At 48.8% G+C, this 236639-nt stretch overlaps 14 protein-coding genes and 1 pseudogene across 26 annotated transcripts; 7 read left to right on the forward strand and 8 right to left on the reverse strand.

Moving 5' to 3' along the window:
* The first annotated feature begins 14771 nt into the window (after window positions 1-14771).
* Znf335 (zinc finger protein 335) lies at window positions 14772-34634 on the forward strand. 4 transcript variants are annotated; one of them, XM_057782069.1, is made up of 28 exons: window positions 14772-14845; window positions 15503-15753; window positions 16854-17091; window positions 18006-18083; window positions 18267-18572; window positions 18656-18793; window positions 20337-20483; window positions 22526-22769; window positions 22861-23038; window positions 23835-23947; window positions 24774-24792; window positions 24912-25028; window positions 25109-25185; window positions 25261-25421; window positions 25746-25975; window positions 27169-27262; window positions 27365-27459; window positions 29718-29983; window positions 30957-31068; window positions 31150-31524; window positions 32303-32445; window positions 32536-32678; window positions 32806-32909; window positions 33323-33400; window positions 33555-33638; window positions 33724-33789; window positions 33870-33951; window positions 34046-34443. In XM_057782069.1, the coding sequence occupies exons 2-28, from the start codon at window positions 15553-15555 to the stop codon at window positions 34171-34173; spliced, it is 4017 nt and encodes a 1338-aa protein (XP_057638052.1). In that variant the 5' UTR covers window positions 14772-14845; window positions 15503-15552; the 3' UTR covers window positions 34174-34443. The 4 variants fall into 4 exon arrangements, 3 of the variants coding, with proteins under 3 accessions (XP_057638052.1, XP_057638054.1, XP_057638055.1); XR_009057768.1 differs by lacking the exon at window positions 14772-14845 and adding an exon at window positions 34504-34634 and having other exon boundaries at window positions 15156-15753; window positions 34046-34273; XM_057782071.1 differs by lacking the exon at window positions 14772-14845 and having other exon boundaries at window positions 15156-15753; window positions 34049-34443.
* Pcif1 (phosphorylated CTD interacting factor 1) lies at window positions 34397-42283 on the reverse strand. The gene is given in 16 exon segments (XM_057782073.1): window positions 34397-35407; window positions 35509-35684; window positions 35777-35870; window positions 36548-36732; window positions 36813-36899; window positions 37009-37181; window positions 37863-38025; window positions 39095-39194; window positions 39416-39499; window positions 39584-39731; window positions 40146-40300; window positions 40416-40546; window positions 40714-40851; window positions 41898-42022; window positions 42107-42260; window positions 42263-42283. Coding segments are annotated over 16 exon segments (2166 nt in total). The 3' UTR covers window positions 34397-35175.
* A 29463-nt stretch (window positions 42284-71746) lies between these two features.
* Pltp (phospholipid transfer protein) lies at window positions 71747-89626 on the forward strand. Its single transcript, XM_057781740.1, has 16 exons — window positions 71747-71902; window positions 72494-72604; window positions 72688-72787; window positions 74836-74964; window positions 75544-75699; window positions 76839-76902; window positions 76985-77048; window positions 78137-78228; window positions 81713-81889; window positions 81978-82037; window positions 84427-84591; window positions 84695-84762; window positions 88884-88926; window positions 89017-89080; window positions 89164-89240; window positions 89489-89626. The coding sequence occupies exons 2-16, from the start codon at window positions 72505-72507 to the stop codon at window positions 89609-89611; spliced, it is 1482 nt and encodes a 493-aa protein (XP_057637723.1). The 5' UTR covers window positions 71747-71902; window positions 72494-72504; the 3' UTR covers window positions 89612-89626.
* A 399-nt stretch (window positions 89627-90025) lies between these two features.
* Window positions 90026-96077, reverse strand: Ctsa (cathepsin A). Of its 2 annotated transcripts, none has more exons than XM_057781741.1 (15): window positions 95943-96077; window positions 95590-95768; window positions 95386-95497; window positions 94725-94775; window positions 94549-94635; window positions 94142-94297; window positions 93744-93835; window positions 93158-93242; window positions 92594-92685; window positions 92438-92513; window positions 92214-92356; window positions 91540-91615; window positions 90620-90709; window positions 90380-90484; window positions 90026-90163 (listed from the first exon to the last, which is right to left on the reverse strand). In XM_057781741.1, exons 1-15 carry the CDS (start codon window positions 95994-95996, stop codon window positions 90080-90082), a joined length of 1482 nt encoding a protein of 493 aa, XP_057637724.1. In that variant the 5' UTR covers window positions 95997-96077; the 3' UTR covers window positions 90026-90079. The 2 variants fall into 2 exon arrangements, with proteins under 2 accessions (XP_057637724.1, XP_057637725.1); XM_057781742.1 differs by having other exon boundaries at window positions 95881-95965.
* On the forward strand, window positions 95696-99800 carry Neurl2 (neuralized E3 ubiquitin protein ligase 2). Of its 2 annotated transcripts, XR_009057757.1 has the most exons (3): window positions 95696-97100; window positions 98096-98304; window positions 99208-99800. XR_009057757.1 is itself a non-coding variant. In XM_057781743.1 (2 exons), exons 1-2 carry the CDS (start codon window positions 96359-96361, stop codon window positions 98209-98211), a joined length of 858 nt encoding a protein of 285 aa, XP_057637726.1. In that variant the 5' UTR covers window positions 95696-96358; the 3' UTR covers window positions 98212-98337. The 2 variants fall into 2 exon arrangements, 1 of the variants encoding a protein (XP_057637726.1); XM_057781743.1 differs by lacking the exon at window positions 99208-99800 and having other exon boundaries at window positions 98096-98337.
* Window positions 99801-101241: 1441 nt separating this feature from the next.
* Spata25 (spermatogenesis associated 25) lies at window positions 101242-102511 on the forward strand. The gene is made up of 2 exons (XM_057781978.1): window positions 101242-101296; window positions 101672-102511. Exons 1-2 carry the CDS (start codon window positions 101242-101244, stop codon window positions 102259-102261), a joined length of 645 nt encoding a protein of 214 aa, XP_057637961.1. The 3' UTR covers window positions 102262-102511.
* Window positions 102512-102872: 361 nt separating this feature from the next.
* Window positions 102873-123480, reverse strand: Zswim1 (zinc finger SWIM-type containing 1). Of its 5 annotated transcripts, XM_057780559.1 has the most exons (3): window positions 106655-106895; window positions 105941-106024; window positions 102873-105405 (listed from the first exon to the last, which is right to left on the reverse strand). In XM_057780559.1, exon 3 carries the CDS (start codon window positions 105261-105263, stop codon window positions 103893-103895), a length of 1371 nt encoding a protein of 456 aa, XP_057636542.1. In that variant the 5' UTR covers window positions 105264-105405; window positions 105941-106024; window positions 106655-106895; the 3' UTR covers window positions 102873-103892. The 5 variants fall into 5 exon arrangements, with proteins under 5 accessions (XP_057636542.1, XP_057636544.1, XP_057636541.1 ...); XM_057780561.1 differs by lacking the exons at window positions 105941-106024; window positions 106655-106895 and adding an exon at window positions 123356-123480; XM_057780558.1 differs by lacking the exon at window positions 105941-106024.
* Zswim3 (zinc finger SWIM-type containing 3) lies at window positions 107759-123671 on the reverse strand. Its single transcript, XM_057780557.1, has 2 exons — window positions 123356-123671; window positions 107759-110120 (listed from the first exon to the last, which is right to left on the reverse strand). The coding sequence occupies exons 1-2, from the start codon at window positions 123508-123510 to the stop codon at window positions 108191-108193; spliced, it is 2085 nt and encodes a 694-aa protein (XP_057636540.1). The 5' UTR covers window positions 123511-123671; the 3' UTR covers window positions 107759-108190.
* A 231-nt stretch (window positions 123672-123902) lies between these two features.
* Window positions 123903-135327, forward strand: Acot8 (acyl-CoA thioesterase 8). Of its 2 annotated transcripts, XM_057780521.1 has the most exons (6): window positions 123903-124112; window positions 125615-125751; window positions 128552-128777; window positions 132664-132824; window positions 133348-133542; window positions 135093-135327. In XM_057780521.1, the coding sequence occupies exons 1-6, from the start codon at window positions 123985-123987 to the stop codon at window positions 135209-135211; spliced, it is 966 nt and encodes a 321-aa protein (XP_057636504.1). In that variant the 5' UTR covers window positions 123903-123984; the 3' UTR covers window positions 135212-135327. The 2 variants fall into 2 exon arrangements, with proteins under 2 accessions (XP_057636504.1, XP_057636505.1); XM_057780522.1 differs by lacking the exon at window positions 125615-125751 and having other exon boundaries at window positions 123954-124112.
* Snx21 (sorting nexin family member 21) lies at window positions 133501-143259 on the reverse strand. Of its 2 annotated transcripts, none has more exons than XM_057780519.1 (3): window positions 142831-143259; window positions 142290-142447; window positions 133501-136413 (listed from the first exon to the last, which is right to left on the reverse strand). In XM_057780519.1, the coding sequence occupies exons 1-3, from the start codon at window positions 143087-143089 to the stop codon at window positions 135739-135741; spliced, it is 1092 nt and encodes a 363-aa protein (XP_057636502.1). In that variant the 5' UTR covers window positions 143090-143259; the 3' UTR covers window positions 133501-135738. The 2 variants fall into 2 exon arrangements, with proteins under 2 accessions (XP_057636502.1, XP_057636503.1); XM_057780520.1 differs by having other exon boundaries at window positions 136243-136413; window positions 142297-142447; window positions 142831-143149.
* Window positions 143260-149774: 6515 nt separating this feature from the next.
* Tnnc2 (troponin C2, fast skeletal type) lies at window positions 149775-152757 on the forward strand. Its single transcript, XM_057781391.1, has 6 exons — window positions 149775-149865; window positions 151597-151648; window positions 151746-151889; window positions 151972-152086; window positions 152250-152386; window positions 152585-152757. The coding sequence occupies exons 1-6, from the start codon at window positions 149863-149865 to the stop codon at window positions 152614-152616; spliced, it is 483 nt and encodes a 160-aa protein (XP_057637374.1). The 5' UTR covers window positions 149775-149862; the 3' UTR covers window positions 152617-152757.
* On the reverse strand, window positions 150304-150365 carry LOC130882155 (U6 spliceosomal RNA; annotated as a pseudogene).
* A 4533-nt stretch (window positions 152758-157290) lies between the features above and the next one.
* Window positions 157291-160051, reverse strand: Ube2c (ubiquitin conjugating enzyme E2 C). Its single transcript, XM_057781564.1, has 6 exons — window positions 159876-160051; window positions 159559-159586; window positions 158976-159062; window positions 158127-158331; window positions 157965-158024; window positions 157291-157634 (listed from the first exon to the last, which is right to left on the reverse strand). The coding sequence occupies exons 1-6, from the start codon at window positions 159974-159976 to the stop codon at window positions 157576-157578; spliced, it is 540 nt and encodes a 179-aa protein (XP_057637547.1). The 5' UTR covers window positions 159977-160051; the 3' UTR covers window positions 157291-157575.
* A 1166-nt stretch (window positions 160052-161217) lies between these two features.
* On the reverse strand, window positions 161218-187364 carry Dnttip1 (deoxynucleotidyltransferase terminal interacting protein 1). The gene is made up of 13 exons (XM_057781112.1): window positions 187164-187364; window positions 186603-186673; window positions 185787-185883; window positions 180828-180926; window positions 175534-175602; window positions 175255-175308; window positions 174875-174933; window positions 173518-173563; window positions 170401-170459; window positions 170245-170305; window positions 164497-164568; window positions 161668-161723; window positions 161218-161569 (listed from the first exon to the last, which is right to left on the reverse strand). The coding sequence occupies exons 1-13, from the start codon at window positions 187266-187268 to the stop codon at window positions 161431-161433; spliced, it is 987 nt and encodes a 328-aa protein (XP_057637095.1). The 5' UTR covers window positions 187269-187364; the 3' UTR covers window positions 161218-161430.
* A 1803-nt stretch (window positions 187365-189167) lies between these two features.
* Window positions 189168-235361, forward strand: Wfdc3 (WAP four-disulfide core domain 3). Of its 2 annotated transcripts, XR_009057732.1 has the most exons (5): window positions 189168-189310; window positions 201186-201317; window positions 203855-204040; window positions 232891-233004; window positions 235266-235361. XR_009057732.1 is itself a non-coding variant. In XM_057781113.1 (4 exons), the coding sequence occupies exons 1-4, from the start codon at window positions 189232-189234 to the stop codon at window positions 204451-204453; spliced, it is 414 nt and encodes a 137-aa protein (XP_057637096.1). In that variant the 5' UTR covers window positions 189168-189231; the 3' UTR covers window positions 204454-204786. The 2 variants fall into 2 exon arrangements, 1 of the variants encoding a protein (XP_057637096.1); XM_057781113.1 differs by lacking the exons at window positions 232891-233004; window positions 235266-235361 and adding an exon at window positions 204437-204786.
* The last annotated feature ends 1278 nt before the right edge of the window (window positions 235362-236639 follow it).

Consider the following 236639-nt stretch of genomic DNA (forward strand, 5'->3'; position numbering starts at 1 on the left):
ATGGGAGACCCAGGAGTTGGAGGTATGGGTGCAGACCGCAAATCCAGATGTGCCTCTCCACTTCTGCACAGCTTTGGGTGAGTTTGCCCCACCCCAGAACTCTTCATTCATCATCTTTAAAACAGGCAGCGCTCTGTACCTTAGAGGCTACTTCAAGGATGAAAAGCAGAACAGGGTGTTCAGCATCTGACACACAGTGGGCTGGAGAAGGCTTTTTCTTTCGGGGCCACCAACCAGCTTCCAAATCATGACACAGAGACTTATTATTAGATATGAATGATCGGCCTTATCTTAGCTCTTATTTTAATGTTTTCTCTTTATCTACATTTTGCCTTGGGGCTTTTTACCTGTCTGTCTGTCTGTCTGTCTGTCTCACTTTCCTGATTCCTCCATTGTCTGGCTAGCTGACTGGCCTTCCAGCCCCAGGTGTGTTCCTCTCTTTTTCCCTGTTCTTTTCTTCCCCTTCTCTAGATTTCCTCCTCCTATTGATTCTCTCTGCTCACTAGTCCCGCCTAGCCCTCTCCTGCCTAGCTATTTGCTATTCAGCTTTTTATTAGACCAGATGCCTTAAATAGGCAAGTTTGAAACAAATGTAATACATATTTCCTTCGTGAAAAAAATGCAGCAGAAACAAATGTAGCAGACCTTTCCAGAGCTAAAGCAATATTCCACAACACAAACAAATGTAACACGTGTTTACATAGTTAAAACAATATTTCACAACAGAGGGCACTCCAAACCCCACTATGCATAACACCGCAGGTCCAGAGGTCCCCACCTTCGCTTCCAAGGTGTGACGCTGCCTGATTGGGCTGATGTTGTAGGACACACATCCCATCCTCTGTAGTGTCTGGGGCAGAGGGGATGGTTCCAAAGCCCTGAGCATCTAGGTAAAATAGTGTCATCATGTCACTAACTTAGCGTTTGTTTGAGGACTCAGTGAAGATGGGTAGGGTACATTATGCCAGTATCTGCAATAAAAGCTACTGCAAAGACAGATGCAGTCCAGGCTTCCCCGTTCAGCTATGTAATGACACTCAGTGTATTCACCGAGTAGACGCTGGCCCCCATATGTTGTATCATTTAATCTTTGCAGATGCCGTGTGACACATGGCATCCCAAGGTTAGAGGTGAGGGGCAGAGGAGACAACCAAAGACCTCCCACCCCACGCCTGCAGTGTAGAGCCTGACTCAACCACAGTCTAGTCCAGAGCGTGTGGCTTAGGTTTTAGCTGCCACATGCCTGCCCTCCACTCCACAGGGCTGTGTGTGCTGTTCCCATGCAGAGATGAGGATGCACAGGCTCCCATGGAGCGAGGGCTGTCCCAGGGCAGGCTGTGTGTAAACGTAGCTGCCGGGCTCCTTGAGCCCTTGGTTTGATGTGACTTCATTGGAGTTCTTTGTGCCAAGTCATCCTACTGAGAGCCGATTCACACAACAGTTTCTAGGCTGAGACCGCAGCTCAGAGTGCTTGCCTAGAGCACATGAGGCCTGGGTTCAATCAATTCCTAGTGCCACATAAAATCAGGCATCGAGGCACAGCAAGAGGATCAGAAGTTCAAGGTCATCCTTGGCTATACAAGAAGCAGAGGGCCAGTCTTTGCTACACGGGACTCTTTCTCAAAAAAAAGAAAAAACAGTTTCTGGGGCACAGAGAAACAAGGCAGACACAGATCTAGCCAAGTCTGCTGGAGATAGTGGGGGTCACTGGCAGCGTCACAGTATGACACAAACTATGACAGACAGAGGCACGTACAGGGCACCAAAGGAACGTAGAGGCTCCACTTATTTATAGTAAGATCCACTACAGAGAAATCCCAGTTCCAGTCTAGTCTGCTCTACAGAGTTATAGGGCCGGCCAGGGCTGCATAAGGAGACTGTGTCTCAAATATGTGTGTGTTACTTAGTATTATTATTATTATTAGTTCATTCATGTAAACAGATGTCTATTGTCTCCTGAGCCTACAGACTTCACTAACTGTTGAGGACACCATAGGCAAGAGACTAAAATTCAGGTCTTACCTCTCCCCTATCCTCTTAGCATCAGGTGAAATGTTTGTGTCTGTGTCACCTGCGGCCTTCAGGAGTTGCCGTCACACACAAAAACTGTTCAACGGCAGTCTGTTTTCTCAGTCCAAGTGTTCTGATCCTAAAGCCTTTTCCGAACAACCCCACCTGCCTCCAAGGTCGACAGATTCAGGACAAACAAAAGGAAGCGTTCATTTCACACCATGGGGAGTCAACTTTAGGGGCTCATTATCCCAAGTGGGAGTATACAGTTGGGGGCTATAAATAGGTCTTTAACAACAGGTTTAGCTAAATCCCTAGATGTCAGTGGCCCAGAGAGAAGGTACTGAGTGACTAGCACCACCTGCTGCCTGCCTGGCCTCAGTTCTGTGGCATCTAGGGGAATGGAAGGGGTACCAGAGTGGAAGTGGGGATATGACCCTGGACTCCAGTGGGTGAGTCCAGTGCGTTGGCTTTGGTCACTCAGGTGACACAGCAACGTTAGGAATATCCAGAACTTCCCTCTGTGGTTGCAGCTCAGACCGCATGTGCAGGACCTGGTACCTGTCGAGTGCTCAGCAGTACCAGTACCTGTAGTTCCAGACAGGGAGCTCCTGCAGCTCTGACCTGGAGCCGCAGCCATTTCCACTCAACCAGATGTTGTGTGCCTTTTCCTGGGAGACATGGACCAACATCTATTCTCCCCAGATAGAACGGACGGCAGACACTTCAGAGTGGAACAACTCCACTCAAGTTTATCTTAGTGACCCGAGTTTATTGACTGCGTTTATTGGGGTTACTGTGGGTAACTCAAGGGCGGTTGTATCCCACTCTACCCAAGGATGAACGATGACTCACAAAAGCTGTATCCTCAGAACATCTGCCAACCAGCAGGCAGTTCCACTGAAGAGCCTTCTCTGCCCAGCAATTATTAACTGTTCATATGCCTTAGTAGGGGTCTCATGGGTCTCGTGACTTGAGCTTCCTGGATCTTGTGGGTTTTATTTCCTGAGCCTTGTAAATCCCATTTGCTAATTTCTCGATGGCTCAGACTCACAGAGATCCACCTGCCTCTCCCTCCTAGAGTGCTTGAATCAAAGTATTGCACCACCGCTGTCCAGTTTAGCAACAGAGTCTTGCCATCTAACTCGGGCATGTACCAACGGTAGTGGTGGTGTGTTAGTTAGGGTTTCTATTGCTGCAATGAAACACCATGACCAAAAAGTAAGTTGGGAGGAAAGGGTTTATTTGGCTTGTACTCCCATATTGTTGTTCAATATTGAAGGAAGTCAGGGCAGGAACTCAAGCAGGGAAGGAACCTGAAGGCAGGAGCTGATAAAGAGGTCATGGAGGGGTGCTGCTTATTGGATTGCTCTAGCTTGCTCAGTCTGCTTTCTTATAGAACCCAGTATTACCAGCACAGGGGTGACACCATCCATAAATGGGGCTGGGCATTTCTAAGGGGTCGTAGCACACAGATAATGACACAGAGACTTATTAATTATGAGAGCTTGGCCTTAGGTTAGGCTTTTTCCCAACTAGCTCTTTTTTTTTTTTTTTTTGAGACAGGGTTTCTCCATGCAACAACCTTAGATGTCCCCCAACTAGCTCTTACAACTTAAATTAACCTGTTGTTATTAATCTATGTTCTGTTACATGGCTAGTTACCTCTCTGTACCATACGTATGGCTTCTTTAGTGTCTTGCTGGCATCTCTGGTGTGCCTAGATTCTAATCTCTGAGTTCCTCTCTCTGCCTGGAAGTCTCAGCTAAGCCCTCCTGCCTATGGCCATTCAGCTTTTTATTAAACCAGTTGCAATGACCCGTCTTCACAGTGTAAACAATCCCCCATCCATCACTGATTATTAAGAACACGCCCTACAGCCCGATCTTATGGAGGCATTCTCTCAATTGAGGTTTCTCTCTGATGACTTTAGGTTGTGTTAAGTTGACATAAGACTACCCAGCACAAATAACAATAGCTTTTATGGTTTTGGGGGCATCACAGGACTCCCTGTCCAGACACTGATCGGGACTTTCACTCAACGATGCTATGGCTTCTGGAAGAGTCTTTCCAAGCCATGTAGCATGCCTGCATTCACGTTCTTCCATGTCTGCTGACAATGTTCTTGCAGACGGTCTCCCGGATCTGTGAGAGACTCAGGGTGAACACTGTGTACTGAACTCTTTTTACAGAGGGTGAGCAGGGGCTCTGAAAGCTCACAACCATCTGTTCCAGGCAAATGATAACTCGTCTTTGGCAGCAAATGGGATACTAAAAATGAAACACCAGCAAGGCCCAAGGCAGCAAGAAAAACCCATCATTTCTATCAATTATTTCTTTTTTAAAATATCTATTTGTTTTTATGTATTTAGGTGTTTTGCCTGTATGTGTGTTTCTGCACCATGTCTGTGTCATGTCTGAGGCAAAAAGAAGATGAAAGATCCCATGAGTCTGCATATGCCTGTAGTGAGCTGCAGTGTGGGTGCTGGGAGTTGGACCTGGGTCCTTGGGAAGAGCAGGCAGTGCTCTCTCTCTCATCTGCCACTTAGCCATCTCTTCCGCCTTTGTATCAATCATTTCATCAAGAGAGCAATGGCAGGAAGTGGCAGCAATGGCTGTCGCTACCTATTCAGTTCTCTGTAATCTGATGTCATTCTCCACAAATGATCTCACTTTTCATCCCGATGAGCTGTTGTGGGGCCAATGTTTATCTCTCCACCCCTACCCCTGGGCTTGGTGGGGGCTATCTTGCATTGCTCAGCCTAGTTCAGAGCAAGAGGGATCAGGACACTGGGCTTGGTGGTGTGTGCCTTTAATCCTAGCACTGGGGAGCAGGCAAGTAGGACTCTGCGAGTTCTGGCCAGCCAGGGCTATATATACAGTGAGACCCTGTCTTGAAAATCAGTCACATCTGCCCGCAGAAAGGGTGGTGACTGGGCAAACAATCTCTATTCCCAGCGTACTTTCTTGCATGGGACAAATGCACACAGCATACCTAAGGGAAATAAGGGACCAGCCCTAGACAAAGGTAATGAGTTTCCCCTGTACCACTCCATCATCTAAAGCTTTCAAAACAAATATAAAAAACAAACTCACAAACCTAGCATTTTCCTTTCTACCAATTTCCTTCCTAGGAACTCCAGCCTCACTCAAATGCTGCCTATCTCCTTTGATTTACCAAAACTGACCCTTGGTCTGCTTTACCATTCTCTCATTCCCTCTTGATTGCTTTCATACTTTAGGAATCCAATTTCTAGGTTGGTCTGAATCATCCAGTCCCACTTGAGCCTCTCCTAGCCGTAAGGATCATGCCCCATCCCACCCCCACCCCTCTATCCCCCCCACTCCCCACCCCACACCCTACCCACACCCCTGGCTCAGCACAGCCGCTACAGCTCCATACTGCGGTCTCTGCTGGATAAACTTCACTCTCCTGCGAACACAGTCTTGCCAGACTAAATGAACTGGACATCAAGTGTCTAGTAGTCTTAGTAATGTCTGTCCCTCCTCTGCTATCTTTCAACCCGCGACAATCATGGGACCTCGGGTGGTGGTGACCTAGCGTCCTAGGGTTCACAGACAGTCCACCTTGATCTTCCTTGAGTTGCTTCAGGCTATGCAGCCTTTGACTCAAGAAGGAATGGGTACTTATTTATTTCCCCATTTCCACAATAATCAAACTAATCCATCTTCCCCAAGTCCTACAGCCCTCATGAGCCAGGCTGTGAGAGGCTCTTTCATCTCTTGTTTTAAAAGCTTCTCCAGCTGATGAAGTTCAAAGAGAGAAGATGCCCTGATTCTGAATTTTCTACACTGGGCCAATCGTCAGGTCACTTAAATGCTGAATCACAGGTTTCACAACACTAATGGTCGGCCCTGAGGGTACCTTCTAGCATTTCTACCTCACTCTCTCCATCTATGTCGTCTGAGTTTTCCCTTTTGTGGAAGCTTTGAATCCCAACAAGGGATAATTTGTGCTTTCCCTTAAATCCTGTCCGCCTCACCTCTTACCACTTTTCCTGCCAAATCAGTGGCTAATGCAGCTCATCACGTCTAACGCTGCTGCTCATCACATGTCTAACGCTGCTCATCACATGTCTTAGCACTGCTCATCACGTCTGTTCTATTGCTAGGAAGAGACACCATGACCATGACCAAAACAACTACTACAAGGGAAAGCATTCATGGGGGCTTGCTTACAGCCTCAGACGATTAGTCCATTATTAGCATGGACCAGAGCAGTAGATGAGAGCTACATTCTGACCCGTAGGCAGAGAGAGTCTGGGCCTCATGCAGGCTATGAAACCTCCAAGCCCACCCCTACTGATACACTTCCAGCCATATCTCTTAATCCTTGTAATTCTTTCAAATAGTTTCACTCAGCCGGGCGGTGGTGGCGCAAGCCTTTAATCCCAGCACTTGGGAGGCAGAGGCAGGAGGATCTCTGGCAGTTCGAGGCCAGCCTGGTCTACAAGAGCTAGTTCCGGGACAGGCACCAAAGCTACAGAGAAACCCTGTCTCGAAAAACCAAAAAAAAAAAAAAAAAAAGAAAAGAAAAAGAAAAACAAAATCAAATAGTTTCACTCTCCCTGGTGACTAAGCATTTAAATATATGAGACCATGGGGCCATTCTTACTCAAATTATCACATCACATCTGCATGTCTTTTTCCCATTAGAATTCTCTCTTATGCAGCCAAGTTCTCTCTTGGCAGGTAGCTGAACCTCCGCTGTTTTGTCCCCCATAGGACATACCGCACGGAACTGCCACCGTAGCCTACTTATGATCCCAACCCATACACGGTGCTTTCAGGTATTGCAGTGCATTCTCTGGTCCATCAGCTGTTCCCTATACTAACATGACAGACCTCTTCATCAAAGGAGGCATGCTATCCCATACCACTGTGATGGAGGAAGGTCATTGGTTAATTAATAAAAAAACTGCTTGGCCTCATAGGTTAGAACATAGGTGGGTGGAGTAAACAGAACAGAATGCTGGGAGGAAGAGGAAGTGAGCTCAGATGAAGGGCAGCTCCTCTCAGAGCCAGACGTGATGCAGCCAGCCACCAGGTCAGACATGCTGAATCTTTCCTGGTAAGCGCACCTAGTGGTGCTACGCAGATTATTAGAAATGGGCTAAATTAATACGTGAGAATTAGCCTAGAAGAGACTAGATATAATGGGCCAGGCAGTGTTTAAAAGAACACAGTTTGTGTGTTGTTATTTCAGAGCATAAGCTATCCAGGCGGCCGGGAGCTGGGTGGCAGGAACGCAGCTCGCAGCTCCCACAACACCACTGGGAGAAAATAACTATGCTTGGAACCCCCACCCCAGGACACTCTACTCTCAGATGGCTCAACCTTGGTGGCATGTCTTATTGCTCACAGCAGGAGACACACATGACACACCAAATGGGAAAGGTTGCCTTAACTGGAATTGCTCCCACAGATGCCTCGCGGTTAAAGAGGGCTCAGCCTCCGTTGCCATCACAGGGGCTCTCCGACTCCTCCGAGTGTGTCAGTTCAGTCCCTGTTCAGGTGCCAACTGTCTTATGTGACTCTCTGGGAAAATATGAACCAACTCTATTCACCCCAGATAGGTTAGCAACATTAAACCAAAGGGATAATTCTATCCAATCTAGCTTGGTGAAGCAGTGAGCATGGGAACTCAAAGGCAGCTACATCTCCAAAATGCCCACCCCAACACTGTGGCAACACAAGGAAGCCACATCCCTGAGCTTCCTGTCTAACCAGCTGGCAGCTCCACTGAGTCTCTAAGAGTAATCTTGGGGAGGGGCTCATGAGTCTGTGACCTTCTAGAATCCTGCGAACTCTTGTAAACATCATTAGCTCCATCAGCCTTGAGTCTCCCTCCAATAAGGAATGTTTCAGTCAGTGCTCTTGTAAATCTGGGGCACTCCACCTGGGAAGCCATAGGTTACTGGGTAAGTTGGGACCTCTTTTGAGTACTTAGTCTCATCAATCAAAGAATTTAAGAATAGTTGAAAATGGAAATTCAAGGATGATTTTGTTAGAGATCAAAATAAATAATAATAACAAAAGGAAAACCTCAGGGCAGACAAGTTGTAAATATTGGCAGCTTCCAGAGGAGGAAGAGGGAGCAGAGGGAGAGAGAAAGCCATAAGGTCTGTAAGGGGCCACATTGTGGAAGAGGGAAGGGAACAGCATCAGAGAAAGTGAGAAAGCCCAGCGAGGAAAACATACCCAGGCTAGTCAGTATCCAAAAGAAAATTAAAAAGAAAAGCCATGTGTGCCTGATAATTCGGGAAAAGTAAGTAGGCTTAGCCCACCCACAGGGAGTGAACAGCAGAGGGTGGGGCTTCTGGAAGGATGTGGAAAGGGTAATTAGTTCTCCCAGCTCTTTAGCTCCATTAAAGATGAGTCAGCTTGCGGTCTCTCGGCCAGGTTACTGACAGACTGAGCTGGATTAACTTTTTTAGAGAGCTTGGAATGCTAGGTCCCTTTCCCAGAACCAGAGCTATAACTCAGATTTGCTTGTTTGTTTGTTTGTTTATTTATTTATTTATTTATTTATTGGTTTTTCGAGACAGGGTTTCTCTGTGGCTTTGGAGCCTGTCCTGGAACTAGCTCTTGTAGACCAGGCTGGTCTCAAACTCACAGAGATCCGCCTGCCTCTGCCTCCCAAGTGACTTGTTTATTTTTTTGAGAGAAGGTCTTACTTTGTAGCTCTGGCTAGCCTTGAACTCAGAGAGTTCTTAGAACAATGACTGACAGAGTATTTAAGAACACTTTGAAAAGCTGGGCGGTGGTGGCGCACGCCTTTAATCCCAGCACTTGGGAGGCAGAGGCAGGCGGATCTCTGTGAGTTCGAGGCCAGCCTGGTCTACAAGAGCTAGTTCCAAGGCAGGTACCAAAGCTACAGAGAAACCCTGTCTCGAAAAAAACCAAAAAAAAAAAAAAAAGAACACTTTGAAAGGCAGCTAAGTTCCACGTGGCTCTGGACTAAAGATGCACTTGGCTACTGTCTTAGGGGCTGTTCTGTTGCTGTGAAGAGACGGCATGACCAAGAGATCATCACGAGAGAAAGCATTCATTGGGGGCTTGCTTGCAGCTTCAGAGGTTCAGTCTGTTATCAGCATGCTGGAGAGCGTGGCACTGGAGCAGTAGCTGAGAGCTACATCTTGATCCACAGCAGTGAGGCAGAGAGACAAAGAGAGGCTCTGTGCCAGGCAAAGCCCACCCTAGTGATATACTTCCTCCAAGGACACACCTCCTAATCCCTCTAATCCTCAAACAGTCCTGCTTCCTCTTGACTAAACAACCCAATCTATGAGGTTATGGGGACCATTTTCATTCTACTCACCACAGCTCCCTATCCTACCTCTGTCTCTCTTATCCTCAGCTTCTTCTCTCTACATGGAAGATAATAGCCTTTTGCTATAAAATGGACAAGAAGTGTTGTGTTGAAGGCTTGGTCCCCAGCTGGTGCTACAATTGAGAAGGGATTGGATTATGAGATGTTAAATTCATCAGTGGATTAATAGCTGAGTGGCTACTAGATGGTACCTTCCTGAAAGGTCACTGGAGGCACACTGTAGTATATTACTTTAAGATGTGTTACATTTGTTTATGCTGTGGAACATTTGTTTTACTAATGCAAAGATGTATTTCCTTTTTATTGTTGCATTTGTTTAACTCCATGAAGCTGTGATTCTTTGCCTGTCTAAAACACCTGATGGTCTAATAAAGAACAGAATGGCCAATAGAGGCAGGAGAAGGGATAGGCGGGGCTGGCAGGCAGAACAAAGAGGAGAAATCTGGGAAGAGAGATCAAAGAAGGTGCAGCAAGAGAGAGGATGCTGGGGACCAGCCATGGAATAAGAATGAAAGTAAGATACACAGAAGAAAAGGAAAAAGCCCAGAGGCAAAAGGTAGATGGGAGAATTTAAGAAAAGCTGGCTAGAAACAAGCCAAGCTAAGGCCGGATTTATAATAATAAGCCTCCACGTCATTTATTTGGGAGTTGGGTGGTGGGCGCCCCAAAAGAGTAAAACCACAGAGGCATGCCTTTGAAGGTGCTATCTTGTCCTTGATAGCTTGTCCTTGATGCTGAGGACTTCCCCACAGCAGAGACAGCTGGCTATGGATGGAAACCTCTGACATAATGACCCAAAGGCCATCATCCTCCCCTTTAGTTGTTACCGAAAGGTTTCAGACTCGGGGTGTGTGCTGGCTAGTTTTATGTCTACTTGATAAAAACTATTGTCGCCGGGCAGTGGTGGCGCAGGCCTTTAATCCCAGCACTCGGAAGGCAGAGGCAGGCAAATCTCTGTGAGTTTGAGACCAGCTTGGTCTACAGAGTGAGTTCCAGGACAGGCTCCAAAGCTACAGAGAAACCCTGTCTCAAAAAAACCTATTATCAGAGAGAAGAAAGCCTCAACTGAGAAAATGTTCCCGTATAATTGGGTAGTAGGTAGAATTAATGCTGGAGGACCCAGACCTATTGTGGGGGGAGCCGTCCCTGGGATGGTGGTCCTGGGTTCTATAAGAAAGCAGGCTGAGCAAGTCATGAGGAGCAAGCCAGTAAGCAGCATCCCTCCATGGCCTCTGCATCAGCTCCTGCTGAAGGTTCCTCCAGTTTGAGTTCCTGCTCTGAATTCCTTTGAGAATGAACATGATGTAGAAGTATAACAAAATAAACCCTCTTCTTCCTGAGTTGCTTTTTGTCTTAGTTAGGGTTTTTATTGCTGTGAAGAGACAACATGATCATGGCAACTCTTTTTTTTTTTTTTTTAAAGATTTATTTATTAGGGCTGAAGAAATGACTCAGAGGTTAAGAGCATTGCCTGCTCTTCCAAAGGTCCTGAGTTCAATTCTCAGCAACCACATGGTGGTTCACAACCATCAGTAATGGGGTCTGGTGCCCTCTTCTGGCCTGCAAGCATACACACAGACAGAATATTGTATACATAATAAATAAATAAATAAATAAATAAATAAATAAATAAATATTAAGTTTTATTTATTATGTATAGTGTTGTGTTTGTATGTCTGCCGGCATGCCAGAAGAGGGCACCAGATGGTTTTGAGCCACCATGTGGTTGCTGGGAATTGAACTCAGGACCTCTGGAAGAGCAGGCAATGCTCTTAACCACTGAGCCATCTCTTCAGCCCTGTACAGCAACTCTTATAAAGGAAACATTTAACTGGGGTGGCTCACTTACAGTTTGAGAGGTTCAGTCCATTATCACCACGCCAGAGAGCATGGATGCATGAAGGCAGACACAGTTGGTACTGGAGAGGTGGCTGAGAGTCCTACATCTTACAAGCAACAGGAAGTCAACTGAGACCCTGGGCAGTATCCTGAGCATAGGAAACCTCAAAGTCACAAACAGTGGCACACTTCCTCTAACAAGGCCACACCCACTCCAACAAAGCCACATCTCCGGATAGTGCCACTCCCTATGAGATTATGGGGGCCAATTACATCCAAACTACCACATTCCACTCCCTGGCCCCCATAAACTTTTAACAGTATCATAATGCAAAATACATTTAGTTCAACTTCAAAAGTCCCTATAGTCTATCACAGTCTCAAAAATGTTCTAAAGCCCATGGTTCAAATACAATCTCTTAATTGTTACCACCTGCAAAAATCAAAATCAAAAAGCAGATCACACACTTCCAACATATATACACAGAAAATACATTAAAATTCCAAAACATAGGGAAGGGAGCATAGCAAGGAAATCTGTACCAAAGCAAGACTGAAAACCAGCTGGGCAAACTTCAAACTCTGCATCTCCTTATCTGATGTCAAAACACTCTTCAGATCTCCAAATCAGTTCAGCTTTGTTGACTGCAACACACTTTTTTCTCTTGGGCTGCTTCCACTCCGTTAGCAGCTCTCCTTGGCTGGGATCCCATGACTGGCATCTCTAACATCTTAGGTTCTCTAAGGCAATCGAGGCTTCGACTTCACAGCTTCACGCAATGGCCTCCATTCAGGGACACCCTGACATATGCGAGGTCTGAGCAGCTTTATCCCCTAACTCTTTTCTTCCATCCTTAACTCTAAACCAAGAACTACATGACTGAAGCTGCCAAGCTGTGCTGCTTGCTTGGGCTGGAACGTGGCCCCTCATTCAATTACATCTTCACCAGCTGTCTGTCACTACTTAAGCTTGGCTGTCCTGAAACTCGCTCTAGCCCAGGTTGGTCTTAACTCAGATCCGCTGCCTCTGCCTCCCGAGGGCTGGGATTAAAGGCGTGACCACCACACCTGGCTCTAAACTTTTCTTCAGTTCCTTTTCACAAATTGAGAATTTAGCTGGGTGGGATCTTGCCCCGAGGTCACTATTCCCTTTATTCCAAATTTCTTAATCTCCTTGAACACAGAATTTAGCTTCATTCCACTTAACTCCATTCCTTTTCTCCTCAAACTTTACATTTTCTTGTTCCCTTTCATTATAAACCTTCATTACTTACCACTAATAACCACACAATGGAGTCTATACTAGGCTGTTTTGAGATTTCCTCCACCAAGGGAATTAATCCAAAATTCTTCACTTTGGCCTCAGATAGGGCAAAAGGCAGCCACTTTCTTCACTAGAATGTCACCAGACCAGTCACTAGGCTACACACTAGCACTCTTCTCTGAAACCTCTTGGCCCCCACAGTTCATCAAATCCCACCCAGCACCGCTGTCCTCCATGCTCCATGCTCTAATACTGTGGCCCACTCAGTAGCACTTAGAGCATTCCACTGCTTTCTTAGCCCAGACTCCCAAAGTCCACATTCCTCCAAACAAAAACATGGCGAGGCCTATCACAGCAATACCCCTCTCCTGGTACCAACTTCTGTCTTAGGGCTCTTATTGTGCTGTGAAGAGACACCATGACCACGGCAACTCATAGAGAAAATATTTATTTGGGGTGGCTCATTCAGTTTCAGAGGTTCAGTCCATTATCATCACGACAGGGAACATGGATGCAAGCAGACATGGTACTGAAGAGGAAGCTGAGAGTCTTACATCTTGCAGGCCAACCGGAAGTCGACTGAGACACTGGGCAATATTATGAGCATAGGAAACCTCAAAGTCTATCCCTACAGTGGCACACTTCCTCCAACAAGGCCATACCTACTCCAATACCTCCTATAGTGCCAGTCCCTATGAGACTGTGAGGCCCAATCACATTTTTGGACATGATGTTTTGTTGCAGCAAAGACACTCTAAAACAAGGCTCAAAGGCTCTACTAGATTGGTCATTCTTTGTAAAAGAAACCTACTAGATATTAATGGCTTGACAGGCAGACAGCAACATGGCAGGGGCACTGAGGGGATGGCAATCCCAAATCTTTTGGTTACCTCATGTACTTTGCCAGCGGCAAGAAGAAAAAGGAAACAAGGCATACTCTCTTAGCTACTTCACTATTGCCGTGAAGCAACATAACGACCAAGGCGGCTTATAAAAGAAAACATTTATTCTGGCTCATGGTTCCAGAGGGTTAAAAGCCCGTGATCATCATGACCAGGAGGAGCACGGGAGCAGGTAGGCAGACATGAAGCTGGAGCAGCAGCTAAGAACTTACATCTGATTCACAAGTTGAAGGCAGAGACGTAACAGAAAGTATGGTGGGCTTTTGAAACCTTAAATCCTTCCCTCAGTGACACATCTCTTCCAACAAGGTCACACCTCCTAATCCTTCCCAAACAGTTCTATCTGGGAACCAAACATTAAAATATATGAGGCTATGGGAGCCATTCTGATTCAAACCCCTCCCCATTCTTTAAGATACTGGGATGGGGGGGGCGGCTGGTGAGACTTGTCTGCAATTCTAGTGCTCAGAAGGCACAAATAGGATGATCACCAGGCCACCTTGGGGACACAGTGAGACCCTTTAAAATAATGTATCAAAGCACCTTAAGTGCCTGGTGCAGCCCATCTTCTTCTGGCTGGCTTGGTGGCACAGGCCTTTAATCCCCAATACCTGCCTTTAATCTCAGCGCTCAGGAGGCAGAAGGAATTCTGTGAATTGTAAGCCAGCCTTCTCTACATATTAGGATCTTGTCTCTAAAAGAAAGGAGAAAAAGAGGAAAAGGAAAAAGAGCTGGGCGGTGGTGGCACACATCTTTAATCGAGAGAGAGAGAGAGAGAGAGAGAGAGAGAGAGAGAGAGAGAGAGAGATGCACAGACATTAACTCCTCTCTAAAAAATTCCCGACCTCTGCCATCCTCCGAAGCACCCTTGTTGATTCCGGACCAGCCTTTTCTGTCCTCAAACCTCGGTTTTCCCATCTGTATACGCCCCCCCCCCCCTCCGCACGGCACAGCAAACCTAACCCGAGAGGACCCGATCGGGCTCGAGAGGCGCCTTAAATCATAGGCGAAAAGCCAGAATAGCAGACGTTTCCTCCCGCTCACACCTCTAAGCCACCCTGGGAGGTGACGTTTCCCCCAGCGACCCGAAGAGGTGTGGCCAGATGCTGGGCGCCACGCCCACAAGAGCTAGGCGCCTCCGCCACGCCTCATCCTGCGTGCCTCGGAGGGACCTGCGTGACGTCACTGCACTTCCCCTGTAGCCATCCGCCACCAGAAAAAGTAGTCCCCCACCCCAGCTGCCCTCACCCCCAGGTCAAACAGAATATAAACTTCTAGAGTCTTTCTGTACCCGACCACTGTTCTGAGCCCTCCGAGAGACCTTCTAAGACTCCGCAAATCGGTCTTTCCTCGGGGGCGGCGGCGCAAGTAGTCCCGGCTCAAGGGAGGGTGATGGGTTCCTCCGCGACGGGGGTGAGAGGATGGCGACCTCGTCGATGCCGGAGTCGGAGAGCGACGCAGCAGCCAGAGGCTCAGGTGAGCGACAGCCGGAGACGGGCCGCCCCACTGCACAATGCGGTGCACTACGGTCCTACCGCGGGGCTGCCGCGTGCCGAGCTCCCGGGCCGGCGGGGCTGTCCGAACAGGGCCCCGGGGTCCCAGGCCCTTTAGCCGCTTTCGCATTTGCCTGAGCGGAAACCCGGCGCCGCCACAAGATGGCGTCGGGCCTGGAGCTCAGGCAGCGCCGGGGACAGCCCCGAGTCACCAAGCCCCGAGACCGTCGCTGTCAGCCCCCTCCGCAGGGGAACCCGGGGAGGGGGAGCGAACCACTGACCCCGGGGGCCTGCGGGCTGTACCACTGGGTCCTCATCCGAGGGGACGCGGGGTCCGAAGGGCTGAGCCGCTGTGCCCGCCCTGGGTCGGAGGGTGATCCACGCCTCTGGGAGGAGCAAAGGGCGGCGATCGCACGCCGCGACCACCTTTCCTGGAGGAGCCCCAGCCGGAGAGGCGAGGCGTCCCCGTCCTCTTCTGGAAGCTTCGCTCTCCAGGACTCGAGGAAACCCCTCCCCGTTTGGTCGGGTGCTCAGTGTTTGCATCTGCGGAATGGGCACGCCGATGCATCTGGGTGGGTACAGCTTGGCCGGATCCGAAAGGTGGACCACTTGTTGCAGCCATGGTCGTCTCTTCTGGCAGAGTGAAAGCCGCATACCGTGCACGTTGCTGGCAGGCGGTCCCCCGCGCCAATGGAGGAGAACGAGGTGGAGAGCAGTAGCGACGCGGCCCCTGGGCCGGGCCAGCCGGAGGAGCCCTCCGAGAGCGGCCTGGGTGTGGGCACCTCGGAAGCCGTGTCCGCGGACAGCAGCGACGCGGCTACTGCCCCAGAGTTAACGGAGGCCGACGACTCTGGCGTGGGGCAGAGCTCAGACAGTGGCAGCCGCTCTGTGGTATGGACCAGGCTGGACGGTGTGGGCAAGGGGACCATCCAGCAAAACTTACTTGTAGAAAAATACTTGTTGATTCTGAGACAGAGGCCATGCCATGCCAAACTGCTCGGAGTAGGTTTTGTTCTTTTGGCAAACCCCATAGTTGTTAAGGGACATACCTATAAAACCACTTGTTTCCAGATCCTGCAGAAAGGGAAACTGAGGCAGAGCATGCTGACAGAGCCAGGATTCCTTATCTCCTGGCCTTCCTAGAGCCCTAATGCTCTGTCAGCCCTTCCTGGTTCAAATGTTGATCCATCTCACAGTAACTGTAGCCTTCCGATCTGTCTAATGGGATGGGAATGTCTGATTTTATGCGTGTGAGGCTGTAAGGGAAAAACCCCACAGTGACCCATCTTTTCCTGACCCCATACACCTCTGCCATGTGAGAATTAGAAGTGCATTTATCTCTTAATGCGTCATTTTGCAAGGCAGTGGATGTATCCCGACACCACTTGATGGAGAATACTAAGCAGAGGCCCTTGATGTGCAGTCTAAGGTTTCATTAAGTCAGCAGAAATGGGCCTGCTCTGAGTGTAACATATGCTAAATTACGGGGTTACAGCTGGGGACAGGACAGGTGTGGTCCTGGTCCATATTGGGCAGCTCCTCTGGGAGTGCAGACCCGACCTGTCATCATACCAGCGTGATGGAGGTGACAGAGTCGCTGCAGAGTGCACATGGAGAAAGGTTCTAAGTAGGGTCCTGCTTGGCTTCCTAGAGGAGGTAGCCGCTAAGCGGTTGGGAAAAGGCTGGGTGCAAACTAGCAATGGGGTGATGATGGAGGAGTTTGAGGCAGAGAGAGCAACTGACGCAAAAACCCTGTGAAAATTGTCCCTCCTGGCTGTGGGGTGGGGTCTAGAGAGGTCCTTCTTTGATCCCTCAGGTAGAGCCTGATTATATCCATGGACTTTAGGGCTCTCAGTGCCTGGAGAGCTCTCCTAGTCCTCAGTGGGGTCTAAGTGTAGATGACTTTATTTGCTTTGTTCTTGGGGATCTGCAGGCTGCTCTGACCTGCCCCATCCCTGGCTCCTAAACTGCCCTCCGCTTCCTGCTCCTAGGAGGAGGTATCCGAGAGCATTTCAGCAGACCCCTTGCCTCATGGCTACCTCCCTGATTCATCTTCTGTGTCCCGCGGAACAGTGGCAGAGGTGCCAGGTGGCCCCCCAGCCCTGGTGCATTCCAGTGTTCTCCCAGACCCCAGCATGCTGGTGTCAGACTGCGCAGCTTCCTCTTCAGACCTCGGTGCTGCCATTGACAAGATCATTGAGTCTACCATTGGCCCGGACCTCATCCAGAGTGAGTGGGGAGGGTATGGCCCTGCAGAATCCCACAGCCAGATGTGTGAATGCAAGATAGTTGCCTTACTGGGGAATGTGTCAGGAAAACTGATAGTTGTTTCCAAACAAGGTGCCACAGTGGGTTCTTAGTATGATGCCCGGATGTCACAGCACTCAGTGGCAGAGATAGTTGTAACAGGAGCCAGTAAGATGGCTGGTGAACTAGTGCTTGCCAGGCAAACATGGTGACCGCTCCTGAACCCATGTAACAGTGGAAAGAAAGAACCAATTCTAGAAAGTTGTCATTATACTTCTACACACATGTCCATATACACACACTGTACATGCAATAGTAATGAATTTTTAAAAATAGAAGCAGTTGTATCTGGCTTTGTGCTGGGAGCACAGGAGGTCACAGATCTTCCAGTGACCCCCCAGATGAGATGGCTATCATTAACCTGGCCCACATGAGAATTGAAAGGCAAAGAAGACAAAAAGTGACTTACCGAAAAGTGGTACTTAGAAAAAGTGGAGGGTGGCCCTGGGCAGTAAGCCCAGATGGGTGCTCCGTGAGTTCAAGCTACTGTGCTGGGTCTTTCATGACGTGCACAATGCCCAGCACCTCACAGAACTCTGGCATAGGCTGAGAAGCACTGTGAAAAAGATAGTGCGGGATCTGTATCTTGAAGTGTGAAGAGGGCAGAGGAAGACATTCTAGCCCATCTGTCAAAGACTGGGCAGCTGGAGTAGTAGCTCTGGCATCCTGGTGCCTGGGCCAGCATTTCCCCACCAGACCTCCAACCAGCCTGCAGCGAAGTACACACGGCTCAAGGAGGTGCTGCGACTGGTATCCAGTTGCCAGGTAAAACCCAAGGGTATGGGCCTACAGCTGGGGTTCCTCTGAGGACTCTCACCCTCATCTTCTTTTGCCAGGCTGCATTACTGTGACCAGTGCTGAAGAAGGAGGAGCAGAAACCACCCAGTATCTGATCCTGCAGGGCCCAGATGATGGTATGAACTCTGTTGCCACTCCCATGAGCCCTGTAATAGATGAGAGCAGAAGAAGAGGTCTCCATGTGACCCCAGAGGGTTAGCCATTGCCCTGGCCTCGGGGGCGGGGGGATTTGAGCCTGCCTGGGAAGAGCAGCCGAAATCTCAGGCAGTCCTGCCTTCCGTTTTCTGTCCTGTCCTCAGGTGCTCCCATTACATCACCAATGTCTACTTCTACCCTGACCAATAGTCTGGCAGCCATTGAAACCCTGGCGGATGGCCCCACATCTACATCTACATGCCTCGAACCTCCTGAGGAACCCCAGGGAGAACCTAGCTCTCTAGCACAGCCACCCCCAGCCTCTGGCACTGACGAGCTCGACCTGCAGAGCCTGGAGGCCATGATGGAGGTGGTGGTTGTGCAGCAGTTCAAGTGCAAGATGTGCCAGTACCGGAGCAGCACCAAGGCAACCCTCCTTCGCCACATGCGGGAGCGGCACTTCCGCCCAGGTGTGTCTGCAGCAGCCAGTTAGGCCTGGAGGGGTGGGGGGACCACACATAGCCAGACGTAGCAGCTCGCTTTGCTTTTGCAGTAGCAGCAGTAACAACAGCCGCTGGTAAAAGGGGGCGTCTACGGAAGTGGGGCACATCTACCAAGACCACAGAGGAGGAAGGACCAGAGGAGGAGGAGGATGACATTGTGGATGCTGGGGCCATTGACGATCTAGAGGGTAAGCCACTCTGCAGGGTAACCCTCTGTCCCCACGCTCATCTACAAATCCTGAGCTCCTGGCTGCCTATTTGGAAGGAGACACACCATTGTCCCTCCAATACAGAAGAAGCTGTGGTGGCTATATACCGAAAACCAGAGCAATAGAATTAGAATGCAAGCAGAAAATAGATGTGTTTTCCATAGCTTTGTTAGCCACAATTTATTTACTTAACATATCTAAAATAGTTCAGTGTATAGTCATAAAATCTTAGTAAAACCAGGCACAGTGGTATATGAAGTACAGGCAGGAATATCAGAAGTTCATGGTCACTCTTACTGCATAGTTAGAGGCCAACCTGGGCTACACGAGACTCTTCCCCACCCCAATTCAAACTAATAAAATAATCTCTCTCTCTCTCTCTCTCTCTCTCTCTCTCTCTCTCTCTGGGCTACACGAGACTCTTCCCCACCCCAATTCAAACTAATAAAATAATTTCTCTCTCTCTCTCTCTCTCTCTCTCTCTCTCTCTCTCTCTCTCTCACACACACACACACACACACACACCACCATTTGTGTGGATGCTTGTGCAGGCCAGAGATTGATGTCAGGTGACTTCCTCAATTGCTTGCTGCCTTACTTTTTGAGACAGGGTCTCTCACTGAACCTAGAACTTGCTGTTTGTGCTAGACTGGCTAGCCAGTAAGTTCTGGGGACCCTCCTGTTTGTGTCTGGTGTTGGAACTATTGGCATCCACTGTCTGCATAACTTTTGACATGGGTTCTTGGAGGTTAAACTCAGATCTTCATGCACGGCAGCAAGTGTTTCATTGATTTAGCGACTTCCCCAGCCCCTTGTTTTTCTCCAAAGTTTTTGGTTGTTTTAATTATATGTATGTCTGTTTGTGGGTATGTGCATCTTGAGTGCAGTACTTCCTGGCTGCCAGAAGAGGGTATTGTATCCCTTGGAACTGGAGTTACAGGCAGTTTTGAGCTGTTCCACATGGGTGCTAGGAACTGAACTTGGGTCCTCTGCAAAAGTAGTAAATGAGCCATCTCTCCAGTTCCTTCTCCTAATTTTTTGAGATAGTTTTCCTGTGTAGCCCTTGGTGACTTCAGACTTGTTCCTCTTGAACATTGAGATTATAGGTGTGTATCATCATAACTGACTGACTTTTTTTTCTCCTATACTTAGAGATCTTGTATGCATTTTATAACTAAGTTTTTCTGAGTTGGACCAGGCTCATTTTACGGTTGAATGGCCACGTGTGGCTATTGTCCACAAGGTGGAACAGTTCAGTCTGGGAGCTTGTAGACTCCGTGCTAATTGCCTGTTTTCTACCAGTCGCTTAAGTGACTTGAGAACCAGGTACCTCTTTGTGCTTACAATTAAGGAGAGTTATTGGCAGGTGCCAGGAAAGGTGCAGGAAAATGAAGGCTAGTCCTCTGTGGGGGAGGGTGCAGACGGCTTCTTGGAGGGGACCTCACTAGCAGAGAGAGAAGTGATGGGGAAGTGGGATTTGTCAGAGTGTGGGTCTAGACACTGTCCTTTGCTGTCTCTGCAGAGGACAGTGACTATAATCCAGCTGAGGATGAGCCCCGGGGCCGGCAGCTGCGGCTCCAGCGTCCCACCCCTAGTACTCCAAGACCTCGAAGGAGGCCTGGCCGACCCCGAAAGCTGCCTCGCCTAGAGACTGCGGACCTCTATGATGGTAAGACTTAGTCATGGGATGGCTGTGTGGGGGTCACACATGGCACTGCTGCCTGATGCTTCTGGGGTACTTGTGAGACTGAGTGCATGCAGAGTAGCAGTCTCCATCCACTGCTGCAGGCTTCATGGAAAGGAGCCCTGCCCCAGCTGGAGAAACCCGACCTCGGTGATTGTTTAGGCTTTAGGCAGACACCCTCCAGTGATAAGTTGTCACAGCAAGAAAAGGGGGTGAGTCTTTAAAAGTGAGCCAGTCATCTTTTAATGGCACTGGAGAAGAGAGAATGAGACCTGGTGACTGCTGTGTCCCTCGAGGGGATGACTTGTCATGGTGTGAGTACAGGCTTTGTCACCTATCAGCTCTGACCTAGAGCATGTCACTTTGCCCTTTGGATCTCTTCTTTATGCGCGGAAGAGGACAGCATCTGTTTATGTGGTGGCCACTGTGCCTGCACAGTTGAGCATAGATTCTGGAATTCCTCCAGAGGAACTGTAGTTGCAGAAAGTAAATATAACCCACCCAGGCAGTGGTTCACAGCAAGAGCGAGTGGCACTGGTCCCAGGGCCTGGGGAAATGGCTGAGTGGGTAAGAGAATTTGCTGTGGAAACATGATGAGAGGTCAAGCTCCAGCACCCACAGAAGGAATACTTGAGGTGACTATGTGCCTGTGTTCCCAGTGCTGGGGGTGCAGAAACAGGTTGACCCTGGGACTTCATTAGCCATCCAGCCTAGCCAAAATGTGGAGTTTCCAGTTGAGTATTCAGTAGGAGACCCCGTGTCAAGTGAGTAAGGTGAGAATAAAGAGCAGAAGACATGATGTCCTTCTGTAGCCTTTGCTGGCACAAGAACAAGTCCATGTACCATTCCCCCAGACGTCACACTTGTACAGCACACACAAAGGAGACGCCTTCCAGGCTGTATCATTAAAAACAGAACAAAGGGGCTGGAGAGGTGGCTGAGTGGTTAAGAGCAGTGGCTGTTCTCGAGGAGGACCAAGGTTCAATTCTTAGCATCCACATGGTGGCTTACAACGCCAGGCACACGCATGACAAAGATACACATGTAGGCAAAACATTCATACACAAAAAATAAAGATATTTAAAAAGAAAAGAAAAATTAGTACACGTTTGTGTGTGCATGCACAAGCATACCACATGGAGCTTCTACATGTCAGAAGACAGCTTATGGGAAATGGTTCTTTTCTGCCCCGTGGGCCCTGGTAATTGAGCTTAGGTGTCAGGCTGGATGCAGAAGTCTTGTTATTCACTAGGCCTTCATACCAAGTGGCCAAATTTGTTGACCGTGCCAGGGATGCAGCCCATGACATTGTACATGCCAGGCAAGTGCTCTACCACTGACTCACACACCTCCAGCCTTGAAGTAGTTTTTCTGTTTGTTTGTTTGTTTCTTCTTATTTTTATATGCTTGGGTGTTTTGCCTGTATGTATGTCTGTTTACCATGTGCTTACAGTATCTGGAGGCATCAGATCCCTTGGGACTGGGGTTAGACAGTTGTGAGTGCCATGTGAGTGGGGAATTGAACCCGGGTCCTCTTAGCCACTGAGCCACCACTCCAGCCCTTGAAATAGTATTTATAAACAGTTTGAAGAGGTTTGCCATTCAAATTAGACTTCAAAGAGTTTGTAAGCTGTCCATGGAGATCCTCTTGCCATGAACCCTTTCTTGGGTCACCAGCCTCACAAGGATATTCCAGAGTCAAAGCCACTGTTGTTTTCTCCCAAGTCCACAGTATCCCTGTGGGTTAGTACAGCAGTCGGGAGATGGGACGAATGAGACTCAGAGAGGGAAAGCCTTTGTCTGCGGATTCACAGCCAGCCCATGAGGGTGCTGAGTCCGGAACCTGACTGCCTGGGCTGTTGCTGAGATACTGTCCCATTTCTGTCCTGCTGTGCTGAGTAGGTTAGAAGCAGGGTGACATCTGCACTGTCCTCTCCTCTGACCTTGTGTCTATTCTGTGATCACTTGTGAAAATTGACTGGCCTCAGCCTGGAGTGTGTGACTGACTAATCTTGGTGTCATGACAGGTGTAGGAGAGCCTCTGGTGAGTTCCCAGAGCACACAGAACCCTCCAGAACTGCAGGATCTCGAGGCTCCCAGCTCCTCGGGCCCAGGATGCCTATGGGGCAAGGTGGGGAGAGGCCCAGTGGAATCTGGTGTGAGTCAGTCGGATGCTGAGAACGCAGCCCACTCTTGCAAGGATGAACCTGACGCCCAACCCCGCCGCCGAGGACGACCCTCCAGGAGGTTCCTAGGGAAGAAGTACCGAAAGTAGGTACAGTGTTGCAGAGGTGAGTTTAACAGGCTAGGGGTTCCCTGAGCCGACAGCCCAGCCAGTGGCCTCTCCATCCCTTCCTGGCAGGTACTACTACAAGTCACCCAAGCCACTGCTCAGGCCTTACCTGTGCCGCATATGTGGCTCACGCTTCCTGTCCCTTGAGGATCTGCGCTTCCACGTCAATTCCCACGAAGCTGGTGACCCACAGCTCTTCAAGTGCCTGCAATGTAGCTACCGCTCCCGTCGCTGGTCCTCACTCAAGGTGTGTGGTCCAGGAGGTCACAGGGCAGGACGAGTCACTCTGACCATCCAGTTTGTGAAGGATACTGGGACATGGTGGCCTGTGGAGGACTGCCACAGGCAATTGTTAGGGTGTCCAGTGAGTGACACCTCACTTTGAAAGATGCAGTTGACATTAGAGATCGTGTAGACATGCTTATCCTCACTGCCCGACTGGCCGGGTGGGCAGTTCCGTCCAGCAGTCACTCCACGGCAGTGGCATGTCTCGGGAAAACGCTTCTTTCATCTCGCTCCAGAGGTGTGGGCCAACAGTAGCCCATGCTGTATTTTGTCATTTTGTGTCAGTTGAGGTTCCAAGTGTTGGCTGTACCAATGTACTGCAGAATTGCAACTTGACGACACCCGTGCTATGGCAGGGTGGAGTGTAGACTCATCCTTCATGGCCTGGCGGACAGTCTGTGCTGTCTCCATGTGCTACTGCTTCTTCCCACACAGGACACACAGGCTGGAGTTGTTCTTTAGGCTCCTCAGGGAACTGTCCCACAGTGTGGAGCATAAGGCATAGGTTATGGAGCCACATTGCCCAGCTCCAAGCTTTGCTGTCACTAGGTCCCTTCATTCTGAGCCTTCATTTCCTTTTCGGTCAGATGGTAAACTAGCCTAAGGACTGGCATAGCAGGTGTCTCTCTGGGAAGAGTCCCCAGCCAGGCAGCAGGCTCTGCTATCCACACTCACCCTGAGGCTGTGAGTGAGTGTGCAAGGGGAGGTAAGGAAGAAGGAGGGGCAGCGGAGCCTCCCACCCTGTCTGTCTCTCCCAGGAGCACATGTTCAACCATGTGGGCAGCAAGCCCTACAAGTGTGACGAGTGCAGCTACACCAGTGTCTACCGGAAGGATGTCATCCGACATGCGGCCGTGCACAGCCGGGACCGGTCAGTGAGTTGTGCGGGCACATGAATCTAGGCAGGAGAACATGTGGTCAGAAGTACCGTGGGTCCTCTGTAGCACCCCTGCTCTGGTTAGAAACATTGAGAAAGCAAGGTGAATCCTACCTGATCAGTGGTCCCAGAATCCTCAGGGCTAGCGCTTTGAGGTTCCCAGTTCAGGATCTCCCTTCATGTAGGAGCTTTAGTTTCTCATCTGGAAAGTGTAGACAGTTGTCGAGGGGCCTGAAGGAAATTGTGTGACTACAGGGTTCATGGGTGATTAGAAGGTCTTATGCTGGTCAGGTGCAGGCCTTTCTCAGAGCTAAGAGCAGATTAGGACTGGGAAAATCAGATGTTTTCCGGCCTGGTGGCTGCTCAGTGAGTTACAGCCAGGCCTATGGCTCCAGCAAAGAATTGGCTTCTCTGGCCTATGATCTATGAGCAGAGGGTGGATAGAGACCCGTGGAGTACTGGAACCAGGGTGGGTGACAGTTTTCCAAGATGCTTACAGGTTTCTTGAAAAGAAGGGATTATGTAGGCTGCTAGGATTCTGGTCACCAGGTTGAAGCCTGTTCTCCAGGGCTTTTTCCTATGGGGCTTCTTGGAGCCTGTAGTGCAGAAATGTGTCCTGTGACTGGAGGGGGGCAGACCATGACCCTGCTTAACTAGCACAGAGTGTGTCTCCTGTGGAGCCTTAGCATTCTCCCCAGGGAATACCCGCTGACTCTCCATGGGTTCAGAGGAGAGGGCATGAGGAACAAGAAGGGTGGTCTGGACTGAGATTGGACAGCTGTGGGGAGGCTTTGGTGACACTTGGTTTCTCCTTTCCCAGAAAGAAGAGGCCAGATCCGGTGAGTTTGGGGCCTTGGCCTGGGAAGGGCCCTGGACTGCTGATAGGGGTAGTGGATCAGGTGAGAGCTCCCTGCTCTGTCCCCTTCTCTCCCTCTAACCTCTCATTATACCTTCCCAGACCCCAAAGCTGAGCTCTTTCCCTTGCCCAGTGTGTGGCCGTGTGTATCCCATGCAAAAAAGACTAACGCAGCACATGAAGACTCACAGCACTGAGAAGCCACACATGTGTGATAAGGTGGGTGGTCAGGCGAGCTGTGGCTGGAGGCAGGGCCCTCTCTGGGCCGTCCCCATCTCATTCCACCTTCCCACCCGCAGTGTGGGAAGTCCTTTAAGAAGCGCTACACCTTCAAAATGCACCTGCTCACACACATCCAGGCTGTTGCCAACCGCAGGTATGTCCCCACTGGAGGTCCCTGGGTCGGGAAGGAACCCCTCCTGTTTCTGAGCTCCCTGTTAACTGCCTCTAGGTTCAAATGTGAGTTCTGCGAGTTTTTCTGTGATGACAAGAAGGCACTATTGAACCACCAGTTGTCCCATGTTAGCGACAAGCCCTTCAAATGCAGCTTTTGTCCCTACCGAACCTTCCGTGAGGATTTCCTGCTATCCCATGTGGCTGTCAAGCACACAGGTCAGGCCAACCCTCCAGTCCCAACACCCCAACCAGAGTTCAGCTCTCTTTGTCCCTCTCAACAGCCCAAGCTACAGATAGACTTACCCTTATACCATAAAGGAACTCCTGTGGTATTCTCTTGCTCCTGAGCCCAGCGCCAGCAACTGCTTTCCCTGCCTTAGTTAGGAAAGAGGGAAATGGGAGGTGACCTTGAGAATGTCCTTTCTGCTTTAGTCCACTTGACTGGATAGCAGTATTTGTCCAAGCATGGTAATGACTTATAGAGTGAGTTTAGGGTTCCCTGCAGAGCTGCATGGGTGCAAGTATTCCCCGTACCCACAGGGGCCAAGCCCTTCGCCTGTGAGTACTGCCACTTCAGCACTCGGCACAAGAAGAACCTGCGCCTGCATGTGCGATGCCGACACGCGAACAGCTTTGAGGAGTGGGGACGGCGCCACCCTGAGGAGCCCCCCTCCCGCCGCCGCCCCTTCTTCTCCCTGCAGCAGATAGAAGAGCTGAAGCAGCAGCATACTGCTGCTCCTGGCCTGCCTCCCAGCTCGCCAGGGCCTGAGGTAGGTCCTGCTGGGAGGCAGTACACACAGTGGGAACTAGCGGGGTCTCCTTTGCACATTGTGATCCAACAGGATGATCCCTGCCTCAGTTGCTGTGGTGGACATCAGTTAAGTTATGGGTACAGTTGTAAGCGTAGAGGAGGGTGGCTTTCCAGTGCTGGTCTGGACAGCACATACACCAGAGTGACTTGTTTTCTTAGATGCAAAGCTCAACAGCTCTGAGATGCTGTGGCCCAAGCCCTGGTGGTCAGGGACAAAGCTGTCTGAATATTTTTGAACAGCATCCTAGGATCTGTCTTTGGTCTTTATGGTTGTTCTCATGGTCCAGCATAGCTTCAGGAACACCTTCCAGGCCAGAAGCAAAGGGAATGGCTGGGAGATGGTAAAAAAATGATGCTTGCTGTCATCTACCCAAGTCTTCCTCATGAGCCTTATTAGAAGCTGCTGCTTAGTTACATGGCCACACTTTTAGAGCCATGAGATGCTGAGAAGTACCATCTTGTAGATGGGTACACTGCCTTCCCTCATGAAACTCAAGAGTACTGTTGACAAGAAGGAAGATGAAGGGACTTGTGAATTGGTTCAGCGAGTTAGTGCTTGTTGCCAAGCCTTATAACCTGATTTGGATTCCCAGGTCCTAGATGGTAGAAGTGGAAAAATAACTCCCCAAAGTAGTCCTTTGATACCCATATGTGCACTGTGGCGCTTGTGCCTATACACATACACACAGACAAAAAAAGGATGGATGCAGCACTTGGGAGGCAGAGGCAGGCGGATCTCTGTGAGTTCGAGACCAGCCTGGTCTACAGAGCTAGTTCCAGGACAGGCTCCAAAACCACAGAGAAACCCTGTCTCGAAAAAACCAAAAAAAAAAAAAAAAAAAAAAAGGATGGATGGTTTAGATTTGGGTAAGCAGCTAGTATTCTGTCATGGGCGCTCCCAGTGACCCTAGGAAGATAACCACACTACAATAATAGTACATGGGCTCTGGAATTGGCAGCCTTGGGTTCAAGTCCCAGCCCTTCACATTTCTGAGCCTCACCATTCCACTGAGCACTGAGCTGGTAAATACCTTTAAAAAATAATAGGTGAGATAAACAAGGGACTGGGAGGACATGATGACATTAGATGTGCTCGGGAAATGCACATGGATCAGGCCACCCCTCTCAGGTTTGACCCATTCACTTCCCCAGGCCCCCCAAGAGCCAGCACCTTTCCAGTCACCTGAGACTCCCCCACTACTCTGTCCTGATGCCCTAGGTGGTGCTACAATCATCTACCAACAAGGTGAGCTTTGAAGAAGGCAGGGAGTAGGGTAGGAAGATGACAAGGGTGGCATTGGGTGCCTGGTGTCCCGCCTGTTCTCAAACCCAGGCCCCATACCCCCAGGAGCTGAAGAGTCCACTGCGATGGCCACTCAGACAGCCTTGGACCTGCTATTGAACATGAGCGCCCAACGGGAGCTGGGGGCGACAGCCCTGCAGGTGAGCACTCAGGATTTCCCCTGCCCAACTGCTGAGCATGCCAGCTCTGCTGAATGTGGCACGTAAAGGAGGCTAGTGAGTCCAGATTACCTGTTGGGGGCAAATCAATCTAATCCTTATGGGCAAAACTTGAAGGACCTGGCTCTGTGGAGCCAAGGACAGTCTTTCCCAGTACGCTGTCTAGTAACCAGTGAACATTTGTCCTAGTCACTGTTCTGTTGCTGTGAAGAGACACCATGACCAAGGCAACTCTTATAAAAGAAAGCATTTCATTGAGGGCTTGCTTAAAATTTCAGAGGCTTAGTCCATTGTCTCCATGGCAGGGGACATGACACTGAGTGGTAGCTGAGAGCTACATCTTGATCTGCAGACTGAGAGAAACTGGGCCAGGCATGGGCTTTTGAAACCTTAAAGCCCACCCCGATGACACTCTTCCTCCAACAATACCATACCTCCTCCATAAGGCCACACCTCCTAATCTTTTCAGAGTTCCACTCCCAGGTGACTAAGCCTTCCCATTCAGTCCCCACCCCATTTCTGCGCTGAGGGTTATATGTTGCTGCATGTGGTTCTCTTGGTCTTCTTTGGCTTCATTCTCACCTTGTCTATGTCCCTGTGCCCCCCCCCCCCCGGGGTCTAAGGCAGTTTCCTGTGTAAACGCCATGTGGACCCAGAATGTACCCAAGGCTTTGTCTAGTGCAGAGCTCTCCTACCTCTCAGTGGCCTCGACACCGCCTCACATCCACATGCCTCCATCTCTAAAGCAACCCATCTCCAAAACACAGGGAAGTCAGCAGCACCTCTTGGTCCTAGCCTCTTGGAAAGGTGAAGTGTGAACCAGATAGAGCATTTACCTGTAATTCCAACACTTGAACAGAGGAAGCAGGATCACAAGGAGGTGAAGGCTAGTCTCAGCTACATAATGAGTTTGAGCCCAGTCTGGGATACATGAGACCCAATCTCAGCAACAGAACTGGAGAATTGGCTCAGTGGTTAAGAGCATTGGGTAGACCCAGGTTCAATCCATAGTATCTACATGGCCGTTCACAATTGTCTAACTCCAGCTACAGGGGATCCAGTGTTCTCTTCTGGCCTCTGTAGTCACTTAGATGTGTGGTGCAGACATAGGCAAAACAACTGTATACATACACTTAAGTTCAGAAAGTGAAAGTCTGGAGCATGCCTCCCTGCCCTTGGTGGGTTCAGGAAAGGTCGTCAGGATTCTACTTAGGTGCAAACCAACACCTAGATATTCCTTTTAGAACAGGCTCATTGTTCTGCTACTCAGTGATCTGTTCAGGTGCGATATGCAACATGACCACTGTGTACACATGCCATTCCAACCCTGTCTTTTGTTTTAATTTTTTTTTTTTTTTTTTTTTTGAGGCAGGGTGACAGGGTTTCTTTGTGTAGCTTTGGAGCCTGTCCTGGCACTCTCTGTAGACCAGGCTGTCTTTGAACTCACAGATATCTGCCTGCCTTTGCCTCCCAAGTGCTGGGATTAAAGGTGTGCACACCAGCCACCACTGCCCAGCCAAGAGAAACCCTATCTTGAAAAACAAACAACAACAACAAACAAAAAACAAAAAAAAAGGTATACTCTGCTAAAGGTATTTGGTCCTACTTTAAAATTCTGTTAAATTACATAGAGGCAGCCAGGCGGTGGTGGTGCACTCCTTTAATTCCAGCACTTGGGAGGCAGAGGCAGGTGGATCTTTGTGAGTTCAAAGCCAGCCTACAAAACAAAACAACAACAACAAAAAAAAAACCCAGCCGGGCGGTGGTGGCGCATGCCTTTAATCCCAGCACTTGGGAGGCAGAGGCAGGTGAATCTCTGTGAGTTCGAGACCAGCTTGGTCTACATGAGCTAGTTCCAGGACAGGAACCAAAAGCCACAGAGAAACCCTGTCTCGAAAAACCAAAAAAATAAAAATAAAAAAAAAAAACCCTCAGAGATCTGGAATTAAATGCATACACTACCATGCCTGGCTGTTTTGTTTTAAGACGGTTTCTCTTTGTAGCCCTGGCTATCCTGGGCTATATATACCAGGTTGGCCTCAAACTCAAAGGTCTCCCTGCCTCTACCTCCTGAGTGCTGGAATTAAAGGCATGTGCCACCATGCCCAACTGAATGTGTTTTAGGACATCCTTGGGATGTGTAAATGAATGATGACAGCAGAGGCGCTGGTAGGATGGTGAGCTTTAAGGCTCCAAGAAGGACCTTGGGCAGCAGCTCTGTTCCACTGGTATCATTGCAGGTGGCTGTGGTGAAGTCAGAGGGCGTGGAGGCAGAGTTGACGTCCACGTCTACTGGTAGGCAGCCTTCCCCTGAAGACACCACTCAACAGGTGGTGACACTTCGTGTAGCAGAGCCAGGGAGCAGTGTGGCAGCTGAGAGCCAGCTGGGCCCTACTGACCTACAGCAGATTGCCTTGCCATCTGGGCCATTTGGTGGGGCCAGCTACAGTGTCATCACAGCACCCCCTCTGGAAGAGAGGACGTCAGCTCCTGGCACTCCTTACAGGTAACTTGGCTCCTTTCAGTCTTTAAGAGGGGCTCCCCACTCCAATCCAGTTAGCAGGAGGCAGAGTCCTGGTGTGTACAGGGCAGCAGGAGATTGTGTTCTGTGCAGGCTTGGAAGCTGCCATTCTTTGGTCATTGGCTGTTCTGGGAACTTGGCACTAATGGTCTTGCCTAGGTAGCTCCCCCAAGATCCAGGTTTCCCTACTTTTACAGATGAGGAAAACAGGCTAGAGGTTAGGTCAGCTGCTTAGGTGATGAGGCTTGGAACACTGGTTCCCAACCCTAATACCTTTTTTCTGCCCCAAATGTGAGTGCTTATGTGAGTTTGAATCTAGAAGGCATTAGATCCCCTGTGGCTGTGGGTGCTGGGAACCAGTCCTGGGTCCTCTGCAAGAGCAACCAATGTTCTCAGGTCCTGCACCATCTTTCCAGCTCTCCATCCCCATGAGCTCCTCTGTCTTGAGTGTTTGAACAAATGTGGGGTCATTTGTTGACCTACTTCCCTCTGGTTTCCCTCTGGTGCAAATTCGAGACAAGCATTTCTCTGCTCACTGAACTTTTAGGCCATCTGAGGAGCTCTGGTCCTGTGGTATAATGAGGGTCAGAAGCTCTAAGCCAGCTTCTGGGTAGGCTGCCTCAGCTCTGCCCTGCCTGCTTGACTACCAGATCCATTCTGTTTCCTCCTGTTGCCTGGCCTCTCTTCCTGTCCCTTTTGGCCAGCTCTGAGCTGGACACCTGGAGTGCTGTCTTCTCCCTACCAAGGGACATGGGGGCCACCCCTTGAGTGGGGTGAAACCCTGAGCTCTTGGTTATCATTTATGGAAGAGACAGCTGGGGCCTGGGTGGAAATGGTGGAGCAAAGCCTTACATTCACGCAGGCTCCTTCAGCTTAACTGTTGCTTGGAGAAGGGATTCTTATAGCCTTCCACCCTTTTCTGGAAATCCCACCTTATACTTCCACTCTGTGCCCTTAGCGAAGAACCTCCTGGGGAAACAGCCCAGGCTGTGGTTGTGAGTGAGAATCTCAAGGAGGCTGGTACCCACTATATAATGGCAGCTGATGGAACCCAGTTGCACCACATCGAGGTGAGTCTAGGGAGTGGCCACCCCACACAGTGTCCTGCCTCTGCCCCTCCTTAGCACCTCATGCTGTGCGTTTTTCTACAGTTGACTGCAGATGGTTCCATCTCCTTCCCAAGTCCAGATACTCTGGCCTCTGGAGCAAAGTGGCCCCTGCTGCAGTGTGGAGGGCCACCCAGAGATGGTCCTGAGGTTCTATCTCCAATGAAGACTCACCATGCGGGAGGCCCCCAGGGCTCTTCCATGCCATCCCCTGCAGCCAGCAGCACCCTAGGCCTGGTAGTACCCACCTCCCCATCATCCGCAGCAGCTTTGTCAGCAAAGAAGTTCTCTTGCAAGGTGTGCTCAGAGGCCTTTGCTGGCCGAGCAGAGATGGAGAGTCACAAGCGGGCCCATGCTGGGCCTGCTGCCTTCAAGTGCCCTGACTGCCCCTTCAGTGCTCGCCAGTGGCCTGAGGTCCGGGTAGGTGTGTCTCCATCATGCCTCTGCCTTCATTGCTGTGGTCACTCATTTGTATAAGAACTCTTTAGAGAGCATCTCCTCAAGCGTAGTCCTCTGTGTCCCTCTAGGGTCAGAGGTGACTCAGCAAGATCTCAGGTCTGGGAGCTGCCTGGTCCAGGACACCAACCAGATAAAAAGTGACTAATGCCAGACTGTGTTCCCAGTGCGAAGGATACAGAGTGTAGAGCAGGGGCGGCAAGGCATTGGATAGGGTGCTAGAAAGACCACAGAGGTGGCAATGGAGCACAGGCACAGAGAGGGTGACATGACTGGGGACTGAGGATGCTAGAGGATGGTGGGAGAGCAGATGTTCGAGGCCAATGTGGGATGGCATGAAAACAGCAGAATAGTTTCTGATAAATTTTATGAACTCTTTCCACTTGCCGGAGGGTTTCCAGATCCAACCCCGTGCTGCATCCTCTGAGCTCTGTAAGGGGCCAGGGCCTATAGCCTCACCCTCCAATGGGAAAGATAATGCCCAGTTAGGCAGGACTGAGCCCTAGCGTGCAGGAAGTCCCTCTTCAGTAAGTACAATACAACAGAGTCACAAACTGAGACAGAATTACCCAAGTGGTGTAATGGCACAGCCTCTGGCTTCTCGCTTTATGTCTGTGGTAGACTAGTCTCAGTAAGGTCCATCCTTTTGGTCCGGCTCCTCACTGACATGTGCATTTAGTTTTTGTGGAGACTTGTTACCTCCCATTCTGACCCACTGGTACCTGGTCTCTACCTTGTGTAGGCTCACATGGCACAGCATTCAAGCCTAAGGCCTCACCAGTGCAATCAATGTAGCTTCGCCTCCAAGAACAAGAAGGATCTGAGGCGGCACATGCTAACGCACACCAATGAGAAGCCTTTCTCATGCCACCTCTGTGGGCAGCGGTGAGGCTTGGGATGGCCAGGATTAGGGAAGCGGGGGAACTTCCATGCACACAAGGTAGAGCCACTTTATACCTGTTTTTCCCTCCTCAGTTTCAACCGGAATGGGCACCTCAAATTCCACATCCAGAGGCTACATAGCAGTGAAGGGAGAAAGACTGGGGGTTCTACAGCCCGAGCCCCAGCCCAGACCATCATCCTCAACAGTGAAGAGGAAGCACTGACCACACTGCACAGTGAGCTACCCTGGGCCACAGGGTGGGCCTCTGGTCCAAAGGCTAGAACCACAGCACAAGGGAACCCCAGGGATGAGGCATTCAGGTTTTCCCTGAACCCCCTAATGAGCCCCTCCTCTCTGCCCAGCTGCCATCCAGTCCAGTCATGGTGTCCTAGGTCCAGAGCGGCTACAGCAAGCACTGAGCCAGGAACACATCTTTGTGGCCCAGGAACAGACAGTGACCAATCAGGTAAGCAAAGTCTGGAGCCCCTGCAGAGAGGGTGGGACAGACAGAACTGAGAGGTGGCTCAGAGTTAGGGTTAGAAGCCTTGCACCATCACGAGGAGCAGAGTTTAGATCCCAGCTCCCACCATGTTACAAGTCTGGCCAGCTCTTGCACTCCTAGAAGCCCAGCTCCAAGGAAGGTAGAGACAAGAGACCTTTGGGGTTTGTGTGGCTTCCAGCCAAGAACTCCAGGTTCATGGAGAGACCCTGCCTCAACAGAACAGGCAGGGAAGAAAAACAGTGAAGAACAATGCTTGACACCCCGTCTGACCGTCTGGCCTCCGGGTGGGTGGAGACACACATACACACCAAAAAACACAACACAGAACACGTGAATAAATAAAAGAACTGTGGCTAAGTTGGGCTTGGTCTTAACAGGAGGAAGCTGCCTACATCCAGGAAATCACCACGGCAGATGGCCAGACAGTACAGCACCTGGTCACCTCTGACAACCAGGTAAACTCCTGTCTCCTTGCCCGCCTAGGCCCCCCTTAGAACACAAGTTTCCAGACTACCTGAGCCAGTGTCCACAGTTGTGTCTTCTACTCTGCCCACTTACCTCAGTTCTCATTGAGTGGAGCCCTAGAACCTGCCTTGTCCTCTTTCTTAGGTTCAGTATATCATCTCTCAGGACGGCGTCCAGCACCTACTGCCTCAGGAGTATGTTGTGGTCCCTGATGGCCATCATATCCAGGTAGGCCAGGTCTGGGGCAAGGTGGGGTTTGGAGGGAGGCCACACAGCCTCTTTCTAGGATCACTGGCCAGCTTCCCATCTCCAGGTCCAGGAGGGCCAGATCACACACATCCAGTATGAGCAAGGTACCCCATTCCTGCAGGAATCCCAGGTATGTTACCTGGAGGAACAGGTAGAGCTGGGGTAGTGAGGCACCTGGGGGACTATATTCTTACTGGCTTCTTTCTCCAGATCCAGTATGTGCCTGTGTCCCCAGGCCAGCAGCTTGTCACCCAGGCTCAGCTTGAGGCTGCAGCACATTCTGCTGTTACAGGTATAGATGGGGCTGAACACTGACAGCCAGGAAGCTGAGGCCAGACCCAGCTCCTGGAGCCTCAGGCTTACTGTGTTTTTCCCTCCTCTGGCAGCAGTGGCTGATGCTGCCATGGCCCAAGTCCAGGGCCTGTTTGGCACTGAGGAGGCAGTGCCTGAACACATCCAGCAGCTGCAACACCAGGGCATCGAGTACGACGTCATTACCATCACGGATGACTGAGCCTCAAAAGCCCAACGCTGATCTTGGATATCGGGGCCAGCTCTCCTGGAGACGGGGGACTTTCCTGTCCTACTTAGGGCCTCCAGATACTGGACAATCAGTATCCCTTGACTCCAAAGGAGCCAGACCTGTGCTCTTGGGGGGGAGGGGGGGGCAAGCCATGGACCCCAGCCAGGACATGCTGGGTGCTTCAGCCTGCTGGCAGGCTTTGGGAAAGAAATTTATTTTTGTTTGGATGGACCCACTGGCTCCTCAGTCTCAATAAAGGGACCAGAGCCCAGCCCTTGTAGCTCTCTTTGTATACATGCTAATAACCTGAACCAGGTTAAGGGCCAGGAAAGCAAGCAGAAGTCTCAACAAGTGGAGGCTACCTGACTCCACTGTCAGCTGACCCACCTGTTCCAGTGGTCCAGCACAGGCCCAACCAGCCTAACCCCAGGAGATGACTGAGCTAAAGAGAACCGTGCTTTCTCCATGGGCTCCCTGTCTCCAGGACCTGAAAGGGCAGGTACTATACCTATGAGGCTATATACTTCCTCTTGGGCCTTGACTGTAAAGCATTTAACAGCCTGTTAGTCTGGTTTAGGCGCTCAGAAGCCTCTAGGGACTCAGACCTGCAAGGACCCAGGGATGAGTATGAAAATCTAGGGATCTTAATAAAGGGACGCCTAGATGTGGTAGGGAGTGGTCACAGAGGCAACTGCCCCAAGACCCTCACACACTCTTGGGGAGTTTCTGTATTTCCTTTTACAAATGAAACAAGGCAGCAACAGGGTCAGTGTGGGGCTGGGAAGGCATGGGCCTATTTACAAGGGACTTGGTGAATCTGGGGGAATGAGCAGGGAGGGGGAGCCCTGGCAGAGCCATAATATTCCTATGTCCCTGGCAGCCCAAGTCCTGCTGCCACCCCAAGGGAGTGCCCTGGGGCCTGCTCAGCCCTGAGGACTGAGTTCCAGCAGTCTATAACAGCACCCCTGGGGCTCCTCCTCCCCGCAGGATATGTTAAGTGGGGTGAGACTCTCTACTAGGGCCCTGCTCCCTGCCCGAGTCCCGGTCCTTGGCCTCAGAGGAGGATGATGAGGAAGAGCTGGATCCATGGCTGCGACCCGACTGCTTGTAGGCAGTGGTGAGCTCCTGCAGCCGCTCTGGCGTCGGCCCCCACTTGGCAAAGCCAGGGTCGTTCTGCAGGAAGAGCACGGCCGTGTTATGGACGGCCTTGTAGTGCATTTCCTCCCTGTGGGCAAAGGCAGCTATTCAGGAGAGGGCATAGACTGGCCTGCTCATCCAGCCTGCCAGCCTGACCTGGCTTCCTTCCCCTGCTGCCCGGGCACCTACTTCTTGCAGATGTGCTGGGAGCCACTGCGGTACTCGTGCTCAAAGGCAGGCAAGATCAACTGGTGGCGTTTGAAGCGGCTCTGCTCCATTCGGGTGAGCGCTGGTGTGGGGGGATCCCGCCACTCAGGGATGAACACAATGAAGGACAAGGGCTCTGGTGAGCTCTCCAGCAGTTTCTGTGGGAGGGAGAGTATGGGGTGGAGTTGAGGTTCTGCCCTGGAGGGCAGTTTGCAATTTTGCCTGCCTCATCAGTTGGCAGCACACCCACCTCAAAGTGAGAGACCATAGCATCCATGAGCTCCTCGCAGAACGGAGGGTTGGCCTCAAAGGAACCACTCAGCGGGGCGAAGTCCAGGCAGGGCCTACAGAAAGGTGAGCATTGTAGTCTACCGGCACCGTCCCTCACACATACTGCCCCCACCTCCAGACAGCCACAATGAAGAGATAACCACAGTCAGACCAGAGGCCAGTATTCACCCTAATTGTGCTAGGGCAAAGAAGTGACCATGTCCCTCAAATAGGTTACCTGAGGACAGAGGCTAGGTGTGTGTGCCTGTATCCACTAAGTTGAAGAAATGGAGTTCAGGGCCACCCCAGCAGAAGCCACACCCAGGGCTTCCCCAGCTCATGAGCACAAGGCTCTCACCTTCCGCTGAGTACTTTCTTCCTACCATTTACCTGAATATCCTGTGCTCCTCACCCTGATACTTTTGAGGTCTGTCTTAATCTTTTCATCCCTCAGTCCCAGGGTCCCTAATCTAAACCTAAGCCAGTTCACAGAAAAGTCCACAGGCCAGCCTTAGGTAGTGTCTGTTTAATGTCTGCCCATGAAGCCAGAAAAGTGGAAGCTCCAGAGCTGTTTCAGCATGTCAGAGGTCACACAGTAGATATGCACACATGGGAATAATGAAGACAGGCTGTCTTCAAGATTGCCTGATTCCAAAGCCCTAAGCATTAAGAAGCAACTGGCTCGGATGGGACCTGTGCCCTAGCGGACATCTTTATGGGCAGAAGGAGCCCAGCAACCCCTGGATCTCACCCGCGGGAGCCAAAGTAGCCATCTGTGTCCGGGAAGGCAGAACAGTACTGACGGAAGTAGCAGTTGAGGGGTGAGGCGAAGCACTCGAAACTGACGCCAAAGAGTCGGTGGAGGGCCTCGAAGACATGTACAGGCAGTGATCCCTGCAGGCCAGTCCCCTCATAGAGGCCCACGCCAAACATCATCTACAGATTAGCCTTAGTCAGTGTGAGGCTCATCTCCCTGCTCCTTTCCAAGGGAGCCCTCCGCGGCCCTAGATCTGTACCTGGTATCGACGGAGAAGACACCAGACTCGAGGCAGGAACCTCTCAAAGGCAGAGTCGTCAACACAACTATAGCGATACAGGAGCCACTGTGTGACAGAGAGGAAGGGATTCAGCAGGGATCTATCTCATGGCCTCATCACTGGGAGCTGCTGAGGAGTATGGTCAAGGAAGTAGGAAAGCCTCTCCAGCTCTCACCAGTTTGCTGAAGTAGCTGCGGCTGACCTTGACCATCTCTCCCTTATACCGGATGCAGACCACACTATTCTCCATGTGCATCTCCACACTAGGCATGGGGGGTGCAGACACAGCCAGACGAATTGGGTAGCAGTACACCAGGCGGGGTTCCAACTCTGAGGCCTCCACCTCCTCTGTGGGCAGGAAGGACAGTGAGGGGCTATCCAGCTTTAGACAGCGCTCACATCCATTGTGCTAGTGCTTACATGGGTCAGGAAATTGAAACGGTTTCCATCACAAAGGAAACAAAGTCATTAAAAAAGCCGCCAGGCAACTGGCATTAACTGGTGACATGTATCAACACACTCAGCACTGAAGCAGATTCGCAATGCCTTCAGCCTGCCAGACAAATTGGAAGTATGAAAACAGTGGCCTTTGTCTGGATAGTTAAGTTTACTCATAGGGATCTTTGGGACCTGTGCAGGTTTCTTTCTCTCTCTTTCTTTCTTTCTTTCTTTCTTTCTTTCTTTCTTTCTTTCTTTCTTTCTTTCTTTCTTTCTTCATTCACATTGTCACGACAGGTATTATTACACTTGGGTCTGGGGAAAGCAAAGGTTTAGGGAATGGATTTGACCCAGGTCTGCTTAACTAACTGGCCCATCTTTCATCAACTTCTGGCTCTTCCTTTCTCATTGATTAATTTCCCAGGGGAGTACTAACACCCCAGAGCCAAAAGACAGCAAATTCTACCCAACATTACTCCAAGAAATAGGTTCTCCCAAATCGGCACAGCCTCACACGGCCTCACATGTTCTTCAAGCAGGGCCTAGGACAGACTAGATGGCATTACAGCCGGCTCCCCATCTGGGCCCTACCTGGGATGTTGTTTTCCTTGAGGATGGCAAGGTGCTTCTCTCGGATCCGTCTAACATACTCCAGGGAGATGTGGTAGACCTTGCTACAGATGCCTTCCACAGAGTCCTTGGCTGCAGCGGAGACATGGGGCCCACACTGCCTCCGCAGATGCTCCAGGCGGTCCTGGAGAAAAGCCCTGGTCAGGACACTGGTGGCAAAAGGGCCTCGTTGGGGCTGGCAGGTAGAACTCTTGTGGGGCTATTGGATCCCAGATGTCCCAGTTTTGAAAGTGGCTCTACTGTTTACTAGCCATGTTGCTTGAACTTCTCTGAATCTTGTTCCTATCAAGGGAATTGAAGCTAGCAAATAGGACATTGTGAAGAGTCAGTGCCATTCCCTGATCCACCAAGCCCCTGTCATGTAAGCATCTAATGAATGGCTGCAGTTACGTTGGCAGAACCCAAGATAATCGGTGGGGAGAGAGGCAAGCCAGGCAGGACCACCAACATTCGCCTTTCATTGGGAGGGTTGTGCTTTTAAATTCTTGTTAAAAGAATTATACCTGTGAAACTGCACTATGAGAACAAGTCGCTCTGGCCAGGGAGTGTACCTGTCTTTGTCACCACGTCAAGTATATTTAATGTTGTGATTGTAAACAAGTCTGAAAAACGGTCCTGAAAAGAGCACCCAGTACAAATGCTGATAGAGTTAGAAAAGTGACAGGCAGGGGCCAGAGGACAGAAGGGCTGTGTATACACTAAGAGTAGGAATTGACTCCAGTAGTGGCTGGCTGTTTTTTAATATGTATACACATATAAGTGTTTTACCATCAGTTACTTCTGTATACCAAATGCATGCCTAATACTCACAGAAGCCACAAGAGGGCATCAGATCCCTTATAATGAAAGTTAAAGGTAGCTGTAAGCCCCATGTAGGTGCTGGAATTGGACCTCAATCCATTGGAAGAGCAGCCAGTGCTCTTAACTGTTGAGCCATCTCTCCAACCCCCTAAAGGTGGCTTCTAATTGTAATATGGATACACACAAGAAAAGACAGACTGTTCTCACAGATCTACTGAGGTGACATGTTGAACACTCATCAGGTTGAAAAGACAGCTGTTTGCCTCTGAGCTTGAGAGAAAGCTAGGGACCTTGAGCATCTCTGTAATGATTCTGGGTCTGATGAGCATCAAGGTCTGCCGCACTGCACACAGGCTGCTGTGGAAGCCAGCCTCACCCTGGGGCCCTCTCACCATGTAGTCCTCTTTGGAGGCTGAGTGGTCCTTCCGAAGCCAGCTGAAGGTATCTTCCACATTCCACTTGACCACTTTCCTGCTGTCAGGGGATGCACTCCTGCAGGTTGGTGGCAAGAGAAAGCTGTATTTTGTGCAGGGCCCAGCTGTTAGGTGTCTGCTCCTCTCCTCCTCTTCCTACTTTGCTACCATCTTAGGTACTAGCCTCTAGGCTTACCACCCATCTGTCTTCGGCAGCATTGACAAACCTGTGAGCATTAGCCAGACGTATTGCTCCCCTCCCCACCCCATTTTGATTGTGCTGGGTAGCGAAAGCCAAACCTGGACTCAATGAGCCGCCTGGCAGCCTCTGCATATTTAAAGAGCAGCCGTTTGGCTTCCTCCCGGAACTTGATTCGGGATAACCTGAGTTAGAAAATAGGCAAGAATTAGAGCCCTCCTACATGTGACCTGGCACAAGGACCAACCAGCTGAGCTGTGGCATTATACCTGATGGGAATGTCATTCATAATTTCACGAAACATGGAAGGTGACACAACTGGTTCACAGTTGCTTGGCAACAGGGGGTCAGATCCTTTGTCTACGACTTTGCGCTCCAGCATCCAACGATTGAAAGATTCTCGGGGTGGCTCAATGCCTGTGGGACAAGAAAGCTGCTAAGAACCTGGAGTGTCCAGCGGGGTCCACTGAGACAGGAAAAGACACAGTCATAAGAGTTTGTCATGTGCTTACTTCCTAGACTTCATTTCCTAGACTCTATTCTGAGAATCAGAATACCAAAGACAGGGTCTGGTAATGCAACCCAGACTAGCCTGGAATTTGAAATCCTGCCTGAGCCTCTTGAGAGCTGGGAGGTGTGGGCGCCACGCATGCTTTCTCTAAGAATTTTGGTCCCCAACTTACAGCTATGGAACTGCAGACAAGTTGAGAAACACACTCAGCATCAGAGCTGGGACCCCAATAAATCTGTTTTCCTATAGCACACAGAACCACTAGGTCCCCTTGCCACCCAAACCCAAGTGAAGCCAAGGGGAGGCTGCAGAGCCCTCACCCTCCCGCTGCTGGCACAGCTCCCGGTAGTGCTGGCGTAGCTTCAAGATGAGCTGAGAGCGGAGCAGCTCGACCTCAGGGTGTGGGGGCAGGACCTCTGAAGGGCCCCTGTGCTTGATGACAGCATTGGTCTGGATGTCCAGGTCCCAGTACACCCTAGGGCACAGACAGGAGGAGTGAAGATGGCCTGCTCACTACTACCACACCACACAGTCCTGGGCAAGCTGCCCATCAGCAATGTACATATCCAAGCCAACCAATAGGTACTCACTCAGTGGGTCGGAGGAGAGCTGCTTGCTGTTTATCTTCAGTAGATGCACCCCAAATCTTTAGTGTTGGGGTTCCTGGGATGCTGGGGGAACTGGGCACCGACTGGCTTGTGGGTGTCATAGGTATTTCAATCTGAAGGAAAAGAAACCAGAAGGCATCCAGTCCAAAGTCTGCAGCCAGGCCCAGCAGCTGTACTTAGGACTCCCACCTGTCCCAGCCCTTGCCCTTGCAGGGAGCTTCTGGCCACACACCCAAGATAACCAAGTACCAACCAGGTCCTAGAAGTCCCAGACACTCACCTTGGGTTTCTTTACACCATTGCCACTTGGCTGCTCCTCTGAGAGCTGCCGCTTTCTGGGCTTGTTCTCCACTGGGGGAGTTTCCACCAAGCTTGAGTCTTGGGGCAGGGGGGTTGCATTCAGCCCCAAAGGGTCCGACTGGCAGAGAGAAAACAGCAGAACTGCAAACAGCCAGTGGCTTAGGAGCCCCAACAGTTCAAATTCTTGTTTTCCCACCCTTCTCTGGCTCCTTACGGAAGCCAAAGGCCTGGGATGCAGATGAAGAACCTTGGATTCCACTCCTGTCTGCTACCTGCAGCTGTGGCCAGGGGTGACTCCTTCCTAATGCCCTCATCTTCAGAAAGGCTATGATAACCCACTTCACCACTGACATTGTGACACAAATCAGCGAGTGACTTGCTCTGCTGTGTGGCATTAGATTAGTGCCTTAAGAACAAAATAGAAATCAAAAACCAAGAAAAGTCAGGGAATGTTATTTTTCAGACAAGCAAGGCTGCATGGCCTTGGGTCAGTCACTTCCCTTTGAACCTCAGTGTCCTCTCCTACAAAATGAAGAAGCCTCTGCCTGACTGTGTAGAGGGCTCCAAGAGCTGAGGTTCCTACCAGACAGCCTGTGGTTATACGCCTAGAACATCCTTCCCCTCCCACTTAGCTAACCTCACCTTAAACCCTGAATCTCAAGAGGAGTTCAATCCCCATGGGTTTCAAAATATTCTTTTTTTTTTTTTTTTTTTTGGATTTTCAAGACAGGGTTTCTCCGTAGCTTTGGAGCCTGTCCAGGAACTAGCTCTGTAGACCAGGCTGGTCTCAAACTCACAGAGATCCACCTGCCTCTGCCTCCCGAGTGCTGGGATTAAAGGCGTGCACCACCACCGCCCGGCCAGAATATTCTTTAAGTCCACAACTGGAATCCTACTCTCTGCCACAGAATGAACATACCGCAAAGACAGGGAACTCTGTCCTGCTGACGCCTACCTCTTCGCATGCTGCCCAGTGTCTGGCATGCTACACTTATAATCTGCCCCCATCTCTCCTGTTTGATTGCAAGGTTTTTGAAGACAGGAACTGTCTTCCTTGACATTTTATCTGCAGGTATCAGCACAGGGCTAGACACCTAGTTGTCTGAGATACATTTGTGGAAGGCCAGAGGTCTGCTCTGACCCTTGCCCCAAGTCGGCACTCACAAGCACATCGTGCTGGCCCAGCACAGGCATCTCCCACAGGGACTGGTTGGTGAATCGGTTGAAGTAGTAGGGGCGGCTCTCCCTCCGGCTCCAGCACTTCTCCCAGCCTGCATGTACCAGCTCCTCTGCAAACAAGAGTATGACCCAGACAGTCAGGGCTGCGCACAGCACCACGCTATCCTACCAGCCCATACCACTCCCTCCAGTACCTGGGAGGTCCTGTACCAGGCGCACTGGCTTTGGAGAACAGGGCTGGCTCTGATTGGAGGTGCCTGGAGAGTGACTTAGGAGGGATGCTTCCTCCCGGGGGCTGCCGTGATTCTCATTGGCCATCTCAGCAGCCGTGAGGGACCTGTCACACAGAGGACCAAGAGTGTCAACTCCATCCTACCCACTAATTGCAGCCTAGGGCTCTGGTGACTTATCTCCAGAACTGAGAACTCTAACGGTCTTGTCCTGGACAGCCAGCCAACTAGTGCCACAGGAGCAGTGAGACTGAAGTTTCTGTCCCTCACCTGTAAGATAGGTGCCCACCTAGCCAAATCCTTCCCCTTAATGGTCTGGCTTGCCCTTGGGCTCCCATCTTCCAGGAAGGCTCTCTCCGCCCCGCCTTCTTCCTCCCCCACACAGATTTGGTGGACACAGTTCTTCCACAGCATCACTGAAAGTACATCAGAGGGGCTGGAGAGATGGCTGAGTGGTTAAGAGCACTCACTGCTCTTCCAGAGGTCCTGAGTTCAATTCCCAGCAACCACATGGTGGCTCACAGCCATCTGTAATGAGACCTGGTGCCCCCTTCTGGCTTGCAGGCACACATGGAAGGAATGCTGTACACATAATTTTTTTTTTTTTTAAGTGCATCAGAGAGCTTAGATGGCTAGACCTACAGGGGAACTGTTTCCTCAGACTGGGTACAGGGCATCGCTCTCCAGAGCTGAGGATACTACCTGTATCCAAAAGGAGCTCTACTAATCCTGCAAACATTTACAGAGCACCAGAGTGGCCAACAAGAAGAGGGCCTGCCTTTGAGAAGTCGCCCTACAATGACCAGTGCCTTCTCCTCTTGGGAAGACAGTAAATTCAGTGGACCAGTGGGGAGGAAGCATGGACTCTGGTAGTAGTCTGTCGCTAAGGAAACCAGTGTAACTGAGGGGGGCTCAGTCCTTCAGAAGCCCGAAGTTAAACACTGAAGAAACCAGCTTCTTCAGATCTGTATTCCCCACTACTCCCTCCAGAGCACACCTAGCACAAGCCTCAAAGGTCAGGTACTTCCCAGTCTGGTCCTGGTATACACCTAGGGGCCGCCTGAGATCAGACTGATGATGCTCATGTTGTTTCTAGTATGTTACAAAACCCACAAGAAACCCTCACCCACAGTAAGACCACAAAGGCTGATTGGAAGGTTTTCTTTGCATGCTCATCAGGATCCCTGACTGGTTGTTGACGACATCATAGGAATCATTGAACACTTATTTTATTGTACACCCAAAGATGTCTGTTAATTTGGAAAGGGAAAAATCAAGTTGCTTTATCTGTACAGTTTGGCAGATAAAAATTGCAGTGGCAACAGGACACGTGTAACAAGCGGGCCTTGATTACAGGAAGGTTTGGAATGACTCCTTTGGGGCTGAGCCCATGGGTTTCAAGGCTGAATAAGGTCCCTTTTCTCTCACCCTCTGGGGTCTGCAACACTAGCATGAGAGGGGTTTCTTCTCTGGCTGGACTGAACCCACGTCACGGGGTCCCACAGAAGCAGGGGGGAGGCCCACAGGAAGGTGCAGCACAGGTAGGTGGGCTGGTCAGCAGTGAGGTTGACAGGGACTCAGGGGACTCCGTGCATCAGCAGCTGGAGAGCAAATAGAAGAAGAGAGTTATTGGCCTGAGAAGCCTCACTAGGCAGAGGCAACAGAAGAGGGACAAGGACACACTATGAGGGTCTGGAGGCTCAAGGAATCAAAGCTGTACTTCTCAGAGATCAAAGCCTGGTCGATATAGTGTGACCCTGTCTAAACAAATATGCTGAAACAGATCCGGGTACTGGGGATAGAGCCTAGATCCTTGGTCATGCTAGATAATTGTTCTGCCACTGAGCCACGCCTCTTTAGCTTTTGAGACAGAGTCTTAAAAAAAGAACAACAATATCCTTGAACTTGATCTGTAATTCAAGAAGGTGTTGAATCTATGATCATCCTTCCTTAGTCTCTGGGATTAACTGAGATTAGAGCCTGTACAACCAGGACTGGAAAAGGAAAAACCTTGCTTTCCTGGAAACCAAAGCCAGATCTGCGGTGCTGAGTAAGCACTTCAATGAGCAATTCCACCTGCAATCCTAGAACTGACTTTTTTTTTCTTTTGTTCTTGGGTTAGAGGGGAACCCAAACTCCCTTTGTACCTGAGTATGACCTTGAACTCCCAGTCTGGCCTCTTTGACTTCCCAGGCGCTAGGATTAGGCGAGGACCACCATGCTCAGTTTTTCCTTCTGAACTGGATTTGGCTTTGTTACTCAGACCTTCAACCACTGCGCTCAAAACATCCTTTCCTTTCAGCCTTCCCATTAGGTGGGACACAGACACATGTAAAGGGAAATCAGGTTTTCATTTCCAACACTGAAGCCCCATATATTGCACATCCAGCTGTGCCAACCAAAGTGTCTGTCGACCAAAGAACAGGGAACAAAGCATACGGAAGATTTGGGGCACTATCTCAAGTCACCCACAACTAGTAAAAGACACACTTTGAAAACATTATAAAACATTATAAAAACAAAACCATGCAAACACATATAGCACATCTCATTCACCTTTATTGAAAACTGTTCATCTCAGAAAATGTGACAGAATTCACCTGGTAGATGCATTTGTTAGAGAAGGCAGAAGCAGCCCAGCCCGATGCCACCCAAGTGGGATCACCGCAGCACTTCCCACAGCAGTTGTTACCATACTCATCTAGGGCAGATTGCTGTACCCCACCACACCTGTTAGGAGTGAGAAATGGGGAAGGGAGCTACCAAACAATTGGTAACTTTAGGACAGGGTCTCACACAGCTGAGACTGGCCTTAAAGGCCTAATCATCCTGCCGGTATCTCCAAGGGTTGAGATTACAGGCCTACTGCCCTGGGTCGTCCTAGCCTGCCTCCGTCTCTTAAAAGTGCTAGATTTCCAGGTCTATGCCATCAGCCCTCAACAAGACTGTCATTTTTAAACACGCCACAAGTGGGACTGGGAGACGATGACTAATTCTTTCACTTTACGCGGCTTGAAAGTTTTATCAGCTTAGAATCTGCTAAGGGCTAATGGTGAAACTACGTAGTACAGTGACGGGGGCGCGCGCGTACACACACGCACTAATAATTAAAAATTAAACGAGCCGGGTATGGAGGCAAACGCCTTTAATCCCAGCACTCGAGAGGCAAAGGCAGGAGGATTTCTGTGAGCTCGAGGCCAGCCTGATCTATATACTTAAGTTGCAAGACAGCCAACGCTAAACAAGAGAGATCCTGTCTCTTAAAAATAAGAAACGAAATAAATCCGCTTAGATGGGTGCAAAAGGTCTCCTGCCCAAAGCACCAGACCCACCAAGTTCCAGGCCGGGCTGTCACCCCGACTTCTAAGGCAAAACCACTTGACCCATTAGGTTACTGGTTCCCTTAGCCTCTGCCTTCCGGACCCCCACGCACACCAAAGTCGGAAAAACGCAGCGCAGTCTACACACAAACAACTGCATCTGTGCACCAGCGGAACCCGTGAGAGCCAAAGTATTCGATTCCGGGATTGGAAGAAGGTGGGGCAGCACTTTCTAGTGGACCAATCAGAATGCTCCGGCTCCAGCGGGCGGAGCCACGGGCACTGCGCAATGCGCAGGCGCGCACGCAGGGTCCGCCTCAGCGCGCTCCCGCGCATCTCTCCCCCACAGCTCAGCGGGGGCGGGATGCTTGGCGCGCGCGCGCCGGCCCATCTCCGGGCTCCGCCCCCCGCCCTGCCGCGCGCTCCCGCCCCCGGGCTGAGGCGACTCAGAGTCGGAGCCCGACACAAAGGCGGTGGCGACGGCGGCAGCGGCAGCAGCGGAGGGACCCTAGAGGCCGCTCCGTCCGCGCTCTCCGGGCCCACTGCACTCACCCCAGCCAGCGGCCCTGCTGCCCACCCGCGGCTCTAAGATGGCGGCGACGATAGAGACCGGGCGAGCGACAACCCCGAGCGGGAAGCGCCGGAGGGGCCTCCGCCGTCCTGCTTCGGACTCCCGGACCATGGCGCGGCTCGCGGCGGGACCATGGCTTCCTAGGGCTCTTACCTGCCCGAAGCGGACTCGAGGGGATGCGGCTACACGTTCTGCTCGACCGCCCGTTTTGCCGCCTCCGCCTCGCCCTCCCCAGCGCCGCTGCCGCCATCTTGTGTCCCGGGCCGGGACTCCGCGCTGCGCATGCGTCGGTACCGCCTCTGAGGGACCTCGCCGGGGCCGCGCCGCCATCTTGAGTGTGGCAATGTTGGCCGGCTCCCCGGACCTTGATTGCTTTCGACCCCCTCCCCATCTTCCCGTCCTTCCCTGTTGTCCCGTGTGGTCCAAGAAAAGCAAAGCTTTTCTTGGGATGTAGGCGGAAAGGAATGAATCCGTACGCACGCCCTGCCTCAGTTTCCCTGCAGATCACACTCGGAGGGACCGAGGTTCTACTTGGACACTTTAGGGGACACGAGACTGGCTTGGAATCTTCTGGGGGCTCGGGCTCAGTTGCAGAGGCGGAGTGGTGACGTCGGCCCTACCGGCACCTGGCTCCTAGCCTCCTCGGGGCCTCTGTCCCCCGAGGGGTCCTGCAGTGTTTTCTGTTTGCTCAGAGGCCAGATGGTGTGCAAAACGAACCTTCTCCCGTTAGCAACCTGTTCACAAGTTGCTCTTGAGTAACCTAGCAGTCTAAGGAGTGATGGAACAGTTACGCTGGAGTTGTGAAGGCTCCACGGTTTAGTTTAGCAGGGCACGCGATTGCTAGGGACCCTTACCCGGCTCCTGGCCGTAATTAGGCTGCTAGCTCCACCCACTTGTGGCCTCCTTAGGACGCTATCGCCCAGTAAAGGAAGCTTGAAAGGAGGACAAGTTTGCCACCTGCTGCTCGACCGGCGCAGCAGATGCCCGAGCTGGTCGTCCTCTGATGTCCATGACTGATGACGCTGGCTGCCTCTAGTTCTGAAGTGGGATGTTAGGAGGTCAGGAAAATGGCGACCAACAGTATAAGCTAGTAAGGGGGGGGGGTCTTAGTATTTCTCTCTATTTTTCTTTTTAAATCGTTTTACTGTGTTAACCGTGGCTGGCCAGAAACTCAAGGATCTGCCTACTAATCCCCCCTAAGTGCTGGGAATAAAGGATTGTACTGTCATGCCCAGCCAATCTTTTTTTTTTCTTTTTTTCCTTTTGAGGCAGGGACTCACTGTGTAAACCAGAATAGCCTCAAAATCCAACTGCCTCCTGAATGCCGGGATTAAGACGCATCACCATGCCTCACCAATCATCCTTTTTTTTTTTTTTTCTTTTTTTTAAGGTGGTGTGCACTGCCAGTACTTGGGGAGGTGGAGTCATCTCTGGCTACATTGCAAGTTCAAAGTTGTGCTACATGAGACTTTATCCAAGCATAAGTGCTAGCAGCTGGGCCTTTTGGCTCACACCTCTAATCCCAGCATTTAGGAGACTGAGACAGAAGGATCACCACTAGTTTGAAGTCAGCAGGACTACAAGAATGAAATTTTGCCTCAAAAAGAAAATTTTTTTTTGTTTGTTTTGTTTTTCGAGACAGGGTTTCTCTGTGGCTTTGGAGCCTGTCCTGGATATAGACCAGGCTGGTCTCGAACTCACAGAGATCCGCCTGCCTCTGCCTCCCGAGTGCTGGGATTAAAGGCTTGTGCCACCATCGCCCAGCTTGAAAAAGAAAATTTTTAAAAAGGGTTTTGTTGGGGTGTGTAACTCAATAATAGCGAATTTTCCATGTCCCTCGCCCAGTCCCAGTTATATATATAATTTGTGATGGCGGTGGGGCTCGGCTCCTTTTAATCCCAACACTCCGGTCTCCCTGGCAAGTTCCAGTGCAGTCAGAGGTGCATACTGAGGTCCTGTCTCAAAAGTAGATGGAGTCAAGAGTAAACACACCTGAACCCCCAACACTACTCTAGCACTGGAAAAGCTGACGTGGGGATTCTGACTCCTAGGTCAGCCTGGTTTATATCCCTATACGAAACAAGCAAAACCAGAGTAGCACACAAGAGCTGGCCATGGTGGTCCTTACCTGTCGATCCAGATACTAGGAAAGCTGAATGAGGAGGAACCTGGATGCCATCTGAAGAATAAGCATGCGTACGGAAACAGTCATTGCATATACACAAAGTGGACAATGGGTCGGCCACACTCAGGCCAATTTCCAACTCACCAAGTAGAAGATAGCACTGGTGATGTTCTTCGACTTTTCTAACAGTCCTTGCTTTTACAGCTGTGCTGCCTCAACATTTAGCCATTTTAAGGCCAGATTGAGCTATAAAAGCAACCTTGTGTCTTGTCGGTCTGCCCCCCATTCTGTGTATCCTGACTACTGTCAATTTCTTCCCCCACATGTGGCTGAGCACCAGGTAGCCTCCCAGAATTCTTTCCCCCTTCTTCCTCCAGTTCATCCTCCCTCTTCTGTGGTCTCAGAATGTTCTACGCTTATTAGGTATGTATCCACTCTTCACCTGTGTGGTACAGGACTGTCTAGCCAAATTGCTTCCATCTTCAGGAGTTTGTTTGTTTTTTTTTTTTTTTCCTAGACAGGGTTTCTCTGTGTCACAGCCCTGGCTGTCCTAGAACTAGCTCCTTAGACCAGGCTGGCCTAAAACTCGCAGAGATCTCTGCCTTCCGAGTGCTGGGATTAAAAGTGTGCACCACCCCCAGCCAGCATCTTCAGGAATTTGCTTCACAGTTTGAGCCTGCAAACTGCTTCCCTCATGGAAACTGGTGGAGAGGAGCCTGGGACTCTCACCTGAGTATCCAGGCAGCTGCCATGCAATTCTGCACTGATTGCATGAAGTCTTAGCGGAGGGGCTAGAGGATATCGATGGGGAAGAATGAGGAAGGGGTTCCACCTGTGCAGCCATTGGGAAGCCATCATTTCTTTGTGCAGAGCTTCCACTTTAAGATCACCTGTAATTTTAGACCTGGTCTTCTGTAGGTATACCTAATAAATGCATTGCTGTCCCCCCACCTGAGGGGGTAGGGATCTTTGGTGGAGTCTGGGTGCTTCTGGGACATTGGGATTGGGGGTGACCATTGTATGCATCTTTCTCAGGAGAGGGATTTAGCAAGAGCTCATTAGACTCCTACAGGATGCTGACCCTTGCTCCCTATCTGCCTCCATACCCAGCACTGCTGACAGTACTTGTTTGGTGACCATAAGACAGGCCACACAGTGTGAAAAGCTTAGTGACTCTTTTTTTTTTTTCCTTTTTATTAATTTTTTATTCTTTTTTAATTAAAATTTCCACCTGCTCCCCGTTTCCCATTTCCCTCCCCTCCTCCCAAATATTGCCCCCTCCCCCCACTCCCCTCCCCCTATCCCCACTCCTCTTCTCCTCCCCCCACACCATTCCCCCTCCCTCTCGATACTGAAGAGCAGTCCAAATTCTCTGCCCTGCGGGAAGACGAAGGTCTTCTATCTAGGTCCAGGAAGGTGAGCGTCTAAACAGGCTAAGCTCCCACAAAGCCAGTTCCTGTATTAGGATCGAAACCTAGTGCCATTGTCCTTGGCTTCTCTTCTGCCTTCATTGTCCGCCATGCTCAGAGAGTCCAGAATCAACCCATGCTTATTCAGTCCCAGACCAGCTGGCCTTGGTGGGCTCCCAATAAATCAGTTCCACTGTCACAGTGGGTGGGTGCATCCCTCGTGGTCCTGATTTCCTTGCTCATGTTCTCCCTCCTTCTGCTCCTCAATTGGACCTTAAGAGCTCAGACCGTTGCTCCAAATTGAGACTCTGTCTCTACCTCGATCCATCGCCAGATGAAGGTTCTAAGGTGATATGCAAGATATTCATCAGTATAGGATAGGGTCATTTCAGGTTCCCTCTCCTTAGTTGCCCAAGGTACCAGCTGGGAACATATTCCTGGACACCTGCGAACCCCTCAAGAGTCAAGTCTCTTGCCAACCCTAAGATGGCTCCCTTAGATAGGATATATACTTCGCTGCTCCCGTATCCTCCCTTCCTATATCCCAACCATCCCAATCCCCCGAGCTCCTCCCATCCTCCCCTTCTCATGTTTCTCATCCCATTTCCCCTTTGCCCCATGCCACCTCACCCGCAAGTTCCCAGTTTTTGCCCTGCAATCTTGTCTACTTCCCCTCTCCATGCGGATGACTATATGATTTTCTTTGGGTTCACTTTTTTATTTAACTTCTCTAGGATCACAAATTATATGCTTAATGTCTTTTATTTATGGCTAGAAACCGATTATGAGTGAGTACATCCCATGTTCCTCTTTTTGGGTCTGGGATACCTCACTCAGGATAGTGTTTTCTATTTCCATCCATTTGCACGCAAAATTCGAGAAGTCATTGTTTTTTACTGCTGAGTAGTACTCTAATATGTATATATTCCACATTTTCTTCATCCATTCCTCCATTGAAGGGCATCTAGGTTGTTTCCAGGTTTTGGCTATTACAAACAATGCTGCTATGAACATAGTTGAACAGATACTTTTGTCATTTGATGGGGTATCTCTTGGGTATATTCCCAATAGTGGTATTACTGGATCTTGGGGTAGATTGATCCCAAATTTCCTGAGAAATCGCCACACTGATTTCCAAAGTGGCTGCACAAGTTTGCATTCCCACCAGCAATGAATGAGTGTGCCTCTTTCTCCACAACCTCGCCAGCAAAGGCTATCATTGGTGTTTTTGATTTTAGCCATTCTGACAGGTGTAAGATGGTATCTCAAAGTTGTTTTAATTTGCATTTCCCTTTTAGTGACTCTTTTTAGGCATCCCTCTTCTATTACAGGTTCTGGCTTCTCAGGAAATGTGGAAGTGGTTCCCTTGGGAAAACCAAGCAAAACATGAGCTGTGTGCTAAGACCCTGTAGTTTTTTAATGTTCTGTGACTATAACCCCCCCCTCCAAGATGCTGGGGATCAAACCTAGGGACCCATAATCCTGGGAGAAACACTGAAGTACACCCTCAACCACTGAGGCTTGGGGCAGAAGAAATGGTTGCTTTTCTAGAGGATCTGAGTTAGTTCCTAGCACCCAGGTCTGGTTGTTCACAAACACCTGTACCTCCAACTCCCAGGAATCTGATGCACTCCCCTGGCTTCTGCAGTCCACACACACAAAATTTAATCTTTCAAAAAGTCAGTTTTGTTGTTAAAGAGCAAAGACCATGCCTGTGAACTCAGCACTCAGGAAGCATATGTAGGAAGATCAGGAGTTCAAGGTCAGTCTTGGCTCCAGAGCAATTTCAAGACCAGCCAGGGCTACAAGAGACCTTGTCTCAAGACCAGTGAGATGGATCAACCCCTAAAACCAGCTTTAAAAACCTTATAAGCCAGGTGTTGTGACACATGCCTTTAATCCTGTCACTTGGGAGACAGTAAAAAGTGGATGAGTTTGAGGCCAACCTGGTTTACATAGTTCCATGACAGCCAAGGACGATGTAGCAAGACACTGTCTTACAAAACCAAAAAAGTAAAAAAAAAAAAGTTATGAAAGGTGCTGGTTTTGCAGTTAATATCACTTGCTGCTCTTCCAGAAGACCCAGGTTGGATTCCCAGTATTACCACATCACTACAGCAGCTCACAGACACCTGTAACTGGTTCAGAGGATTATTTAACACCTCTTCTGGCCACCATGGGCATTAGGCACACATGTGGTGCACAAACATACATGAAAACAAAACACACAAAGAATTTTAAACAGGTTAGCCGGGCAGTGGTGGTGCATACCTTTAATCCCAGCACTTAGGAAGCAAAGGCAAGCAGATCTCTGAGTTCAAGGTCAGACTGGTCTGCAGAGTGAGTCCCAGGACAGTTGGGTTTGCACAAAGAAACCCTGTCCTGAAAAAGGAAAAACAAAAAAACCTGGGGTTTGAGCTCATCAATTAAGAGCACTGGCTGCTCTTGCAGAGGACCAGGGTTCAATTGCTAGCATCCATATGGCAACTCACAACTTTAACTCCTGTTCTGGGGGATCCTATACCTTCATAAAGATCATACATGCAGGCAAAACACAAATGCCTTTTTTTTTTAAATTTTTTAATGATTTGTTTATTTTTGTTGTATGTCTATTGGGTGTTTTACCTGCATATACATCTGTATGAGGGTGTCAGATCCCCCTGGAACTAGAGTTAGACAGTTGTGAGCTGCCATGTGGGTGCTGGGAGTTGAACCCAGGTCCTCTGCAAGAGCAGCCAGTGCTCTAACCAATGAGCCATCTCTCCAGCCCCCCATGTTTTTGTTTTTTAAAAAAAAGCCTATATGAAAGGCCTGGTGTGGAATGTTTAACTATGTAAGTTGTGTTGCAGTTGTTTATGTAAAGAAGTGTTGTTTTGCCGGCGGCGGTGGCACACGCCTTTAATCCCAGCACTCGGGAGGCAGAGGCAGGTGGATCTCTGTGAGTTTGAGACCAGCCTGGTCTACAAGAGCTAGTTCCAGGACAGGCTCCAAAGCCACAGAGAAACCCTGTCTCGAAAAAACAACAACAACAAAAAAAAAAAAAAAAAAAAAAAAAAAAGAAGAAGTGTTGTTTTGCTTTGCCTGCCCAAAGTACCTGATTAATCTAATAAAAAGCTGGAGTCAATAGGCAGAGGAGGGATAGGTGGGACTGGTGAACAGAGAGAATAAGGAGGAGGAGGAACAGGTTCAAGAGTAGAGGATGAGGGAGGCTCTTGGGACAGGCAGCCAACAGTTAGCCATACATGGACGAAACAGGAAAGTAGGACAAACAGTGAAAAGCCCCGAAGCAAAACATAGAGAAACAGGTTAAAATAAGTTATAAGAGCTAGTAGGGCAAGCATAAACTAAGGCTGACCATTCATAACTAATAAAGCTCCATGTCATGATTTGGGAGCTGGTTGGTGGCACAAAGAGAAAACCTGCTACAGCCCAGTGAGGTGGTACCTTTAATCCTAGCATTTGGAGGCAGTGGCAGGCAGATCTGGGTTCCAGCCTGGCCAGGGCCACAGTGAGACATTATAAAAATAAAAAGGACATCTGGAATCCCAGCAGGTGACCAGGAGAGGAACTGGAGTACAAGGCCTCAAACCTGGGCCCCCTGGAAGAATAAGTGATTTTAACTGCTGAACCAACCCCTTTCATAGAGGACATAGCCCCTGGCTGTCATGGAACTCACAATGTAAGCCAGGTTGGTTTTACACACACACACACACACACAGAGAGAGAGAGAGAGAGAGAGAGAGAGAGAGAGAGAGAGAGAGCAGGTAAGACAGCTCAGCAGGTAAAAATGCTTGTTACACAAGTCTGAGGACCTGAGTTCAATTCCCAGAACCCATGGAAATGGTGGCAGGAGAGAGCTGACTGGACAGAGTTGTCTGACCTCTATTCATGGGCCCACACATATATAAGAGAATAAATAAAAAAATAAATAGCTTGTATGAAAAAAGCCATACTTGTTCACGTTCCCATGCATTTTAACCTTGTTCTCTGTCACTGCAGTAAGAGCCCCTGAGAGGAACAAGATTTCATCCTGCCTCCCAGGTCCCAGCAATGGCGGGAGGGAGGCTCCAGCAGGATCCAACTCTGGGCTGGCTGCAGCGCTCTGGGACCCTGTTTTGTGGTTTCAATTACACTGAGGCAGTTTCCAAAGCAAGTAGAGGGCAGGCTTCTGCCCTCCAGTGAGGTTTCTAAAGGGAGTGGCTCTCTGGCCATTCTGGGATCACATAAGAGAAACCCTTTTAGCCCAGAATAGACTAGGGAAAGGGGTGTCTCCATGTGTCTTCCTGGCCCTGAGTAATGTGGTGGGAGGGCCCCGTCGTTTCTCCATTTGACTAGGCAGGATATGTGTTGAACTTGTACTAGGGCCTTGGGAACAAGCAATAAATAAGAAAGGCTTTGTGTTCAGGGAGCCCCCACAGAGCCGTGGGGGAAGCAGGCAATAAACAATCCCTCTGTGTAGGGAGATAAGGCTGCAAGGGGATACCAGGCCAGTGAGTGTGCCAAGGAACCTTGAAAGGAGATGACAATGAAGTTTCCAGGTAGCCAAGGAAAGAGGACAGCCTGTACCAGGGCTGGGAGGTATGGTGGGGCTTGGTGAGCTTAGAGCACAGGCCAATTATAGCACAAGATGGGAATGGGAGAGGTGTAGGCCTTACCAGGGCCTGGATTTGAAATGCTGTGGCATACTAACACCTCCTCGTACTTGGAGGACACGAGTGGCAATCCTCCACCTCCACTATATCCCTGACAATGACCATCTTTCTACTTCGGCCAGAAGCCAACATGTTTACACCCAGAAGGACTGAGTCTGCAGATTTAAACTCCAAACTTCTCCAAAAGAGGAGACCCAGTGACAGCAACTCCTAAAACTCTGAGATCATGGAAAACTATGTGCTAGAGAGGCAGGAGAGGAGGCCTCCTGCTGAGCGATCCTAGCTGAAGGGTTCCTGGACGCTTGAATTCTAAGACCAGAGGGCTCAACGCTAGCTGGAAAAACTTTTAAAAACTTTGCTAACTGCTGTTTGAAGGAGCTGACTTACACTGAAACTCACTTGTTTCAAACACGTCTGTGTATTTGTGTCTCAGACGTACACACCAGTGCTTTCAGCAACTTGGCATTGTGCAACCGTCACAGTCCAGTGCGCACAGGGATGTGGGAGGGCCGGAGGACAGCCTCCCGTGTTACGTTCCTCGGGTGTTGGCCTTTTCTTTTCTTTTTCTTTTTGCCACAGGTTCCCTCTCTAGCTTAACATTTAGGTTGGGCTGGGTAGGTGGTGAGCCTCAGGAATCCACCTGTCCCTGCCTTGCAAATGCCTGGATTACAGACATATTCTAGGGATCAAACTTATACTTTTTTTTTTTTTTTTTTTTTTGGTTTTTTGAGACAGGGTTTCTCTGTGGTTTTGGAGCCTGTCCTGGAACTAGCTCTTGTAGACCAGGCTGGTCTCGAACTCACAGAGATCCGCCTGCCTCTGCCTCCCGAGTGCTGGGATTAAAGGCGTGCGCCACCACCGCTCGGCCAAACTTATACTTTCAAGGGCAGAACTTTACCAAATGAGTCATCTTCCCAGATCCCCAGGGTTTTTAATTTTTCAATACAAGTATAGTGCATTGAGCACATCTGCCAGTTCCCTTGGCTCACCTGGAATCCTTCCCGTAAGCCCCTTTGTTCTTAGAGGCAGTTGAGACAGGGTTTGTCTGTGTAGTCCTGGCTGTCCTGGAACTCACTCTGTAGACCCGGCTGGCTCGGTCTCCCGAGTGCTGGAATCAAACATGTATGCCACCACTGCCTGGCTTCAATTCCACCTTCTTTCTCCCTTTTCCCCATTCATTAGCCATCTCTAATGTCACATACACGGCATGATTTCATGTAACTGTACACAGTCTAGGCCAAGCTGACTTTTAGCTCACTTCCTCTGCTTCTCAAGTGCAAGGATTAGAGGTTTGCCCTCCACATAAGTAAGAGAAAACATACGATATTCGTTTCTTTGTCCAGTATCTTCAGTTGCACCCATTTTCCTGCAGACAACATAATTTCTTTATGGCTAAAATCAAAATCTGTCGTGAGCTGCACATTTCTTTGTCTAGTCCTCTGTTGACAGACATCGAGCCTCGTTCCTTTCCTGGTTTACTTTTTTTTTAAAAGATTTATTTATTTATTATAGAATGTTCTACCTGCATGTATGCCTGCTCGCCAGAAGAGAGCATCGGATCTCATTACAGATGGTTGTGAGCCACCATGTGGGTGCTAGGAACTGAACTCAGTACCTCTGGAAGATGGCGGTTCCTGAGCCATCTCTCTAGTCCCAACTGGTTTGCTTTTTTTGTCATGATAAATGGCATGGCCAAAACAATTTGGGGAGGAAAGGGTTTATTTGACTTACGGGTTATGTTCCATTATGAGGGAAGCCAAGGCAGGAGCGGAAAGCAAGAGCGATGGAAGAGCCGTGCTTGCTGGCTTGTTCTCCACGCCTGTCAGGCTGCTTTTGCACATCTGCTCCTTGGGCTGAGGACTAAACTCAAGGCCTCATCCTTGCTGGACAAGCATTCTACCACAGCTCTAAATCCCCAATCCCTTAGCTGTCTTTTTTTTTTTTTTTAAGATTATTTCTAGAGCCGGGCGGTGGTGGCGCACGCCTTTAATCCCAGCACTTGGGAGGCAGAGGCAGGCGGATCTCTGTGAGTTCGAGACCAGCCTGGTCTACAAGAGCTAGTTCCAGGACAGGCTACAAAACCACAGAGAAACCCTGTCTCAAAAAAACCAAAAATAAATAAATAAATAAGATTATTTCTATTTGGGGGGGAACACCTTTAATCCCAGCACTGGTGGAGGCAGAGGCAGGTGGATTTCTGTGAGTTCGAGGCCAACCTGTTTTGCAGAGCGTGTTCGAGGACAGCCAGGGCTACACAGAGAAACCCTGTCTCAAAAAACAAAAATAAAAAGCAAACCAACAGAAAGATGTTTTATATGTATGAGTACTTTGCCTACATGTATGTATATGCACCATATGTTCATATGTTCCGGCCGAAAGGCCGGAAGGGGACATTGGAGCCCCTGAAACTGGGGTTATAGATGGTAGTGAGCCACTATGTGGATGCTGGGAACTGAAGCCAGGTCCTCTGCAAGAGCAGCAAATGTTCTAACTGACTGAGCCATCTCTCCAGTCCCAGCTTGCTGCCTTACACAACCCAGGACCGCCTGCCCAAGGACAGCACCACTCACAGTGGGCTGAATCCTCCTGCATCAATTAACAACCCAGAAAATGCCCTACAGACATTGCCACAGCTCACTCTGACAGCAGCCACTCCTCAACAGAGGTTCCTCTTTATGGCAACCCCAGTCTGAGCATGGTCCCATAGCTCTTGTGACGAGCTATGCTAAAAAACTGATAACGCAATTTCTCTGTGACATGCTGACCTGGAATGCCCAGGAATGGCATTGCTGTGTCCTATACTAAGGGGGACCCTACAGATGTCGTGCAGGGAAACAAACTTCAAGGTGAGAATGAAAAGTCACTTCAGATTGATTTCGTTAACCTGGATCAAACCTTCTCGAGAGTCTGATGCCAGGCAGTTCATTCCCAAGAAATTTAAACACAGTATAATTTGGAAAAAGTTTCCTGGTGTAATATAGTCCCCAGTGCAGAAGAAAGAACAATTACACTGAAACTCGACTCGGAGTACATGTCATTTCTTCCGAGCAGATGGGTTCTAGAGATAGGCTACCTGTACTCGCTTAAGCTCCTAAGCTAGTTCTGCCTGGTTTCTGTCATACAGGTAGGGTAGAGGTCATTTGGGCACAGTCACCAGTGCAGAAGAAAGAACAATTACATTGAAACTCGACTCAGGGTACATGTCATTTCTTCCGAGAAGATGGGTTCTAGAGATAGGCTACCTGTACTCGCTTAAGCTCCTAAGCTAGTTCTGCCTGGTTTCTGTCATACAGGTAGGGTAGAGGTCATTTGGGCTATTAGCCACTTCTGGTCCTGGTTGTGGGAGCTTGGGAGAGTCCCTGGCTATACAGATAATGTAAAGGTCACTTAGACTACTGGGTATCACTGGTCCTGGTTGTGGGAGCTTGGGGAGCCCATGGCTGTAAGGGTCATTTATAGATTACTAGCCACCTCTAGGCCTGGCTGGAGGAGATTGATATGACCTGGCCCAACAGAGAACACAGATCACCAGGCTATAATCACTTCCAATTCCCAGATTTCTGGATGAAGAACAGGTTTTACCTCTTTCCCATTGAAAAGATAGTCCTGCCTGCTTAGCATTCTTGGTTTCTCTGGAGCTCTGTTCCTCCTGTGCTCTCAACACCACATAAAGGTTTGCCTGTGTTGCTTGCTCTCTCTCTCTCTCTTCCTCCTCTCTCCCCTTCTCCTCTCTCTCTTTTTGGCTGTATGTGTTTGTCTGTACATTCAACTGTGTATGGATGCACACCTGTGTGTGAATGTGGAAATCAGAGGTTGACATTGGGTATCAACCTCGATCACTCTTCACTTGATCCTTGAGGCAGGATCTCTCGCTGAACTGGAGCCGACTGATTTGACTGACGGAGCCAGTCTAGCAAGCCAGCTGGTTCTGAGGATCCAAACTTCTGAACTCTGGTCCTCTTTGCTTAGAAAGCAAGCATTTTATCCACTAAGCCATCTCCCTAGCCCTCTATTTTTTGGTTGTTGTTGTTTCTTGAGGCAAGATCTTGCTATATTGCTCTGGCTGGCCTAAAACTCATTATGGACACTAACCTGGCCTCTTACAGAACTCTCCCTGTCTCTGCCTCCTGAGTACTCAGATTAAAGACTGAATACCACCATAGTCATCCCCCTGCCTCAGCCTCCCAAATGCCAGGAGTATACTTACTACTGTACTAAGTTTTTGTCAGCTTGACACAAGCCAGACTCATCAGAGAGGAGGGAACCTATAAGATTCTGTAGGACATTTTCTTTTTTTTGGTTTTTCGAGACAGGGTTTCTCTGTGGTTTTGGAGCCTGTCCTGGAACTAGCTCTTGTAGACCAGGCTGGTCTCGAACTCACAGAGATCCACCTGCCTCTGCCTCCCAAGTGCTGGGATTAAAGGCGTGCGCCACCACCGCCCGGCGGACATTTTCTTAATAAGTGGCGCCACCCCCGGGCCACCCCCGGGCCGATTGTCCTGGGTTACAGAAGAAAGCAGGCTGAGCAAGCCAATTAGCCCCACTTCTCCATGGCCTATCAGCTCCTGCCTCCTGTTTTGAGTTCCTGTCCTGACTTCCTTTGGTGATGAACAATGATATGAAGTGTAAACCAAATAGATCCTTTCCTACACAACTTGCTTTTTGGTCGTGGTGTTTCACTGCAGCAACAGAAACCCGAAGACAATCACCTTGTTTTCCTATTTCCTCCCCCCCCCCTTTCTTTGAGACAGGATCTTCCTGTATAGCCCTGGCTGCCCGTGAATGCCCCAGATAGACCAGGCCAACATTCAGTCCTTCTACCTCTGCCTCCCAAGTGCTGGGATTACAGGCTTGCACCACCGCACCCGGCTTCTCCACTTAGGATAATGAATGATGCTATGAACACCCACACATTTCCCTTTGTTAGTGAGCAAGGTTTAGGGAGAAGAGCCTCGTGTAGTAAATACACCTTAACGTCAGGAAACTGTAGAGCTGGTCCCTGACGCAGCCACACTGTTAGGAATTTTCTCTTAGATGAGCCTCTCCACTGGCGCAAATAATCCCAATCAGACTGAATCAAACCAAATTAAAGATGCCCATGTTTAAAGGAGTATTCCAGGGAGGCCCGGGAAAAACATGGAGAGGGGAAGAGACACAGAGAAGGGGAGACCATGTGTTCATTCTCTGGGGGGCAGTTTAAATAGCATGTGGGAGTGGTCCCAACCTTCCCTGGGGAGGGGTCACCATTTGGTAGACTTTCTTGGAGGTGGAGTTTGGACTAGGGCAACTTCCCAGGGGAGGGAGCTTATTCCAGAAGCTGGGGTGAAGCCCCCAGGCAAACAATCCACACTCTTTGTATAAAAGGGGATTTAGGGAGCTGAGGTGACACTTTTGACCAAACATTCCAGACTTTTTGGATAAACAGGTGCCAGTGAGCTGAGGTGAAGCCCCTCAACCAAACATTTTAGACTTCTTGGATAAAGGGGCGCCAGCTCAAGTCTGGTTGCTTCCTGTGCGCATGGGGTGATGTGGGAGAGGGGAGAGCTGGGAGTTAGTGGGCTCACACTCAGCGAGAGGTGTGACTGGAGCGGCATCCGGTTTACTGTCATCCTAGAGACCTCAGGCAGCTGTTTCCTGAGGGAGATGAGAAGGCAAGTAGCAATGGTTAGGGCCCAGGAGCTGGTGCATGTGTTGGCATTATCTGGAGAGCACTTTGTAAACTGGTCTTGGCCCAGACAGCAGGAATGACCTGTAAAATAAGCTTAAAAATAGGTGGGGTTAAAATACGCTCTGGAGACTGTTAGCTTTTACCAGACCTGATTTTTGCTACAGCAGCAGAACTTCCCCCAGGAACCTGCAGATATCTGTAAGACAGCTGGAACAGATTTACATCTCGGAGTATGAACATTTTAGAAGACAAAAGAAATTAGAAACTCTTGAGCCTCTGAAGATACCCTGAAACCTGTTAGTTCTGGACTATGAGGCCTGTTAAAGAGGCACACCTGTCTGTATTTTAGCAGGAAACTTAACAAATGAAGTAATGACCTACCTACCAGTCAGTACCTTAAGTCATCAAATGCCAGTAGAAAGATCTAAGGGGATAAATGAGCAGACATGAGACAGCGTTTTTTAGCAATGTAGGCAATCCCAAGTCTCTCCTTAGCCCTTGGAGAACACCAACCTTTAGAAACAGGGCTTGCCGGGGCTGGAAAGATGGCTCAGTGGTTAAGAGCATTGCCTGCTCTTCCAAAGGTCCTGAGTTCAATTCCCAGCAACCACATGGTGGCTCATAACCATCTGTAATGAGGTCTGGTGCCCTCTTCTAGGCTGCTGGCATACACACAGGTAGAATACTGTATACATAATAAATAAGTATTAAAAAAAAAAAAGAAAGAAAGAAAGAAACAGGGCTTGCCATTTGCTGCTGAGTACAAGAGGCCCGAAGATTTTCCTGGGGGGAAGATTCAGTCTACCTGTCTTGGCAGGATGATATGATCAATTCCCCAGATGGTATCCAGAAAGCCAAAGAGGTGGAAGGCTGCTTTTTGCTATGCAGGTGACTTTGCCATACCCAAAGGCAAGCCTCAAGGCAGAAGGTCTTCTGCAAACACCTATCTTCTTGGAGGAGCTATAGGATGCTGCAGGAGCTAGCGTATCTCTGTATTAGAAGCTCTTTTGTTAAATGCCATTCTCTCAGCTCTGTAAGGCAGTCGATAATTGGGTATCATTACCTGTTATGTTTCAACTAGACATGTAAGCTAAATATAGACGTTAGGGAGCTGAGGTGATGCTTTCCACCAAACACTGTTTACATCCTGCCAACCAAAAGAGTTCTAGTCAGTTGAGTGTCGATAATCACGCCAGTGCCACCGGGCAGGAGAATCAGCTCCAGGACGTCCTTGACTACAAGTTGAGTTCAAGACCAGCAGAGTCACTGAAGAGCCTCTCAGATAAATGCCTACCTCTCTGTGAATCCAGTAAAGACAGAATCTTGGTCTTGCTTTGAGAAAAAAAGTACCTACCTTCCTCCTTTCTTTGTTTATTTTTGGTTTGGGCTAACGTTTTGTTTTTTGCTGGTTTTTTGTTTGGTTTGATTTTTTTCGAGACAGCGTTTCTCTGTGTAGCTTTGGAGTCTACTCTGGAACTTGCTCTGTAGATCAGGTTGGCCTCAAATGCACAGAGATCCGCCTGCCTCTGAGTGATGTTTGTTGTTGTTGTTTGTTGCTGTGTTGGGGTCTGCAAATCACCCCACAAAAGACCACTACTTACTTACGCAAAGCAGAAGCATTTAATTCTCAAGAGCAAATTCCAGCATCCTGGGATCTGTCTCCCAACAAAATGGCAGCGACCCGGAGAGAAGCTTACAGGCTCCTTTTTTTTTTTTTTTTTAATATTTATTTATTTTATTTATTATGTATACAATATTCTGTCTGTGTGCATGTCTGCAGCTCAGAAGAGGGCACCAGACCTCCTTACAGATGGTTGTGAGCCACCATGTGGTTGCTGGGAATTGAACTCGTGACCTTTGGAAGAGCAAGCAGTGCTCTTAACCGCTGAGCCATCTCTCCAGCCCCTTACAGGCTCCTTTTATACACAGCTAGGGGAATTCCAGAGACAGTTAGGTCATCTCCAACAAGCCTGATTGGCTAAGCAAGCAGCAGTTACATTACTTTGAATTTGATTTGCTGCAGCATCTTTGGACACGTCAGGACAAGTCCAGACAAGCCTGGGCATGTCCTAAGGGGGCGGTGGTCTGCGGATCTGCCCTTTCCTGATTGGCTGGCGCCAGACCATGGTCCCTCCCAGGAATGCCAGCCCAGCCAAAGCCCAGTCCTAGACCGAGCATGGCACTTGTCAAGCTATACATGGGACGGGCCCCTAGCCATCCCAGAACCAGAACCAGGCAAGCTGCCAGTCTCAGGAGCTGATTGGGGAGAGGGCCTTGGCGAAGTGGCCACCCAGAACCAGGGCTAGAGACCATGCTGAAGGCCAGGGCCAAGGCAGGCAGGAGGGGGGTCAGGCCCAGCAAATAGGCTTGGCGGACCCTGCTTACCCACCGCTGCAGCTGGCTGTCTCAGCTGTTTTTGGGGGGGTTTGTTTGTTTGTTTGTTTTTGAGACAAAATGTCATGAATCCCAGCCTGGCCTCAAAAAATCACTGTGTAACCAGGGGGACTTTGACCTGCTGGTCTTTCTGCCACTGTCTCCAGTGTGCTGGGATGACAAATGGGCAGCACTATGTCTGGTTTATGAGCCACTGAGAATCCAGTCTATGACTCTCTGTATGCCAGGCAAGCACTCCTAACAACTGAGAGGCAGCTCCAGCCTTGTTCTTTCTGAGTCAAAGTCTCATTGTGTAGACCAGGTTATCCTGGAACTCACGGCCATCCTTTGGCCTCAGTCTCCCAAATGGGAGCCACCACACCTAATTTAACCAAATTCTACCTATTTTAAAAACCACTGAGGTGGCAAGTAAAAATGTCACAGGAGCCTGATGACATGAGTTCAATCCCTGGAATCCACACAAAGGTGGAAACGGAGACTACACTCCTCAGAGTCACCCTCCGACCATCACCTGGGTGACACGGCACACCCATGTCCCCACACGATGATAATAAATAATTTTTCAAAATTGGTTTGTTTCTTTTGAAAAATAAAAGGAAGGACAGAAAGGGGGGCGGAGACAGAGAAGCTGCTGTTGGGCCTAGAAAGACGGTTCAGTGGCTAAGAGCATGTACTGTTCTTTCAGAGACTAGTGTTTGGTTCCCTGCACTCACATTACAGCTGCCTGTAACTCCAGCTCTAGGGTGTCCGTTGCCCTCTTCTGGCCTCCATGGGCACTGCACTCACATGAGTATACACATACACAGATACACATATATACACATAAATAACAAATCTTTATAAAGAAAGAAAAGTTGCTATATTACAAATTGTTTGGGAACTAACTTGTCTCACCTCAGGCCTGAAGTTCTGCCCTAGGAGTCTGTGAGAGAGGTCACCATGGCCAGCAACCTCTCCCATACCAGGAAACAAGTTACCTCCCCCACAAAGAAGGCAGACACACTGTTCCAGGGCAGCCTAGCATGTGGAAAGGGATGGGAGCCAGCTAGGTCAAGAAGTCCACATTTGTGTACTGTCAACTGAGATCCCAAGGGGGCACCTCCCATGACCATAGAGATCTGTGGGCCCCAGAGGAGATTAGGAAAGCATGACATTCCTGGCGGCAGACCAGCTCCACATAACCCTGGAGAGAGTCAGGAGATGGATGGTGCCAGCGGGAAGCAGCAAAGAGCTTAGAGGCTCAGCGGGCAATCAGGCTGGGGCCTACACAGCCAGCCATTGACTCTCCTCCTTTACAGGGCTCGCGGATGGCGATGTCCACCCATCCTTGGATTCAACAAATGTTTATGGAGTTAGTGTAAACGTGGGTATCAGGCTCCTACCTGGCCCTGAGGTCGAATTTGGAAGACAGAGGCAGTGAAGGAAAAAAAAAAATTCTGGGTGTGGTGGCAGTCGGGAGTGTGGGAGCAGGAGGAATGGAAGTTCAAAGTCAGCTATATAGTGAGTTCAAGGGCCGCCTGACCTTAATGGAACTGTCTCAAAGGAAAAAAAAGGGGGGCAAAAGAAGAAACTAAGCAAACACAGTAACAGGGAGGGGACTTTCTCACAGGATGACTTGGCAGGGAAAAGTCATGAAAAGCCTGAGGTTTATCAAGCTTGTCGTGTGGCCCAAACAGTGGCAGATCAGTGGAATTACAGAAAGAGGTAAGCAAGAGCTAAGACCCTTAGTGTTTAGGGATTGCCAGGTCTTGGTTTAGTCACATGTGTGATGGGGAACCACTAGAGGGTTTGGAAAGGGTAGAAAAAATGCTGTCATTTTTACCCACCCTACCACCACCCCCTCTTTAATTTTTTTTTAATTTTACAAGACATGTTTCTTTGTGTATCTTTGATTGTCCTGGAGCTCACTCTGTAAACCCCACTGGCTTCAAACTCACAGAGATCCACCTACCTCTGCCTCCTGAGTGCTGGGATTAAAGGCGAGCACGACCATGCCAGTCTTGACTTTGAATTTTTGGTTTTCCCTTCTTAGGCTCCCATATACTGGGATTATAGGCAGATGCCACCATGCCTAGCATCCTTATTTTTCTCTTTCTCTATCTTCCACTTTATTTATTTCTGTTTTAATTTTTGTTTTGTTTTGGTTTTTGGTTTGTTGTTGTTTTCGAGATAGGGTTTCTCTGTAGCTTTGGAACCCGTCCTGTAACTAGCTCTTGTAGACCAGGCTGATCTCAAACTCACAGAGATCCACCTGCCTCTGCCTCCCAAGTGCTGGGATTAAAGGCATGTGCCACCACCACCCAGCTCTTTTTTATTTTTTAAAAAGATTTATTTATTATGAATACAGTATGCATGTATACCTATACACCAGAAGAGGGCACCAGATCTCATTACAGATGGCTGTGAGCCACCATGTGGTTGCTGGGAATTGAACTCAGGACCTCTGGAAGAGCAGCCAGTGCTCTTAACCTCCAAGCCATCACTTCAGCCCATTTTAATTTTTAGAGAGGTATTTGCCACCATTCTCAGCTTCTCTTCCACCCTCTAAATGACACTTTTGGTTGCTACAGAGAGACTTGACCTGCAGGGAAGGGGATGAAGTCCAGGCAGACTATGAAGGTGGCTTGATATTGCTGAGCTAATAGAGCCCGGGTAGAGTACTGAACATCTTTTGCAAAGACCAGGATTTGCGGGTGTGGGTAATGAACACTGGTGAGTTGAGGATGGTGAATTCCAGCTTGGATAATAGAGGGAGTCATGATCTGAGATGGAGAAGGCCTGGAGAGGTGCAGAGTTGGGGACTGTTGTTCTTTCTGTGGGGTTAGAGAGAAAACACGAGACGCGCGGGGTCCCACGTGGGTAAACTTTAATGGGGGGGTGACGACAGTTGAGGGACGGGGGTGAAGAGACGAAAAGTGGCGAGTTATGGCGTTCCCCGTTTTTTTTTTTTTTTTTTAAAGATTTATTTATTATGTATATAACATTCCTTCCATGTATGCCTGCAGGCCAGAAGAGGGCACCAGACCTCATTGCAGATGGTTGTGAGCCACCATGTGGTTGCTGGGAATTGAACTCAGGACCTTTGGAAGAGCAGGCAGTGCTCTTAACCGCTGAGCCATCTCTCCAGCCCCCGGCGTTCCCCGTTTTTAAGGGGGATCCAGGTGCTCTGGAAAAAATGTCCTGCGCATGTGTGGCTTTTGTTGAATTGGGAATTGTAGTTCGATAGGATGCTGCCGCTTTGGGGAATTGTAGTCCAATGATCCTTCTGCGCATGTGCGGCCTTGTCTCCAAAAGGAACAGCACTGACCACTTAGCTCTAGAGAGGAGGAAGTCTGGAAGCTGTGGCTGGTGGTCCTTGTCTGATCAAAGTTTATGTTGTCTGGCCCCAGAGATGTTAAGATTAGTATATCCTGCCGGGCGGTGGTGGCGCACGCCTTTAATCCCAACACTCGGGAGGCAGAGGCAGGTGGATCTCTGTGAGTTCGAGGCCAGCCTGGTCTACAAGAGCTAGTTCCAGGACAGGAACCAAAAAGCTACGGAGAAACCCTGTCTCGAAAAATTAAAAAAAAAAAGATTAGTATATCCTGGAAATCTTCAGTGGTTGGAATGTGTTGAGTGTGATTTTGTTGTTGTTGTTGTTTGTAACCTTCATAAAAGACCCTGGGCAGGGGTGGGGGGTTGGAGTGGGGAAACAAAGCACCCTTAGCTTAGAGTGGCCGTGGCAGCCCAACTAAAGAGCCAGTCTCTCCTTCTGTTGCACCTTCTTCCTGAGCTTACGTATTTTATCTTTTCATCACCAGGCACCTAAACTGCCCTGCTGCAGATGCCCTGCCTCCTTCTCCCAATGGTTTGAGGCTGGAAAGACCGTGTGGAGCATAAAGAAGACCAGAGGGTCAAAAGGCCTAGGGCGAGGCAGGGCGGGGGTTCCTGTGAGTCAGTGTCAGGCTTCTGAAAGAGCCAGAGAAATGGGAAAGGAAGACAGACCACGAGGGGAAACGGAGGACTGGAGATAGTTCACCCCCTAAAGAGCTTGGAGGAAAATTGTGGGGCACTCAGTCTGGACCCCAGAACACCTTTGAAAATGCTGGGCAGCCAGGGTGGCAAGAAATGCTAATTAGCGCTGGGGGAGGGGAGACTGCAGAAGTCTTGAGATTTGCTTGCCTAGTTCTAGAGAGCCACTTAGTGAGATCCTGGTCGTCTTGTCTCAGAGACAAAAAAAAAACAAAAACAAAAAGCAAGGTTGAGGCACCTGAGCCAGGAATCCTGAGGTTGATCGCTGGCTTCCATGCTCACACTCACACACATGTGCTCTCTCTCTTTTTCACCTTACACACACACACACACACACACACACACACGGAAAGGCCCAGCAGCAGGATCGCCAACCTTTAATCTCAGTTTTTAGGAGATTGAGGTAGGCAAGTAGATCAGATCTCTGGAGTTTGAAGCCAGCCTGGTCTATGTAGCAAGTTTCAGGATAGCTAGGGCTAGACAGAATGATCCTGTCTCAACCATAAATAAATAAGGGGCTGGAGAGATGGCTCAGTGGTTAAGAACACACACTGCTCTCCCAGAGGACTTGGGTTCAATTCCCAGCACCCACAAGACAGCTCATAACGGTCTGTAAGTCTAGTTCCAGGGAACTCAATGCCATCTTCTGACCTCTAAGAACACCAGTCAAGCAAGTGGTGCAGATATATACATGCGGGGAAACTACTCCCCACTAAATAAATAAATAATTAAATGAAGGGGGCTGGGGATAAGAGCTCAGTGGAGAGCCCTTGCCTGATACAGACAAAGCCTGGTACCAAGCAAAACTATTGAATGGAATTAAGGAAGTCAGAGGCCACTCAAGGCCAATACCAGGGTCAAGACAGAGAGGCCCAGGTCAGCAGTAGAAGGGCTCTAGGTAGGATCTGAGGAAATGGCACCTTTCAAACCCTCCAGTTTCAAACCTAGAAAGGCCTCTAGGGACCAGGCAGATGGCTCTTTCCCCAGAAAAAAGGAACTGGTTTTCAAGAAGGAAATGGGAAGGAGAAGAGGAACACAGTGCGCTCTGTCTCCAAGCATTAGCAGCCCGGAGAGACCATCAACACTTCTTCCCGACTGAACTCAGAAAGCCCCAGCCCTGTCTTTGCCTTTTCCCTATTTGGTAAATACCCAGGCTCCACGGGGACTGCTTTGTCCGGCTGCATTCTGGAAACGGATGCCATCCTGGTCTTTCTGCCCTTCTCCCCGTTCATCACCCTGGGTCTCCTGTCCTGTGCTCCCAGGCTGACTTTTCATGACTCACACAGGCACATGAGCTGCAGCTCTGCGGATGGGGGACTGGGGATGGTGTTTTTTCCTGAGGAGCAACTTGGGTGGGCACAGGGTGGCGGGGGCAAGAGGGGAGATGGCTGATTCAGCTTCCCCAAGCTGGGCTGCGATCCAAAGAAAGCACAGCTGGAGACAGCGAGCTGGAGCGTCAGGCGAAGATGATACAAGCTAACATCTTGGGCAGAAATCCAGCGGGGCATCCCGAGGTCAGCGGAGCTTGTGTTTATTCGCTTGGACATCCACCCCTCTCCCTTGGACCTCAGTTGCTCCATCTGTCTGACAGAGAGGCAGTCATATGGGCACATTGGCACTTCCCAGTCATCCTACCTACTCAGGGGCTGAGGCAGGAGAATCGCGCACTCAAGGACTGCCTGGATTGCAGCCTGAGTTCAAGTTCGGTCTGAAAACCTTAATAAGACCCTGCCTCAAAGTAAACAATACTCACTGGGGAGGCCAGTGAGATAGCTCAGTGGATAAGGACACTTGCTGCCAAGCCTGATGTCCTGAGTTCAATCCCTGAGACCACATGTTGGAAGGAGAAAAAGGACTCAAGCACGCTGTCCTCCAGCCTTTGCACACTTGCCGTGACATACACTACCCCTCCCCGATAAAAGTAAAATATACCTGTAAGAAGGCTGGAGATGGAACTCAGGAGACCCGGGCTGGACAGCGTGAGCAAGGCTCTGGTTTCTAACCACAAAAGGAAGAAAAAGACAGTGTGAGCATGGGCTCTGGACCAGAGGGGCTTGAGCTAATTCCTAACCCCCCTCCTCCTGGGGCGATGATGCTCATCTTCTAGCAGACCACAGGCCAGTTGTGTTGTGTGACTTCACATCTGCAAGGCAGTCTGAGGACGGTAGTGCTAATCACCAGCTCTGCCTACCTACCGAGTCCTTTGGCATGCAGGTGCTAGTTTTAGCACTTTGTAGACTTTATCCTATAAGCCCTCGCTGCCACATCACCCCCATCTTGCAGACGTGGAAACTGAGGTTCAGGATCAGATTTGCTATTTCCTCTACAACAGTGGTTCTCAGCCTTCCTAACGTTGTGACCCTTTAATATAGTTCCTCACGTTGTGGTGACCCCAAGCAAAGAATTATTTTCGTTGCTACTTCATAACTGTAATTTTGCTGCTGTTATGTATGAATCATAATTAATTATCTGTGTTTTCTGACGGTCTTAAGCAAACCCACGTGAGAGGGGTCATTCAACCCTCAAAGGGGTGGAGACCCACAGGTTGAGAATGGCTGCTCTAGAACATTGTGCCCCCAGCCAGACAGCAGCCCATCCACTTAGACACTGGTCATGTCTGTTCATGCTACAGAAGTAGAGCTAAACAAATCCTAAAATCTGTTCCCTCTGGCCCGTTCCCAGAAAAACTGGCTGACATACTCAGCAAAAGACTTGAACCAGGTCTGTGTGTATACAAAGCTCTTAACTAATGGGCTAGCCTGGTGTCAGAGACATGGCTGGCGCTCACCCCTCCATCACGCAAGGCAAGTTGTGACACTCAGGGAGATTGCTAAAGCCCTCCCGGGGCAGCACTCTGCCAGAATCACTGGGTGTGGGGTGGGGGAGGGTGAGGGTGATATCAACCACAACACTCTGTGAGGGAAAGGGGAAATCCATACAACTGAAAGGGGAGACTGAGCCTGCCAACTCCCGGAGTCAGGGCACGGGATGGCACCTTCTCCTACCCCACCAGGTCACACCCATGCCTGGGTTAAACAGTGAGTTCCAGGCCCAGCCAGGGCTTCATATCAAGACCTTTTCTTAGAACAAAAACAAAAGCAAATCAACCAGGCTGTGTGACTGGAAGTAAATGCTAAGTAAGGCAGGGAAGGAAGGAAGTTGCTTAAAAAAAAAAAAAAAGTCTCCATTTAGCTAGAAAACAGAATAACAAAAGCCGGCCTTAGAAAGGTGGAAGAGCATTCCAGGCAGAGGGAACTGCAGACGCAAAGACCTTGAGCAAGGAAAAGGTGCTTGTTCGGGACTAGAATGGACGACAGTAGGCAGAGGAGGGATGAGGGGCGAGTCATGAGAGACCAGAGCATGCCGGCAGGAGCCATGGTGGCCGAAATGTTAACGATTGTACCTAACGCTTCCAAACATCTGGCAACACAGTGACTCTATCTGAAAAAAGAACATGGCAGGAGAGGAAGAGGCTGGAAGAGATTAGGGAAGAAGGACAGGAGGAAGGAAAGAGTCTCCTGTTTTGGGAGGGTGCTAGGAACTGACCCAAGGCCTGGTGCATATACAGAAAACCTAACAGCACTGAGCTGCACCCCAGGCCCCAGGTTTGCTTCAGTTTTTAAATATTTATTTTTAATTATGTGTATGTGCCTTGGGGGAATGTATGCATGTGACTGTCGTGCAGGCTGCAGGCGTCACATCCCCTGGAGCTGGATTGTTGTGAGCCACTGGATGTGGGCACTGGGACTTGAACTCAGGTCCTTTTTACATGCAGTAGATGCTTACCTGCTGAGCCTTCTTTCCAGACCCCAGGTTGGTGTCTTGAGTCAGAATCCAGGAAAACAACTTGTCTCAACTCAAGGCCATGCAGGCCTCTAATCCTCTAGGTGGCCTCTGCACTCTGCTCCCTGCTCAGCTCACTCTTGGTGTATGCCCTTAATCATAATGGCATTCATTCCTTGCTCATGTTATGGTGTAGGCTATGCCCAACCCTTGCAATAGATCCTTTTATATTTACAATAACCTTCTATTAAGGCCGGGGATGTCACTCACTTGGCAGAGTGTCACTGAGCATGCACAAGGTCCCATGTGCACCAACCATCTCAGCACCACAGAGATCAGGAGTGATGGTGCACATCTGCAATCCCAGCACTCTGGAGGGGAAGGCAGGAGGATTCCAAGTTCAAGGCCATCCTTAGCTGCATAGAAATTTCTGGGCCAGCCTGGGCTACATGAGACCCTGTCTCAAAAACCAAAAAACATTCCTCCTCCCTAACTTCTAACTTAATTGAGAGATTAAATAGGGTCCTAAGGACTGACACCCTAGGTTGTAAATACTGATCCCTCAGATAGAAGAATCTAGGCCTTTTGGGGGGCTATCTCACCCACCTCCCACTGTTTAGGAACAATCCCTGAAAATACAGTAACAGTCACAGAATTTGTCTCAACCTTCAGTTTCCTGCCAGAGAGAATTCCTAAGAGAGCCAGCCTCACAGACTATAAGGTAAAACCAGGTCCGGGGTGATTAGCCATTCTGATTTGCCTGAGAATGGGTGGATTCCCTTGCACAATTCTGGATCCAGGAAGGTCTTGGACGCAAGACTACTTGGTCAGCTGAGCTGGCTGAGTGCTCAGTAAGCATCATTATCAGTTCCTTCTTTCCCTTTGGCCCATCCACAACGCTATAAAAAGGTAGCCAGCACCTACCACACTTTGATGCATGTAACTCTGTGGGCAGTACACGGGTTCCAGGGGCCCTTTGTGGGGCAGCCAGCCACAGGGGTTCACGAAAGAATCCACAGTCCCCCAGGAAGGACAAACCTCCCTCCCGGTGATTCTAGTTGCCCTTGTGGTGTCCTCCTGGGCTTAAAAAACTTGTCAGCTTGCAGGGCGGTGGTGGCGCACGCCTTTAATCCCAGCACTAGGGAGGCAGAGGCAGGTGGATCTCTGTGAGTTCGAGACCAGCCTGGTCTACAGAGCTAGTTCCAGGACAGGCTCCAAAACCACAGAGAAACCCTGTCTCGAAAAACCAAAAACAAAAAAAAAAAAAAACAAAAAAAAAAAACTTGTCAGGTCTTGCTTCTCCAAAAGGAGAAGGTTCCAGGGCCCTAAAACTCCCTGGTAGATTGGGGTCCCATAACAAAGCCAGCAAGGAGATGAATATGATGGAAAGGATGGATGCGCGGAAACGGGAGCTTCCGTGATTCTGTGTTGGACGAGGAAACTGAGGCTCCGCAGTAAAGTGAAGGGGTTTGCTGAAAAGCGTGCAGGAGGAGCTTAGGTGACGGGCATCTTGACAGCTGTGGCTTGGCAGGCCGCCGTTTGCACTTTTCTCGCTCTTTTAGAAGCAAGTCCCCCCACTTGTCCAGACAGCAGCCGAGCTTGTCACAAGCTCGGTACTCCTCTCTCCACCCTCCCGGCTGCCAGCGTCCCGCCCCGTCCCCTCCCAGTCCCCAAGGGGGAGGGGAGAATAGCAGCGAGGAGGGGGGTCGGGAGGCCCAGGCTTATAAAGACTGCAGGACCCGCGCTGCCCGCCAGACCCCGCCGCCTGGATCCCTTGCATTGTCTGCCGTCCGGTGTGACCGCGCCGTCCCCCAGTTCCAACACTAAGTGAGTTGGGGCGCGTCCCCATCGTACCCCTAGACCCTCCTGAGCCGCATGGCCCTTAGAACCCAGGTGGAGAGGAGAGCAGATGAAGGAGGGCGTTGGGATGGGACACCAGGCCGAGTGCCTGATGGGAGAGATTTAGGACCTGGGGGAGCCGGGAGAGCCGGGGAACCCAGGAGACAGCAGTCACCCCGGCCACCCCTGCGCGCGGCCTGGGAGACCGCAAGCAGCTCAGCAGGAATGCGCGTGTGGTGGTTGCCATATCAACATACAAGCCAGCACACGCCCTCCTCCTCTGAAGGAAAAGGGAAAATGGGGGGGGGGGGGTGTCATCCTCCTGAGGTCCAAATTCGTCACGCGGAGGTTGCACGAGGGAACCGAGCCCCAAATCCTCTAGAGGCAAAGCGCAATTCACATCGCGCTTCGGAGCCTCGGTTTCTGCTTCTAGCTAATGGAAACAAGATTATTGGTTCCGAGTGCCCCGAACAGTTTTATGGACAATAACGGTCCGGGCCAGCACCCCGTTCTAGTTGCACGCCCAAGGAGTAGTTTTGAGCCGCCCAGGTGACACCTGCGACCTCACCCTACCCCCAGGCCTGGTCGCCATGGCCCTGCTTCCGGCCCTCTTCTTAGCGCTCCTGGCAGGTGCTCATGCCGAGCTCCCGGGATGCAAGATCCGCGTCACCTCCGCGGCGCTGGAGCTGGGTAAGGCGCGAGGCGGGCGTCGTGGACCGGGTGGGGTGCTCTCACTGCGGGCACGGGAGCTGAGGGTCTCCGTGCTACCTCAGTGAAGCAGGAGGGACTGCGCTTTCTGGAGCAAGAGCTGGAGACCATCACCATCCCGAACCTGTACGGCAGTAAGGGCCACTTCTACTACAATATCTCCGAGTAAGTAGGGCCTGGGGGCGGGGTCTCAAAGATGGGTGGGATGACCTGGGAGACCCCTGGACTCGGGGCGTGGCCAGTTAAACAGGGTGGGGCTCTAAGGTAACGGATGAAGGTAGGCGGGCCCAAGAAAGGGGACCGCGAGCCAGTAGAATTGAAGCTTGGACCAAAGAACACTGTGGAGGTGCGCTAGAAGAATTTACCAGTGGCCGAGAGTGGAGTCTCGGCTTAGGGTGGTGCTAAAAGGGAGGAAGTTTAAGGATGGTAGAGATGGGAGACCTGAGACGTGGGGTGAGTTAAAGTGTTGGTGGTGCACGCCTTTAATCCCAGCACTCGGGAAGCTAGAGGCAGGCAGATCTCTGACTTCCAGGCCAGCCTGGTCTACTGAGCGACTATGCAGAGAAACCTGTCTCAACGAAACAGCAAAAGTTAAAATTCCCGTAGAAGAAATTAAAAAAAAAAAAGGAAAGAAAAAGAAAGAAACAGCGAAAACAGGTCTAGCGATCACAGTTTGGGCAGAGGATGTGGTGCAAGGAACAAGACTATATAGATCTTTTTTCCTTTTTTTTTATATTTATTTATTTCTTTATTCTGTATACAATATTCTGTCTGTGTGTATGTCTGCAGGCCAGAAGAGGGCACCGGACCTCATTACAGATGGTTGTGAGCCATCATGTGGTTGCTGAGAATTCAGCTCAGAACCTTTGGAAGAGCAGGCAATGCTCTTAACCACTGAGCCATCTCTCCAGCCCCTTCCTTTTTTTTTTTTTTAAAGAGTTAATAATTTCATTTTGTGTGCACTGGTGTTTTCTCTGCATTCATGTCTGTGTCAGGGTGTTGGATCCCGTCCCCTGGACCTGAAGTTATGCAATTGTGAACTGCCATGTGGATGCTGCGAATTGAACCCTGATTCTCTGGAAGTCGAGCCAGTGCTCTTCATTGCTGAACCATCTCTCCAGCCCCTATTTATTTATTATGTAGCCTGACTGGCCAGGAATTCACTCTGTAGAGTAGGCTGGTCTGCTTCTGCCTTCTGTGTGCTGGAATTAAGGCATTTGCCACTATGCCCAGCTTTTTTTTTTTTTTTTTTAAACCAAATCCTTGTGTGTGTGTGTAGAAAGGATCCCTTGGGCGCACACATTTAAGATCAGTTTGACTAGCAAATGGAGACTCCTATGTCTCTGTGTAGCCCTGGCACCCCTGGAACTCAGGCAGAGATGGTCTACCTCTGCCTCCCAAGTGCTGGGGCCTGCGCCTGGTGACTCACTCTTTTCTTTTTCTTTTTTTGTTTGTTTAAAGATTTATTTATTTATACGGTATCCTGCCTGTAGGCCAGAAGAGGGCACCAGATCTCACTACAGATGGTTATGAGCCACCATGTGGTTGCTGGGAATTGAACTCAGGACCTTTGGAAGAGCAGTCAGTGCTCTTAACCGCTGAGCCATCTCTCCAGCCCCTCTTTGTTTGTTTTTTTTGGTCTTTTGAGACAGGGTTTCTCTGTGTAGTTTGGGAGCCTGTCCTGGAACTCGCTCTGTAGACCAGGCTGAGCTCACAGAGATCTGCCTGCCACTGCCTCCCAAGTGCTGGGATTAAAGGCGAGCGCCACCACCACCATCCAGCTCTTTTTTTAAAAAAAAAATTTATTATGTTTACAGTGTGCTGTCTGCATGTATGCCTGCAGGCCAGAAGAGGGCACCAGATCTCATTATGGATGGTTGTGAGCCACCATATGGTTGCTGGGAATTGAAGTCAGGACCTCTGGAAAAGCAGCCAAATTCTCTTAATCACTGAGCCATCTCTCCAGCACAACTCCCTGTGTTTTAAACATTAAATACATAAGAAAAGAGGAAGGCCATTTAACCCTTGGGTCCAGAGAGCAGATCTCTGAGTTACCCAATCCAGGTTGAGCTCTTGAGGGGCAAAGGAAAACTCCATCCGACCCATCTGGCTTCCCAGCCTGCAGAAGTTAGAAGAGAAGGGACAAAGTCACTGTGGTTGGGTGAGTCCCTTCCCCTCGGTCCTGGACCAACCCTGACACCTGCCCTCTGCAGGGTGAAGGTCACACAGCTGCAGTTGATATCGTCGGAGCTCCACTTCCAGCCAGACCAGGAGCTGGTGTTACACATCTCCAATGCATCCTTGGGGCTGCACTTCCGGAGGCAGCTTCTCTACTGGTTCTTGTAAGCACCCCCGCCACCCCTCCCCCCACTCCCCTACCCCTTCCCCCCACCCTCACTACCCCTCCCCTCCCCACCCCCTCACCTCCTACCCCCCAACATGCTCAGGAGAGGGCCTGGTGGCTGGGCCCAGTATCCACAAGCCTTCCTAGGTTTCAGTTTCTCCAAGCAAGTGGAGGGTTTGGTAGGCTGTCTGGTGAAGGTAGAGGAGTTATGGGGAGGGTTTATGGTTCTCCACCCCTGGCTATAGGCAGTGAATGGTTATGAGGGAGCAGGGAGTCATTTTTCTAAAGTGTAGATGCTGGTACTTGGCACATACTCCATTTAGTAACTCCACACCCATGCTTATGCAAACAATGCTAATTAAACTCATTGGATCATAAAAAAAAAAAAAAAAAAAAAAAAAGTCCTGAAAGTAAGGGTGGGTCATGTTGGAGAGAAGGGTTTGGCATGGAGATGGATTAGAAGGCAATGGGGGATGTTGTACGGGTGAAGAAAAGGGTATGTTGTACGGGTAAAGAAAAGGGTAGTGATACCTCAGTTCCTCTCCCACTGGGGTGAACACGAACCCCCCTTTGACAGCTATGATGGGGGCTACATCAATGCCTCGGCCGAGGGTGTGTCCATCCGCACAGGTCTGAAGCTCTCCCAGGATCCTACTGGTCGGATTAAAGTGTCCAATGTCTCCTGCGAGGCCTCTGTCTCTAAAATGGATATGGCCTTCGGGGGAACCTTCAGGTAAGTCCTGGCCACAGTGCACACCTTTGAGCCCCATAGTCAAACTTCCTAGCTCAGAAAAAGGACAAATCTTGGGAATCCCACCGAATGTACCCAAATCCTAGTCCCCCCCACCCCTTCCCGGCTGTGTGAACTTGGGCAAGTCAGCGAAGCTCAGTGCCTCGGTGTCTTCTGGGATATGGGGAGAAGAAGGGAGTCTCTTTTCCTGGATCGTCACGGGCACTGTGCTGTCAGATGTAGAATAGTTAGAACAGTTCCTGGCATATAATAAATGTCTAACTGCTAAGATTAAATGTGGTTGTTAGGATTAGTATGCCTGGGGCTAGAACTGGCTCAGTGGTAGAGTATCTGCCTAGAATCCACAAGGCCCTGGGTTCAATCCCCAACCACCTAAATTAGAAAATAAAACTGGAGCCAGGCACGGTAGCACACACCTTTAATTCCAGTTCTTGGGAGGCAGAGGCAGGCAAATCTCTGTGAGTTCGAGGCCAGCCTGGTCTACAAAGCAAGTTCCAATACAGCCAAGACTGTTACACAGAGAAACCCTGTCTCGAAAAACCAAAATACTACTACTGCTATTACTAGCATAAAGCGATATATTGGGGGTCTGGGTGTCCTTGGCATTGAGTTTTTGAGGGGATCATGATAGATTTGTCATCTGGTGTCTGTACACTGTCAGAGTTTGTTTGTTTAACAGATGTAGTGTGTCTCAGGCCTTGAAGACTTAGAAAGCAGTTTAGAGCTCAGCTGGCAGGACTTAAACAGTGGGTATGAGTGCCCAGGAAGTGGAACCAGGACAGTGTTCAGGACGGAGGGTGACCTGAGAAGACTCACTGGAACAGGAGGTGTCGGTGCCCAGTCAGGCCGCAGTGGGCAGGAACACTGGGGAGGGCATTGGGAGTGTACAGGTTAGACCTGGGCATCTCTGGGCAGCTGTGAGCGAGGCACATGACAGCGGAGGGAGCCTTGAGGGTCAAGCTGAGAGGGGCTGGGCTTGGATCTTGGGGCATCTACTGAGGAGCTGGCTGGAACTCAGGAGCCCTTGTTGTAACTGTCTCTTTTGGGCACTGTGTTTTTCCTGGGCCTGGCTTGTGGTCAGGGCAAGGGCTGGGCTAACCCAGGCTCTCCTCTCCTTGCAGGGGAATATATAACTTCTTCTCCACGTTCATCACTTCCGGGATGCGGTTCCTCCTCAACCAGCAGGTGCTGGGCGGTGGCAGACCTGGGTACCAAAGTAGGGGTGGCCTGGTTCTGAGAAGCCCTGACTCTGGTCCTGTTCCCCCAGATCTGCCCTGTGCTCTACCACGCTGGGACAGTGCTTCTCAACTCTCTCCTGGACACGGTGCCCGGTGAGTCAGTGCTGGTGGGGCTGAGAGACCTGACCCAGGACTAGGCCTGGGGCTGGGGGTGGAAGGAAGCTGTACGCTGTTGTCATACAGCTTCTCAGAACAGACCCCTTCCAAGTCCAGCCATGGAGCAGTCCTGGGTTCAAATGTGTCGTTGATCTGCGTCTAACCTTAGGTAAGAAAACCCATTTGGGTTTCGGGTTCCTCATTTGTCTGGCAACACCTCCCCAGGAGCTGTCAAGGTCTTTAGTGTGTGCTTGCTGATCATGGGGCCCCCTTTGTCTCCATCATCACCTTGCTTTTCATGGGTGCTCAATTAACATCAGTCCCTTCTTCCTAAGCCACTATGTCTGTCTACCGCGGAGCAGCGATTCTGTCCCATCAGACAGGTTGGGTGAAGGGCATTGTGAAGGAATGTAGGGGAAGTGACTCCTTTGCCATCTTAAGCATTTTAAAACACACTCTTATCACTCTGCATGTGTGTTGTGTCTGTGTGTGTGTGTGTACTCATGTCATGATGTATGTGCGGAGGTCAGAGGAGAACATTGTGCAGTTGACTGTCTCTTGCCTTTGTACAGGTTCTGGGGTTTGAACTCAGGTTGCCGGGCTTGGGAGGCAAGTTCCTTTAGCTAATGAGCCATTTCGCTGGCCCCTCCTTTTCAGTCTTGCTTGGTGATTTGATGAAAACTTTCCAGTGGTCACAGTAGTCCGGGAACTAACAATAACTTCATTACCAAGCGTGGACACCACCCCAGGCTCTAAGTGCTTGCCGCTTTAAGCCGATCTGATCCTCATAAGAACTTTATGAGGGAGCCCGGCGGTGGTGTCGCCTTTAATCCCAGCACTTGAGAGGCAGAAGCAGGCGGATATCTGTGAGTTCGAGGCCAGCCTGGACTACAAGAGCTAGCTCCAGGACAGCCTCCAAAGCTCCAGAAAAACCCTATCTTGAAAAAACAAAACAAAAACAAAACAAAATAAAAAAGAACTTTATGAGGGGAGGAGTGTCACTATCTGTGAAGGAAAGACAGAGAGAGGTTAAGCACCAGACCCAGTGTCGCCCAGCTTGGAGTGACTTGAGCCCCTTTCTGCAGTGCGTAGTCCTGTGGATGATCTTGTTGGCATCGACTATTCCCTCCTGAAGGATCCTGTGGTCTCCAGTGGCAATATGGACTTGGAATTCCGGGTGAGCTGACTGACTTGGTTACTTGTGACCTCTGACCGCCAACCAGCTTCCTTCTCTCTGTGGCTGAGCAGGGCTCTACAAACCGACACTCTCTCCTCTGCTGTTCTGCTGTGTCCTCCTGCTGTTGTTGCCGCCTTGGGTTCAGCCCCCTAGATCTGGAGGGCAAGCCCCACCTTTCTAGCTATGTCCTGTGTTCTGCAGCTCCTCCTGTCCAGCTGGGCCGCACAAAGGACCTTACCTCAGGGACTTGCTTGCTCATGCCCTGCCCATCCCCTGCCCCTCTCAACCCTGTGAATCAGGTGCCAACAGTCTTCTTTGGGTTTCCGAGGGGGACTGAGTCCAAGCCCTCCAAGGGTACCATGGTCTGAGGATGTTCAAGTTCACCGTTTAAAATGGTATCACAGCCGGGCGTTGGTGGCGCACGCCTTTAATCCCAGCACTCGGGAGGCAGAGGCAGGCGAATCTCTGTGAGTTCAAGTCCAGCCTGGTCTACAAGAGCTAGTTCCAGGACAGGCTCCAAAACCACAGAGAAACCCTGTCTCGAAAAACAAAACAAAAAAAAAAAAACATAAAATGGTGTCACATTTGTGGGGCAGCTAGCCTGCAAATGTTCACTGATCAATACATATTGTGTGTGTACAACACACGCCATGGCACACACGTGGAGGTCAGAGGTCAGCCTGTGGAAGTTGGTTCTCTCTATCCACCTGGGGTCCTGGGGATGAAACTTAGCTCCTCAGGACTGCCAGTAAGCTCCCTTACCAGAGGAGCCATCTTGCCAGCCTGACAATGCTGTTTGTTTGAGACAGTCTCTCTGTGTAGCTCTGACTTTCCTGGAACTTGCTTTGTAGACCAGGCTGGTCTCACAACTTAGAGATCCCCCTGCCTCTGACTCCTGAGTGCCGGAATTAAAGACGTGTGCCACCACACCCAGCAACAATATTTGTTTTTTAAGGCTTATTTTTATTTTCTGTATATAAGTGGTTTTGTCTGTCTGTCTGTCTGTACAGTCCATGTGTGAAGAGGGTTTAGAAACCCTAGATCTGGACCTACAGACTGCTGTGAGCTGCCACATGGTTGCTGGGAACTGAGCCCATATCCTCCGGTGCTCTTAACCACTGAGCTGTCTCCCCCAACTGCTGCTTTTAATTATAGTTGAATTTGTGTGTGTGAAAACACAGCTGTGTTATTAGAATTTTTTTTTTTTTAGTTTTGGAAATAAATATTTCACTGCAGAGAACTTAAGCGAAAGAGTAAAGAGTTCCTGGATAGCAGGAGGGGTCCTTGGAAGTAGGGTACCACATAGCTGCTAGTCTGGACTGATGGTGGAAGCTGGGGGGGGGGAGGTTTTGGGAGGGGCCTGAGCTGGTCAGTCCGGTTGGCCCAGCCACTGCATCCAGGTGACTCTTTGCTTTCAGGCAGGTCTTTAGGTATCGCTTCAGGTGTAGCTTCGAGGCAGGAGTGACCGAAAGCCTGAAAACCTGAAGCCGGGAGCAGAGCATTCTCCTGGCATCCTGCCTTCAGCCAGGACATTCTCACAATGGCTGCTCTGGGGTCCCTGCCCCACTCGGCCTGTTCCTACCTCCTGTTCTCATCCCCACACGCCAAGGAGTAGCCCTATCTGCCTTTGGGGAACGTGGGTAGCTACCAGTCTGGCTTCTTTGAGCTGAGCGGATCATTGGGTGTGGCAGTTGGTGGTCCCCTCCACTGGGCTCTACCTAAGGGATCCGGAGAGTTCATCAGTAGCTCCGTTTGTTTAGGGCTGGGTGTAGTGAGGGGCCTTGGTTGGTACCTGGATAATGATGTGATGGGGGAGTAAGGTGAGAGAGGATAGGGGAGAAATGGACCAGGGACCTTTGCATGGAGAAAACAATTCCCTTCTAGTGGGAGCAGGCAGTTTTTACAGCTCGGCATTACAAGCCCTAAGCAGACGACCAGGACAGGCTGAAAAGAAGGGCACATTAAGACGTGCGGTGGTGGCACACGCCTTTAATCCTACCACTCGGGAGGCAGAGGCAGGCGGATCTCTGTGAGTTCGAGACCAGCCTGGTCTACAAGAGCTAGTTCCAGGACAGGCTCCAAAACTACAGAGAAACCCTGTCTCGAAAAACCAAAAAGAAAAAAAAAAAGAAGGGCACAATCAAAACCTGTAGCGCCTTTCACAGACTCAGGCCGCATCCATTTGTGGCTAGCTTAGTGGATCTTTCACAGGCTCAGGCCACAGCCATTGTGGGTAGCTTAGTGTACCTTTTTCCTAGGCCTTCAAGGCTTGACTGGAAAGTGCTGAACCCAGGGTTCTGCCTTGTAGCTTTTTTGGCAGCTGGAATGGCTAGATATGAGATCTCTCCCTGATGGATTCTCTTTTCAGTTCATGGCCAGGAAGTCATCAGGAATTACTGGGGTGTCTTTGAATTTGAAAAGCGTGGACCACAGGGAATGGCTTTTATAAGTTTAAGTAATTTTATTTTAGGGAGAGGGAGAGAAGGCAGGGCTCCTGTAGAGCAGGACTAGGTCCCAGGAAATAGGGCACCCCAGCTGTGTTCATCTGATGGCTATGAAGACTTGCCCAACGTCAGCAGTTCATATGTGGCCATCTTTGCGTCTTCTTGTGGCTGGCAACAAAGTGTTCTAAAGATTCTGCAGCTCAACTGTTGTAAGTTCAAATCCTGATCCCACCCCTGGCCAGCAGCACGACATCAGGCAGATGGCTTCACCCATCTGTGCCTGTTTCCTAGTAAAGTGCAAAGAACAGAGTGAGATACCATGACTTCCAGGGCTGTGGCACGGACTAAAGGAGCCTCTGTTAGACAGACCGAAGGAAGCATTCATGGTGGTGCACGATGGTATATTCCAAGCCACAAAAGACTGAGGCAGAAGGATTGCCATGAAGTTGAGCCCAGCCAGGGCTACATTAGCAAGACCACATCTCAAAATCACATAAGTCGAGGAGGGCACTGAGTACCTGGAACTGGGTGGCCAGGATGGATATGTAAATTTGGCTGTGATTACTGCTGCCAGTATCCAAGGCCACTCAGACTCCTCCTTTGCCGTGCAGTTATTTTTCCTGGTCCTCTCTGCCTTCCTTTTCTTTGCTCCTTCCTTCTCTTTCTGGGCTTATTCATGGTGTGAAAGTTTTGCCCACTTGTAAGTACAGCAGTGTGTCTGCAGTACCTGTGGAGAACAGAAGGATTGTCTGGAACTGGCAGACTGTTGAGACTATGTGGGTGCTGGGAGTTGAACCCCTGTCCTCTGGAAGAGCAGTACATGCTCTTAATATCTGTGCTGTCTCTTTGGCTCCATGCCTTGCTTCTTGTGCTCCTCCTGTTCTCCTGGCCTCTTTGCAATACTTTTTGAGAGATGAGCCCATGAGTACCCCACCACCCCCAACCCAGGATAGCCACAGAGTCCAGTTCTCCATGACTCCTGACTGTGCCTGGCACAAATCCAATCTACCTTGACCCTGACCCTGAACTCCCAATTCCAGGGAACATTCTTCCCTTTGACTGATGGGAACTGGAGCTTCTTCAACAGGGCGGTGGAGCCACAGTTGGAGGAGGAAGAGAGGATGGTGTATGTGGCCTTCTCTGAGTCCTTCTTTGACTCCGCCATGGAGAGCTACTTCCAGGCTGGAGCCCTGCAGCTGACGCTTGTTGGGGACAAGGTATGGCAGGCTTGTCTGAGGCTGGGTGAAGAAGGGCCCATGTTGGAGGGGTCAGTGATCTTGTCTCATTCCTAATTCCCCTGTTCAGGTGCCAAGTGACCTGGACATGCTTCTGAGGGCCACCTACTTTGGGAGCATTGTTCTTCTGGTGAGTATTGGCTAGAGGCAGGGGTGTGGATGGGGTTGAAGTCACCCCACCGTCACAGCAGTTAGGTGGTAGGCGGCGGGTACAGTTGGAGATCTCCAGCGGTGGCTGTAGAGGTTGGCACTGCCTGCCCTGTCAACTTCACAGAGCAGCTGGGAGGTTGGGAGGGAACCTGAGCCTTCCAGGTGTCGGGGCCTTCAGGGTGGTTGCTACGCTCATTTCTTTACCTTTACTTAATGGGGGAGGATGGAAGGAATGAAAACATTTAAAACAGGGGTTTAGGGATTATAGCACAGTTGGTAGAATGCTTGCTGTGTAGGCGTGAAGCCCCAAGTTCTAGCCTCATCTACAAATATTTTTTAAAAATATGCCAGGGGCTGGAGAGATGACTCAGCAGTTAAGAGCATTGCCTGCTCTTCCAAAGGTCCTGAGTTCAATTCCCAGCAACCACATGGTGGCTCACAACCATCTGTAATGAGGTCTGGTGCCCTCTTCTGGCCTTCAGGCATACACGCAGAAAGAATATTGCATACATAATAAATAAATAAATAAATAAATAAATAAATAAATAAATAAATATGCCAGGCGGTGGTGGTGCACGCCTTTAATCCCAGCACTTGGGAGGCAGAAGCAGGTAGATCTCTTGAGTTCAAGGCCAGCCTGGTCTACAAAACAAGTCCTAGGACAGGCTCCAGCTATAGAGAAACCCTGTCTTAAAAAACAAAACAAATATATATACACACTATCTATCTATCTATCTATCTATCTATCTATCTATCTATCTGTCTATCATCTACCTATCTATCCACACATACATACATACACACATAGTATATACATACATACAATACATACTTACTCCACGGGGTTGGAGATATGGTTCAGTGATTCAGAGCACGGTGCTGCTCTCAGACAGCCCAGGGTTTGGTTTCCAGCACCCACACAGTAGCTGTCTGGAACTCTAATTCAGGAGGACCCAGTGCCCTCTTCTGGTCTCCGAGGGCACTGCATGCATGTATAAATACAAAGCTACAATTTTGTAAGTGATAGGAATTTGAGGTCACACTGGCCTCCTCTACACACATAACCTTGTAAGCGTGTCATGAGTTCTCAGTGAGCGTGTAATTAAATAGTCCCAGCTATGGCGCGCGTGTTCGGTAAAACAGCCGCTGTTGCTGCTGCCGTCCTCGTCAACACGATGGCGGAGTAGTTAAGAGTACGGCTGTGTTCCCAGGCTGCTTGCATTTATCGGTCAGCTCTGCAGCTGAATGACCACACAGACCTCAGTCCTTCTGCTTCAGTTCCCTGGGGGATTGGCTCAGTGAGTAATGTGCTTGCCTTGGACACATGAGGAACCGAGCTCGGATCCCTAGCACCCGTGTTAAGATCTGGGAGCAGAGTTGTTACACACAGCTCTGGGGAGGGGACAGGAGGATTCCTGGGATTTGCTAATCAGCCAATATAGCTGGATCGGTGAGCTGCAGGTCCAGGGAGAGGCCCTGTCACAAAAAATAAGGTTGGAAGTGAGAAAGAAAGACACCTAAGTTGAGCTGTAGCAAGAGCATATGTTCACGCGTGCACCCGTGTGCGTGCACACGCATACCGCATGCACATACACAGAATGAGGATAATAGCACCTGGCTCATTTGGTTGAGCTACTGTGTGTGTATGCTGTGGTCAGAATTATGCTTAAGGAGATGTTTGTTTTTGAGATTGGATCTCATATTCTCATATCGCCCAGGTTGGCCTCAAATTATATATATACAAAAACATATATACACACATATATGTATATAATTATATGTGTGTGTGTGTGTGTGTGTGAATGCCTGCTCCTCCTGCCTCTACCCTACCTCCCAAAGACTGGGATTACAGGTTTAGCTAGCACACCTGCTCAGACTCACGTTTAGCAGTGAGTAAGCGCACGCATTTAATAGTATCACGTGGCCTGTAGCGCAGCGCAGAGATGAGGAGGGATGTTTAAGCAAAAAGGTCATCCATCCCTGGGGAGTCCCGGCTGGGGTTCGAGTCTGGATTAGCTACTGAGGAGAAAGTGGGGGGCAGGGAGTCAGGTGTGGGGTGCGTGCTATAATTTCAGCACTTGAAGGCTGAGCCGGGGGAGCTCTGGAGTCCAGCGTTTCAAGACCAGTCAGGCAACATAGCAAGAGCCCATCTCAAAAGAGAAGGAAGGAAGGAGACAACTTTGACCAACTCATGGGGGCTGGGTGCAGGTCAGAAGGGCGTGGGGCAGTAGTTGCACAGTCTTGCGGTAGCACAGTCTGTACTTGCAATCCTTGTCTCCCAAAAGGCTGAGACTTTGTCCCCCAGTATCCCCAGGGCTCACCAGGTAACAGTTTGGGACTGTGACCCACCTTCCTTACCCCGTCTCCAGAGCCCTACAGTGATTAACTCCCCACTGAAGCTGAAGCTGCAGGCTGTGAGCCCGCCGCATTGCACCATCAAGCCCTCGGGCACCACCATCTCTGTCACTGCCAGCCTCACCATCACCTTGGCCCCACCCATGCTGCCTGAAGTCGAGCTGTCTAAGATGATCATGGTATGGCCCCAGAATGAGGGTGCCTGGGGGTCAGTGAGAAGTGGGTGGTGAGGTGGGCTCCGAACTTTCCCAGTTCCTAATGGCTCCGCGCACTTCCCTTCAGGAAGGGCGTCTCAGTGCTAAGATGACACTCCGGGGCAAGGCACTGCGAACGAAGCTGGACCTTCGCAGGTATGCGGTCGATAGGGATCCTAGGTGGGCCCTTAGCTTCTGAGCCTTAACACCTCCGATAGTGAGTGATCCTGCCCAACATAACCATGGGGCTAAAACCAAGCTCTTCCTGTAAGCCTCCAACAGGCTGGGATCTGTCTTTGTTAGTACATAGGAAACTGAACTCAAGTCTGGGTGTTATGGTTCATGCCTTTAAGTACTCAACATAGGCAGGTGGATCTCAGTGAGTTTAAGGTCGCTCTAGTCTATATAGTGAGATCCAGGCCAGCCAGAGCTACATAGTGAGCTACTGTCTCAAAATGAATGAATGAATGAATGAATGAATGAATGAATGAATGAATGAATGGAGAAGATTTTAACTCAGGCCTGGAGAAATGGCTCAGTGGTTACAAGCACTGGCTGCTCTTTCAGATCAATTCCCAGCACCCACATGGCAGCTCACAACTGCCTGTAACTCCAGTTCCAGCGGATCTGACACCTTCACAGACATACATAGAGGCAAAATACCAATGTGCATAAGATAATAAATCTTTTTTAAAAAGATTTTTAACTCAAGGATATAGGGATGGCTCAGTTGGTAAAGTTCTTGCCTTGTCAGCACAAGGCCCTGAGTTTGAATCCCTAGAGCCCACGGGAAAAGCTTTTAATCCCAGTGATGATGACTAGACACAGGTGGATCCTTGGCAGCTCTGATGAGAGCTAGTCTGGCCTTTGAAAGACCCTGTCTCAAACAAAAGGTGGGAGGCATCTAAGGGCCAACACCCTGGAGGGTGTCTTCTGACCTCATATGCATGCACACACACACACCCCCACACACAAACACACCCCCACACACAAACACACACACACACCTACACATCCAAGCTCTGTCTTAGTAGACAGCCAAAGATGATCCTGCCTCTCTGGAGTGCTGGGATCACAGGCACACACCACCATGTCCTGTTTATTCAGAGCTCCGGGGCTGAACTCAAGGTCTAGGGCATGCTAGATGGCAACACTCTACCAACTGAACCACATCTCCCCAGTCCCCAAAGTACTTCTTCTTTTTTTTTCTTTTGAGACAAGGTCTCATTCCGTAGCATTGGGTGGACTGGCACTCTCTATATTGGGCTGACCTCAAAGTCAAAGAGATCTGCCTCTCGTGTGCTGGGATTACAGGTGTGTGTCACCATTCCTGGCTAACAGTGGTTTCTAAAGCAACGCCTCTGCCTTCTCCCAGCATCCAGAAGCAGGCAAAGCAGGTATTATTAGAGACCAGCAAATTGGTTCAGTAAGGCTAAATGACACACCCACAGTTACACAGCCAAGAGGATGGAAACACTGGTTCGGGCATCAACCTGGGCTCAGTGCAATGGTTACCTTGAAGCAAGTCATTTTCTCGTTCTAAGGCTCATTTCCTCCTGTGCCGAATACCAGTGCAAATACCATCTTCTCTAGGGCCGAGCCAAGCGTCATCGCCCCTGGCCATGTGCGACTCTGCATTTTATAGTTATAATTAAACGTCTGTACTTCACAGTTCGTTAACTAGTGGCTACCTAGCAGACAGTGCAGATACAGAGGCTGAAACAAAACCAGGAAGGGTAGCAGGGTCTTGGAATCTAGAGGCAGGGTCTAGTCCACACAGCCACGTGACTTCTGGCAACTTACATCACCTCTGCTGCTTTAGTTTCCTCATCGGTGCCAAACAGTTTCTAAAAGCCCCAGATTCTTAGGGCTGTGAGTGAGGACTGAGTCACTCTGTTTCACAGTATCGCAGCTCAGCCAGGTAATCCTAGCACCTGAAAGGCTGAGGTAAGAAAACTCCAGTGGGTTTGAGGCCAGCCAAGGCCACCCTACATAGCAAGACCCTGCCTCAAACATCACCAACGACAAACAATCCCAAGGACTGGAGAGATAGCTAAGTGAATGAGTTCAAGGATGACAGCCTGAGGTTGAGCCCTAAAACCCACTTAAAAGCCTGGGGTTCAGGGGTCACGGTTTGTAATCCCAGCACTGGAGAAAACACAGCAGGATCCCTGGGCTCATTCCCCGGCCAGCCTGGCCTAACACGGGAGCTTCAGATCAATGAAGAGATTCTGTCTCAAAACAGCACGGTGGAGCCGGGCGATGGTGGCGCACGCCTTTAATCCCAGCACTCGGGAGGCAGAGGCAGGCGAATCTCTGTGAGTTCGAGACCAGCCTGGTCTAAATGTGCACATATTCATACATACCCCCCTACACACGTGTACCTTTACCCATGCAAACACACATACACACATGTATGCACGTGCCTCAGCAGCATATGTATGTATATTTATGTGGTGTTGGGAATAGAACTGAACTTTATATACATGCCAGGGAAGAGCTCTGCATCTCCAGCCCAGTATCCATCCATCCTTCCTTCCTTCCTTCCTTCCTTCCTTCCTTCCTTCCTTCCTTCCTTCCTTCCTTCCTTCCTTCCTTCCATCCCTTCTTGAGACAGGGTTTCTCTGTGTAGCTCTGGCTGTCCAGGGAACTCATTCTGTAGATCAGGTTGGCCTTGAACCCAAGAGATCTGCCCACCTCTGCCTCCAGGCTGGTCTGGAATTCACAGAGACCGCCTGCCTCTGCCTCCTCCCAAGTGCTGGGATCAAAGGCCTGTGCCTCTGTGGCAGCTCTCTATTTTTTTTTAAAGATTTGCTTTTTAGTAATAGTTGTTTTAATTGTGTGTGTGTGTGTGCATGCACACACACCATGTATATATGGGTGCCTGAAGAGGTCAGAAGACGCTTTGGATATCTTGAAGCCTGAGTTACAAGCCATGTGAGTTGCCAGACACGGGTGCTGGGAACTGAACTCAGCCTCTGGAAGAATCACACGTGCTCTTAACCTCCCCAGTACCGTGTCCCACCCCAACTCCTTTCTGATCAAAGGTCTAGGCTGGTCTGGTACTCAAAGAAAACTGCCTGCCTTTGCCTTTAGAAAGAAAACTGACTGCTGGCTTTAGGGGTCCACCAACCTGGCTAGCTTTTCTTTTTAAAATTAATTTGTGTTGCCAGGCGGTGGTGGCGCACGCCTTTAATCCCAGCACTCGGGAGGCAGAGGCAGGCGGATCTCTGTGAGTTCGAGACCAGCCTGGTCTACAGAGCTAGTTCCAGGACAGGCTCCAAAGCCACAGAGAAACCCTGTCTTGAAAAACCAAAAAAAAAAAAAAATTAATTTGTGTTGCCAGGCGGTGGTGGCGCACGCCTTTAATCCCAGCACTCGGGAGGCAGAGGCAGGCGGATCTCTGTGAGTTCAAGACCAGACTGGTCTACAAGAGCTAGTTCCAGGACAGGCACCAAAGCTACAGAGAAACCTTGTCTCAAAAAAAAACAAACAAACAAAAAAATTAATTTGTGTATATGTGTATGCCTATGTGCATAGGCACTATGTGTGTGGGGAGTCGCATGCCATTGAGTGCCTGTGGTAGTCAAAGGACAACCTGTGGGAGTCCATCCTCGTGTGCCCTAGGGGTCGAACTCAGTCAGGCTTGGTGGCAAGCACTCTTACCCACACTTGAGCCATTTTGCAAGCCCTATTTTAAGTGTTTGAATAAGCTCAGTACCCATTTGGCAGGCAGTAAACATTGTTGAATGTTGTTAGATGAAGGAAACCGTACTTGCTGGGCCATCAGTGGAGTCCTGGCACATTGGCCTTCTTGACAAAGGAAAAGTAGCAGGCCTAAGAAAGGGGGCTCCAGACTGGGTGGTGGTGACGCATGCCTTTAATCCTAGCACTTGGGAGGCAGAGGCAGGTGAGTCTCTGTGAGTTCGAGGCCAGCCTGGTCTGCAGAGTGAGTCCCAGGATAGCCAGGGCTACACAGAGAAACCCTGTCTCAAATAAATAAATAAATAAATGAATGAATGAATGAATGAATGAATGAATGAATGAATAAATAAATAAATAAAACAAAACAAAAAGAAAAAGAGAGGAGGAAAAAAAGAAAAGGGCAGGCTCCAAAGACAAGTGTCACTCAAGCATGCACACCTGGGGAATGGCAGCTCCCTGAAAGATGACTAGGTGGGACCTGGAAGGCTGACACTTGGGGCCATTTTTCAGGTAGGGCCAAGAAAAGGATGTCCCCAGGTTTCATGGCCATGGTGCACATTTTTCTCCTGCAGGTTTCAGATCTACTCAAATCAGTCTGCGCTGGAGTCTCTGGCAGTGAGTTGGGGGTGGCGGTGGGTGGGTGCCCTGGGGCAGGCTGGCAGCCCACACCACCCATGCGCTCCTGTCTGTGCTCTTTTCTCCCAGCTGATCCCACTGCAGGCCCCGCTGAAGACGCTGCTGCAAATTGGAGTGATGCCCATGCTCAATGGTAGGGGCTGAGGGGGCGAGGAAGGAGTGGGGGCAGGGGCTTAGCTGGAGGGAGCCAGCTAAGCTTGCCTCTCCCACCCACAGAGCGGACCTGGCGTGGGGTGCAGATCCCCCTCCCTGAGGGCATCAACTTTGTGCGGGAGGTGGTGACCAACCACGCGGTAAGTAGATTGTGGGTGGGAGGATGCACTCCAGGGTCTTCCCCTCCCTACAACACCCCAGTGCTTTGTGTCCCCCAAAGTCCCTTTCCCACTAGTTGCTCCTCCCTAGCAACTAGCAAGGGATTTTATTCAGAAACAAAGTCAAGCTATAGAGGAGATACACCTCAAAGCAGCTGGGCCCCCCTGAGATCTCTCAATTATAGACAAACTCCTAAAGGACAGAGTGAGACTCCCTGTCCCCTTTCCAGGGCTTCCTCACCGTTGGGGCTGACCTGCACTTTGCCAAAGGGCTTCGAGAAGTGATTGACAAGAACCGTCCTGCCACCGTTGTGGACTCCAGTGTCGCCCCACCCTCTGCAGTGGCTGCCTGAGTTCTTCATCCCACCCAGGCAGCTGGCATTCAGGAATTGGGTCTTCTCAGCATCAGCCCTGGCCCCCTCGTACCCACAGCCTGTAGTATCCCCAGTGCCAGAGAGAAGCATTCGGTTTGAAGCTATACCCGATTTAATTTCATAATCAGTCAGCCATCAATTACAATCCATCCACCCCTCTTCTTGGGCTGCCCTAGAGCTCTGTTGGGGTCCTGGGATGGGGCACTTAATAAGCAGGTGAGGGGAGGTCAGGCCACCGCATGGTGGTGGCAGGAACAAAGTGCTCACTGCCCCCAGGCTGTCTCTGTGAAGCCCTGAGGCCCAGGCTGGGATGCACAGGGCTGTGCTAAGTTGGGGACAGTGTTAGAGCAGGACCTGCCCCACAGGGGCATTTTGCATAAAGGAGGACCTCTCTCTGCTGAGAGAGGCTGGGAGGGGCTGGAGAACTGAGGACTTCCATGGGTCCCCTCAGTAAGGCTCCTTGTTTAGGAATCGAGAGAACATGGTGAAGGCAGCTCGGGGTTTGTCCGTGGGGACCATGTGTCCAGCGCCCTGGGGAGCACAGCTTTATGAGATTCGGATCCCCAATACTTATCACCCTTCCCCCCTGGTACTTCATCCCAAGACCTTTACTCCCCTCTTCACCCTGAAAGCTTGCCCTGATGCACCAGTGGTGACCCAGAAGAAACAAAAGCCAGAGGGTAAAGAAGGGAGGTCCACCACTGTCCCTCCGGCCTCAGCTGCCCCCCGCTAGGCTCTGAGTCGTACCTTGATGGTGATGAAGGTAATGTGGGAGAACTCCTTCACAAAGCCGGCTACCTGCTCTCCACTCTCCCCGTAGTCCACCAGCCAGGGCCGACGCTGCACCTCCATCTGGCCCATGGGGAAAGACATCAGCCAGTGGCTCCTGCCAGCCTTGCCCACAGCTGTCCTCGAGACCTCAGGACTGGAGAGTCCTCTCCAGGTGTGCGCTCTGGCACCCCACCCCCACCCCCAGCACAACCTTACCTTCTGGTTGAGGGAATCCACAAACCACTCATCCCCCATGAAATTGCAGGCCATGTCCACATCGCCATTGTACAGTAGGATCTGGTATTTCTGGAGTGGAGAAGGGGAAAACAGAAGTGTGGGATAGGCCCAGGCCCTCAGCCCTTCCCTGGTTCAAGCCCTACCTTCCTGGGAACGCTGAAGCCCAGCTAATAGTAGGAACCTGAAATTCTCATGTTTTCTGATCGCATACTACATGTCCAGTAAGCACCAGTCAGATGCTTTTACTGTCTAGGGAGGAAGATACCCCCACCCCGCAAATAAGACAGTCTCATCCCGGGAGCCCAGATTGTCTTAGAATTTGAAGTCTCTCCTCAGTCTCCCCAGGGCTGGCCGGCCTTATAGTTTTTTTTTTTTGTTTTTTTTTTTTTTTTTTTTTTTGGTTTTTCGAGACAGGGTTTCTCTGTGGCTTTGGAGCCTGTCCTGGAACTAGCTCTGTAGACCAGGGTGGTCTCGAACTCACAGAGATCCACTTGCCTCTGCCTCCCGAGTGCTGGGATTAAAGGCGTGCGCCACCATCGCCCGGCTGCCGGCCTTATAGTTATGACTCACTATGCCCAGATGATTAGTCTCATTTTACAGACAGAGAAAACATCGCTGGGAATGCATAAGACACTTTCCCAGAGCTGGGCATGTTGGCACACACCTGTAATCCCAGAACTGGAGAGGCTGAGACAGTTTTGCTGTGTTCAAAGCTAGCCTGGGCTACATAACAAGACAGAGTTTCAGAATAGCAACAGAAAAAAAAACCAGCCACTAGGGCGTTGTGGGGCAAGTTCCAAGAGACGCCCCACCCCACCCACTGCTCTAACCTAAGGCTACCATGGCAGAAGGCTTCAGAATCCGCGGAGGCTGGAGCCTGCTGTGCTGTGCCCACATACCTGTGAGCTGAGCAGCTTCAGGTACTGGGAATTCATGCTCTGGTAGAGACGGCGGTACTGTAAGTTCACCACGAAGCTGTCGGGAGCACATGCATAAGATGCAGAAAAATACAGACACAGAGGAGGCCAGTCAACAATCGGAGCTTTCTGATTCCCAGCGCTGGGTTTATCACCTCTCTTTGGACCTACTTATTCGAACCGAACTGGCATTCAGAGATTTCTCAACCACCCAAACTTGGAGATGTGTGGGCGCATCTTTTGGTTGTTACAACGGCTGTTTAGTGTAAAGGGACCAGCAGGTATGGAAGCTATAACAGCTGGTAATGACAGAGTAGGGGATGGGCACTGACCAATCAGGAAAGACCTCACTAGGCTCTGATGAGCTAGGGCTACCCTTTTATTTGACGGGGTCACAGAATGAGCAGCTCTGGGTGGCAGTGGAGTGGAAGTTGGGACAGCGCCTATGTCAGAAAAGGATCTGATGATAACCAATGGGGCCACCTCCGAATTAACTGAATGTCAATCAAGATGGAGGTCAAGGCCATTAAATACCCTGCCCAGCTAATTTTCACCCTGAATGTCCACACCGCCCGCTCCGAGGAGCCCTAGCTGCAGGACCCCCGTGAACCCTGCTGACGCCACCTCCTGAATCATGAGTGGCCACAGAAGCTCACTTGCACATGTCCCAGCGGGGCAGCTTCTCAGGGATGTGGAGGGCCTTCCGAACATACGGGTTGTTGAGGTAGGTGGAGGGGGCTGTGGTGTTGGTGCAGGGGGGATCCAAGCGTACCTTGTCCCCAGAACGCAGCAGCAGTGCCTGGGAGCATGGACACAGAGTGAGGGCCTTTACTTCTCTGCCCCACCTACTCCCCCAGGGAAAGCCCACGCCCTCGCATACCTGATGGAAGGTCCGCTTGAGTGGCAGGCGAGTGAAGAGGTTGCCGAAATCCTGAATCACAAGAGTGTCCTCATATCTGAAAAATAAATAAGAAAGATGGGTGTTGGGCCTGCAGAGGCCGTTGGGGTTGGCCCAGGTAGAACCAGCAGCACCTACCTATCACTGCCGGGCACCCCACCAGCACACGGGGCGTAGAGATTGTAGATGTTGAGGCCAGATTTGCCCACAATTCGAGACACTTCCTGGAGCTGTGCCAACATACCATCATGTTTTTTTTTTTGATCCATGACCCTCCATGACCTACCCATCTCCCCTCAAAATTAGCTGCTTTCCTACCTCACCTCCTGTCACTACCCTTCACCCACTTTTTTCCACAGACCCCAAAGCTCACTGGAAGCAATCTTCCAGACCTGGGTCCAGTCCTAGCACCACTGTTCCCTGCCTTGTGACTTAAGGCAAGTGGCTTTAGCATCCTTGGCTTCAATTTCCTCACTGGATGTCGCAGAGACCACCACATATGGGAAGGTCCAGGACAGAGAGGCTGTGAAGCGGGCTGGAGCTACAGCCCAGTTGGTAGAGTGCTTGTCGTGCCCGCATTAGGCCCTGGGTTCAACCCCCAGTACCACCCAAAAGAAACGCAATGGAGCTGGAGAGATAGGGGGTTCCCAAGGTGAGGTGTGAGCCGCATCTCAGGACTAGGGTGGAAGGGCGGAACCTCACGTTGTTGATGCATTCTGGGTCTTTGTTGTCATAGAAGTTGCACTTGTTCTGAGAGCAGCAGTGGGTCTGGAGCAGAGTCCAAAGCCTGCAGATCAAAGTGCTCAGGCTGAGGGAGGGTGGAGGCGCTAAGCGGTGCAGAGAGGCGCTAAGCGGTGTGGCACAGTTCCTGCCCCTTCTAACCTCCTCAGACCCTGACCCCAGGGGAAGAGGAAAGATAAGACAGGGTACGATGTTAAACCCAGTTCCTAGTCCCTACAGAGAGTCTTCCTCGGGGCCCTTTTAAAATAAAAAAAGAAATGTTTTCGAGACCAGGTTTTTCTAGGTAGTCTGGGTTCAAGGTCTAAACTCACTGTGCAGCCCAGCTGCCTGTTTCCAGGTGCCGGCTGAGGGCTGTTTTCTACCATGCCCAGACTCCTTACTTCCTCTACATCTTGGTCTCTATTCTTGGCCTCTAAGCATCAAACCCTTTGTTTGGCCAACCCTACCTACTCATAATCAGAGCAGGAATATCATGTGCTAGAGGACAGATCTGAGCTCTCAGCACTTGCCCCACCCTCGACGTTGCCCAACCGTCCCTCTCCCGTACCTGTTCCCCAGAAGACCATGGTAGTAGGCAAAATAGACCAGGGAGTTGTCATTCTGTTCATAGGAGGCAAGTCCGTTGCCCACAGCCAGCCCCTGTGAAAGAGCCGGAGTTCTCAGTTCATCTGAAGGGTGAGGATGAGGGGACCCTCCCTTGACCTGCAATCTAGAAGCTGAAATCAATCCAGAGTGGGTTGTGGGGGTGGGTGAGGTCACTCAATCTAAAGAATGGAAGTGGCAGCCTGGCAGGTGAGCTTCCGGTAGGAGGAGGCCTGCAAGCTGACAGTAGTCAGCTCAGGGACGACTAGCAGGGTGTGAGGGAGTGCCCAGCCTAGGCTGACCTAACTAATCCAAGGTCATGGCCCCAAGGTGTCTCTCCTCCCCCCGGTAGCTGTCTTGTACCTGAAGGTTCATGCTGGGATCCTGCATGACCAGAACAGCCAAGGTAGGGATGTAGATGCCAGCGTAGCTCTCCCCCGTCAGGAAGAGTTTGTTGTCCTTGTACTCCGGAAAGAGGCGAAAGAAATCTTTCAGGGCTTCGAAATTGTTCTGAGCCACCTGGGGACGGTGAGATGGAAGAGGCCGGAGACCCGAGGTTTAAACTGGAGGGATCCTCAGAGATAGCGAGCCCAGCCCACTTTATTTTGTTCAAGAGGAAGTGACTTTGTAATGAGCCTACCACAGGTCACATGACAGAGCCAAAAGTGGACTCTGAGGTCGTATTCTCTCCCCAGAGGTCGTACTCTCTCCCCAATCACGCTATCGGGGAGGCAGTGAGAACGGGGCAGGTGGGCAGGCGCCAGACTCACCTCTGTGTCGTTGGTCACGTAGGTCTTGTCGTCTGAGTAGGAAAAGCCCACTCCAGCTGGGGACTCAATATACAGCATGTTGGCGATCTAGAGGGAAGGGGGAAATGAGTGGAAGAGGGTTTCCCACCCCTGCAAGTACCCAGACAGCCCCACAAGACCCACAGCTGCAGGTGTACCAGATTCCAAGAATAGGGGTTGTACTCCAGGGTGACACCGTCTGGCTGGATCTGGGGAGGAAAGACAGCTATGTGAGGCCCATTGGACAGCTGGGCGGTGAGAAAGAGCCACAGTGCTAGGCTCTTTATTTATTTGTTTATTGGTTTTTGAAGACAGGGTTTCTCTGTAGCTTTGGGGCCTTCCTAGAACTCTCTGTAGACCAGGCTGACCTCAGACTCAGAGATTCGACTGTCTCCACCTCCCCAGTGCTGATTTAAGGCGTGTGCCACCACCACCCGGCAGGCTCTTTACATATTGCCACACTCCGGTGAGGTACAGAAAGTTAGGCCAAGGTTCAGATAAAACAAAACAAAATAAAATTGTAGGGTTTTTTGTTTATTTTGTTTTTGAGGCAAGGTTTCTCTGTGTAACAGTCCTGGCTGTCCTGGAACTCACAGAGTTTCGCCTGCCTCTGCCTCCCAAGTGCTGGGACTAAAGGCCTGTGCCACCACTGCCCGGTTCAAAATAGAATTGTTAAGAAGGAAAACAAACTCTGGAAGCCACAGGTTCCTTCTTCTCCCCCACTTCTCCTGCCTTTTTCCTTGTCGCTTCTTTTCCTTGTTTCCTGCCTCTCTCTATTCCCCTGTCCTCTCTCACAGCGGAGAACAGAGCTCAACTCACCAGGAAGGGGCCGTGCTCTGTAAGGAACCCATCTAGGGAGCTGCAGCCAGGACCCCCGTTGAGCCAAAGCACTACCGGGCTGTTCTTCGGGTCTTTCTGCGACTCCACAAACCTAGGAAGGGTATAGGGCAGGATTGATGCAAGTAAGAGACCCTGTCCACCCGCCCAGCTATCAAGCCCTCCTCGGCAGGCAGGGCCGCACACCAGTAATGAAAGTGCTTCGAATCCGAGGCTCTGAGGTAGCCGGAGTACTGCCTGAAGCTGGGTTGTTTGGCCAGGCCGGGGAGGCAATCGATTTCATCCTGGTCCGGAGCCGCTTCGCCCCGGGATGCCCAGGACACAAGCAGCAGCAAGAGCAGTGGAGACAGCGCGGCTCGGAGCATCTGCGGGAGGAAGTATTGGCGGAGGATGTTTACCAGTCCCCCAGCTCCTTTGAGCTTCGGTGCAGCAGTCCCTGGGGAGGAGCTGGCGCTCATCGCCCGGAGAAGCACTCACCCGGGTCCAGTTCCCAGCCACAGAGCCTCGATCGCTGCCCATCGGTCCGGGAATCTCCTTACCTCTGCTTCCTTGCGTCCTTGCTCTCCAGGAGGCGCCGGTGGATTGGAAGTCATGTGTAGTCCTAGTCACGTGAACGCCCACATCACGTGAGAGCTTGCTCACGTCCACTTTTTTTTTTCCTTGTCTGCTGGCCTGAGGGTTGGGAGCGGTCAGTTACCTGGCCAAAGTACACAGCTCCTAGGGTTATTAGCCAGGGTGCCAGAGATCAGATGATCTTGGTATTGACAAGGTTTCCCAGACTCCTGGGGACATGTTACTGGTGAGATGCCGAGAAAGCGGCGCTAGGACCCCCCAGGCGGTGCCGGGGTTAGGTAGGCAAGGGGGAAATGCCTTACATGGTCCCCCGGCGGTCACCATCTGAACCCGCCGCCCAAAATAGCCCTTGGCACGAGCGGGCTTGTCTCATGGCGGGGAGATGGCTGCTGCCTCCGAACCCGTAAGGTTGGGTGACCCACGGGGTCCTGCGCGCCCGGAGCCCCCTCCCACCCGCTTCCATCAAGTTCACGGAGCCAACATCCGCGTGGACCCGTCAGGAACGCGAGCCACACGCGTGGAGAGCTTTGCCCACGGTGTGTGCTTCAGTCGCGAGCCCCTAGCCCCGGGCCAGGTATTCCTAGTGGAGATAGAGGAAAAAGAGCTGGGCTGGTGCGGGCATCTGCGTCTTGGCCTGACCGCTCTGGACCCGGCCAACCTGGCCGCTGTGCCCGAGTTTTCACTGCCTGACCTGGTCAGCCTTGGTCACAGCTGGGTCTTCGCTATCACACGCCACCACAACCGCGTGCCCCGGGAGGGTCAAGCATATGCAGAGTCAGCGGCCGCCAGCCGCCCCCAAGCCCTCTTGGTTGAACCCTATCTGCGCATTGAGCAGTTCCGAATACCCCGGGACCGCCTGGTGGGACGCAGCCGGCCAGGGCTCTATAGCCATCTCCTGGATCAGCTCTATGAACAAAACGTGCTGCCTCCTACAGCGCGCCGTAGCCGCCTGGGTGTTCTCTTCTGCCCGCGTGAGGATGGGACTGCCGACATGCACATCGTCATCAACGGGGAAGACATGGGTCCCAGTGCTCGGGGGCTGCCAGCTGCCCAGCCCCTCTACGCTGTGGTAGATGTGTTTGCCTCCACCAAGAGTGTGCGCCTGGTCCAACTGGAGTATGGCTGTAGGTATTCCACCTTACCTGGCATAGTGTAGGGACAGGCACCTGCTAGGACACCACAGCCAGCTGGCAAGGCCTGAGATTGTGCAGCACTAGTTTTGAAGATGGAGAATCTGGTCTCGCCTAGGGCATCCATCTGCTTGTGGTTTTGCACACATCGCTTCTTGGCTGTGGGCCTGCACCAGTATACTCAGCTGCTTGACTGAGACCCCACAGGTCCCTTTTAGTTTGGACGATGTTTCAATAGGAGGATAGGGATTTTTGTTTTGTTTTGGTCTTGGAAACCAAGCTCAGGGTCTCATGCATGCTAGACAAACACTCTTGCTGTGCTGTGCATCCCAACCCCTAAGACAGGGATTCCAAAACCAGTTTTAGACCTGAGGCTTCTTGAGAAATTTGTGAACTTGTTTAGCTTTGGTTTTCTGAGACCCACTCACTCTGTACCTCAGGCTGGTCTGGAACTTGGTCTTTCAGGCAGGCCTCAGACTTTCAGACACCCCTTTCTGCCTCAGCCTGCTGAGGGTTGGGGCCACTACATTCAACTATGAGTTCGTGTGTCTTTATTAGGAAAATGCTCACAGATTTGGACCTCTTGGCTTAGAGCCACCACAGACCTCAGATTGAGAACTTTTAAATTCTGAAGTCTGGCTCATTGTAGCCCAGTAAACCTTTCACTTAAACCTCTGGTCACGTGTCTGAATGCGTTGCGCTGGAACCTGCAATGTACTGGGCTGTGGTTGCACAGGCAAATCAGACATGAAGCTGAGTAAAGGGTGAAGGAATCAGACTCTGTTGCAATAGAAGCAGCTGTGTAGACAAAGGCTCAGGAGGAGGTGTATGTCAGCTATCTATACAAGCAGCCCCGCCGCGCAGGCTGAGTCTGAGAGCAGAAAGTAATTCCCAGGTTGATGGCAAATAAGGAACCAAGATGTAGATTTCCTCAGCCTTGCTGTCACCTCCCCCAGATGAGTTTGTCTCTGACAGTCCTCTCTCCACAGTGCCGTCCCTGCAAACTCTGTGCCGTCTGGTGATCCAGAAGAGTGTGGTGCACAGGCTGGCCATTGATGGGCTCCACCTGCCCAAAGGACTGAAGGACTTCTGCAAGTATGAATGAAGGCCTGCGGCCACCGGAGCAGAGCCACAGAAGTGCCATCCTGCCTCCAGAGCAGTGGCTGATCCGAAACTAGCCACATGGTTAATGATCAGGGTGAGAAATAAATAGCCGGTGTTGATGTTCTGAGCAAGGGAGGGTCTCCTTGTCTCTGCAGCCCTGGGGCAGCCACTTCTAGAGTCACCGGGCCAGAGAGAGTGTTTTAGAATCTGTCTAGATCAGGGCTCCGTAGTCTGTAGGCTCTTTTGAATTATATAGGACACTTGGTGAGTGCCAATACGTGCGCGCGCGCACACACACACACACACACACACACACACACAAGCAAGCACAGCTTCCATATTCTCCTTTGGTTTGTGGTTTGTCAGGGAATTAAACCCAGTCATCATGGCTTTTTGTGTTGTTTTGTTTTAGACAAGGTCTTGCCTGCAGCCTAGAGTGGCCTTAGACTCCCCTATCCTGAGATTATTATAGGTGTGGGCCTCCATGTCTGACTTAAACACTTTTTTTTTTGTAAAAAGCCCCTTCAAAGATTCTAATAAATGGTCAGAGTGAAGATGCATTTCACTAGATCAGAGGTCTTACCTTTGGGAAATATTATATTTACTGCTTTGTTTTTGGTCTGTTTGAGACAGGGTCTTACTCTGTAACACGGGATCTTGAACTGTGGCAGTCCTATCTCAACCTGGGAGCCCAGGCATGGCCTACTAGTTCTGCCTCTGTCTTTTGCAGTACTAGGAACTGAGATTAGTGCCCAATCCAGATGAGTACTGTACCACCAAACCATTGCCCAGCCTCCCTCCAACCCTTTGAGGACGGGTCCCAATATGTGGCCCTCGCTGGTGTGAGACTCACAAAGATTTGCTTGTCGTTGCCACCTGAATGCTGGGATTAAGGGGTGTACCCCCACAGCCAGCTGCCAGCCCCCTTTTTAGTTAACATTTAGGACAGAGTCTAATTGCCCAGGCTGGCCTTAAACTTGTGATCCCTCTGCCTCAGCTTCCCAGGTAGCTGTTTCCAGGCCTGTTCCATCAGGCCTGACTATGTTGTCTTCAGGAACATAAAAATATTGATACATCGGTCTGTCCCTGGCATTCTGTGGTTGATGGAGTAGGACCCTAGTGGTATTCAAAGTCTCCCAGAACCTGTGCTGGCCACCAGTGACCTGAACCAACCATGTCATTTTCCAGGGGAAAACAAGCCAACAGGTGAGAATATATTTGTGTAAGGACAAATAGCAAATACTTCTTATTTTATTTATTTGTTTATTGATTTTAGAGACAGGGTTTCTCTTTGTAGCCCTTGCTGTCCTGGAAATTGCTCTGTAAACCAGGCTGGTCTCGAGCTCAGAGATCCACTTGCCTCTGCCTCCTGAGTACTGGAATTAAAAGTGTGAGCCACTATGCCTGGCTCTAGCAAATGATTTTAAACAACAACAAGAAGAAGAGGGTCTGGCTGGAGATATGGCTCAGTGATTAAGAACACTGACTGCTCTTCCGGAGGTCCTGAGTTCAATTCCCAACACCCACATGGTGGCTCACAACCATCTATAATGGGATCTGATGCCCTCTTCTGTCATGCAGACATGCAGATAGAGCTCTCATATACATAAATAAATAAATCCTGAAAAAAAATCAAGAGGGTCACCTGTACTCCCAAGAGTTTGCCTTCAAACTGGTCATAAAGTGGAGAATGAACTTGGATTTCTGATCCTCCCGCCTCTCCCACCTGAATGCTGAGATCCAGGCCTGTGCCCCACGCTCGGTTTGGCTGGTAGAGGGTGACTGAATGAATACCTTGACTCACAACGTAAGGGCACAAAAGCACCGGCCTCATTTTTTTTTTTTTTTTTTTTGTTTTTCGAGACAGGGTTTCTCTGTGGCTTTGGAGCCTGTCCTGGAACTAGCACTGTAGACCAGGCTGCTCTCGAACTCACAGAGATCCGCCTGCCTCTGCCTCCCGAGTGCTGGGATTAAAGGTGTGCGCCACCATCACCCAGCCCACAGGGATACTCTTTTTTTGTTTGTTTGTTTGTTTTTCGAGACAGGGTTTCTCTGTGGTTTTGGAGCCTGTCCTGGAACTAGCTCTTGTAGACCAGGCTGGTCTCGAACTCACAGAGATCCGCCTGCCTCTGCCTCCCAAGTGCTGGGATTAAAGGCGTGCGCCACCACCGCCCGGTCCACAGGGATACTCTTATTTCACCCTCACAACTCCTGGGAAAGCAGGGGGCAGTATCACCCCCATTTTGCGAATGAGAATTTTTTGTTTTGTTTTTCAAGACAAGGTTTCTCTGTGTAACAGTCCTGGCTGTCTTGGAACTTGCTTTGTAGGCCAGACTGACCTCTAATTCACCGAGATCCACCTGTCTCTGCCTCCCTGGGATTAAAGGCGAGCACCATCACCGCCCGGCTGTAGATGAGGATACTGAGTAACAAAACTGTCTAGGTGAAGCCAGGTGTGGTGGCACACACCTATAGTCCCAACACCTAGAAGGCTGAGACAGGAAGATCAAGGATTTGAGGCCAGTTACACAAAAGCAAAAACAGGCTGAGCATGGTGGTTTCACGCCTTTGATCCCAGCAAACAAGCTGAAGACAGGCCTGGCACAGGAAGTAGACTGTAGGAAGTCCAGGCCAGCCAGGGCTATTGTAGTTTGATCCTGTCTCAAAAAACAAATAGAAACCAAATAGAAACCAAACAACTAGAATGTGGTTCTGAGGCAGCGCTCAGTTCTCGCATCTGCAAAGCCCTGGCTTCCGTCCCGGCACCAGAAGAGAGCAAAACAAAACCACCCGTCCAAGTTGATCCTGACAAAGATAATGAATGAAGGGTCTGGAACATCCTGATCCTGGTCCAGTGTCCCCTGGTCCATCTAACCCCCTCCCATTGTGACATACATGTTCTATAATGAACAGGTTAGTATTGTGAGGTAGGGTCCGGGTGTAGAGGGGACTATGAGGTGACATTGTAGAAAACTGGAGAGTCGGGCAGGACTAGGGCAGATCCCTCACAAATAGGGACTTTGAGACAGCCATGTCCTACTTCATGTCTCCACAAACTCATCTGGGGCTTCTGTCTTCTGGCCAAGGTGAGAGGGGGGTCCCAGAACTCGAGGGGACACCACAGCTTCCCACGTGAAGTTGCTTCCTGGCTTTGGGGAGGAGGTTCTGCTGGATTTTTTGGGCTGACTGTGGAATCAGTTTTCTTGGAAGAGAAGATATCCAAAAGGCCTTGCCGCCTACTAATTACCCACTTGCTCACTTATTCACCAAACATTTCCCCATCGCCTGCAGAACTGGGACTGGCTGGAGCTATGGATATGAGTAATGCTTACATTCCATTCCCAACCTCTGACAGTCCTCTTGGGCTGGTTCTGACTGCCCCTGCTCCCAGGCCCTGCCCCTCAGGGCCTCTTCCTCCGAGAGACCAAGAATAACATTGCATCTCATTCCTGTCTCTGCAGGTGGGGCTGCTGCTTCGGGTCCGTCCCTTGGTCTCTATAGTTCTGCAGAGCCAGTGGTGGTGGCGTCTGGTGGATTAGGTCCACTCAGCCAGAAAACTGAGCAGGTGGTACCTGCTGCCCAGGTCTGGGGCCCTACCTTGGCAGTGCCTGAAGCCAGGGGCTGCTCTGGGGGTGCTAGCTGGGAGACACCGCGGAAGGAACACAACCGATACTGCCCCAAATTGCCCCCCATGAGGCAGCTGGAGACCTTGAGCTGGGTAGACCCCTGCTCCCGAAGCAGAGTTCCCCACCTGGGTGGCCCTAGCAGGCCCCGGCCCCTGCTGCTGTGTGGGCTGTCACCAGGGGTTCTGACGATGTCCTCCTCCGAGGCAGGGGGGAAGGAGGCTGGCTCCCAACCTGACATCTGCATCCTTACCCTAGCCATGATGATTGCGGGCATCCCCACCGTGCCTGTTCCAGGCCTGCGGGAAGAGGACCTGATCCGGGCAGCTCAAGCTTTCATGATGGCCCATCCAGAGCCAGAGGGGGCTGTGGAGGGGGTGCAGTGGAAAAGGCACATGCCCACATGGCCTCTGGACAGATGCCTCTAGTGAGATCCAGGAGGGACTCCTGCTTGTCGCCAGACGAAATAGCATGAGATACATAGGGTGGCTTCTCCGTATGGTTTTTGGGCAGATAAGGTTGGGGATGGCTATGGCAGGGATGGGAAGAGGGTGTGGGTAACTGAGCCATCTTGATAATTGCACTGCTTTGTTGGGACCCCCTCCCCCCCTGCATGAGGTACCACCCAGAGAGATCTGACCAGGTTAAATGAAGTTACCTAGGTAGAAAGCCCTATTTAGAGAGTAGATGCTTATTTTATATTGAGGAACCTGAGAAATTTTTGTCTAAAGTTGTAGACATTGTGGATTTTCCTCTTGCCTTGTGTCCCAGCTTCCTGAAGACAGGTGGGGCTGTAGACAAATGATGGAAACGTGGCTGAGCAAACCCTATGACTCCAGCTTAGCGAAGCCATTCCTCTTTAATATGACCCACCCTGTGAGGACGCCCACGTTACAGATAAATGGGGGCTTAGAGAGCGCCTGCTGGGAATCTCACAGCTAGCAAAGCAGAACCAGACCTAAAAAGGTAAAAAGAACAGAAGCAACACCTGCACACAGCCCCGCCCCGTGTACTCAGCCCCGCCCTGCCAGTTCTCCTTTCACCCCCTCACAGACCATGTATAAAGCAGACCACAGGACAAGTGTGGGGATACAACATTCACTTTATTGATCCCAGGGTGGGCCAGGAAAAACTGGGAAGCCTGGCTGACTCACTGCAGCAGCCTCTTCCTTTGTGGGAAGACTCCAGAGCTGGCATCAGGTGAGCCATCTCATGACCGGGGCAGTAGTGACCAACACTGAGTCTTCAACCTCATCATCCCCCATCTCTCTCAAGGAATCAATCCCTTGTTTACAGAAATTTCTTGAGCTATATTTTACCTTGTGAAAAAGTTGTCAAATCTGAAGCCAGAATGTAGAACAAAGCCCACATTCGACCATCAAAGCCCACAAATGTTTACTACTGACCCCTTAACAGAAAACATTTTCTTTCTTCTTTTTCTTTGTTTTTTTGTTTGTTTTGTTGTTTGAGACAAGGTTTCTCTTTGTAGTTTTGGAGCCTGTCCTAGAACTTGCTCTGCAGACCAAGCTGGCCTCGAACTCACGGAGATCCGTCTGCCTCTGCCTCCTGCGTGCTGGGATTAAAGGCGTGTGCCACCACCGTCCAGCCAGAAAACATTTTCTGACACCTGTTTGCCACATTCTAGATAGAAGACTGGAGTATAACGAGGACTTCCGGAGGAAGCATAGCTGTGTGCAGAGGGGAGGGTCTGAAGGCACACATGTACACGAACACTTCAGGGCCACAACGTGACCAAAAGTCAGGCCTGGTGATACAGGCCTGGAATCCCGCTCACTCAAGAGGCTCATAAGTTCAAAGCCAGCCTATCCACAGAGTGAGTTCACGACTAGGCTGGGCAACCTCGTGAAGCATCTCAAAATAAGAGGCAGTGGTCAGCACTTGGGAGACAGAGGATCAGGAGGAGTTCAAGACCAGTCTCAGCTATATCCTGAGCTCCAGGCCAGCCTAGGCGACCTAGTGAGGACAGAGCAGTGGTGGTGTCTGCCTCACACACGTGCTGCTCTCGGTTCAGTGTCCAGGACTGGGTATGTCTGTGCGATCAGAGCTGTACCTGCTCGTAAGGGCCAATCCAGCTGTCGGCGAGTTCTCGAAGGGTGCTGTAGCGACGCTCGAATTCCTCCTGGCTACAGTGCTGCAAGAGCCGGCCTACCTCTTCCGTGAGGAGAGTCACGGCCAGGTGTTTATCCAGGGCGGCGCTCCACTTGCTTCCCAGGATGCTGTCTAGACTGGTGGCACAGCCTGAGGTCCACGGAGCCTGCAGCATGTCAGGCTGGAGCACCTGGTGGCGGGCACTGAGCATGGCTAGGATGTGGCGGCAGGGCAGGTGGAAGGCTTGGTTAAAGTAGCAGCTGCAGCTGGCTGGGGACTGGAGCTGCACGTTGTGCGTATCCTCCAGAATCTGTATGTTCACTTTTTCCGAGCCAGAGCCAATGAGGTGCATGGATTTCTGGACCACGGCAAGCTCCCCTAGGCAGAGCTGGGCGGCTGGCCCTGTGCAGATGGCATTGAGGGAGTGCTGGATACGGGCTTCCACCAACTGCTCTGTGCTGGGGCTTTCAGGGCTCGTGTCTGCAGGAGCGGGGTTGTCCTCGGCAGTCACGGTCAGGCTGAGGCTTGCATTGTCTGAAGGGTTCTGCTGCATGTATCGGAACACAGAGGCCATGCCTTGTTTCTCAAATGGGGTAGTACCAAAAAACTGACTGAGGATGTGGGCTGTGACCTCCAGGCTCTGGAAGTATCGGCTGCTCTGGGCTCGGCTTCTCCAGCGGTGGGCCAGCCAGATACGGTCATTGAGCAGCCAGTGTGAGTGGAGCTCGGGCAGCCTGGTGGAGGGAATGCAGTCGCTCAGGAGTGTGTACAGCTTCCTCAGGTTGCCTGCTGTGGCCGAGCACATCGTGCTCTGCAGGGAGGAGAGAAGCACACTCTGTAGCGGCTGCTCGAGGGAGAGCTGATAGAATTTACCCTGGAGGAACTTACAGATGTGGAAGGCTGAGAGCAAGACCTCAGCGGTGGGGAACTCCATGGTCAGGGAGGGCAGCAGGAGGAAGTGGGGATCCACCAGGATGGTGCAGACTTGTTCCCAGGCTGGGTTAAACTTTTTGAACACCTGGAACATCTGGGCCAGGCCTTTGGCATCTTCATTGGTAGGGATAGCAAAGTACACCACTCGGGCAAGAGGACCCTCAAGCTGTACCCGCGGTCCATCTACCAGGAAGGTGTATAACACCTTGCCTCTTGGGTTATAGGTCCGGTGTATAAATAAGACCTCGGGGAAATGAGCAAAGAGGTCTTGCATGAAGGAGCTTTGGTAGCTGAAGGCATCTAGCTGAGGAGTCTTGCTAACCTGGTGCAGCAGTGTGGGTGGGCTCGAGTCCTCAATAAGATGTCCGTCCATCATTGTCAGGGCCATGGAGGAGCAGGGAGGGATCTAAGGCCCACGCTAGGATGCTTCCTCTGCAAGACTGCCGTCAGGAAAACATTACATTTCTCAAGTGCCACGGAATTTGATGCCTGAAGTTAGACTGCGGTTTTAGATTCTGTTCCAGATGGACCTATGGAAAGGGAGAGACACTTAAAACAGCGAGGACCTGGCACTTAGATTATTTACATGGACGGACAATAGTTCAATATCTATCAAACATTTATTGTGTATCTTCTAGGGGCAGATACACAACTAGCTCGTGAAGGTACAACTGGATAATGGTTATAAAACCACAAAAATGAGAAACAGGTCAGAGAGTATGCTGGGGTTGGCAGGACACATTAGCTAAAGTGGGAAGGCCTCTTTAGGGGAGGTTACCCTGGATATAAGATGTAAATAACAAGCCAGCCATAGAAACATAAGGTTCTTAGGGACCCAAATAGGCACAAAGCCAGGTGTAATGGTGCACACTTGTGATCCAAGCTACCTAAAAGGTGGAGGCAGAAGGATCACCAGGCCAAAGTCTGCTGGACCAGTGTAAGACCAGGGCAGGCACTTAGGAAAGAGAGAACCTGTCTCAAAACACAAAACCCTAACAACACATACACACACACATACACCAAAACCCAAACCTAACCCAAAGGACTGGGTGTGGTAACACACACCTGTAATCCCAGAGAGGTGGAGGCAGCCAGATCACCTCAAGGACATCATGAACTATGAGGTCTTGGTCTTAGGAACTCTCAGGGCTGGCGGATATAGCAGATTGACAGTACAGGGGATAGAAAAAACAGGGCCTTTATTATTTTTCTACACAAGGACACTCCTGTGTAGGTCTGGCTTGCTCCCACCCCACAGCAATCCTCTCGCTTAAGCTTTCTAAGAGCTGGGATTCAGGTCTGTATCGCCACATACGCTTCTTTTTAAAAATACCATTCTGGGTATTTGTATAGCCTTTATGTTCACAAATTCTTGTAAATTCGTACAAACTGTTTCTTTTGGTCCTGATATATACCAGAGAAAAAAAATCGCTCAAAATTTTTTGTGAAATATTGGGCTAGTCAGTGACCCTCTCTGAAACTGAATTCCTGTCGCTGTAAACCGGGGCTAACAGTTGTGTGTAGCGTCTCCTGTTTTTCTATGTATATCCCGGTTGGCTGCAATGCTTTATGCAAATGTTTCCTGTTTGGCTCCATTTACTGTCCCCATTCCGCAGATGAAAGTCTCAGTCAGGGTCAAAGCAGATGAGAGACTGAGGTTCAAAGACGTAGGCCCACCATTAAGAGAACTGGAAGCTGGAGTCTTTGGCTCCAGATCCTGATGTATCCTATAGGGTCCGAAAATGTGGACCGGGGAGGGAAGGCGGCCTCTGACCTCACCTGAGCCCGGGTGTGGGACGCGGAAGGCTGAGGTTCGCTTTCAAGCTCAGCGGAGCCGAAATCCACCTCTCACTGGTGGGAGCTGTATGCCCTGAACGCTGCAACCCGGCTCCACACCGCCCCTGCAGAGACCGAGACCGCTCACCCACCGGCAGTCGGCAGACACGGCAGCCATTTCTCCCACTGGGCCCGCCTCCGACTGACTGACGTTCAGGATCGCCAATCACCATGCCAGTTTCTCAATGACTCAGGCCAAAGGCTTAAGGAGCTCGCTGTCGAACTTGGGAGCTACGGACCAATCCTGGACTGGCAGCTCCGGGGCAGGCGCTGTTGCTAGGGTTACGGGGGCTCGGCCGGAGGTAACCAATGAGAACCTGCGAAAGGATGCTCGAGCTGGGAACCCGTGGCCCGAGGGCGGAGCCTCCCTTCGGTCAAACAGGGCTGGGAAGTTTGCACCTTTCGAAGACCATAAAGGAAAATAAAGAACAGTGTTTTATAAGGGAACCTTTTGTTTGTTGGGTACGGAGCTGTGAAGTTTGGAAGGGACAGACGGGAAAGGTGCAAAGGTCGTACTTCGTCCTCTGCCTTGTGGAGAAACTGAGGCCTGTAATTCCAGCTATTCAGGGGCTGAGGTAGAAGGATAGTTTGAAGCTAGCATAAGCAATCTAGTAAGACCGAGTCTTAAAACAAAAAACTGGGTGTAGTGGTACATTTAATCCCACTGCTTGGCAGGCAGAAGCCAGCCTGGTCTACATATTAGGTTCCAGGCTAGGCCTCTCTCAAAAATAAAATAAATTAGGAATTTGCCCATAGCGTTCCAAAAATGGCTCGCAGTAAAATCTAGGATTTGGGTCTCCTCCCTCCCAGTCCTCTTGTCCCTTTACTGAATAGAATGAACAAGGCACCTAAAGTCAATGCTACAGGCTTAGTTGGTAGGAAGAGGGCGAAGTATTTACTACACTACTAGCTGATCCTACACTACTATAGCACCAGGTTCTATTCAGCACCACAGCCCGTTAGAAATACTCAAGTTTCCTTTAAAATGACGTTTGAGGCCAGCCTGGGCTACATGAGACCCATGTGTCTCAAAAACCACAAAAGTGAAACAAAAACAAAAACAACTTTATTAACGTGACTAAAAATACATAACAGGTATTTCCTAAAGAGCAGCGACAGTCAAGGGTCATCCCCCTCCCCTCCGTCCCTGAAAACAAAGCTGCTTTCCAGGTTCACTTTGTTTTCTTCTCCTGGGCAAGGGCTCATCTCTGTTAGGTCAATGCAATTTGACCTCTGGGGCTGGGGAAGAAGAGGTGTGACCTTTCAGTGTGGAATAACTTTGGTCAAAGGTAGGGCTGAAAGGGGCAGCAGGCTCAGGGGACTGTCACAGTGGGGTCCCTATCCCCCCCACACTTTTAAGATCTTCTTAGCCCTTACCTCGGAAGACATTGGTTAAAATACTGACCCACAGTGTGACCCGCCCACTTCGAACTCTCGAACTTCCAAGGTTTGGACACGCAGTGCACTAGTACAAACGCTTCAGTCATGAACCATGGCTTCAGCGAGAGGAAGGCTGTCCCCTTCCTCTAGCTTCCCCCAGAGGAAAGGGAGGCACCCCACATCTTTGAAATCAACTGGCTGCTGACTGGACTCAGGTAGCTGGTAGGGGTCAGCCCAGATGTCCACAATCTTGCGCAGGGTGGAACAGCGCTCCTCCAGCTCTGGCCCCTCAGTCTGCATCAGCAGGTTTGCCAGCTCCCTGCTTAGGTCCTGAATCATGTGGTTCTGACCTTGCTTTTCAGGCTGATCTGTGTTTGGTATTATTCCACGGTCTTGAAGCTCCCCATTGGGTCCAAGGAGGTGCTGGTACTTCTTCTGCCACCGGCAGCACACCATGGCTTCCCCTACTGGCTGCTGGCTGGTATGCAACAGAGCCAAGATGTGCCGACAGGGCAGATGGTAACACCGCTGAAAGGAGCAGCTGCAGCTGCAGCCGTCTTTGCTCACCTGGTGTGAGTCTTCCAGGAGCTTCACAGCGACCGAGGAGCCAACCTCGTCCACCAGGTGGGTAGAGTTCCGCACCACCTCCCACTCGTTGTGGCAGAGCTTGTAGGCTAGCTCAGAGCCACTCTGCTGCAAAATGTCCAGCATGCCACCCTTGCAGGGCTGATCCTGGGGTGGTGGCGACTGGGACTGCTCTGAGTCTGGCTTTGTCTCGTCCACAGGGAGCCTGGAGACATCCCCTCCACAAATTCGAAAAGACTTCTTGGGCCTTGGTGGTGTGCTTGGGAGCGGAGTTCTTTTTAACTTGGGGGAATTTGTGGGCAAGCTCTTCAGGCCCTTGGTGTTAAAGAAGTCTATGTAATCCACAAAGTGAAGGATGCAGTCCAGTAGGGACCGCTGCTCCCGGAAGAGGCTGGACACCTTGCTGGTGACTATGTCTAGGCTGTCCATGTAGGTGTTACATGCATGCAGGCCCTTCCTCACATGCATGTACCACAGCAGTTCACAGGAGAACCAATGGGCCTGGAGGAACCTGAAGAGTTCCTCATCCAGCAGGGCCTGCGTCATCTGACAGAGCTTTTTCAGGCTTGCGTCAGAAGAGACAAACACAGCCTCCCGAAGAGCTTCCTTCATGAGCCTTTTAAAGGATGCATTTGCAGCGCTCTGATGCAACTTCTTCTCGAGGAGCCGGGTCGTATGATAAATAGAAAGGAGGATGCGGGCCGCGGGGAAGATCTCCTGAAGAATAGCTCGGTGAGGGAATGAAGGATCCACAAAGACCACCTTGACCTTGGGCCAATCAGAGTTGAATTCTGTAAAGATATTGAGCATCTTGGCCACAGAGGGGGCTGTCTCAGCCTTGAGCACAGCAAAATGTACTACTCGACTCTCTCGCTCCTTGTTCTCCACCAAGAAAGCATACAGAATATGGCCCTGGCTATTCTCCACCCGGTGCAACAAGAGATTCTCTGGGAATCGGGTGAACAAGTCACTCATCTTGCTGCTCTGGAAGCTGAGGCGGTCCAGGTCTTGGCTGGTGCCCACGCTGAAGGAGGCCATCGAGCCCTCGTCTACCGTAAGAAAGTTTTTCATCACTTTTGCTATCTTGGCCAGGTCAGAAGGACTGATGGCCCCCTGCTCTGGATCTGAGGGCAGCTGTGTCTTATCTAGGCAGAAAGACGGTGGTTCTACTGGGAGTTTCTCTGCTGCATCAAGGTCTTTCTTGATGCTGAGCTGCACCGGCTGGAGTTTATGCAGATACACTGCCTTCTGGAGTTTGCTAGCAGGGGCTCCTCCAACAGCATAAGAATCAACATGTATGTGTTGGGTATTCAATTCACTGATAAACAGTCTATCTAGGCTTTCGTTGTACTGCAGGAGCAAGTACGCTGGGCACCTGTCCACCTTCCGTGTTCTCTTCCTGTTTGACTGCGTCCGAATACAGACAAATTTCACCTGCACATATCTAGGGAAGGCAGAGGCGACAATGAGAAAGGTGCTGGCTGCCACTCTCTTAAAAGACCGTGTAGCCATTCATACTGACCAATATACTCCCTAGACCACAAGGTAGTGTAGAATGTAAGCAAGAAAAATTTATAGTAACTCTCTAGCCCCAACATTTGCAGCTCCCTCCCTCAAGACTATATTATAACACCCCTCACTTTCCTCCACACAGTTCTAAGGCCAATTTATTTGTTGGTGGTTTTTTCAGCTTGGGGACTGGCATGGAACTTATGATATAGTCCAGGCTGGCCTTGAACTTGCTGCAACCTTCCTATGAGCTGTGGTTACAGAGGTGAGCTCTTTACTCTGCCTGGCTTAAAGGGTCGATATTTTTCTCCATTCTGTCTGCTATCATTGTGGCTGCCAACAATCCAATCTGAGATGGGATGTAAGGAAAAGCTGACATAGCAACAGAGTGCCTAGTTAGTTTCTCCTCATTTAAATGACCCCCAGGCCTGTATGTAATCCTAGCAACTGGGAGGCTATGGCAGGAAGGCTGGAAGCTCCAGAGCAGCCTGGGTTATGTGGCAAGGCCTTGTCTTAAAGTTCTTTTTATTCATTTGGGACACTCTGCCTTCTCTTCCTCGACAGCAACATTCTGAGGCCTATTGCCTGTTCACTGAGCTCTCCAGAGTCCCCAGGAAGAGCATGTGCCACGGCTTATCTGCAGAAGAGAAAAATTCTGGCTGTTTCTATAAAGAGGAAGATTCATACCCTGAGTTGTTTATATTTTGGTCTGTGATGGAGGCTGAACCATCTAAGAGTCTCATCCCTGCAGCCTTAGCACTCTGGGTGGCAGTGGATGATTCCCAGGGGTGGTTATCAAATTACTTGCTCTTTTCATTCCACTCCTAGGTTCAAGGTCCAATAAAATCCTCCCTTCTCTCCTCAGCCTTTATGACCCCAAGCTGCATTAATTAATCCTGAATCTGAATTTACTACATTCAGCTAAAAGGTCTTACAGAGCTCTAGGTATCAATACCACTGGAGGCGAGAGGGGGCACACTGGAGGTCGAGTGAAGTTGAGTCCTTTGAGTCCTGGCTGTCACTAGGAATCTGTTTAATTGGGCAAATCACTTCACCTCTGTGGATACAGTCTGCCCATTATAAAGTGAGACAACCTCATTAGGGTTATCATAAAGACTAAATGAACCACAGAGAAAACTTTAGCCCAGAGCCTGCCTTGCTTTTGTTTATGTTAGGGCTAAAGATAGCTGCTTATATAGTTCCCATGCCGGGGGACACTTAGTGGGGACGTCTCCAAGTGCCAGGGTTAAATCATTCCTCAGTGTATTCCTAGCTCCTAACACAATGGCGCGCCTCAGCAGATGATACTAGCGATATCACAGGCGAATGAATCACGGGTGGGAGGGGTCACACCCCTGCCTCCTCAGGGAGTGGCCCAGCTGAAAAACCAAGGGAGGGGGGAAAATCTCAGCCTCGAGCACGACAAGGCACAGCCTGGGTGCCGTCTATACTTTTCCAAACACTCCTATCCAGCTGGTCCAGTCTGCCCACCCTGTAGGGCAAGTTTAGGAAAACAGGACGTGGCAGTCTTATGACAGCAGGGTGGAGGGGCCTGGGGCTGAGAATGTCAGTGTCTGTGGTGAGCACAGTGCAGCGGTGGCGCCATCTCTGGTTTTGGTCGGGAAGGGCTTGGAGCAGTCCCGAAGAATGGCAAGGCCAGCAAGTGAGCACCACTGGCCTTAATCCTCTACCTTCACCTTGTTTGTGTCTTTTATTTTTTTTAAGGTTTATTTATTTATTATATATACAACATTCTGCCTCCATGTATGCCTGCAGGCCAGAAGAGGGTGACAGATCTCATTACAGATGGTTGTGAGCCACCATATGGTTGCTGGGAATTGAACTCAGGACCTCTGGAAAAGCAGCCAGTGCTCTTATCCTCTGAGCAATCTCTCTAGCCCCCTTGTTTGTGTTTTAGAATGACAAACTGCTCACGACTTCTGGTGTTCACTAGGAAGTGTCTTCTGGCAACGGCTTGTGCTTGTACCCTTCTCTGAAGGACCATTCTACCCTTCATCTCATCATTTGGGGTACATGGAGCCATACTCTTCTACAAAGCTGGCCCCACCACCTGCTACTCAGCATCTTAGCCTAACTCTAGCTATCAGATTACATTTACTTGCCATGAACTTAGTGATGGTTTGAGGGAGCCACTGTCAACCACAAAGCTCGTTTTACTATTCCTGGCTCTATTAGCATCTGCAGCCAGCCAGGGTGGAGTCCTGGGCATTCTCTTAATTCTTCCTTCTTCTTCAGCTTCCCTCTTTTCCTTGCTTCTACTTTTTGGGGGTAGGGTGGTGGGGAACATGGTCTCACCTGATGGTCATCTTCCTGCACTACATACCAAGTGTTGGGATTTTAGGTACCATCCTGCCCAGTACCATCCTCCCTCCCCCCCCTCTCCCCCCCTCCCCTGCCATGCTAGGGATCAAACCCAGGGCCATGCACAGCCAGGCAGGTATTCTGCTATTGACCTTACCCCAGCCTGTACCCACCATGTGAACAAGTCTCTGCCATGCTTTCCTGCCATCACTACACGCACTGCAGATGATGTGCCCGGCAGCACTGGGCCCTAGTGTCTCACTTCACACTAGCCAGAGTTCTACTGTCATCTCCACTTTACAGAGGGAAACAGGCATACAAATTGAGAATCTAGGATTTCCTCTTCCAGCTGACACCGGCACATCTGAGGACTGAGCCAGGTTTGCGTGTCTATTGTCTACTTAACCATTATTTTGCCCATTTTCTTAGGTTCAACAATCCCCGTATAGATAGATCTCTAAACAGGGCAAGATGGCAACAAGTAAAGGTGTCCAGAGACCTGAGTTTGATCCCACCAAAAGGTGGAGAGAACCAACTTTGCAAAGCTGTCCTCTGATCTATACACATGCATGCCCTACCCTCCACACCAACCTGTGAGTACACCAATACCTAAAGTCTAATTCAGTGAAGCTGGGTATGGAAGCTCATGCCTGTGAACCCAGGCCTTGGGAAACACTAGCCTGGGCTATATAAGGAATTCTGGGCTAGTCTGGACTAGAAAGCAATACCTAGTTTTCAAAAAACAAAACAACTGTCTTGGGCTGTAGCTCAGCGGTAGAATCCTTACCCCATTTGCATAAAACCCCAGGTTTCCCCAGTACAGTTCTGAACAAGAAACAAAAATGATTTGTGCTTAATATACATATTTCCCTTTTCACTAATCACCAAATACACTGTAGTGACTACCGACACAGTATTTGGTATTATAAGTAATCTAGAAATCAGAGTATGAGGGGTGTAAGGCGTGTGTACATACTATGCCATGTTATATAAGAGGCTTGAGTATCCACTGATTTTGATGTGTGGGGGACATCCTGGAAACCACCCCCCGACACTGAGGAACAACCACAGAAGTATCTAACCCCAAAGTGTTGCTTGTCAACTCTACATCCCCTTGTCTTCCTGACAAAGAGCCAGTTTTATCCAGAATGCTGCTCCTCCCCAACACAACTACGTGCTTAGAATAGCTATTGCTATCCTAAGCCAATTAAGGTAATCTTGTGAGAACTGGGCATGAACACTTGCCCTATTATGGAGAAGAGCCACGACAGAACATCAAGGAAGCTTTTTTTCTGGATGTAACTGCATTTGTGTCACGTGGGGAGCTGTCCTGCATATGACAGGCGTGAGGATGCAGAAAAAGATGCAAGAAGGCTGGCCACTCTGAGCTACGCGTTAGCAACTCATAAACCACCTTAAGTTAGAGCTGTTAGCTAATTGAGGACAAAAGGATCCTATAAGCTGAATTAGTAGCACGTGACTCATTTTCCAACACTCAGGAGACTGAGGCAGGAGGATTGTCAAGGCTAGTTTGGGCTATGTGGCACAAAAAACAAAGAAACAATCTAACCTCCCTCCCTTGACACACACAGAACACAAAATCAAAAAAAAAAAAAAATCTGAACAGAAGTTTACCTTAAAAACTGAGACTATAGCCAGGTATGGTGGTGCACACCTTGAATCCCAACACTCAGGAGGCAGAAGCAGGTGGATCTCAGTGAGTTTGAGGCTAGCCTGGTCTACAAAGCGAGTTCCAGGATAGCCAGGGATACATAGGAACCTGGAATAAGTAATGTCGGACGCTGTCTGGAAATGGCAGTTACTGAACTGAACAGCAAAGGAGAGGGCATCAGAGTTTATCAAGGACTCTGAAGAATATTACATTCAACCTGAGGGGCTGGGAGGGCTTAGTCTGTAAAGTTCATTAAAAACAGTCACAGACTTTCTCACTTGATAGGGTGTTAAAAAAATAGAAGCTGGGTGGTGGTGGCACACACCTTTAATCCCAGCACTTGGGAGGCAGAGGCAGGCGAATCTCTGTGAGTTTGAGGCCAGCCTGGTCTACAGAGCTAGTTCCAGGATAGCCAGGGATACACAGAGAAACCCTGTCTCAAAAAATCAGAACAAACAAACAAAAAGAAATAAAATAAAAACTAAAGTTTTGATATATCTGTGATATTGTGAAATATGTATTTAGTCTTTGTCCTGCTTCCTGAACATGCCCTGAACTGCTCTGACTTTTCAAAATGAGAACTGTCTTTACTAAGCCAATGAGCTACTCACTGGAAACATCGGGGCAGAAATTATTACAGGCCAACGTGTTCTCGATCTCACTGGCAACAAAACCCAGCTCTCCTGCAGGGCATGGCGGCAGTGCTTGTAATCCCAGTCCTCAAGAGGCAGAGTGAAGAGGCCCCCTAGATTCAAATTCAGCTTGTTTTACACATGAAGCTCCAGACTAGCCACACATTGAGACCCAATCTCAAAAGCAAAACCAAACAAAACTCAACAAAGACAAAACAGCCTTATATACTCTAAAAAGAATGTTAATAAATAATAACCAGTTAAGGAAAAGTTCAAAGTATTTCCTCCTTTACAAACTGCTTCTATGGCCTGCAAGAAGATTTTTTACAAAGTTGGGTTTGAAGAACTCTTTATTTATCTTTTGAGATAGGAATTTTACTGTGGAGCCCTAGGCTGGCCTTGAACTCGCAGAGATCTACCGTTGGGATCCCTAGAACCACCACACCTGGCTGAAGCTCCATTCTTAACTTCTTGGTCACAATAAACCCTTTAAGAATTTTCTAATTAGAGAGTCAGTGAGTTCAGGGTGTAAGACACTGACTGAGTTTGATCCCTGGAACCCACATGGTGGAAGGAGAGAAATATACCCCGAAAGTTGTCCTCTGACCTTCACATAAATAGAATTAAATTTTTTTAAAAGTAATTTTCTAATTTTTTTTCCTTTTTCCGAGACAGGGTTTCTCTGTAGCTTTGGAGCCTGTCCTGAAACTAGCTCTTGTAGACCAGGCTGGCCTTGAACTCACAGAGATCCGCCTGCCTCTGCCTCCCGAGTGCTGGGATTAAAAATGTGTGCCACCATCACCCAGCTAATTTTCTAATTATACTCATGTGCGCACGCACACACACTTATTTGAGAAAGAATTTCAGTATGTAACCCAGGCTGGACTCCAATTTATAACAATCATCTGTCCTTGACCTCTTGGGTACTGAGATTAAAGGTATGTGTCACCATGTCAAGTTTTGATTTTATATTTCTAGTTATTATAAAATAGTGGGTTGCATTATGCCATTTTCATACATATGTATCATATTTATTTATTTATTTGGGTTTTTTTTTTTTGAGATAGGGTTTATCTGTGAAACAGTCCTGGCTATCTATCCTGAAACTTGCTCTGTAAACTAGGCTGGCCTCGAACTCACAGAGATCTATCTGCCTGCCTCTACCTGGGATTAAAAGTGTGTGCAACTACCACCTAGCTTGATTTTACTTATGTATGCACTTACTAGTGTTTTTGAGGCTGTGTCTTACACTGTAGCCCAGGCTAGCCTCCTAAGCGCTGGACGTGGGTGTACACTCTGCACCTGGTTTAGGTGGGACTGGAGACTGAACACAGAGCTTTGTGCAGGCTAGGCAAGCATTCTATCAGTTGAGCTACATTCCCAGGCTGCCCTCTGCCCTTTCATAAGGGTCTCACCCTCATTGCTGTCTTCCGCAGTGCTGAGGATTTAACCCAGCCCCTTATGATGTCAGGCAAGTGTTCTAAAACTTACAGTTCATAAACGATAGCAACCCTTTTTCTTTTTTTTCTGTGGTGCGGATACTAAACCCAGCGCCTTGCACATGGAAGTATTTTCTTCTTCCCAGGGTTGGGATCGACCCCAAGACCATGCATTGTCAGGCAGGTAAGCACTTTACCTCTCAGCTATATTACCTAGTCCACCTCCTCACTTCCTTTTGTAAGATTTACACCTGAACTAGGAAGATGGCTTCGCAGTTAAGAGCACGCAGGTTCAGTTCTCAGCGCCCACACGGCAGCTCACAGCTGTAACTAGTTGCAGGGATCTAACATTCTCTTCAGTCTCAGTGGGCACGGCCTGCATGTGGTACACAGAAATACACCCAGGCAAACACTCATACACACAAAATAAAATTAAAAAAAAATAATTTGGGGGGGGTGTTGAGAGAGGGTTTCTCTGTAGCCTTGGCTATCCTGAAACTTGCTCTATAGACCAGGCTGCCTCAAACTCACAAGAGACCCTCATGCCTCCGCCTCCTGAGTGCTGGGATCAACAGTGTATATACCACTATCACCTGGACTTAAAAACAATATTTATTTTTATCTTTAGTTATATGACTGTCTCTGTCTATTGTATGTACATGCACCTAGGTGCAGTGTCCCCAGAGTCCCTCAGAGGACACCGGATTCCCCTGGAGTTGGAGATACAGGCAGTTGCGAACAACCTGACAGGGTGCTGAAAACCGAATTTGAGTTCTCCTGCAAGGGCAGCAATGCTCTTAGCTGTTGAACTACCTCTCAAGCCCCACCTCCTCATTTTATTCTCTTTTTTATTAAAAGATTTATTTATTTATTACGTATACAGTATCTTGTCTGCATGTATGCCTGAAGGCCAGAAGAGGGCACTAGAGTTCATTACAGATGGTTGTGAGCCATCATGATTACTGGGAATTGAACTCAGGATCTCTGGAAGAGCAGCCAGCGCTCTTAACGGTTGAGCCATCTCTCCAGTCCAACCTCCTCATTTTATAAGGGATAAAACTTTGCTGTGGAGGTCAAGAGCAAAGGCTAGCTAACTCCACAGTTCTCAGCCTTTAACCTGTATGGTCAGCTTTTCCTGATCTTGAGTTGCTAACTCTCTGTATGTACACCTGCCATTGCCATCCATATAACATCTACACTACCATTTTAAAATACAAATTTGAAATTACTTCTTTTATGTGTACGAGTGTTTTGTTTCCATGTATGTCTGTGCACCATGGGCATGTCTGGTGCCTATGGAGGCGAGAAAAGGGCATTAGATGCCCTAGAACTAGAATTATAGGCAGTTGATAGCCACACATGGGTGCTGAAAATCAAACCCAGGTCCTCTTGAAGAGCAGCAAGTGCTCTTAGCCAATGAGCCATTTTCTAGCCCCCAAATAATTTTCTTTTTTTAAACTTTATTTAATTTTATATCTGAGTGTTCTGCATGTGCACCTGCGTGCCAGAAGAGGGCATCAGATCCTGTGGTAGACAGTTGTGAGTCACCATGTGGTTGCTGGGAGTTGAACTCAGGACCTCTGGAAGAGCAGCCAGTGCTCTTAACTGCTGAGCCATCTCTCCAGCCCCCAAATAATTTTCTTTAAATCAGCTTGCTGCTTTTACTCTGTTTAGTAAGTTCATGTGACTACATTTGTATAAGTATTTATTATTAAAATCATCTCCCTACTAAGTGTATATACTTGGCTGTGGAAACACCTGTTAAATTATTCCTAAAAACATTTTCTACCACCCACCCTCCAATTCCTCCAACATAGACAGAGAGCTCTACATGGAGCCGGTTTGTACATTCAATAGTGTCTGGTGTGGTGGCACAGGCCTTTAATCCCAGCACTTGGGAGGCAGAGGCAGTCGGATCTCTCTAAGTTCCAGGGCTACACACAAAGAGACCCTGCCTCAAAAACAAAGAGCAGTCAACATCTAGTGGAGTCAGGCATGGTGTGGGAAGAGGCAGGAGGAACCTGCTTCCAAACAAACAAGCAGACAGACAAACTATTCTAGCCAGTGGACTCACAGTACTTGGAGACAGGTAAAAGTGGGAAGGCTGCCCCTTCTTTCTTTTCTTTTTTTGAGACAGGGTTTCTCTGTAGCTTTGGAGCCTGTCCTGGAACTCCCTTTGTAGACCAGGCTGGCCTCGAACTCATAGAGATCCGCCTGCCTCTGCCTCCCGAGTGCTGGGATTAAAGGCGTGCGCCACCACCGCCCGGCTAAGGCTGCCCCTTCTGAATGGAGATGGAGGAGGAGCGGATGGGCAGGCGGTAGAAAGGAAAACAGGAGGGGATGGGAGAAGTGGGAAAAAAAAGTATCACTGCACGTTCAAGGTCAGGCTGGCTTAAGGGTGAGATCCTGCCTCAAAAATCAAACAAAAACTTAACCAGCAGCCCATCTGTCTCTGCTGAGGCTGAAGGTCAATGGAGCTCATGAGTCCTACATTCCTCTACAGTGCATTCATCTCTGCTGAGGATGAAGGTCAGTGGAGCTCATGAATTCAGCATTCGTCTAAGGCTGTCTTCAGGGGCACAGCCTACGGCGTGCTCATCTTTGTACCCTACATTATTGCCTGGCTGAGGCTAAATACAAATTTGTTGATGGAATGAGTGATGTGACATTAGAAGGTCTCTACAGACAACAGTTAAGACACCACAAGGTGGCCAAAGTGAGGTCCGGCTTACCGCTCACACTTTCTTAACTGTGTGCAACCCTTCCCCTTCTCCCTGCGCCGTCTTGCTCCCACCTTTTCTTCTTCCGGGTCATTCTTACTGCAGTCCTCACACCTGCCCTCCCCTTTGACATCTTCTCAACCATGTCCAATTCAGGCAGTCTGGTCCTCAAAGAGCAGAGCAGACTGGGAGGTTGGGACAGGAGGGTGTGTACACATGTGTGCATGCACATGAACATGCATGTGTTTGGAGGCTGGAGGTCAACATTGGCTTTCTTCCTCTAATGTTCTCCGCCTTATCCTGACTGGTCTGCAGCCACTTAATACGTAAACCAGGCTGTCTCAAACTTCCAGAGATTTGCCTGCCTCTGCCTCTGGAGTGCTGAGATTAAAGGTATGGGCCATGATGCCCCACCTTTCTGAGACAGTGTCTCTCACTGATTCAGCGAGGTGAGCTAGCCAGAGAATCCTAGTGTTACAAAAAAACACAGCAGTGCCCATTTACTGACTGCACCACTTCCCTAGACCTGATCTATGTTGTTTTAAACCGTAAAACTTGGAGTTGGAGCAATGGCTCAGCAGTTAAGAATAATTGCTGCTCTTCCAGAGGACTTGACTGCAGTTCCCTGTATACACATTGGGTAGTTCTCAATTCATTGTAACTATAACTCAAGAGGATCCAGTGTCCTTTTCTGGCCTCTACACATACACACAAATACAAATAAAATGAGTCTTAAATTAAGATTAAGAGCCGAGCTAGGTGGTAGTGGCTCATGCTTTTAACCCCAGCACTCAGAGGCAGAAGCAGGTGGCTCTCTGTGAGTTGGAGGACAGCCTGGTCTACAGAGTAAGCTCCAGAACAGTCAGGGATATACAGAGAAACCCTGTCGAAAAATGGAAACCAAACCAAACCAAAATTTAAGATTAAAATAAATCCTGCTGGGCAGAAATGGCACACACCGTTAATCTCAGAACTCGGGAGGCCATCCTGGTCTACAGAGTTCAAGGGCAGCCAGGGCTACACAGACAAACCTTGTCTTGATCCCCCCCTACCAAAAAAAAAAAAAAAAGAGAGAGATTAAAATAAACCCTTAATGTTGTTTTTCAAACTAAGTCTATTGTTCTATCTTATCAATAAAGACTCAGGAGCCAGATGTTGGGGTGAAAACCTGCTGGCTCAGAGGCAGAGAAAGCATCCAGCTGCCTCCTCTTCCATTGTTGTCCCAGAAAGGAAGCTTTCTCCTGTGCCTTCTGAAAGAAAACACCTTCTACTTCCTGTGCATCTCTCTCAATCCTCCTGACTCCCTCTTACTCTCTATGGTTTTTCCTGTCAATTGGTTGCTTGCTTTGCCCCTTTACCTATGGTTGATTTTATTTAATCCTGTTTACAAGAAAGCTCTTGGATAAAAGTGTGTTAGGGCTGAGCCACACCACAACTAGAAACAGATTTTTCCAGTTATTTACTGTAAATAATTGAAAAAATCCCGGGGTTCACAGTGTGATCAAATATCCTGCAACACCCTGAACTCATAAATTTTTTTGAGCAGCAAATAGAAAACTGAATTGCTGCAGCACCCATTTCCCTAAATCACGTTTGAAACTTGATAAGTCGATTTTAGGGAGGGTGGTTGAGACAGGGTTTTTCTCTGTGTAGCTTTGGAGCCTGTCCTGGTAGTGGCTCTGTAGATAAAGCTGGCCTCGAACTCACAGAGATCCACCTACCTCTGTCTGGGATTAAAGTCCTGGATTAAAGGTGTGCGCCACCACCGTCTGGCTTCATAAATCATTTTTACTCAACCATACTGGATAGTACTGCATCCTGCCATTCTGGATGCTGGAATGATCTGCCTGCAGGGGACTTTAGCAAGGGACCACCACACAGCATGGAATCCTGACATCTCAGCTGTAGAAAGCTCTTGCTGACAGATTGCAACTGACCTCACCTTCTGCCCAAGCCAGCAGTCCAGTTTCTCCAACATGACTTCTTTGCAAACCTATGTCTTTACTCCTATTGGAACTTCTCATCAAACTCCTCTCTGCTACTCAGTCAGCAATCCTAGTCTTGGCCTCTATTAATTCACACATTCATTTTAGCGAGAAGCCTTGCCTGCTTTGCCAGCATTTGTTTCTTCTTTCCTTGTAACTCTCTCTGTCTCTCTCTGGGAAAAGGGGAGACAAGGGTCTCTCTATGCAGCTCTGGCTGTTCTGGAACTCACAGAGATCCATCTGCTTCTACCTCCTCAGTGCTGGGATTAAAGGCGTGTGCCATCATGCCTGCTTTTTCTGTGCATAACTCTTTTATTTTTATTTATTTTGATTTTTAGAGAAAGGTTTCACCCTGTAGTTCAGGCTGGTTTGGAGTTCTCTATGTATTGTAGGCTGGCTCATACAATCCTTCTGCTTCATCCTCTTGAGTGCTGGGATTATAGGCAAGAGCTGCCACACCTACCTTCTGAATATCTTTTGAGGGCATTTACCACAGAGTCATGGTTTCCAGATCCCACAATATGCAGCTGCTCAAGTATCCTATATAACATAGGATATAGGGTTTGCATATAACCTCCCATATACTTTAAGTCATCTCCAGATTATAATATCTAACGTGATGGAAATCCTATGTAAATAGTTTTATTGCATTGGGTAGGGAATACTGACAAGGGGAAATGTCCCAGGCAGACATGGTGGTCCATGTCCATAATCCCAGCACTTTGGAGTCTGAGCCTGGAGAATTGCCATGAGTTTGAGGTTACCCAAGCTACATAGAGAGGGCTTGTGTCCAAAACTGAAACAAAACAAAAAAAAGTATATTTGTTTGTTAGAGTTTTCTTTAGTTTTTGAGATAGGGTCTTACTATGTAGTCCTTGGTGCCCTGGAACTCAACACTTAGAGCAGCCTGGCCTTGTACTCACAGACAGAGGCTCTGCCTGCCTCTGCCTCCCAAGTGCTGGGACCTAAAGGCACTCACAACCGCACCACATTTATGTATTTAATGTGTGTGTGTGTGCCTGAGTGTAAGTATGTGCACCATGTGCTTTCAGGAGTCCTGGAAGGTCAGAAGAGGGTACGGCAGGTCCTAGAGCTGGAGTTAAAGGCACTAGGAATCTGTCCTATGGGTGCCAGGGACCGAACCTGAGTCCTCTGCAAGAGCAGTCAGTCTACTAATCTCGGAGCGGTCATTCTAGCCCCATTTGTTTAAGCCCATCTCGTCTTTAGCTCCTTAGTGGCACCTACTCATCTTTGTGTGTAGTTAGGAATGGCCATGAACTTCAGGAGAAGCCAGTACACCATCAGGTTCCTTAGACCGGGAAGCGGTGTCCAAATAGTTCAATCCTGCCCTCAAATTTGAGTGTTCTTTGACTCTGAGTCGGCCTCTATGTTGTAATTAATACTTGAATTGACTTTCAAATTTATTTCACAGCAAATTCTGGCACCCACAGCCTTCATTTCCACAAAGGAGTCATTAGCTGAGCTGATTAGTTGGGGTCTGCTTCTCATTTCATCCTGAAATTTTTTTTAATATTTATTTATTTATTTATTTATTTATTATGTATACAATATTATGTCTGTGTGTATGCCTGCAGGCCAGACCTCCTTACAGATGGTTGTGAGCCATCATGTGGTTGCTGGGAATTGAACTCAGGACCTTTGGAAGAGCAGGCAATGCTCTTAACCTCTGAGCCATTTCTCCAGCCCTCATCCTGAGTTTTTAAAGGACGGATTTGCCTCAAACTCATGATCCTCCTGCCTGCACTGGGGTTATATACATGCACGTTACCATTCTTTTTCTCGAAGTAAAACTAAGAGCTACATTTATGGGAGGTGTTTCACTTGAGTCCTAACGGCATTGGAGTTTTCAACAGCTTTTCACCCATAAGACCAAATGAGTTGACACACACCCCTGCAGAGTAAAGCAGGCATAAAAGGGAGGGAGAGGCGGCCCTGGGTCAGAAAGGTGTTTGGAAACGGTTGCATCAGGAGCTCAAGAGTCATTTACAAAATGAATCAACGAAAGGACGAACCAACCAACGGAGGAGCACAGTACTGCTTTGTAAAGGGGAGACTAATGGAGGACATTACCAAGGCGTTTGGGAGCCATTCCCCAACAAGCTTTGAGCTTGAGACAGATGCTCTCAATAAACAAACGGACAAATAAAACAAACAAAAAAACCCGACAAAGTGCAAGTTACTGCGAATTCCAAAAACCCTTCTGAATGAAGGAGCGGGAGCAAGCGCACCTGGGGTCCCAGGGCCACGCCGACGAGGTTTCCCTCGCTTTTCAGCGGGCGTGCGGCAGCTGTCCTGCCGAGTGGCCCCAGGCAGCGTGGCCCCGTGCACGACCTCCTCCTCCAGGAAGCCCTCCTCCCCACCCTCCTGCCCCACCCTTACAGGATATCCTCGCGGAAGGAGGTGCCGTGGTTGAGGTTGTGGAAGCGGACGGAGACGCAGTCCCTCACAATGAAGGAGCATCTGGTCTCCTTTTTGTAGGCGCTGAAACACTCCTTGAAGTCCTCGTAGGTCTTGAAGCAGCTGCCTAGCTCCATGGCCCGGGACTGGCCCGCACCAAAGCCCAGAATCACGCCAGCGGTCAGAGGTCACCGGGAACCGGCCGGCATGGACCCAGGTGGGGACCCGACTGGGTGGCCTCTGGGGAGCTCGGGAGGAGCCGGAGAGGAGACCGGTTACAGCAACCTGGGGCGACTTTGCTGTGTGTCAGAAGGGAAATGACACTCATCCCTTATTATTCAGCCCCCAAGGCTCCGCCCCCTCGCTGATTTACCCAATCACACGCGGAGTTCCCAAACTGGCACACATACTCTCCAATCATAAGGTAGAGATAACTCCGCCCACCGTGGAATTGACAGGTACATTGACCAATCACAATCTGCATCTTCCTCCGCGAAGCCTTCAGGATTTCCGGCCACTGGGGCGACCTGCCGGAAGCGTTGTGCACCTTTATAAGTTTCCGCGTCTCTGACAAAGCGCAGTGTCCCCTGCGCCCACGGTGAGAGGTCAGGATGTCAGCGCCAGAAGCCCCGGGGGATGCGCAAGGCGACGCCGACGGCGACGACCTTTCCGGAGACCTCCGTAGTGTGCTGGTCACCAGCGTGCTCAACCTGGAGCCGCTAGATGAGGATCTCTTCAGGTAGCCGGCGGCACCCGGAACCGGGCCCGCACCCCTGCTGCAGTATAGAGAGCCGCGGTCTCCGCCGCTCCCCCGTGACCCCCCACTTCTGGGCTTAAGAGGTTCTGTTCGGGCTGCAAGCTCTGCGGCAGTTAGGAGAAGGCGTGTCCCTGACACCCGCCCTTGCACTGGGTTACCCTACAAGGCAGCTTAGCCTGGTAGAATCAACCTAGCGAGGGCAATGATTTACCTGAGGGTACATAGCGGATCGGTTTTTAAAACCAATACACAACTCTAATAAACTCACTGCCTTTTTTCCACCACCCCGTCCCTGCACCACTAACTGGGGTTTGGTAAGTCATTTTTTTGTCCTGGGGTATGGTTTCTTTCTCCCCGACATCACTGAAGTTGGTGATCGCGACACGGGTTTGTAACAGTTTTTTTTTAATTTTGTTTTGAGACAGGGTGTCACTATATGATCCTGGCTGTCCTGGAATTCACTACGTATACCAGGTTGGCTTGGAACCCACAGGGATCCACCTGCCTTTGCCTCCTGAGTGCTGGCAGGAGAGCACCAACCACCATGCTTGGCTGGTTAGTGACAGTTTTTGTTTTTGTTGTTGCTTTTTGTTTTGTTTTGTTTTTGAGACAGGGTCTCTCTATATAGCCCTCCCTAGCTGTCGTGGAATTCTTTGTAGACCAGACTGGCCTTGAACTCATAGGCTTCTGCGAAGAGTCCCTAGAGCTAGGGTCAAAGGAATGCACCATCACCCTTGTTTAGTGGCAGTTTTGACCTCCACCACTCTGATTTTATCAGAAACTATCTTAATTTTGATCTCCCTTTCTTCCACCTAGGTAATTATAGCTCCCTAGGCCAGCAGTGGTTTTCAAAAATGTATTGTAATGGAAAATAATAACCTCAGGGCTGGGTGGTAGGACTCAGGGTTCACCTCCAGCGCTGGGCAGGCCCTTTCACCTAGAAGGCCAGGCCAATTTGTTCATCTGTATTAAATTTCACAACCTCAGACCTTGGACAGTTATTTTTTTTTTAAAGACAGTTGATGGCATGACTCAGGACCCTTTTAGCTCTGAAGCCAGTTCATACGTTGCCAGTTATGGAGTGCCAGGGGCAAGCCTTCGTCCATACAGTCCAGTCCCAGCTCTGCTTTTGGGTTTCTTGTGTCCATTCAAGGCTTCAAGTATCTTCTGGCCTCTGCCTTTCCCTGGTTTTGGGAGGGGAAGAAACTGGACTTGAAACTGCCCAGGATTGGGAGTGGTTGAGTTGTGGGAACTCTGTACGGCTGCTGTAAACTGAAGGAGCTAGCTTGTTATGCTCGACTGAAGTCCACACAGGGCCCAGGTAGACATAAAAACTGAAGTTTTATGCAGAGATTTTGAGAGCAGAGCCCTTGGCTTTTCTTGGGTTCTCAAAAAGGACCCAAGTAACCACAAGAGACCCTTCACTTGAGGCTTACGGGACCCAGAGCGCTCCTCAAGTCTTTTTCATTCTCCTCTTCCTACAGAGGAAGGCATTACTGGGTACCCACCTCCCAGCGGCTCTTTGGGGGTCAAATTGTGGGCCAAGCCCTGGTGGCTGCTGCCAAGTCTGTGAGTGAGGACGTCCACGTGCACTCCCTGCACTGCTACTTTGTCCGGGCAGGTAAACCCCGTACCCTGGCTCCTTGTCTGCAGCCACCCCTGCTGGCCCAGCAGCCACTGCTCCCTGGTCCGGGCAGGTAAACCCCGTACCCTGGCTCCTTGTCTGTAGCCATCCCTGGTGTCCAGCAGCCACTGCTCCCTGGCTTTGAAGACTAACTCAAGAGAAAGGGGAAGAAATGGGAGAATCAGAGAAGCAGATGGAGAAGGGAGAGAGAAAATCCAATGAAAGGTCCCTAAGGGGCTGTGGATGTAGCTTAGTAGTAGAGCACTTGGCTAGCACATGAAAGGGACTGTGTTCCATCTCAAGTACCAAAAAACGCAGGAAGGGAGCCCATCATGTTGGCCCAGGTCTGTGGTCTCAACACTGGGGAAACTGAGATGGGTCTGGAAGCAACCTAGATGCTTAGCTCACTCCTCGAGATCCACTAAATACTTGTTCTCTTGTTCTTAATGCTTATGTGGTCTTGGTGGGCCTTTCCCCGTAGCTTTTTTTAAAAAAAATATTTATTTATTATGTAAACAATATTCTGTCTGCATATATGCCTGCAGGCCAGAAGAGGGCACCAGATCTCATTACAGATGGTTGTGAGCCACCGTGTGGTTGCTGGGAATTGAACCTTTGGAAGAGCAGCCAGTGCTCTTAACCCCTGAGCTATCTCTCCAGCCCCAGCTTTTTTGTTTTTAAGTTTCCGTTGAGTTAGGGTCTCGTTCTGTGTAGTCCTGGCTGGCCTTCATGACACCAGGCCTGGTTCTCTTCTACATTCATTCTATTTCTTTGTTTATTTGTTTTGTTTTTTGAGGCAGAGTCTCACTGTGTGCCTGGCTGGCCTGGGACTTAGAGATCTGCTTGCCTTTGCTTCTCGAGACCTGGGATTAAAGGTGTGTGCCGCCATACTCAACCCTCTCATTGAAAAAAAAAATGTATTTGCATATTTTTAGAATGTATGTGTATATGTATGTGCCTAAATGAATTTACATGCACCATGTTGCTTTCCTATTGTCTGAGGTGGCCAGAAGAGGATATTGGATACCCTAAAATTTGCAGTTACAGGGGATTGTGAGCCACCATGTAGGTGGTAGGAACCAAACATGGGTCCTCTGGAAGAACAAAAAGTGCTCTAACTGATAAGCCATCTTACCATCCCCTTCTTCACTTTGTTATTGTTGTTGCTGTTTTGAGACAGGGTCTCACCTGGCTGGCCTGAAACTCGCCATTTATACCAGGCTGCTCCTTGAACCCGCAGAGATCTGCCTGCTTCTGGCACTAATGGCTCTCTTCTTCAGTCTTTATACTCTTCTAGGGTCAAGACTGCTAAATCTTCAGAGTCCTATAAACTTTCGGGCTAGGAGCTATGCAGTGTGGGTAGGGAATTCAGTTTCAGCTTTATAATAATTACTAGGGGAATCTTGAATGAGATCGCCTTCTGCTGAGATTGGTCTCATTGGTGAAATAGAGGAGGGGTAGGACTAGAGATATTTCAGTAGGATCTTTTAGACTCTTAAAGCTCTGGGCTCAGATACAGGGGAGTTCTCATTGCAAACTCTTGGTCCGGGCTGGTTATGTAGATCAGCAGTTGCATGGCTGCTTGCAGAGTGGAGGCCCTATGCTCAATTCCCAGGAGCACCAGGAAAAACAAAACAGTGGAACGCTGCCAAAAAGCAGACACGTATCCTTCTAGATGACTCAGCAGAGAAGGGCCTTTGTAACCCAAGTTCAATCCCTAGGACCCGAGGAAAGGTAGAAAAGAGCCAACACCACTCCCTCCCTCCGCCCCTCTTCCGAAGAGGTAACCACTGCCTCCCCATCTTCCCTTCTTCTCTCCTCCTGTCTCTTCATTCCAGAATTCTCTTACCCATTAAATAAACTCTATACCCCTCCCCAAAAGAACCAACACCATTGAGTTGTCCTCCATCCCCAGCATGCATACCGTGGCAAGCCACCCCTCACATAGTCACATATACACACAACAATAATCAATTTAAAAATACCTCCCCCCAATAAACAACACTTGCTTTATACTCTTTCATTAGTATTAAGGATCACTGTGTTCCATATAGCCTAACCAGTCACCGGTAGCTCATGCCTTTAGTCCCAGCATTCGGGGAGTTCAGGCCAGCTTGGTCTACAGAGCGAGTTCCAGGACAGCTAAGGCTACACAGAAATCCTGTCTTAAAAAACAAACATAAAGAAAGAAAAAGAAAATATTGGGTGACTGGTGACCAAACCTCAAGACCTGAGTTAAATCCTCAAGACCCACATGGTAGAACAGAAGTGACTCCCGCAAGTTGTCCTCTGTATCTCGGTTGGCAAAGCACTTACCTAGCATGAGTGAGGGTGACCCTCTTCGGCCCAAACAGCAAGGGCTTGGTTAATTAACAGCTCTGTGTCCCTAACAAATCCCATAGACTGCCCCCTGCTGGTTGGTTCACCGGCAGTTTCCCCAGGCTCGCAGCCTCCAGTCAGGCACACCTAGCACGCTGTACTTGTTTTCTGCTGTAGAGATGTCACACTCACTCGCCTGTCTGGGTCTCTGCCAAAAGCCAGTGACAGCAACATATTGGGAAATCTGTCTTTTAAAAAAGAGAGAAAGAAAAAAAGATGGGCATTCCAGCACTTGAAAGGCAGAGGCAAGAGGTTGCCCTGAGTCCCAGACTAGCCAAGGCTATAGAAGGAAACCCTGTCTCAAAATGACAGCAGCAGAAACTGAGGATGAGAACAGAGGTGTCTGTTTATCAACTGTCATGATTATGGGGCCCATGCATTTACTCAGGGGCACCTTGCCCCCTTATGTATACTGTAGGGGACCCAAAGGTGCCAGTGCTGTACCATGTGGAGCGGACGCGAACAGGTGCAAGTTTCTCAGTGCGCTCCGTGAAGGCCGTGCAGCATGGCAAAGCCATCTTTATCTGCCAGGCATCCTTCCAGCAGATGCAGCCCAGCCCCCTGCAGCACCAGTTTTCCATGCCCACTGTGCCTCCGCCAGAAGAGCTGCTGGGCCATGAGGCTCTCATCGACCAGTATTTAAGGTGAGAATGAGGACTCCAGAGAGGAGGCTTTTTGTTTTGTTTTTAAATTTTCAAACTTCTTTTATTCTTTAGTTTTTATGGTTCTAGGGATCAAACCTAGGGGTCTCATGTGTGCTAGGTAAGTCTGTTCTACCTCAAAGCTACACCTTAGACCTTAAAACATTTACTACTTTGACCTATAGTAAAAACACCATTAGGTCCTGGGTATGATCTATATGCCTTCAGAGACAGGCGATCTATGAGAATTCAAAACTACCTAGTCTACATAGGGAGTTCCCAGCCAGCCCACCAGCCCTGTGTACTGAGAGCCTGTCTTTAAATAAAAAGAAAACAATACTTAGATGAGTGTATTTTGATGCATTCTGATTTTTTTTTCCTGAGACAGGGTTTCTCTGTAGCTTTGGAGCCTTTCCTGGAACTCATTGTGTAGACCAGGTTGACCTCAAACTCACAGAGATCCACCTGTCTCTGCCTCCCAAGTGCTGGGATTAAAGGCATGCGCCACCACAGCCCAGACTGAATGTATATATATTTCCCCTTGTTAACTCTCTTGTCCCTTTCTCTTCGCATACAGTCCCAGGCAGTGGTTTTGTTTTTGTTTTTGTTTTGTTTTTTTCTCTGTTTTTTCTTTTGCGACTGTTTTCTCTGTGTAACCCTGGCTGTCCTGGAACTCACTTTGTAGACAAGGCTGGCCTCGAACTCAGAGATCTGCCTGCCTTTGCCTCCTAAGTGCTGGGACTACTGGGTAATGTGCACCACCACCACCCAGGAGTGTGTTTTCAAACTCTGACTCCTACTCATAAGTGGTTCATGAGCCCCTAAGTGGGTGTTGACTATATACTAAAAGTATAAACCAGATCCCAGCACTTGGGAGACAGAGACAGGTGGATCTCTGCGATTCCTGGGTTAGCTAGGGCTACATAGTGAGGACCTTTTCTCAAAAAAATGAGGGCGGGCTGAGAAGATGGCTCAGCCATTAAGAGCATGTGTTACTTTTGCAGAGGGCCCAAGTGTGGTACCTAGCACCCGTAGGGTGACTCATAGCCACCTCTAATTCCAGTTCCAAAGGCTTTGACATCCCCTTCTATCTTTCATGGGCACCAAACACAACTGTGGCACACATATGCAGATAAACACTGATACACATAAAGTAAATACAAACTATTTAAAAATTTTATATACATGGGGGGCTTGAGAGGGAATACTCTCTGATAGAGCATGTGCTAAGTGTACCCAAGGCTCTAAGTTCAACCCCAATGCTGAATGCACACGTATGTATGTAGAAATATATATGCATGGGCTGGAGAGATGGCTCAGCGGTTAAGAGCACTGCCTGCTCTTCCAAAGGTCCTGAGTTCAATTCCCAGCAACCACATGGTGGCTCTCAACCATCTGTAATGGGGTCTGGTGCCCTCTTCTGGCCTTCAGGCATACACACAGACAGAATATTGTATACATAATAAATAAATAAATACTAAAAAAATATATATGCATGTAGGAATATACGTATTTTATATATAGTATATATAAGCAGAAGAGGAGATCCTGGAGTCCACTGTTGAAGGAGGGGAAGAGCCCTCTGCAACTTCAATTTCAGTTGTGTTTCTTGTTTTTACTAGCGTATGTGCATGTGTGTGTTGGGTCATAATGTAAAAGGCAGAGCTTGCACGCAGCCAGCACAGGCATGGGATAGCTTTATTGTTATTAAAATATTGGCTTGGGGCCAAAGAGAGGGCTCAGCAGGTAAAGGTCCCTGCTGTACAAGTCTGAGGACCAAGTTCAATCCCTTGGACCCATATAAAGGTGTAAGTAGAAACCTGATTCTACACGGTTGTCCTCTGATCTTTGCAGACACACTGTAGAACTTGTGCGTACTGTCCCCTACCCATCCATAATAAATTAAACAAATTGACCGTGGGTTCAATCCTCTGTACTTGAATCCAACAATAAACTATTTTTGCAACCACTGGGTGAATAAATATCCTCCAGTCTCCTGACTGACCCCCCTCCTAACTCGGGCCTATCATGCAGTAGCTTTGGAGTTAATGTTTGGCAGGATGAATGTTCTCCTCTGGGACCCTGTTGCAGAGTATGGCCTACTGGTCAGTTTCTTCACTTTGGTGTCTTTTAAGTATCTTGACTCTACCTTGGTAGCATATATTTCTCATTAAGATCATAACAAAGTCTGGGGGGCTGGAATATGGGGAAGAGCTCTGGACACAGACATGGACACATGGCTTCTGACCAGGACTGTAGCCTCTGTTAGTGCCTGCCTTCTATGGGGTTCCCCATCCGGCAGCCTTTCAAGGCCCTAGTTTCTTCATCTGAAGTTGGGAGCAGTCAAAGTAGGGAGTTGTGCCAAAGGGTCCTGTAGCTTGTGTTGGACACTGGGGCAGCAAGAGGGCATGTGGGATGGATGTGGGTTCAGGAGCCTGAATAGCCAGCTTTCAAGTCTAGGCTCTGTCCCTAATCTTGGTATGAGTTTGGGCAAATGCTTGCCTACTCTGAGTCCATACCTTTGGTTATAAATGAGCTAATTATAACTTTCACCTCCTAAGGCTGCTGTGAGGATTAAATGCGATAGAGGTATAAAGGCACTTAGCAGTGCTATGTGAGTAGTTACACCACTAACAGATGAGCATAAAGCTGGGGCTTGGTGTGCACAGAAATGAAGATAATGTATTTTTGTTAAAGGAGCCTGAATTTAGGAGTATACACCTCAATAAGGTAGCTACTAACCCTATAGGCCATATGAAATTAATGAAATAGAACGAACAATTCTTTTCTGTGTGTGGTGCTAGGGATCAAATCCCCAGGGCTTTGTGCATGCGAGGCAGGCTGTCTACCACAGAGCCGCATCCCATGCCACCTCCTTCATCAGTGCAGTTCTGTAGTTACAGCAGGCACATTTCAAGTTCTGTCTCATGTGGTAGTGGCTGCCAGGGTGGACAGTGCAGAAGGACAGTCTACCAGACGGGGTGGGAAGGGCAGAGCCTGCTAAGAGCACTGTGGACCCATGGAAATGGTGTCACCCCAGCACACAGGACTCCTAACCGCTTAGGATAGAGAATGCAGATAATATAGGAAGACTTTTCCTGCATGTTCACAGGTAATGAGTGGTTAGATGTATGAACTGTGGGTCCAGACTGCCTGACATCATATCCTTCATTCTCCTGTGCTCATGCCTCTTCTCAATTGGAATGATGACCACACTTGTCATGTGAAGTCCCGGCAAGGAATGGTGCCTGGGTTTGTTTTTTTTGTTTTTGTTTTTGTTTTTTTTTGTTGTTTTTTTTTTTTGAGACAGGGTTTCACTGTAGCTTTGGAGCCTGTCCTGGAACTAGCTGTTGTAGACCAGGCTGACCTCAAACTCAAGAGATCCACCTGGCCGGGCGGTGGTGGCGCACGCCTTTAATCCCAGCACTCGGGAGGCAGAGGCAGGCGGATCTCTGGGAGTTCGAGGCCAGCCTGGTCTACAAGAGCTAGTTCCAGGACAGGCTCCAAAGCTACAGAGAAACCCTGTCTCGAAAAATCAAAAAAAAAAAAAAAAAAAAAAAAAAAAAAAGAGATCCACCTGCTTCTGCCTCCCGAGTGCTGGGATTAAAGGTGTGTGCCACCACCTCCCGGCTGGTGCCTAGGTCTGTGTATGTTCGCTGCAAGACAGGTTACATCACTCTTCTGTTTCACATGGGAAACAGGCTCAGAGAGATGACTGACTTGCATGTCACAGCATGGCTGAAGTGACAAGGAAGGGAATCAAACACTATATTGCTTTGCCAGCTCCATGAGGAAGCTTTGCAGGACAGAAGTCCTTATGGACAGACGTGGGGACCAGAAGAGGCAGCATAGAGACGCTCCCTCTCCTTGTCCCTGTCTTTACTTTCAGGGACCCTAACCTCCACAAGAAATACCGAGTGGGGCTGAACCGAATTGCTGCTCAGGAGGTACCCATTGAGATCAAAATGGTGAACCCACCCAGCCAGCTGAGCCAGCTGCCGACACTGGAGCCCAAACAGATGTTCTGGGTGCGAGCCCGGGGCTATATTGGTAAGAGGACCCATGAATTGGAGGGAAACACTCCAGGGGTCTAGGCCTTGCCACTCATTTGCCATCTGTTGCTTGAGTATCCCATTCTCTCTTTGGGCCCATTTCCAAATCTGAGTTATGCAGAATTTGGCTCAGTTTCTCACCAGAACCCTTACCCTTTAACATGAGAATAATGAGGTGACTGTAATCCCATTGTTGGACCTTTCTGGGGGAAGCAAGATATCTTGCTGAGGTTCTTATCTAGGTCAGTGGCTGACCATAGACGTCTTTGTGCAAACTGGAAGATGCCTGTTTCAGGACCACAAAGAGTGGCTGGAGTGAGAGGCTTGGGATTTGCATTTGTCTTACCTCTGTTCTTCTTCATCCCCACTGCCTTTATCCTTACATACACACCCACACCTGGGCCAGGTGCCCGTGCACAATGATGAATTTGTGTGTGGTAGTCTTTTTTTCCCCACCTCCCTGCAGACCCTGCGCTGGAAAGCCAGGAGCCCAGGGCTGATGGGATTGGGACCTGTTGCAGGGGAGGGCGACATCAAGATGCACTGCTGTGTGGCTGCTTACATCTCTGACTACGCCTTCCTGGGTACAGCATTGCTGCCCCACCAGTTCAAGTATAAAGTGAACTTCATGGTCTCACTGGACCACTCCATGTGGTTCCACGCCCCATTTCGAGCTGACCACTGGATGCTCTATGAGTGCGAGAGCCCCTGGGCTGGTGAGTGTGGGCCTGTGGGTCAGTGTCTCTGGGTGGTAGGGAACCTGCTTTATTTATAGATGTTGCTGCCTTTTCTTACTCTCTGGGGATGCTGTACAGGGTCCTTGCATTGCTGCCCCTCTAGGTATTCATGTTGTCTTCAGAGGTATTCTACATGCCAGGAATGATTGAGTTTATCTCAGAGACCCAGCGCAGGTACCCAAACCACTTTAGATTCCATATGTGAACCTGAAAAGTCCTTTCTTCTTTCTGAAGCTTTTTCTTTTCTTTCTTTCTGTTTCGACAGGGAGGGACAAGGTTTCACTACGGAGCTCTGACTTGCCTAGAACTTACTGAGATCCACATCTCTGCTCCCCAGCCCTGTCTTACGTAACCCCTGCTTGTCTTGAACTCTTTATAGAGTGGAGTCTGGCCTGGAACTCCTGATCCTCCTGCCTCCACCTCCCAAGTGCAGGAGCCACCATGCCCTGCTGCTTGTTTTTTTTTCATCTAATAGGGTTATATTAGTACTGTCTACACCTAGTAAACCACCATGCTGTCACTTGAGGGAGCTTTTTCTAAACAGATTGCATTCTACCCCAGCTGTCCCGGAACTTGCTCTGTAGACCAGGCTGGGCCTTGAACTCACAAAGATCCGCACGCTTCTGCTCCCCAAGTGCTGGGATTAGAAGCATATGCCACCATGCCCAGCTGTAAACTGTGTTTTAAGGAGCTCCCTGAGTGATTCCGTAAGTTGGCAGGATGGAGCAGGGCACTCAGTGGACTCTAAGGATGCTCCTGTAGGGAACCGAGAGAAACCCAGACTCATTGATGTCTTGTGTTAGAGCCCTGACTCTTTTATAATGAAGTACATGTCAAAGGAAGAAAAGCTTTGCTTTATAAAACAGACAAAACTTAAATAACCCCTTGCAGTCAGGAAAGGGTTACTCAGATGCCACCAGCAGCACAGAACAGTGTCCACAACCTTGAAGTTAGGACACTCGGTCAGCTTTGGCCTGACCCTCGGGGCCAAGCCTGAGCCTCTGTGCACTTTAGTGTCCCTGTCTGTAAGACAGTACAAGAAATGAAGCCCCGCGTTCTCTGGCTACAGTTAGATCTGCATGGGCCCTGCTGTATGTAAAGAAAGCTCGAGTTAGCTTCCTGAAGGTAACTAACTCAGGCCAGAACCTCTAGATGAAAAGGGAGAGGGGCCATACCTCATGGTCTCGGGTCTTCTCTGAACTACCCCCTCCCTTGGTGGGTGACCAGCTGGGAGGACTTGCTTATCATAAGGGAAGAATGGGATTTCTGACCAGTGGCCAGAGAAGCGGCAGTCTGCTTGGCCAAGCCTGTGGAGACTGTTGTCTCTGGGATCTTTAGAGGAACTGAGCAGTTATGTGAAAGTGCTTTGGGGCCATCAAGTGGCTGTAACAGCTCACAAAGGGGCGTTTGGAGTAGTTATGTTCCAGTGTGCCCTTAGGTGGGGCAGCTCTGCCCTGTGTCAAACCCCTTCAGGGCAAAGCAGGCTGTGCTAAAGCAGAGGCCGTTCTCACCCTTCTCCTTGCACACAGGTGGCTCTCGAGGGCTAGTGCACGGCCGGCTGTGGCGTCGGGATGGGGTCCTTGCTGTGACCTGTGCCCAAGAGGGTGTGATCCGATTGAAGCCTCAAGTGTCTGCGAGTAAGCTGTAGTCAAAGATAACTGGCTTGGCCTGGGGTTAAAAGAACTCTTTCTACTGCCCTTCCTGAGGCAGGAGTCACAGTTGAGAGCTGGGCTTCCTGCCTCTCACATTCAATAAAGAGATTGCTAACACTGAAGCAGCTGACCTTTAATTTCCCTCCTCCTGTCTCTAAACTTCAGGACTCCACTACTAGTACCCAGCCCTTCAGCCAAGCTGTTTTACTGGTGTAGAGGCCAAGGAAAAGGAAACAGGAAACACTGATCCTGACCTTGCTTACAGCCTCCGGCTGTGGTAGGCTGAAGAGCCCACCCCAAAACTTCCTCCTTGTAGCATCCTAGGGTAACCCCAACCAAAGCCTGTTTGGAGTCCAGCCCCACAAATCCAAGTTCCTCTCAGTCTGCTGCAGACTCTTTCTCGGGAACTACTTTAGGGGCTCCCAGAACTCCTCAGCCCCTGGCTGCTCAGTGTCCTCTATTGCCTTCAGTCCCTTGACCTGGAGCAGTCCCTCGCCCAGAAGCGCGGCAAGACAAATAAAAGTTAGTCCAGCACCTCTTTGATAAGCAGCTCCTTGAGGCTGGGGGGTGGGACGGGGGTAAGGCCCGCCTCCTGTAGGGACTGAAGTTGGGCTTCTGTCTGCCGTTTGTCTAGGCCCAGGCGCCAGGAGAGTCGGACATGGGCCTCTAGAAAGGGTGCCAGGAAAGGATGGGGTCTCTTGGCCCCCAGCAGCTGCAGGGCCTTCTCACTACATGCTCGTGCTTCCCCAGGATCCTCCAGCTCCTGATGGCACACAGCCAACCCAGCCAGAGTCAACAGAGGGCGGTCTGGGCCAGAAGGGGTGCCCAGCTGGGTCTGCAGCTGCCAGGCATTGGCCCACAGTGCCAGAGCCTCGCGGTAAAGGCCAGTACAGGTGAGGCTCTGCGCTCGCCGCAGCTCGGGCAGCACGAAGAAGTCGTGCAGGTCTGGGGCTTGGCGGAGCTCGGGCACTGCCTGCAGGTGACCCAAAAACTGTTCAAAGGCCCGGCTACGGCGGGCAATGGTTTCTGCAGTAAAGTTCCGGCGCAGACGTTTACGAGGGAAGGAGATGGCAGCCATGGGGCCCCGGAATTGCCGCTGCAGGTTTCTGTGCAGCCGTTCGAAGTCCGAGTAACGGCGGGAGATCTGGGCTGGCTGGCGATCTGGTGGCCCTGGGCCAATCACGGCGAGGGTGTAGAGCTGTAGGGAAGGTGGACATCAGGGCTGATATAAAACATCTGGGGGTCCTTTCCCTCCCTTCCACTCTTGGCTTTGCTTTTCCACCTAAGCCCCCCACCTCCTCCCCGGGACTGTCTCGGAGGGAAGAGGCTGCAGAGCAGTGGCCAGGAACCCACTCCCATCTTACCTGAGGCTCCTCTGAAATGACCCAAGGCCCAAGGCAGCACAGGGGAAAGAAAGACAGAAATGAACTTCAGCGTCTGGAGCTTGCTGCTTCTGGGAAAGTTCTCCCTGACCCTAGGGAGTTAGTTCTTGGGAAAGCCTTAAGGAAACCCAGGAGTGAGCTGAAACCCAGAGCCATTTTTGGGGCCTCTGAGCCAATCTGAGAGCCAGCTTGGAGCTGTGTGCCGCTCTGGATACATAGCTGTCCCCGCATTACTGACCAACCTCTTTCAAACCAGACCAAAGGACAAGTCTTCAGACAGCCACAGTGGCAAAATTAGGAGTTCACGGGTCCAGGACTCGGGACAACCCAAAGTCCAGCCTCCTTCTGGTGACCTCAGGCAAAGCCGGTGACTGCTCTAAGGAAAAGTTCCTAAGGCAAGGCCATTGTTTGTACAGGTCTGGGATGTCCTAGTTTTGGTGCTCAAGGTCTTCAGGTGGCAGACACTGGAGAACACTGCCGGAGACACGATGATTCTGCTTTTCTTTGCTTCCTTTCTTTTTTGGCCCTCAAGAGTCTCACTGTGCAGCCCAGACAGGCCAGCCTCCTGAATGCAAAGACTAAAGGAGCTGTCACCATGCCTTGTCCCTTTAGTTCTTTTTTTCCTGGGGGTGGGGGTTAGTGTGTGTGTGTGTGTGTGTGTGTGTGTGTGTTGTTGTTGTTGTGTTTGGGCACACATACCTGAGCTTAATGCCATAGTTTACAAATGGGGGTCAGAGGATACCTTTCAGGATTAAGTTCTCTTTTTCCATCATGGGTTTTAAGAACTGAGCTCAGGTCTTCAGGCCATGATAAGCGCTGGGCTGTTTTGCAGGCAAGACTGTGTTTTGTGTTTTGTTTTTTGAGACAGTTTCATGTGCTCCTGGCTGCAGTCAGCCAAGTGCTGACACTACAGGGGTCCACCACACCCAAGGGATGGGAGCTGGGGATCGAAGCCAGGGCTTTGTGGGTGCAAGCCAAGCACTCTACCAATGAAGTAAGTCACACCTCCAGTCCTCTGGAATACACTGAGTCCAGGGCCTCTGTAGCCCAGGCTAGCCTTGAACTCTTGGTGATCTGATCCTCTTGCCTCAGCCCCAAGAGCTGAGATTACATGAAGAAGGAACCAGGGATGGCTTTTCTTTCTTCTTCTTTTTCTTTCCTATTTTCTTAGATGGGGGTCTCCCTTTATTGCCTGGTGGCTTTTGATCTCCTAAGCTCAGGTGATCCTCCTGCCTCAGCCTTCTAGATAGCTGGGATTAGAGTCATGTGCTGCCATGCTCATCCTTTCTGATCTTTTTTTTTTTTAAAAAAAAATATTTATTTATTATGTATACAATATTCTGTCTGTGTGTATGCCTGCAGGCCAGAAGAGGGCACCAGACCTCATTACAGATGGTTGTGAGCCACCATGTGGTTGCCGGGAATTGAACTCAGGACCTTTGGAAGAGCAGGCGGTGCTCTTAACCACTGAGCCATCTCTCCAGCCCCTCTGATCTTTTTCTAAAGCACAAATTGGTGCTTCTCTGACACTGTTCATCTTTCTCTTTAGGAAAAAGCCAGAACTCTCAGTTTAGGGCACTCTCCAGGGAACAGTGTCAAGGCAGGGTTTAGTGAACCCGGGCCCTTCCAAGCATGGTCATTACGTGGCATCTTCAGCCTCAAACTGTGTGTGTGTGTATGTGTGTGTGTGTGTGTGTGTGTTTCTGGGGACTGGGCTTTGCTCGTGTTAGTACACATCTACTACTACTGAGCTGTTATCTCCAGTCCCTGCCCTCACGTAGCCCAGGCTGCCTCAAACATGCTAGGTGTCAAAGGATGCCCTCATAAACCTCTTTTCTTTTTCTTTTTTTTGGTTTTTCGAGACAGGGTTTCTCTGTGGCTTTGGAGCCTGTCCTGGAACTAGCTCTGTAGACCAGGCTGGTCTCGAACTCACAGAGATCTGCCTGCCTCTGCCTCCCGAGTGCTGGGATTAAAGGCGTGCGCCACCATCGCCCGGTGATAAACCTCTTTTCTTCACACATTATAGTTATGCTTCGCCGTGCCTAGCATGTGTGTGTTTGCTGTGAGACAGGGTCTCACTAAATTGTCTCAGATTGTCTTAAATTCACTATGTAGCAAAAGCAAGCCTTAAACTTATGACCCCAGCCTGCCAAGGAGATGGGGTTACAGGCCTGAGTCACTGGCCTGGCAGCTCTATATTTCTTAAATTCTCTTCTTGACAAGTCGTGCCATAAAGGTGGCTTTAAACTTGTTTTAGAAAAAGAGGGTTCCTTTAATGAACAATGTCATGAAAGCAGGGTTGAGGCAGGATTGAACTGTCAAGAGCTGCCTGGGTTACATAGTAAATTCAAGACCACCCTGAGGCACTTGTTGAGACTATTATGTTTATAATGTTTTACAAACATTAAAAAGAAGACTGAGAATATAATTCAGGGGTAAAGCACTTGCCTAAGCATGTACAAGGCCCCAGTTTCAGTATACACACACATACACCACCACCACCACCACCACCAAAAGTTAAGCATAGAGTGGTATAAGTTACCTTTTATTTATTTTTAATTGTATTCGATGTGAAGGGCATGGGTGTGTCTGTTATGTTTGTGCACATATGCCACAGTAACATATGGAGGTCAGAGCAACTTTGGGGGGTCGTTCTCCTTCCACTATGGGTTCTGGGGATTGAACTCAGGTTGTCAGACAAATACCATTTCCCTGGCCTACTAGCAACATTTTTTTTTCCCAAGACAGGGTTTCTTTGTGTAGCTTTGGAGCCTGTCTGGGAACTCACTCTGTAGACCAGGCTGGCCTCGAACTCACAGAGATCTGCCTGCCTGTGCCTCCCAAGTACTGGGATTAAAGGCGTGCACCACCAACACCCAGCTCTAGATTTTTTAAATCTTAATATATTTATTCTTTGAAAATTTCATATATATATACAATATATTTTTATCATATTTACTCCCCTCTATTTTTGTTTTGAATTTTCTGCCAAAGACTATTTTATATCCTTTATTTCACCTGATACTTATAATGACCCCCCCAAGACAGGTAACAGTGGTTATAGTTGTTGGTGCTTGGTGGCCCCTCGATGGCAGAGTACTTCCTAACACGCATGAGGCCACGGGTTCCATCTGCACCTCCCCACCCCTCTAACGGTGTGACTGTTGGTCTGTGGTCTGCCCTAAGCGCTTACCCCGCATCTCATGATAGACCAAGTACTTCTCCAGTTAGGTGCCCCTTAACCATCATTAACAGCACTGCAAGGAGGAGAGGGAGCGGAGGGCACAAAGACTGGTCCCGAGAACTGATTCTAAAATCCGTGCTCTTGACCTCCCAGAGAAGAAATATGGAGACATGGGTGCTCACTGTACAGAGGAGATGACTTCATTTTCTAGACACAGGTCAGGACGGAAGATGACCCTTGCTCTTCCTTAAACCTTTCCACCTAGGTCTCCAGAGCCAACCCCCCCATTCTTTTCTGAGAGAGCTGCTCTCTGTTTACTGATCCTTGGTGTCTCACTCCTGTGCATGACCCCTTGCCTACCCCAGAGCTCTGGGACATTTGTGACTTAAGATTGGACCATTGGGGGCTAGGAGTGTGTAGCTCAGTGGTACAGTATCTGCTTAGCATGCAGAAGGACTTGATCCTTAACAAGATATAAAACCTGCATCATCTATCCGTCCCTGCACAAAGTGGAACAGTCACCCCATGGGTGTGGTCCTTGTTACTAACAGCAACAGAGAGGGGTGGAGAGACCCAAATATGGGACAGGGCTCCATGACCCCAGGGCTCTGGGCCCCCTGTCTTGCTGAATCAGAGGTGGGGGAGGGTGTGAAGAGGAGGGAAGTGACAAGTCTTGGGGGCGGTGAGGGGGTTGGGGTGACCACTGCCAGCTAGCTACAGGACCTGGCCAGTCTCTCCACTTCACAGCCAGGAAAACAGGGACTCTAGGCCTAGCGCCACACTGCCCCTTGGTCCTGATGGGGCTGGAGGTGGGAGTGCTGGAGAACTGATTGGTCAGGAGGCTGCAGCAGGCCCTGGATGCCTGACATTTCCCATCCAAAGTTAAATACGAATACAAGCCGAGTTTCCCTCGTCCAAAGTGCTTGGGACCAGAGCTATTTCAGATTTGAAATATTTGCATATATACAATAAGATGTCTTAGAAATGAGACCCAAATCTAATATAAAATCTATAAAGTACATGAAAAACTATTGTCTTGAGACAGGGTCTCATGTATTGCAGAAGACTGTCCTGGAGCTTATGTAGTTGATCTTGAACTCCTGGTCCCCAGCCCCCTTCCAAGCACCGGGACCATAGGTGTGTGCCACCACACAGTTTATGTAGTGGTGGGCAAGCATTCTACCCACTGAGAATTACATGCTGGCTCCTAAAACTCATTTCCTGTACTTTATACACATAGCCTAAAAGTAGTCTTGGATTTTTGTTTTTTGAGGCGGGTTTTTATGTAGCCCAATCTGGTCTTGCTATGTATCAGGACTGGCCTGGAGCTCTACTTCCCAACTGCGCCAGCACACTTAGCTCTGAAGGTAGTTTTATATGACTGGGGGCGGGAGCAGGGGATAAAGCTCAGTTCTTCAGCATGGTAGGCAAGTGCTGTATCAGTGAGCTACATTCCCCCTTGGTGTTTGGCCTGTGTGTGTGTGTGTGTGTGTGTGTGTGTGTGTGTGTGAGAGAGAGAGAGAGAGAGAGAGAGAGAGAGAGAGAGAGAGAGAGAGAGAGAGGTGGGGGGAGGCAGTGTCTAGGTGTGTAGTCTTACCTGGCTTGGCATTCACTCTCTAGCCCAGGTTAGCTTTGAACTTGTGACAGTCTTACTGCCTCAGCCTTTCAAGTCCTTATGCAATATTTTTTTTTTTTGGTTTTTCGAGACAGGGTTTCTCTGTGGCTTTGGAGCCTGTCCTGGAACTAGCTCTTGTAGACCAGGCTGGTCTCGAACTCACAGAGATCCACCTGCCTCTGCCTCCCAAGTGCTGGGATTAAAGGCGTGCGCCACCACCGCCCGGCCTTATGCAATATTTTTAAATGGGCCTACATTTCAAGCACACATCACATGAAGTTAGATGTGGAATTTTCCACTTGTGGCATCATGTTGATACTCAAATGCTTAGGATTTTCAAGCATTTCAGATTAGGGAATCAGAAACTATATAGCTACCAGTTTAGTATTTCACAGTGCCAGACACGCCAAGGGTTCTTTGTGCCTGGTCTCATTTACCCCCTGCTATAATCCTGCACACTGTCCTACTGTTGAAACGAGGAAACTGGGGGCCATCAAGGGTCCAGAACCCACCCACAGTGAAGCCACTGATAAAATGTATGGCCTGAGAATCGAGGCTGATCTGGATCCGAAGCGCATTTCCTTAATCCTGACTCCTGCAACTGGGTCTCAAGTGTGTGTCTTGCTGCAGTTGACAAAAGTCCATGGGGTACAGGACAGCACACACCAGCTGTGACAGAAGGCAGCTTCTTAAAGGTCACTTTCTCAGTGACAGCTACCTGAGGACTTGCTCAAGCTATATCCATTCCCTTGTCCTGCCTCAGTTCCGTAAAATAAGGACAGCCATTTATAATTGCATAGCCAACCCCCGCCCCCAAAGCTGTGGTGCTCCCTACTTTCTCTTAACCAGACTTGTAGACTGCACTGCCTAAGGGTCCCTGGAACCTCACTCACCACGTACTTGGAGGGAGGGTCCTTGACAACATTGGCGCTGGTCACCTCAAAGAGCAGCCGCTGTGGAACTAGGGTGTTTCGAGACTTCTTCCAGAAATCCTGCAGCTGCCGAGCCAGGAGTTGACTGCCCCGTTGTCCATCAGGTGGGGGACTCCGTTCTGCACAAGCACAAGACCACTCGTGTTAAGGGGCTAGCGCAAGGGCTAATGTAAACAAATGCCATGACCTCATTCACGCCAGCGAGGTGGCCTTTATTCCAGCGCCTGGCTTACAGTAGATGCTAAATATCTCCACCCAAAGCAGCTAGTACACCATGCATTTGTTTCCTTGGTCCTGTGCATTTAATATCCACAAAACCCCTGAGATGGGTGGTTCCCACGGTTGTGACTCAAGGTCACACAGCCAAACAGTATTTGCAAACGCTTAAGGTGTCAAGAGTTTCAGGAAGATAACTCAGAGTCCCCGGGATGCTCTCGGAACACCGCCAGCGGGGAGGCCTAACCGAGCCCCGAGGTTCCTGCCTCTGTCCTCCCGCACTCGCCTGCGTCTTCTCCCGATGTCCCGTCTCCGGAGGGCGGCGAGTCGGGGCCCGCCTCGTCGTCCTCGTCTTCGTCGTCCGGGTCATCCTCGGCACTGGTGAAGCTGAGGGTGCCGCTTAGGCGGGAGGACAGGCCCTCGGCGTCGTCGTCCTCCAGCTCGGAGCTTTCAGGGAACTGCTCGGCCTCGGAGCCTGCCGCCGCCTCCCCGGGGCCATCGCTAGCCAGGGCGTGTCGCAGACGATGCAGGAGCCGCGAGGCCATGGCACCCAGGGGGGAGCGCGCCAAGCTGGGTCCAGAGCCGGAGTGGGGCCCGGGGGCGTGTCAGTGGGCGGGGCAGAAGAGGCCGCGCCCACGGTCGGCGACAGCCTGGGACGTGCAAGAGGCCGACCTCTCCCGTGCGCCTCCCCGCAGGCCGGGACGCGCCTCCACCCACAGCGTCCCGAGTGCGTTCTGGGCGGGTTCCCGGGATCCTGTAGGGCGGCCCGAGGCTTTAAGGGGCGTTCGGCGCAGGCTGCTCACAGCGCCGCCTAGCCGCTTTCTGCCGCCGCCCGGCCGGGCCCGTCCCGGCCCCGCCCGCTCCCGGAACTCCTGGAATCCCGGGCCGCTGCCTTCGGGAGGGACGCGAGCGGTGGCCGGGCTAGCCCAGGCCTCCGCACGAAACCGTCCACGTTCGGGTTGGCCGTGCATCCTCTTGGACTTGTCCCACCTCTCCTGGACTCCTGGGGCAGCCCCAAGCTTTCTCCCTAATTTCCATACAGTGCTGTGTAACTTTACTATGTAATTTCTTGGCATTTGGGAACTTGGCTCTCCCTTGAGATCAGCCTGAAATCCGGCCTCGCCCAGTCTCGGTTTTCTCATATGGAACAGGAATTCAAATACTAATAACTAAAATTTCAACTTTTTTTTTTTTTTTTTTTGGTTTTTCGAGACAGGGTTTCTCTGTGGTTTTGGAGCCTGTCCTGGAACTAGCTCTTGTAAACCAGGCTGGTCTCGAACTCACAGAGATCCGCCTGCCTCTGCCTCCCGAGTGCTGGGATTAAAGGCGTGCACCACCACCGCCCGGCTAAAATTTCAACTCTTGCAAGAACCTTAGTCCCTCGCCTGGTGAGAGTGTTCCTAGGCCTTCCCAGTTTCCTTTGCGCTTCACCTATGGGAAGTCAAACAGGAAAACAGATCCAGAGAGTCAAAGGTCGCTTTTTTTTTAAATTTTTTTTTTAATTTATTTTTTTACAGGCCCCATTTTGTCAGAGATTTCTAGTGTGGAGCTTTTCCCACGTGCGCAGGTTGGGTCTGGTGATTTATATAGCTCTCCGGGAACTGCAGTTTTATCTTTTACTGCCGAGTAACAGTAGTCAAGAAAATGATTGCTGCTTCCTGTCCCAAGGTCTAGCAGGGCAGATTTGAAATTGGCAGCTAGACAATAGAACAAAGACCAGGCGTGGTGGTGTTGGTGGCTCTAATTCCAGCATCAAGGAAGCAGAGGTAGGAAGATCTCTGTGAGTTCAAGGCCAACCTGGTCTACACAGCCAGTTCCAGGCCGGCCAGAGCTACATAGAACCTGTCTCAAAACAAGGTGTCTCAGATAGTATCTCCTACCCCCTTTCAGGGCACAGGAGAATGATGGGGAGATACTTTTGAATGGAAAACCTGGCCTTCGTTGAACAGAAAGATATCAGTTTTTAGGACTCGTGGTGTCCAGTTGTAGGTGTTTCACGCACTCACATGTAGGTCTCAGAGGAGGCAGCTATTGGACAGTAATGGTTCACTTTCAGTATGAAGGCTGAGGCTGGAGAAGTGTCTAAGTGCTTAAGAGAGTGTACTGTTTTCACTGAGGACCAGAATTCAGTTTCCAGCGCCAACAACTGGGACCTTATAATCTCGTAACTGCATGGGATCCAGTGCCCCCTTCTGGCCTCCAAGGGTATCTGCACACAGGTGCACAAAAACCAAACACAGGCACACATGTATGTATAGTTAAAAATAAAATAAATCTTAGAAAAAAAAAAAAACAGGTATGGTGGTTGTTAGGAATTTTCCTAACACGAACTCTCTGCCAATGCAAAAATCCCAATCAAGCCAAATCACAACAAGCCAAATTAAAAATATCCAGGTTTAATGGGGCTCCTGTACTCTCGGGTGGCCCCAAGGGGAAGCTGCAAACACAACCACCAGGGGAGAGAAAAGAGACCATGAGGGAACTTTCTGGGGAAGCAGTTTAAATAAACTGGGGGAGTGGTCAAGATTTGGGCGGGCTGTCTTGACCCTCCTTCCAGGGAGGGGTCAAGGCTTGGCGGGCACAGGGACTGGGCCTCCAAAGATGGAGGCCAGAGACCAGGACTTACGGTGGTGAACACATTTAATCCCAGAACTTGGGAGAGAGACAGGTGGTCTCTGTTAGTGCAAGGCCAGCCTGGTCTACAGAGGGAGTGGGCCAGCCAGGGTGACATCTGGGACTTCAGCTTGCTGGCGACTTCAAGCTCTAATTGCTCTGCACTTGCTCACAGGCAGCCTGCGAGGACAAAAAGGCTCTCCACTCATTTTCCTCCTGCTGGCTGGCTACTAACTTTTCCGTAGTGTACGCCACACAGGTCAGGATGCACAGCCAGAGTTCAGCCGGGCATGATCGTGCACACCTGTTATTCCAGCACCTGAGAAGCTGAGGCAGGGGGATCCTGAGTTCAAGGCCTAACTCAAAACAACAGCAGAAGCAACTAAACCAACAGAAAGAAATGAAGGGAAAAGAAAATGCGTGTTCATGACATCATGGAAAGAATTCTGGTCTGTCCAGTCAGGCAGGAAAGCCAACATTACCTGCAAGCGTGGCACTTGGGAGGCTGAGGCAGAAGAATCAAAAGTTAGAGGGCAACCTGAACTATATAGTGAGAATCTGTTAAAAAAAAAAAAAAGGATCCTCCACCCAAATAAGTGGCAACCCAAGTTCAATTCCAGGGATCCACATGTGAAGGGAGAGAACCCACCCTCGATCTCTGCCCTCTGACTACCACATGTGCAGTGTGGCATTTGAGTGTGTGTGCGTATGCACAAATAAAATACAAAAGTTTTAAAAAAGTGGTCCATTGCTGGGCGGTGGTGGCACACGCCTTTAATCCCAGCACTTGAGAGGCAGAGGCAGAGGCAGATGGAGGTCTGTGAGTTTGAGGCCAGGCTCGTTTGTCTACAAAGCAAGTTCCAAGACAGCTAGGACTGTTACACAGAGAAACCCTTTGTTGAACATCCCCCTTTGTCCCCTCCAAAAAGTGGTCCATCACTTCCATGATAGATTTCTCATGTAAATAGTGTCAAAGTTGGGAGTGTTCTGTCTGGTTTTGTGTGTATGTGTGCGTGTGCGCGTGCATGAGTGCTTTCATGCGTGTGTGTGTGTGTGTGTGTGTAGTCAAATGTTGCCTGGAGCTCACCCATATGGCCAGGCTGGTGGCTAATGAACATCAGGGATCTCCTAGTTTTCATTCAGGCCCCATCACCCCTTTCGTTGCTGGGCTTATGGTCTCACGTGGCTAAGGAGAATCTAAACTCAAGTCCTGGTGCTTTTTTTTTTTTTTTTTTGGTTTTTCGAGACAGGGTTTCTCTGTGGCTTTGGAGCCTGTCCTGGAACTAGCTCTGTAGAGCAGGCTGGTCTCAAACTCACAGAGATCCGCCTGCCTCTGCCTCCCGAGTGCTGGGATTAAAGGCGTGCGCCACCATCGCCCGGCAAGTCCTGGTGCTTGTGTGGCAAGGACTTCACAGACAGAGCCATCTCCCATCATCCTTTTTCTCTTTTTTTCTGAGATGCCTCCAAGGCTGATGCTAAACTCCCTAGTCCCCATTTTCTACCTCTACCTCCAAATTACAGCTACCATACTGTTTTTTTTTTTTTGTTTGTTTGTTTTTTATTATGATTCTCTCAGTGAGGCCTCACATGTGTCATGGTTCAAGTGTGGGGCCAGAGGCTTGGAAGCTGTTTCTTTCCTTGAGTCACAGAGGAGTGTATGGCAGAGGGAATACAGGAGGAAGTGATCTGAAAGCTGAGAAAGATCTCAGGGAGCTTCTAGCATATGCGATCATGGAGGGTGGTGTTTGGGGCAGTTCTGAAGCCTGGCCAGAGTGGAGCATTAGCAAGATGAGAAGAGAAGGTGAGTGAGAATAGGGGCAGCTAAGATCTTGCTTGGCTGCACTTGGGACCTTGGTTCTTATTGTTTCACCAAACAAACACAGGAATGAGTTGGTGATGGGTGGTTGCTAAGGGTTGCCTTCCCCCTGTTGCAGACAAGTGATCTCAGTGTTCATTGTCCAAGTTGGACTCCCCTGAGTACCATGCCTTGATCCTCTGCCTGGCACAGGGAGGCCTTATTTAGCCTGGCCTGGCTCCTCTGAGCTTTCTTTGGAATGTCTATATATAGGGAAGAGTGGAGCCCAGTTGCCACTGTCCATCTGCCTTCCTTGGTGTCTGGTCCACCATCCCTTGGCCCCAGACTTAGTTGTCTCCATGTTCTTTCTGTTGATTTAGCAACTGTCCATGAGCCTTGCTTACCTCACCGCTCAGCCAGGACCCTACGGATTCTTAGGGTGTGTTCCTTTTGGACCCTTCTATGCCCCATTTTTACTCTACAGAGGATAAGCTGAACTGTAGGAAAGGGCTAGCTGCCTGCTTTCACGTTTTCATAAGTACATGTGTATTTATGAATATTTCATGTATATACATTCCAAACCCCAGGGATTTCATAATAGAAATACAAATTGAATAACTTCATTGGTAAATGAGCTTTTTGCTCATGGGAATGAAGCCTCCAGTGCTGGGGAAGTTCACTGGGGACAGTGCTTGTCTGTCACACACAAAGCTCTGCGTTCAACTCTCAACATCAAGTAAAACTAGGCATGATGGCGTACATGTAAAATCCCAGCATTTGGGGGGTGGAGGCAGGAGGATGGGGAGTTCAAGGTCATCCTTAACTTTGTAGTGGATTTGAAACTAGTCTGAGCTACGTGAGGCCCTATCCCAAAAAAGTAATAATTAAAGAAAGAAAGATTAAAAAACGAAGCTTCAGCCTCTGACCCTCTAAGGCACAGCAAACAGAGGACTCTAGAACCTAGCTTTGGGGCTGGAGAGATGGCTCAGTGGTTAAGAGTGCTGGCTGCTCTTCCAGAGGTCCTGAGTTCAATTCCCAGCAACCACATGGTGGCTCACAACCATCTGTAATGAGATCTGTGGTCCTCTTCTGGCATGCAGGCATACATGGGGGCAGAATGTTGCATACATAATAAATAAATAAATCTTTAGAACCTAGCTTTGTAGAGGCAGGGAAGTCCTAGATATTTGATGTCTAGAACAGAGCCACTTGCTGTCTCTTCTGTCTCTTTGCTATTTAGAGAACTACCTATCTTCCTCACCAAAAGCTGGTTTCTAAATACCCTACCCCTGGATAAACATAACTTAAGAGAAGCCTCCTTTTTCTTTTTTACTGCTCATTTCTCCTCCTAACAAAGCCCCACTCTCATTGTGTTGTACACATTTTTTGTTTGTTTGTTTTTCAAGACAGGGTTTCTCTGTTTAACAGCCCTAGCTGTCCTGGAACTCACTTTGTAGACCAGACTGGCCTTGAACTCAGAGATCTGCCTGCCTCTGCCTCCCAAGTGCTGGGGTTAAAGATGTGTGCCACCACCGCCCAGTTCCTCTAAGTGCGTCTTCTGGGTGGGTCCCTGAGGTCTGTTTGTCCTAACTTTTCCACAGTAAAGGTTAAATGATAAGAATTGCCAAGGCTGGAGTTCAGTGGTCAAGAGCCCCAGAGGACCTTGGTTCAGTTCCCAGCACTCACATAGTGGCTCCCAATTGTGGGATCCAATGCCTTCTTCTGATCTCCTTGGGCACCAGGCATGCACACAGTGCACAAACATATACGCTGACAAAACACCCATATGCATAAAAAAATAAGTTTGAAAAGCTCACCAAGGACGGGGATGTAGCTCAGCTGGTAGAGCGCTTTGTAACGTGCACAAGGCCCGGCTTGGATTCCCAGCACTGCCTATGCTGTGTATATCATAGATAGATCAGGCGTGCCTACAGTCCCAGGGAGACGAAGACAAGAGGACTGCTTGAGCCCAGGAGGTCGAGGCCAGCTCAGCTAACAGTGGAGACTCAGTTGCAAAGTCAATCAAAGGACTTAAGCAGGGTTTAGTGGTAAATGCCTATAGATCCCAGCACTCTGGAGGTGGAGGCCGGAGGATTAGAACGTCAAGGTTGTCTTCAGCTACTTAAGGAGTTCAAGGCCATCCTGGGACAGTGAGACCTGGCCTCCTAATGGGGAAAAGAATTCCTCTGTAGGCCTGTGTGATTTACAAAGCACTCTAGCCAAATGGAGGTAATAATAGTTATCCCCTCACAGGATGAACACCAGATGAGATCATGGAGCTGAGATGTTCCGCATAGTGTGGAGACATTGTGGGAGCCTAGTAAGTGGCGTTCTAGGTATCCTTCCCCCCTTGGGCCATGGTACAAGCTCGGTGACTTGTTCATCCTGGCTCACATTTGCCACTTCTGTCTCGGAGGGAGGTGTACTTTGAGGGGCCTCACCATGCACCCACAGTCATACGGCTCAGAGGCACGACTGTGTCTTGAATTTGGGACTTCAAGCCTGGGTTCTTCCCATTCCACTCCCACCATGCTGTCCCTATTCTGAACATCCTCTCCCATCTCGGAGCAAATGTACCGGGGGTAGGGAGCTCCCTAAGACAATGAGCAGGGCAGGCCCTTCTCCTAAGAATCCAGGAGGATGTGGTGCCAAGGCTGCCACCTGCTCAGAAGCTTCAATTTCCCTGCAAAGGCCCTTGGCTAAATTAGGTAATGGGTTAGAACTCTGGGAGGGGTGGGGCTTGCTGACCCCTGGATCTGATTGGTCAGGGTATCCAGTTCTGGGGAGCAGGGAGGAGGGAAGAGAGGATGCCCCTACAAATCCTAGGGGGTAGAGAGATCTGGGGCACTTTTGGGTGGTGGAGTGCAAAGGAGACAACCCACAGCTGAGGAGCCCCTGTAACCAGCAACCATGGTAAGGACACGAGGGGACATCGCTGCTTATGGGTCTCTTTCAGTCCCAGAACTGGGTGTTCTGTGGGCAGCAGAGTGGACGTCTGAAGGTGGAAGATGAGGGTTGCTGGAACCCAAGTCCTGTTGGGACATCCTGGGAAGGTTGTTCCAGGAATTCATCCTCAAGGCTGTGACGTCCTGGCCACTTTCTGAGGCTTGAGACGGTGATATTCCACAGCCAGGGTTGTGTGGAAAGGGTCTCAGCCTGTCTGCTTCGTAGGAGAGATAGGAACCCTGAGGGCAGGCAAAGGTGGCCCAGAAAGGCATAGGCTGAGTTGGCTTCCTAGGCCCAGCTAAGCCTGTGGCATCCAGAGAAGAAAGGGTTCCTTGGGCCATCAATGGGAGGTCTGTGGGCCTATAGCCAGCTCAGGTGCAGGCCTCTAAGAATCCTGAGGATGATGGGCCATGCTAATCTTCTCTGTATCGTTCCAATTTTAGTATATGTGCTGCCGAAGCGAGCACCCTGAGGATGATGGGAAGTAGGAGTGGGTGACAGACCAGAGTTACAGACCCTGACCATCCACAGAGAGGGCCTAGTCTGGGGCTGCCATTTTCTTCTCCTTCCCACTTCACTTGAAGGAGTAATTGGACTCCAGAGACCAGCTGCCGTTGCCCATGCCCAACTAAAAATAGCCTATCCTCCTGGGTCAGGCCAAGGGGTGGAGGAGGGCAGGAGGATCTGGGCCAGCTGGCTGAAGAGCACCTTGGTGTTAATCACCCCTTCCTCATCACCAAGTCCCCAAAGCCCTGACCTAGCTGCCCTGGCTTGACTATGGCCTAGGAAAATCCACAGAGACCTTATTTTCAGGGTCACATGTGATTTTATGTATGTGGAAACCCAGTACTCAGAAGGCAGAGGCAGGAGAGTGGAGAACTTGAGGCCAGGTTGGTTCCAGGCCAACCTGAGCTGCGTTGCAAGACTATCTCAAAACCAAAACCCTGAAACAGAACCAAATTTCCTTATTTCCACACCAAGGCACGGCCACCCCATCACATTTGCCATAGTGCCTGAGGGGGTCTACCCATAGTGCCTGAGGGGTCTACCCATAGTGCCTGAGGCGTCTACCCATAGTGCCTGAGGTGTGTCTACCCATAGTGCCTGAGGCGTCTACCCATAGTGCCTGAAGTGTGTCTATCCATAGTGCCTGAGGGGGTCTACCCATAGTGCCTGAGGGGTCTACTCCAACGACCACGTGTGAAACTTCGCCTCTGAGGCGAAGCTGCTCATGTCTTCTTGTGGGCTCAGCCTCTGAGCACTCGGCAGGTGTCCTGTGACTCTGCCCTCCGTCATTTAGTTCAGAAGTATTTATGGCCACTTGTCAAGTACCAAGCAGCTTTAGGAGACAGGGGAAACTAGAAAATCTCTGGTGCTACCATATCCCAAACCCTCTCCTTCCCCAAATTTTTTACTGTCCCGGCAAGGTGGCCCAGGAAGTGTGACTTGCTGGGATGGGGGATTTCCTGGCTTGGCTCTTTTCCACGGCTCCAGAGGATAAATGAGAAAACTATGGGCGTAGTCTGTGTCCCCTCTCCTCAGCACTGGCAGCGGGCACTGAGGGCTACCTGAGCCTTGCAGTAGGTTTGGAGTAGTTCTGGAGGGCCCAGGGCACTTCCTAACAAGCGGGGCTGAGGAGGATGAAACTGAGGTGAGACTCTGCCCTTCTGCGCTCTTGATTCTCTTTGTTTTCTCCAGACGGACCAACAGGCCGAGGCCAGGTCCTACCTCAGCGAGGAGATGATCGCTGGTGAGTGAGAATGTGCCACCAGGGGAGAGGAGAATAGTTGGGAGGCTGAACAATCCAACCGGCCTCACTCATCCCTCTCCGCTTCTCCCCCTGGTAGAGTTCAAGGCTGCCTTTGACATGTTTGATGCTGATGGTGGCGGGGACATCAGCGTTAAAGAGCTGGGCACCGTGATGAGGATGCTAGGGCAGACACCCACCAAAGAGGAACTGGATGCCATCATTGAGGAGGTGGATGAGGATGGTGAGCTGGGCCCTCCAGGGCTGGGGGCAGTGGGGAGAGGCTCAGGGCATGCTGGGCTAAGTGTGCGGCCCGCTCCCCGCAGGCAGCGGTACCATCGACTTTGAGGAGTTCTTGGTCATGATGGTGCGCCAGATGAAAGAGGACGCAAAAGGGAAGAGCGAAGAAGAGCTGGCCGAGTGTTTCCGCATCTTTGACAGGTGCGTGTGGGGTCTGGGATCACGGAGGTTGTGAGCAGATGGAGCCTGCTGGCCGAAGAGAAGGGGCAGGCTGGCCAGGGTCAGGGTGTGAGCTGAGGCATCAGGCATGGCTCCAGCAATTCACCGGTTCCCTGTGTCCTGCTCTGTCCATTTCCCCCCAAAGGAACGCAGATGGCTACATTGATGCTGAGGAGCTGGCTGAGATTTTCCGGGCTTCTGGGGAGCACGTGACAGATGAGGAGATCGAATCCCTGATGAAGGACGGAGATAAGAACAATGATGGCCGCATTGACTTCGACGGTGAGGGCCAGCGGGAGCTCTTAGCTTTGTAGGTGGGGCTGGGCGTAGCCCGATTAAGTTCCCTCCCACTGTCTTGAGGCCGGGTACGGTGCTCCGGCCGCTTAGAGCAACTAGGCGCCCCTCTGCGAGTGGAGAGCCCAGGCCAGGTCTCTGCCCCCGGAGAGGTACCCCTGAGCTCTTCCCTCTTTTTCTCCGCAGAGTTCCTGAAGATGATGGAGGGCGTTCAGTAAGGAGCCGGCCTTCGCTTCCACCCAGATCGCAGGTCCCCTGGGTGTGGACAACTCCACCCTTGCCTTCCCCGCCCCACCAGGGAAGGGCCTCTCCTCCGGACTTTGTGACTGGAAGGAATAAAAGCTGACGTTGCAAAGCTGGCCTGACTGACAGGGGAATGATTGAGGGTAAGGGATCTTAGGGGTTGCCTGACTGGCTTGGCGCCCAGAGCGTTCTCCGGATCGGCGGTATATGAAAAGGAACTGGGTCACGCGAGCCGGAGGCACGGGCGGCGGAGTGCTTGGCGGTGCTCGACAGGCTCTACAGGTTCGCGGCCAGCTATCCGCAGCAGGCGCTGGCCGTGGGCAGCTCGGCAAGTGGGCTGCAGTTGTGCCCGGCGCTGCAGGAAGGGGAGCCGCTGGGTGACCTGACCACCGGTTGAGCAAAAGCGCCTGAGACAGGGCGAAGGTGTGCGGAAGCTGGAACCCGGGAGGGGGCAATGCTTCTTTTCCCTCACCATTTTTGGAAACTCTTGGGTCTTAGGTGTAGTACGTTCACACTCTGCAGGTCCATCCTGAGGAGGAGGGATCTTTCCATCCACCCCAGACAGCTGCATGAACTACTTTGTTCAGGCGCAAAGCTGGAAGAGAGCGTCGTTTCTTTGGTCCCTCATCTCCCTCCCTTCAGCCCCCTCCATTGCGCTCCAAAGGGCCAAAGGCATGACCTAGCTAAAGTGAAATCCTATCCCGAAGGATGTGCCTTTCTTAGGAACCTGGCGTATTTGTCAACCCACAAGTCCGGGCTCAGATACCGTCTCCACCAGATACCGTCCCAGCCCCCAGTGATTCAGACAGCGCCATTAACCTTCCCTACCACTCAATTGCTAGTACCAAGCCAGAACTAATTGAGGGCAGTAATTAACCTTGGGTTTGAACCCTCACTGCCTGTGATAAATTCAATCTCTCTGTGTCTCTGTTTCCTCATCTGTGAAACGAAGATAACGAATACTTACGGGGGATAGGAGTTCTGGAGTAATCGTGGATGAAGTAGAACAGCTCCTGACACAGCAAACATCACTTAATAAATGTTGGCACTTACGTGGTTCTGGAGATGGGGCCCAGATGCACGCTAGGCAAGTGCAGGGCCACTGAGCCACGTTTCTACTCCATTCCACTGTATAGAGCATATGTATCTTTTGCTAATATTAGGATCACCCTTACTGCCATTCTTTTTCTTTTCTTTTTTCTTGAGACAGGATCTCTCTATGTAGCCCTATCTAGCCTGGAACTCACTCTGTAGACCATGCTGGCCTCAAACTCACAGCGATCTGTGAGCGGTCTGCCTCCCAAAGGCTGGGATTAAAGGTGTGCGCTACCATGCCAGTCACCCTGCCACCATTCTTGAAACCCTGAATTTTACTGTTATTTTATTCATGATTACAACCCACCCTCTCCATCCCTGTCCTGTCTTCTTCCTCCCATGGAAACATTTTTATTCTTTTAGATTTATGAGTGTGAATGTTTCACCTACATGTGTGTCTGGCACCACCTTTGCCTGGCACCTGAGGACACAAGATGGCGTTGAATCCCCAGAAACTGGAGTTACAGATGGCTAGGATCCACCATGTGGGTGCTAGGAAGCGAACCCAGGTTCTCTGCAAGAGCTACAAGTGCTCTTAACCACTGAGCCATCTCTCCAGCCCCTCCACTTAAACTTTTTTTTTTTTTTTTTTGGTTTTTCGAGACAGGGTTTCTCTGTGGTTTTTGGAGCCTGTCCTGGAACTAGCTCTTGTAGACCAGGCTGGTCTTGAACTCACAGAGATCCGCCTGCCTCTGCCTCCCGAGTGCTGGGATTAAAGGCGTGCGCCACCACCGCCCGGCCTCCACTTAAACTTTTTTAAAATTACATTTATGTCCCATGTGTTTGCGGGTGTGTATTATGCTATATGTGTACATAGAGAGGTCGGAGGACAGCTTTTGGGAGACATTCTCCTTTTGAGCGACCTGGGTTTGAACTCAGGTTGTCAGGCTTTCTGGCAAGCAGCTTCCGGTTCCTCTTCCCCTCTTGTTCCACTTATATACCTCCCAGCTTCTGCTTTCAGCCCGCTCCGGGGCTGGTGTTAGAAACCGCCAATATTTATCCAGTACCTACTATGTGCTGTTGCCGTAGCCCGTTCCCTCTTATCAAGTCACCACCTTACTTCTTGATAAGGTATTATCTTCCTTGCTCTAAACTGCAGCCAAGAGGGTCTTTCTTTCCTTCCCGATGACTGAGGTTTCTGTCCCGCCCTGTCCTGCAGCCATTAAGTCCCAGAGAATCACACAGGATTATATTAATTATAAACTGATTGGCCTAGTAGCTCAGGTTTTCTTTCTTTTTTTTTTGTTTTTTTGTTTTTTTGGAGCTTTTGGAGCCTGTCCTGGAACTAGCTCTTATAGACCAGGTTGGCCTTGAACTCAGAGATCCACCTGCCTCTGCCTCCCGAGTGGGATTAAAGGCGTGTGCGCCATCACCACCCAGTTTATTAATTCTTACATCTTATATCAACCTATTATTCTTGTCTGTGTTAGCAACGTGGCTTGATACCTTTTTAAGTGAGGCAGTCACATCTTGTGTCCTCTGAGTCTGGGTGACCACTGCAGACTGTTTCCTCTTCCCAGAATTCTCATTGCCCCACCTATACTTCCTGCCTGGCTACTGGCCAATCAGCGTTTTATTTTATTCATTTATTTGGTTTTTCAAGACAGGCTTCCTGTGTAGCTTTAGAGCCTGTCCTGAAATAGCTCTTGTAAACCAGGCTGGCCTCCAACTCACAAAGATCTGCCTGCCTCTGTCTCCTGAGTGCTGGGATTAAAGGCATGAGCCACCACCACCTGGTTTCAATCAGCATTTTATTAAAAATACAAGTGACAGGTTAGAAGACCATTGTCCCACAGCACCTTTCTTTCTTGGTTTTGAGACAGGGTTTCTCTGTGCAGCCTTGGCTGTCCAGGAACTCTCTCTGTAGACCAGGCTGGCTCTGCTGGGATTAAGGGTGTGGGCTCAGTCTCATATCACTGCTGTGTCCAAGGCTGCTTAGTTTTTGTTGTCTTCAAGATGAGTCTCAAGTAGCTGCCCCTTCCCCCTTATGCCTGCAGTTCTGGGGACCGAACCTAGATTCTCTGGTGTAACAGGCATTTTGCCATGGCGGCAAGCCCTGGGAGAGCAGACACCCAGCTACTTTAGCAGCTTGTACTCTTCACAGTATGCACACCCCAGGAGTGCTTGCACCCCAAGAAACACCCTCCCTTTCTTCCCACTGTAGGACTTTACACTGTACAGCAGCAGAGCCCAAGTCCTTTATTTTTTTGAGACAGGGTTTCTGTGTAGCCCTGGCTGCCCTGGAGCTCAACTCTGTAGACCAGGCTGGCCTCGGACTCACATTTGCCTCCCATGTGCTGGGATTAAAGGCGTGTGCCACCACTGCCCCCTTATTTGGTTCTTAACTAGTTACAGCTCTGGGTCCTTGTGACAGGGTAGGTCAGCTGACCACGTAGAGGACTAACCACCACCTTAAGGACCACGCGTCCCTTCCAAGGCAGACACGAATACAGCCACTCCAGCATTCATCTGGAGCCTTTAGTGTGTGTGTGTGTTGGGGGGGGGGGGGGCACGACACACATGGGACACGACGGCGACACGGTGTCTGAGCACTCCTGTTCTTAGGCATCCTCTTAAGTCTGTTCTAGGTGGCACCTGTGCTGTTTCCAGGACCACACCTTTTTCCTTTGCTAGAATTGTAGGCATGTCTCATCGTGCTGAACTCATACCTGTTTTTGGTGTGTATAAGATAGGGCCCTGATAACATGCTTCTGCCTTAGAACTCCATATAGACCAGACTGCTACTGTGTTTCTGGGGACTGAACACAGGGTCTAATGCACCATAGGCAGGCACTCTACCAACCGAACCACACCCTTTGTTCAACACCTTATATGTTAACTAGCCCACAGCAAAAGTAACCTGGGGCTCACCAGAAATGCAACCCTGACAAGATCCCAAGTGGGTTTGCCCACATGACATGGATTTTAAGAGAAACACTAACTTCTGAGCTGACAATTCAATTTTTCCTTTTCCACATGTGGCTGTAAGGGCTCAGGACTGAGGATGGGCTAACAGTAGTTAACAGGGCTGGCTAGAACCTTCCTGACAGGTCTGTCCCTCTGCCTCGCCTCCCTCCTCCCACAGGCCTGCACAACCAGCTGCTTGCAGAGCTGACGACTTGGGGAGGGTCCTCATGGAGATGGAGCAGGAGGCGAAAGTGCCCCCCAATCCCTGGCATGGAACCATGTGTGGGGGACCTGAGTTCATAGCTCAGTCTTTCTTTTCCAGAGCTCGGACCTGCTGTAGGGTAACCTGAGCCCCCCATATAACATATTAGAAAGTGGGTGTCTAGTGCTTCCCTCTCCTACACATTCTTGAGCTTAAAGGTCTGGCTTAGCCTCATCTGTAACCCAACTGGCACTGTTCCTGACATTCACAGTACATGCTGTAACTCAGAAATGGACATTAATCTGGGGCTGGAAGTGAACCCAGGATTTCACAGGTATTCAACATGCTCTCTGCCAGGGAGCTATACCTTCAGGCAAACAAGCATTATCGTGACACCCACTTTATTAGTGAAGACTATATGCAGACACATAAGGTCACACCCCAGTAACCTACATTCAGCCCCACTGTCTATCAGCTGCTTCCAACCCTGGAGCCAACAGGCCAGAACCCAGATGTTAAGCTAGCTCCCCTCTTGTCCCAAGTACCACTGACTGAGGTAACTTATATAAAAACAATCAACGTGTATTTATTTAATATACATTGTAAAGGCTTAAGCAGACTTAAGTTAAAAAGACAAATAAAACAAAAATAACAGCACAGTGTAGAAATCAAGGAGAGGACAGACCATCTAAGAAAAAAGACAACACAAGGAGAAGCTGGACATCTTGTGTCAGGGCTCTTGACTGGAGACCTGCTTTGAATAGGTTTCTTGCAGGTACTTCTTAAATGCTGGAAGAGAACAACAGGTCTCAGGTGAGTGTTCTCCCTGCCCAGTAGATACCCCTCCCCACACTGTTGCCATCTAGCTGGCTCCTTGATTGACTTGCTTCCAGAGTCCAGGAAAGGTACAGGAGACAGGGCTTCTCCATGTAGTCCTGGCTGTCCTGGAACTCACTTTGTAGACCAGGCTGGCGTTGAACTGAACTCCTTTGAGTTCTGCCTGCTTCTTCTGCACGCACCACTACCACCCGGGGTCAGGAGACACATTCTACCCAAATGTAGAGGAAGCAACAGGGCAACTCATCACAGGGTCCCTCTGAAGGCTGGAGAAGAACCTACCTGTGGGGTTTTTCCAGAGCTCAGCAGCGTGTGTGTTCAATGGGCTATCGATGTTGGGTTCTGTGGATGGAGTCAGAACAGTCAAGGGTTAAGAGGCAGGTTCAGGGGAGCTCTGGCAAACTCCCACCATGGTGTGCAGGAGTGGGTGGTCTTAGAAGTTACCTCCTAGCAGGCTCTGGATAGACAGCAAGATGGTCCTGACATCATATAGCGCAGACCATTTATCCTTGAGGATGTCCAGGCAGATGTTGCCCTGGGTGTCTACGTTGGGGTGGTAGCAGGGCGTGAGGAACTTCACCGTGGGTGCGTTGTAAGGGTAGCCACTGGGGAACTCGAGTGAGAGTTTATACCTCAGGTCTTCATATACCTGGCATTGGGGGAAAAAGAAGGGTGAAGTAAGTCCCCTGGGCACCCCTCACCCCCACATTCTATTCAAGCCCCAAATAAGGCCATGACTTTTGAGTCTGAAATCTGACCAGCAGATAATGAATGTGGTAAATTGGTTCCCGGTGCTTTCTTCCTATCCGGGGGGATATCAGTGACCTTTTGGTCAAAAGATTGAGACAGGGCATCCCGAGGGCTACCAGAGAGGTGCAATTAGTATCTTAGTCAATGTGAAAATTCTGCCAGGAGGTGGTGGCACACGCTTTTAATTCCAGCACCCAGGAGGTAGAGGCAGATGGAGCTCTGTAAGTTCAAGGCCAGCCTGGTCTACAGAGCTAGTTCCAAGACAGGGGAAACCCTGTCTCAAAAACCAAAACCAACAGCAAAGTAAATAAAAGAAAGTAAAAATTCAGATTTGACTCCGATCCAATTTCTGATTTAAAACCAGATCTGCAGCAATGGGCAGCTGCTTGTTGTGGCCTCCCGCTTCACCATGGTCTCTAACTGGCACTGCCCAAAGAGCCCCTTCCCATTGTACTCAGAGAACATGGCCACAGGCTCAGGGGACTGAAGTTGCCTCCTCTGTCACACTCAGCAAAGTGTCCCCAAGTCTCACACTACACTTACTGTGCCGGCTGCTCCATGGATGGTCCCTACCCATTTGAACAGGTTGTCTGATTCAGGGAAGGCGGAAATTCCTTTGTCACCAGACATCTGTGGGAAGAAGACACCCAACTGCTGGATTCCAGAGTACACTTTCAGACATAGCCAAAGGGATCACTGGGGGAGTGCCTGTCCTGATATCATTATAGTCAGGCCCTAAACAGAGCAGCTGGAGTCAAATCACAGGAAGAAGGAGTGGAACAAGGAAGCACATGGAATTTAAATTAATGAATTATATGGCATTAGAACCTGTGAATTGATATTTAGGGGGATACAGCAAAGGCCCACCAGAAGAGAGAATTCCAAGGTCTGAAGAGACTAGAAGGGTGGGGAGGGTGAGGTTAGAGCTGGGGCTGAAAGTAGGCATGGATGAGCCCAGATAAACTCATGACTCGGGGAAGCTGGCTGCTGTGTTCAAAGGATTTCCCATAAGAGAGTAAATTACACCCAACGGATTAGCAAGGAACCTGAAGACGGAAAGGTAACTGATAATTGGGTGGGGGATGGGAGGGCGGGCCAATTGATCTTAAAAAATGCCGTCACTCACCATGAGGGTCATCAGCTCCTGTTGTAGCCTGCAAAGAGAAGTAGGGGTCACTTGGGGCATGGCTGCTGCCACCCGACTATCCTTGAGGAGCTGTCATGGAGGCCTCGCCTCTTCTTCGAAGGCACACTCGTCATCCACAGGAGGACCCGGGTGAACCTTCTGTTGCATGTTAAGCCCAGCGCTCCTAGGGCGTCTTCTGAGAGCCGCCTGGCAGCGCCCCCAGCCTTTCATCTCCTGCGTTCCTGGTGCCCCTCTTGTGTCCCATGCCTCACCGACTACCGGGGATGAGGCCCGGGGGTAAGCTCCGCACTACTCACCTCTTGCCCACCGGGCCCCGGGCGGCACCCCCGCTGGGCTCGGCTCCCTTGCGAACGGCGGCGACGCTGGCGGCAGCTGGGTCGCGGTTTTGCGAGGCCATCCCGAGGACGCTGGCAGCTGAACAGGAGTGCGGAGACGAAAGAGCAACTGCGGGGCTCCGGGCCGCCGCCCGCGTTTGAATCCTAACTCTCCTGCAGCGAGAGCCAATCACAGGCTCGCTTGGGTTTGATCCAGCCAATGGGCGCCCCGGAGCGCTCTGCCTCTGCGCAACCGCTAGGCCACCCAGTAACGCGCCGCGATTGGACGACGGGGTCTATGTCGGACAGCTGATTGGCGGGGAGAGCTACCATTTACTAACAAACCGGTAGCAGATTGGTGGCCATTGGAAGACGCCGACCATTAAAGGGTCAAGAAATCGTCTGCATGACTACAACCCTCTTCCCCCGCACCCGGTGCCCGGTACTTTGGGAGTCGGACTCCAGTCGCTGGCCAGTGATTAGGCTTCTCAGCCAGGTGTGACCTTGACTTCTTGACACCCCCCCCCCCCCCCCCCGCCTTCACTTCCAAAGTGTTGAGAGGACACGACTGAGTGCACCACACGCCTGGCGGTGGCTGGACCTCCGTCCCACCCCGTGGTCCCTCAGGCACACGCTCAGCCAGCAGGGATCACTTTTTGACGGTGCTGTCGTCCCCCAAGCTGGAAGTCTTTTCTCCTCATCCTATTTAAAATGACTTAACTACCTCTGTTTGGGTCCCATGAATTTAAAAAGAATTTAGGCAGGTGAACCTAAGGTTGCCGGTTGAAGCAGATTGTTAGGAAACGTGGTTCCGGTGGTGCAAGCCTGAATCCCTTGGAAGGTGGAGACCCCAGGTTATCTTTAGGCTAGCCTGGGCTATATGAGACTGTCTCAAAGAAACAAAAATGTCTTTAATCCCAACACAGGCAGAGGCAGGCGGATCTAAGTTCGATGTCACTCAGGGCCACATACAGATCCTGTCTCAAACACCCCCGTCTCCACAACTCCACAAATGTAATCGTCTTATGGTTCTCCAGTAGGTTTGATGTGCTACCTCTGCAGGTCAGTGTTAGCCTGTAACACTGGGGTAATAAAAAAGGCCAACAGCATTTTCCCTGGCCATCAAACCCCCACGGGGCTAGCTGTCATTGCTCAACATTCCCTAAATTGGAAAAAGGACAGGGGAGACTGGCAAAGGACACAGTTTTCCTAGTAAGATGGGGGGTGGGCCTGTGGTGGTCTTTTTCTGGTGTGCCCAGTACTTCAGCCCTTGTTCATCAGCCCCCAGTAGGCAGTCATTAAAGCAGGCTCACCATCTGTGTTTATTACAAACTGTTTAATTGTTTCTTAGTCCAATAACTTTAAAAACAGAACCACATGCCAGTCCGGGTGCTCTGCAGTGAGTCACTACAAACTAGCTCACGTACAGCTTAATGCTGCTAAGATCCAACTAGACCCAGTCCCAGGAGGGCCTCAGCCGGTTGGGAGAGAGGGTCTTAGAGGCAGGCTGCCAAGTGGAGTAGCCACAACACCTGGCTCAGGTCTGGGGTGGTGCTTCAGCAGCACGATGCTCATTTTCAGTTCGTAGTGTCTCCATGTACTTCCGCATCTTCTCAACCATCCAGGATGGCAGGACAAAGGACTTCAGCTCCTCCAACTTCAGGTCCAAGCATCCTCTGGGGAGACATTGGAGGGATGGTAAAGGTAGGGTGATGGCCTCATCCGTGTGCCTACCGAGGCAGATGGAGGTCCGAGAAAGCCCCTTGTGTTTTACCTGTAGTCATCGCTGGCAGCCAGGTCTCGGATGTCCTCCTCAATGAGAAGGTAGGCCTGGAGGCAAGGGAGAGTGGTTAAGGCCTGAGTCATTTCACACTGATTCAGAAACACTCTATTAATGTATACGGCCTGCTAACCGGCCAGACTCAGGATGCAGCTTACTAATAACCTGGGAAGACTGTGTAGGAAGACACCGGAGGATGGCTCAAACAGCAACTTTACAGGGGGAGGAGTAGATACCAGTGACTAAGGAAAAAAGTTGCTTAGGTTGTCCCTGAACTCCTGAACTTCATGACTCAAAACGGACCCTGCCTCCCCAGCCTCCTGAGTAGCTGGATTTCAGGCATGTGTCATAGAGCCTGGCTTTGCTGATTATTTGTGGCTTTTACACACACGACTTGTGTGGTTTATAACAAAATGATGACAGCTAGCAGAATAGGGAGGAGATGGGAGGAGTGGTGTTTGCCCTGGGGACTTAGACAACTTGGTTTTGAGTTTGTGTAGAGGGGCGGGTTCAGTCAGCAGCGTTGCCAAGCAGTGGCTGTAGCACTGAGTTCTCCTGGGTCTGTACAGCCTTCAGTCCTTGAGCTCACACGTGGTATCTGTTTTTGTTTTTGTTCCTGTAGCTGGGACTGGCCTGTAACTTTTGTAGCCCAGGCTGGCCTTGAACTCATTGCAGTATTCCTGCTTTATCCTTGGAAGTGCTGGGATTATAGGCATGTGCTACACACACAAACACAACGCACACTAAATGAGATGTAATAAAGAAATTTTAAAATTAGTATTGGGGATTAAACCTGGGGTCTCACACACATACCAGGCAAGCACTCTACCCCTGAGCTATGTCCCCAGCAGCCTGCCACATCTCCTTTTTTTTTTAGATATGGTTTCATGTAGCCCAGGCTAGCCTCAAACTTGTCATATAATGGAGACTGGCTTTAAATTTCTGATTCTGCCTTTACCTCTCAAGTGCTGGGATACAGGTGCGACACACCATACCTGGTCTTTAGGAAAAAATAAACAAACCTCTTTTAAAAATTTGAGACAAAGCCTTGCAGTGTTAGTGATGTAGTGATTGTCTTTAATCTCAGCATTTGGGAGGCAGAGGCATGGGGGGATCTCTGAGTTTGAGGCCAGTCTGGTTTACAGAATGAATTCTAGTACAGCCAGGGCTACACAGAGAAACCCAGTCTTGAAAAACAGAAACAAAAAGAGCCTTGTAAGCGTGCACCTTTAATCCTAGTACTTGGGAGGCAGAGGCAGGCGGATCTCTGTGAGTTCAAGGCCAGCCTGAACTAAGAGCTAGTTCGAGGACAGATTCCTAAAGCTACAGAGAAACCCTGTCTTGAAAAACCAAACCAAACAAACAAACAAACAAAAAAGTCTTGTAAACAGCCTTTCCTGTGGGCATCTGACAGGATTGCAATCTTGCAAGAGGTGGGAAGGTGAGAGGGGTGAGGGAGCCTAGGAATAGGGCTCTGCTGCTCTTCAGCCTGGAGGAACAGGCCTCACAGATCTTCCTTCCCAGATTTCCGGTTGCTGTGGGACAATGGTTTTACCCTGTAAAGATTTGTTTCTTATACTTGTATAATAAACACTGACTGGCCAGTAGCCAGGCAGGAAGTATAGGCAGGGTGACCAGGTCGGAAGTAGAGGTTGGGCAACGAGAATTATGGGAAGAGGAAAGTTTCAGTCTTTTCCAGAAGCAGAGGACGCAAGATGTGATTGCCTTGCCGAAAAAGGTACCAAGCCATGTGGCTAACACAGACAAGAATTATGGGCTAATATAAGTTATAAGAGTTAATAAGAAGCCTGAGCTACTAAGCCAATCAGTTTATAATTCATGTAGACCTCTGTGTTTTCTTTGGGACTTAACGACTGCAGGAGCCGGGCAGGACAGAAATCTCAGTCAACAAATGGTGCCCACGTGGACAACTGCATCCACTTAAAGCCAAAGAGAGCTTGGGAAGTAATTCTAGACAGAAAGAACAGAGTTACATGGCTTCTCGGTAGCACTTCTCAGGTGGGCCGTTTGCTAGAGGCAAATGGGTCTCATTTTAGAGAGGCTTCCTGACTCAGCTTTAGCTGCAAAAACTTTGCAGCCCTTTTAAGAGGCTCTGCCACAAAACTCTTGTTTATGGTATTTATGAATAGCCAACGACAGCATGCTTCTTGGGTGGCATGGACCCCGAAATACCATACAATTATGGCTCTGGCCAGTACCTCTACCATAAGGCTAGATTCTCAGAAAGCTAAAAAATAGGGTGGATCCAGCTGTCAAAGCCATGCCTTTAATCCTAGCCATATTGTTTAGCAAATTAAAGACTCGTGTGGTCAGAAAAAGAGAGATACAGTAAAGATAGTTTCAGATGAAAAAAATCTCTAAACAGTTTGCAGTGTGTTTAAAAATATATGTACACTTGGGAGAGAAAAGAAGGATTAAGTCCTTAAAAGAAAAAAAGATAGTAGTTGGGTATGGTGATACACACTTGGGAGGCAAAGGCAGGCAGAACTCTGAGTTCAAGGACAGCCTGCCTGGTTTACAGAGTGAGTTGTAGGACAGCTAAAGAAACACAGAGAAACCCTGTCTCAAAAAGCCAAAAATTAAAAATAAAAATAAAAAAAAAATAGAAGTTAAAATAAAGCCACGTAAAGATGAAAAATATACAGAGTCTGGATACTGTATGTTATCAAAGAGGACGAAAAACTCAAGTCAACATCTGGTGCTTAGGGGGTCTACCAAATTGGAGACAAGCTGTGGCCAAGAGCTCGTGGTCCCTGGGTGGGCTGGGTCTTTGGCAGGGGCACGTGTGAAAACAATGCTCACCATCTTCCCGCCTGTTGCCCGCATATGATGCTGCTCAGCTAGCCAGTGCTTGTCCTGAGGATCTGCCGCATACTGTGAAGAACAAAGTCAGTGGGGGAACACGTTAGCTTAATAGGAAGGGTTCTTTTATTGGTCCCCCCCTTTATTTTTACAGTTCTTACCAACCGGACTGTCTTAGTTAAGAGTTTTACTCTTTTCTTTTTCTTTTCTTTTTTTTTTTTTGGTTTTTTTGAGAGAGGGTTTCTCTGCAGCTTTGGAGCCTGTCCTAGAACTAGCTCTTGTAGACCAGGCTGGCTTCGAACTCATGGGGATCCACCTGCCTCTGCCTCCCGAGTGCTGAGATTAAAGGTGTGCGCCACCACTGCCAGGTTTAGTTAGAGTTTTCATTGCTGTGAAGAGACACTATGACCACGGCAGCTCATTTAACTGATTTGCTTACAATTTCAAAGGTTCAGTTCATTATCATTATGATGGGGAACTCAAAGACCGCCCACAAAGTGACACACTTCCTCCAACAAGGTGATACCTCTTAATAGTTCCACTCCCTTTGGGAGCCATTTTCTTTCAGACACTACAGGGGCTCTGTCTAGGGTGTGTATAGCCAAGGGCTCACGAATCTCTAGAATGCAGGCGGAGCCAAGCCCAGAAAGCTTGGGGTTGCAAACTAGTTGCTGGAGATTGGGTATGTGTCCATTCTCTTTTAAGTCCCTGTGGTAGCTTAAACATAATAGCTTACTAGCTGTCTCCCTCTCACAGGGAGTGGCACTACTGGGAGATGTGACTTTGTTGGAGTTCGTATGGACTTGCTAGAAGTAGGAGTCACTGTGGTTCTAGGCTTTGAGGTCTCCTCTATGCTTAAACCACACCCAGTATTGCAGATCACTTCCTACTGCCTGGAGGTTAAGATGGAGGAATCTCAATTCCTTCTCCAGCACCATGTCTGCCTGCAAGCCACCATGATGCACCATGATAACAATGGACTAAACCTATGAACTGTGAGCCACCCCAATTTGATGTTTTTCCTTTATAAGAGTTTCAGTGGTAATGGTGTCTCTTCACAGGAATAGAAACCTTAACTAAGACGGTCAGACTCTTCTTAAAATATAGCATTCCTGGAAACAAGTGACAGTTATTTTAGAGCCTGTTTAAATGATCACAAGTGCCTTAGAACACCTATAATTATTGTGTGGTCAGTAATTTTTTTCTTTCTTTCTTTTTGGTTTCTGATAGGTTATCACTATGTAGCCCAGGCTAGGATTAACTCTGGATCTTCCTGTCTTTGCCTCTGAGTACTGGGCCTGTGAGCATGTGCTAATTCCTGGTAAGACTGTATTTCCTAAAACAAAAGTCAAGAAATAGCATCATGTAAACCACCTGGTTCTAGAGTTCGACAAAGATAAACAAGGCTGAACTTCTTACCACCTGTCTGGGTGGTGACTCCCTCCAGACCCAGCTGTGTCATTTGTAGAATGCAAAGTAGGACAACCAGGCACGGTTGTCTCAGTTAGGGTTCTATGGCTGTGGAGAGATATGTGACCATGGCAACTCTTTTTTTTTTTTTTTTTTTTTTGGTTTTTCAAGACAGGATTTCTCTGTATAACAGCTCTGGCTGTCTTGGAACTTGCTCTGTAGACCAGGTTGGTCACAAACTCAAGACTTCCGCCTGCCTCTGCCTCTGGAGTGCTAGATCAAAGGTGTGCGCCACAGACTACCTGGTGCATGCAACTTTTACGTAGGAAAACATTTAATTGCGGTGGCTCCTTACAGCTCAGAGGTTTAGTTAGCTATTTAATCATGGTGGGAGGCAACACAGCATGCAGGCAGGCGTGGTGCTGGAGTAGAATCCTTGCATTTTGACTCAAAGACAACAGGAAGGCCGGGCGGTGGTGGTGCACGCCTTTAATCCCAGCACTAGGGGGGCAGAGGCAGGCGGATCTCTGTGAGTTCAAGGCCAGCCTGGTCTACAAGAGCTAGTTCCAGGTCAGGAACCAAAAAAGCTACAGAGAAACCCTGTCTCAAAAAATTCAAAAACAGCCGGGCGGTGGTGGCGCACGCCTTTAATCCCAGCACTAGGGAGGTAGAGGCAGGCGGATCTCTGTGAGTTCGAGGCCAATCTGGTCTACAAAGGGAGTTCCAGGACAGGCTCCAAAGCTACAGAGAAACCCTGTCTCAAAAAACCAAAACCCCCCCCCCAAAAAAAACAAAAAAACCCCCCCAAAAAACAGGAAGTGAACTGTCTGACTGGGCATGGTTTGAGCACATGTAAACCTCAGAACCCGTATCCACAGTAACACACTTCCTCCAACAAGGCCATGGCTCCTAACAGTGCAACTCCCTTTGGGGGCCATTTTCTTTCTAATCACAAAGGTTGTGCTAGCCTGTAATCCCAGTACTGGGTGGAGACAGGAGGACCTGAGTTCAAGGTCACCTGCAATTTTGTGGTGAATTTAAGGTCAGCCAGGGCTAAGACCTTGTCAAGAGATGTTGGACTAGATGCCCAAACATCAGGGAAGAGTTGCTCCAGACACCACTCACATAACCACAAATTGATGTAAAAGCAAGAGGATTTTTATTCTGTCATGACAGGGTCCTTCAGGTTTGGAATATGAAGGACATCCACAGCTGTTACAGCCCATCTTTTAAAGCAAAAAGCCACAGAGACAAGCGGGGGGGGGGGGACCTGTAGGTTGTTTTCCAACTTATTGGATTGGCTTATTCAAAAAGGCTATTACCAATAATTAGCTGGAGAGTGATTGCCAGATCAGATGAGGTAAAGGGAAACTTCTGAAGGTCACTTTGCCACTTCCCAGGGACTAAGTCAAAACATCAGTAACTGAGTCAATAACACCTAAGGGTTATCATGCCCCTATTCAGGGAGATGGAAAGTTTCCAACATCTCAGTACGTGCATACATAGCTGTCATGTCCTTGGTTTTAAGGGGAGGTGGGGAAGTACTGAGAGTCATCAGAAATGACTTTATATTTTTCTTAAAGTTTTACATTTTTTTAGGGTTGAGGGGGCTTACAAATGCATTTAGAGTCTTTCAGAGAGAGTCAGCATTTATTTTACAGGGTTCTGTTTTTTTTTTTTTTTCCAGGCAGGTTTTCTCTGTGTAGCCCTGCATGTCCTGGAACTTGCCTGTAGAGTTAGGCAGACCTACCTGATGGGATTAAAGGTGTGTGTGACAGACCACACCTGGCCTTTTTTTTTTTTTTTTAAACAAAACAGAGTTCTTAGGAACAAATGATAGTGCAAAGTGGTAAATGCAGTGTGTGATACACAAGTGCTCAAAAGAGCTAGGTCATAAAGTGGGCAGGCTGTTTAAGCAGAGAGGTGGAGATTCCAGCTATGATGGCTGTTTATTGGAGGTGGGGTCATGCCAGCTGGGCCAAGAATTTATGGCAACTCTTTTGCCTCTGTCTCTCAAGTGCTGGATTACAGGTGCTTGTCACAGTACTAGCAAGTGCTCTACCACTGAGTCATCCTTGGTCTTCTTAACAAACGTCATTATTTTGTGGAGACAGGGTCTCATATGTAGATCAGGCTGATCTCTACTTGTGATTTCTCCCTGTAACTGTACCTGGCATATATATGATTACTTTCCTTTTAGTTTTAAAATAATTTCTCACTTTCCAATATTATAGTAAAAAATTAAAAGGGTGTGATTGCTGCTGCAGAAATTCTATTTTCAGACACATAAAGACATTTGTTGGAGCAGTTTTTTTTTTCTTTCCCCCTGGTTTTTAAAGACAAGGTTTCTCTGAAACCAGGCTGGCCTCAAACTCATAGAGATCCGCTTGCCTTTGCCTCCCGAGTGCTGGGATAAAAAGGTGTGAGCTACCACTGCCCAGCACTGGAGCAGTTTTTATCATCAAAAGGTTGGAAGGAAATATCTACCAATAAGGAAGGGCTTGCTGGGCATGGTGGCACAGGCCTATAATCCTAGAACTTGGGAGATGGAGGCAGGAGGACCTGGAGTGAGTAAGAGAACAGCCTAGGCAACATGGGACCCCGTCCCAAAGAGCAATCCTATGAATTCTATACAGTTGTTAAAGTAAAATGAGGGCGAACTCTTCATAGTAGCTAAGCTACTAAGATGTCATCTCAGGCCGGGCGTGGTGGTGCACGCCTTTAATGTCATCTCTCAGACTAACAGGTCTCTCTATAAAATTAGCAGTCAGCTACCATGTGGTGGCAGCACACGTCTTTAATCCCAGCACTCAGGTGGCTCTCTGAATTTGGGACCAGTCTGGCCTACAGAGTGAGTTCCAGGACAGCCAAGCCTACACAGAGAAACCCTGCCTCAAAACACCCCACCACCAGTCAATACGTATTTTAGGCTTCCTAGTCTCACATCTTTGTCTTTTTATTTATTTATTTATTTATTTTGGTTTTTCGAGACAGGGTTTCTCTGTGGTTTTGGAGCCTGTCCTACAACTAGCTCTTGTAGACCTACTAGCTCTTGAGACCAGGCTGGTCTCAGTGCTGGGATTAAAGGCGTGCGCCACCACCGCCCGGCACCTTTGTCTTTTTAAATAAAACTTTTTAACCGGGCAGTGATGGCACATATCTTTAATCCCAGCAATCAGAAGCAAAGGCAGGAGGATATTTGTAAGTTAGAGAATTAGAGTCTAGCCTGGTTTACAAGGTGAGCTTCAGGACAACCAGGACTACATAGAGAAACCCTGCTTCAAAAAACAAGTAATTTTTTTTCTTTTCCTTGAGACAACTCAGGCTGTCCTTCAATTCACTACATAGCTGAGAGGCTGGCCTGATTTTCCTGCTGCCTCTTCTCAAGGACTGGAATGATAGCCATGTGCTACCAGACTCAGCTGTTTTCTTGTTCCTCTTTGGAAAGGGCCACCACTTTGGTTCTATTCCATTTACTGCTTTATGTCCAGCATTCTGTGAGTGTTCAGTATTTAATATGCAGTCAATACATATTTGTCCAATGAACCAATTACTTGTAGCAGAGCATGAGCTTGAGCTTGAACTCCTGATCCTCCTGCCTCTACCTCCCCCGTGCTAGGATTACAGGTGTGTATCATAACACCAGGTAAAAGGGGTCTATATTTCTATGATTAAAAACTAAGTGTCAGCAGTGGTGGCACATGCTTTAATCCCAGCATTCAGGAGGCAGAGGCAGGTCGATCTCTGTGAGTTCAAGGCCAGCCTGGTCTACAGAGCAAGTTCCAGGACAGGTCCCAAAGCAACACAGTGAAACATTTCTCAACACCCACCCCCCCAAAAAAAACCCTAAAAGCAGGGCTAGACATGGTCATGCATGCCTTTAGTCCCGGCACTCAAATGGTAGAGGCAGACCTCTGAATTTGAGGCTAGCCTAGTCTACAGAGCCAGTTCCAGGGCAGGTGGATAACCAGGCCTACACAGAAAAATCCTATCTCAAAAAACAAAACAAAACTCCACAAAAAACTAACAGTAGAAAAGAAGGGTGGATCGCACCCGTGTTCCCAGCCTTAGCTTGAGCAGTGGCATGCAGGAGGCTGCAGGCATACACCACTGCGCGTGGAGACACTGTCCTTGCAGGGACAATCCCATGACAGGCGAATGGAGCTCTCCAAACTGGGCTTGGCACAGCTGGGCAAAAGGTACAGGAGACGGCTACAGGGAGCTAGAACGCAGATGTTTTGACTGCCAGGCCCGCGTGCCCGCGCTTCTCTGTGCTCTGCAGTCTCTAAGCCGTCTACACCATGCAGTGCATGCCTGTCCCTTCCAGCAGTCACCTACCTTAAAGAGATGTGGGTGCTTGATGTAGATTCTCCCTCTGGTGCCTCCCATCCCTAAGGCCCTGAAAAATGAAAAACGGGTGGTAGTAGGTGCAGCCCCTGTCGTGGATCCTTGAGCTAACCCCCCCTCCCATGAGTACTAAGGGTTCAGACTTACTTGTTGGCTCGAGACCCCAAAACAAAGGTGGTAGATTCATTCAGCCGAGCTGGGTCCCACTGAAAGAAACAGGCCAGTGAGGGGAGGTTTACTGTGCTGTGCAGGGCAGCACCATGGCTTCCATCTCTTCCTTCCCGCTCCTCATCCATTATTCAACAGCTTACGCAGGAAACAGAGTACTGACTATGTTAGGCTCGAGAGATGCGCTAACATACAGCCTGTTCCCCAGGAGTCCCCGCATACACACTGAGAGAACACTACCTGACTGGGCTATGATGTGGCTGGGTGCAGGGCACGAGACATCAAAAGGGTTGGATGGAATAGATAAAAAGTCTCTCGTGAAGAGACAATGCCTAAAGTCACTTCTGGAAGGGTGAGTACAAATCCAACAGGCGGAGGGAGGAGAGGGGCAACCTAGACAGTGCAGGACATAGAAAGGCTGATGGGTGTTGTTTGGAATACTGGAGAAACCGTGTAATTTCTGTGTTGCTGAAGGAGAGGGGAAGTGAGAGGCACACGAGGAGGCTGGAGAGAGCAGCGCAGAGAACTGGAGGCCCCAGGCCACACTGACGAGTTTGTGTCGCCCAAGCCACAAACCACAGGGAACCACTAGAAGCCTCTACTGGAAGTGAGAGCCTGGTGTGCTTTAATGAGTTCACTCTGTCAGCAATGCGGATGATGGACAGGAGTGCCGCGGGACAAATCAGAACTTCAAGTAATTAAGGGTCGGAGCTATGGCAACAGTGAGGAGGAAGTGGGGACAGGAACTGTAGCACACTCACAGGCTAAGGTGAGGGAAGACAGCAGGCAAAGCGGCTAAGGGTAAGGACCAGGAAACAGACTTGAAGAGTGGGCCGGGGGTGTAACTTAGCTGAGAACTGTCGGCCTAGCACATACAAGGCCCCGTGTCCAATCCCTAGCACAATCACCACCACAAAAAGTGGAGCCCATCACAGTGGTGCACACCTATGGGCCCAGAGCCTATAAGGCTGAGACAGATCTTGAGTTCAAGGCTAGCCTGGGCTACAGTGAGATCCTATCTCAAAATAACCGTTTTTTTGTTTTTTTTGGAAAGATCCTTATTACAATTTTTCTTTTTTCTCTTATTATTTTTATTTTACGTGCATATTTGTCTGTGTGAGGTTGTCAAAGCCCTGGTACTGGAGTTACATATCACTGTGAGCTGTCTTGTGGGTGCTGGGAATTGAACCCCAGTCCTTTGGGAGAGCAGCCACTGGTCTTAATCGTTGAGCTATCTTTCTAGTCCCCTTCATTACAGTTTTTGGATCTGCTGTGTTTGAGAGCTTGTTTGGAGGTTCTGGTGGGGGGGTGTAGCCACTTCTGAACAAAGAAGGACCTTTCTCTGCCAAGGAAACTTGTCCTCTTGGAACAAGAATGCAGCTTCAGAAGGGGTGCACATGAAGTGGTGTGGGTGGTGTGGGCCACTTGCCTAGCCTGCCAAGTCACCTTACTGGACACAGGCTGTAGCTAGAGCAGCTGTGTTTGACAGAGAGGACGAGCACAAAGGAAGACATGCACGGTTTAAAGCAGAGGTGTGAGAAGGACAGAGGCTTGGGAGGTGTAAGACCTGGTCCTGAAATATGAGAAACCCCAGTAAACAAGATCACTTCTGGCCGGCCCGCCTTTAATCCCAGCACTTGGGAGGCAGAGGCAGGCAGATCTCTGTGAGTTCGAGACCAGCCTGGTCTACAAGAGCTAGTTCCAGGACAGGCTCCAAAACCACAGAGAAACCCTGTCTCGAAAAAAGCAAAAAAAAAAAAAAAAAAAAAAAAAAAAGATCACTTCTGCCCACAGGTTCACAGGAAAGGAAGCTCGGGTTCAGAACAGGAACACAATCTGCACCCCATAACACCATCCCAGAGAGTAAGTGAGATGACAGACAAGAGATTCTAGGTGATGCCTGCCCTCACCTACGAAGCAGTGTTAGTGGCTACCAGTTAAGACTCAACCCTCTTAGCCGGGCGGTGGTGGCGCACGCCTTTAATCCCAGCACTTGGGAGGCAGAGGCAGGCGGATCTCTGTGAGTTTGAGACCATCCTGGTCTACAAGAGCTAGTTCCAGGACAGGCTCCAAAACCACAGAGAAACCCTGTCTCGAAAAATAAAAAAACAAAACAACAACAAAAAAAGACAACCCTCTTATATAGAGACTTAGCTTTTGCTCTTAAACTTGCAGTGATCTGCATGCCTCTGCCTCCCCAGTGCTGGGATTATAGCTGTGCAGCACTATGCTCTGACTTTTTTTTAAACTATCTTTATTCTATACATATTAGTGTTTTGCCTGTATGCATGTCTGTGTGATGATGGCAGATCTCCCGGAACTAGAGTTACAGACAGTTGTGAGCTGCTATGTGGGTGCTGGGAATTGAACTCAGGTCCTCTGGAAGAGCAGCCGGTGTTCTTAACCACTGAGCCATTTCTCCAGCACCCTGTGCTCTGACTTTTAAATCAAACTCTGGGCCTCATTCATGTCAGGCCTCCAGCCCAGCCTTTTAGTTTCCCTCTAATTCCAATCAAGATTGAAGTCATGCCGTCTGCAGGAAAATGACCAGCTACAGGCTATCACACTCAATGATTGAGTCGGTCTCAGAAAGACAACACAGGTTTTCTCATGCGCGATTTTTAGATTTTATATAGATCTATAAAACCACATATGAATAAATGACATGAATGTAGAAAAGAAACTGCTTAGGGGAACAAAGGGGACTAATGGGAGGGGTCAGACAGAGAAAGGGAAAGTAGCCTAGTATGGAGAGGGGCGTGTTCTCAGTACAACATACCCATGTACAGGGGGTAAAGATAGAGCACAACAAGAAATAACTATTATTCTTTTCGTTCGTTCTTTCTTTCTTTCGTTTTTTTTGGTTGCCATCCTAGGGATTAAACCTAAGGCTTTCCATATTCCAGACAAGTGTTTTACTATCAAGCTATCCCAAGCCCAGCTTTTTATTTTGCTTCTAATTGCAGTTTCTCCTTGGAGTATGGTCTGGATGGGGAAGATGGCTCCGGAATGGTGAGCACATCGTGCATTACCTCTGACCTCTTTACCTTACCAGAGCCTCGGCCACTAACCACTAACCCACTCACACAAGCATACCTTGGGCCCTTCTCGGCGAATTGGCTCACAGGACTTTGGTTTCCATCTGCTTGGAAGGAAAGAAGAGAGGTGAATTCTCCAAGTGATGGAGGGAGGGACAGAGCCTGGAAAGAAGTTTACTAGGGGTGATGTTGGCGCACTGTTTTCTGGCAACTCATTAGAAATATATATATAAAAGCCTGGACCAGAAGCTGCTTTAGAACCTAGTGAGAGCCAAGTCCAGGAATCTTCAGGTTGCAGTTTTCTTATTTGTCAAAAAGAGGTAAGAGCAGCAGGTGCCTTGCCCAGCTTGTGGTTTGTGAAGAAAGAAAATGTCTGGGCTACTTAGTGAGTTCCAGGTCAGAAAGGGCTACAGAGTAAGACCCTGTCTCCAAGACAGGACAGAGGCTTCAGGTAGGATGCTCTAACTGGATACAGATCATTATCACTTTGTCCAAACTCAGACTCACAACACCAGGAAGGAGCCAGGCAGTGGTGGTACACACCTTTAATCCCAGCACTCGGGAGGCAGAGGCAGGCGGATCTCTGTGAGTTCGAGGCCAGCCTGGTCTACAAGAGCAAGTTCCAGGACAGGAACCAAAAGCTATGGAGAAACCCTGTCTCGAAAATCCAAAAAAAGAAAAAAAACAAAACAAAAAAAACAAAAAACAAAAAACACCACCAGGAAGAAGCCCTGCAGTAGCCCATAGGCTGGATGACGGCACTAATCATGGCAGATTCATCAGTGGTAACAAATGTGCCACTCTGGTGTCAGGTGTTATCAATATGGAGTTTGTGCACATGTAGGGTGGGAAGGGCTTCAGATAGCTCCGTATCTTTTACTGGGTTTGTGATGTATCTAAAATGGTCTATAAACAGAATTTTAAAGCGCTCTTTGATAACAGCCATTCTGTAGTAGTGCTTTGCCTTTTAATATCTTTTTTTTTTGTGAGTGTCTCATGTAGTTCAGGCTGGCCTTTAAGTCACTATGTAGCTGAGGATAACCAGTAACTCCTGACACTCCTGCCTTCACTCCCTAAGTACAGGGATCTGAGGAGTCACTACCATGCCCTATTAGTGCATAGAATTCTGACTTTTTCTTTTAAATCTGCTAAATGCCCTGTTCTTTAGAGACTAGCTGTAAGCTGGTACTTAGACCAGCTCTAAACATCCAACCATGAATCAGGTCTGGTGTTTAATCAAGTTGAACCGCTCTGCATGTACAACAGCAGCTGAGGACATCTCCACCTCACAGCCATACCGGGCAACCCTCTCCCACAGGAGCTCAGACCACTTCCACTTCTAGCCTCTTCCCACTCATGGCCATTCCCTCTCTCAGGTCCCTTCAGCTCTTAGAGCACTGGTGGCCCCTACTCACACCATGCCAGCTGCTGCCCGGTCATTTGACACGACGTGTCCAGGAGGCCGACCTTTCCTCTGCACAAAGAAGAGCTGTCAGAGCCCTGACCGTGGGCAGCGTCCCTGCTCTAGTGTTGGGCCAGTTGGTTAGTGGAGACAGTTGTCCAGAGAGCAGAGCCCTGACCATGGGTAGCGTCCCTGCTCCAGGGTGCTGGGGCTTGAGGTCAGTTAGTGGAGATGGTTGTCCAGAGAGAACCAATGACCTTGGGAGTGACCTGGAAAGCAACTGTTTCTCTCCTTGCCACCCCACGCCTGGAAAAGCCCAAAGGCAATGAAAGCCCAAGCCTTCTTTTGGAAGAGAAGGGCCCTTTCCCAGCTGTAAGGTCCATGCTTACCTACCTTTTTGGGAATGGGGCTTCCTCGGTGGGACTCCTCTTCTGCTTGCCTGCCACGCTGAAGGGAACAAATGGGAAGGGAGTCAGTGCAAGGCAAGTTAGTGCCTGGGAGCTGCAGTTTTATGGGACTCTACCCTCTAGCTACCACCTGACCCAGATCTCAGAAGTCCTTTGGGACTTGGTTCTACCTGTGATGGTGTGTGAGACTTCCCAGGTCCACATATTTTACCTGCCTCCCACCTGACTGTCCCTTCTCAAGGCCTTCGGGCACAATGATTCTGACCTTGATCCCTGGAAGTTCATGGGTCAATCTGGGTATCACTTTTTCTCCATCTGAGAAGAGTAGCTTTGCCTGAAAGGGAAAGACCAGTGTTGCCAGTCATTAGCGTGCTGGAAGTGCAGCAGTTTACATGCGGAGCTTCAGAACGGGTTAACTTTCCCATAACCACCCAAGGGCATGGACTCACATTCATGTTCAAAGATGAACACGCCAGAAAGGCATGTGTCCATTTATAAAAAGTAGCTGGCTATGGAACACATTCTGCTTCTGCTTGTTGACCAATGAGGAAAGGAGTTGGTGAGACAGCTACTTACCATCTTTTTGTCATAATCATTGTTGAAGAGATTACTAACAAAAACTGGAGTGTGCTTAGTGTATGTGAGGCTCTGAACCTGGTTCACAGCACAACAGCCAGCTCACATTAACCTCAGCACTCAGGCTGAGGCACTAGGATTGCTGCATGTTCAAGACCAGTCTGGACAACAGTGAAGACACTAAGAAAAACAAAGGTGTGTGTGTGTGTGTTCTGGCAGCAGGAGGGGTGAAAAACCCCAAGGAGAGAAGACCTGGCTTGGCAAAGGAGGGGACAGAGAATGGCATGAGAGCTAGAGTCACAGATAGTTGTGGGCTGCTTGGATGTAGGTGCTGGGAACTGAACATAAGAGCGGTATGGCTCTTAACCACTATGCCATTTCCCCAAGCCCCATACTTTCACATCCTTTAAAAGAAAGATTTACTTTTATGGGTGTTTGTCTGCATGTATGCCTGATCCCCAAAGAGGCCAGAAGAGGGTATTGGATCCCCTAGGACTGGGGTTATAAAGAGTTGTGAGCTACCCTGTGGGAGCTGAACCTGTGTCCTCTGGAAAAGCAGCCAGCACTCTTAACCACTGAGCCATTTCCCCACCCTCTACTTTTACATCTTAATGCAGCAAATAACTGCTTCTCAGTCTTTTGGCTAAGATCAAGTACAATATCTATCAATAGGACGCAGTGGGGAACGCTTACTGAGCTTTTGTTAATACCATCAACATACATTTAACACTTTCAGACAGAACCCTTATTTTGCAGCTGAGAAAAAAGTAAGTGAGGTAACTTGCCTAAGGTCACACAGCTAGTCAATCAATTTGTATTGGGGCAGTCTGAAACAAGAAAAAGCCTGCATTCTTTCTTGTTACATTAATTAACTGGGTGTGTGTGTCTTCATGCAGCGGAATAGGTGTGGATGTCAGAGGGCGACTTACAGCTGTCAGTTGTCTTCACCATGTGCTGTCAGGCTTGGGCAAGCACCTTTAATTACAGAGCCATCTTGCCAACCCTTGTTTTGAAACAGGGTTTTTCCATGAACTCAAGCTAACCTAGGACTTGCTAGGTAGTCAAGCTGGACTCTAGCTTAAAATTGCCATACGTTTGCTTCTGCCTCCTCATTGCTGGGAATGTGCCCAGCTTAGTCTATACTAACCATCATGCAAACATCTCCTGTTATATAAAGCAGGCTGGCCTCAAATACACAGAGATCTACCTGGCTCTGCTTCCCGAGCACTGAGATTAAAGGTGTGTACAAACATCTCTTAATGAACATATGCTATCTGCAAAAATAGAATGAATAAAAGCAACTACCTTCTAGAAGAAAACCAAACAATTAAGAGAAAACTCGAGGCAAAACTCAGCCAATAAGCTCAGTCATTTCCCCCTAACAAACACTGGAGGAAGAGTTAGGGAGATGAGGAAGCTGAAAAGGGCAAGATATGGCATAAGAAGTGAAACCAACGCACCCAAAATAAAACAACTGGACAGGGAAGTTGGCTCAGTGGGTAAGGATGCTTGCCATTAAACCTGAGCACCTGAGTTCACCTCAACTCACTAGGGAAAGGAGAACTGACTCCTGCAAGTTATCCTCTGACCTCCTGTGCTGACATTAATGAAAAAAATTACTACCACCACCATCACCAAACTAAAGCAATCCTAGTGTAATCATCTTCACATTTAGTCTGAAGAATCTTTTCTTTTTTTCAGTTTTTCAAGACAAGGTTCCTTGTGTAGCTCTGGCTGTCTTTGAACTCGGAGATCTGCCTGCCTATTTCCCGAGTGTTGGGATTAACAGTGTGTGCCACCATGCCCAGCTATTTATTTATCCATTCATTCACTGATTCATTTCATGTGTATGGGTGTTTTGTTTACATACCAGAAGAGGGCACTGGATCCCACGGGACTACAGTTACAGACTTCTGTGAGCTGTTGGGAACTGAAACTCAGGACCTCTGGAAGAGCAGTCAGAGCTCTTAACTGCTGAGTCATCTCTCCAGCCCAATTTTGTTTTTAAAGATAGGATCTTACTGTGTAGCCCAGGCTAGTCTAGAACTCACTATGTACACCAGGCTGGCTACAAATTCACAGAGATCCTCCTGCCTCTATTTTCTGAGTCCTGGGACTACATGTGTATGCCATCACATCTGGTTTTGAAACGTAGGTTTTGTGAGAAAGAATCCTTTCTGATATAACTGTAACTGCAGTGTAGTTACCATCTCATGTGTTTGTGTTGCCTGTATTTGTGCTGGGCTTGAATTTAAACACACTGCTCCATCCAAAGCCCCTAGCAAAGCCCTGGTGGTAGTGAGTGGCTCTATTCCCTGCTTCAGAGATGAAAAAATGAAGCTTAGAAGCAGAAGGAACTTGCTCTAAGTTTTCTGGGCCCTGAGCTTTATCTTGCTCTGCTCTGATTCCAAGTGACCAAAAACTCCTGGTTCCACACCTGTGCTTCTAAGCACTTCAGCACTGCTAGGCTGATCTGTGTGGCATGTTGGGGGATCAGGAGACTGGAAAGCAGCGATGCAATGATATGGATCATGTCCACTTAACTCTTCAAACAAAATTATATATTATTATTAATTATTATTACTAGTGTGTGTGTTTAGGCATATATACTTTAACACACATGGTGTCAGAGGACAACTCTGTAGAGTTGGTTCTCTCCCTTTTAGTTGGGTTCAGGGGTTGAACTCAAGTTGTCAGATTTTTGTGAAGTGCCTTATCCACTGAGTCATCTCCCCCATCCCTTCATCTTCACCTCTTATCTGAACTCCTCCGGAATCTCCTAACTCCTTTTCCAATCCAAAGTTCCCAGAGCAGTCAGAACAATGTCTTTTCCTTCTGTGGTGCTAGGGATGGAGCTCAGGCAAGCACCATGCTGCCGAGTTACACTCCAGTTCAGCAGTCGAAACACAAACCCCACTGGGCTCCTCTTGTGGTTACCCATCTAACTCTTTCACTGGGTTGAGTGCTCTGCCTACTTCTGCAGCCATGCCATGCACTACTGCCTTCCCCCTGTGAAACTGGTCACACACCACCCCTGCTCCTAGACACACTCCATCTCTTCTTCCCAGACTCCTCATCTAGCAAACCCTCTCACCAGACAACCATTTGTCAAGTACTATCAAGGCTATGCCCATTCTGCACATTGCTCCGGCCTGGTGCTAAGCACAAGTAGGTCCTCAATAAATAACAAATGGAGAGATAAGAAGATGGGGACCAGTGAGCGAGCTCAGGAGGTAAATGCACCTGCTGCCAAGCCTGATGATCTGAGTTCCATGCTTGCTCAGAATTCACTTGGTAGAAGGAAGAACTTAGAAAATTGTCTTCTGACTCTATGTACTTGCCATGGAGCAGGCGCACATGCACTCAGCACTTGCCATGGAATGCACACATGCACATGTGTATATAAACACAAACAGAGAGGAGAGAGATTTGAGAACCACACAGTGAAGGTCTTCTTAGTTTAGTCCTGCCTTGGCTCAACCTTACGAAAACACTACTAGCAAATGTCTGTTGTTAGCGAATGCTACAACTGCTCTTATACAACACTCCCTCCTGGAGTAAAGAAGCTGGCCTTTCAGGGACTTGGTGGTTTAAAGTTCAGTCTCTGAGAAGCAGAGGTTCAGGCAGTGGTTCTGCTCCTTTCTGAGGCTCTAAGTAGCTGAGCCTGTCTTTCACAGTCAAGCGAAGCATAGTTAATGGATTCCCAGTCAAGCAAAGTATGTGGCCGATGTGACAATCCCTATTAATAGCAGCAGCTGACACAGACAAACAGGTTCTCTAGTGTCTTGGAATACAGTCATTTATAGAACGGGTGTCAAATCTGACCACACCTGAGATACAGGAAGGCAAAAAGGGTGCTAGGTCCCACAACCCCTCAAGGGCGAGGGTTACTTGAAAGGATCCATCAATGACTTGCAGAGGCGAGGTGCATTATGAATTAAAACTTGTTTTCTTGGCTTGCCTTTTAAAAGAATGTGACAATTTTTTGTTGTTGTTGTTGTTTTGAGACAGGGTTTCTCTGTGTAACTGCCCTGGCTGTCCTGGAACTGGCTCTATAGATCAGACTGAGATCTGCCTGCCTCTGTCTCTCGAATGCTGGACTACTACCACCTGGTGACAAAATTTTATTTATTCACTTATTGTACACATGTATGTGTGTGGATACTCGTGTGTGTCAGAGGACTGCTCCCAGGAGTGGGTTCTGGGGAATTAAACTCAGGTCATCATGCTTGGGGGCAAGCATCTTATTGGCCCTGGTTTGTCTTTTAAATTTCTCTAGCTTTATTGTGGTAAAACTGACAAACATATATTCCATAAATGAGGGAGTACAATGTGCTGACCTGATGTATGTATGAAATGATTATCACAGTTTTATATCATCACTATACACAGGTGTCACTGTGTACGTGTACATGTGTGTACACTTAAGAAGCAGACATCAAGTAAAGAAAAATACAAACAACTACTGTCACCATTCTACATATCAGAGTCCAGAATGAACCCACCCTGTGACTGTCAGGTTCCTTATCTTCCCAGGTAACCACTTCATTCTATGTTTCTGTGAGTTTCTTCATCTGTCAAACAGGAATGAATAAAGCAGTCCTTATAGGACTTTTCTTTTTGAGACCTAAGTGAAATGATGCACCTGTTATGGCACCTGGCACAGACTTAAGCTACTTTTCCTCCTGCTTTGTCAGCAACTGCCCCAAGTTCTTCCTAGATGTAAGTGGCTTACCGATGCCCCCCAAGTCCCACTAAGGACAGAGCACTTTTCTTTTTTTTTTCTTTTTTTTTTTTTTTTGGTTTTTCGAGACAGGGTTTCTCTGTGGTTTTGGAGCCTGTCCTGGAACTAGCTCTTGTAGCCCAGGCTGGTCTCGAACTCACAGAGATCCGCCTGCCTCTGCCTCCCGAGTGCTGGGATTAAAGGCGTGCGCCACCACCGCCCAGCCAGAGCACTTTTCTTAGCTGCACCCCGGGTCTTACCTGCTCCAGGCAGCTCCGGCAGGCCTCCTGAATCAGCTGCTCCGCGTCTACTTCTTCCCCGACATTGTCTCGCACGTTCAATGCTGCCTTCTGGAAGAACTGGGCGGGCGGGGGGGGGGGGGGGGGGGCGCATGGGGACAAGGAGAGAAGACTTGTGAGTCTGCATGAACCTAGGGAATCTAGGGAATGTGGGATCACCATGGGTGACTGTGGGCTTTGCTTATGCACAGCCTCTCAATTTCAAAATCACATGTAAAGACTGCTACGCCTGTCGCAATGGGCCAATATAGGCAGAAAACATCAAGTTAATGGAAAGCCATGGATTTTCAGTACCAATCCCTTATCTGTGGGACAGGGAAGATGACCTGTCAAAGAATCCCAGGATATCAGCAATACCAACAGACAGGATAAGTAGGGCAGATGCTTCCTCTGCTGGGTAAGAGGGAGAGCATGGATCGTGAAAGTACCAGGGCACTACATGAGGCCCCAAACACCTGAGAGGCGCCTGGGAACACAGTGTCCAAGCTGGATCAAGCAGACGTCTCAGTGGGTAACACACATAAATAAATCTTTTAAAACACCCAAGTTGTATCCCTAAGAGAAAGAATCAGTTCTCTCTTGGATACAGGAAACTCTGGAGACTACAAACAGTGCTCCTACTGTGGGAGACAGCTATGAGGACGCACTGTCAGTTCCTACTGAGCGACTCCAGTGCGTCTGTTAGCATCAGAAACCAGGGAGACTGCCAGGCGTGTGGTGCACGCCTTTAGTCCCAGCACTCAGGAGGCAGAAGCATGTTCTCTGTGAGTTCTGGGCCAGCCTGGTCCACGTAGTGAGTTCCAGGGCAGCCAGAACTGTATAGAGAGACCCTGTCTCAAATCAAAACATCAAACAAACAAACAAAACTAGGGAGAGCAGATGATTGCACAAAGCACCACCGTCCTGGAGAGCAAATTTCTTTCCCTACTACTCCTCAATGCCACTGTGAGGAACTAACCCCTCAGGAACCCCCCCCCCCCAAGTGAATAAAGATAGAGATTTACAGCGTTATTGCAGAATAATATTTTCAAACTAAAAATTATATTAATTATCTATTTATGTATTTACTTATTTAGTATGCATGTGGAGGCCAAAGGACAGCTTGCGGGAGTTGGTGCTTTGCTTCCACGATGTGGGTCTTGGGGATTGAACTCTGGTCTTCAGCATAGTGGCAAGTGCCTCTCCCTGCTGAGCCCTCTCATTAGCTCCACTGTGGTATTTCTTGTGACATGAGAAAAGCTGTGAACAACCTGGATCTCCTAGGAACTAGCTACGGCACACTGATGACCTGGATCTCCTAGGAACTAGCTACGGCACACTGATGACCTGGATCTCCTAGGAACTAGCTACGGCACACTGATGACCTGGATCTCCTAGGAACTAGCTACGGCACACTGATGACCTGGATCTCCTAGGAACTAGCTACGGCACACTGATGAAAGAGACCACTCTGCAACTATTAGGGGGAACCAGGATGAGCTACGGTGTGGTGGTCTAGAAACACCACCAACATATATGAAGCCAGCCACGATGACAAGGGTTATGCAAGTGACACAGCTGAAGGCTGCAGTCACTGTCGGCAGTCTTCTGAAGGTGAGTCCTAGTGACTTTTAGCTTTTATTTTAAAATTATTTATAATATTTTGTAAGGAATATTTTTCTATTTTGCTTTTAACATTTAAAAGCTGGTACTAATATGTATGTGTATTTGAGGACGCTGGTGCTACAGCGGTGTACAGAGGTCAGAGGGCAATTCTGGGGAGCTGGAGTTTTCCTTCTACCATGCTGAGTTCTGGGATCCAATGCCAGGGTGTCAGGCTTCAGGACGAGTGCCTTACCCCCTGAGCTGCCTCACTGGCCTGTTTCCTGTTTTTAGAACAGGGCCTCACATTGTCCAGGCTGACCTCCAACTTGAGGTATAGCTGAAGATGAGCCTAAACTTCATCTTCTCGTCTCTACCTTCTAAGTGCCAAGGTTACAGGCACATGCACATCTGGTTGTAGAGAATATTTTATCAAAAATTTGAAACAGGAATGTTGAATTATTCAATAAACATCTAATACCCTCCATATACACAGTCCAAAGTCCTACTATATTTGTTCTACTATGTCTACTCATTCTTCTGCCCGTCTATCCATAATGTTATTAAATATTATTATTATTATTTGCAGTGCTTAGGTGCAAACCCAGGGTCAGTGTATGCTAGGCAGGCTGAGCTACACTGCTAACCTTAAAAAATACCATTACAAGTCGGGTGGTGGTGGCGCATGCCTTTAATCCCAGCACTCGGGAGGCAGAGGCAGGCGGATTTCCATGAGTTCGAGGCCAGCCTGGTCTACAAGAGCTAGTTCCAGGACAGAAACCAAAAACTACGGAGAAACCTTGTCTCAAAAAATCAAAAAAAAAAAAAAAAAACCCATTACATTTATATATACATACATATAATATGTGTGCATTCAATGTGGGTGTATGTCATGGCATGCTTGTGGAAGTCAGAGGACAATCTGTAGATTTGGGTCTTACCTTTCTATCGTGTGTTTTATGGGAATTATATTCAGGTTATCAGGCTTGGCAGCAAGTACTTGTACCTTCTGAGCCACCTTGATGGTCCCAGCTTTTAAATTTTTGAGATAGTCTTAGTAGGTAGCTTAGGTAGCCTTAAACTAATCCTGCTTCCACCTCCTCTGCCTCTCGAGAGCTGTGATTAAAGGTGTGCTCCACCACCACCTGGCTTCTTTTTTTTTTTTTAAATCTTAAATTTACTTTTATTTCAAAGGCACATCTGGCAGCTGTTAGGAGAATAGGTTTAAAAAAGGAAAGAAAAGTCCTATGTGGACGATAGCAGGAGCCTGGATGAGAAATAGTGACGGTGTGAACCAGAGTGGGACATGGGACATTCGGGGTAGAGCACTACACACAGAAGATGGAACAGAGGGCAGGTTTCTATGGGAAAGATCTGAAGCTGAGCTCTGATCCCCACTGTGTTCCTCCTCATGGTAAGCCGAAGGCAGCTTTATTTTCATGGTTGCCCAGGACAAATGCCTTGGGTATACACGTCCTCTTCTCTTTCACTGTGACCACAGTCACAGATGTAAAAATACATAAAATTCTTTTGTTAAGGCCCAACACTATCGTCTCTTGCTGGGATTATTTTAGTTTCCTAACTGGGCCTCCTGTAGTCTATTCTCTACATTATAGTAATTCCTTTTTTTTTTTAAATAGAAAATATATTGATTATTTATGTATTTATTTCTCTCTGTGTATGTATTCTCATTATGTAGCCCTAGCTCATCTGGAACTTGCTATGTAGACCAGGATGACCTTGGACAGAGATCTGCCAGCTTCTGCCTTTCAAGGGCTGAGATTAAATGTATGTGCATGCCACCATGCTTGGTTTATAAAATTATTTTTAATTATGTATATGTGTTTTACAGTGCTTGAGGAAGCCAGAGATGCTAAATCTCCTAGAGCTGGAGTTACAGGCAGATGTAAGTCAGCTGACCTTGATGCTGAGAACCAAACTAGGATCCTCCATACAAAAACAGTATGCACTCTCCACTGCTGAGCATCTTTCCAGCCCCTCCCTTAAAAAAAAATCAACAATTCTTTTAAAACATTCACAGGTTGAAATAGGAGGATCAAGGTTATATAATGGATTCTAAGCTTCTTTGAGCCCCAGTAACAACTGACTTTAAAAACAAAACCAATTGAACAAAAACTATCTCGGGCTGGAGAGATGGCTCAGGGGTTAAGAGCACTGACTGCTCTTCCAGAGGACCGGGATTCGGTTCTCACAGTGAGCTCCAGCCCTAGGGGATCCAATACCCTTTTCTGACCTCTGTGTGCACCAGGCACACATGTGGCACACATCTATGCATGCGGGCAGAACACTCATACACATAAAAAAAATTTAAAAAATAAACAAAACCCAAAACAAAAATCCAAAGCCCAACAACAACAACAAACCAAAACATCCAGAAAACAAAAACCCAAAGTGGCTTCAAAGTTTTTATATGATCTACAGTTACTTCTTTTTATGAAGCCTGCATTATCCAGATACCAAAGCAGGATGAAGAAAATTATAGGCCAAACTCCTTAATGAACATAGAAGAAAAATTCTCAATGATATACTTGTAAACTGATTTCAGAAAACATGACAAACATGAGTAAGCAAGTTTTACTCCAGATATGCAGGGATGGTTCAACATTTGCAAAGCAGCAATGTAACTCATTACACAATGGATTCAAGTCAGAAACCACATGATTATCTTATTAGATCCAGAAAAGGCTTCTGACAAAATAAAACGTTGCTTTGTGATTAAAAAAAAAAGTCCTGAAGAAACCTGAAAGAGAGGGAATGTATCTCAACATAACAGAGGCTGCATATAACAGACCTACAGCTGACATTATATTATCAGGGAAAACTCAAAACTGAAATCAGGAGCAAGGCAGGGCGTCCACTTTGTCCACTCTTCTTCTTCTTCTTTTTTTTTAGACAGGGACTCTCTCTGTGTAGCCTTGGCTGTCTTGGAACTCACTCTGTAGAACAGGCTGACCTCCAACTCTCAGAGATCCACCTGCTTCTGTCTCTTGAGTGCTGGGATTAAAGTCATGTGTCACCATGCCTGGCCTTTTCTTTTAAAGATTTTCCCCCCCAAAAATATACATACACTGTGTATATATCTGAATAGGCCAGAAGAGGGCACTGGATCCTGGACCTGTCGCAGGTAGCATTCACTACTGATCCTTGAACCACTTTCCCAGCCTCCATTCCTCTTTTCCTCGACCAAGGGGTCTTACTATGTAGTCCCAGCTGGCTGTCAACTGCCTCAGTCTCCTGAGTAGTTGGGCCCGCTACTGAACGTGGCTGTACTGTCTGTTTTAGCAGTGCTGTTAGCTTTAACCACCGTGCCCCTCTCACCTTCATGTACTTGTTGAAGACACTCTGGATCTCCTCATTGATGCTTGGCTGCAAGACAGCACGGAGGAGATCCATAGAGATCGCTGGGTCTGTGAAACTACATTCAGGAGGGAGACAGTCAGGGGAAGTGTCCCAAACATACTGCTCAGACTGGCCAGTAGCAGTACTGGACACACCAGCCTTGTGCTCGAAGTCTGGGCAGATCACAGACACAGACACATACACACATAATTTTGTTTCATTGTAACTCTCTCTTGGAAGTGGGAAATTTTATATATATAAAATCTCACTGTGTAGATCAGGTTGGTCTCAAACTTACAGAGACCCACATGCCTCTGTCAAGTGCTGTGATTACTAAATCACAGGCCAAAAACACAACTAGAATTCCAGAGGCCCATCCTGGGTTCTTTCCCGTCCCTAGGCAGGACAGTTAACTAATAGCCCCACATCGCAGCTGAGAAAACAGAGGCTAAGAGAAATGAAGGAACTGTCCAAAGTTATCCGGTTAATAATAATCGTCAGCGCCTGAATTATGACAGTTGTCTGAATCTTGGCTTTCCATTCTCTGACTTATAGATCTCAGTCGCAGAGAGGGGAAACGTCAGAGATCGTGGCAGACTGTAATACCTTTCCTGAACATGAAACTGACTTAAGGTCACTGGGAGAATCACAGTCCCTGAGTCTCCTCCCGCCCCGCCCCGCCCCCCACTCCAGGGCTCTTTCTGCGGGTTCTTGATCTCAGCGCAGTGGGATTCCCAAAGGACTCACCCAAGTCCACATAATCGGATATAGGTTTTCACGCAGGGCCAGCCTTACCTTGTGGTCATCTGCGAGCGGCGGCCCCTTCGCTGCACCTGCCGGTGTTTTATCATTATGTTCCAAGGGTTCTGTGGGGACCAAGTGAGCAAATGTCACCGAGGTTCCTCGCGGGGGGGACGAGGAGAAAGTGGGTATAAAGCTAAACCTAGACGTTCCTGCTTCTCACTTCTCCCACCTTGGGGCGAAGGGGAATTCAGTGGCTGGAAGACCCTGTCAGGGCGGCGGAAGGGCAAGAGGAAGAGCAGCAGTGTTTACCGAGGGTCTACTCTGTGGCGGGTGATGAGGGCGCTCTACCCGCCTTTATCAGCCCATCCACCACAATTCCATCAAGCTGAGGTTACTGCTGTTCACTTCACAGAAGAGAAACCTGGCGCTCAGAGGTTGTCACATCAGGCCCACGTCACCTAGCTAGAATCTGAATCCAGGTCGTCGCACGGCACGGAGAAAACGACAACCCCAGGGCCGCACAGCCGCCGCGTTCTCTTGCCCGCGGGCCCGGAGCCCGGGAGCCCGAGGCCCTGCCCGGCCCGAGCCCCGGCCTCGCCCGGGCGCCCTCACCGTGAGAACCGGCTGCCCTGCCGCGCCCGCGTCGCCCAACTCCAGGCCGCCTCGTTCCGCCACGCCGGGGCCCCGCGGCTGCTCGGTGTCGCCAGTCGCCCCCATGGCGCCCCCGACCCACAACAACCTCAGCTCGACTCAGCCACCGGAAAGCGGCGCCGTGACGTCATGGGTGCGTCCCGGCCACCCGGCCGGAAGCGCGACGCGGGTGCGCGATACAGTTGCTATGGGAGCTGAACTGCCGGCTGGGAGCCTCGTCTGGGTGGATTTCCGGATCTTGGGCGTGGGGACGAGGTTGAGGCTTCCAAACCCCTGGAGGACGACGGCTGGGGACCGAGTGTGGGTGTTCGGGGGATGAGTGTGGGTGTGAGGGCGGCAGAGCCTAGACTGCAGCTGGGGAGCCCAAGGTTTCGGATGGGGGCTGTCCGAAGTAAAGTCTTGAAAACTGCTGGACATCTGATAACTTGATACAAGGCCCTGGAATTGGAGCGATCCGACTCAGGAACCAGAAAAGCCAACAAGAGGAGGGCTGCCCGTGCCATCCCCAAAACCCACTAGCCTAAGCGGTCTGCCTCTTGTGCCTGAAGGCATCAGGAATGAAGGTTGAGTTTTGGCTTGTGAACTTGCCCTGTTGCAGAGAGCAGGTTTTCCTTCCCCTAGATGGTTGAGGATGAAGGGTTTAGCAATTGTGATGCTCTCCAGAGCCCCACTTAGCACTGTCTCAGAGGTAAGCAGGGTCTGTGAAAGAGTAGAATTACGGGCGATAACGTTTCTCTTTGTAGTTACAGTAATCAGGTAGTGTGAAGTGTATGAGTTTTGCGTTAGGAAAGAGAACTGTTGTGATGTGATTGCTACCGGTGGCCATGGGCAGGTGTGATGCAGCACATAACCCCAGAACTCAGGAGGAAGTAGCAGGAGGCTCAGGAGTTTGAGGCCAGTCTGGGCTGCATAGCAAGACCCTGTCACGAAGCCAAGGGCTAAGAACATTGGCTGGGGGACTGGATCTTTGTTCTCTGCATACTAACTCATGATCACTCTCAGTCCCTTCCACAGGGACCAAGTTGTAAACTTTGTGAACTTGTATTGACGCTGAAACACTTGGAGGCTGCTTTCCCATGGGTTCTGGCAGTTGCCAAGGATGGACAGAATGTTAGGCTTCAGTTACAGCACTAGCTTGGTTATTTTCTTATTAAGTTGTCTTTCCAGTTCTTCCCTCTGTCAGGGGCAAGGTAGGACCAAAGGCCCTTCCAGGTCTCTGTGGACGGAAGGAAGAACACTGAACTTTTGTTCCTTGCCAGGGCCATTCTTGGCAAGGCCAACAGTGGACTGGTGCCAGGGCTCTGGGGGGCCCAGGCCAGTGCCCTGAGATCAACGGTTTCATGTAAAGCTGTGGTTATATATTACAAACCCTGTGATATGAAATATTTTGCTTATCGTACCAGAATGAATTTTGCAAAAGAGGAACTAGAGTTCCCTGCGATTCTCCTGCTGGATGAACTTCCCTGGTTTGTTTTCTGCCTCCCCATTTGAGAGGTATGTAAAGAACTGTGATACTAATAAACTTGCTGGCTTGAGTCATTAGCCCTCGCAGCCTTCCTGACCCCAGCTTTGGCCTGTTCATTCTCTCATCTCTGGTCCTCCCCACCAGGGTCCCAGTGTGAACCCAGGGAGAACAGCTGGTCTGCTTCACCCTCTGTCATTTTGACTGCGATTGAGTCCTTCCAAAGTCCTTCTGGTCTCTCTTTGACCTTTAACCCAATAGCTACCTCTCCATTTTTCTAGCTTCCCATTGGGATCCGCATCACTTGTCTAAGAGTGTTAGGTATATTGTATGACAGTAATTGGTCCCTCCCATCACATGGGTCCTTTGGTAGTGCCAGGAAAATTTCCACACACCAGCAACCAATCACTGTTCTTGTTGTGAGGAGAAGCCGTTCTTTGGGTGGTGGGAGGTTACTGCATAAAGTAAAACTGTTGGGATTGGATTGACAGCAGTTACCCAGTTCTGTCCCTTCCTCTGCTGCTGCCTCTGCCCTGAACTGAGCTCTCAACCCGCAACACCAGCAGGATGTTAAACCACCTCTCCCTCACGAAGGCGCTTCTCGCTCTTGGGTCCCTGGCATCCTGGGTAACTGCAGGAGAGCACGGTGAGCTATCATTTGGGGTCCCTGGCTAAAAGAAAGTTACTAGGGGAGAGATCATCTCCTGTCTTCTAAGGCTTCTCTGTGGAGCAAATCATCTCTGTAGGAAGAACTGGATGGGTAGAATGTTGGGACAGTAAGAATAAGTTGGCTTGGGTTTTGTTGCCCTTCCTGCAACAAGGAGTTAGGACTTACAAGGACAGACAGTCCAGCTATTGCCTAGAGTTCATTTAATGAGGACAGGGCCATGCAACAGTCCCCTTTCTCTGTTCGTCTGTCTCTGTCTCTCTGTCTTCCTCTGCAGCAGTACTGGTTTACTTGTCTTAGTAGTCATGGGGTGTGTGGGTATCTGCGTGGCGAGAAGAGAAGAGGGTTGCAGAGATGATCTTCATAGGAGCACATGGAGATGCTGAGCTCCTTGAGATCCATTTGACTCTCATTCTCTCCCTCTCTCTCTCTCTCTTTTTTTTTTTTTGGTTTTTCTTTTTTTTTTTTTTTTTTTTTTGGTTTTTCGAGACAGGGTTTTTCTGTGGCTTTGGAGCCTGTCCTGGAACTAGCTCTGTAGACCAGGCTGGTCTCGAACTCACAGAGATCCGCCTGCCTCTGCCTCCCAAGTGCTGGGATTAAAGGCGTGCGCCACCACCGCCCGGCTTTTTTTGGTTTTTCGAGACAGGGTTTCTCTGTGGCTTTGGAGCCTGTCCTGGAACTAGCTCTTGTAGACCAGGCTGGTCTCGAACTCACAGAGATCCGCCTACCTCTGCCTCCCAAGTGCTGGGATTAAAGGCGTGCGCCCCCACCTCCCGGCTCTCTCTCTTTTTTTAAAGATGTATGTAGGTGTCTCTCTGTATGTATGTCAAGTGTGTATGGGTGTCTGTGGAAGCCAGAAGAGGGAGTAGGATCCCCTTGAACTGGAGGTACAGATGGTTGGGAGCTGCCAGAGATGGGTGCTGTGCACTGAACCTGTGTTCTCTGGAAGAGCATTAAGTGTTCTTAACAGCTGAGTCATCTCTTCAGCCCCCAGTGGTAGAGGCTGACCCCCCCGCCCGTCTCTTTAGTCCTAACCAATTATCTCAATTTAGTATGAAATCTCTTTCAGTAAAAGAGGAACAGTACCTTCCTGATGAGAACCCATGCAGAGATCTGTGTCAGAGCGATATCATGGCCTGCGGGGCGGAAGTGCTATTGCACGGGCTGTGATAAGGCCCACCAAGCAGACCTCATATGTTATCACGAGGGGTAAGATCCCAGTGTGTTCCCTGGCCTTGTCTCTCGGATAGAACCAGAGAATGTCCCACCTCCTAGACTGTCTCCGGATACCTAGCTATGTAGGTTACCCTTTTCCCCTTTGAGGTCTCTAAGCATGCCATACCCCAGCTCTTTGTCTCCTATCCCTTGGTGGCTCATGTCTTTTCCTTTGGACTAGAGTAGTGTTGTGAGGGAAAGCCTGCTTAAGATAGCGAATGGGACGACATCATGGGAAGGTGGGTACACAGAGGTGGCCCAGCAGGTAGAGGTGCTTCCTGCCTGATCTGCAATCCTGAAGACCTAAGTTCCATTCCCAGCGTTCATGCAAAGGTGAAAAGAGAGAACCGATTGACTCCACAAAGCTGTCCTCTGAGCTCCACATGCATGCCGCGATACATATGCCCCTGCTCCCAAATAATGATTTTAGAAAAGGCACTAAGGACTTAGGGATGTAGTTCAGGATCTCACTGTATAGCTCATTCTGACTTCATCCACAGGATCCTCTCACTTTTGACTCCTGAGTGTTGGGATTACATGTGTGTGCCACCATGCCTGGCCTTTTTTTTTTCTTCTAAAGTCAGGGTCTTGCTGTGTAGCTCAGGACAGCCTGGAACCCGCAGGCCTGACTTTTTTTTTTTCTCCTCCTCCTCCTCCTCCTCCTCCTCCTCCTCCTCCTCCTCCTCCTCCTCCTCCTCCTCCTCCTCTCAGGATCTTGCTGTGCAGCTTAGGACAGCCTGGAACCTAGGGTCCTCATGCTTCCTCTTTCCACGAACTGGGATTATAGGTGTTAGATCACAGAGCCTCTGGCCACCTTTGGATATCTGGCCTGGCTCCCCTGTGGCTCTGGTCCCTCTCTTCCTGGTCTAGCAAGGACTTGGCAACAAATGTTCTTCCTGGTCTCAGTAAACGTCTCTGAGCCTCCCTTGAAAATGGCTTTGAGTTGTGGCCAGGCTCCCCCCCTGGGGAAACTTCCCCCCCTCCCCCACCTCCCTGCATGCTGTTCACCTCAGCTGTCTTGTCTTGTTTTCATTTTAGGCTGTCCCTCTTATCCTCTCCCAGGCCCAGCTCAAGTGTGATCATGACCTCCATGGTCCTAGGTGTTCCTTCCCAGTGGAGCTCATTTTGAAGGGCAGCTGGTCTCAACTTCTTTCCCCTGAACCTGCCTTTTTTACAAAAATTTAATATACTGCCGGGTGGTGGTGGCGCACGCCTTTAATCCCAGCACTCGGGAGGCAGAGACAGGCGGATCTCTGTGAGTTCGAGGCCAGCCTGGTCTACAAGAGCTAGTTCCAGGACAGGAACCAAAAAGCTACAGAGAAACCCTGTCTCGAAAAATCCAAAAAAAAAAAAAAATTTAATTTACTTTTTTTATTTAGTGTGTGTCCAGCAGCTAGGGTGTGCATGTGTAGGTCAGACAACAACTTGTGGGAACTGGTTCTTTCTTTACACTATGTGGGACTTGAGGATCAAATTCAGGTCTTCAGGTTTTTGGCAAGTGCCTTTACCTACTGAGCCATCTCACCAGCCTGGTTTTTGTTCTAATTTTTAAAATTATTATTATTGTTATTATCATAATCATTATTATTACTGTTGTTTTTTGAGACAGAATTTCTCTGTGTGATAGCTCTGATTGTCCTGAAACTCCCTCTGTACACTAGGCTGGGCTCTAACTCACAGAGATCCTCCTGTCTCCTGAGTGTTATTATTATTTTTAACGTGGGTGCTGGGGATCCAAACTCAGTTTTTTATGCTTATCCAGAAAGTGCTTTACTGACCAACTATCTCCTCAGCGCATGCCTTTGAAAAAACATTTTATTTTGATCTATATGTGTGTGCGCTTGTTCAAGTTTATGTGCACCACAGGTGTGTGAATACCCTCTTACACCAGAAGAGGGCATCAGATCCTCTGGAACCAGAGTTACAGCCGATTTGGGGACTGAACCCTGGTCCTCTGTAGGAACAATAAGCGCTCTTACCCATGAGCCATCTCTCCAGCTCCCGTGTGTCTGTTTTTGAAACAGAGAGGAAAAGAGGTAGTCCCAAAGTTATTCAGGGGCCATTCTGTTCTAACTTGTGCACCACACATAAGGCATATCCAGCGCCAAGAGATGCTGTGCATTTGGCTGCAACAAGAGATGTGTGGTCCCACTCTTCAAACAGAAATTGGGTAAGAAGCCTCTTCTTCGTGCTTCATGGGCAGATTAACTTGCTCCTCTGTCAAACATACACACACCATCTGGTGCCAAGGTACCAAATTATTCCCTGATGATTGGTTTTAGTTTACTTTGAGAAACAATACAAATGCCGCTCTATTCTGAGAACTGAGCAAAGATACACAGAGACCCAAGTCACAAGTGCTTACTGGTTTAGTCCTAGCCAAGCAGAGCAGGATGCCAAGAGGCAAGGCCACAGTTTTTCTGTGGAGACCTATTAGGAAGCTGCTGACTAATTCCCAATTCCCACAGTCAGATGAGAGATTCTCCACTACAATCTACCCGAAGAATCTGCAGAGAGGCAGCAGAATTGAATCTCGACGTCTGCAGAAGACAACACACACTCCCCTACATGCCTGCTTCTGAGACACTCTGCTCCCTCTGCACACATGCGGCCTAGTGTCCTGATGCTAGTTGAGGCAGATTTTCTTTTCTTCTGCAGTTATTAGGAAGGCTTTGGAAAGAGATCCTTCTCCCTCTTACAGGGTCATCATGACCTAATTCTCTACTTCCATGTTTATTTTTGCTCCACAAACTTTTACTGGATCTTTACTGTTTGCTGTATCCAATGATGAGCTCTGGATACACTGTGCTGGACAAAGCAAGCAAATAAATACGTGATTTTGAGCAGTCATAAGGACAACAGAGGGGCATTGATGGACGCTGAGAGAGAAGATGGGCACTCACGCTGGGTTGGGCGGCTAAGGAAAGTATGTCTAGGGCAGTGGCATTTGAGCGGCCACTGGGAAAAGTTGTTGAAACTAACTGGCCAGGACATGGGTGTGGTTGGATATTGAAGAGAATCCTATGTAAAGGTCTTTGGAAGACAAGACTCATGCATGGTTAGGGTCAGAGATGGGAGGGTAATGCCAATAGAAGACAGAGACCTTTGACACTAGGGAGGTGTCAGTGGGAGTGAAGAAAGGGGACACAGATTTCTAGTTGGGTCATGCTTCCTTTACCATTTCTTTAAGAATCACCAAAAGTTATTAGAAGTTGGAGGTGTCACAGGGCAGTGGTGATGCACGCCATTAATCCCAGCGCTCAGAAGGCAGAGGCAAGCAGATCTCTTTGAGTTTGCAGCCAGCCTGGTCTGCAGAGCGAGTCCCAGGAAAGCCAGGGCTACACAGAGAAACCCTGTCTCAAACAACACAAAACAAAAAACAAACAAAAAAGAAAAAACAAAAACCAAACCCAACACCACCACCACCAAAAGCCAACCCCCCCCCCCAAAAAAAAACCAAAAAGGAGAGAAAGAATCTAAGAAGAAGATGAAGACGATGGTGATGGTGAAGTTGATGGCGAAGTTGGTGGTGTCATCTGCGCAGAACTTACTTCTTATTTTCCTGCTAGTTTAGATTTTTCATGGTGACTTTGGCTTATTTATACTCTTCAATATTCTCTATGGCCACATTTCCTGTCTCTCTTTATTCTCCAAATTCTTTTTCTTGGAGTGACTTTAGATATATACACTGACTTTTGGAGCACTAACCCAGATATGATATACAACTTTATATCTGCCTGTTGCTCAGACTTTAGGGTATTTTATAGATTTAAAATACTTGATACATTTATTCTTGGTGGTTTATTTTCTGTTTTCTGAAATGAGGTCATTATTTTCAAGACAGGTAGCCCAGGTTGGCCTCCAATACTCTGTATAGCCAAGGCTGGCCTTGAACCCCTGGTCTTCCTGCCTCCACCTCCTGAGTCCTGGGATTTCAGGCATGTACCACCAAAACCCTGGCTCTTTTTCTTCTTTCCTTTATGTCCTTTCCTCTTTGGCAGACAGAGCCTGTTTCGCTCAGTCTGGCCTGGAGCTTGTGACTCCTGGATGATGTCCCGTTGTCTGTAGAAGCTGGTGTCAGTCTCTCACCTGAGAACACAGTGTGTTAAGTTGCGAGTGTAGATTTGGGTTGTCCGAGAAGAGCGTTTCCCCAGGCAAGCCTCTGTACTTTCTGTTTCCCTGGAAGGTGGAAAGAGCCTGGAGAGTTACTATAATGTGTTGAAGGGTGTGTTAGTCCTTCAGGAGTATACATTAGATTCTTTAGGCTTCTAGGGGGACTGGGTCTGGGCTACATTTTAGGCCTACTTGACACTACAGCTGGCCCAGGAGTGCAAACAGTCCCCCTTTCCCACCCTGCTGATCACCCCCTCTCTGAGACCCTAAAACTCCACCGTACATGTAATCTTTCCTTTCAACCATGTCTCCCTGGTAGCAAATTCCTTCCCAGTACCCAGTGGGGCGATCTGTACCTGGTTCGGACAGCCATCACGGACAGACTGCTCACAGGAGAGGACAGTGCAGTCCTTGTCAGGACTCTGGGACCAAACCTGGGAATCTGTTGTGAGCAAGTCACCTACTGTCAGCTTGTCAGGCCTCATACAATCTTCTCAGTGTTGGCCGCTGACGTCTGAACTGTGGGGGTTGAGGGTGAGGCTGGTTCCTAGGTGTGGTACCTTTGTGAGCCACTTTGGCCTTTGGCCATTAGAGGTAGGACTTCCTTTTCCCTTGGGGTTAGACAGGCAGGCTGGAAGTAGACCACAGATCCCTCAGAGCCCACAGGCTGAGCAAGACCTGGTGGAGATGGTGGACCAGAAGTAGTTGGCAGAGTTACTGTTTTAGCTCCTGCTGTAGAGAAGGTCCCCCCTGTCCCCCCCTCCGAGACAGAGTTTCTCTACGTAGCCTTGGCTGTCCTGGAACTGCAACTCACAGAGATCTTCCTGTCTCTGCCTCCCGAGTGCTAGGATTAAAGACAAGTGCCATCAGTGCCCCGCGAGAAGGGTTGCTCTTAATGAGACTGATTCCCAGGAAGCTCTCCTTCCTGAGCTGTGAAAAACGTAACCTTTGACGTCATCACCGGTACACTGTAGCAGAGTTGGTCTATTTTGGCAAAGGTGAGTCCCAGTCAGCTTGCCGGAGGCACAGGAGACACTGGACTGGGCTCTCAGGGAGAAGGTGGTGAGTCTCCTGTTTGCTCAGTGGACTTGGGCAAATGTGTTCATCTCTGTCTGCCCCTTGTCATCTTCACAGAGTGATGACATAGTTTGGAAGAAATGCGTTTGGAGAGTCTGCATTATACGGGCCAGGCAATGCTCAGGGCCTCCTACAGTTAGTCCAGCCCCAGTCTGGTCTGTTTCCCTCTCCAGTCACCTGCATTTTTCCCCGCCTACTTACTCATCAATCACTCATTTACACTCCGTGTGGAGAGTCAGCCGTACCTGGCATATGGGTATCTATGGTGAACAAGGTCCCCACCTTTTGGGGAGTGTTTTGAAGAGGGAGTGGCAAAGACAGAGGCTCTGAGGGAGGGGAAAGTTTTGTTCCTAAGAAAGGGAAAAGAGTCCATTGTGATTGGAGAAAATCAGAGGGTAGTTCCAGGTGAGGTTGGGAGGTGGCAAAACTCGGAGTTAGGACAGCTTTGACTACAAACCATTTCTTTTCTTTTTTTTTTTTTTTTTTTTTGGATTTTCAAGACAGGGTTTCTCTGTAGCTTTTTGGTTCCTGTCCTGGAACTAGCTCTTGTAGACCAGGCTGGCCTCGAACTCACAGAGATCCGCCTGCCTCTGCCTCCCAAGTGCTGGGATTAAAGGTGTGCGCCACCACGGTCCGGCTAGGACAGCTTTGGGATCCTTTTGCAGATTTTATTCTGTGTGCAGAAGGAAGTAATTCGAGGCACTGAGTTGTCTTAGTGGGTGAAGGCCACACAAATCTGAGGATCCAAGTTCAACCTAGGGAAGGAGAGGAGTGACCACAGAAGTTGTTCTCAGACCAGTACAGACACCCTGTGACTCACAGTTACACATGTCACACCCACAGCAATACAAATTAAACAGCATTTGTAAAGAAGTCCCTAAGCCCTGCGTGTGGGAAATGACCACAATCCCAGCACTGGGAAGGCAGAAGCAGGAGGATCAGGAGTTCAAGGCCATTCTCGGCTGTGGGGTGAGTTTAAGGCAGTCTAGGCTGCATGAAACTTGTCTCAAAAAGCCAAGAAAAGATTATTGAGGGGAGTCTAAATGAGGGAGAGGCCTATTCCAGTGTTCATTTTGGAAAGGCTGTTCTGTTGCGTGAAGAATGGATGAGGGCCAGGTGGAGACGATGGAGGACCAGGCGAGAAGCTGTCATGGCCGACTGGCTGACGGTGATCCTGGTTTAGGCCAAAGAACTCACCATAATACAAACACGGAAGAGCAGAGACTTGAAGGCAGTTGACAGGACCAGGTAAAGATATAAAAGACTGTGGCCACCGAGGGAAAGGGCGTTAGAGACGGTGTGACGTTAGCAGCCTGTGACAGACAGGTGGCAGTGATGCTCTTTAACAGAGGGGCCCAAGGAGGCAAAGCCCTGGGCGGATGCAGGAGGCGTGAAGCCTATTTACTGACTACAGCGTCCCTGCTTTTTTGGGGATTGGTAGGGTGTTGGGAGAGGTGCAGATAGGGGGTGGGGTGATCATCCCAGTTCTAGCTACCAGTCTTGTTTCTTGTCAGGATCCATGGTAGCATAATTAGTTGTGAGCTTACTGGGCCCCACACTTTGTAATGGCTGAGTTCACGCAGGTTAGCAGAACCAAGACATCGAGGGCAGGGCATCCTGTCCAAAGGCATCATCACAGGGACCATTTTTTTTTTCCCAAGGCAGGGTTTCTCTGTAGCTTTGGAGCTCGTTCTGGAACTAGCTCTTGTAGACCAGGCTAGCCTCGAACTCACAGAGATCCACCCGCCTCTGCCTCCTGAGTGCTGGAATTAAAGGCATGTGCCACCATCGCCCGACTAACAAAGACCATGTTTTACAAGGCTCCTGGGGGCAGGATAAGGATGGGTGCTTAGAACTTCTCAGGAACTTGGTTTCAGGAGAGTATGAGGGAGTACAAGCAGTGTCTAGCTTAAAAATAAGGATGGCGGGGTTGGAGAGATGGCCCAGCTGTTAAGAGCACTGGCTGCTCTTCCAGATGACACAGGTTTGATACCCAATACCCACATGGCAGTGCATAACAACCCCAGAAGGGATCCAGTACTCTCTTCTGGCCTCTTTGGGCATCAGGCATACATGCAGACATACATGTAGACAAACACCCATACACCTAACTAACTAACTAACTAACTAACTAACTAAGGGATATGAAAGTATGGGGCTCAGGGAAATGGCACAGTGGTTAAGAGCACATCCTGCTCTTGTAGAGGTCCTGAGTGCAGTTCCCAGCACCCGCAGGGCAGCTTACACCTCTCTGTAGCTCCAATTCCAGGGCTTCTGACACCCTCACACAGACATCCATGCAGGCAAAACACCAATGAACATAAAATTAAAAAAAAAATTGAGGACGGCATTGTCTGACTTAGAGGTGGTGAAGTGTGACTGGAGGTTTCTTCTCTGTCTCGCCCAGCCCCACTGGACCGGTTTCTCTCACCCGTCTGTTCCTGAATAACCTCTCAGAGGCTTAATATCAGTTAAAACTGATGGCTCAGGCCTCTTTGTGGTTAGCTGTAACTAAAAATTAACTCATTTCTTTTAGTTTATATTTTATCATGAGGTTTGTGGCTTGCCGCTAATGTTTGGACCTCTTTATCCTTTTGGTGGCTACATGGCATCGCCTCAACTCTGCCTGTTCTCCTCTGTATCTTTGTTTTGGTCTAGTTTTATTCTGCTAAGCTATTGACCGAAACAGTTTTATTCATCAACCAATAAAAACAACATGTATAGCGATGGCCATCCCACAGAAGTGACGTCCCATTACATTCATGTGTTTGAACTGACAGGAATTATTATTTGACATGGATTTGAGCTATGAAGGAGGATGGCAGTGCTGAGCAGTGATCAAAGGGGATGCCCTCTGACCCCAGCCTGCCTCCCAAGGGGTCTGTTCCTTGCTTCTGAAATTTTCCAAAACTCTAGGGGCTCAAGGGAAGCTGGGCTAGGGGAGAGCAGAGGTAAGGTCTCTACTAAGTCTGCAGAGCAGGAAGGAGCGGAGTCTCCTGGTCTTCATCCCATCATAGCCAAGCTCATTAGAACGGTGACACGTGGTAGGTATGGTGTCCCTCTTTTTAGGTTCATTGTTCAACTCTATGAGAAGTTGGTGACCGTGGAATTTCCCTCTAGGGTGTTTTCCATATACAGTTCTCTCAATAGTGGAGGAAATTTTACTTTTGTCAAGTGTATTGCAGTGTTTGTCAAGTAGATGATGAGTAGGTGTAGTGAGATACCTCCGGTAGTTCTAGTAACCTTGTTTTCCAAATTAAAAAAAAATCAGGGTATGTAGTTTTGATATGACATCATAACAACACAACATTCCTGTGCGGGACAATCCCAGGACATGAGACTATTATGACTCATCTTTGGGGTCCAGCGCTTGCTCTCTCCATCTCGGCAGACTCTCTGGAGCCAGCCATGTGCCGTCATGCATAGCCTGCTGCTTTCGAGGCTCTGGGCTAGGCATATTTTGGTTTTCTACAAAACTTCTAATTGCTCATCACCTCTCTCCCGCATTTAAAGAATGGCAATGATTCATGGTGAGTTTAGTTTGGCTTGGATGTAGTCTTCTTTGGGTGTGCCTGCTCCTGGGGCCAAGTTGCCTGCATCTTTTAGGGATGGCGTATTAGAATGCAATTCATTGCAAGCCAGGCCTGAGTTTTGTCCTTAGCTGCTGGCTTACTCTTCTCTGGATTCTCAGCAGTGATGAAGGGTGCATCTAGAATGTCTTCAGCCATGGACAACAGAACATCTACAGAATAGTGATTCACTGTTCCCACTTTACAAGAATTCTGAGGTGGGTGTCAGAGCTGCTATGGCAACTCAATGATGCTACCAAGAAGAAAGCATCTCCCTCTCCCCTTGCCAGTCCTTGACTTTGAACTCATGCTAGTGACTTCCTACTTCATAGAAGGCTTCCTTTCATCTCTACAGCATGTATGTCTCTGAAAGAAAGAAGCGAAGTGGCAGTTTGCATCAAGAATACAAAAGCAGGGACTGGAGAGATGGCTCAGAGGTTAAGAACACTGGCTGCTCTTCCAGAGGATGCGGGTTCAATTCCCAGCACCCGCAAGGCTGTTCATAACTATCTGTAACTCTAGTTCCAGGGGATCTGACAGCCTTACACAAACATTCATGTAGGCAAAACACCAATACACATAAAATAAAATTAAATTGTTAATAAAGGATACAGAAACTTCTTAGTTTGTGGTCACCTCTAGTTCAAGAGAATATGGAGGAAGTGATTCGTTTGGACCAAATTCATTGCTTCTCAGACCAGACCTGAGGTTTTAAGAATGACCCTCATTTACAGTATAACAAACTGTCCCCAGACACAGTGACCTGAGACAATGGTTTATTCTTCATCACATCCATGAGGGTGGCCCAGGCTCTGCTGGGTAGTTCATCTCCCCATGCAGTATAGCTGAGGTCATTCATGCGTGCAACTGCTAGCTCAATAGAATGTCTGGGTTGATATTTCTTATTTACATTTATTGATTGATTGATTGATTGATTGATTGATTGATTGTATCCCTGCCTGTACTGGAACTCACTCTGTAGACCAGGCTGTCCTTGATCTCAGAGATTCACCTGCCTCTGCCTCTGTTGGGATTTAAGGTGTGTGCCACCACTGCCCAGCATATTTATCTTAATGAATTAATCAACTAATTTGTGTATTTCTGCATATCTGTGTGTATGTGCACATGCATGTGGAGGCCGGAAGTCAACATGGAAGGTGAGTCCTCAGGAGCTGTCCACCTTGGGTTTTTTGAGTCAGGGTCTCACTTGCTGACTAGGCTCAGCTGACCGGCCTGTGAGTTCTCGGTGTCTTCCTATCTCCACCATTGCACTGCTGGCGCCACCACCCCATTGCTGGGGATCAAATTCAGGAAAGCATGGCAAACATTTTACCAACTGAACTTCCTCTTTGGCCCCCTGGGAATGTATTTCTCTTGTGTTCCCTGTCCACAGTGCATCTCATTGCACCACAGGGTAGCTCAAGCTGCTTTGTCGCACCCTGGCTGGCTTCTGAGAGGGGCATTCCAAGAGGACAGGCTCCTGCAGGCAGGTGCTCTTAAGTCTCTGCTTCCATTAGGCTTGCTAATGCCCCTGTGGTAAAGATAAGTCATAGGGTGAAGCCCAAGTCAGTGTGGAAAGGGACTTCACCAGGGCACAAATCCCAGGAGATATAGTTGATTGGTGCCAAGCACTGTATGTCTGTCACAGTATGAAAGAAGGGAGAGTGAGCGTGAGGTTCGTAATTCATATGTTTGCTACAGTGGATAAGAGCTGATCAATGTTTTTCCATACTGCAAGCACCAAAACCAGTATGGCTCATGGCCAGAAGACAAGGAATGGATGTAGAATATTAAAAATCTCTATTTGCACCCACTGAAAGATATAGTTTATGTTCCTGGCTTGAGCACCTCTGAGTTTCAATTCTTTGATTCTGTGGCAGAATTAGTTGGTGGATGTCCTGCTGACCCTCTTCCATGCGAGGAGCTGTGTGACGGGGACACATCTTGTCCCCAGGGATACAAGTGCTGCAGCACTGGCTGTGGCCATGCCTGCCGAGGAGACATCCAGGGAGGTATGTTGGTTCTTTGGGAGGAGAGCCACAAGTGCCCATTGGGTACCAGGTAAGCTTGGAGGAGCTTCCTGTGGATGCTTTCCTGGGGGAGCCTATTGTCATCTTTACATCCCTTGGTCTCCATGCCAATGGAACCCTTCCTTCTAGGGTTAAAGGTTAACGCTGGCATGGAAAGAGCTAGAGGAGGGAGGTGTGGTAACAAAGCTTCCCTCTGGGCTCTGCTGTGGGTATGCTTTGTGACTGGGATAAATAATCCCCTCTTTTGGGGCCTGCTTCCTCTGTCCAGTAAAGTTGCCCAATATCACTGGTTGTTTGGATCAATTTTTGTTTGTTTTTGAGATAGGGTCTCATTATGTAGTCCAGGCTGGCCTTAAACTCAGAACCCTGGCTTAATCCCCACGAGCTGGTTTTACAGGTCTGAGATACTATTACTGCTCTCAGATCTCTCTCTCTCTCTCTTTCTCTCTCTCTCTCTCTCTCTCTCTCTGAGTTTCTGTCTCTGTCTCTCTCTTCTCCTTTCCTTCCTCCCTTCCTCCCCCTTCTCTCTTTCAACCTCTGTTTTTTTGTTTTTGTTTTTCAGACAGGGTCTGGTGTAACCCAGGCTGACTGAACTTTCCCTGTAGCTCAAGATGACCTTGAACTTCTGACCTTCCTCTTTGTATCACCTGCTTGCAGAGGTCCCAGGCATGAGCCACCACATCCAGTTTATGCACTGCTGGGGACTGAACCCAGGCCTTCTCAGATGTTGAGCAAACACCGTGTATTTGCTGAGCTACATTCCCAGACCATTAGTTTGTTTATGTCCCCAGGCAATGTCCACGCCTTTGTCTGAACATACATGTAGCTTGTTAGGGAAGACAAGTGAGTTACAGATGCCCCTTGACTGGCCTGACCTGACAAATTCATGGGAAATGGCAAATCTTGTAAGTTGAAAGTCTATTTAATAATCTTGTCTTAGTTACTGTTGCTGTGATGAAACACCATGGCCAAAAACAAATTGGGGAGGAAAGGGTTTCTTTGGTTTACAGTTCCACATTGTAGTCCATCAAGGAAGGAAGTCAGGGCAGGACTTCAAACAAGGCAGGATCCTGGAGGCAGAAGCTGATGCAGAGGCCATGAAGGGTGCTGCTCCTTGACTTGATCCCCATGGTTTTCTCGGTCTGCTATTTCCTTTTTCTTTTTAAATTTTATTTGACTTTATTTCATGCGCATTGGTATAACGATGTCAGATTCTCTTGAACTGAGTTACAGACAGCTGCGAGCTGCCATGTGGGTGCTGGGAATTGAACCCGGGTCCTCTGGAGGAGCAGTCAGTGCTCTTAACCACTGAGCCATCTCACCAGCCCCTATTTTATTTTGTTTTGTTTTATTTTGTTCTTCAAGGCTGGATTTCTCCGTGTAGTCCTGACTGTCCTAGAACTTGCTCTATAGACCAGGGTGGCCGCCAATTTACAGAGATCTGCCTGCCTCTGCCTCCCGAGTGCATGCACCACCATGCCCAGCTCAGCCTGCTTTATTATAGAACCCAGACTGCCAGCCCAGGGATGGTACCACCCAGAATGGGCTGGGCCTTTCCACATCAATCACTAATTAGGACAACACCTTCCAGCCAGATCTTATGGAGACATTTCTCAGTTAAGGTTTCCTCCTTTCAGAAAATTCTAGCTTCTATCAAGTTGTCATAAAACTAGCCAGCACAACTCTCAACCCACAAAACCCTTCTACCTTTGCAATACACATAACCCACTGTAGAGTGTCAGTTGTATGCCTTGGTAGTCCAGGCGAGCTGCGAGTTGTGACTGCTGCCCCCCAACACTGAAAGCAAGTATCATACTGCATATTGCTGATCTGGGAAAAGAGGAAGTTGAATATTAAAGGAGTCTTCCTCCTGAATCTGTACCGTTCTTGTACCCTTGAGAAATGATACTATGACAAGTACACACACACACACACATCACATACATACATGTACACACACACACACCCCATACATACACATCTTCACACACATAATACACTACTCACACACCACACACACAACACATACTACATATACCAAATAAATACACCACACACACTATGCATATACCACAAGCACACACATGGATCCACATACCATACACACATGACTCACACCACACACATACGCACACACACAGACAAACTTAGATGAAAGAAGACTTACACAGAATTAGGGTGGCACAAAGCAGGGACATAAAACTTCTAGGGTGGCAGATGAGGCAATGACATGGAATTCCGTCGTGAGGGAAAGCAGGACCTTCTTTTTCCACTCTTGCCTCTACTGGCATGTCTGCATTCTACCAGCCCCTAAAAGTGGGCTTTGGGAGCTTTGTAAATCCTATGTCAGAGGTGTTTGGTTGTGTAGTGTCTCCATCCTCCAGCTTCCCTGCTTCCAGCCACACCTAGTTGGGAGTCGGGGTTGGTTCACCTGGGCCTTGAATCTAAAAGTTGTAGGTGGAAATTTGGGAAGAGAGGAGCCAGCTCCCTGTCTTTCCTTGTTCTGGTGTTCTCCACAGGGCGGGATGGCCATTGTCCCAGAATCCTGGTGGGCCTGTGTATTGTCAACTGCATGGTGGATGAGAACTGTCAACCCGGGGAAAAGTGCTGCAAGTCAGGCTGTGGCCGCTTCTGCATCCCCCGGCTCCAGTCACTTAAACAGCTCACAGACTCCAACGGGACCCATGGGTCTAATCCTAAATTAGGTGAGTATTGCCCATGATGACCTTTGACCGGCTATGAAGTTGACAGCTTTCACTGCTGTTAACACTCCCATTAGCTGCCAGGAAGGCGGCTTCTGAAGGCCATGAAGAAAGATCCTGAGTCACAGACCACACCCTTCATATGGACGTGGTGGGATTACTGTGCTTACAGTGGGCGTGGCTCTCTGTGGTAGAGATAGGAGGGCTGGGGGCAGGGCAACAAAACAGAGCAGATACCATTCCTATTTGATAACCGGAGATGAGGGGCCAACTTCTAAGTGGCAAGAATCTTCAGAACCAGTTAGGAAGTCCATCGAGGCTCCCAGGACGGAAGGGAAATGGCTGGGCAGTGGGAGCCTGAAAGGCATCGCTGTGACCTGAAAGGTCTTCTCTTTGCAGAGGCTGGAGCACCCTAGCTGTCCTGACTGTCTGGGGCTCCAGGAATCTTCTGGAAGCCAAGAGGGGTGATGTCCTAGGGTTTGTGACATCCCTCAATTATCAGTCCTTCTCTTCTTTGCTTCTACTGCTGCCTGGAGCACACGGAACAGCCCTGGGGACAGACACTTCTCTTTCCCAATAAAGCGCTGGCATGGACCCTCTTGTCTGTACTGTGCAGGGGCTCAGATGAGGAGGGAGCTAGTGTGTCTGCTTGTGCATGACGCTGGCCTATGAAACCTATAGAATAAAGAAAGATAGCAGATTCTTTTTTTTTAATGTAACACATATAAAAAAGAGTATTAATGTGCAACCTGAAATGATAATTAAATAAATTAGCCATTGCATGGAGCTCCAGTAAAAGGTTAATGTGTAACACCTTTGTCAATCTTGGATGAGTTTAGTCATCTTGGAAATAATACATCCTGACTTGTTTAATGCATATCAAGGGAAAGCAAATTTTTTAAATGTTAAAAAATAGTAATTGCTCTGTGTGTGTGTATGCATGTGTATGTGTGTGTGTAAGTTGCATGTGCATAGTGCACATGTAGGTTTCAGATGACAACTTTGAGAATTTGTTTCTTTCCACTGTGTGGGTTCTGGGGATGGGACTCAGGTCATCAGACTTGTATTCATTCCGTTTTTTGCCAACTAGTCACCTCACATTTTAAAAAACCTTTCTACTTTCCTCTTCTGTTTTCTGTCAGATATTAAAAATGTCATTGTCTTATGCCAAGTGTGTTACAAGATTAGTTTTTTTTTGTTTGTTTTGTTTTGTTTTGTTTTGTTTTTGTTTTTTTGAGACAGGGTTTCTCTGTGGTTTTGAAGCCTGTCCTGGAACTAGTTCTTGTAGACCAGGCTGGTCTCGAACTCACAGAGATCCGCCTGCCTCTGCCTCCCAAGTGCTGGGATTAAAGGCATGTGCCACCACCACCTGGTTAGTTTTTGTTTTTTTAATTTTGAAGTTTCATATAGCCCAGGTTAGCTTCAAATTTCTACGTAGCCTTGAACTCCTCCTGATTTTCTTTTTTTCCTAGAGATTTTAAAAAATTTATTATGTATACAGTTTTTTGCCTGCATAAATGGCTACATGCCAGAAGAGGGCACCAGATCTTACTATTGATGGTTGTGAGTCACCATGTGGTTTCTGGGAATTAAACTCAAGACCTTTGGAAGAGCAATCAGTACTCTTAATCTCTGAGCCATCTCTCCATCCTGAATCCCTGACCTTCTTATGCCCACTTCCCCAGTGCTGGCATTATAGGTGTGCGCCACCATTTCCTGCTTGGGTTTTTATTCATTCTACTTACTCACAGTGTGTTTCCACTGTACTTGGCTGATCTTTGACACAGTTTCTGACTCTTTCACTTTTTCACAAACTAAGCATGTTACATTCAAAATGCTTAGATTTCCTCAAGATGGCAGTATCATACCTAACCCTACTAGACGTCCTTGCAATGGCTGATTTATTTGACTAGTTATCCCGTATTGGACACTGATACTTTTACACACATGCACACATGCGTGCGTGCACACACACATGCATACACACACACATGCTTTATGTAACTTTTTGTTTTGTTATTCAAGACAGGGTTTCACTGTGTAGCCTTGGCTGTCCTGGACCTCACTCTGTAGACCAGGTTGGCCCCAAACTCACAGAGATTCACCTGCCTCTGCCTCCTGAGTGCTGGGACCAAAGGTGTACACCACCACAGCCTAGCAAAATTCCAGTTTCTTAAATAGCTCCCCACATAACTCTCAATAAATATTTGAGTGAATGAAAGAATGAATGGAATTTCTTAATATGTCAACTGAGAATTTTTGGGTTATAAGCAGAAAATCCAATGAGGGGCTTGTTCAACAAAGATACAGCATGAAACAGGATGAAGCTGGCTCAGCAGCTCAAAGGCTCAGGCTTTGTCTTTGTGCTGGTGACCTCATCCCTTCACTGACAACAGCATCACTCTCCTGGCGACTTTATCACTTTACCTGTGACCTCATCCCTTCACCTGTGACCTCATTCCTTCACTGGTGACCTCATCCCTTTACTGACAACATCATCACTTCCCTGACGACCTTATCACTTCACCTATGACTTCATTCCTTCACTGGCGACCACATCCCTTCACTGGCGACCACATCCCTTCACTGGCGACCACATCCCTTCACTGGCGACCACATCCCTTCACTGGTGACCTCATCCTTTCACTGGTGACCTCATCCCTTCACTGGTGACCTCATCCTTTCACTGGTGACCTCATCCCTTCACTGGTGACCACATCCCTTCACTGGTGACCTCATCCCTTCACTGTCACCTCATCCCTTCACTGGTGACCTCATCCTTTCACTGGTGACCTCATCCCTTCACTGTCGCCTTATCCCTTCACTAGTGACCTCATCCCTTCACTGGTGACATCATCACTTCACTGGTGATTTCATTCCTTCACTGTCACCTCATCACTTCACAGGTACAGGAGGGTTGATGGAAACTCTAGATGGCATAGCAAGGTATTGATGGCAGGGCAGAAAGATCTTTAAATTTTTTTGTTTATTTATTTTTATTTTATGTGCATTGGTGTTTTGCCTTCATTTCATGTACATCTGGGTGAGGGTGTCAGGTCTGGAACTGGAGTTAACCAGAGACAACTGTGAACCACCCTGTGGTGCTGGGAATTGAACCCAGGTCCTCTAGAAGAGCAGTCAGTGCTCTTAACTGCTGAGCCATCTCTCCAGCCCCATCCAGAAAGATCTTTACTCTTCCCCACACTGTCACTCTCTTCCTGTGATAGCCTCCTGAGAAGTTGTCTCGGAGAGGCTAGAGAAGCAGATGTTTGCAGAGCGAATGGCTTAGCTGTGCTTCGGACCTGGCATGAGATATAAATCCAAGATTCTGTCAGCGGAGAAGGGAAGAGCCCTGCCTGGCCCCCTGGGTAATACAGATGCTGTACCGGCACAGGTACATGCAATTAAAATCAGGTTGATGTTGCTAGGTGTGGGCGGGTGAGATGGCTCTGAGTAAAAGTGCCTGCCCCCAGGTCTGCTGGCCTGAGTTCAGTCCTCTGGATTCACATGTGGAAGGGAAGAACCTGCTTCAGCAAACTGTCCTTTGACCTTTTCATACACGCATTGTGGCATGCATACCCAAGCATGAGCACACTCTCTCTCTCTCTCTCTCTCTCTCACACACACACACACACACACACACACACACACACACAATGTAATAAATATAAAAAATGCCAGGTAAAATTCTAGATATTACTGTGTTGAGAACACTCATTTTTCTGAGCAGCCTTGTGTTGGAGCTGGATGATCTGATGACAAGTGGCCACATTGTGCCATGAGTTTTACGGTGGCTGGTCCAAAGACAGTCATGACTCTGAGAAGGACCGGTGTCTGACAGACTGCTAACCAGTTGCTGAGATCCCTCTTCCACTATTTTGTTTATAATTTTATTGTTTACTTAAACATCCAAATAAAAAAGCAAGTGTTTTTCTTTTGAGATGGAGTGTTGCTTGTGTTGCTCAGACTGGCCTTGAACTCAAAGTCTCAGGGGATTCTCTTGTCTCCTGAGCCCCCAAGTGCATGGCACCTTGTCTAGCTTTATGTATATAATTTAAAAAGCAATATGAATAGAGACTTCAGGGAGAGCAGTTGAGGCTGTCCGCCCCTGGGACCTTCAGATGCTGAAAGGTGGTTTTCTTTCAGATGAGGATGGGACCGAAGGGTGGGGCCGGTGAGCCAGATCTCTTCTTCCACCAGATGGGGGCTATCCTATGTAGCTTGTGTCTATAGCAATGGTATGAGGGGAGGGAGGGATGGAGGAAAGGAGAAGAGAGAGAGGGAGAGAGAGAGAGACAGACAGACACAGAGACAGACAAACACACACAGACAGAGGGAGAGATACAGACACATATAGAGGGAGAGGGAGAGGGAGAGAGAGGAGGGAGAGAGATAGATGTATAAACACAGAGAGGGGGAGAAAGAGAGGGAGCAAGAGAGAGCTTAAATTTCCAGGTCTTTCTGCAATCTCTAGGCTCTTGTCTTTACTGCTGTCTCCTAAACCAAAGAAGCAATGCAAAGCTTTCCTTCCTCGAGTTTAAGTCCCTTTCAGCCTGAATTGTGTGAAGCGGGTCCCTATGAATCCTGATCCTACCAGCTGTCTGCCGTCTTTGCACACCAAATTAACCTTTGACCAGACTGAGAAGCCACCCTCTCTTGCACCCTCATCTTCCTTAATGTGGACATCTGACCCCCATTTGGGGACTGGAAAAGATCTGTGCTCTCTGCCCCTTTCCTTGACCATCTGAGTCCTCTGTGCCCTTCCCCAGCAATACCAAGAGGCTCCAGCACCTCTCCCTGCTGTTCTGCCTCTCATTTTTTTTTCTCCCGTGGACGTGACATCAGTGGTAAGTGGAGGTGTAGGGTGATAAGGGTGGGAGGTTGACCTTGAGTTGAGTCAGGGGGATGGGTGTGTAGACCGACCAGCTTCACACAGACTGACAAACACAAGAATGAGTTCCGTCCCTAAGGAAGCGGAGGGAATTCTTCCCTGGGCTCTCTGTTCTGAGCCACCAGAGGGCAGCAGAAATCTAGGTCAAAGACCATGAAAGGACACATTAGGAAGCTAGATACAAAGTTCACGGTGGTCTGAGTTCCTGCTTTGCTACTGAACCACACCTAATAAATCACGGTAGCAGGTCACACCCTCCCTCTTCATTATGTGATGTGTTTCTTCTGGTGGGCAATATTTATCTTGGGAATGTTATCCTCCAAGTTTCAGTGTTTCCTATACAAAGCCATAGGTCAAATTGTTGAGTTCAAGGGCAGGACAACAATTTTGCTTTGATCAGTGTGTGTGTGTGTGTGTGTGTGTGTGTGTGTGTGTGTGTGTGTGTGATGGGCAAGGAGTAACTTGCAGGCATCCCCAATCCTGCCAGGCTCTCTGGGTGGTGTTTTCTAGATCTGATGGCTTGTCTTTGCATTTGGTGGTTAGGAAGCCAGGATGCACATGCTGAAGCCTTCTTATTAGTAACCATTCTTCCTCTTTCCTTTGTTTTCTTCCTGTCTTTCCTTCATCTTCCTTTCTTCAGTTTCCTTGTAACTTCAGAGCTCTTTATGAGTTTAGCATTGTGAATCTTTTTCTGTTTTTCCTTTCTTTCTCCTCTTTAGTTTTAGGAAAAGGGCACATGATCATTGCTGGGATATTCAGAACAACATACAAAATTCCAATGGAGATCTTTTCAGTAACAGATGTTTGTCGCTAACATACTAGTGAAAGTCCGTCCCTCTAGACTTCATTTTATGGGTGGGGATTAGTTCCTTTTTCATTGCTGTGATGACATACCCAAGGCAGGCTGCTTTATGAGAAAAAGAAATTTACATTGACTCTTGGTTCTGGAGGTTTTGAGATTAAGGGATCACATCTAATGATGGATGTTTTGTTGACAGAGTGCTGAGGTGTCACAGAACATCATAGGGGAAGGGACAAAGAGTGCACATATGTCTGTATGTATGGTCATTCCCGCTTCTTCTTCCTTCTCCTTCTTTGTTTTTTTGAGACTGGGTTTCCCTGTGTAGCCCCAACTGCCGTGGAACTCACTCTGTAGACCAGCCTGGCCTTGAACTCAGAGATCTACCCTCTCTGCCTACAGAGAGCTGGGACTAAAGGCATGTACTATCTTGTCTGGCTTGTTTCCTTTTCTTAGAAGAGCACTAGAATTTGATGAAGGGAACTCTACTCTTATCCAAATCCTTCCAAAGGCTCACCTCTAAGCACTAAAATCAAATGAAGTTTCAAGTTTGTCTTAATGGGTGTAAAACCTCAGCATGAGAAGTCTCTGGAGTCGTGCAAACTATATTCAAACAATAGCATACCTGGGAATGCCACCATGAGATCCAGCTGGAAGGCATTTTCTCAATTAGGGAGCAATGGAGAGGGCCTGGCTCATGGTGGGTGGTGCTGTCCCTGGGTGGCTTACAATCCCCACAACCAGGTACCATAATATAAAGGGGGAGAAGTGAATTTTGCAAAAGGAAGCCAGCTGCTGTCAGGAAGGAAAAGGCATGCCCCTACGCGTTGTTAGGGGTAGAGACAGCATTTACCAGTTTAAAAGATTTCTTTATTTGATACCTGTGTACTACACGTGTGCTTGGTGCCCTCAGAAGCCAGAAGAGGGCATCTGATCCTTTCAAACTGTTGGGAGCCTGTCTCATGTGAAATACATGGGCGCTGGGAAACAAACCTTATTCCTCTGGAGGAGCAACTGCTTTTAACCACCGAGTTCTTTCTTCAGCCCCGGTGTAGAGCTATCTCTTCAATCCCCATTATTTAATTTTAAGTTAACCTGTTATTGCACTTATTTATTAATTCCTTTTTTTTTTTTTTTTTTTTTTTTTTTTTTTTTTTTTTGGTTTTTCAAGACAGAGTTTCTCTGTGGTTTTGGAGCCTGTCCTGGAACTAGCTCTTGTAGACCAGGCTGGTCTCGAACTCACAGAGATCTGCCTGCCTCTGCCTCCCGAGTGCTGGGATTAAAGGCGTGCGCCACCACCGCCCGGCTATTTATTAATTCTTTTTGTGTTGGGGCAGAGGTTGGTGCCAAGTGCCTTTCTTGATCTCACTTTATCTTACCTTTTGAGATAGAGCCTCTTGCTGGACCTGACATTTGTTGATTGGCTAAACCGGCTGTACAACAAGTTCTGGGGAACCCACTTGTCTGAACTCCTTCCTTGCATTAGGGTTATAGATATACAACTCTTGTCCCATCCATGGTTGGCTGTTGACTTTTTACAAATTTTAATTTTTATTCTTTACGTACATTATATCCTGACTACAGCTTTCCCTACTTCCACTTCTCCCAGGCCCCCAGCACCTCCCTTCTCCCCAAGGTCCACACCTTCTGTTGTCCTTCAAGACCAGGCCTTTCGGTGCCATCAACCAAACATGGAACATGGCATAACGAATTGCAATAAGACTAGACACAAAACCTCATATCAAGGCTGGATGAAGCAAACAAAAAAGGAGGAAAAGGTTCCAAGAGCAGGCAAAAGAGTCAGAGGTTCCCCCCACCTCCTGCTATTTGGAGTCCCACAAGAACACCAGGTTACACAGCTCTAATGTGTACAGAGGGCCTAACTCAGACCCATTCAGGGTGTGTGAAGGTCACTCCATTTCTATGAGCCCTGTTTAGTTGATTCTGTGGGTTTTGTTCTTGTGGTATCCTCTTCCTCTCTGGCTCCTAGAATCCTTCCTCCCCCTCCTCTCGGGGGTTCCACTGGCTTCACCGAGGGCTTGGCGGTGGGTCTCTGCATCTGCTCCTCTCAGTGGACATGCAACAGTTTTGACATGGGGTTGGGCATTGTGCCCACGCTAGCGCAGCAGGCACTCACTGTCTGAGCCATCTTCCCTGGGCCTACACTCGCCTTTTTTTTTTTTTTTTTTAAAAAGAAACATAATTGGGAACTATCAAGAAACAGAAGAAACCTAAGAGAAAAGTGTGTACTGAGTTCTTTGTCTCTACTGAGCATGTTACTTAGTCATTTTTTGAACTGGAATATAGTTCTCAAAAGCCTTCCAAAGCAATTGCATTTGAGGTGTATTTGTAAAATACCAAATCTATATTTTTTTCCAAGACAGGGTTTCTCTGTGTAACTCTGACTGACCTGGAATTCACTCTGTAGACCAGGCTGGCCTTGAAATCACAGAGATCCGCCTGTCTCTGCCTCCCAAGTGCTGGGATTAAAGATGTGCACTACCACCACCTGGCTTCAAACACCAAATCTTAGTATAATCAGAAGGAGAAAAACATTCCCCAATCTCATAAATTGGTATCAGGTAAATCAAGTTTATGGTATCAGACCAGAGAACAAAGTTTCATTTGAACACAGCACAGTTTGGAATACTGGACTTGGAGATTTTGATTCAATACTTAGAGGCGACTAGAACCTTCTTGTTTCCTTGGCCCTCTCCACCCCTGCATTGTGGTAATCCCTTGGGAGATGGAGTGAGTGCTAAACCTCTAATCTATGGTTTCTGCCACTTCCCTAGAGTTTCCCAAAGTTGTGCCCTTCCAGGGTCTGCGGTCGCTAGTGTTCAGACTGAGCTGGAAGCTGACTCATCTGGGACCACAGTCCCATTCGTTACTTATGGGCACTAGGATACTGGGTCATGTCTAGATTCCGTTGTGAGGCTCCATTGTTGGCAAGAATTTGAATACTCAGAGCACAGGCAGTGACCCTCCATACTATGACAGCTCAAGACTTGGAGCTCCCAGCTCCAGTGTCCTGGTTTCTATAGTGCCACCAACTGGGACGCCAGAGACGTTTGTCTAGTTGATCTGGGGCAGTTGCGAGATCTGAATAAGAGTTATTTTGATCCATAACGAAAGTCAGCAACGAAGACAGCTAGAGAGCAAAGAAGGAGGATGCCGCAGGGATTGACTCATGAAAGGGAATGGACTGGTTCCTGTAGGGGGTCATAGGTCCTTTATATCAGAAGTATGCTGGCTGAAAGTGAGGCATGAATTCAGGCCAGAGCTGAAGTTCAGGAACATCTCAGTTAAAATTATCTACAGCTGACCAGGGGGAAAGATTAACAAGGCAAGGGAATGAGCAAGAGTTTTGAGCTCTAAGTGTAAGAAGTTTCAGCTTTATTCACTCAGCACGGCGTCAGCATCTTATATCTCATCCTTTGCTTGCTTCCACTTCCTGATTGGTTGGCCAGATTTGGATTAGTCTTTCTGTTAATAAGTAAAATTTTGTGATTATTATTATTATTATTTTGGTTTTTCGAGACAGGGTTTCTCTGTAGCTTTGGTGCCTGTCCCGGAACTAGCTCTTGTAGACCAGGCTGGCCTCAAACTCCCAGAGATCCGCTCCCAATTTACTTAGGAGATTTTGTCTTTTTCTCCTTCCTATTCAACTAGTTCTTAAGGTATCACGCCGACTCCATAGCTGTCTATTGCTAATGTTTTACCTAGAAACAATCAATAAACAGGTGTAATGCTAGGTCGTGGGAATATGCAGGCTGGCAAACCAGCTCCTCTGCTTTGGAGTATGAGGCCTCTGTCTAGACGACAAGCACCGGACTGTGACTGGTGTCTTCCCCATGCTCCTGATGCTCCACCAAACAGCAACCTAAGTAGCTTCTTATGAGGTTCTCAAAGACCCAGGCCATTGCCATAGTAGTGAGACGCTGGTCTGAGAGAGAGGACCTCTGCATCCATGTCCTTCTGAGTGAAAAGCAAGGAATCAACTGCTTTGAGCTTTAAATTTCTTCCTTTTTTTGTTATGATCTCTCTCTTTTTTAAAAAAAATTATTAGTTCTTTGAGAGTTTCACATAACAGGTTTTGATCATATTTATCCTCTTTCCACAACCCCTCCCAGATCCATCCCCTACCTTCTCTTTCTTTTTTTTTTTTAAATATTTATTTATTTATTATGTATACAATATTCTTTCTGTGTGTATGCCTGAAGGCCAGAAGAGGGCACCAGACCTCATTACAGATGGTTGTGAGCCATCATGTGGTTGCTGGGAATTGAACTCAGGACCTTTGGAAGAGCAGGCAATGCTCTTAACCGCTGAGCCATCTCTCCAGCCCCCTACCTTCTCTTTCTAATTTCATGCTTTTTTTTCCTTTGTGTAACCCAAGTTGACTTGGAACTCACTACATAGCCCAGGTTAGTGTCAAACTCTTAATAATCCTCCTGCTTCAGACTCCTGAATGTTGGGGTTGCACAGTAAAGCCACCATGATTGCTGAGGCTTTGGTTTTCAGCTCGCAAACCCCTCATCCGCATCTGGAAGTAATTTCTAGGGTCCTTGCTCATTTTACCTAGCATCTTTTTTAAGTGTCGCCTGTAAAACCGTGATCCCAACCATCCAGCATCATCAAGAGTAGAGTGAGCTTACCTGCTTATGAATGCAATAGAATTCGCAGAGTATTTACTTTTAAAGTTGTTCCTGTTGCCCCCACAGCCAGAGAAGACGAAGGGCTCACATAACGATGTAACCTTGTTGAAGTAGTATCTATACAGATACAAGCCACAGAATCCCCTTCTTACAGGATGGTTGCAGAGCGCTGTTGATAAGAGACCAGGTTCAGAGCCTCTTATTAGAAGAATCATCACTCTTTTCTTTATGGACCCAAGCTATGAAAGCTCTCCCCTGCCCCCATGTAAAACTGATTTTATCACTGGGGCGCAAGCTTGAATACCTATAGCATGAACTTTGCTCTCTGTGTGATACAGGGACAGTAAATCTGAGCTGTCCCGGGCCAGTGTGATGGAGGACACTTGGAGAAGGACCACACCCTTCACCTTCCTCGGTATTCCTTATTCACATTAAGCATCCGCTTCCTGAATCTCTACATGCTCTCCTTGGCTCTGGAAGCGAACATCTCACTTGGTATCTGTAGGCACTCATCATTTGGACCCTTCCTTTAGGCCCCCATCACCCAGAGTATACAAACATGTATGTCAAAGAGTCCACCTTGCACATCTACGCCTAAAGTCTTGGTTTCTGCTGCCAAGTCTGGCAGACCCTCCTGCCTCCAGGTCTCGAGAGGCCTCCCTTACCCTGTTTCCCTTTGCTCACCCACCTAGACTTACCGGTTTTCGCTGGTAGTGTAGAAGTGGGTTCCAGCAGGGGCCGTGGTGACCATGTTGGAGACAAAGAAGTTAATATTGTTCTTCATGCGGCCCAGCTGTAGTCCTTTTCACGACTGGGAATTCTCTATCTCTGCTCTGAGCTTCCCAAAGTGCCCATTAGAATTCAAATTAAAGCAAATTAAGTAAGAAGCATGGAAGTGCAGATGATGGTCTTGGCCCCTCTGAATTCAAGGAATGTAACACAGTGGTCTATGAATATGTATTGAATAGAAATAAAACTCCTCTCTCTCTCTCTCTCTCTCTCTCTCTCTCTCTCTCTCACACACACACACACACACACACACACACAGAGAGAGAGAGGGAGAGAGAGAGAGAGAGAGAGAGAGAGAGAGAGAGAGAGAGAGAGAGAGAGAATTTCTCAGATACCCTAAGATAATTCCAAGTTTTATGATTCTCAATCTTTTTGTTGCTGAAACTCTTTGGGAGAAACTTAAGTTGATTTGACTTTTCTGTCTTCCTTTTTCTCCAACCTCTAATGGGAACTCAATATGATCGGACACCTCGGACCCACGGAATTTGATATAAGAGGAGGGTTTGGCTGATCCTCAGCCACACCATCCAGAGGACCCGACTCTCTTTCTCCTTCATGGTTTTCCTCCCGTTCACATGTTCATTTTTGCTTACCTCCAAGATACCCGCTTTCACAGAGCTCTTTTCTGACTCCTGGAGAAAACAACTTACTAGAAAGCATCTGCATGAGCATGGAAAAAGTGAGGAGCACAGGGCAAGGCGCATCCCCCGAGCCCCCATGGTGCTCCTGACAGCTGACGATGGAGATACTGGGGCTATGCTGAGGTGATATGTCTTAGGGGAGGAGCTTCTACTTCTCTGAGAAGTTGAACCCATGTTCCAAATTGAATTTCCCCAGGGCCTGGACAGAGTGCTTGTGTATCCAGAATCAGTGTAGTGAGCAGGACAGTGAGTCCTTGGGTACCCAGCCATGGAGTTTGAAAGACCATATTTGACAGAGCCCTAGGGATGAACCCCACCTCTTCTCTTCATCTATGGGCTACAGCTGCTTAAAACTCAGGCCATTGATGTTTCTTTTCATCATTTTAAAAAGTCGTTCATAAACAATGGGTTTCATTATAGAGTTTTCATATTTGCTTTCTCTACCCCCCCCCAGGTGCCTGGCTCCACTGCTCTTGGTCCTCCCCCCCCCCGCCTTCATGTCACATGTGTTCTTTTACTCTCTTATCCTTTTTCAAAATCTCCTTCCCTAAGGTCATCTTTCCCCTCTCAAGTTTCACGGCCTATTCCTGCTTGTACACGTACATGCATGCCTAGAACTTAAATCTCTTCTGAGAGCAATCATGTAGTATTTGTGTTTCTGAGTCTGGGGTTTGTGGCTTGAGATAATAACTTCCACCTCCCATCATCTTTCCTGCAAATGTCCCGATCTCTCTGTCTCTCTGGTCGGATGACACTTTGCTGTGTGCACGCACTACCTTTCCCATCCTTCCTTTTTGTTTTGTTTTTTGGAGCAGGGTCTCTGCACAGCCCCAGTTGTGCTGGAACTCATCTTGTAGATTAGGCTCTCTGAGGCCCTCTTGCCACTGCCTCACAAGGGCTGGGATTAAAGACATGTGCTATCGCTGCCCTGTACTAAGTTTTCATCTATCTATCTGTTTACCGATATACAGGTTGTTCCATTTCCTATTGTAGTTGTTGGCTTTTACTCTAGCCTCACGTTGGGTGGCACGATATAGTTGGTTGTTTTACTCTTGGCTTTTTGGGGGACCCATCACCCAACTCCCAAGTAAATCATATAGAGTCTTCTTCTTCTTTTTTTTTTTTTTTTTTTTTCGAGACAGGGTTTCTCTGTGGCTTTGGAGCCTGTCCTGGAACTAGCTCTTGTAGACCAGGCTGGTCTCGAACTCACAGAGATCTGCCTGCCTCTGCCTCCCGAGTGCTGGGATTAAAGGCGTGCGCCACCACCGCCCGGCTAGAGTCTTATTCTTGCTTATAAATAAATGCCCAGCCTTAGCTTGGCTTGTTTCTAGCCAGCTTTTCTTAACTTATCCAATCTACCTTTTACCTCTGGGCTTTTTCCTTTCCTTACTTCTGTATATCTTACTTTCATTCTTATTCCATGGCTGGGTGGGTGTGGCTGGGTGGGTGTGGCTGGGTGGGTGTGGCTGGGTGGGTGTGGCTGGCTGACTGGGTGGCTGGGTGGCTGGGAGGCTGGGTGGGGGTGGCTGGCTGACTGGGTGTCTGGGAGGCTGGGTGTCTGGGAGGCTGGCTGACTGGGTGGCTGGGTGGCTGGGTGGTTGTGTGGCTGGGTGGGTGTGGCTGGCTGACTGGGTGGCTGGCCCCTGAAGTCCTCCTCTCCTTGTTCTCTTGTTCCTTCTTCTTACTTCTCCCAGATTTCTCCTTCTATTTATTCTCTCTGCCTGGTAGCCCCGCCTATCCTTGCTCCTGCCTCACTATTGGCCGCTCAGCTCTTCATTAGACCATCAGGTGTTTTAGACAGGCATCTTCACAGTTAAACAAATGCAACATAAACAAAAGTCACACACCTTAGAATAATTTCCCATAGCATCCTGGGATTGTAATTCACGAACAGTGGGCATGGCTGTGCAAACGTGTTTGTGGTGGTTGGGTGTGTGTGCAGGGGCGAGCAGCCAGGTCTTATGGTTCTTTCAGTTTTAGGTCTTTGCTTGAGGGAATGCTTTCATGATTTCCAGAGTGGCCACACAATTTGCATTCTCCCCAGGAGTGAATATATTTCTTCTTTTCCTGCATCTTTACCTGCTTTGTTGCCGTTTACTTTCTTGGTGGCAGACCTTCTGGATGGGTGAGGTTGAAGAAAAAAAAAAAACACAGTTTTAAGGGGGCTGAAGAGATGATTCAGCAGTTCAGAGTGTGTGCCTCTCTTGCAGAGGACCTGAGTTCAATTCCCAGCACCCGCATGAGGTGGCTCACAACCGTCTGTCACTCCAGCTTCCAGGGGCGTCTAATGTCTCAGGTGCCTGCACTCAGATGCACATACCACCACCCATATATATTAATTATATATATATTTAATGTAAAATACACTTTTAAAATATTCTATTTTATGTGTTTGGGTGTTTTGCACGCGTGTCTGTACTGCTTGTGTGTTTGGTGCCTGCAGAGACCCTGGAGCTGGAGTTATAAGAAGTTGTGAGGTGCCCAATATGGGTGCTGGGAATGGAACAAGAACAGCAAGCACTTAGTCACCCAGTCTTCTCTCCAGTACCCTGTTTTTAAATTTGAGACAAGTTCTTACCAAGTTTTGCAGACTCATTCTGTAGCTCAGGCTGGCCTTGACCTCATTCTGTAGCCCAGGCTGGCCTTGACCTCACGCTAGCTCAGGCTGGCCTTGACCTCACTCTAGCCCAGGCTGGCCTTGACCTCATTCTGTAGCCCAGGCTGACCTTGACCTCACTCTAGCCCAGGCTGACCTTGACCTCACTCTAGCCCAGGCTGACCTTGACCTCATTTTGTAGGTCAGGTTAGTCTTGGATTTAAGAACCTCCTGCCTCAGTTTCCCAGGTAGTTGTGATTACAGACCCATGTCTTCCAGTTTGTTTTTCTGGGTTGAGAAAATTATTTCCCAGAATTTAGGACACCTGGATATTTTTCATTAAGGTCCTCTTTGTGGTTACATGCAAACACCGGAAAGGAATGCTAGCGCCGTGTGTCTCAGGGAGAGAAAGTGAGGTGTTCCATCTCAGAACTTGGTGCTTCAGATGAAAGAGACACAGGACAGAAAACAAGGAGGGTTATTAACTCTACCACTGCGTTTTCCGCTCGGCCTACTGGAAAACCACCAATTCATGAGTAACGCTTGGAGCACAGCAGTGACCGTTAGCACTCCCGAGGGAGAGGAGGGGTCAGTTTCAGACTAAGCAATTTCATGGACATGCTTCCCTCTCGGTGGTAAGTTTCTCTCTGTGGGGGTGGCTTCCTTACCCTTACTTCTAGCCCCAGGGCTAATTCTCATGCCCTTGGTGAGGATGGAAAAGAAAGGCTGTATTTTTATCCAGAGAGAGAACCTCGGTGCTGGAAAGAGGGCTCAGCAGAGGACCAGGGCTTCCTTCCCAGTGTCTACAAGGTGGCTCACAGCTGTCTCTAAACTCCAGTTCCACCGCTGTCTTCTGGCTTTTGTGGGTGCTGCATGCACAAAGCACACATAGACACATGCAAGCCAAGCACCCATGCCAAGCGATAAAATAGCAGGAAAAAAAAAAAAAAAAGAAGAAGAGTTGCGGAGGAAAAGTGCTTGATTGACTTACACTTCCTCATCTCCGGAAGTCAGGACAGGAACTCAAACAGAGCAGGAATCTGGAGGCAGGAGCTGATGCAAAGGCCATGGAGCGGCGCTGCTTAACACGGTTCACTCAGTCAGTTTTCTTAAAGAACTCAGGGCTAACAATCCAGGGGTGGTACCACCCACAACAGCCTGGGCCCTCCCCCACCAATCACTTGTTAAGAAAATGCCCTACTGCTGGATCTTATGGAAGCATTCTTTTTTCTTTTTTCTTTTCTTTTTTTTTTTTTTTTGGTTTTTCGAGACAGGGTTTCTCTGTGGCTTTGGAGCCTGTCCTGGAACTAACTCTTGTAGACCAGGCTGGTCTCGAACTCACAGAGATCCGCCTGCCTCTGCCTCCCAAGTGCTGGGATTAAAGGCGTGCGCCACCACCGCCCGGCGAAGCATTCTTTTTTCAATTGATGTTCTCTTCTTTCATATAAATCTAGCTTGTGTCAAGTTGACATAAAAATTAGACATACATGCATGTGCGTGTGTGTGCATCACACACACACACACACACACACACACACACAATGTGGAGACTCCAATTCAAACCACAATGTGAGGTTTAAAAATGCTCCCCACCAGCTGGGCGATGGTGGCGCACGCCTTTAATCCCAGCACTCGGGAGGCAGAGGCAGGCGGATCTCTGTGAGTTCGAGACCAGCCTGGTCTACAGAGTAGTTTCAGGACGGGCTCCAAAGCCACAGAGAAACCCTGTCTCGAAAAACCAAAAAAAAAAAAAAAAAAAAATGCTCCCCACCTTCAGAAGCCAAGAGGCCAAGTAGACGAAAACTTAACACCACAGAGAAGATGGATTTCACAGGTCTTTGAAGAACATGCACAAAAACAAATACCAGCTGACATCTGGGCATGGCGATATATGTCCGTAATTTCAGCCCTTGAGGAGGTGGAGGCAGGAGGATCAGGGGTTCAAGATCAGCTTTTGGGGCTGGAGAGATGGCTCAAAGGTTAAGAGCACTGACTGCTCTTCCAGAGGTCCTGAGTTCAATTCCCAGCAACCACATGGTGGCTCACAGCCATCTGTAATGAGATCTGGTGCCTTCTTCTGGCGAGCAAGCATGCAGACAGATAGAACACTGTATATATAATAAATAAATAATTAAAAAAAAAAGATCAGCTTGTGTCTACTGGCTAGTTTTTACACCAACTTGACACAGGCTCCAGCCATTTGAGAGGAGGGAAGCTCAATTGAGAAAGTGCCTCCACCAGACTGACTTGAGGGGAATCTTGCGAGGCGTTTTCTTGATTGATGATTTATGCAGGAGGGTTCAACCCATTGTGGGTGATGCCACCCCTAGGCTGGCGGTCTTGGGTAATATAAGAAAGCATGCTGACTTTAACCCATAGTGATCTGATAAGACACAGGGGTTACTCCAATTTTTTTGTATAGATGGAAGTTTGCTTTGTTACCGAGTATGTGATCAGTTTTAGAGAAGGTTCCATGAGGTGCTGAGAAGAAGGTATATTCTTTTGTGTTTGGGTGGAGTGTTTTGTCCATTTTATTCATGACATCTGTTAGTTCCCTTATTTCTCTGTTAAGTTTCTGTCTAGTTGACCTGTCCATTGGGGAGAGTGAAGTGTTGAAGTCTCCTTTATTAGTGTGTGGGATTTGATGTGTGATTTAAGTTTTAGTAACGTTTCTTTTACATATTTGGGTGCTCTGGGATTAGGGGCATAAATGGTCTGGATTGAGACTACATCTTGATGGATTGTTCCTGTGATGAGTATAAAATGTCCTTCTCCATCTCTTCTAATTTATTTTAGTTTAAAATCTATTTTGTTAGATATTAGGACAGCTACATCCACTTGTTTCTTAGGTCCATTTGGTTGGAAAATCTTTTCCTAACCCTTTACTCTGAGGTAGTGTCTGTCTTTGAGGTTGAGGTGTGTTTCTTGTATACAGCAGAAGGCTGGATCCTGTTTTTATACCCATTCTCTTAGCCTGTGTCTTTTTATAGGTGAATGGAGTCCATTGATACTAGGAGATATGAATGACCAGTGGTTGTTAATTTCAGTTATTTTTTGGTAGTAGTGTTTGTGTTTTTCCCTTCTTTGGGTTATGCTGGTGGGGGGGTTATCAGATGCCTGTGTTTTTGTGGGTGCAGTTAGCTTTCTTGGGTTGTTGTTTTCCTTCTAGTACTTTCTGTAGGGCTGGGTTTGTTGATACATATTGTTTAACTCTGTTTTTGTCATGGAGTATCTTGTTTTCTCCATTGATGGTGATTGAAAGCTTTGCTAGACAGAATAATCTGGGCTTACATCTGTGGTCTCCTAGTGTCTGCAGCACATCTATCCAGGACCTTTTGGCTTTCATGGTTTCCATTGAGAAGTTGGGTGTAATTTTGATAGGTTTACCTTTATATGTTACTTGACCTCTTTCCTTTGAAGCTCTTAATATTCTTTCTTTATTCTATATGTTTTACATTTTGATATTATATGACTAGGGGACTTTTTTTTTTGATCTAGTCTATTTGGTGTTCTGTAAGCTTCTTGTACCTTCATAGGAATATTCTTCTTTAGGTTGGGAAAGTTTTCTTCTATTTTTTTTGTTGAATATATTTTCTGTACCTTTGAGCTGAGTTCTCCTTCTTCCATCCCTATTATTTTTAGGTTTGGTGTTTTCATGGTGTCCCAGATTTCCTGGATGTTTTGTGCTAAGAATTTGTTGGATTTAATGTTTTCTTTGACCAATGAGTCTATTTCCTCTATAGTATCTTCAGCACTTGAGACTCTTTCTTCTATCTCTTGTATTCTCTTGGTTATACTTGTCTCTGTAGTTCCTGTTCATTTACCTAGATTTTCCACAACCAGAATTCCCTCAGTTTGTGTTTTCTTTATTATCTCTATGTCTTTATTATGTCTTCAAGTCTTGAACTGTTTACTTTACATTTTGTTTTTTCTTGGTTTTCTTTGAGGGATTTATTAATTTCTTCCAATTTTTTGTTTGTCTTTTCCTCCATTTCTTTAAGGGAGTTTTTCATTTTCTCTTTAAAAGTCTCCATCATTTTCATAAAGTTATGTTTAAAGTATTTTTCTTCTGTTTCTTCTGGGTTAGGATATCAAGTCTTGCTGTTGTGTGACCACTGGGTTCTGGTGTTAACATGTTGCTTTTTAGGTTGTTGGATGAATTCTTGCATTGGTGCCTAGTTTCTTCCTTCAAATAAGGCTGGAGTGTCTTTCCATCTTGGTTCTATCCTTGCAATGGCTGTCTAAGTGTTTGGGAATTTTTCTTGGTCTGTTCTGTACTGTCAATGTCTGTTTCTCAGAAAGCCTCTGAGGTCTCTATAAGCCTGCTCTGTTGGTCTCCTCTCTTGGTTCGCTCTCTTGTTCCTCTCTCTTGGTCCCCTCAGTATTGTAGCAAGCTCTCAGCTCTTAGGTGGGGTGGGAGCTAGTAGCTTGGAGGGTCTGGTGGGCGGGGTTGGGTTTTGGGGGAACCTACCTGCAGGAAACTTTCTGCTGGCTGGCTAGAAAAGCCAAGGGAGTTGGGGGAGGGGCCCAGGGTTTTGTCCCACTGTGGAGGTCCTAGAGAGTGGGGGGTTCCGCCGCGTGACTGTTCACTCACCTCTTAGTCCCCTCAGTATTGGAGTAAGCTGTGTTTCAGAATTCTACCGAGGTTGCAGGAGGATGGGTGGGTTTGGGGGCAGGGTGGGGCTAGTAACTTGGATTGACTGGTGGATGGGTTTGCATTTTGGGGGAGCAAGAGTACTGTCAGAAAGCCTACAAACTCATGGAAATTGAACCATGAACTACTGAACTACCCCGGGTCAAGAAAGAAATAAAGAAATTAAAGACTTCCTTGAATTCAACAAAAATGATGGCACAACATATCCAAACCTATGGGGAGGCACTATGAAAGCAGTGCTAAGAGGAAAGTTCATAGCACTACGTGCCCACATAAAGAAAACCGAGAAAGCTCACATTAGTGACTTAAGAGGAAAGTTCATAGCACTCAGTGCCCACATAAAGAAAATGGAGAAAGCTCACATTAGTGACTTAACAGCACACCTGAAAGCTCTAGAACAAAAAGAAGCAGACTCACCCAGGAGGGGTAGAAGATAGGAAATAATCAAATTGAGGGCTGAAATCAACAAAATAGAAACAAAGAAAATAATACAAAGAATTAATGAAACAAAGAGCTGGTTCTTTGAGAAAATCAACAAGATAGACAAACCCTTATCCAAACTTGTTAAAAGGCAGAGAAAGAACATACAAATTAACAAAATCAGAAATGAAAAGGGGGACATAACAACAGATACTGAGGAAATTCAGAGAATCATTAGGTCATACTACAAAAACCTGTATTCCACAAAATTGGAAAATGTAAAAGAAATGGACAATTTTCTAGATAGCTACAATATACCAAAAATTAAATCAAGACCAGGTGAGCAATTTAAATAGACATATAAACTGCAAGGAAATAGAAGTTGTCATCAAAAACCTCCCAACCAAAAAAAGCTCAGGGCTGGATGGCTTTAGTGCAGAATTTTACCAGAACTTCCAAGAAGAGCTAATACCTATACTCCGCAAAGTGTTCCACATAATAGAAACAGAAGGAACATTTCCAAACTTAAGAGAAGGCCATGCACCCTGCCCTGTGGAAAGTCCAAGGCCCTCCCTACTACATCTAGGTCGAGCAAGGTTTACATCTAAAGGGAATAGGATCCCAAGAAACGGTACATACAGTAGAGACAAATCCCAGTGTCACTATCAGAGGCCCCTCAGTCTGCTCCAACTGTCAACCCCCTTCGAAGGGGCTTGGTTGCTCCCATGCTCGTTCACTCCCAGTCCAGTTGTAGTTGGTGAGCTACCATTAGCTCAAGCAACCTGTCTCAGTGGGTGAACCCCTCATGATCTTGAATTTCTTGCTTATACTCTCACTCCTTCCACTCTTCAACTGGATCTTGGGAACTCAGTCCAGTGCTCTGATGTGCATCATGGCCTCTGTTCTGATCAGTTACTGGACGAAGATTCTATGATGATATTTAAGATAACCGTTAGACTGACTACAGAGTAAGGCCAGTTCAAGCCCCCTCTCCTCTATTTCTTAGGGTCTTAGCTGGGGTCATCCCTGCGGGTTCTTGGGCATTTTTCTAGATCTGGGATTCTTGCTAACTCCAGAGTGGCTTCCTCAATCAAGATATCTCTTTCCTTGCTCTCATATCTGTCCTTCCTCCATCTCGACTATCCCAATTCTTCAAGTAGGAGACCACTTTCTAAATATAACCCAAGTAGCACAGATACTGAGAGCAACAATAAATAAATGGGACCTATTGAAACTGAGAAGCTTCTGTAAGGCAAAGGACACAGTCAATGAAACAAAAAGGCAGCCTACTAAATGGGAAAAGATCTTCACCAACCCCACATCAGACAAAGGACTGATCTCCAAAATATATAAAGAACTTAAGAAATTAGACATCAAAATTCTAAATAACCCAATTAAAAAATGGGGTATAGAGGTAAAGAGAGAATTTTCAACAAACAAATCTCAAATGGTCAAAAGATACTTAAGGAAATGTTCAATATTCTTAGCCACCAGGGAAATGCAAATAAGAACAACTCTGAGAAGATACCATCTTACACCTGTCAGAATGGCTAAGATAAAAAACACCAATGATAGCTTTTGCTGGAGAGGATGTTGAGTAAGGGGAACACTCCTCCATTGCTGGTGGGGGATGCAAGCTTGTGCAACCACTCTGGAAATCAGTATGGCAGTTTCACAGAAAATTGGGAATCAACCTACCTCAGGATCCAGCAATACTGCTCTTGGGCATATACCCAAAAGATGATCAATCATACTACAAAGGCATTTGTTCAACTATGTTTATAGCAGCATTATTTATAATAGCCAGAACCTGGAAACAACCTAGATGCCCCTCAATTGAAGAATGGATAAAGACAATGTGGCACATTTACACATTAGAATTAGAGTACTACTCAGTGGTAAAAGACAATGACATCTTGAATTTTGCATGCAAATGGATGGAATTAGAAAACACTATCCTGAGTGAGGTAACCCAGTCCCCAAAAGATGAATATGGTATGTACTCACTCATAAGTTGATGGAGGAAGGCTAATAAAGAAACTGCCTTGGCCCATTTGATTGGCCAGCCTTTAGGTGGGTGGAGTAAACAGAATAGAATGCTGGGAAGAAGGGAAGTGAGCTCAGACGCCAGCCATGCTTCTGCTCTCCAGGTCAGACGTGATGAAGCAAGCCGCCAGGTCAGACATGCTGAATCTTTCCCGGTAAGACTGGTGCTACACAGATTATTAGAGATGGGTTGATAGGGATATGAGAATTAGCCAGTAAGAGCTAGAGCGAATGGGCCAAGCAGTGTTTAAAAGAATACAGTTTGTGTGTTGTTATTTTGGGGCATAAGCTAGCCAGGCGGCCGGGAGCTGGGTGGCAGGAATGCATCCTGCAGCTCCTACAACAATAAGTGAATACTAGGTCTAAACAAAGGACATTGAGTGTGGCAGCCGGAGGTCAACACTGAGTGTCTTCTTTTAATACTCTCTACCATATTGTTTTGAGACAGGGTCTTTCACAAAACCCAGGGCTTATCAATTCGTTAGAATGGCTGACTAGTGAGAGCCAGAGCTTTGCCAGCTTTTGCCCCCGCCCAGCTTACAGGTGCTCGCTACCATGCTATGATTTTTATTGAGTTTTGGGAATCTGAACTCAGTTCAAGCTTACATAGCAAGCAGGGTACGATTTACCCGTCAGATTTAGCCCTTCTCTGCACATTTCAGGTATCCTTTCATTTTTGTGGGTTTCCAAACCTCTTTCTTGTCTTGAACAACACCTATACCTTTTCTCTTTCTTTCTTTCTTTCTTTCTTTCTTTCTTTCTTTCTTTCTTTCTTTTCTTTTCTTTTCTTTTCTTTCGTTCTTTCTTTTTGAGACAAGGTTTCCCTGTAGTTTTTAGAGCCTGTCCTGGAACTAGCTCTTGTAGACCAGGCTGGCCTTGAACTCACAGAGATCCACCTGCCTCTGCCTCCCGAGTGCTGGAATTAAAGACGTGTGCCGCCACTGCCTGGCCACCTATACTTTTCTTACTCTGACTCCTTTTTTCTCTAGGAGGCAGTCTTTAGCCTGTTGTCTTACCTGGAAAGTCTCCATTTTCTTACATAAGACCTTTTCTTACAAGAATCTTACATTTAAATTTCAGATCTCGCTCCCTCCTTTCTTCCCTCTCTTCTCATTATCGATCCCACAATGTTGTCTCAGCTAGTTTTGAAGTCTTGGACTTGAGTCTGGAGAGTTGGCTCACTGGGTAAGAGTGCAAATCGCTCTTGCAGAGGTACAGAGTTTGGTTCCCAGCATCCACATCAGGTAGCTTGCAACGATCTGTAACCAGTTTCAGATCTGGTGCCCTCTTCTGGCCTCTATGGGCACCCACATGGTTACAAACATAATTAAAAATAAAATCTGAAAGAAAAAAAAAAAACCCACAAAAAATCTGTGCTCAAAGTATTCTGTGTCAGCCCCAGAGTAGCTGGGACTGCAGGTGTGTGCAGCTGCTCCCAGCTTTATTCACTTAACTAATTTGGGAAAGGGTCTTTCTGAGTAGCCCAGTTTGTCATGGAACTGTTTATATAGACCAGGCTGGTCTCAAACTCACAGAGACCTGCCTTCCTTTGCCTCTTAAGTGCTGGAATTAAAGATATCGACTGTTAGTCGCAGCTCAGATTTATCATTGCTTTTTTTTTTTAAAATCCATTTTTTAAATTTCTCATGTGGTCACGAGTGACCTAGATTTCCCTGGGTAGCCCAGGCTACCCTTGAATCCTCTTGCTTCACCTGATCTGGTAGGATTACAGATGTGCGCCACCACACTTGGCTTCTGGTGTGGGAGAATGGTCTGTTTTCTGTCAATTATATTTTAAATAAATGCTGATTGGCCAGTAGCCAGGTAGGAAGTATAGACAGGCCAACCAGACAGGTCATAGAGGCGGGTCAAGGAGAACAGGAGAATGCTGGGAAGAGGGAAGCCCATTCCTCTGTGGTCCTAGCCTAGCCACAGAAGAAGCAAGATGTGGTTGCCTCACTGAATAAGGTACTGAGCCACATGGCTAACACAGATAAGAATAATGGCTAATAATGGGCTATAGAAATTATGAGTTAATAAGAAGCCCAAGCTAATGGGCCAATCAGTTTATAATTAATGTAGACCTCTGTGTGATTTCTTTGGGACTTAATGACTGCGGGAATGGGGCAGGACAGAAACCCCAACAACAGGCTTCTATTTTCTTATGGAATGCGTTTGATTTCACCATTGCTTTGTAAAGGAGAAAGTATTTATTAGTTTTTTTGAGTTTTAACAGCTTTATGTATATTTGTGTCTATGTGCATATGAGTGCAGATATCTGAGAAATCCAGAAGAGGGTGTCTGTCTTTCTGAAGCTGGAGTTACAGGGGACTGTGAGATGCCTGATCTAGATGCTGAGAACCAAACTACAGTTCTCTGCAAGGGCAGAAGGCATTCTTAACTTCTGGGCCATCTCTCCAATATAGAAAGGATAATTCGACTTCAGTGAAGATTCATCTGGAATACCCAAGAAATTTCAGAGTTGAAATGGTCAATCTGAGGATACTACAACCAGGCAGATGACGGCCAGGCCATACCTGGTCACTATCTTCAGACTTGAGAGTCTGTCTATGGATGGTCATTCTTTTGGTAGGTAAAACAAAGATAACAGAATGAGGTTAAGGTTTGTTTTTCTGGGAAAGCTGACAGTAATCAAGTTAAGTTTTAATCACCAAGCTCCTAAGGCTACCTAAATGATTACTAATAAACAAGGAACAACTTAAGAGATCAGTTAACAAAGGAGGTCTGAGGAAGAAAAGTTTGCTTGAGTGAAGAAACACTCCAGGTAAGTGTGAGGGTCGATGCTGCATTTGGTTTGAAGGCTAAAATCAACCAGGTTTGCTGCTGTGGAGGCACTGCTCAGCTGAATTTCCTGGTCAGCTGTACTGGGCTGGCTTCAGCATTGTCTGGATGTATGAAAAATTGCTCAAGAGTAAGAGATCTAAAGTGTGGAACCCGCTGACATAAGGCAATGGGGTGAAGACAGAAGAAGGGCACACCGCAGGAAGAGCCTTTCATTTTTAATGATGGCAGTAATTTCTCAGGAAAGACAAAATTAGGAACAGGAAAGCAGCAAATCGAAGTGTCCAGGATTGTGGACACTTCCCAAAGATTTCAGCATTGGCCTGCACCTTCTTCCAGTGTTGTTTCAGGTGGCCCATCCGAGGACGTCCACGAAAGCACCTGCTCTCAGGCTCACGCTCAGGCTCTGATGTTCTGTTTCAGTAGAAAAAGAAGATTCATATTGCAGGTTACAAAAGAGTCTCCCTGGCTTAGTGTCGGCCATTTCTGTCTTGGGCAGTCCTAGAGAATGACCCCTCTAGCAGGGGACCCTCTGTTGCATCAATCTGTTTCGTTTATCCTAAAGATAGCCACTGCCCATGCTCTAGCCTCTCTAAGGACACATTAGGGGGACTGAAATCAGAGCTGGTCCTTTTTTTTTGAGTCATCCCCTAGGCCTTTCTGTCTCTCTGTTATGGAAGCCAGTCGCTGTACTGCCTGGGCAGAAGCCACTGAACTTCTAGTTCTAAGAACTTGGAAATGGTTAGCTGGGGCTCAGGCTTCACCTGTAGAAAATAGCATGGCACTCTGGAGATTTAGAAGGCCCCAAAATGCAAAGATTTGATTGGGGGCTCATGGTGGTCAGAGCTGATTAAAAATAAAAAGCAAAACCCAAAGCAGCTTGCTATGATACTACTTAGTGGGTAATTATTTATTTTTTGGTGTGTGTGTGTGTGTTTTGTTTTGTTTTGAGACAGGGTATATCTGAGTAGTCCTGGCTCTGCCTGCCTCTGTCTCTCAAGTGCTGGGATTAAAGGTATGTGCCACCACTGCCAGGCTTCAATTGGTTTCTTTCTTTCTTTTTTCTTTTTCTTTTCTTTCTTTTTTTGGGGGGGTGGGGGGTTTCGAGACAGGGTTTCTCTGTAGCTTTGGTGCCGGTCCCGGAACTAGCTCTTGTTGACCAGGCTGGCCTCAAACTCCCAGAGATCTGCCTGCCTCTGCCTCCCAAGTGCTGGGATTAAAGGCATGCGCCACCACCGCCCGGCTTCAATTGGTTTCTTATAGTGGATTCGTTTCCCTCACCTAGCAAGTGAAAATCATAATATAAATCTACTGTACAGCAATTTTCATTTAATCTTATTTTCTCAGATCTTTCAGTAATTTATTCTTTAACAATTTCTCACACACATGCACGCACACACATGCTCACCCCCCCCATGCACACACACGCACACACTTTGCATTCTGATTGTTTTTATTCCACTTATTCTCATCTCTTTGCCACACCCCTACAGGTCACTTTCTTTCTTTTTTTTTTTTTTGGTTTTTCGAGACAGGGTTTCTCTGTGGTTTTGGAGCCTGTCCTGGAACTCCCTTTGTAGACCAGGCTGGCCTCGAACTCACAGAGATCCGCCTGCCTCTGCCTCCCGAGTGCTGGGATTAAAGGCGTGCGCCACCACCGCCCGGCTCAGGTCACTTTCTTGAATTCACGTCATTTTGTTTTGTGACCCACTGATTTTAGCTGCGGCTATGCATGTTACAACGGGCGTGGAGCCCGTTGGACTTACGAGTGGGTATACAACAGAAGGTCATGGCTGCTTTTCACCGGTATCCACCAACAGTCAGTAGTTTCCCGGGAGAGAAAGCCTGAGCCCATCTCCCATTTAAGACTGACTGTTGTGAAACTTAGGTCTGTGAAGGAGTAGTGTATGCAGCTGCAGCTGCAGCGGGTTCACGGTCGCAGAGTCCGTGCCTGCCTAGAAGACAGGGTTCTGCAGCTCCGCTCCTCATTACTCAGCTCTTACCCCCCCCCCCCCCTTAGAGGAGATGGTATAAATGCCCCAGACCTGAGCCCTCAGCAGCATTGGAATCTCTTAGCAGCTTGAGCAGCCGTGAGTCTCTTCATTCACTGCAAAGAGAAGCTTCTCTGATCAAGGTTTAGAGTAGTCATTGTCTTTGGGACTCGGGGAGGCAAAGCCCAGTTTCTTAGGGAGCTGTGGACCCATGGGAGGTGAAGCCTGAACCAGACACTGACCTTTGTGGCGGCCTTCCTTTGACTCCTGGCCTGGTACCACCCTCTGGACCTGTGGTGCCTTTTGTACTCCTGGGACTTTCTGTACTTTCTACGTCTTGTCAGTCGGAAGGGTTTTCTTTTTGGAATATGCAGGTTTTCAGACTTTGGGGCAGTTGTGGCCTTAGTTGGTGGGATCGTCGTTGGTGGTGGAGGCTTCGTGTAGCTATTTTAATGTAAAATTGTGTTATATATGGTAATTGTTAACACATACCTGATGGTGTGCCAAATAATAGCTACAGTTTTCTCCCTGGACATTTGAGTTTGTTTTTTTTTTTCTAATTGCAAAATCAGCAATTTTTGTTATTTCTGTGAGGCAAGGTTTCTTGGTGTAACTTTGGAGCCTGTCCTGGAATTCTCTCTGTAGACCAAGTTGGCCTTGAACTCACGGAGATCTGCCAGCCTCTGCCTCCCGAGTGCTGGGATTAAAGGCATGTGTCTCCACTACCTGTCCAAAATCAACAATTTCTTCTGAGATCCCGGCCTACCCAGTAGAACCTTCTATTGTTACAATCCTCCCTCTTCACGTCCCCAAAAGGGTAAGCTCTTGACTAAATTCTCTACCCTTGAATCTCAGAGCCTGTTCTTGCCATTCTCTCGAAAGACCAAAGCTGAGTTGGAGGCCTTACCGTACTGTCCGGTATTCTTCATTGCATTCAATATCGCACTCTATTTTCAGCCTGTAGTTGTTAAGGTTACCATTGCAGCCAGTGAAGACAAAACTCTGACACTCGCCGGCAGTTCTGTTGTAGAAGAATCTAAAATGGACCTCATAGCAGCTGCCAGGATCCATGTCCATATTACAAGACTCTGCGAGAGAAGTTGCCACGGAATTAGAGGACGATGGTTGGGGCTCAAGAGCAAGTGTTGTCTCTATTCAGAGGCCCTTGAAAGTTTCTACTTGGGACGGTGAGGTGCCTTAGGGGGTTAAGGAGCCGACAACTGGAGTTCTCTCTCTGAGCCCATGTGGGGGGAAGAGAGAACAAGCTCCCTCCAGTTGTCCTCTGACCTCCACATGCATGCCATGGTTCATAAGCATGCATGAACAATTGCACGCATGCAGGTGTAGACACCCACACACTAAAAGAAAAATTCCTCCCTCTAGCTTGGAAACATTCTTGTTCAGGGCCGCAGAGGTTCTGCCTTTCTGCTGTAAGCAGAGTCACACGGCAAAGCCACCTTTGTCCAGTACAGTTTGCACCTCCAGATGGTGGGTCCCTGGCAGTGGTTTGGGGAAGGACCAGATGGTGAGTGGCTCAGCTTGTGCAAAGTGACAACCTTGCAGGCTATCCTGGCATTCTGCTCCTCCATGTTCTCATTGCCTAGCCTTTCAGCTGCTGCTGAAGACACACACACACACACACACACACACACACACACACACACACCCCACTGTCTACTTACTCATTCTACAACCAGAAGCATGATATCTTTCACCCCCATATCTTGCTGTTCCTTCTCTTGCTTTCCAAGAAGCAGTTGTCTCGTTTTTTATTGGCCAAGTGGTGGGTAGGGATGATTGAAATAGTCACACCGGTGGCCGTATTGATAGCCCAGTGCTCAGTGCCCACCTTCCTCTCTCAAGCTGCCGGTCTGTAACACTACTTGGTTTGGCCTCGCCACACGTGCAATTTTATTTTATAGTCATAAATACTGTCTGATTTTCTAGTTTTTGTTTTACATATAGGCAAAGTGGGGTTGGGGAGGAGATGATCATTGGGCTTACAGTCTTGTCCAGAGGCACACGTATGCTGAGTGACAGGGCCAGAGTTTGGAATCTGAATCAAAGCAGAGACTGTATCACTCGGGCTTCAGGAGAAAGTCTCATTATGGGTCATAGCCACACTGTAAACTCTTCCATATAGGTACAGCGTGCTCAGATGTCTTCTGTAGTCAAATGTAGGCTAGACCTCAATGGTATTACTCTCTAAAATCCTCTCTCATTGGAAGTCATGCTCTTGGAAGGTATGAACTCTTTGAAATATGCCACAAAACCCCTGTCACAAAATGCTGGCAGTTTTTTGACCTCCTACAAAGGAGTTCTCTATCTGGAAAGGACTTACTTATACTGTATATTGCTTTTATCCTCTCTGGACATCCGCAAGTCCCCCGAAGAAGATAATGCCCCGGGTTAAGGCACTGAAGGTTGGCAGGTGTTGCCACGAAAGAGGAGCCTTCTGACCCCCACCCCCAGTGGAACTGTTTTCATTTCTTTCCCCCTCATTCATAATTGGCCTTGGAGTTTACCTTCTATTTTAACCTTATCCATACCTTTGTATTCTCTGCAGATATTGTGAGTGAGCCTGGCAACACCACTCAGTACTGAGGCAGTGACTGAGCAGAAGATGAAGATTCCTAGAAGAAACCCCATCTTAGCAGGCTTCATGGTGGAGCAAGCAGCGGTTAGAAGCTGTTGAATGCTCTTATACTTCAAGTTTGGTTTGGTGGGAGGGATCCTGAATTGGGCTTTATGATGTGTTGAGTTGAATGCTGAGCGCTTGAGTACCCAGCCATGAAGCTAAAGGTCCCAAACTGATTAGACCCCTGATAATGAATTCCATATTCATGTAGAGACAATGCGAGCTTAGGGACCAGAGCATATGCATATGCTTAACTATGAAGGGCTGGGTCATCAGAGCAAGGAATTTCAAAAGAATCGCTTCCTTCCCATGTTCTGGTTTTCAAAAGCAGAGAAAAAACTGGCCTGGTGTATTAGAAAGAACGAAGTGTGAGCGTAACAGAAATGATGCTCTGCCGTGTCCATAGATGAGGCTAGCCCAATCCTCATCAGAGAGGCTTCACCCACAACTGATGGGAGAAGATGCAGACCCATAGCCGAACACGAGGCAGAACTCAGGGCTAATTTTTTCATTATAAACAGCACAGATGTCCATATTCAGTGCCTAAGAGCGTTATAGATCAAACTTGAGTATCTAAGAGTGATTGCTGTGTTTTGAACGTGAAAGACCTGCCGGGCTCACTCAGGGCAATTTGAACCTTATTTGGTTGGCTTCTGGTAGTAAAAGGAGGCTTCAGGTTTTCCAGAACAGTCCTTCTTGCTCTGGGTTAGGGGTTACCAGGGAGACAGCTGGATCAGAAAGGTTCTCAAAAGAGAGGCATTGGGTTGGAGTTGGGACAAAGTTCACTTAGGTGGTGTGCAATGGATAGAAACGAGGATCTGTGGGACTAGGCGACCGGACATTTCCAGACTTGTGTCATTTGTAGGGGCTCTGCAGGGGGCACAGAGTTCCCTGGAAGCTTAGGACAGACACTGAGATCACACTGTTCAGTCAGACAATCTCTTGTGACTTTCATCCCCTTATCTTTCAAAGGTGCAAGGACTATCCATGACTACATCCTGCCCTCTTTCAAGTATTAGAGAACTCTTAGCTCGCTTTCATCGACTTGAGTTAATTCAGACAGAAACTAGAGAAATTAACAATAAACTAACCATCTAACCCACTAAACATTTATATTGGAATGTACACTTTACATGAATATTGAGTGTGTTTGTGTGTGCAGGTGCACACGCATGTGCGCCACAGTGTACACGGGGAGGTCAGATGACAGCTTGTGGGACTTAGTTTTTTTCTTCCACCATGGAGGATCTGGGGGATCAGATTTAGGTTATCAAGTTTGTTCATTAGTCTTGGCAAGAGACTCATGCCCACTGGCCTCTTGTGATTTCTTTATAAAACAAGAATTTTGGATAACGGATTGACTAGACACAGGTAATAACATTCTTGAACTCTGTCAGCGTCCTCGTGAGGGGTTTGCACGCATCATCTCATTTGATCTTCATAATCCACGCTAGGGTTAATTGCTCTTCATCTCTATGTCTCTGGGGATTGAGAATAGCCCAACATAACTACATCAGCAGAGCTAAGCTGGACTGATTCCCAAGAGTGTACGAAGGTTCTTACTCTAGTCCCACGTCTTTCTGCTGCACAGTCTGGGATTATCTAGAAGGCTGCTGTGCTGGCTGATGGCCAGGGTGATGCTCCTGATGTAGCAGGAAGTGCTGGGCTTGGCAGGGGCTGTGAAAGGGTCAAGGCAGCGCTCATGCACCTGCTCTGCTGTGCTAACCTTACCTGCATTCACATAACATTCTCTCTGTACGTGGTCAGTGGGAGCACTTGGAGCTGAGATACCGCTATTCTTATTTGAAAACTCTGGGAACATCCTACCACCAACAGACCACACACTTGTGCATTTAATTTTTAAAAATCCATTTTATTGTTATATGTTTGTGTGCTTGCACACACATATGCCTGCATGTACCCATGTGTGTGCAGGTGTCTGGGGAGGCCAGAAGAGGATGTTGGATCCCTTAGAGCTGGAGTTAATAGACGTTTGCGAGGTACTGGGATCCAAATCCTAGTCCTCACAACAGAGCAGCAAGCAGTCTTAACCAATGAGCCTTTTCCTTAGCACAGCTCCTACATTAAAAAAAAAAAAAAGAATGCTCTTAACAAAATGCACCAAGTGATAAACACCATTTTTATTTTGGTGGTAGAGGGACAGGGAACTTTATTTACCAGCATTTTATTTACTGCTTTTTGTAATCTCAGTCAAATGATAAAGGCAACCCCCTTTCTACCTTTTTAAAGAGCAAACACCTAGAACCTGGTCAGAGTGGCATCATGTGTTCTCATCTTTGCAGGGTCTCGTCGGTGACCGTGTCCTTCCATCTGTGCAACCTTGTATCATCCTCACAACATCCTACGGCACAGGTGGCCTCTTTCTCTTTCGCATGAGCAGGTTAATTGTCCCAGAGAGGCACGGTGAGTTAACCAATGACTCACAGAGCATGAAGTCTGACCTCTTGCCCACGGTGCTTGCCCACAGAAGGCTGGAACAATGTTCCTTGGCAAAGCCTCAGGTCTGAGGGTCCTGTAGTCCCCTTAGGCTATGACTCTGCTTCTTTCTGTTGTAGACCATCGTCTGCCTCCAGGGAATGAATTCAAAGATGGACCCAGTGAAGTGAAAAATGGGGGAGCTGGCAATCTGCCCGCCAAGGAGGCTATTCTGGCCTTGTGAGAATGCTGGTGGTTTGGGGGAATGCGGGGAGAGGCAGAGGAGGTCTCCTACAAGGAGTCAGGAGAACCTTATCTTGTGCAGTGTGCTGGCGAGCATGGCTCGAATGTCAAGCATGCGGAGTAGTCTTGAGTCTCTTGTATCTGTGGAAGAGAAATATTTGCACCTCTATTAGCAGCCAGTCTGTTTTCAACGCTGTAATTCTTACTTCCTATCAGTCCCACTTGAAAGTAGAACATGAAACTGAGCTCTGCTGCAGCAAAGGAGGAGGAGGAGGAGGAACTAAATGACAACAGTGTCATCTTTTTTGTGTCTTTGGAGTCTAACGTTGAATGGTTGAAAGATGTGGTGTGGCATTTAATTGTACGGGCTAGTCTTTGCAGAGAGAACTGGTCATGGGACCAGTAAAATGTATGGGACATTAAATATGAGGTGAGTGACTGCTTCCAGATAACTTGTGGTTTTGATTTTAGTGCCATTGTCATCATCTTTGTCTTAATGAGAGAAAGTTTATTCAGAGTTGGGCTAATTCATTTGAGGTCACCCAGTTAAGACATGGTAGACGGGCTCCCAGGTATTTGACTCCAGATCTACACTATCACTCTGCACATAGTAGATGCATCTGGGCATTTATTTGCTCAGGGCAGGGCACACAGCAAAGGGCGAGGCATTTGGACCCTCTCTGAAGACACTGAGTGGTTAAATCTCCCGCTGTGGGTCACTGATTCTTCCTGTGAGACATGGGCAAGCAGGACCTTCATCTGTTCATGGAGAAAAGAAAGGAAGAAGGAAAGAGGAGCTCTCTTAGAAAAAAGATCAGGTGTGCCTGTATGAGAGGGGCCACGGTATCTCATCAGCACCCTGGAGTCTTTTCTCCAACCCAGAGTCCTTTCCTTTGGAAGACTCAGGGCTGATGCGTATGCCTAGTCTGTCAACCATAGCCCTCCTGGAGCTGACCTCCTGAGTCTGAGAACATCGAGGAACAGGGGACAGTGTCTGC

The sequence above is a fragment of the Chionomys nivalis genome, chromosome 9, assembly GCF_950005125.1.
Source record: "Chionomys nivalis chromosome 9, mChiNiv1.1, whole genome shotgun sequence".
In the NCBI taxonomy this organism is placed as follows: Eukaryota; Metazoa; Chordata; class Mammalia; order Rodentia; family Cricetidae; genus Chionomys; species Chionomys nivalis.

Excerpts from the sequence above, each read along its gene's own strand:
- Znf335 (XM_057782069.1), top strand. The coding sequence starts at position 15,553 with ATGGAGGAGAACGAGGTGGAGAGCAGTAGCGACGCGGCCCCTGGGCCG. Across the intron at positions 18,573-18,655 it reads GGAGCGGCACTTCCGCCCAG|TAGCAGCAGTAACAACAGCC; the intron begins GTGTGTCTGCAG and ends TTGCTTTTGCAG. Across the intron at positions 33,790-33,869 it reads CATTCCTGCAGGAATCCCAG|ATCCAGTATGTGCCTGTGTC; the intron begins GTATGTTACCTG and ends TTCTTTCTCCAG.
- Pltp (XM_057781740.1), top strand. The coding sequence starts at position 72,505 with ATGGCCCTGCTTCCGGCCCTCTTCTTAGCGCTCCTGGCAGGTGCTCAT. Across the intron at positions 77,049-78,136 it reads TCTCCTGGACACGGTGCCCG|TGCGTAGTCCTGTGGATGAT; the intron begins GTGAGTCAGTGC and ends CCCTTTCTGCAG. Across the intron at positions 84,592-84,694 it reads AGCTGTCTAAGATGATCATG|GAAGGGCGTCTCAGTGCTAA; the intron begins GTATGGCCCCAG and ends ACTTCCCTTCAG.
- Ctsa (XM_057781741.1), bottom strand. The coding sequence starts at position 95,996 with ATGACTTCCAATCCACCGGCGCCTCCTGGAGAGCAAGGACGCAAGGAA. Across the intron at positions 95,769-95,942 it reads AAGGACGCAAGGAAGCAGAG|ATGCTCCGAGCCGCGCTGTC; the intron begins GTAAGGAGATTC and ends TTCCTCCCGCAG. Across the intron at positions 92,514-92,593 it reads GGGGTGCCCGGCAGTGATAG|ATATGAGGACACTCTTGTGA; the intron begins GTAGGTGCTGCT and ends TTTATTTTTCAG.
- Neurl2 (XM_057781743.1), top strand. The coding sequence starts at position 96,359 with ATGGCTGCTGCCTCCGAACCCGTAAGGTTGGGTGACCCACGGGGTCCT. Across the intron at positions 97,101-98,095 it reads GGTCCAACTGGAGTATGGCT|TGCCGTCCCTGCAAACTCTG; the intron begins GTAGGTATTCCA and ends CTCTCTCCACAG.
- Spata25 (XM_057781978.1), top strand. The coding sequence starts at position 101,242 with ATGTCCTACTTCATGTCTCCACAAACTCATCTGGGGCTTCTGTCTTCT. Across the intron at positions 101,297-101,671 it reads GCTTCTGTCTTCTGGCCAAG|GTGGGGCTGCTGCTTCGGGT; the intron begins GTGAGAGGGGGG and ends CTGTCTCTGCAG.
- Zswim1 (XM_057780561.1), bottom strand. The coding sequence starts at position 105,263 with ATGGCCCTGACAATGATGGACGGACATCTTATTGAGGACTCGAGCCCA.
- Zswim3 (XM_057780557.1), bottom strand. The coding sequence starts at position 123,510 with ATGGAGCTAGGCAGCTGCTTCAAGACCTACGAGGACTTCAAGGAGTGT. Across the intron at positions 110,121-123,355 it reads TCCTTCCGCGAGGATATCCT|ATATGTGCAGGTGAAATTTG; the intron begins GTAAGGGTGGGG and ends TGCCTTCCCTAG.
- Acot8 (XM_057780521.1), top strand. The coding sequence starts at position 123,985 with ATGTCAGCGCCAGAAGCCCCGGGGGATGCGCAAGGCGACGCCGACGGC. Across the intron at positions 124,113-125,614 it reads CTAGATGAGGATCTCTTCAG|AGGAAGGCATTACTGGGTAC; the intron begins GTAGCCGGCGGC and ends CTCTTCCTACAG. Across the intron at positions 133,543-135,092 it reads GTGCGAGAGCCCCTGGGCTG|GTGGCTCTCGAGGGCTAGTG; the intron begins GTGAGTGTGGGC and ends CCTTGCACACAG.
- Snx21 (XM_057780519.1), bottom strand. The coding sequence starts at position 143,089 with ATGGCCTCGCGGCTCCTGCATCGTCTGCGACACGCCCTGGCTAGCGAT. Across the intron at positions 142,448-142,830 it reads GACATCGGGAGAAGACGCAG|AACGGAGTCCCCCACCTGAT; the intron begins GCGAGTGCGGGA and ends GTGCTTGTGCAG. Across the intron at positions 136,414-142,289 it reads ACCCTCCCTCCAAGTACGTG|CTCTACACCCTCGCCGTGAT; the intron begins GTGAGTGAGGTT and ends CCTTCCCTACAG.
- Tnnc2 (XM_057781391.1), top strand. Across the intron at positions 151,649-151,745 it reads CAGCGAGGAGATGATCGCTG|AGTTCAAGGCTGCCTTTGAC; the intron begins GTGAGTGAGAAT and ends TCCCCCTGGTAG. Across the intron at positions 151,890-151,971 it reads TGAGGAGGTGGATGAGGATG|GCAGCGGTACCATCGACTTT; the intron begins GTGAGCTGGGCC and ends CGCTCCCCGCAG.
- Ube2c (XM_057781564.1), bottom strand. The coding sequence starts at position 159,976 with ATGGCCTCGCAAAACCGCGACCCAGCTGCCGCCAGCGTCGCCGCCGTT. Across the intron at positions 159,063-159,558 it reads AGGAGCTGATGACCCTCATG|ATGTCTGGTGACAAAGGAAT; the intron begins GTGAGTGACGGC and ends TTCTTCCCACAG. Across the intron at positions 158,025-158,126 it reads TATCCAGAGCCTGCTAGGAG|AACCCAACATCGATAGCCCA; the intron begins GTAACTTCTAAG and ends CTCCATCCACAG.
- Dnttip1 (XM_057781112.1), bottom strand. The coding sequence starts at position 187,268 with ATGGGGGCGACTGGCGACACCGAGCAGCCGCGGGGCCCCGGCGTGGCG. Across the intron at positions 173,564-174,874 it reads CGGGCAGCAGCTGGCATGGT|ATGGAAACCAAAGTCCTGTG; the intron begins GTGAGTAGGGGC and ends CCTTCCAAGCAG. Across the intron at positions 161,570-161,667 it reads GCTGCCAGCGATGACTACAG|AGGATGCTTGGACCTGAAGT; the intron begins GTAAAACACAAG and ends ATGTCTCCCCAG.
- Wfdc3 (XM_057781113.1), top strand. The coding sequence starts at position 189,232 with ATGTTAAACCACCTCTCCCTCACGAAGGCGCTTCTCGCTCTTGGGTCC. Across the intron at positions 189,311-201,185 it reads GGTAACTGCAGGAGAGCACG|AATTAGTTGGTGGATGTCCT; the intron begins GTGAGCTATCAT and ends ATTCTGTGGCAG. Across the intron at positions 201,318-203,854 it reads CCGAGGAGACATCCAGGGAG|GGCGGGATGGCCATTGTCCC; the intron begins GTATGTTGGTTC and ends TGTTCTCCACAG.